The sequence below is a fragment of the Anas acuta genome, chromosome 20 (assembly GCF_963932015.1).
Source record: "Anas acuta chromosome 20, bAnaAcu1.1, whole genome shotgun sequence".
Classification (NCBI taxonomy): domain Eukaryota; kingdom Metazoa; phylum Chordata; class Aves; order Anseriformes; family Anatidae; genus Anas; species Anas acuta.
Genome location: NC_088998.1, coordinates 6,288,069 through 6,512,078, shown reverse-complemented (window position 1 = coordinate 6,512,078; position 224,010 = coordinate 6,288,069). Strand labels below are relative to the sequence as shown.

Here is a 224,010-nt window from a genome sequence, read left to right as displayed (position 1 = left end):
TGTGCTGAATGCACGCTGTATGGGGGCTGCATCCAAATCGTCCCAGTTCAGGAAGGGGTTGAATAGCAGCCAAGAGTGGGGGTAGCTGATCCAGAATTAGCCCAACACAGCCTTGCCTTTTTTTTTTTTTTTTTTTTTTTTTTAAAAAAGGTTAAAGAGAGCCCAGCAAAGTAACCAAAGAGATGCGAACAAGTCAAAACTCCTGCCCGTGGTGGGGTGTTGCTGTCTGATGGGACCAAGCTGTCTCGCCGGCATGTCCTAACTACAAACACGGCCTTTGGGTTAGAAAAGGCCCAGAACAAAGCAAGACGAAGCATGCGTGGAGCAGAGCAGCCTGAAAAGCTCAGGATGGGGCAGAACGAGGCCCTGGCTCCAGAGCCTCCGAGCAGTGGGGCCCTGAGGGAGGTTAATGTTTTTGGTGGTCATAGAGGGGATGTAAAATGTTCAATCCTTTCCCTGTAACGCTTAGATTAATTAGGAAATAAAGGGGCAGAGCATAAATAAAGGGTTTGCATGCGCCAGCTGGAGCTTTCCAGGTCACAGAAAGCATCACGGCTGATGCACATATGGATGCCCGAGCGTGCTGCAAGGCTGCAGCGGATCAGAGCGCGCACGAAACCACAAGAACGTGCCATCACCATCACCAGAGCCTGCACTGGCATGCACAGAACCCTCTTCACACCTTGCAGTCCAAATTTGGTGTCAGGAGAGCACCACATCTGCAGGACACTGAGCAGAAAGCGCCCTCGACCCCGTGCAGTCCGTAGCTTACCGAGCTCTGACCTCGCCACCCCCTGCCTCAGTTTCCCCACCCCGAGCTGTTCGGATCCTTTGCTCTGGGGTCCCAGACAGCCACCGTGCTGGTGCCCAGGGCTGACCAAGGTGCCCGTGGCAGGGAGCAGCAGGGCGGTGGAGGGAGGTGGCCGCACGCTGGCCGGCCACAGGCCACTGGGGCCATGGGGCGTGCTGGGGGCCGCGGCACGGAGCAGGAGAGGCTGTTTGCAGAGGGCAGCCAGCAAATGCAACCACCCCTCGGCGCCGTGTTTGCTCAGAGCCCCGGTGAGCCCAGCTCATGGGGCAAGATTATGTCAGCAGCTGTTATTGCTGCAGAAAAAAATTGATAAAATAAAATAAAACTTGTGTCTGGTGCAACCTCCTCCTCCCTGCAGGGTGCAAGCAGACAAGGGGCCGTGCAGGGCTGGAGCCAGCTGCCAGCCGTGGCTGGGGGCTGGAGATTTATCGCCCTGTTAATGCCCTTGGGAAGGCTGCTCCTGGTCTGGTTACAGCGCCTGGCTGGGCTGGGCACAGGGAATAAACGCCCCATTTATCCCCTCCGTGCACACCCCGGGGGGGTTAGATGGAGCCGAGCGGAGCCGGCTGTCGCGGCACCCAACTGGCTGAGGCTGCTCCAACCACCCCCGGAGGGTTGGATGTCACCAGCTGCCACCAAGGAGTGGGGACACCCCTGGGGTGGCAGTGACATCCCCAGAGCCAGGAGGACCTTGTGTGGAAGCAGATTTCTGCGTTTACCTGCTCTTGCACCAGGCTCCAGCGCTGTGGGTGTCCCCCGGCGGTGCCCAAAACTGCGCAGGGCTAAGCTGAAGCCCATCGCTGGCAGGGAAGCCAGGTACCCAAAAGTGCTATTTCACACGCAGCGTGTGTTGGAGAGCCTTCCTGAGGCTGAACAGCAATGACAGGGAAGGGGTTTGTGGCAGACAGGGTTTGTCACCTCCACCAAGGTGCAGCATCTCCCCAAAGCAGCACCCAGAAGTTAGCGCCCTGCTAACATCCTGTCTCTGCGAGTAAAACCCCCCTGCTCAGCCCTACAGGTTTCAGCTGACCCCGTGAAAGTCCAAGCAGATAGAACCAAGCAGTGGGGTCTCCAAGAGCAGAAAACAATAAATGTTGTTAGAAACTAAACGCCATGGCAGCTCACTGTGGCGTCTCTGGGGTGAAACCTTCCTTTGCTTCCAAAAATGCCTCGGGCAGCTCATCACGAGCGACCGTGTGATTTTTTTTTTCCTTTTATTTTTTATTGCTCTGGAAAATGCTGCTGTGCGTAGGGCCAGGTGGGATTTCGGAACACGATACTCAGAAACGAATAAAAGCCCTGAAAATCCCACCCAGGCACGGGGGCAGGAATCCGGGACAACTGCACCGGGAACAGCTGCGGGGGGAGCGGTTTATGGACCAAGAGGAGGGCAGCAGGCATCCCGGGGGGCTGCTGCAGCCTTGCCTCGCTGGGAAGAGCCGTGTCTGAACCACAGGAGCTGGGTTTTGGAAGGGGTCCGAGCACTGACCATCAGAAAGGCTTCAACCCCATAAGCATCCATCTCCTGGAGTGGCCAAACGCCCCCTCCCCGTGGCATTAAAGGGCTTCAGGGACAAGAAGCGCCCCCCAAGACCCAGCCCTCTGGCCCAGGAAGGGACACAGGTTTACGGGCAGTAAAGATCATGGCTGGGAAAAAAAATAAAATTATCAGCAAAATTACACTTTATTTTTTTTTGTTGTTGTGGAATTTACTTGGATGTATTGTAACTTAAAAAGGTCTGGAAAAACCACATGCAAAAGGGTTTCTAAGTAGCAGCTAAATTTCTATTCCAGCATTACAAGCTACTCCAAATGATTTCCAAATTCCCAGCTACCAACTATTCCATAAACAGTTTGATCTTTAAATCCCCTCCACCCGAGCCCCTTCTACCTCAGTTAGTGCAGTGCAAAGGAAAAACCCAAGGAATTTACATATTATTTTCCAACGTATCCCATTGCAACTCTGAACGTCCCGTGATGAACTAAAATATATATACAATTTTCTCACCGTCATAAAAAAAAAAAACATTTCCCTTCTTATTCACAGATATATACCGTGGCAAAATGGCTGAAGAATTACTTACAAACGAGACAATCTTTTGAACAAGTTTCTTACAACAGTAAACACGAGGGGGGAGACCTGGCTGGAGGAGGGGGCACGGGAGCAGCGCCGCAGCCCCCACGGCTGGGGATGTGCCCACCGCCGGCGTGGGGAGCACGGCTTCTGGGCTGGGGGGTGGCGTAAGGCTTGAGCTGTGTCTGAGGCAGAACATCAGCAGTCGTTTTCTCTCCGGTGTGTGCGTGTGTGCGCCTCACCTGCTTTGAAAATGCCCTCGGTTATGCCAAAATGACCGAAATCGGAGCGTGGCCCTTCAAAGGAGAGCCTCGCCGGCTGCACCCCGGGGTTTTCCTTGCAGAGCATGGCCCGTTCAGCTCCTTTCACAAACAAGACTCCTTGGATGTACCCCGAGCTGAGCACCGATGGCCTGGGAGAGGGTAGCACCAAACAGTACCTTGGTAAAGCCACGAGCCCGGCTGGTCCCTGCCCAAAGGACACCCACCCCGCTCCCCACGCAGCCCTTCTGCTCCTGGCCCTATCCAGGAGCACCGGGGAGCAAACTGGCCTGGCTCCGGGCTTCTCACCGAGCCACAAAGCTCAGTCCCCCAAATACATTTCCCTTTTCAGCCCCAGACCTTTCCATTTAATATCCTGAGCAGGGCACTGCTGCTCCACGTGCCTCGGATGCAGCGTGGCGCTGGGTGTCGGGGCTGTCCCAGCACCGCAGACCCCCACGATGCCGGCACCCCCCAGGTTTGTGCTAGCACGATGCCCAAAGTGAGACCACCCCAAAGTGCCAGGGGACCAGCTTCGGGGCATGGAAGCACCAGCTCAAAATGCCCCTTCTTCAGAGAGACGGGAGGGCATTTCCCAGAGCTCAGAACCAGGAGACAGGGAAGTTGTTCCTTGTTTCACACACACACACGCGCACACACACACAGGGATTTGTTCAAAACGGAGCATTTCGGAAGGAAATGCTGGAGCTGGATGGCAAAGCCGGTGCCCGGCGGAAGATGTTGGCCTGGATCTCCACCCAGCAGCACTGCCTATCAGCTATGGGGGCTGCGAAATGGGAAGAACGAACTGGGATGGATGGGACGTGGGACAAAGTGGCAATGCACAGACAGACGGACCTTTCCCTTAGCAGCAGCAGTAACAGCCTGGGGGAGGAAGAGAGGGGACGACGCTCACGACCCCCAAAAGTGCACACAGCTGGGAAAGAAGAGATGCTTTCGGGACTCGTTGAGATAAAAATCACGACTCGGGAACCGTAGCCCTTACTCATGTGGGTTCGCCCCATGAGCTCAGTGAGGTGGGACGTGAAATGGCTGCCAGGAGAATGGACCTTGTAGGGGTGCTCCCGCTCGCCCGGTGGCCTCCAAAACTATTTTGTGGCAAGGCATGCCTCCAGTCCTGCAACGTGCCGAGCCCTCCTGGGAGCTGCTCAGCACCCCCGAGTTGCCCCCTCCACCCTCAGCAAGGTGGTGGGGGGCTGAGGGAGCTGCGCACAAAGAGGCTTGGGCAGCCCGCAAGGCTCCGTGCCCTCCTGCTCTGACCTGAGGGTCCGCTTCCAGCCTACATCCGAGGTCCGGCCGCGCTCCTTGGTTCACAGCTGGCATCCTCCAGAGACGAACAGAAGCTGCTCCTCATCCTGAGCAGGGTGTCCCTGCTTTGCTCCCTCGGGTGCCATCCTGGTGTGCAGCACCGAGGCAGCGCAGGGCAGGATGGCCGAGCCACCCCCTCCGCCCCGGCCCCCCGTGCGCCCACCTCTGCACCCCCAGGCCTTCAGCTTCTCCTCCCACCGCCACCACGGTGGGCTTTAAAACACTTGTAGGAACACAGGTCTGGACACCATCCCGGGGAGAGGGACAAGCACAGAGTCTCTCAGCTCCGTCCATGCAGGGGCGTGCGGCTTTCCCGGGACTTCTGCAGCCGCTCCGCGTGCGTTCCCCCCTCCCCGACCACCCATCTTCTATACACGTCGCACGGCCGGGGCCAGCGGCACCCCCCAGGCCCGCACACACACACGCACACACACTGTACAGAGGAACTGGTCGCTAAAGAGTCTGCGAGGAGCGGCGGCGCTCTCGGCAGTCCTGGCAGGAGTCCCACCGCGCCGCACGTGGAGCCTGGGGGCCGGGACGACCGTGCACGGGCTGCGGCGGCTCGCTCTGGGCGCTCGACGACTTTCCAGCAGGCATCCCCGCAATCATTGCACCCCTTCCTCTTCCACGTACGTTGAGGGGAACCAGCCAACCTGCGGGGGAGACGGAGAGGTGAGCTGAGGAGTCGGGAGGCTCGCGTCCCATCTCCAGGACGGTTCTGGTGCCACCATGCGGCGTTCCCAAAGAGTTTTTTTGCACGGTGCTGGACACAGCCCTATCCCAACGTCAGACCCTCTGATGTTTAGTGGTGATGGGGAGGGGGTGCGGCCATTCCCAAAGCTTGCACGGTGACCCACAGCTAGCAGCTGTACATGGCTGCAATAACGATGTCAGGAACGTGTCCCCAGTGCTGTGATCCCTGTGGGGTGCAAACCTGCAGCCTTTCCCCAGGCTGCTGAACTTTCCACTCACAAAACCACTCCTGCGTTAATTCCCCAAACACAGGCTTGGGGAAGAGCAGATTTGGATATCCCCCAGACCACACGGTGAGAAAAGGGACAAGACAGCAGCTGCGCTTACTCTTCCATTGGTCTCCCCCTTCCACCAGCCCTGGTCGCCGCCGATCCTGCTGTAGATCTTCACCACGTCGCCCTCTCGCAGCGACAGCTCCCGCATGTCCCGCGCCGCGAAGTTGTAGCGTGCCACCGCCGTCCCTATGACCCGAGGGGTGAACACTGCGAGGGGACAGAGCAAAACGTCAGCAGCAACCCCACCGAGCAGCCGAAGCCTGGGGAAAGCTCGGTGGGGTTCAACCTGGGTTTTCCATCGCGGCACCGGCTCCCGTTGCAGTGCCGCGACTCGGATCGGCTCTGGTCTCATCTGAACTGGTCAGATTGGGACGGTCAGGGGTGAACTGAATCCTGCTGGGGATGTAGAGCCCTGGGGTGTGAGCAAGGATAGCCCACTCTGGCTGCCCACGAGGGGCTGGGACCCCTTGGTGGGGATTGCTAGGGTAAGGGGCATTTCTGAGAAGGGAAGGTGGCGGCGTAAGGAAAGATTGCATAGGAATATATAATGATTAATGATGAAACCACAGAAAAATCCTTTTCCACCATTTACACCAGGTCTGGGTGCCGCACAGCTCCCCACACCTGATGGGACCACCCTGTCAGAAGGAGATTTGGCCAAGCCCGCTGGTGTTTGAACCACTTCGAAAAACTGAGTTATTGGGATCTCCTGGAGATGCTGAGTGGTGGATCTCCATCGCTTCAGGCAGGGAAACGTGGGGCAGGGGGGAGGAGAGATGGAGCCCTGTGCACAGAAGAACAGCAGGGGACCGGGGAAGAGCAGGGGCAGCGCTCGGCTTCCCTGCCCTGGCACCTGGGCAGGGGAAAGGAGGGCTGGAGGGCAAGGGTGGGAGGGACAGGATGGGTCCCATCACTGCAGGGCAAGCAAAGGAGGGAAAAAATGCACATTCTGGGGAGTTTGCAAAAAGAAAAGAAAAGAAAAATACACCCTGAAGGTACATCAGGTGTCGGTGAAGCAGCCCTTTTTGTCCCAGGATTTGTCACAGTTAATTTATATTTTAAAAAGTTTGCAAACCAAGGTTGAACTAAGTTTGAGGGAAAGCTTTGCCCAGATTTTCAGCTCTCGGGATGGACAGAGATGAGGATGGTGATGGAGGCGGTCCAGACACACAATGTGCAATCACTGGAGGGCTCGTTCATCCCTGCCAGGCTGGAGAACGGACCAAAAATCACGACAGCTTTGAACTCTTTCATCAGGAGCTTGCTCAGAACCCATTTCTGCAATACTTTTTATGCAGTTTAAGCATCCCAAATTCCCAGTTACTTTTTAATACCTTGAAAAGTTGTGTTCTTCCCAAACACAGCATTAAGGAAAGCACATCTGGCTCTGCAGATGGTTTTCCCTGCCTAGCCTAAAGAACATGCTGAAAGGTAAAAGCATAAAGAGGACACATTTTTGCTCTGATCCCTGATAAATAGGGAGGAAGACACTGCTCTGTAATTTAAGGCCACTTAAAGAGCTCCACTGCACTCTCTGTAGGGAGCTGAAGCCACAGAACATTTGACAGCCCAGGTTCCCCATCTCTTTGGCACAGAGCCCCTGAGCAGGCTGAGATCCCAGAGCTCAAAAGCTGCTGGACATTGAGGTGGTCTCCTTGCACAGCAAGGAAAACCAGGCTGAAAGATGGTGAGATGCCGATGCTCATTTGGTGAAACACACAGGATTAGCAGGTCGAGCTTGAAGTACATCATGAGATCCCAATGCGCTAGAGTTGTTTTTCATTAATTTAAATCCCCTTTCTCATTAGCAACAACTCCATCTTCTCCCTGAGTTAATTTTGGGGAGAGGGGGAGCGCATTTTGCTTCCAGAAAAACCTTGGTTAATTATAACGTGTTTCCAGGCTGTGTCCCTGGCAGGGCAGTGCTGGGGACCCCCTGAACTGCCTGCAGGTGGCTGGAGGGGTGGCAGAGGGACTGCAGGGACCAGGCAGGTCGCGCTGCGATGGCTTTCAAGCTGGGGATGCTGCAGGTCTCTCCGGGGGGAGAGGCGCTGGTACCTGACCAGAAGGGACTGGAGGAGCTCTGAGAAGAAAAGTTGAGGCCCTGAGGACTGAGAAAAGAAAAGTTGTAGGAAGCGCAGGAGGCTGCAAAGAGGTTAGAGAGAAACAGAAAGATGCAGAACACGCATTAAAAGGGAAATTAAAAAAAATAAAATAAATTGTAATGCACAATGCTGTAAAAGCCGACGGAGAGATACAAGGCAAAGCATGCAGCAGGTCTCGAGCGCAGGCTTGAAGCTGGGACAGCTGGTGGCAGATCTGACCACAGCCCTCAGCCTAGGGGTGTATTTGATTGGAAAAGATACTTAATCAACTTTCTAAAACTATTTTCCATTGGTATTCTTTTTAAAATACATCATGGAAAAAGTTTTAAAAGAATATTTTTTTCCCTATGAAGTAGTTTCTGCTCTCAAGCCTTCACACAAAACGTTTTGCAATAGTGCAAATTTCGCTTTCCGTTTACTTTGACGTTTCTTTGGCTGGCAGACTTGCTGTTTCTCCCACCAGCCCCACTACAGGAGTCCCTCTGGGACTCAAACCACACGTGACAGTGAAACCAGAACCACCAAAACACACGCAGGCCGTGACACAGCCCACAGCTCACGCCGTGTCTGACCATGACAGGCAGGACCCAGTGTGCTCAAGCTGCACCAAATGGTGCTTAAAATCCCTGGTGTGGGAAACCACGAGGGGGAAAGCAGCTAAAACACTGCCTGGGGGGCTGCAGCTGTAACCCCCTTGCTCAGACCGTGCCCGCGAGGATTTCCATCAGGAGCATGACGATGCCTGCTGGGGAAGCCGAGTCTTACCTGGAGAGCGGGTGAAGGTTCTGGAGGTAGAGCGTTCCCGGGATTTATAGGGGTATTTTAGCGTTGTGTCCAGCTGTTTGAAGCTCTCCTTGAGCGAGTGGCTCTGGTAGTACTCAACCAGCTCCTGCAAAGGACGGGGGGCACTTGGCGGGGCGATGCTCTGCACAACTGGCAGCAGCCTGCCACACGGCCCCAGGGGCTTCAAGGACATACCAGCAGGCTTTCGAACTTCTTGGCTTCCGTGATGTGAATCCAGTTGTCCTTCTCCACCACCTTGATGTGCTTCACTTCCTCGTTGAACCTGCGACAGGATGCGAAGACGTTTAAGAAAACGCACGCTCGTGCTCCGACCCCGTCCGTCCTGGTAGCTCGCACTCACTTTATGCTGATGGCAAAGCGCTCGGCCTCGGCTGGCCGCTCCCGGATCAGGTAGGTGCCGCTGACGTGGGCCTTCAGCAGGTTGTCCGTCTGCTGCCGCTCCATGTTCCCTGCGAACCTGAGCCCGAGGTGCTGAGACCTGTGCTGAGCACCCCGCAAAGCCCCCGTGAAGCCCCCGCACCGCCCCGCGCAGCACCCTGCTTCCAAAGCAAATTGCCTCCCATGTTTTTTGGCATGTTTTAAGCAAAAAGTACATCTCTTTTAAAGGTGTGAGGGTCTTTTAAAGGTGTGAAGGTTGGGCAAGTAGAAAAAGGGGTCTCGTCTGAACCTCCACAAGCAGAACCAGAAGGGCCCAGAGATAAGAAGCTACCACTGAGCAGAGCAATGAGCGATGCCCTTTGAATTCCCTCCTGTTCCCAGGGCACCTAGAAAATCCCACTGCTTGGGAATTGTTCTCCAGGTTTCAGCAGGAGCTGCGGATAATTTAAACTCATGCTAATTTAGACTCGTGAACTTGAAAGCCTGGATGGAGCCAGCAGGAAGAAGCAGGAGGAAAGGGAAGCACAACCTCTCCTGACAAGGTGGGAATTTCTTCTTCCCTCCCCATATCATTTTCTGGGCTCAGAAAAAAAAAACAAAAAAACAAACAAACAAAAAAAAACACGAGAGGGAAGAAAGAGCAGAATCTCTCCTTTTGTCCTTCTCCATCAGTGATGAAATCCCCACAGGCGCCCAGTGCAACTGTGACAGGACACAAAGCATCTGCAACATGGACTCAGCTCCGTGTCAGAGTGGGTTTGTGACAGAGCAACAACTAAAAAGCAAAGCCAACGCATCTTTTTGGCTTTCAGGGGGACTCACCACGGGTACGCCGTGTAGTCGATCTCCCGGGATGGCGGCCGGCTGTTGGGAGGCTGCAAAGAGAGCACTGCTCGTTGCTGCAAGGGCAGTGTTAGAGCCAAGCCACCCTCCCTGCCCAAAACACGTGATAAGCACGCTGCATTTTTTGTTATCTGAGCCTTTTTTGAATTTGGAAGTGCCCGACAGCACTACTGAACATAGTGCGGGGCAGTTCTCCTGCACTGCAACTGATACGAGGCTCCTAAGGTGGCACCATGGGCTCACTGCAGGGCAGGAATTGGGACCAAAAATCCCACTGGGATGGGCTGGGGAGAGCCAAAGGCCTTGTTGGGGCATTTCTTGCCTCCCAAAGTGGAACAGAAGTTCCCCTGCCACCCAACCACAGCCCCTGCAGGTGCTCCTGGCTTAGCACATACCCTCGCGTCCACAGGGCAGGGCTTTACTGACGAGCTGGGGAAGTAACCCGACTTCTTCGTCTGCAGCAGCCGCCCCTGCAGAACACAGAAGGTGGAAATCAGCTGGGGATGGGCAGAGGAGCAAGGATTCTGCTGTGCAGGGCTGGGGACAGACCCTGCTGCAGCTGCCATGGACCCAGCCCGGCCCCACAGTACGGGAAAGGTGACAAAGGAAAGGGACGATGCAGGTGACTCCGGTTTGAAACTTGCTGAGAGCTCCCCGAGGAAAGGGCCCTCACCTCCCACCACGGCGAGTCCGGGTCCCCCCTCAGCAGCTCGATCACGTCCCCAATCTGAAATGTCAGCACCGGCTTGCCGGGTGGCGCTGGGTTCCCGTGGTAATTCTGTACTGCCACCATTTTGGGACCTGGGAGGAGAGACACAAAGCAGTTTCCTGCTAAGTCCCTGATAAGAAAAAGCAAAACTGCAATAACCCCCCTGCTGTCTGCTGCTCCTTATCCGTAAACCACAAATCTAACGGCACCAGCAGACAGGAATTTGGGACAGAAAGCATGAAAACAAAAGGGATCAGCACCCACAGCAAACAGTACTGGCTCCTAAAGTTACATGGATGGCTGAGTTCAGTGAGCGAAAACAAGCCAGCGAGGGACTGAGCCAAGCCAAAGCTCCAACTCCAAACCCTGCACCCAGGTTTGAACTTTGCTGTCGCAGACAGGCTCTCAACAGACAATGCCCGGTCAGCACTGAACCTTGCCAGGTCCAGCAGCGATGCCCGTGACCGCAAAACGCTTGCAAAATGCTTGCAAACAGGCGTCCTGCACTGGATTTCTGTAGGACCTGGGACCCCAGCACCTCTCTGTCCCTGGGAGTTTGCAGCCAAAGTCCAGTTGTCTTGCAAACACCAGCAGATTAAACAAGCTTCCCAAACTGCACGAAAACCACAGTGTTTATCTTCAAAATGCTCCCCCACCTCTGCCGCCAGCTGCCTCTCCCTGCCCAGAGAGAGCTCTGTGCTCTTGCACTGTGTTTCCAAACCAGCAATTTGATTCAAGTTTCTTTTTGCCAGGCTTGGCTTTCCTTTCAACAGGAAAAGCACAAAAACAAACTGTTCCTTCTCCTGTGAGACAGAGCACGGGCAGGGTGGGCCCAGCGCTCCGTCCAGGTTAGTGTGAAGTGAAGGAAAATAAAATAAACAAAATATATGAATAAAGGTGCAGCAAGCATCCCGACTAACAGTCCCATCTGAGGGAAGTGCCCAGGGCTGTGCATCCCACGTGGGTGGGAGGATGTTCCCCCGTCACCACCAGTGGTTTACTTTGGAGGAAGATCGGGCACAGGTTCGCCAAGCTCCTCCTCCTCTCTCTGGGACAGGGAGTTATTTACGAGGTGGAAACTCTTCCCTGGTGGGTTAGGGGCCAAGCACAGGGAGGAGACCTGGCAGTAAGTGCAGCTTTGGAGGGCAGGAGGAGAGCCCCAGGCATCCCGTTCTGTCCTGTCCCATCCCATCCCACTGCCTGGGATCCCAAAGCTCCGTTCCCAGAAACTTTCCCCACCCCACGTGCTCAAGCCTCAGTGACACCTTCAGCTACCACCAAGACTTCCTCTTGCAATACAGCAATGCCCTTACCAGGTCCAGCACTCAGCAAATCCTGCAAAGAGAGAAGAAAAAGCCCCCGTGAGGACACAGCAGGCCCAGCTCTCCCCAGTTAAAGACAATGCGATGTGAAACCAGGTGCTGGCACCTCCCAAGGCCCACGGTGCTGTGTAAACCAGGCCAGTTTTAGCCATCAGTCCCCAGTCCTGTCCCCAGAGTGCCTGGGACCCCCAAGATTGGTGCTGTGCCCCCCTGGGAGCTGCCCGTGCCCAGACCAGGTGAGGACATGGGCCTGCCCCATGCAGAGAGGGAAAAGGGCCATCGAGCAACGTACCTGCTCTGCTGAAGAACCTGCAAGAGACATGTTGAAACAGGTGGTTAATTTAACAGGCCATAAACCCATCACTTCTCTTGGTGCCATGAGAATTCATAAAGTGGCATCAACATCTGGCCAGAACCAAAGGAGAGCCAGGCAGGGGCTGGGGCCGCTGCTTGGCTCAGGGCCTGGTGGCAAGAGACGAGAGGGGCTGGGGCTGGCCTGGCCGTTTTCTCACTTGCACCAAAAGTTTTGAAATTTCATTTCTTCTCCATTCCCCTCCCAAACCCCTTCCGATGCTGCTCCACGAAAATCCCCCACATCCTCCCCGCCACAAAGCTCCAGTGCTGAGCTGGGTGGTTTGATTTTTGGTGTTTTGTTTGTGTTTAAAACCATCAGCCTTTATGAACTGTAGCCCTGAGAAGTGGCTGGCAGCATCCTCAGATTTTGGTGAGTGTTAAAACAAACAGCTGACGGAGCTGTCTCGGGAAGATCTTTGGGATCATGGCATACATTCACCTCCTTGCCAGAAGCTGCCAATGCTGACAAATAACTCACCGATCTTGCAGGGAGGAATGATTTCCAAGCACTCCTTGTGAGCACCAGCTCCACATTTTGGGCAGAGATAGCCCTGGTAGAACGTTCCTCTGTGCAAAACAAAAAAAATCAAAGAAGTCACAAAGCCTTAATTCAGCCCCAGCTCCGAGACCTGCTTCCGTGTGTGAGTGCAGAGGCAGAAAAGCCAGGAGGATGTGGCTCACCTGAGGAACATCTTGCACGCTTTGCAGTTGGTGGTCTTCTCAAACGTGTACATCTGAAAGCTGTGGTGATTCGCGTTGGCTTTCTCTGGCTTTATGTTGGACCTGAGGGGAAGGGCCGGGGGTTACTGACCTGCCCCCGGGGGGGGGTGTTTGCAGCAGCAAGGGGGTGTTTGCATTCTGGACAAAATTTGGAAATGCTTTGGTGCAAACACTCGGGGCAGGTGATTTTGTGCTGGGCCCAAACTCCTTTTAATCAGAGACCCATCCTGCAAGCCCCTGTGAACTGCCCCATCACAGGCTTGGCTGTCGGAGCTGGTCTCTGACAGTCAGCGAGCCCCAGACACCTTCCCCCCCATGCTGGGTGCTCACATTGCCATCTCAAACTGTTCCATCCACTTCCTCTTCATTTCCTCTGTCTTGCAGAAGAACTGGAAGCCCTGCTTTCCTTGGAGGTGGATTAGGTAGAAGCCATAGGACCACTGCAAGAGGAAACGAGAGAACCGATTGAACTGCTGCTCTCACAGCAGCAGAGCAACAAGACACGGCACACTTTTATCCAGGCTTCTCAAGAATTACTCTTAATTCCTGCCCCTTTTCCTGCTCCTAAAGGACTACAGCACCTTTGTGTGGATAACAGCAGGGAAGAAGGAAGAACAGCTCTTTATCTCTACAACACATTACAGCTAACGATGCCTGAATCAGCTCTGCACTGTGCACTAGGGCCAAACGGGATTTTATGGTGGCAGATGAGAGAACCCGGATTTTTCTGCTTCAGTGGATCCTCCCCAGCCATTACTCCTCTCCCTGACAGCCCAGGAGGAACATCTGACCTGCCCAATGCCCATATGCTCTGCCTGTCTCGTTACAACACTGCACAGAGAAACACGAGAGAAAACTGTGTGCTTTGCTTACCATTTTTCCATGAGACTAGAAAGCATAGGAGAGCAAAGTGGAAACATATTTCAGTACAACACAAAGCTAACAGCATTTCTTCATCACCCAAGTGGCAACATCAGCTATTCTCACCCGACAGCCACTGCTCCCATCCGTACAACACCTCCCTGCATCGCGCCTTGGTGGATTAACTAACTGGTACCTGGGAGGAGGTTTTCCTCCATGGCCGCAGGCTAAGCCCCAAACCACTGGCAAAATGATGTTCCTTTGCCAAGTGCTGATTTTGGCAGGCTGGTGGCAGCGCTGGCATTGCCTTGCCAGGGACCTTCCCTCCCTGCCCCACTCCCTGCTCCCACTCCCTGCTGCCAGGAGCTGCTTTCTCTCCCTCCTGGCAAACCATCCCAGCCTCTCCAGGGCTGTTTTCCAAGGCTGGAGGTCAAAGGATCAAGCCCAACCCCATCTTTGTAAGCATTTCCCAACTCTCTGTAAGGCTGCCCTGAAAGCCGAGCCTTTATGTTCCAGCATTTTGCGAGCTCTGATTCTATTTTAAAAGGCTGCTGGAAATGTGCTGCCCAAGGAGTGGCCCGAACAGCTCCACAAAGCTCTCCAGCAGAGCTAATCCCCGGTCCACCTACCTTCTTAATGTCCTTGTTGTTCATAGGGTCGTCCGTCATCTTGTGGAAGAACAGCTCGATAATTTCTTTCAGCTCGTAATTGTAGCCTTTCCTTTTGCAGACGATCACCACTTTATCAAATAAAAATAAATACCTGCCCAAAGCAAGCAAACAAACAAGAGAGCCAGTCAAACCTCGAATTACGGCCCCCGTTCAGGGGAAAGGGTTTGGGAAGCTCTGCCGAGCATCCCCAGCCCGCACAGCTCAATGCTCCCCCTGTGCTATAATTCCACATCGATGGTGCTTTCTGTCAATGCGACTCTAGGCAGTAATTGAATAATCGGGCACAAAATATCTGGAGATGGGCGGCCACGTGCCTGGTGCAGGTAATTCAAGAGGCATTAACCCAGCGCACAGGTCACCGAGCGGCTGTTTGCAGAGCAGCCCCGGAGGCGAGGGGGGAGGCCAAACAAAGGGCATGTTTTGGGGTGGGGGAAACTTCTGAGGACCGCTGTTCTCCTTCAAAACTTAAATTTTAAGTTGTGCTTTCTATCCCTTCCTGCAGAGAGCAGCAGTAGCCAAACAGCTCGGCTGGCTGTGTCACCCTAGCAGGGACAATCGGGGACTTCGGGGAAGGGTCTCCTTTTATCTTTGAGGAGGATGCTGCTGCTCGCTCACCTGTCCTGCTTGGTGTGGTTCACGATGGAGCGGACCTTCAGCTCGCCGTCTATCTTCGGCCTCCCGAACTCCTCCAGCTTCACTTGCTGCAGAAAGCAAAGCGGGGCTCAGATCTGCAGCTCCTGTGCCCAGGATCACCCTCGCCAAGGGCAACCCAAACCCAAGCATGGCCCTGACACCAGGAGGGGGACCACAGGAGGACCAGCACCCTGTCCCAGGGCAGGGCTCAAAGTAGTTTTGGAAGGCTTGGCCTCCAGAAAGCAAAATTCCAACAGAATAAGTTTTATTTACAGGGTTTTCTACAAAACTGGAGCCAAGGGTCTGTAGTTTTGATACCCATCCTGAACCAGGACTGGGCATTTTGGGGCAGGTTGGAATCCAACCCGATAGTCTCATCAGTTGGATTTTCAGCTCAAAATGCTCGCACACTACTCAGGGCCGCACCACCACCGAGCCCCATGAATCAGCCCACTTATGTGCTTCTTACAGAAAGAAAAATACCATGAAGAGTCACCGCGAGTCAGGAAAATAAATATTTTATCCAGCTGTGTGTACAGTCTATAATTATTTCATTGCTGTGCCATGTGGGCTCTGTATACATAACACCAATCACTCCACAACTTCCAGCCCCGTGCAGCGAAAGGGAACACCCGAGCAGAACGTGTGTGGGATTGATCTGCAGACAGGAGTCACCGCTTTGCTAACATTTCATCTCCTGCACGTCAAAACTGCTCTCTGCCTGCTGCAAGTCGAGAAGGAGCTGCTTAATGCCCCCATTTGCATTCGCGTTTTTACGGCGTGCCACGTCTGGTTGTTCGCACAGATCTGGATTATCATGACTGCTTCAATCAAAACCCGTGAGCTGCAATGGCCCGGATCCCACTTGAGATTTTTTTTTTTGCAGGTTTCTCTTGAAAATTAAGCATTTTGCCTCCCTCTGTTAAATAATCATCAATTAAAAGTTCATCGTTTTCAAACCTTTGGCTTAAAGAACCCAAACCTGCCATGCCTCTGGGAAGTCCTCGGGGAGGGCAGTGCTCAGCATCTCCCCCCCTCAGCCCTTTTGAAGCATCTCAGGTGTCAGACCCCAAATTGCATTACCCCAGCGTAAAGCCGGCCTGCGGAGCAGCTGTGCCTGCAGCTGACCCACCGCAAATGGGGGGAAAAAGCTCGTTAGCCTGCAGCTCTGCTGCTGAACATTAAATTAATGGGCTCGTTCAGGGCTAAAAGCACACGAGTGCTGGGGGGTGGCTGGTGCATGGTAATGGGACCATGTGTTTGAGGCCTCTGGAGTTTGGAAGATAAGATTCCCTTTAAAATAGCTGCTTGAGATTTTGGAATTAGGTGCATATGGCACACGCCATCCTCCTCCAATTAGGTCTTGATGCACTTTCAAGAGCATGAACATCTAGGCCAGCATTTTGTTGCCTCGACCACAAAAGAAAACTGCTTTAGGTAGCAGGTGACAGTTGATTTGGGGATTTCTTGGGTCACCCCTACATTAACAGCATGAGCAAAACCTGGAGAAACATTTTCAGTGTAATACCACCAACAAAACCCACCCTGTATCACACCCAAATCATTATTTTTTTTATGAAGCAATCATTTCTGTTCTGTGTGAACACTGTCAATGGTCAGGGACCGTGTAAAAACACAGGGATCTTTCTTGGGTAGCACATCCCAAATAACTTAGCAATATCCACACTGAATTCAGTCAGAACTGCACCAAAAAAGCAAATATGCTCATCCTGATCTAGTTAAAGTTGGGGACGAGAATCTTCCAACTTACCAAGTTTTCTATAGAACTCTGAAATTCGCTGATTTTCTTTAAAGTCTCTTTGTCTCTCTTTACTTCGTTTATGTACATGGCCAAGTCCTGAAAAGAAAAGCGAGTGTTGATTTTTATTTCCCATACAAACCTAGCACCTCCACTAAAGCAGACTCCACGTGTCCCCCGCTCCCCTTTCCTTGCATGAGACCAGAAGCAGCTCTGCAAAAACCCAAAAAGCACAGGGCGTTGTGAGCACAGGCGTCACCAGAAGAAAAGGAAAAGCAGCTTGGCAGATTTCTGCTGAATTACAACCAAAACCCAGCGATTTCAGTCGAAGCAAAGGAGCCCATGCTGGCACCCAGCATCGCTGCCTGCACCCCTGGGCTCCATCCCAGCACCCCGGGGCATGCCCTGTGCCCTGTGCTGTGCTGGCACTGCTCGACCAGGCAGCTGCTGCAATTTTTCCCATTTCCCAGAAGAGGGCAATGCATTAATCCAGTGGTACACGAGCAGGCAGACAGCTCCTGCTGCAATGGCAAACCCAACACATGGCTTTTGCCTGGTGCGAGCCCCGGCAGCACCCTTTACTCCCAGCTCTCATCACCTTAATTCCCATCATCGCCCCGGATAAAAAAGCTCCAAGCCAGCCTTCTTTGTCAAAACATCTGTAAAATAACTGCTTTGGATGCACGTTTGCTGGGAAGGGCACTTGCCACAACTTGGCCCTGCTGGCAGCCCACAAGAGCATCCCTAAATCCAGCGCTTCTGAACTCCAGGATTTCCAACCACACAAGAAGGTGATTTGGAGAAATACGGAGACACTCAATGGTGCTTGATCTTCTCTGAAAAATTCCCTGCTTCTCCAAATTTTGACCCACCAGACAGGGAACCCAGCTCCTTCAGCTGAAACTACTTCTCACATCCTTCCAACTGTATCTTCGATGCCCGTTTGCTTCTGATCTGCTCCCAGCCTCCTTGTTCTCAACAACAGTTCCTGTCACTTTGGATTAAATCTGAGCAGGGAATTTTTTAAGACAACCCTCCAGGCGAGACCTTCCCAACACAGGAAGGGTTAATCACAGATGATAATCACAAGTCTGCATGACAATACTCGTAACATCACCAAGTGCCCAGGCCAGCCAGTGGCAGGGACGGTTATGTAGAATGACAAAACTAAAAGCCTCGTGAAACGAGGCTGGCATCCTCCGTCAGCACTTGAGTGTTCAGCAGAGCATTTGTTCCCTTCTGCTGAGCAAATCTGTCTCACGTGCAAAGGGGAAACCCAATCCCAGGATCATCGGTGGCTTGAAACAGCGGCAGCAATGTGCAGACCGGGTCTGCAGGATTTACCAGGGAACCTGCCTCACCTCCCCGTCCCCTGGGGTTCAGCTCTGTGCTCACGTGGAAGGACAATGCATGCACCAAATACCTCCACGTGCAGCTTTTTGGTGCAAACTGCCACTGCCTTGTGCTAGCAACCACGCGGGCAAAATAAAAGGGAGGTGAAGCCCTTTGGGAAACGCGCCCCCAGCCATAGGCACGCACCCCCTGCACAGCTCTCAGGAGGGACAGCAGGATAATAGCGTCTGCCAGCACGGGAAACAGAAAGGCTGGAATCTCGATGAAAAACATTACTTGTATGTTAAGCCTTGGTTTACAAATCAATTAAAATCAAACTGCTCTGCTTCCTTCGCCCCCGGCGAGCCCTGTGCGGTCTGAATTGCATCCGCGCTCTCCTGGAGATGGGGCAGGGAAAGCAAACAAAGCTCTCAGCTTCCTCCAAATAATGCTGACTCTGTAGTGCAACCGGACTGCGTACATTTATTTATTAGCAGAGGTAGTGGGGGATGCCGTTATTACGAGACCATAAGCAGGGTGCACCATTGCGGCACGAGGAAGAATCCCTTCCCCTGCTCCCTTCTCTCGCCCAGAGCGTTCATCTGAGGCCACGGTCATGTATCGTGGAGAGGGAATGCGATGTCCTTTACACAACCTCGGCTAGGACGACCTACATATCGGCTCTGCCTTCGCTGGCTTGCAGGGATAGCAGCTAAAAAGGTCACCAACCTTATGTAACTGCCAGGAAATGCAGTGTCATTAAAAAAGCTGAGGCTCGGCGGTAGAAAACAAACAAAGTGACCTCAGAGCACAAGAATGATGCTGGGAATGAATCCTGTGGTGGTCTCTGAGAGGAAAACTGGATGCAACCATCACCTTCCCATCAGATTCTGCTGGCAATGGTCCTGCTGTGAATTTGGGGTGCCCAAGGGGATGTACCCAAGTCACAAAACCTTTGGATGAGTCCCCAGCTCCACCTCCTCAAAAAATTTAAAACAAATCCAGGTTTTGCTGCAAGAAGTCTAGGTTTCTGGAAACATTATTTTCTTCGAAAAAATACACTCGGAGAGCAGGCCCCCCAGCCTGGATGACACCGTGCAGGCAGGGGCTGACTCCAGGCGTGCACCCAGGCTTGCAGGTACGGCTGGAGCTCCTCCAGATCCCTACCAGAAAACCAAGAGCCCAATTTGGCATGGCCCCTTTATCCCCAACAGTAATTAGTGAAAAGTCCTATGTTGACACCAGCTTCCCCAGACGCTCAGGGAGGAAGGTAACGGTGATGGCTAGAGCTGTGCTGCAAAGCAATCCCATCAAACAGCACCCAATGCACACACGTGTCCTAAAGGAGGGGACGCTGCCTTCTCCCAGGCTGCCGGGCTGTTTGTCACCTACACACCCGTACCTGCATCGCCTCCAGAGCCTCCTTCAGCTGCTGCTTCTCTGGGCGCTCTGACGAGTGGCTGAGCAGCTCCTGAAACACAAAAGCAGGGGATGCATGGGGGGAGCTGCCCAAATCGGTGCTGCAGCCACGGGACGGGGACGGCGCCAACTTGCTGGTGCTGCAGAGACCCGTTACATGGAGCTGACGGCAGGAATTTCACACATAATCAGATTATATGCAAGCTTATTTGATATTCATTAACTGCCTCTTGTGGCTAACAAGTGCAGAATTACCCCAGGTCACCATACTTTAAGAGACGGCACAAATATTATGTCATGTTAAGTAGCTCTAGTAATTATTTCATTTGAAAGGGGGGAAAAAAAAAAACAAACCTCACTCTGCATCTGGCAATGCTTCCTTCTCTACTGTAAATGCCAAAAAGATGCTACAGCGAGGATGGCAGCTGGAGGGAAGTGCTAATGCTGAAACACTTACTTTTAGCAGGAGATGGTATTTCAAAACTCTCTGCATTGGAACCACGAGCAGATCCTGCAATTTAAATTTCCCATCCTGGACCTTCAGCGTGCATTCCTATTAAAGAAATCGATAAGGCAGGAGTGAAGTAGCTGAGGGAAAACAATGACTACCCCACAATAATAAAAAAACACACTCAGAAGTTCCACAGCTGTAACATTTTGCTTCTGTAACCTCTGTTCTGCTGAGGATCCGCTCGCAGGGCTGCCACCGTGGAGGTTATCGAGGAATAACACACAGGGGCTGGACCCTCAAATGCAGGCATTCTCATGCAGCTGAGCTACCGCAGCTTAATGAGATGCTGCTCATTAGGAGAGCACGCGAGTACTCCTAGACCTCGGGAAATGTCAAATGAAACGCATTAGCTTAACTCACCTCCTCACCGGCTTGAACTAATGCATTTTATTTGCAAGGGGCTAGGAGCAAGCACGCAGACAGTTGCTGTGGCTTTGCTGATAAGCATTAAAGTCATTAAGATAAGCTAATGTGATCACAGGAAGTTTTGCATAGCTACCTTCACCCAGACCCGTTTGGATACGAGGCTGTGCTAGCCCAGGACCTCTCCGTGGCCTCAGGAGGATCAGCTGAGCTGCCTCGAGGGAGGGAGCACACGGAAAAGCACAGGAGCAAGGGGATGTCACAGCAACCAAGCCTTCAGCAGAGCATGCAGCTCGGACCCTGATAGCTTGATGCAAAATCCGGGGAAGATGTTTAAAGTAATTACTGAATGCACAGCCTTATCCCCAAATTGGGTTGCTATTTTTGCACGAAGAGTCAAGGGACGTTTGCAGACAACAAGGTAAGGCGCACAGACAGCCCCGCAAACGCAGATCAGCATCAAGACAAAAGCAGAAATTAGAGAAAAACTGCAGCTTAAAACAGCACATCCCTTCTGGGGCTCCTTTGAGCTGCTCAGCACCTGGATCTGCCCCTATTTACCCCAAGCCTTTGTGCGGGGGCAGGAGGGCAGCGGGGAAATCAGGGCACTTGTGTGGGGACTTGGGTTTGCCCCTGACTGTCCCCAGCACCGTGTGGGACCTCGGGAAGCCAGCTGGGTCCCCACGTGTGGATGCTCAATGCCTTTGGGTTTCTACCAAGACAGCAATTGGTCCACAGCCAGGCCTGCGCACAAACAGAGCTGCCCAGATGCTTTCATCTGGTTTAACCCCAGGGAGGAAGGACAGAGCATGGTTTTGGGTTGGGAGAGGAAGAGGCAAGCAGGGGCCAGGATAAGAAACCCCCCCAGCTCTGCTCCCAGCTGGGGTAACACAAGCTCAGCCCCCAGCCCCTGTCTTTCACAAAATCCAGCATTTCCAACGTGCCAGCAGCTCCCGCAGCCCTCCCAAACCCGTGGCAGGGTCCGGGGAGCCCTCGGCACCCCAAGGTGCTCACCTCCACCTTCTGCCGCACGTCCTCCCTGTTCGCAATGAGGTGGTTGAGCGTGGTCTGGGCGTACTCCATGTGGCTGCAGTACTTGCCGTAAATCAGTAACCTTGGGAAGGGGAAAGTCACAAATTTAATCGGAAACACTCGCTGGCAGTTATAACCCGTTATACAAGATCTATACGCACGTACGTGGTGGGAGGACAAGGTGAACGGCTACTCCCCGTGTAACTGCTTAGTATTAACACGCTTTTACTGCAGTGCTTTTTAACGCTGACATCTTTTGGAGTTTGCAGAGCTGGAGGCTCTCGGGGCGATTCAGCACAAGGGGCTGTGCAGCCCCATTTCTGGAGCTCCTGAGTCCCAGAGCATGGCCCCAGCCAGCCCAGCCCCTCACTCCCCTGTGTCTGGGGCAGAGCAGACAAATCCCTCTTGCAAATACTGAAAGAAATAGGATGCTTTGGGCCACTCTGACCACAGCGAGGGGCAGCAGATGAAGGGAAATGCATGGAGGGGGCGAGCGCTCAACCCTGCAGCCCAAGCACGCGCCTCGCTGCAGTGGCTCTTCTGCTGCCAGTCAGCTTTTTTCTCAAGATTACAACACTGACATAATCCCCTCGATGTCTTAATTGGTGCTGTGCCTCCTCGAGCATGTTGCTCTCTGGTTTTCTGGCTATGCCACACTATGGTTTGCAAGGGCAGAGCCTTTGTGTAAAAGCAAGCAGTTTCCAGGCACAGAGGGAAAAAGCCCAAACACCAATAAAAATCATAAAAATCTTTTTTTCCCGAGAGCATTTCCAAATGTGGCTGCCACCAGACCTTGCCATGCTCAAGCCCTATGTATTTGTCTTTATGATCCTCTCCCCACATAAATACTTCTGCTTCCTGTGTCCCAGCTGCTCACAGCCCAAAAAGCAGTGGCACAAATGCGCACACCTCACGGGCACTTCACCAAATACAGAGAAGAAACTTTCCAATTCTTGAGAAGAGCTCAGAGTGGGCGTGGGTGGTAATTATTGCACCTCACCAGGGAACCAGAGGCTTCCAAGCCCCCTAAATCCCAAGGATGTCTTCTGAAAAGTCCCAGCAGAGCTTCAGGTGTGCAGCAGCGCGTTGTGTGCTTCAAGGGGAAGGGGAAGGGGAAGGGGAAGGGGACCCAGCTGAGACCACAAAAAGTGGGGACTGGGGGAAAGAGGGCTGTGACAGCCTTTGGGAACACAGCACAGCTCCGTCAGGACACCCCAGGCTACAAATCTAAACACCTGACACAAACAGAGCGGTTCTGCTGCGGATTCCCCCTTCTCCTCCATCTTGCTCATTAATCCTACGTGACAGGTTTGGGTTTCCCCCCCTCCCCGTTCCTCGCTGTTAACTGCATTGCTGCTGATAAGACACACATTCAGCCGGGCGCTGTAACTCATCCGTTATTCCGGGGCCTCGCTTCTCGATGGGGACGATCTCCAGCACCTGCCCCGGTGTCGCTCTGTAAACGTGGGACCCTCGGACCCAGCGGTAATTGAATGGAGAGATTTATGGACTCCGCAGTCCCCGACCACGCCGCAGCCAATACAGATTATTCTTCTGCCTTTTTCCCCTTGACAACTTCTGAGCGGGCACAATAATATCTATCTTGCCAGCACTTGGAGAGATTCGAAGAGGCTTTGGGAGCATAAATTCAAACCTCCAGCCTTCACAGAAAGAGATTTACAAACTATTTCCTTTAAGAAAAAAATCTGCGAAGCAGAATGGCAATGCATCATCTTGCCAGGGCGTCTCCGAGGATGCGGACAGGAGCAAGAGCTATTTGTCATGGCTACATTAGATGAGGAAGGTCTCAGCACAGGGACTCTGGAAGCCCACATCCACTTCTTGGTGGGGCAATGCCATCTCGCCATGCGAGCTTGCTGTCTCCTCCTGCGCCCTCATCTCTTTGCTGGAGCAGGGGACATCGCCACCTTCCCCCAGCCCCTTCCCTATGGGGGAAAGGACCCTGTCTGTTCAGATCTAGTTGCTCCAAACTCTTCTTCCCCACTTTCAGGAGCCTATTCTCCTTGAAGAGACCGGTGCAGTTCTTGGCTTAACATTTTTCTAAGTATTTCCCAGCAGGGCACCCCCTCTGCTGTGGCCGAGCTCACAGAAGCAGCAACAGGGATGCTTTGCTCCGCTCCTGAAAGGCTCTGAGCTGATGCGCAAAACCTCGTTGTGACAAATATTAAAGTGGCCTTTTCTTCTTTTCTTTTCTCTTCTTTTCTCTTTTCTTTTCTTGGTTTGTCTTTTGTTTACCAAAAATTGCTGTAATTGGCCAGATCTTGATCTCAGCAGCTTGCAAGCTCCTAGCTCCTGTGTAGCCGTGCGGGTCAGCCCAGGGATGCCCACATCCCTTCCCTGTCCCCGCCTGCACAGCTCCATCCCAGCCTCAAGAAAGGATTCGTGCCTGGGGACAGCACTCGTGTGCACGGAGCCGAGTCAGGAATTAGGAAATTAAAATCACCTAAGTGGGCTTTATGAGCATTTTTAAGTTATTTGCATTCTTCTTTGGAAACTTTTTTCTTTAATCCAAGAAACATTCCCTTCTAAAAGAGGCACTGTGAGTGATGGAATATCTGACCTTACGGTGTATTATTAATGCAGATGGTATTTCTGGAGTTATTGACTTCTGAATGGCATTTCTATGTCTAGACACTGGTTTAATCACAGTGAAATAACACCCTGGCATGAGTCCACAATGAATCAGGCCTTTGATTAGTGTTAAGGATATTAAAGGCTTTTATTAACCTTATCTTTGTGTTCGGGGGTAGCCCTGCTCGCAGCTGCCAAAACACAGAACCTATTCTGTTTGTGAAAGCAACTTTCACATTTATTCATCATTCCATAGGTGCAGGGCAATGCCAGTGCCAAACACGGGATTTTTATAGCAAACCACTGCTCTGAGCTAACCAGACAGACGTCTCTCTGCAGGGCCTGATGCTGCCACGCTCCAGGCCCTCAAATCCCCATCAGGGCTTGCAGGAGAAGACAGCATTAAAGCCCATGCAGGGGAGAGAGGTTTTATTCCATTCTGGCTCGCTGTAATCAAAACCTTCCCACCTTTATCTCCCCGTCTCCCTGCTGGTAAACCTCTCCCAACGTGTTGTGTTTAAGGGCAGGTCCAAGCAATGTCTCAGCAGCCCAACAGCACCTCGCTGCTGAATTGCTGATAAATTGCTGAAAGCGGTCTGCTGCAACACACGTGCAGTTAGAAACCCTCCTTTGTGAAAACCAGAGTTGTCTGAAGGCCGAGTTTCCTTTTTACCTCTCTTTGAATTCCAGAAATACTTTTGCCAGGCTGCTTCCTCCAGACATCATAGAGACGTCGATGGCTCGCAGGAAATTGAAGTGCACTTTAATTAGGTCCTAAAATGAAGAAACAATCAATACTTTAAACACACTTAAAGTGAGTGGGCAAACAGAGCCTGAAGACATGCACGTTCACTTCTTCATCATCTCTCTTCTTTTTAGCTGTTTTTAAAATAAGCCTTCCTGGGTGAGATCAGCCCTAAACGGCAATAAGTACAAGGCTGTCGTTCAGATAGGACAAATGCAAGCTGACAGAGCTCCATAGCGGGTGTGGAAATAGCCCCCCTGATCCCACAGTGTGCCCACACCAGCAGCAGCCAACCTTTCTGCAGGGAACACATCTCTGCCACACCACCCTGCCCCTCCTGCCCAGTGGGGGCTTCGTTTTTCTCCATCCTGCCTGCTTCTGAAACAGCCCTGCTGTCTTTCCAAAGCATTTCTAAGCACAGCTAAAATACACACAGGCCAAGGCCCAGCCTTGGAACATCCACTGTATAAAATTATTTTCTTACCTAGAGTTCATATAATCCCCAACTTTAATAATAAGCACTTAAAAAAAATCTCCTAAGCCCACTCAAGCTCTGCAGCAGATGGAGGACCGAACTTGTTCATGGAAAGGCAGGAATCTGATGTGCAATCTCAAAGTCTTCTCGTAAGTGGGAAGCTAAGCTGCCATGAAAAGAGCAAATATTTAAGCCAGCGTTTGTGTTGTTACCTCCAAATTGATGAAAATAGCTTCCATGTCCTGGGGAGTCAGTACCAGCTTCAGTGGGTTCATGTAGTTCTGCAAGAGGCAAGTGGAAAAGGGATTGAAATTGGAGAGAGAACAAGTGTTGTTCTTTTTTCTGTGTAAAGGAGATACCTTCCTGCTTCAACAGCTGCATTTACCTTGGCAGCTAGACGCCCAGCTTTAATGAATTTGTGCATTTGCAAGGGGCCCGTCCAGCAGGGAAGGTGCAGGGCACCCCAGTGCTACTACCTCTATTAAACTACATTATTTTATTTTATTTTATTTTATTTTATTTTATTTTATTTTATTTTATTTTATTTTATTTTATTTTATTTTTAATTTTACTTTATTTTATTTTTTATTTTACTTTATTAACCTGCTAGTTTTCCCACCACATTGCAGCTCTTGGCTGCAGCCGTGAGCAGCTCTGAAGCATCTTTGATTCTCTCCCTAGAATTTCGCCCTTGAAAAAGCGTAGCTGATATGATTACATTGGAAATGCCTTTCTGAACAAATACATATTAATAGAAATATCCACAGTACTTGTAACTACACAAAAAACACAACACAGATGCGATGCACTGGAGACAGGACCCTCTGGCCCTTAACATGCCGTCAGAACCTGCTAAGCCTCTGCAAGCCGTTTTGAAGGATATCAAAGCAATAACTTAACTCGTTTTTTTTAGACTGAAACAGAGGGTTTATGGCTGTTTTCAAAGAAAAAGAGCTATTTGCACACATTAGGACATTTGGTTGTAAAGTGGGGAATGGTGTTTTATTGCACTCAGTTCTGCGCCCAGCTCCTTTGCAGGAACTTGCAGCAGACTGAGGCAAACAATCACAGAAGGGGGGAAACAAAAGCGTTAGGGTGATGAGAAATGGCAGCTTCATTTTCACTATTGTTCTTCATTCCTGCCACTTTCCTTGGAGCAGAAACCACCTCCAGGCTCCAGCAGCACCCATGACTCCTCCGCCTTGCTGCGGCGTTCGTTTTATTTTAAAAGAAAGGCATGAAAATAATTTACCAAACCCAATTAAAGCCCATGAATTTGAGCAGTGGAATGTTACTTTTAATCCAATTAGCTTCAATGACAAGTCAGCACAGCTTCAGCACTTTTGAAAAACGCCCAGAACAAAGAAACTCCTTCAAATTACTCGGTGGCAATCGAAGAAGAGATAAGATATCTGCAACCACGGCTCTTATCAGCGAGACCGGCCAGGGGGAGCGGAGCAGGAACCTCTTACCATGGGGTGGGGGGACACAGCAGGGAATTTCTCAGCCTATTTTCAACAAGCAGCGATCAGAAAAAAAAATATGCTCTTCAGCTCCTGCCATTACAGGCTGCGCATTTGTGCTTGTCAGGATGGGTTTTCTGTGTCCTCCTCCTCCTCTTGCAATTTAACATCTGAGTGCACTGATCCTGCCTTGTCGCATCTGCCAGCTCTCACAGCAAGAACTAACACGGCAAGATTAAGGCAGGATGGAGTGATGGGGTGGAAGGCAATGGTATAAAAAAGGGACGGCTCGGTTCTTACCTTTTCTATGTCTTCAAGTGTTTTGTAGTATTTGGCCTCGGTTTCTTGGATTTCTAGCAAACAGCAATTTCTTTTGTCATCTTCTGTCATGCCCATTTTCTAGAAAAAAGTTAAAGTGATGCATGTTCAGATAGTCCTAATGGTGGTCCTGCTCACACAGCTTCATTTGGCCTTCAGTGATGGCAAAGTTGTAACAAGCCCAAGGCAGGACAGGCAGAGAAGTATTGGCATTGGTTTATGTTAAAGGAAACTATTTTTATCCAAAAAAAAATAGGAAGAAACTCTGGCTCTACTATTCAGTATGTTTCAGCATGGACAGCATTGCATTTTTCCATTTATTATAGCTCCATCGCCAAAGACCATCGGCTAAAGAATAAATGAGAGAGAAATGCTCTTTTTCTCTTTTTTTTTTTTTTTTTGCTGAAGATGAAAATCACAGCAGAGCCTAAATGGGTCATAAATAATACGTTAGACTTATACAAATCCCCTGCCAGGGCCGCCAAGTCTGATGATTTTAGGTCAGATCTGATACTACACGTGTTGGTGTGGTTTTTTTTTCAAAGCCTCAACTCCCGGCGTCACTTCTCTACATCTGTAAAGAGGAGCTGAGGAGTCGTGGTGGGAGGTGAAGCACTTGGCAGTGCCGAGTCTGGGGGGTGATTCAGTCGGTGGTTTGATGTAATGATCATGCACGGGACGGCACATCCTCAGCATGCCTGTTCTAACCCCCAGCCTGGACCTAGCAGCAAACCGGTGTTTTAATCGATGCGGCTTACCTGCATGTATCTAATCTGAAGCGTGCAGAAATACAAGAAACCAATTAGCGTTACACACTCGCTATGGCAACACAGCTTAAAAAGAATCCAATATCGAGACAGAAACGTGGGTGATTGTATTAAAAATAGACTCTTGCTCGAGGGCAGGGAGGAAAGGGGGTGCCCAAGGAAACAAAACACTGCAGAGGACACTGAAAAGCTGTTCTCACTGCCCCTAATCTGGCACTGCCTGCCTGCTGGGCACCCGTGTCGTGGGACCATTCGCTTTGGCAGGGGTCCCTGGGGACACTTTGTGCCCAGCTCCTTAATCCAGAAAGGTTTTTGGAGCTGCTCAGGCTGCAGACAAGGGGTGAAGAGATGAAACGCCTCATCCAGCATTGTCACAGCCTTCACATCACCTGTGGCCAGGCTTGGTTTTGGTCCCCAAGCTCCCAGCACCCGTCCATGTGTTTTGGGTTTTTAATGGTTCAGCAAAGCGTGCATTTATCCTGCTGTGCTGCAGGGAGCTCTGCACCACGGCCAGCTGCTGTTTGCCAGCAGGAGGCAGTAATTGGGGTTTACCCGAATCCAGAGCCGGCAGATATCAGGGGATGGGAGAACGTGGAAGCTTGTGCTCTGATGGAAGGCTCCCTTCCAGCTCTGCACCAGCAAAAACCAGTGTGGTGCTTCTCCGTGGGGACACAGGCAGCAAGGAGGGCTGACGGCACCTCTGGGGAGATGCAAGAGCCACCACCACCTTCCTGGACCATCCATGGAGCAGGAAACTTGCAGCAGAGCCCCTTGGAGTCAATGCAAGTCCCTCTGTGATGTCTTGCATGCCGCACTCCTGCTTTTCCCAACTGGCTTTGGAGGTGGCACATGGGGTCGGCTGCTTCTCCACAAAGCCACACAAGGCCCTGGGTCCCCTCACTCCAGGAATCTCGGCTGTGAAAGCTCCAAGCACCCAGGCAGGAGCAGGAACAAGCTCCAACCCTCGTGCTGAACCCTCAGCACACAAATCTGCCAGCCCAGATCTAAAAATACCGTCGCACAGGGCACGAGGCTCGGTGATGGAGCACGTACGAGCCCCGTCGCCCCCCAGAGGGGCTGCAGCGACACACTCTGCGCTGGCTCAGCAGCACACGACTATTTTTAGCTTGTCTTTTACCATTTGGGCTCATTAGCTCTCCTTCCCCTTCCTCCTCCGCCACCTCCTTCAGACGATGCGATGTGCTGGAAAACTCCTCGGAGAGCTCCCTCCGGGCCAGCGCCATCCCACTCGGCTTATTTTTACCTCTGGCGAGGCAGCTTGGCTTCGAGGGATGATGCAAAGTGATTTGCTCCCCTGCAGCAACCCCCGTCATCTGTGGATCACTTCTTATTTAATTCTATCCTCAACCCCCATCAGCCGTGGATCACTTATTATTTAATTCTATCCTCTCCCTTCCCCCCTGCCCAATTCCAGTTCAAAAAAAAAACGCATGTGGATTATTACCATGGGCTGCTGAACTTCCACTCTGATGATATCTTCGTAGATATCATCGCCTTCATCTTCGCAGGGGACGCAGTCGTAAATATCCTCCCCCAGATCATGTTCGCTGGAACGAGAAGGAGAAAAGCTCAGGGACAGCAGGGCACGTTCACTGCTGCTGGATCGCAGGGAGAGCGATCACAGCCATAAGAAAACCCCAAAGCCCGTGGCATTGACATCCATCCATGCTTCCCATCAACATTAAAGTCCATTTTTTGGGATCGGCCCCGCTGCCCAGCCCCTCCTGCTGGCTGGCAGCTGGGCAAGGTGAAGGTGGACCCAGCCTGGGTGCAGCCCCCAGCAGCAACCTTATCGGAAAATGGGGATAAAAGAGACACTGGGAAAAAATAAAAATAAAAAAAATCACACAGCCACACTCCCAATGCACGTTTTGCCATACAGGAATCTCACCAGATGCTCAGCTCTGTGATGCTGTGGTGTAAATGCCTGAAGTAACTAGGAAAATAAAACTAACATTCACACTTTTAAGGAAAAGGTACAGCATTGAAGAGGCTTTCAGGGTAGGGCATAACTGCATTATCTGAGCATTCCCTAGGCTCCCAACCTTAGATGCTATCGCGCTGGGGAAACTTGGTGTGCTAGCTCTAAGGAACACCACGGAGCGTGGAGTGGAGTGGAGACACCACGGCTAGGCTCTGTAATCAGGTGGGGCCTCGATTGTTCTTGTGCACAAAGCTGCACTTTTTGCCACCCTAAGCCAAAGACCTGTCATGTTTTGACAAATGCTGTACCCTAGTGTTCTTTTTGCTCATTATAATATCATTATAATACCAAAACACACCTCCATCCCAAAAGCTACCCGCCTCCAAGGTGCGACCACCCCTCACTGAGCATGCGCTCTGAATTTCTCGGAGCCTATTACTTTAAACGGAAACGGGAAAACTTTACACCAATCCTAACTAAGATATGCTTGACTAGAGCCACTCAAGCTCCACCTAAAAGATAGAAAATAATATAAATTGGCCCAAGAGAGAGGGGATGTTAGGGAAGATACCATCGTCAGGGGAGATACCATCCCAAGGACATACAACATCCTTAGGACCTCCTGACTCCTGGGATCAGTCGACGGGCTGAGCCTCTCTTCCCCCCCCATTGGGACGCCTTTGGGTGAGATCTGAATATTTGCTTATAAATCTCTATAGAGTCTTTGATCCTTTTAACGCGTTTATTTCTAGGCTGCACACCTGTAACACCTATAGCACCTGGAACACCTAGAACCCGCACCTAGAACCCACACCTAGAACCCGCACCTAGAACCCACACCTAGAACCCACACCTAGAACCCACACCTAGAACCCACACCTAGAACCCACACCTAGAACCCACACCTAGAACCCACACCTAGAACCCACACCTAGAACCCCTGTAACACCTGTGTATTTCATGCATACTAGCTTGCTTTTGCAGATAGTCACTATCACCGGCAATCCAAAAGAACCTGATTATCTGTTGCTGTAATAAACCATACTTGATTGCATTGTGATAGCTCTCATTAATGCAACTAGGGTGAGGGTGGTTATCCGTGATAGTTCAGTGTTCTGAATCTAACCAGACCCCCAGACGGTTAATGCATTGTTGGTGAATGTCTGAGCGGACCCCCAGGTGGTTATTATGTTTTTGGTGAATGTCCGAACGGACCCCCAGTTTTGGTGAATGTCCGACTGGTTCAGTACTCTGAATCCAACCGGGCCTGTAACGGTTAATCAGCTACACCCCTTTAACGCGACAGATGCTCAGTCCCAGTGCTGGGCAGACTCCAGTAACAGCATTTACATCACAGGTGAATCAAATAGCCAAAAAGTCACAATTTTCAGGACTGGCCAAGATGTTTAGGAGATGCCCCTGCAAGCACAGGCTTTAAGGTGTCCCTGCAACATAGTGCCCAACTTCTATTGAAGGTTTTAGGTACTTAATTGTCACCTGAGCCTTTGCAAACTCCCCCAGGGGCTCCTAAGTCTTGGAGCTCTTCTGAAAATTCAGCCCACAATAAATACCAATTAACAACAGTAATGCTAGAGCTTAGATCTACAGGTGCAAATTGCTAACAGCTCCCACTGAAGTCAACCTCATGGGATCAGGACCGTGTGAAATGCTGGAATATCAAACAGCTTTCACATATTTTACAAGCAGTCTCTTTCAACATGGGCATTAATTACATACAAATACGTTTAGGTGTAAAACCGTGCTCAAAACGTAATGCTCAAATCTCTGTATTATACAGCACTGAGCAGCAGAGCACATCTGTTTGCAAAACCGGGCTTTATTTCTTTTCTAAATGCAGCTCTTTCTATTTTTAAAAACAGATTTATTTAATAAAAGTTTGGGGATTTTAAATAAATTCACTGGCATGATGTATCCATCCCATTCTTCCCGAGTGATGCATTGCAGCTGCTGTAATAATGCCCACTAATAGCTGGTGATCCATCTTCCCCTTCCCAAGCGTCGCCGTCACCGTTATTATCTGTACCAATATTTATATTCTCAGCTCCTCTCCTTATCCAGAGCAAGTAACTCCTGCTTCCTGATTAATCTTCCCTTCTCGGATTGCTGGCTGCCTCTCCATACATCATTTCCCTGGCTCGAAGGTCGTTAGGAACCGTACGGCTGGGTTAATGTCGCAAGCGCGAGCCTGGCGGCTGCTGCCCAACCATGGCCAACTCTCCCCTGCTCACCGGTACCAGCACGAGCCCTCGCTATCTCTATTTGCTGCCTGGAGACAGAAACAGAGACAATTCCCAAATCCTAGGGCCAACTGGAAGGGTGCGTCCATTTCAGAGCTTAGAGAAGTGCTCAAACCCATCCCCTTCCGTCGGTGCCGTGTTTTGTCTGCTGGAGTGGAAAATAAGCACCCTCCCCCGTTATTAAAAAAGAGAATTGGCTTTGGGTGGTTTTACACAGCAACAACCCATGAAGACACTAAATTTTAAACACCCTAAGGGCAGATATTTTCAGCAGTACCGTCAGCATCCCAAGCATGTCCCACGTGGACTGCGCAGCCTGGGGAGGCCAGACCCTCACCTCTTTCTTTGCAGAGGCAGGATTTAGTCCTTCAATAAAAGCAGCAAACCGAGAGCTGCCCACGGGGACTGGAGCCTGCGATCTGCCGCCTGGATTAGGAGCTTCATTGACATCCCCGGGTTTGGCAAAGGGATTTGATCCTCCCTTCAGAGGTAGCAGCAACATTTGCAATTGCTGTTATTAGGATGGATACAAACAGCTTTGGGCTGGCAGCTTCTTGCCTAGCCAAGGAAGCTTATTCAGGGCAAAGTAATGGGAGTTGTTCTTATGTAAGGCAATTTCAGGCAAAGCCAGTGCTTTTGGCCAAGCTTTTCCTCCCTGGCAATGACCACTCTGCACAAAATCCCTCCAAAGCAGGCAGCGGCCCTGCTGTGAGCAGCTCCCACAAGAGAGGGACCGATGACATTTCCAGTGGCATTACAGACGAGGAAGGTAAGCAGAGAAATGCTGGGAAGCTGATGAGTTTGTACCAGCCTCAGAAATTCATGGACGAGTCCCAGCGAGGCGCTCAGCACCAAACCAACCACGCCACGACCCACCCAAAACCACAGCGCGGCTTTGCTGCACTGATCAAAGACCAGAAGCACCAGGAAGAGCAAAAGGAGGAGGGAAAAGGAGCTAAAATAAGAGGACCAAAAGCTGAAAACAGATTTCCAGCAGTGCAGCCGGGGTTAAGAGCCAGAGGGTGAGCAGAGCCCTGTGTCAGCAGCACATCTGGCAGGGTTAGGTGTCAGGGTGATGGAGGGCAAGATGTGCAACGCAGCGGCTGGACCCGAGATCTTGCAGGGTTTTTTTTACCCAGATGTTATTTAGACTGAGACACAGGTCTGGAAATAGCAAGAGAGGCCTTCACCCATCTATTCTGCTCTGGTCTCACATTCTCTGTCGGAAGTCGAACCCTATAATCTCAGAAATGAGCCTCGAGCAGTTATAGCAACTAACATCATCTCAGAGATGGCAAAAGCAAGACATATAAAATCTTTGCTGATGACAAAGAAGAAAAGATGTGTACAAGTGCTCTGGCTTGAGTGTCCTGGACCACAGAGCCATTTATTTCGCTGCCTGGCATGTGTGGTTTTCCCAACACGGGAAAAATAATGAGAAAAGTGGCAGCTAACTTATCATCTCACCTTGGCTTCTCAATTCATTACTTTCTTTTTTTAAAATGCACTTGAGCAATTCTGCTGATCACATCACTGTTTTGGAAGACGTGACGAGAGCCACTGATAACAGCAGGGAAAGAAATAAACTTCAGCAAGAAGCTCGTAGCAGGGGACAGGTTTGGGGCAAAGTGTGCCCAAATGAGCGGCATCACTTGGGCACAAGCTCTCACTTTTAGAGGAGAAGAAGAGGTAAGAGTTACTCAAAGGGAATGTTTCCTGTCAAACCATTCACAGCTCTTCTGGAATTGACTCCAAATTATCCAAATACCTACCAAACAACCCCAAACCTGCCCTGGGTGTAACCCACACACCAAGCTCCATACCAGCAGAGGGCCAGGGCCCTGCAGAGGGAAGGCAAGCGGAGCAGGTTTGTGATAAGGAAGGTTCAGATGCTGTAAAGAAGACCAGGATTAATTGCCCTCATAAATTTATCATGACAAAATAACCAGGGTGAGGTGAAGCAGCAGCAGAGAGAATTCACATGAAGTGCTAAGTGAGGCTTGGGAGGTGCCAGAGTGGCTCGGGGCGGCTAAAACAGACACCCCGAGATGCGATGGCAGTGGGCAGGATGGTGCTGAGCAGCACAGCAGGTCACTGCCTGCTGCCAGGAGGCTCGCACAGACCCGGCCAAACACTGCTTCGATTCTTCTCAGCAGTTCCCAGCGAAGGCAGCCGTGTTATCGCCCCGACCCACTCATTTCCTTGTGTAAATTTCTCCCCAGCGTGCTGCTGGAGGGCCTGGCAGCCGGGCGGGCTGCAATAAATCACGCGGCAGAGGATGCTCGACCTTTTACCACTCCTCCCAGCGCTGATGGTACAGCCACCATCCAGCCCTGCCATCTGCCCCGGTGCTCCCAAGCTGCCATCTGGCCGACAGCAGCGCGAGCAGAGGGGGCAGGTGGGCTAAGGACAGGGAATTTGAGACCTTGCTCGCTCCCCTGATAGCCTTTTGGTTTCCCCTCCCCTCTCCATCACCGATTGCTCTTTTTTTTTTTATGTAAAATAAGTGTCTGTCTCCATGCCATGATCTGGCTTGACCTCCTGGATGCACAGCACGATGCTGGGGATAAGGTAATCTGCACGAAAAATCAGCCCTGCCCCAAAAGTGAGAGCACAAAGGGCTCAGCAAGGCACGGACATCCTTTAGGGCCACCAGCCACCAAAATATTGTTTGAACCAGCTCAATATTTATCCAGGGCTTTTTACTATAGGAGCACAACATCCAAAGACAGCCCCAAGTGGGAGACTCCTCTGCCCTGTAGGGGTGACTGGGCAGGTTCCAGTCTGTGCCAGTTGTCCCCCTCCTCCTGTCCCTCCCTGTCCCTGCAAAGCCAGTGGGGACAGCAGGCTGGCACCCTGCAATGGCACGTTTTGCAGAGTTTTTAAGGACAGGGCTGTGCATCCCTCCACAGCTATCCAAAGGGCAGAAATCACCACTTGGATAACTCAGTGCAGCTGACACAGAAGAAGCACAGGGATAGGGGACTGCTTTTGCAAGAGGGAAGATTGCTGTGCGTGGTTTTACTGTTCCTAGTGATTTCTTCTGAGCGTTGGGTCACTCACTGCTGTGCAAATCATTTCCTCGCCCTCGATTCGGCACTTGGGATGCGCTCACATCTCCCCAAGGCAGCTGGATCGGGAGCGATGCTGAATGCAGAGCTGCTGGGCGGACTGAATCACTCGCAGCCCGTGAATGATGCCCTTGTTCCGCTGCTTGGGGATCGGCAGCAGCTAAGAAAGAGCTTTCTCATGCGGCCTCGTGGCTTGCCAGCGCGCAGCGTGGGTGCCCAGCGTGCACCATTGTGAGCGGCAGGCTGCCCCTCAACGTCCCCTGGGAGATGCTCCTTGGCCGGGGCAGGAAGGGGCAGCGGTGCTGCTGTGTCAGCAGGCAGCGCACCAGCCCTGCTGCTCGGGGTCTCTCGGGGGCATTTCAGGGTTGTTTTACAGTTGCAGATGAATTACGGCTCCATTTCATGGGTTGTGCCTCCGCACAACTTGGCCGCGCTGGGAGCGCTGATTCCTATGAACGAATTCGTGAGCTATCCCCCTTCACACCCCGTCAGCACTGGTCCCACCTAATGATGTAAAGAGGAGGATTTGGCAAAGGACGGGGGAAGAAAAAACAAGCTAAAAGTCAAAGACGATCTGGGACAGAAGAAAGGAGCTCGTGCCCCACCGGCAGCCGATCAGAAATACATTTCCAAGCCATCAGAGCACATTTAGGGCCCCCAGGGCCAGACCAACTCCCAGCCACGAGCGAAGGGATGGGGGGGAACTGGGACAGCCACAACTGGACACTGCCCCTCGGTCCCCAACGCTCAGAGGTATCCCCTCCTACACAGACAGCACCTTGCAGAGCCCCCGTGCAAAAATTGGGTATTTAAAAAGCCCAATATTAAAGGGATTTCCAGAACTTCAGGAGAGGGGGGGGATGTTGCTCTTAAAAGGCTCCTTTTCTAAGTTCAAATTTTATTAAACTGCAGCTGCTGGGACCAACCCAAGAGCGGGGGATTGCAGCATCCTCCGTTCCCTGTACGGGGGATTTATGATTTACTTTCGTAATAACCGAAGCCATAAGGAACTCATTGGATTAAGGAGCCTTATTATTTATGTTGTGGAACAATAATATTTAACCGTATGAAGCCGCACATCCACCCGCCCAGCTTTTCTCCCCGTCTGAAACAGGCTGCACTTTGTGAGCCCGGTCCCGGCCCCGCCGGAGCCGATGGGAATATTGCCATCGAATTCCGATCGGGCCAACGTTTCACCAGCCACCAGCTTTAGTTCAAGGTTGTTTAAAAGCTTGTTACAGCATCCCCGCAGCTCAGGGGCAGCAAAGCACAGGCACCGGGGACACAAATAAATACAGACAGGGGAAGGCGCTGCTGGGTGCGAGGGGCTGGCACCCATCGAGGCACCGGGTACCCCCGTCTCAGCCACAGGCTCTCTCCTGCCCCGTTTTGGCTGCTCTGCCCTGCACAGCGGGTGCTACGAGCCTTTGTGCAGTCCCAGCTATATGTGGAAAGTGTGCTGCTGAAGTGAGGCACGGCTTGGAAAACGATAAATTGCTCAGGTTCATGCATTGTGTGGGACCCTGGGGTTACCGTGGGGGTTATTCCCCAACCTGCAGCCCCACAGAGAGCACTCGGAGCAAGCCCCGCTGCAGGAATCACACCCAGGGCTTTTGCGGCTCTTGAAGGGATGCGGCAGGAGGGGGTCCCCATGGGCTGTCCCCCCCCCGAGCCGCCCATGAACTCGGCCTGACCCAAAGCGACGTCTCCCAGGGCTCTGCAGGGCAAAGACAGAGCACTGTGAGTGCCCCCACATCATCAGAGCAGCCAGGCCGGTGCCCCCAGCCCCGCTGTCAAACCCCATCAGTCTTTGCTGGATCTAAAGGACAACCTTTCCCCATCGTGTGTCCCCCCCACCCCCCGGGGAAGCGAGGCACTCACTCGGCCAGCTCCTCCAGGCTGCGGTACACGTCGTCATCGTTCTCCGCGGTCTCCTCCGAAGGGAAGGGCCTGCAAAGGAGATGGGTGACAGTGTTAGTGGTTAGTTTGGCAGTCCCAGCCGAACCCAGAGCATCACCAGAGCTGCTTACCGAGCACAATATCCCTTGCAGACACATTTGTCCCCCTCGAGGCATTAGGTCCCAGGGGGACCCGCACCCTGGGAAACACACCCTCACCCGGAGCTGTGCTGCCAGCAGGAGAGCCCACCAGGACGAACGAGTCCTTACAAGAGTGGGGCTTCCTCATATGAACATGTTGAAAAAATGCTAAAACCCCATCGGGGGGCGAGGGGGAGAGAAAGGACATCAAAAGGGCAAAAGAAAGCGGGGGGAAGTGGATTAAAAAGAGGAAGGGAGGGAATGGGGAGGCAGGGGGGGGAAAGCAAGAATTCCTTGGCTCGTTCTGAAGTAATAATCAAGTAATGTAGGAAAGAGATGAAAAATATTGCTTTAATTAAAGCCAATGTATTATTGCTGGCACGGGACCATAGTGGGCCAGGGCTCTGCTGGGGCTGGATGCACCTTGCACCGCCGGCTGCAGCACGGGGCCGGGGAGGATGCTGCGGGGAAGCGGACACACGTGAACCTCCAGCTGCCCCCACGTGCAATTTCCTCCTCGGTTCTATCCCACTCTCCCTATTTCACGATGGATTGCCTCTCCTGAAAGATTTAATACGTGGCCTGGCTGGGCCCTCAATTTGCTATTTTTGGATCTTGTCTCCAGCACTAATTTGCCTGCCCTCCCCTGCTTCGCTTCGCCCCAGTTTTGGTGAGCGGCTTCAGGCCGAGTGAACCAGGGGCTGAATGCAGGAGTTAACCCCAACCACTGCCAGGTGGTGAGCCCAGCACAGGGCAGGATGATGCCATACTCCTAGTCTTGGGGTTGTGGTGCCTCCCCGTGAGATGCAAACCCACAGAACAAGGGCGCACGGCCCCGGGCTGGTTGGATCTCACCATGCACACGTGCCAAGGGGCAATGCAGGAGGCAGGGAGCCATGGGTGGGAAGAGCAGATGGGGCTGTGGCTGCTCTCCCCGCAAGGCTGTGCCATCCAGAGGCTGTCCCAAAGCCCCAATATCTGTCTGCATGTCTGTGAGATGTGCCCTCTGCATTTTGGGGACGAGCATCAAAGCACAAAGGCACGGCGAGAGATCAGGGGGGGCTTCACAAAGCTTCACAAAGCACGTGTTTGTGGGTTTCCTTTGCCCTGGGGACTTGGGACTAGCACGAATCCACGTGAAGCTCTCACAAAAGTCACCAGCTAGCCCTGCCCACGGCTGAGCTGATCCTGGGGAAACATCCTCAGACTTCAGCCCAACAGCAAGGGGAACAGCAGCAGCATTGCACCACCCTGCAAAGCCCCAGGAGGAGAGAAAAAAAAACAGAGGTGACCTCTGCTCAAACACCACTGGTTAAAGTAAAGGCAAAAACCCACCACAAGACATGACCTCCTTTTTTCTAAACGCACCTTCTGCATTTAAACTGCATTTCCTCTTCCAGCGCTCACCATGCCAGAACGAAAGACGTTTAAGAGCTATCAGGAATATTAAAATCATGAGAACGCGTTTCCAACCATAAATCTGGGCTTGAGGTGGAATCAAGGGCTGTGATAAACCCCCACCGTGTAAGACAAGGAGAGAGCAAAGAGAAAACCATCTCCTAATGAGAGTTTCTGGGAGACAGCAGCTCCGTGAGCCCCGGCAGCCTCACCTTGACCGTGGGCAACGCACCGGAGTGAAAGTCAGGGCAGGGGAGGAATTAATAACCTGTATCTCAGCAATTGCAGGTAATGGCTAAATAGGGACGCGCGGAATGCAATTAGAAGGAAGGTCAGGCTGAGGGGAGGGTTACCAAATGAGCCGTCTGAAATTCGGAGCTGAAGGGCGGCTTTTTTGGAGGAAGCACTTCGGTCGAGCCCTTTGAGCTGGCTGCCTGTGCAAATGTGTGGCTTGTCCAGGAGCCACACGAGCCCCCAGTGATGTTCCCAAGTCCCTGGGTCATTGTCACGGGAGCAGGGCTGCCACCTCCCTGCCCAAAGCAGGGTGCCCGCCGCCCCTCTCCCAGCTGGCAGCACCCAGGAAGGGACTTGCCAGGGGGTTCAGGCAGCTGGCACCCAAAAGCTGCACCTCCTCCAGCCATGAGCTCTCCGAGAGCTGTCGTAGTGTCTAGGACCAGTCCGAATGGCATTATTTGAAAAAAATAAGTAAAATAATAGCAGAAGCCTTGGGAGTAAAGGGGACTAAGAGCTCATGATTCCCTGCAAAATTGTGTGCTTCACTGCGCTCCCTAAGCAGTATTAACTGCAATAGCTGGGAATGCCCAACATTAATGAATAAAATATTCTGAGTCCACTGAAACCCATCAGTTTTGCAGAGTTCCCAAACTCTTAAAATTCATTTCAAAAAAGTCCCTTTTTAGAATCAATATTTAAGCCCTAGACTTCTTTTTTTTCAGTCCACCATCACAAAAAAAAAAAAAGTGACACCTGCTGAGCCATTTATCCCTCAAGCCTGTGCCACTTCATCCACTCGGATGGAGAGCAAAAGCCCCAGCAACATCAAACGCTGCTGGAGCAGCCTCTTAAAGATGATAAACCTCCCAGAGCAGACTTCTTCACAACAAACCCCAGCGCATTCAACAGCACCATTTCCAGAGATCAAAGAAGAGAACCCAGGAGTGATTGATCCAAGGCGTTTGTTTTAGAGACTAAAAAGAGAAGAAAACACCAAGTGATTTGTTGTGGCGTTTAAAGGAAGCTTCTCAGCTTGAGGACAAGACTTACGGCGGCCAATCCTCCCCGACACCCAACGCAAAGCTCCCCTCTGAGCTTAAAACCATTCAGGTGATTTTCTGGGGCACGGAGCCCCCTGGAAAAAAAAAAACTGCCTCTTGCAAGGAAATGCAGGAGCAGCCCCCAGCCAGAGCACACCATATCAGGGACATTCAATTAATATTTCACCAAGCACCTAATGCAGAAGCAGCCCTCCCTTCTCTCCGTGGTCACTCGGGGCCATCCCACGCCGTATCCTCAGCAGCCATCCCCAGGCTCCTCGGCAGCAACACTCGCAGCTCGGCGCGCTGCCTGCTCTCTGCTCTGAATTATTTAACGAGGAGAACTAGGTAGGCTGCAATTCTCCAGCAGCAGTAAGCAGGAAGATTTATTTGTGAGCATATTTCAGCGTCTGGTGCCTTGTCCTAGCAACCGAAGCCAGCTGCTCACCTCTGGATGCCACCACAGAGAGTACAGAGGGTCAGGGATGGGTCGGTTTTACTCAGATCATTGGGTTCAGTAGCATCTTAGCCTCAAATTCGTGTATGAGAGAGCAGGGTGAATCCAGTGTGATTAATCTTCTATTTCCCCTCTGTCTCCATCCAGATTTCTTGGGGACAGCCACCAGTCCCGCTGGCACAGTGGGGTTTGCATGACTTGTGCAAATGGCCACAGGAGACCACAGGAGGTGGCTCAGCCCTTGCCAGGAGCTGGACTCCAGCCTCCAGACACCAGCATGCTAATCTTGTCCCATTTTCCCAAGTCCAGGGATAGCACTTCGGTGCTTTAAACAGCAGGCTGGGTGTGTGACGCCCATGAAACCTGAGCTGCGCCCATCTGCTGCCCCTTCTGCAAGGGATTTCTTGATAAATGGAAAAGGACCAGAGCCTGAAACGGGTACAAATGGGCTTCTGCAGCTCTGCTGGGATGGATGGGGCTGTGCTGAGCGTTCTGTGCTCAGGATCTGGCTGAAAAACGTTTTCGTACGTGGGATCTCCAGACTGTAATCACACCTTGCAGTAACTCACGAAGCCATGGCTGGATGCGCAGATCCTCCAACGAGCCCTTTCTGAAGAAGACCTCATGGAAAGACAGAGAAAGCCAGGACTCTGATTTCACCAAGGTTTTGTACTTCAGGCTTTCAGCATGAGTTTGGGTGTTAGGTTAGCAGCCAGCCTCGGCTCCTGGGCGTTTGGGTGAGTCTGGGTGCACACACGGACCCGTGGGACCTGCTGGCCAAGGCACCCAGCATGCCCACACACTGTGCCACATCTGCTTGCAGGACACATACTTGGGGAGGTGCTTGCATCCCAAATACACCCACGTACGAGGAGAACCCCTTCCAGAGAGCTAAAGGAAAAGAGTTCAGACCTCATCCATCCGAGGATCCCAGCAGCACCTTCTCCTTACCGAGAGCATTTGGCGAGCAGCGTGCTGACGGCCGTGGGGCGCTCGCTCCTCAGCCCCTGGGGTGACGCAGGACGTAATGCTTTCATCAGCACAGCGCCCGTGGGGCCGTCCAAAGAAACCATGTGGTTCTGCAAGATGTTTGCATGCAACCGAGAACGCGTCCATCATCGGCTTCGGGGGGGTGAGAGATTTATGGCTGCGGCGAGAGGTGGGTGTGAGCTGACCGGGGGGACCCAGAGCTCCTTCCCCAGCTCTGCTCTCACGCCGGGCACTTCCCCAAGCTTTGGTCCCCCTCTGTGAGATGGGAACAAGCTCGGGGAATGGTTTTGGTCAAGCCCTATGAGACAGACAAAAAGCATGCTCTTAATGTCCGATTCTCTAAAGCAGGATGGAATCAATTCTCCCCGCAGAACAAGACACATCGGAGCATACCAAAAGCTGCTGAATTTAATTAAAATCATGCTATTGTGTTACATTACTCATCTCTGGAAAGAAGCACCTCGTGCTGTGCCAAATTTTAGACACGTCTTCTGAAAAATTATGATTTGCTTTTATTTGTGGTCTGGAACTCGCAGAAATTCTCACAAGATTAATTCTGATAGAAATTCAGCGGGGAAGCAGCAAGCTACATAATCAGATAACACAAAGATGATGATTTTGCAGGAGAGTACTTACAGCATTCAGCACAGCGCACTGCACAGTGCCCAAGGGTTAGCTGCATGCCCTGATTTATCTTTAGCTCGAATCTGAACCAAATATTTCTGGAGACTATGAGACAAGAAAATAACAGCTCGTATAATTTTATGTTTCAACACATTATCGCGTTTTTAAAAAAAAAATTCTCATGCAGCAATGCTTCGCTCTGGAAAGTGGCACGATTTCCTCCTCACTTCAGCTCCGCTTTGACAATAACAGATGGGTAAAATCAAAAGGGGAATCCAGAAACATCGTTCCCAAAGAGAAGTACCCTCTGGGGTAACAATCCCTAGGAAGGGATGTGGTCCAGCTCTCTGACTCAGAAAAACGCTTGATTTAAAAACATTGTGGCTGAAAATCAACGGCCAGCGTGGTGAGCAGGGGCAGTGCCAGCTTCCCATGTCCCAGCGCTGGGGGAGGGCAGCAGCCCATCCCCAGGGCATGTTCCCCCCGGTCTCCTTGGGAGTATGAGGACAAATCACACCCCACAATAGTTAGTTACACCCCGCAAAGCTCCTCGATTGCCTGAATTTGCAAATCTCTCTGAGCCTTGCTCTTAACATGCAGCAAAGCGGCCCGAGGAAATCTTTCAGTACTCCGAGCAGCTGTTTCCCTGCTGTACCTGAGCAGCTGCAGCCCTCTGAAGCGCTCGCCAATAAAGCCAAATCTCTCCCCAAAGTCATACTCCTGCCTGCTCCCAGGTGTGTGCCAGCACAGCCACCCAGACAGGGCCCTGCTGTGTAACACCAGCCAGACCCAAACAGGCCCCTGGCCTCAACAGCACTGCCTGTGCTCCATCAGGAGCCAAAAGATGTGTGTTCCCCTCGCCAGAGGGGTGCAAAGCGATGTGGCTTGGCCCTGAGAGGAGGCAGGACCCGATCCTGAACCTTCACATCCCCAGTGCTGGCAGCTGCCCACCTCCCCGCCCCTGTTTTGGATCTGCTGAGCCTGAAACCCCTCTGCAGGCCTAGGGAAAGTGCTGAATTTCAGCACAGCCTTCCCCACACCAGCCCATGTGCTGACACCAAGCAGGGGAGAAGGCTGTGGGTGCTCTGCCATCGCACCCAGAGGTGGGAGGTGAGGCAGGGAGGGACCCCGAGGGAAGCTCAGCACCTTTGAGGCAACGAGCCGTGATGAGGCTGGTGAACCTAAAGAGCCAGCGAGCCCCAGATCTCACCACTAAGCCGAGCTGTGCACTTCAGGGCTGTACCTGCATTACACAAGGCTGCTGGTGGGGAGGGGGCGAGAGAAATTGCCTTTGCTCCCATTAGCAGATGCTTACGGGGTGACCTCCCCGGCCTACAAAGCGGCCTTGCATGAAAACACGTCAGGGAGATTTTTCAGCCTCTCTTAGGAGCAAGCCTGCGAGGATGCACGCTTGCCAAAATAAATGTGCTGAAAATGTCTTAGCTGGGAGGGAACTGCTCTTAGCCAAGGGTCCTGCTTGTGGACAAATGGGGCTTTCCATCGCTCCTAGTGAAGGTCTGTCTGCATCACAGGAAGCCATCTCCACTTGACCCCAAAACTGCAAGGTCTGTGGCTAAATCTCCGCAGTTTTGGGCTGCTCAGGATTGATGTTCAGCAAGGCAGACGTCTGCAAGGAGCCCTGGGACAGGTACGGATGGTTTCTATCAGCTCGGGTAACGCAGGCGTGTATTTTTATGCTGTGTCCCAGTCCCAGACTCCCCAGAGCACAAGAACACGCTGCACAGCAACAGCGTGCAATTTTCAGGACACGGATTCCTTGCACAGCCTTCTAAATCCATTTTATAGCAACACTTAAAGTGAGTACAATGGATACACAACAGCAGTAAAAAATATAATGGGCAGAGCGCAATCACAGGGAGCATGCTGGTGATGAACACAACAGCCCTTGTAAAAGCAGCCGTACGGGAGGAGAGGTCTGGAGCCACCTTCCCACCAGCGTCTGCCTGAAGACACTCCAGGACTTAATTGTTAGCGACTTTAATTGCTTGCCTTTTTCACACACGGCTGGATCTGCCTCCTGCATTGAGCTGCCATCACCGGGGAGGGGGGCCCACAGCCCGAATACAGCATCCATCGTGCTGGAGAGTCTGCAAATCCCCCAAATATTTCCACTACTCCCCTTCTCTCCCCCAGGACAGCCAGGGGAATGTCTCCTTGACCAGCTATGCCTGGGCTTGTGCCTTCCCACCCCAGCTCCCAGACCTGATCTCTGCTGACCTCATGGGAAGTGTCTGCGTTACCTTAGGGAGACCTTTGCACCGTGGAAATGAAGATGTTAAGAGCAATGGGGCTGGACTCAGAGCATGTTTAGCACCTCCCAACAGCCCCTGCATCACCCCCAGGATGATTTAATTGATAAATTCCCTTCTGCTTGGGCAGGGAAGGCATTGCCGTGCCGACAGCAGCATTACAATCCCATGAAAGCACAGGCAGGATGCTCGTGGCTCTCCCTTCCCAGCCCACACACACACCCTGATATTATTGGCAAGCCATTAAGCACAGAAACTCCGGGGATGATAAGGCTGCAAACCTCATTTTAGGCACGGCAGTCTGTTTTAATAGTTTACCTGGGTGAAACCGAGCAGTGCTGAGCCTCACAAAGCAGGGTGGTTGGGAAATCTTTGGGTTAAATCCCTGCTGACGGCAGGGTGCTGGGACCTGCTCCTGCAGCCTCCCATCGCACCACACCAAGCTGGCTCAACACCAACAGCCTGGGATTTCAGGGGGTGCTACACGCAGGGAGGTTACTAGCCAAGAGACATGGCATTTTGGCTTCTACCTATTTATTTGTTCAAATACAAATAATATTTTTTTTTGGCAGGCTGGCCTCCCTGTGTTTGTCTTGCCTTTGCAAGCAAAGCCTTGCAAATAAACAAGCAAACAAAAAAATCCCTACAATTTATTTTACAAACATGCTACCAGGTGGCTGCAGCACTCCACTCTCTTGGGGGGGGGGCCCACACAGCCGTCCTCCTCCTCCTCCTCTTCATCCCCCTTCACAGCCAAAGCACCGCCACTGTGCCCGCTGGAGACCCCGTCTGCTTGACAAATGCTGCTTTACCCCTCCTCCCCATTTGCAAATGTTTTAAAATCTATTTTATTAACCACCGTGCCTTCTGAAGAAAGTCACTTAGAGGCTCGCTTCATAGCTAAAGGATTTACTTAGATTAAGGACCTCGGTAAAAGGCCTTTGAGCACGCGAACCCCTTCCCGTTCTCAGATGGCTTCCCTGCGCACGCATTAAAAATGCATGCAGGCAGCATGAGCCAATATTCCTTAACCTCCTGCTTTGCTTGCAAAACTCCGCTTCCAGGAAAAACAAGCATCTCGGGGAGATGAAAACACCCGGCCCCCCTCCCACAGCTCGCACTCAGCCCCAGGAGCTCGCCAGCACCAGGTGCAGGCAGCCGGGGCCAGGAGTACCGTGGGCAAGGGGGAGCGACCAGGGCTGTGCTGGGAAAGGCTTCGAGAAACCAAGCTGCCAGGAGAAAACCCTGGTTTATTTACGGGGATCTGCAGCAAGAAGTCCTGCTGTCCTCCTGAGAGCTGAGAGTTTGCTTGAGGAAGCTCAAAGGGGAGCTTTTGGAGGAAAAAAAAATAATTAAAAAAATTTAAAAATCTCAGGGATTTGCTCACAGCCATGTCCAGCACCTGGGGGCAGAGCCAGGATCTGTACACAACGGTGTGCATCCCCCTTCCTTCAGCACACTTCTTCCTCCACAAAACCACCTTTCCTCTCTCTGATGGACTCAAAGCCAGAAAACGTGCCCTTTTCGAGGAGACACCAACAAGCCTCTCATCACCGCGGGGCTTCTTACGCATCCAAAAACGATGCAGGTGTGCAGCAGCCAGCGGCGGCCCTTGGGACTACACGCTGCCTGAATTAGTGGGAACCCAGAGCATCCGCGCTGTTTGCACCAACAGCCTCGTGCAAGGGCCTCCCACATCTCTATTTCAGCATCCAGCAGCCTGCCAGGAGTTCATCGGTGATGCCACGTGCCAAAGGGTGCCGCTGCTTTGAAGGGGACTTCTGAAACCTGGAGCTGAGAGCAGAGCAGAGCAGAGCAGAGCAGAGCAGGGCAGCAGGAGATGTGCCGCGCGGGCTGCAGCCGCCCTGGATTATCTCCAGCCCTCGCAGAGCACTGCAAACAGCACAGTGCACTCACGCTCCTTTTTTTGCCATGTTCTGCTGCTTGTAGCTTGTTCCTCGGAAGAAACACTCTGTCATCTCCACAGAGCTATCCTGATAGCTATCTGATTTACTCTGTGAAACAGGCTTTCTCTGGCAAGGTTCATGAATCCACAAATTATTAGCTAGAAAGACTTACATTTTCTTCACTGAACAGCATAGAAGATTGATTTTTATTTTTCTACCCTGCATGCCACAGAACTTACTTAAGGACACGTAATAGGCTGGTGGACTTATTTCGTTCTTAATTTGCCTCATCCTGAAGCCCTAGACCTAAAATATAGACCCGCATCCATACTGTGAATTGCACAGTATTTACCATGTTTTTTTGAGCACCGTGCCTAAACCAATGAGATTTTTCCTATTTATTCCAATGGCAGCATCTCCCCGGAGGGAAAGCAAGGGACCCCAGTAAGCAGTCCCCTTGGGGAGCTGGGGCTGCTAATTAATTTACAGCGGATTCCCCCAGATTGACCGAATTCATTTGAGATCAGCTTCTCACCTCGGCTCAGGTGATGGTGCAGCAAGAAATCATCTAGCTAGAAAAAAAAAAAAACTGGCAGCAATGGGCAAAATGAGGGCTCTGGCACTGCGGGGGACAGCGGTGATGGGAAGAGACAGCCCCGTGGGGGGATTTTTGGGCTGAAGGGAGGGAGAGCATTTTCTGTGCTTACAATGGGGAGGAGGAGCAGGGTTAATACGCAGGGAAAACAGAGCTACACACAAAGCCCCGCTAAGCTCTCTGCTATTCTTGTGTAATTACGGTGCCAAAAGGCTTCCAAGATAAGGGATTTTAGTGGGGACTGTAAATGCTGGCTGTAAAATGAACGAGAAAAAAATCAGCACATCCACAAGACGCCTGCATCCCAAGCAGCAAACCAACCTTCCCCAGGACTCTGGGCTATCCTTGATAATAAATAGCCCCTAACTTAGAGCACGCCTTTATCCCTCCCTGTGCTTTCCTTCGCTCCCCGAATCTCCCCCCGCTCCGGGTGGGATCTGTCAGGTTTGGATTTAACAGATGGGAAGACTCAGAGTTTGTTTTACACGTGAAAAGCTGTTCCCCTCCAGCAATATCAGTGCAGTCAAGGCAGGAAAAATAAAGCGTGATGTTAAGAAAATAAAGTTCAGGCCGTAAAAATCGTGGTGTGGGGTGGCTGGTATGGGTGGCGGGGCTAGGAGTAAAAAGGGGGGGGTTTCATCCAGTCCTAAACCCCACAGCTGGCCCCACAGTTTGGGGCTGGCCCCAGGACGCAGCCACAGCCCAGTGCGATGCTACACCCTGACCAGAACAGCAGCAAGACAAGATCCAAGGAAAAAAAAAAAAGCAAGTGTTTTACAGCTTGGGGCATAGGGGACGGAGGGGAAAGGGAAAAAAATAACAGCTACCAATTAAAAAAGAAGGGAGGAAAGGTTCTTCAGGCTGAGAACTCTTCCCAGTTGTATCTCAGCCTAATGAGCAGACGCTGCCTGATTAATAATATAAATGCACGCAAACAAGGGAACCAATTGCAAACAAATTGCGTTGAACTGAGCAAAGCGGGTCAGAGCTCTGCTGGATGGGGCTGTTTGCTGTCCTAAAGCCCTTCTCCAGGGCTCCAGGCAGGAGCAGCCGGGGCAGCAGGCAGCTGTCCCTGAGGCCAGGCCATTTATTTGCCCCCATCCCACAGGCAGCCATCAGGTGCCTTTCTCACCCCAGGAACAGATTTCCCAGCTGCTGGCGAATCCGGGTCACTCCTGCAGCTCCCGATAGCACCAAGTCCCCGGGAGGATAGCGGGTGTGAGCCCAGGGGACAGGGACAGGGGGTGGCAAGGAAGGGGACGGGCATTTCTGACCTCCTGGGACAAGGGGAATTGCTTGGCAGCAGCAGAGGAGACCAGAGCAAAGCCTCCATCACCACAAACTCAACCCCGCCCTTTGTCCCTCCCTGGTGCATTACATTTTTGTGGCTTTTTCACTTCTTTTTTTTCCTTTTTAAACTATTCCTGAGCAGCTGGCAAGGTGCTTTTACATCCTCAGTGTCTGCTTAACCCTAATTTATCCCAGTCCTGTTGATGTTTCTGATGCGATTAAATGCTCTGAGTATATATAGAGATACAACATTTAAAGCATCACATCGAAAGGATCTTACCTAATTCCTTTGGTTTGAGCAATGCTGTGGAAGGAGAGCCTGGATACTGCCGAGATCACCTGGAAATGAGAGAAAAAAAAAATCCTGGTGTGCTTATTGAAGACAGAGCAAGGCAGGAGGGCACCTGAGGACCCGCAGCACGGGATTTGGGGCTGAGCTTTCTGCTCCCACAGCCATCCACTGAAATGGATGTGCTCCAGTGCCCCCATCAGCGTCACAGCACATCACTGTCAGGGCTCGGAGGATACTCTCTGAGCAAACACCGCTTCTGCTTTTACCACTGAGCATAAAAGACCCTTAACCTTCAGCTATAAAGATACACATCCAGCAGCGTCACCCAGGGAAGCTCGGTCCTGCAGCTCCTGTAATACCGCCAGACCTGCTCCAGTGGGTTTTATGCAGCATTGAGAACACCTGGGGAAAAGAACGTCTTTGTGCTTTATTTCAAAAGGTTTATAATGCCTCGTGCCTCATTCTACCTCCTCTTTTCGAGGCAAACTTCCCGACGCTGAAAGGTTTTGACTACTCGCACTTCCAGAAAGAGGCACCAAAGAGGTCAGAGCTGAGCGCAGACCATTGCCTTCTTCTGGAGAAAGCAGACAGGACGGGTTCAGCGTGGAATATTTTCACCAGCATCGCGATCAAGAGCAGTAAAGACACCAGCTTTTTCTCAAAACTCTCATTTTTGATGCACGCTCCTTTTTTAATTGCTACTCAGGGTTTTAAGTGAAGACAAAGAATGGTTTCGGGCACTTACAGATCCAAAACTACAAATTTTAATGATATTCATCATTTCCAAGCTAGAATGAAAAACAAACCTATTATTTTTGTAATGGTTTCCTGCCCACTGGAATGAACTGAGGTGCCTGTGTCCGGGACGCACATAAAGGACTTCAGGAGAGGTCCCCATGCCCGGGGCCCCCAGCCCCAGGCTCTCTTTGGAGCTGCCCCACACCTAAACCCCAAAATGCCAACCAGAGTCAGATCACGGATCCCCATGCAAATCCTTCCCTCTGTGTGCAAACCCCAAGCTCAGTTTGGGGGATGCACACATGTGGCTCCACGGGATGCCCCTGAGCCTCAGCTCCTCCAGCTGCAGCAGAACCAATGCTTTGTGCTCCAAACCTGTCTCCTCCTGTCCCAGCTTTTGGCCTCCTGTCCCCACACTTGGACCCAAAGTCAGGGCAGCAACAAAGGAGCAGCCACAGCCTGGCATTTCGCAGCCGACTTCCACTCGGAGAAGGGAGATGCTGAATTATTCAACGAGGCAAATGAGAAGCTGTGAACGGCAAAACTTGGCCAAGTTTCGCCCTGGTATAAAATGTCCCCGATGGGCGTCTAGCACAGAGAGGAGCCGCAGAGCAAGAGGGGATTTTCTGCTCACCTCAGAGCCTTTATCGTCCCCCGTATGATACTTCTAACAAAACAGAGCATTACCAAAACGTCCTTCCACTTATTTATTTATTTATTTAAATAAGATGCTACCCCTGACAGTTCCCTCTAATCAGAAGATATGGATAAGGGATTTTTTTAATTAGACAAAACATCATTTTTGCCACGGTTGTCATGAGCCTGTTTTGGCCTATTTCTCACCCTCGGGATCCCATCTGGCTGGCAATCAGGACACCATCCCCGCCTGCCTGCCTTTTCCAGCGATGCCCTGGAGCTGCTGATCACGGCCCATAATTACCGGGCAACCAGAAGAGGAGCCGTAAAGCCCCTCCAGCAGAAGTGTAGCCCCACAAATGTAAATGCAGCCAAGTTCCCCATTTTACTGTAATCTAACAAAAAAGAAGCACGGGCAAAGGTTGAACTCCTCCGCAAAAGGTGCTTTGGCCACGTGCTCTGTGGCCAGCATGCTGCAGGCGCCCACCAGATTCCCACCTCCGTCCTGGGGGGGCACTGAGCCAGCCTGGCTCTCCTGGTCCCTCTCACAGCCCTGTCTTGGCCGTCTCTTGTTTGCTTTGGTTTTGGGAAGTGTTGAGCAAAGATATGACTTCTGGTAACATCGCTCTTCAAACAGCAAATATAATTGTTAAAGCATAACCGGGACTCCAAGAAATCAGGGCTTACTCCCCAGATTATCAACAACCTAGAAGACCGCTCTGCCCGTATTATTAAACCCCTGTGCTTCAGCATCCCACCTCTAAATCCTGCCAGACCGACTGCACCCAGGCTGGGCGAGGAGCAGGACTGAGCCCATTATTGTCCACGGGCTCAAGGCAGAGCCCGGCTGCCAGCCAGGGGGACCACAAGCCAGGGGCTGGGGGCACCGTGTGGCCCCAGGGACATCCCCTCCTGAGCGGGTGAGTCTCGTCTGCCCTCTGTTATTAGGCTCGCACAGCCCAGAGATCAGTTTATGACTCAGACAGCTACGATGAGGGTTTGACTTCCAGGGAAGTCTAAGAGAAGCACGCTGTTCTCCACGCCAGGGCTTTTTGCTTTGTTGTTTCACAAAACCCCCACATCTCTGAGCATCCCGGCACATCAAAGCCCGGGACCTGTTCCGGGTGAGCCTGCCTGTGATCAGGCTCCAAATCCATGCCCAGGGACGCAGCGAAGCGACCCACTTTCTGAGAAGGATTGGGTACAAAGAAGCCTTACACCCCCAAAAACAAGAGTGAGCAGTGACTGTCCGGCACCCAGCAGGGTTTTTCCAAGGAGGGATTTATTTATTTTTCGCTAAGGAGGAGCTGGGGGCGAGGAAAGCCCCGCACAACCCCAGCTTCTGTGCCAGCCCCAGCCAGGGAAGCACGAAGCGTGCGTTTAAGAACAAGTAATCCTTTCAATTTCAACAGGATTAAACAGCATTCTTAAAAGTAAGTAAATCCTGAAGTGTTTGCTAAACTGTGTCATTTTCCCCATAAAGCAGGTTCTTATGTGCTGAGAAACGCAGTTAATACTTCCTGCCACTCCCGGCTATCGTTTTCTATGAGGCAGGGCAGGAACTGCTGCGCTATGCAGCCAAGCAGCGGTTGGCACAAGGAGTCCCTGATCTCATCCGAGGCTTGGTCGCTCCTGCAGTTCTAGGACATATTAAGGCAGCTAATACAGACATGACACTAAGTGGAATTACAGCTCGCCGGTTATTTATACCTCCCCTTTCCTTTAAGGCAGGCTGGAAACGCAGAAGCTTTGTTTCCCGAGGCAGACAGCACGCCCCCAGACTTCTTATCAGCTCCCCGATGATTTATGCCAATTACTTCATACGTTCAGACCTTCGGGTATCCCCACTGCTTGAACCTATGAAGCCAGTCTTGAGGCTGCAGCATCCTCAAAGTGCTGCAGGAGCACACCAGGAGCCTTGAGCAACAATTCCCAAATGCACAGCTCCCTTGGATTGTGCTGGAGAGGGCTCCAGCGACCAAGCCCACGGCACAGCCCGGTGCCGTGCCCCATCCCGCAGCCCAGGGGAAAGCCCCGTGCCCGGTACCGGCAGGGGGAGGTTTTGCAGAGTCATTTCTACACTCTGCTTGGGAAAAACACGCTTGTATGGGCGCGTTTGTCTTCTGGGAGGAGGCGGGCTGTAGGCTTAAATAAGGTCTCATGCAGGTTATTATTATTATTACTTTATCCAGTTCTCAGCAGAACTTCCTCCAAGAAAGCCACGCTCAGCGTGCACATGTTGCCATAAAAGCTAGGTCTAAGGTGACAACAAGATGCCAGGAACAGAGCTCTGGGGGTACAAAGTGCAGGCAGAGGTACCCGTAACCCACAGACCGGTTCCAGCAGCTGACCTGCACTGGGTTGGGAAATCCCTGGTGGTTTCCCCGGGCAGGGTGAGGGACGCTCTCTGCATTCCTGGCATTCCAGCTCTCTGGTTTGCTGCCATGAGCCAAACCAAACAATCCGGCTGATCATTCACCAACCTCGTGCCCCGTGGTACAAGAGCGTGGATCAGCCCGAGCAGGAAGGCAGCGGGAGGGCCAGGGACACGGCTTCAGAGCCTGAGCACCAGAGGCCTCACGGAGAGCCTCGTGTTCAAAAGGCACCAAGTTCTGCGCTTCCAGAAACAAAAGCAGGGCTCAAGCCAGGTTCCTCAAATTCACCGCTCACTTTGCACAGATCCTGGCTGAGCAAAGAAATGGGATTTGTGCAAACAAACACAAACAAAAACAGCAAAAGCCCCACACCGTAAGAAAACCATTAATATTCATCTTCCTTAGAGCCAATGCTTTCTTTTAGGAATTACGGATTTAAAAATAAACTAAAACAAAACAAAAAATAAATTAATATGCTTACTGCTCTTCTATTTCCTCCAGCATTGTTTATTTCTAGCGGTATCTCTGCACATTGAGAAAACTAAAATAAACTCTCATTATTTGCAAAAACAACCCGAGGCAGCTGGGCTGGAATACACTTTGCATACGAGGAACTCCCTAACCCTGCAGTTAGGAGCAAGCTGCAGGGGCTGGAGCCAGGCTCGTGGCTTGTGCAGACCCTAGCGAGGTCGTCGTGCGTTCCCAGAACAAGAGGATTTGCTTTGCATGAAGGCAGGAGCTCAGCACAGCAGCAATAAGCCTGGGCAGAAACCTTGATGTTGCTACCTCTGTGCACATGCTTCTTGGGGGGAAGGTGGTTTCAGAGCCCGAAATGACATGGAATGATTTGACACCTAAACTCGGGAAGGGCAAATAAAATAGAACGAAACATAAATAAAAATAATAAAATAAACTAAAAATCCTCAGACCAAATCCCCTGCCTCCGTGTGGCTGGGAAGCAGACCCCAAGCTTGGATACCAGCTGGCTCAATTAGTCCTGAGCTGGATAACGGCACCCAACAGCAACACCAGCATCGTGAAGAGGTGCAGGGACAAGGCTGAAATACCCAAGCAGCCATGAGATTGCTGCAAGGAGCCAGCAGGACGTGCCCCAGACAGCTCAGTTCGTGGTGCTGGTGGCACTGGTCCCTGCACACCTTTGCCCACCCACCTGCCGGGGAGCATCGCTGCACCCCCTGCACCCAGCACCCACCCCAGCACCTCGCACCCAGCTCCACGCGCACACGGGGGCTCACAGCCAAGGCAGGATATTTGCAAACCAAAGTGTCCCCAGCACTTTTTCCCATCACTGCCTTTTTGCATGCGCCTCTCCCATGACTAACACCTCGGGGAACCCAGCCCCGCGTCCTGCAGCACTCTGTGAGCCCCAGAGCATGTGAGCCAGCCCCAAATGCGCAGCTAAAACACAACCTGCTTGCTCCGGATCCATTATTTACGCTCTGCATGCTGCTGCACAGTACCTATAAGGCCCGACAAGCACAGCAAACATTAAACCTACAGCTGGTGTCTGCTGCCCCTTAAGCATCCCACAGATGTCGCAGGGAATTCCTTGCGCTAACATCTCCGGGTGCAGCCCTGTCCTGCACTGAGAGCACTGCTAAAACAGGATATCCTCCAGGTTTGCAGCTCCCCTGACCTCTCAAAACTGTGTATGAAGCATTACGGGCTGTTTTCAAGTGGTAAATGCAATCCTAAAGCCCAGACGCTGATTAGGAGGAGAGCTCCCCAGGGATGCTAACGCCACCAGCCTCACGGCAAGCTGGACTCCTCGCTGGACACCCAGTCTGCACGCTGGGAGCAGGACCTGCAGGCACAAGCTAGATTTTGCTTCCAAAATTCACCAAGGATAGCCAGACCTTCCTTTCCTAAAGGGAATCTTGATCTCGAGAGGAGCAAAGGGTTAAAACAATCTCAAGTGAGCATCTGACACAGATTGTCCCCGAGACCTCTTAGCCACAGCTCAGAGCGCCCGTGTCAGGCTGCGTTATGGTCACAGGGACGAGCGATTACACCTCTCAGGATAATGAGGTTAAGCCCCCTAACAGCAGTGCCTCGTCAGAGATGCGCTTTCCAGATGAAAGCACCTTTACCCAAAGCAACAACTCCTCCGAGGCAGCAGGACGAGGGCGCACCAAAGGGCTGCGTTATTTCCTTGCAAAGCGGCAGGGGAGGGAGTCCATCAGAAAAGGGCACCTGTGTAGGTGTAATTAAAAATAAAGGGCTTGAGTGTGTACAGGGCTTTTACAGCCCTCACTCGAGAGGTCCAGGAGGCCATCCCGAGGTGATCAGCATCGCTCCGCTGGGTATGCGGGCAGGGAGGATGGATTTGCTCAGCTGGTCCTTTGAAAAAAGGGTTATTAAAGCCAGCATCATGCGGCATTAAGCCCGTGATTTGCCCACATTAAGTGTTGGGGATGCAAATACGCTTTCATCAAAGTCACTGGCAAAGTCTCTGCTGATTTGCAGTGGGAACAGGTCTTGTATCATTCCAACATGCCTTGTCCGAGGAATTTGGGGGCAGCATCTGTTCTTGTGCAGCCTTACAACAGTGGGCAGGCATTGCAAAAACAGATATATCTCCTGACAAGGAGGAGAAAAGAGGAACTCAGGTGGATTTATAGCTAATGGTAGAAAAGCTCTGCACTGTACCATGCTGCCAGAAGCTTCCCCGACACGTACAGCCCCTTTCCCATATTTATGGCACCGACCTGTCTGTCCCTATCACACGGCGTTGGAGGGAATGTTTTCATTCACCTCTTAGTCCCTGGTCCCTACGGCCATAAGGAGGCACCTGTGCTCCTCGGTTCCTTTTGTAATAGGGATGTCCCCATCCCACAGCCAACCCTCTGAGCCAGGACCAACACAGAGCAGGTCCCTCACCTCCCGGGACACAGAAATGAGGCAGGAGAGGGCAAGAGCAAGGCAGCTGGACACGCAGAGGTACCAAGAGCTGCAGCTGGATGCGCCGTGCAGCTCCTCACCGCCCCCAGGCACAGAAATCAATGCCCCGAAACAAACCTCGAGGCTTTCTTTACACTGCCAAGTGCCTCTAACACAACGGCAATAAATACTTATTCTGCTACCTAATGGCCTCTCCTCTCCAACACGGATGCTGAGTTCCTGTCTCATGCAGTTACCTCTGCCATCACTATCTGACGTCCTGGCAACGACTGAAGCGGGGAGCCAGCTTTGATGGGACTTTAAAAGAGTGGGGAAAAAAAAATCCAAGCACTTGAGGAAGTGAACTAACACCACAGCCAGCAGGCACTGAGACTGTACGTGCTGCTGGAAGCACGCTGCAACTCCAGCAGGGGAATACAGGAGATTTCCTACTGGGAATGTGTCAAGCCCATAGCAGCACGCTCTGGGAGGTCCCAGAGGGCTGTCGTGCACATCAGGTCCCCCAAAATCCAGTGGTGTGACTCAGATGCTCACAGGGGAGGCAACTTTCCAATTCCACATCCTCCTGCAAAGTCAATTTGCACAGAAGTTGCAAGCCATTGGAAATAAGCCAGCTGTTAGCACGAGGAAGGAAGGCAAACGAAAAGCTTCCATGTCCCAAAAGTTATTTGTGGGAAAAGCTCGTTAGCACCTCTAAACGCTGACTTGGGAATGAGTCACCAACGTGCCACAAGTGTGGGTGTAAGGTGGCACCAGGCATCTCACATTTCTGCATGATACGGAACAGCATTAATTAAACAGGAGCCGAAACCACCTTAGCCCTGGTGTGCAGCAGTGTGTGAAACGAGCCGAGGATCAGAGGGACACGTGGGCAAACAGCAGGCTCGCAGGGTGCCCGTCCCTCCTTGCAGACCACAAGGAACATCCTTGGCTTGTCGGAGATGGCAACAGGACAAATGCCCCAATGGGACAGACACAGGAGAGCCATCCTGGGCTGGCTTTAGCAGAGGATTTGTCCTGTCTTGCTGTCCAGAAGATGGAGGAGGATGCGGTGTTTTACACGTGCTGATGGAGATTTTAATTTCATTCACACCCGTGCACTTCTCTCTGACCATCAGTCCCTTCAGGAGAGCTGCCTGGGCATTCCTCCCCCCCTGAACACAACCCTCGTGTCCCTGGGGGGCTCCAATGTGCCAGCAGCGCCCAGGGACCGCTGTGTCACCTCCCCTCGCTGCTGCCCAGCACCACGGCCCCTCACTGCTCGTGTGATCCCAGTCTGTCCCAGTGCAGGCTGGCTTTACTGGTCTGTGAAGCCCGAGCCAGCCACGTTCTGCTTTTGCAGAGCAATAACGGAATACAATTGGGCAATGGGAACCAGATGGGAGGCAAAACGAAGATTTCAGCATCCTCCTGCCAGCTGCCCAGAGATGAGGAGGATTCCCAGAAATGCCTGAGCATGGGGGAGTCTGAGACGAGGGGCTGGCTGCTTTCCCCGAGACCAAGGATGTTGCAAAATTGCCTCTAAGAAAAAAATAGAGAGGGTTCATTTGTATAGTCTTGTAAGAGTTACAAAAGCTGGCTAAAAACGTACATCCTTCTGGAAACAAAGCTGATGAAGCCAGGGAACAACACTTTCCTGGAAATTAGGAAGAAAAAAAGGGAACAGTAAGCAATGGTGGCTAAGCCAGGAATTGGCTGAGCTTCTAGAGCTGACAGCAAGGTGAGTGCCTGGCCGTGGGGTGCACCAAGGAGCCAGAAGCCGCTGGGGTGGCGGCACCGACCGGCACGTGCCAGGGCTCCACAGCTCTGTGCCTCGCCTGGCCAAGCTGGCTCCTTCCCTCAGCCCCAATTAGCAATGTAGTGGATCCGTAATTAACTAATTAACCTGGAAGGATGCCGAGCAGCTCGGGATGAAGGCAGGCAGGGTGATGGGGCGGCAGTGTGCCGGGAGATCGGCGTTAGCTGACCCCAAAAGCAAGGAGGAGGAGATCAACCAGCCTTTAGCAGAAAAAGAGTTGCTAGCCAGGTGCGTTGGGGGTGGGCAGGAGGTGTGACAGCTGGGAAAGGGCCAAAAATCTCCCCCCAAACCCTCACCAGCTTTACGGATCGCACTGCCCCATGATGCCCCTGCTTGTTGCCCCCTGTGCAGGCGAGCTGCCGTGGTGCCTGTACACGGGGCTGCTGTCACCCAGACCCATGCTCCAGCTCCACAAGCACAGTGTGAGCACAGATGCAGTGGCACTGATGTTCCCAGCAGCCAAAAATTCCCACTGAGGCATTCAGGCTCCGGGACATCCCCACGGATATCAAGGGGCTGACGTTAGGATTGCGCTCCAGGGGCACCTGCAAGGCTGTCACAGAGCAATAACAGGGTGCCAAATCAAAAGCTCTGCAACGAGCAAGTAGCTGCGTCTCCTCCCCGCTTCCCTTTGAAGTGACAAGCAGGTAGCAAGTTTGTGATGGAATCGGCTCAAGCGTGGGAGGACGTGAAACATGCGGGAAGATGCGGGCTCCAACAGCCCTGACCTCAACCTGTACAAACCAGTAGAGTTTCTGTGACAAGCGCTGGGCACTTTGCCCTTCGTGCTTAAAGAAAAAAAAAAAAAAAAAGCCCTGAATGCTAATTAGCTTAAAATGCTGGTAAATGCATTTACAATGGCTAATTGGGCCATGCAGAGCTCAGCTCCATCACCTCCTGTTGGCACGCAGGAGCAAGCTGCCACGGAGATGCACGAAGTTGTGCGAGCACATGGAGGAAACACCAGCGGCAACATTTCCCTGCGAGGCAGGCAGGAATGCATCCCCACAGGCTTTGGAGATTCTAGGAAAGCCTCTCGGTGTTGCCCCCAGGGCTCGGAGCCTATCTCGTGGTGGCTGTAATCACCACACCTCTGTGATACCTCCTGATACAATTACCAGGAAAAGTCAGGGGAGGGTCACCCACGGTGCCAAAGCACTGACACAAGTACCAGAAGTCACAGGGTGGCCAAGCCATCGTGCTACAAAAAGCAGCTCCAGGCAGAGGCGTTCATCTGGCACCATAGGAAAGCCCACAGCAGGCTGAACTTGGGGTAGAAATGAGCCGTGCCTGTTAAACATTTGGATTTGGGCGGTTTTGGTTAAGTTTCACCCCCAGCTTGCGAGGCTCCCGCTCTGCAATCTCGCCCCTCCTTGTGCTCAAGGACTTTCCTGGACTCGGTAACTCGTGATGCCCAAAGGATGTTCCCCATCCCCCAGCACTGATTGGATTTGTCGGAACAGATGGAAAGAACATCGAGTCGGATGCAGGACAGGGATATCCCAACCCGCTTCCGAGAAACTGGCTTTAGCCTGCATTAGCTTTAATCCTTCTTGATCAAGGCCTTGGATGTAAGCAGAAAATATTACAGATTTTCACATACCTTTAACTTCCCATGTCCACTCTGCACTGGAATGGATTTGGGCAGCCAGAGAAAAGCATATGGAGCACAAAAGAGGCTTATGAACATATGCAGGGAGAAATCAGAAGCATCCATATGAAACCAATTCACTCGCACAATGGCAATTTACCTACTGAAGAGAGAGGGCTTGAAATTCTCCTCGGCTTATTTCCTTCATCTTTATTCCAGCTGCTAGAGAAAAAAGTGCAGCAGTATTTAAGAGGAACACTAGCGACGGCGCCGAAAAGCCAGTTATTTGGATTTTGCAGATCCCCCTGACTTCAGGCACGGCCGTGGCACGCAGACGGGTGGTTCTCCAACCACACCGAACCCCCCAGCACCAGAGCAGTAACCCAGGCAGGAGATGCCAGCAGCAGGAGCTGGATACGTGCACACAGGCACAGGGACAGCTTTGTCCCCTGCTGCCACACTGAGCCTTTGTGGCTCAGAGTCCAAGCACAGCCCGAGGAATCCCTGGCACTGAACAAACATACGGGGTCAGCTCTGAGCTTGAGCCAGGCTAACAGACACCGGTTAGCGCAAGTCCTCCAAAAGCAGTGGAGGCTTTTCCATTTTGATTTCTCCATCTTTGAGCCCACAACGTCTTGCAGCAGCACCTTATCTGTGAGCTGGGTGGTGCACCTCGAGCAGAGCACAGCTCCCACCTCTGCCCCTGTAGCTCTGGCTTAGCAAAGCCCCTCCCGAAGCCCTGCTGCTGCAGCTTAACCAAGCCGCTGTGGAGAACGGTTTAAATTTGTCTAAGCTCAAATAAATTTCTGTAATATGGAAGTACACAGAGGATGTAGGGAGCTATAGCAGTTTTTCAAGCACATCCCAAAAGACAGTTTTTTGGATGTGGCTGCAAACGGCTGCTGTGATTTGTTTGATGCTGTGTGCAGGCCTGCAGCTGCACCAGACCCAGGGCTTGCAACGAGAACCCCATTTAGGATCAAGGCCCTTTGGGCTGCTCCTGGCTCGCCAAGTTGGTGAAACGTGTTTATTTGCACAGCATCGAGTACCAGAAGCCCAGAAGAGCAGCACGAGGTGCGCTGGAGGAAACCAGCCCTCCACCTCCTGAGCCTCCCCGGTCTGCCCTGGTGGTGACATGGCAGAGGGATGGGGCTCCTGCTGCCCTGCCTCCAGCATCTCAAAACCCAAAATGACATCAAGCAGAAAAAAATAAAATATAAAAATAAAGAAATAAATAGATAAAGCAAGAGAAAGAGCGGCTGTTAGATGACAAAGCACGGGAAAGCAAGCATAGCCTTCATTTCATTAGCTCCCATCTTCTCTTGGCCACCAGAGAGGAGGCAAGCACCTTGTAAACTTTGTTTTTTTTTCTTGTTATTACAAGCTGGCTTGCCAAGCAAAATTCCCCAAAGCCACCCAGGTCCCAGCCCTTCTCCCTAGGGATCGGCACTGACGCCTGGTAAACGGCTTCAAGCCCCCGGCCGCTGGCGACGCTCGGGCTCGCAGCCACAGCCCCTCACATCACCAGGGCCTGCTCCGTGACCCTGAAAACTGCTCTTCCAGCTGAGAAATCACTCCGTGCTACAGAGCTCCCTGCTTCAGCCTCGGTTATGTGTAAATATAAGGCTCTGTGCTCTTTTGCAGCCGGCAACCTTTGGAAAGCTCACCTCGAGCACGGTGCGACAGTTCAAGCATGGGGCACAAGGAAGCAAACCTCACCTTCCACACTCATGACATGTTACTTCAGGTTATGACTATTTTTTTCCCAAAAGCGTTGCCTTTGTTGAGCATGGGGCATTTTATCCCCTTCCCCAAGTTTCTCTAACAAAGGAAGAAAGGATGCAGGATTCCTGGAAGATGCGTTCCCAGAGGCCAGCAGAGCACACACCTTGCTTCCCTCCTCCCATGCGGAGGACACGGGAAATCTCCCATCAGAAACAACTGCCTGACTTTTCCAGGTTATTGAGGATAATCTAAAAGCACCGTGAGCACAGGTATGTCGAGTACACGACTATCTGCTTCCACAAAAAAGCTGTGACAGGGAATAAATGCGTTGATACAGTTCTGTCTGTGAATGCACATCCCTGCAGAAAGGCAGGAGCCTTGGGCTGATGAAAAAGAAAGGCACAAGGTAGCTTTCCAGAGACACTGATAGCCAAAACCTACAGTCCTTGCTTGTGCTGCAATGCTGGATATAAATATACCCATAAAGGGCTTTGGTTTGGTGGCACTGGTTAAATTTAGTCTCCGCTCCATCCAGCTGCCTCTGCAGACACCACACTTACTGCCACGTGCTCACAACGCGCTGCAAGCTGGCAGGTGAAAGAATTGCAGTGAAACACGTCCGAAATATTGGCTCCCTCAGTGGGATGTGTACAGTCACAGCTCACAAATTACGGGGCGGAAGGGAAGCTGGATGGGTTTCCACGGTCACTACTGTACAGAGGGTGAGACAGGATGATCTAAGGGTCCCTGCAGACCTAGCAAAGCCATGCAGCTGTTAGAAAAAATAATAAAAAAAAAAAATCAAAGATTAGATCTTGGCTGCCTTCGAGAAAAGAAAAGGACAGAAAGGATCAGGCGTGATGTTTTCAGGCAGTGATTTGAGGAATGTAAATAGCTTTGTCAGGGATGCTCAGGCAGAATCCCCAGCTGGATGCTCCACCGCGAGCCCCGCTTGGCCCTTCTGACCATAGCAAAATGCAATGGCTTGAAAGAGCAGAAAGAGCAAATTGGCTGCAAATTGGGCAAGGGCAGAAAGAGCAAATTGGGCTCAGGGATGGGTGGGAGCAGGGCTCGGCGAGTGCTTGCACCCTGAAGCAGCGAGGTCCTGGGGGCTGTGCTGGGAGAGCTCCGCGGCTCCGGAGGTGTCACCAGCTGTTTATCTACCGCTGAAACGCGAGTGTTTAAAAATTAATAAGAACAGATTGAGCAAAAGCGGAATCTGCGGAAACCAGAAGCTTGGGTGAATTTCAGCATGCCACGTTAAAATGACATAGGCTGTAAAGAGCGAGCTCCAGCCCCGTTACGGGGAAGCGATGCCAAAAATACACAGGCGTAATCACACGGTGATGCACAGGGCAGAAAGCACAGCCCCAGCCACCACATGCAATCTCCTCCAGCCTTTTAATCAGTCACTGGAGACAAAGAGCAGCTGGGTGGTGCTGTGGTCAGGCTTGGGTTGCAGGGGGAAGAAGGAAAAAAAAAAAAAAAAGGGATAAATCTGCGTGTGTGAATCTGCGAGGTCTGGAGAGCATTGTAAGTAAAGGCCAACACCTCACGCCCCATCCCAAAAGCCACTCCTGCGATTTGGTGCTATGGGTCCAGAAAAGAGATTTTTGTAATAAAAGAAGTGGTGCTGGTCCCACGCCACTAGCAAGCAAAGCAAGCGAGGTGACCGCTGCACGAGGCGCTTTGCATAGCGTGAAACCCCCAAAAAGCCCGGCGAGAGCAGCTCCAGCAGCCCCACGCGCCCACCGCAGCCGCTAAAGGCCTCAGAGAAAAGCTCAGCCTGGCAAAAACCTCGGCTTTTGGGAAGGGGGGCAGCAGAAATAAGAGATTTCTTTCTGCTCTGAAAGATACCAAGAAGTGTCTCGTTTTTATCCAATAAAAATGAAAACAACAAAAAAAAGGAAAACGAAAAGCAATGTTTCTTTTGACTCCACAAACTTTCAGACAGACCATTTTACGTCTTCAGGCGAAAAATGTCACTGAAAATTCAGTTTTAATGAGTATTTCCCCATCTGCTACAAAGGACGAGGTTTTATTCAAAACAACTTTTTTTTTTCCCCCCCCATGACATATTTTGGCCAGATGCAGACGCTGTGCCTGGGCTGCCGTGTTTGATAGCGCTACCAAGAGATAAGCGGCTTGGCCTGCCCCTCAGAAAAGAAAAAACACAAAACAAAACAAAACCTTTCATTTCGTGTCGGGGCCCCCACTCTGAGCTGAGCGGGTATCGTTCCATCAGCCTGCAGATCCGCAGGGATGGAGCTGCAAGGGTTGAATAATCCCACACCCAAACGAACCGCGTGCGGACGCGACTTCCACGAAAGCACCGAGCCCGTGCGAGACGGGGCTGCGGGAGGGAAAAGGGGGGGGAAAATATATTCCTGTCAAAATGACGGCCCCCTCAGGAGCACCATCTCCACAAAGGCGTCTGCCCGCGCACCTTGTGTCGGATTTCAGATCCTGCGCTTTGGAAACATTATGCTGGGTACTCGAATCATTATGTTTGACTTATTTAACAATTTAACACTCGCACGCTCGGCTTTACGGCTGGAGGAGTAAAATCACACGTCTGAGTGACATGTGGAAGGAACAAGGCAGCGAGACGAGGTATGTGTATTTATGCAAGTATTCCCCCTCTCTGAAATTACATTTGCAAAGTAAACATTAAACCAAGCAAATTCTCTCCCTAGCTGGCCATAAATGAGGTTTGGAGAGGTCGGGGGGCTCCACAAGCAGTGGTGACCAGGCTGGGGCTTGACCCTGGCAGGGCAAGAAGCCACCAAGCTGGCTCCAGCACCACAGCTCCACAGGGGCGGCTGAGCAGGATCCACACAAACCAAAAAAAAACCCACAGCTCTGAGCCTCATCCTGCTCCTGCCACAGCCCCGCAGCCTCAGCATTGCTTTTTTTGGCTGGCACCATCCCGTACAGTGATGCTGAGAGAGCCCAAGGGCACGGCGCACCACCCCGGGGTCACCACCTCCAGACTCACCCCACAGGGTGACCCGTGGCACCTCATAGCCCCAGCGGGGACACGGCTCATCCCGCAGCACCCACAGGCACCCTGCAGGTCACACGAGAGCTGGGATTCTCCCCCCACCAGCTGGTCCAAGAGCGCTGCGGAGGGACCTCACCATCAGCAGGACGTGTTTTCCAGCTGGGGCATCCCATGAAATGCAGCTCCACGGAGCAAAAAAGGCACACCAGAAACACGGGAACTGCGATCGGGGCTCTCCATCACTCAGCTGACATGAGATCGGGGGGTTCTTCCCCACCCCTCCTGCCAGACCTGGGGAGGGGCGGTCGGGTCCATGCGAACACCGAGGGTGCTCCCGGCAGCAGCCTGGGCTGGCCCTTTGGGCACCAACAAACCCGAACCCGAGCGGCCCCACATCGGCTCCTCTGCAATATTTATCACGGGATCACTTACCCTGGCCGGTACCCGACACCAAACAGGACTGTGAATAAATATATCCATGGAGAAGAGGGCAGGAAAATGGGGACAAACTGGCTCATGTTGAAAAAAGGTCTTGTAATTATTTTTTTTTCCCCACAAACTTTTTTCCACCTTTCCTCCCTGCTTTTGCCCAGAAAGCAGGGACCAGCCCCAGCCCAGACCCACCCCCCTTCCTCCAGCTGTCTCCTGTCCCCATCACCCTGGGATCAATCCCACCTGGGGAACGAGAGCTGCGAGAGAAGGGAGCTGAGGGGTTAAGGAGGGAGAGGAATCAAAAATAGGGATCGCTGCATCGCAGAGGGAAAACGCAGCAAAATGCCCCAGCCGGTTATCGCAGCGGGGAGAGGCGGTGGCAGCGCTCTCCTAACAAAGGCCCCACTTATGTATTTTTCATGGAGTGCTTTCTACTGCAACAGATACCAGCGTTATTAGTAATAAGTGTTCGCGGGCACAATAGTGGGTGATGGCACTGATATTTGTACAGTCGTGGATGAAAGCGACGGGGCCGCACACCGAAACAACTCAGCATTTATTAAAACTTTTTATTAACCAGCCACTCAAGTGATTTATGTTGGGATCCTTCTGCAAGAAGCGCATTCCCACGTATTCTCACCCTTCTCCTTCATGTTGTGTGTGGGTCTGAGCCTGGTTTACCCCATTTTATCCCCCCCCCAAAAAAAAAAACCAAAAAAACAGCACGGGCAGCACACGATCACCACCCGGCTCTGCCCATGCAGGACGTGGGATGTCTTCATTACAGCCCAAACAGGGTTAACAGCACGGACCCGAACAGCTCTTCCATGGTGCACGAGCAAGGGATGGGGCACGTCGAAAGCAATCAGCCCCATGGGCCTGCAGATATCTCAATGATGTCTTTGCTCCCCCAGGACTCCGCAGCTGCTCTCCTGCTGAGCCTGGGGACAAACAGGGACGGAGCAGGGCCAAGTGACAGTGACAGTGTCAGCACGGTTGCCCTCTGGGGACTCCAGCAGAGCTGCTGGGGTGAGCCTCAGCACCCCTAAGCCAAGCCACTGCCTTCATGGTATGGGCGATATAAATTAATTGCACGTTTCTGCATGAAAAACGGAGCTGCCAAGGCACGAGCATGGCCCCATCAGAGGGCAGGCGCCCGGCAGCTCGTGTCCCCAGTGCTGCCAGGCTCTCCAGGCTCTCCTGCCTCTCCTCCCCAGCACCAACAGGAACATTAGATGAAATATTAGAAGGGGAAGCTCAGCCAGGCCTGTCCATAAATCTCACAGAGCAAACACACATCTTATCAAGCCTTTCCAAGAGCATGTCCCGGGCGGCTCCGGAGAGCCGCGCGCTGTGCACAGGACACCTTGATCCTCGGTGCTGCCTCCTGGCAGGGCCCAGCACACCCCGTAAATGCACATCTGCCCATAACTTTTCCTCCTCTGTCTGCTGTCCTGACAGCTCGCCTGCCCTTCTGCCTTTTATTTTTTTTTTGCTGTCGAGCACCTTGGGATGGCTTTGCCTGAGAACGGCCGTACAGCACTGCACAGTGAGGTGCGAGCAGGCTGAGGGTGATCCCGCGCTCCAGAGCAACCTTCAAACAAATAAAACTACAAACAAACAAAGGAGGAAGTGCAGCCCGTTAAGTGAGCGGCTGCGGTGCCGCAAGCACGTTCGTTACCAGAATTTTAACCTCAGAGCTTTTCACCACCTGGCCAGAGCCGAGCCACTCGCCAATTTGCATCTGTGATATAAATACTGAGATCGCCGCCGCGCCGTGCACCGTCCCCTGCCCCCAAGCCCAACGCAAAGCTAGGGGATGGTAAGACAACAGAGCAGGGTAGATAAGCTTTGATGGGGAAAAACTACGCAGAAAAAGGACCAGAACTGTATTAAAGTATATTAAAAAGCCGGCAAGGAATCAAGTTGAAACAGCTCCCCATAAGCAGCTCGGCTCTCCAGGGCTTCATCTCACTGACATCCTTTTATTAGAGAGCTGCTGAAGATGACTGTTTAGCAGTTCCAATAACGAATGGGTGGACGGGGAGGGAGGATTTCTTTTCCATTAAGATTACAGAAGGGCTTCAGGCAAGAAGAATGGAAAAAACGTCCAGCTGCAGGACGTGGTCTCTGCCCCGGTCATTAATGGGGAAAATGTGCACCAAGATCTGACTGGCTGCAGACTGGAGGCCTGTTTTCATGCAGAGGGTTGGTGCTGCTCGGCCCATGGGGGTTCATCACTCACACTCGTGCACCTCTAATGGCGAGCCAGCTGGCACATCGGATGCAGGGCATAATGTCTTTCATCACAAAAACCCCAAAAGAGGAACGCAGGGGCATGGAAGAACCACCCAGCCATACCATTTGGCAGAGAAACCTTTCAGAACTTGGAGCACGGCAGAGATCCCCTGGGGCTGGCAGCAGTGCCACTTCCCAGGGCCATCGTCCTGCCCGCTGTGCCTTGGGTTTGCTCCAGATTTATCGTGCTGGCACATTATTAGCCCTCATTATCGTCAGATCTTGGCACGCAGACACAGATCAAGGTGCCCGACGTGGTGCGTGCTCGCCCAGCGAGGGCGATCCGCCTCTCCTGGTGGAGCCACGATGAGTTTGCTCTGCAGCTAGCTCTGATCTCACGGACCCCAACCACCGCACAAACCCATCGCAGCAAGGAAAGGAGAGGAGAAACACAAGGGAAGCAGCAAAAGGAATAATCCAAGGGATTACAGAAATAATCTGAAGGGCTAGGAAAGACCATAACCACTGCCAGCACCATGGGGATGTCCAGCCGGGGAGAACGCCAGCGCCAACCTCCCCTCCAGCCTCTCATTAAAACATTAACCACTGATGCGACACGAGCGCTGAGAGCAGAAGAAGACAACCAGAAGCCATCTGTTTTTAACCATCTGACACTTTCGACCCACGCCCCTGTCTCCAGGGCAGGCCCTTGGATGTGTCGCATCGTCTAATCCCAAACGCGGCAAAAATAGGCTGGAGATTTTCATAAGGACGATCGCGTAGCTCGGCCGCTTCCACTTTGATTGTGAAAAGGAACTGACATCTAAAAAAAAAAACTGCGCTGGTAAAAATAACATAAAAATGCATCTATTTTGGCCCTGAGGCCCACTGAGAAAGATGTTTCATTTTCCAAGTCTACGAACATAATTATGCTGTAATAATTTTTTCAGTACAAGAGGGAAGTCGTGCTTGGCTCGCTCTGCTCTTCCTAGCTGCACTTGAATGGGAACCCAGAGACGAGCAACACTTAACTCTGTTTATTTTCTCCCAAATCCAACCCCGGGTTCGCTGCAGCATCCCGGACGATGCCCCTGCACTGCAAGAGCACTGCTGAGGGCTCACCCCAATCCCTGCACCTCCACGGCTCCAGCAAACTCCCAGCTGGGGCACCGGGATTCCCCCAGCACCGAGCACAGCCTGGAGCATCTCCTCCTCCCCTTTGGGCAGAGGCAAAATCAGCTTTCAGAAAAAAAAAAAAAAAGAAAAAAAAAAAGGAAGAATTCCCCCATGAATTCCATTTCTCCAGGCCATCGGCACGAGCCCCCGGGTGCTTTTTGTTGCTGCTCTGGCACAGGACAGGTTGCGACCGTACCAGGAGCGAAGCCGATTTCAAGCAGCCTGCTTGGCACTAAAATCTGGTTTCCATAGAAACAGGTAGATAGCGCGCAGGAGCTAAATCTTATTTACTCGGTTAAAGGAAAGGGCTTCCCGAGCTGTATTTTAGACCTAAGGGTATGTGTGGTATTAGGGGCAACAGAAGGATTTAATGATGGTGAAGAACATGGCTTTTATGTAAACAATACCTGATTTTTTTCCTTTAATATCAATTATTATAAAAATACTAGCATAAATTGCCCCCCCTTTTAAAAAGTCCAACATCCTGTTCACTTTCTTAAAAGACACTTAATTTTGCCAACAAATCCCAGCAGTTTTTAGAAGATTTTTTTTATCCCCAACCCTTCCTCCACTCTCCCAATCGGAAATAATTCCGCTAACAAACACCAAAACCTGCAGCCGCAGCAACTGGTTAGCTCTTCACTGCGACTTGGACACGAGCAGCGTCTAAACCAAGCGTCCCAACCTCCAGCCTCAAGAGAGACCCTCAGGCTGTGAGCTCCCCCCTTTTTTTCCCAGCAGATGCATCGAGAGCAGGTCTGAACTTCTGTTTGGAAGCACTGCACGTGCCCAGGTCACCGATTTCTCCTGCTAGAGGGGAAACGCTGCGCTGCTTGCTTGCAAAACAATTTAATTTGGGGTGGATCTTGCTGTCTGCTACGAGGAAGACTTGCTTGTGTACCCACAAACACACGCACGAAGTCTATTAATGCTTGGATCATTAAGATTTATGGGTTGGAGACATCCTTAAGATTACTCTGCCTTGGCCCGCACCACCGTGGAGCTAGAATATGCATTGTTTCGGATGAATAATGCATGATGGCACTGTAAATCCAGTCCCAGCTGAGAACGTGCTCTCCAGCAAGGAGACGGGAAGGTTTCGGGGACTGCGCTGTGCTGTCTGGAGGCGGCGTTTCTCTGGCTGCTAATGAAGGGAGTTGCTGCTCCAGCATGGACAAGGGGCTGCAAAACTCTAATTAATTAATGGTATTCAAAACCCATGCACATCACTCTCCGTGACAGCCCAAATCTCTTCCCACCAGGGACCCTGGGGCTAACTCCAGCCCTCGCCAATGGGAGCCGGGGTCAATTTAATATAAATTAAGCACTTGCCAACATTTCCTTTCTGGGGGAAAACTGGGGGCGAAGCGCATTGCTTAAGAAAAAGTCCCCGAATAAAGGTGACCCGCAAAACCTGGGGAAGGGTCGTGTTTAATCCTGGTTAAATGGCAGCTCTGCACGCCCCGGTTAAGGGATGGGACTAAAAACCAAACGGGTTCCTTCTCCTCTTGGTGCTTCCCCGTGCCAAACCAGCTCGCACAGGAGGCACCGCAGCTCTGGACGGGCGTTTTGGATGGCGTTATTTGTTCCATGGCTGTGGAAGTGAATTTTCAAGCCAGCCTGATGACAGCTGATGGCTGCTCATTAGCTGAGCCTGGGATGACATTGCTCATGGCTCTGCCAGGGTAATAAAGCAAGCAGCTAGCAAACAAAGCAAAAATCAATATGAATGAGTGTAATATTTTTCATCATGTCTTTATTGTGTACAGCCTTCCTCGCACAGCTATTATTAGACACTTTCTCTTCCTTTTGCAGGGCACGAAGAGATGGGAGATGTTCTTATTCACAGCTACCACATTGGGAAATCCTACCCAGATTTCATCCTGACTGAAGAGTTTATAAATGGAAGCTGGGTAAGAATAGATCCCAATAAATCCCAACTATCCATCCTCCTAAGAGTCAGGCCTGTCTGCTCACACTGGCTCAGGACCAGCTGGGGTCGAGCAGCAGCAGCAGCACCCCGGAGCTGCAGAGCCAGATCCTGTGCTCCTGGGTGCTCACGTTATGGGAGAAAGAAGAGAAAATGCACCCAACATGGGAACACTGCCAGACACGGCAGAATCCCACCCTTTACAAAGCCATCCCGTCAGTGAAAGCAGCGACCCCAAGCAGCAGGAACCCAGCGCAGAAGCGCACAACATGGCAAAGCCCCCCTGAAAGGCTCGAGGAGAAAATTCCAGTCCTCCACCACCACTGACCTCAGCCAGAGGCTGATGCATCAGCCCCCACAGCTTTCCAGTCTGGTTTTCCCACTGAGGGGTGCAACAGGGGGTCCTGGAGCCTGCAAGTGAAGCTCCCCGGTGCTGGGGGCCGTGCCACGCAGGCTGTGCCATCACCCCTGCTAGGTGCCCCACACACCAGCTGGAAGAACTGACACTGAGCTGCTTCTGTGCACATTTACATTTGTTTGCTGGGGTCTGTTCTGCCCCCGTTTGCCTTGTTCAGGTGTTTCCTGCTCCGGTTTGCAGGGATTTATTGCAGTGGGTCCTGAAGGGTGAGCACAGGAGCATTGCGATGCCTGCGCAGGCACTAACAGCGGTGCTGCCCCCTCTCCATCCCCATCATCAAATGGGATCAATAACTCCCAGTATCGATCAGGTGAAAACAGTGAAAATTACCTTAATTACCCACACTCAGCCAATGCTCCCCCAAGGTTAGCTTCAGCTACACTTTCAGGCTATGAGCATGGACACAGCAGAACTGCTGAGGGCGCAGAGCTCGGACATGGAGCCACAGCAGTGACCTGTGGTGCCAACAAGGCACTGCCACCCTCCCGTCCTGTGTCACCCCCTGACAGCCCCAATCCACCAACATCGAGACTTCGCATTGAAGGAGAGCAATGTCTCCACGAGAGCTTTCCATCTCTGAGCCGAAACCCACTGGGGCAGCAGAAATCTGGACGCTTGGTGGCATCTGGTCAGGCGCAGATGGGGCTCTCCCGTCTCGTCGTGACCTTGCCCTTTTGCTGCCAGGATTGTGCCCAGGGGGCTCACGAGTGCCACGGGTGGGTGAGGAGATGGGAAGCCACCCAGCCCAGCACCAGAAGCTCACAGCACACATTTTTTGCTGGGGCTGCCTCCGTGTTTTGTTCCGTAACGCTGCAGATGATCACCTCCATCAGTGGGCAGGCAGGGAGAACTTTTTTTTTTTCTCTGTATGATTGGTTGTTTTTCAGTACCTGCACCAGGACCGTTTAATTTAATCGGGGAGAAAAGGAAAAAAAAAAAAGTGATCCCTTTATGGCTTCGCTGCTGGTGAGTAAGCAAAAAGCACTGATTAAAAGTGAGAAATGAGAAGAGGAAGTGCCTCTCTGCTTTATAAACATCTCAGGACACAATGTTTATGCTTTACATAAATTTAAACAGAGGAATAAATAGCCTCCTCTTAGATACTGGCCTAAAGATGGAAGCAGCGCCGCAGGAAGGGACCGTCCACACCAGAGAGGGGCGATAAGATCTAAATGAGGCAGCTGGGATGATTTTACCTATCCCAAAAGGAGTCAGACTCAGCCAGAGATCCACGGCCAGAGGAGCAGCCCCGCACACCACAGCCAGCTCCAGCCCCAGCCTGGATGGTGGGACACAAAAACCAACCAGAGCAACAGGAGAGCTGTCAAAGCCATCCAGCAGGGCTGGGGTACCAGCGCTCTGGGGTCCCTGAGCCCTGATTTCAGCTGCTGGTGGCACCCAGGGGTGCTCCTTGCCCCCCAGGTGAGCCGCAGCACAGCAGGTACGGGTGGCAGGGGCTGTTCCTCCATCAGTGCCGGTGCCCAGGAACAAGCTGCTTTTGTCAAAGTCGCTCAGAGTTGGCACACAGAAGGAAAAAGCAACCTGTTTCCAGCCTGGATGGCTGCTCTGCTTTTAGGATAGAGGAAAATGGAAGGGTTTTGGCAGCGTTCTGCACAGCAGAAGGTCCTACACGCACCCTGCTCAGTCCTGCGTGCTCTTAGCATTGCTGTTTCTAAGAATTCTCAGCACTGAACAAACATCTGACAGGTATCAATCCCCAGGGAATGCCTGCAAACAGTCAGTGCCATTTCCCAAATGCAGAATCGGAGGTCCAAAGATGCTTGAGCCAAGAGCAAGGCACCAGGACAGTGCCCGGCTTCGCTTCGCACGCGCCGTGCTGCGGACCCCGAAGCAAGAGGAATCCAAGCGATTCCTGAAGCAGCCAAGAAAAACCCAGCTGGATTCATATCCACAAGCATTAACCAGCAGTTATAAAAGCATAAAGCCACGATCCAACACACCTCAGTGCAAAGGGGGCTATGCAGAGCTGTGTTTTTAAGCGATGTTCATTACGCTGGCCACGCTCAGCGGGACAGCAGGGAGCAGCCTGGGCTGAATGGGAGCAAAGGGAAAGGGAAAAGGGAAAATAAAAGCAGGGAAAAAAAAAATAAAAGCCTGGTAAAGGTATTTTATCCTGTAAATTCATCCGGGTTCCCAGCGGAAAGACGCAAGCGTGTTAATTTATTGCACCCCGAGGTGCTCAGGGGAAGCGGCTGGCAGAGGTTAAAGAGCCCCAACTTTTGGCAATCCATCCCAGCCCCTCGTGCCAGCTGCTCAAACCCCGCACCACAAATAGGACCGGGATGGTGTTATTGTTGGAGAAGGCAGAATAAATCTCCAAGGTCACTTCTGGAGAAAAGGGAAATAAAAAGTCTCAACTCTTTGGGAGAAAAAAAAAAAGTGTTGAAAATAAACTTGACAATGGAGAGAGTAATTCAGCTCCCTTCCTCTCTCTTGTCCCTTCCCCTCGCTTTCCCCAGTTCAGCGTGCACAAACACATCCTGTGGCCGGGGCTTTTCATGTGCTGCCAGGGGGATGGAGCGGATTCCTGCAGAGCAGCCCCGCTGGGCCAGCAGCGCCCTGCCGGACACGGGGTGGGCTCGGAAAGCACCGCAGCGGCCGTGCCCTGCTCTGCCCCCGATCTTCAGCCGCCTGCAGCCAAAGGGCCAGCTGGTGGCACGGGGATTTGGGCAGAATTTCAAGCCATTGCTCCTTTAGGCACGTGCTGCTTTTTTTTTTGTCACGCTTGTGCAAATGATGGCAAGAAAACGCAGCAAGGCAGGGCCAAGCACGAGGGAAGCGACAGCCCCAGCGGGGACAGGCAAGGACAGCGGGTCACGCCGGGACTGACCCAAGGGGGACTGACCCCGAGCTGTGTGTGTGCTCTTTGGTGGGGCTGCATGGGCTTCTGGCGTGGATCCATCCACAAGCACCCCCCACACAGCAGCGCACCGCAGCGCGCACCCTGCCTGCGTGACCATGGGGGTGAAGACCAGAGGTTGTGGGGTCATCGCATGCCCTGGCTGTACCCGTGGCTTCTCAGCCTGCAGGGAGCTGCACAAATACAAGCAGCTTGGTTTTTTATTGTAAGGGTCATGGGAGAGCCCCCCAGGGATGCTGGGGGCGAGGAGAGGGGAGGTAGGAGCACCATGGGGTGCACGCAACAAGGGCAGCAGCTGCCAGAAGATACCCACAGAAAATAACAACCTCCATGCGGATTGAACACACGGGGTCAGGTTTGGGGAAGGGGCCAGCAGCACTCAGCACCGGAGCTGCAGGCTCTTAGCACGTTTTTTGGTCAGCAGCCACCCTTGGGGGCTGTTTGCACGGCGACTGCCACCCGCACGCTGGGGCTGCTCCTCTCCAGCACGAGAAACGGCTGAAAGCTCAAAGGGACCTTGGCTGGAAACAGAGGGTTCTCAAGGCAGGCACCGCGCCTGGAGCCGGTGGAGGAGGAGTAATGAAAGAACAAAGCAGACGGATAGGAAAGGCAGAAAGGAAAGGAAAATGAAGGGGACACGGGTGCTTGAGCCTAAATTCAGGCTTTCCCATTTTTAAAGTAGGTAATCTGCACCAACAGGAGGAAAACAAAGGGTGATGTCACCAACTCCATCTGTTTCAAATTTGCTCTAAGCTTACATTTCTCTAATTAAAGAGGAAAAGAAAAAATCACCAACATTTGCTAAATAAACCCAAAGCAAAGCAAATACCCCCACGCACACACGAAATGCCTTTCTAACTAACCAGCCGAAAATCTCACCACCAAAAGCCTCCCTGGCTTCCTGGTGGGTTACAGCAGCCGTGATGGTGTCGCAAATGGAAAAAAACAACGAGGCTGAAACCACATTGTCACCTGCTAGGAGGTCTTGTGTTGACTTAAAAAATAATTTTCCTGTGAGCTCAGACGAGGCCAGCTCATACGGGCAGGGGCAGCCCATCCAGCCTGAGCCTCGAGTGCCACGAGGCTCCCTCAGGAACCCAAGTGCTCGGGGAATAACCCCAGCAGGGCTGGCAGGAGGAGCAGATTCACTGTGATTTTGCTGCACGACGACCCCAGCCTTTGCTCCTGCCTGCTCGTTGCCAGCCAGGGCGCGGGTCCTGCTCTGCTGGCCTGGGTGCATAGAAAGCTGAGGAGCAGGTCCTCTAGATGGCTCTTTATTCGCTCCTTCAGCACTCCAATCAAGGCACAAAAAACGCAACAAAAAAGCAGAGAGCCGCACAAGCGTGCAACCAACCAACTGCGTGTGCAAGGGAAGCTGTCAAGGCAGCTCAGCTGCAAGAGCCAGGCCACGGAGCAGCCGACGTTAAGGACAGGAGCGGAGATGCCAAGTGACGAGACGTAAAAACGCTATCGTACTCGACGGAGCTTGAACCAACTTCAGCCCAGCGGCAACGCGGCGTGCGAGACAGACTGCCCGCAGGTGGAGGCTCCTGCGGATAACACAGCCCTTTGGCTGCAATCTCATGGAGCTGGAAATCAGCATCTCGGCGCAGGAGAGGAGCTGCCGTGTGCTCAGCAGCTCCTGTTGCAGCTCTGCAGGCAGCCAGGGAAGTGGCCCAAGGGACAGCCAGTGGCACCAGGAGCTCGCCCGCTGTCACCACTGCTGTGCCACGGCACGGCCAAGCTCCTGCTGAACAGCCAAGGGATGCCCCAGCTGCCCCAATGTCTATCACAGCAAAGGGAGATGAAGGCACAGTTTTTCTTACGGTGCCCAGCCACAAAGTGGCAAGGAGATAACAGGATTCGTGCCTGTTCACATCTCTGCATCTAGCTCAACAGCACGTCAAAGCAAAACGTGTGAAGCACTGGATGAACGCTGGGTTTCCTCACCTCCAACCCTCCCTCGGGCATTTTTGCACATCAGCCGTCCTGGAGAGTGCCCTGTGCGAGCCTGCGTGCATCAGGTGCTCAGAGGGTGGAAGTGTTGAAAGCACAAGTCCAAAGGACCCCCGATTTCCCACAAGTGGTTTCACAGCCTGAGGCAAGCCCTCGCAGAGCTCTGTAGCTTGGAGCGCTGAGGCATCGATATTCTCAACAAACCCTCACCGTGGGGGCTGTTCCCCTCCATCACAAGCCATTTCAGAGAACCTGGACCCTTACCTCCCTAAAAGCTTTGACCTATTTCATGTTTTAACCACAGCTGGGAGGACACAGCCGTATTTCAGAGGCTGGTTCTGCTCTCCAGCCAGAAGCCTCTCCCCACAAACCCCGGCGCATCCTCGTGCAGGAGAGGAGCGCCGTGATGAAGCTGCAGCAGCAACGCCTCAGCACCCACCTGCCGCTCGACGGCTTCAATTTCCATGCTCGCACGGTTCCTTTGGAACTGATTTATAAGTGTAGTATAAAACCTCATTGGAATCAAAACTAATTTATGGACTCAAGAGGGGGAAAAAAATCGACGTTTTCTAGATCACGCACCATCCCTGTAAATCAATTTCCATTTTGCGCCCACGGTGCAAGCTGCTTCCAGCCTTAGTAAATAAATGCCAGGGGTAATGAGTTTTGAAACAACCAGCCTGAAAGTAACAAAGAAAATGACAGTCATTGAAAAAATCCTTATGCTGTCAGGCAATCCCAACTGCAGATTAAAATGATTACCGAAACCCAAGTGACAAGGTAGAGGAGACCAAGAATGCGAGCAAGGAGCTGATTTTCTGCCTCTACTTATTTCATTTTATTTTATGTTCCTCCTCTAGACAGCGCGGGGGATGCATGGTCCTCTCCTCATTAGGGGCTGCTCCCTGGGAGGGGATCCCTTGTTGGAGGAGGATGAGCCATGCACCACGGCTTCCTACCGTGGGTAATGAGCCTCCGAGTGATTTAAGGCAGCGATCCTCTTGGACAGCAGGAGGAGGGGACTAACGCCAGCCTGGTGCTAGCACGGGGTTGAAAATGGAAAGGAAAGGCAGCTGCGAAGAGCCACCCGGACCTCCTAATGCAGCCATCACTCACAAGCCCATCATGGGGTCAATTATCAAATTGCAAGCTGTAATTTCCTGAAGGATGAGCGTTTCCTCCATTTTTGTTTTCATTTTCCACCCTGAAAGACCTGTATTATTGCAGCTGCGTGAGTCCTAGCCTGGAGATCTCCTTCACCAGGGGTGTGATGCCCTGCCTCCAGGCTTGCAGGTGGTCAGTCTTCCACCACCCAACGGTGCCTGCTCACCCAGCTGGAGAAAAGCCAGGCTCAGAGGTTCCACAGCAGGACATCAAATCCACATTTACCTCCTTACAAACAAGCAGTGGGGTTAGGGACATGAAGCAGTGTGCTTTTCCCAGTAAAATAACCAGAAAAAGCACTGGGTGAAGCGCAGGGGAGTGGTTGGGCTTTGGCTAAATCATTTCTTCACGCCGCATCCTCCACACCAACAGGAGCACGCCCAGCCAAGGACTCAAGCTTGCAATGCTCCCTGAAGTCGGGGTGCTGGTACAGCAGTGCCAGGAACATCACCTCGCCTTTCCGAGGGGCTCCCTGCCCTTCGGCTGACTTCTGGCACCTCTCCACCTCAGCAGGAAGGTGTGAAGCTGCCGGGGGAGGCGATGCGCGGGCAACACTTCAGCAAACGCTCGAGAAGCGGCTCAGACAGGGCCGATACCCTCTGCCAGCTCACATTAAACAAGAAGGACAGGTGAGAAATGCTTTCAGAGCAAACAAAAACCTCCAACAGACATCACATTAAGTTTGGCTGCAGCGGTCAGTGGCAGCGCTGCTGGCAAAGGGCTCGGAGCGGGGCTGGGGGGACCCAGGCACCTGTGACACGGGGAGGGGCTGGATGGGTGCAAAAAGGTCCCAATTCTGGTACCGAGAAAGACAGGAGGCCTTTGAAAAGCTTGAAAATAATCCAGGACAACCACACACTCCTCAAGTGCAACCTCCCGTGTTTTCACACGGTCTGAAGCGAAGCTGGCTGTCACCGAGCGAGATGCTTCAGGTGCCAGCTGGTCTCCTTAGGATGACGGCTCAGCTCCGTGGGGAGAAGGGAGAGCCTTTGTTCCTAAAACCTGAGGGAGGTCCTCAAAGCATCTCCTGCGGCTTGGGAGCACCGATAGCACCGAGCAGGAGCAGCCCATCCCTCTTCAGGCACGGACAGCACGCTCCCTGTACGATCAGCCACTCATAGAAAGCCTTAGGATACTTGAAAGATGAGAGGTAATTAATTATTATTACAAAAGAGTACAAGCCAAGACTAAAGGCTTGCGCTGACAGCGATCAGCCGCTCGGTAACTGCTAGACATCGCTGTGCTCAAAGAAGACGGGGATGTGTTATTCAAATAAACCAAGGAGGCAGTGCAATTACCGATGAAAGCGGCACCAGGTGAGATGCGCGCACAGCCTCCCACCCCAGAACCTCACAGAAGCACACTGCAGGGTGTCAAACATCACCCGGCTGCTGCAGGAGGGGCTTCTCTGGAGGGTGAGGAACAGCCCCTTCCATCGCTCTGGCCCTCGGGGGTTTCCTCATCCCCTTGCAAAGCCCAAGCAGGAGCAAGAAGCCCCCATGCGCCCCCAGGGCCATGCCGTGGATGGAGAGCTTTATACTCAAAATATTCCCCCCATCCCATGCAGAGCGATGCTCTGACAAGTAAAATCTCTTAGCATATGAAAGCAGTTTGAATTTATTTAGCAGGAATGCAAATTTGACCCTGAGGCCGTTCTCCTGTAAGCAGCCCTGGAGCCTCTGGCACGCACACACACCTCCAGAGGTGAGATACTCGGAAAATAGGAGCCGAGCTCGTTACTGGCCACAGCGCACTACAGCTTTTGTTACGGCTCTGAAGGAAAAAGAAACAAAAAAAAAAAAAAAAAAAAAAAGACTGACACAAAGAAAATGAAGCAGCTCGTATTCATCTTCTCTTAAGAAAAGTCTGGGTAAGATAGATTCTCTGCGTTCAGAGAAATGAAGGAGGACGCCAGGTCTCATTTGTCCTTGTCACGGCGCAGACAGGCCGCTCGCACGCAGGCTGGGACGAGGCAGCTTCGAAGGAGAGGCTGGGAGGGGGCTCTGGAAGGGGATTCATGCACCCCCTACGGTTCTGCCAGCCTCAGCTGAATTGAAGAAAGAACTGGTGGAGTTTAGGAGACTTTCTGGGAACCAGCTGGGCTGCAGTGCAAGTGGCACGTTGTCACCAGCGCTGGTCCCTGGTCCTGAGACGTGGCACAGCCAGGAGCCAGCCCAGGCTGCTCCAGCCTCCACGCTCTGAAAATAACTTTTTTTAATAACAGAAGAGTGGCAAAACACACACGGCTGATGTAAAACACCCTGGAGAGCGACGGCTCCCAGGGGAGCAGCCATCGGGCAGCTAAAGCAAATGGAGCAAAGAGCATCGTCTCGGGACGCGGAGCAGCACCGGCACGCGGGGCTTTCCCCAAGGACCAGGAGCATCCCCCAAGCCAGGAGCTCCGTTATCTCCTACCACATCCCCTGGGGACAGGGCAGCCCACGCTCAGCTGCTGCAGGAAACACGCTGCCACGAGGAGCGGCTGCAGCATCACGGGGCAGAGCAGAGGAAACGACACCGGGCAGTGGAAAAAGAAAAAGGCGTGCAACCCAAGACTGACCAGGCGGGCGTGATTCACGCTTCCCTGCTACGAGCAGACATCTGTATGGGCTAAATATTTCACCTTGGCTTGGCAAAGGACAACCTATCAACCAAAGGCACTGATGTCACATAACCTCAGTGCAGCACCAAAACGCTGGCACGCAGCAAGAGCCGCGTTTGGGTGTCGTGCTGCACGAAGGGCCAAGAGCGAAATGGGAACTCCATATGGCAGCTGCGTAAATTTAGCAGCTCCGTATATTTAGCTGGCTGCAAAGGGAAACGTGCGGCTCTTGAGAACAATGATACCAGTTCCTGACACTGCACGGTGCCCCAGGAGAGAGATGTTTACAGGAAAAAGCCACCAGAGCTCATACCTGCCCAGCCAGGCAGCGGCTGCAGAGCATCCCCAATTTTTGTGAGGCTGAGGGAGCACAGCCCAGGTCAGCAAAGAGCACACACAGAGGGGACCTTCCCTGCGGTGACAGCAGCACAGTGTGGGACACGGGGCACCACGGGGTGCTCCAGAGCTGCTGGAGAAGAGCCGCAGGTCCCAGCTCCACAGCAAGAATTAGACAAGCCTCTTGTAGGCTTGGCTACAGGACAGGAGAACACGCACCAGCTTGTGTTACTTCTGTCATTCAAGTCCAAATACTGATAAGATATTCCAATATTTTTTTTTGGTTCCTTTAAAAACAAACCCAAAAAAGAAAGTCAGCTGCTGGCCCCAGTTCTTGTTTGTTTGAACGAAGGAGAAGCTGGGTCTCAGCAAAGTCTGGTAGAAGTGAAAAGGAGACGTTTTCCTTGTGAGTGACAAGATAAAGCCTCCTAATGATTGACAAGACAAAAGACTTTTGTTTTCAGTTGATAGGCAATGCAGTAATTTTCTTTAAACGGCATCGTTTCTCCCACCATGTCTTTCCTGGGAGATTTGTGGAGCACAGGCAGCGATGGCAGCCCCTCGGAGCTGTGTCGGTTCCCTCTCGGGCGAGGGCCGACCACCACCATGGGTCCTAGAGCCGAGAGCATGAAAACCTGGAGAACAAAAGCAAACCAAGCATGTGCCTAAAAGCCAGTCCTATAAAACCCAATCACTGCATAGACGGGTGGCAGAGGCACTGCGTACCACCAGGGATCATCACCAGCAGGAGATGGGACAGACCCCTTTGCCTCTCAGGAGCCAAACCCGACCTCCACAAGCGCCAATTCGCAGGTCCATCAGGAAAACCACCATGACGTGGTCAGCATCCTGCCCCACAGAGCTCATTTTACCGAGTCCCCTCCCAGACCGACTCCAATGAGAGGCAGAAACATCTTTGTCTGCCGGCAGCAAGAGCCCAGCAAGCCACAGGCAGGACGAGCAGAACTGCAGCATCAGCTTTCTGCGACAGAATCGCAGCTGTGTCCCAGATACCATCATTTTTTTTTTTTTAAATAATAATAATCTGTACATGAAAAGCACAGATACATTATGCTTTGCCTCTGAATAATGACTTAGGACAGCAGAAAAAAAAACAGCATGTCAAATGACACGGCTGTGAGACCATCGTGCATCTGTTATCTGTCTCAGTCGCTCCTCATTTCTCTGGCTTCCCCTAAGAAGTTCATACATATTTAAAAAGGCCAATAGCTAAGTTACTCGTCACTTCTTATAATATCGGAAGATTAGGCTCGATGAGATAAAGGATGAGAAAAAAGCATCCAGGGGGAAATGCCACCAGAGTACTACAGCATTATTTATCCCTAATCACGAAGGGTTTTTTATTTATTTATTCGTTTTTATTGGAGAAGAGTGAAGTCAGAGCTGGAGCCGTGCTGCTCCTTACCCCACGGGAGGGCTCGACTTCACTCCGCAATCCCGAGCCCAGTGCAAAGGAATCCGAGGCCAGCAGAAGCCTCACGCTCAGACTCTGATCCAGCTGCAAGCATTTTAACACCAACTCAAAGACCACTGAGCATCCAAAAGCAGCTCCTGGCTGTACCCACGGGCATTAAGCAACCCGGGCACCGCTCTGTGCTCCTGCCTGCTCCAGCGGGCAGCGTCTGCCTCCAAGCATCTTCTGTAACCCAGACAAGGCAGGGACACTAACACATGGATAGCAGTGCCACAGACGTGTCTGCAATCATTGCTTCTGATGATTTTTTTAGTATATATAGCTCATTATATTATAAATTTCTTGGCCCACACCATTACGAGGTTCAGTTTTGGGAGAACTTGGGGTTTACGTATGCTTTTGCCATTAAAAACAAGGAGAACTGAAATTACTGAAATGCCTCACAGGTTACCACTCAAAATATAATACCTGGGAATGACTCTGGCCAAAGCGTCCACATCTTTCACAGCCTTGCCCAAAGCCTGCCCTCTGATCTGCTCCCCCAAAGCTACAAAAGCGCCGCCGGCAGGGGCAGCGCACACAGCCCCAGTGCTCCCAGCTCCCCCAGTGTTCCCAATAAACAACCCCTCCATCTCCAGGGGCACACCAGCTGCACCACCCAGCAGCCCACATCCTCGCTTACCGACTCTCCTGCCCCATATTTCAGTGCAGGAGCAACATCACTTCACAGCACTCCCGGCAAGTACAACATTAAAACAAATCAATGTTTGTATGTTTGTGTTTTTGTGTATCGATAGAGATCATCACGTCAATATTTTGGTGACAACCTGCATTGATTTTTTCCCTTTGTGGCTTCCCTTAAACAATACCAACATGATTACACTTCCGTGCATTACAGGAACACTTTTCCCCTCGCAGAAAGAAATGGATGGAGCCAGCCCAGGCACCCAGACTGTGCCTAACACCACACACACGTTGAGAGCCACGCTGTGACTACAGCATCTGCCAGAGGTGGAAGGAAGACAGCTTCAAGGGATTTTATCATCATTTTCACCCCAGATCCATCCTCAGTACAGAAAGGATGGTGCACAGGCAGCACTGCTTGCACCCCTCCACGTGTCCCTCACAGAGAGCCCCCAACGGTGCCCAAAAGACTTTTTGGATAGCTGTAAAGCCAGTAGAAACCCATCAGGGCCAACTTTTCTTGACCAGGGAATAGCACTCTGGAGCAAGAAGTCAAACTTCAGGCACCACATCCCTGCCAGCTCCAAAGACACACAAACCAAAATCCTCTTTCCAGGAGCCTCGCAGCTCGCTGCTACGCTCCAGCACCTCTTCTGCCTGTAGCGGCCGGGGTCCTAACACGACTAACCGAGATTTAATTTGCTCTTGCTAATATTTTATCCGTGGTATTAGGTCATGTTTCCCTTTCCACTTGAAAGGCATCTTCGGCTTATTGGCAGCGGTGAAATTAATAGAGAAATCATTAGAAAGCATAAGGCTAGGGCTGTGCAAAGCGCACGCCGCAGAAGATTATTTCCAAACAATAAAATTAATTGGTGTCATCAGCCACCAGCAGAAACACAGGGAGAGTTCGCATTAAAAAACATAGAGGATTATTGACAGCCTGTGCCTCCTCATACATAAAACATTTGATGGCATAATTTTATTTTGTTTTTTCCTACGTGAGGTGGTTTTCCCCCCTTGGAGCAGAGGGTGAGAACTGAGGCAGGCAGCAAGAAGCATCAGGGGCAGCGATGTCACAGCAGCACCCTGGGCTGCTGCAAGCCACCTGAAGACTTGGTGAGCTGGAGACCCTGATTTTCAGAGGACAGAGCGTTCAGCACCTTTGGAAAGCCAAACCCCACAAAGATGGGACTGTTCAGACCCAAATTTATAGGTATCTTCCATCCACCTGAGGCACAGGGACAGACACATCCGGAGAGCAAATCCCGCAGCACTGGCACAGCCATCATCTGAGCAGAGCAGAGCAAACACTGAAGTGCTGGCGCTGCCACAGCGGTAAACAGAAAACTATTAATCCCAGGCCTCAAAAAGGCATGTATGAATTTGTTTTGTTTCCGAAGAAAAAGAGTAAATAGTAGCCTCGAGTCAGGATAATATTTATTCACACGCTTCACTTTGAAGTGCAGCCCCCGTTGACTTCACGTGGTATGCACTTGCTAAAGCTCTTTGAGAACAGAGCTTTGCAGTATCACAGCCATGAGCAAGGAAAGGAAAAAAAGGAAACTTGAAACCCAGGTATTAACAACGCAAAAGAAGTCTTGGGAGCAGGGGAATTATCACCATCCCTCCCAAATACAAGGGAGACTTTAACTGGGTTTATTACAATTATTCTACCTCCCCCAGACGGTGCAGACCTGTAGAGCAATTCTGTTCAGTTCACGGAACTGAATTTCATGGCAGGAAAAGCAAACTGATAAGCAGGGTTCAGTTAATCTCCACAATAAATCCCCATTAGCATGGTTTTATTGCAGTGCCGTTTCTTCCTGGTATCAACCGGATGCACTTCCACACTGGTGTGGATACCTGGAGAGCTTCGGGCATGGAAACGGGTGGGAGCAGAGGCAAAAACGGGTAGGAACAGGCTGGGGATGGTGGCAATGCATCCACACACAGCTGGTGGCTCACCTCCCCCAGATGCTGCCCAAGAGGTGGCTGACGGCAGGTCCCTGTGGTGTCAGAGCCACGAGAGGCACCGCTGCCTCCAACGTGCCGTGGGAACGTGAGCTCCTCTCCAAACCATTCCTGCCTTCTGAACTGTGGGCACTTTCCTTTTTCACACAGATGCCCATCTCTTAGAAGTTTTGCCTCTTGTCACGGCATGCTATGGAGGTAAACCGTGCGCCTGGGGTGGGGGAAAAGTAATTTCAGTGCCCCATCTCCAAGGTGGCTCCCATTTCAACCTCTCCACCAGATTTCTGACTCCTTCATCAGGGTAGAGCTGCACGGTCGTGCCCTGCTCCTGTGAATTGCCCCCACATCCACCACATCCCATCTCAATGCTCAGCACCCACGGAGCTGCAGCAGAAGCCACCCGTCCAGAGCTGGACACGAGGCACAGACCAGCACACCGAGCCCCAGCGCCTGTCCTCCACGTTGCAGGTCAGGCTCCAAGCCCCATGGCATGAAAATCCCTCGAGCACTTTGCAAATACCTGGGTGCATAGCATGGAGCAGGAAAGCAAACAGCCCGGCTGCAGCCCAGCCTTCTCCAAACAGCAAGGCTGCCAGGGGCTCTGCAAAGAGCTGCCGGCCAGATCCTTCCTTTCCCTTTCTCCCTAAGGCAAGAATTTATTTATTTATTTATTTATTTATTTCCAAAAAGATCAAGTGCACCACGGATAATCATGGGTATCAACATCCTTCTTCCATTTCACCTGCTCCACTGCCCAGAATACAAACATACAGGGGAAAAAAGATCCGTATACGTATCTTGTATCTGTTATCTCTCTCTGCCAGTCCTCCGACCAGCTTTGCTGAACACGCAGGTAATCCAGAGAGCTGAATTACACCGGTTCCCCTAATGAGCACTGCCGGGTAACGTCTCCTACCTGCCCTTTCTTTTAGCAGGGTCACTCATATTTATAGCCGTGCTTCATGTTTCCTTAAGTGTGCCCTTGTTGTGGCATTTGCTTGTTTATGTTTCAGAAGAAAACAAGGTTAAAAAAAAAAAAAGGGGGGGGGGGGATTTAATGCAGCTTGGAATAGAAATGAGCAAAACCACAAAAGTCTAAAGATCTGCTCGTCCTTCAGACAGCTCGCACTACCAGGAACTCACTACCACTCGTTTTAATCGATCGCTGCCTCTTTACAAACCTCTTTGTGGCGAGGCAGAGCTGGAGAAGTGTCTGGGAGGAGCGAAGGGCCTGACATGAGACGTGCTCCGGCCGTTTTACACGGCTCCAGGAGTCCTCGTGCAGCACCAGGTGCCAGCAGCAGCGGGAGGATGCTTCCACTGCACGCCCCCCAACAGCCCTGGTGCAGCCACAACCGCCTTCACCTTCTCCATCAGTACCACCTGCAGCCCTCAGCACCACCTCCAGGGCTTCCAGCACTGCCCCTCCCCTGAATTTTGGAGGCCTTTGCCGTGGTGGCAGCACACCCAACCAGAGCATCCCTGGCCACCGACCGTCCCTGCTGCGTCCCCAGGTGTTTCCTCCTTAGCTTAGAGCAGGGCAGGTTTCCTCAGCCTTCCCTCTCGTGTTTCTAACCCTCCCCAATCAGGGTTAAAACCGATCAGCACGATAATGCGGTGGAGGTTCAGGTTCTGTTGCTCCTCTGAAGGATAACTGCTCCTCCACGAGCCGTCGGCCAAGTCGAGGCACATTACGAGCAGTCAGGAGGTGTGCCAACGCTCCGGCGAGGGACAATTACACCACTTTATGTGCCAGAAAACGGCTATAGCTGCTTGGAGAGGCTGCCCACAGCACCCAAACAGGTCCTTTCAGAGGACCGTGGGGACCTGGCTGCCACCACACCTCCAGCAGGTCCCACGCGGGGATGTGCAGGGGCTGCCAGAGGGGCAGAGCTGCTGGGATGAGCTTGGGTTCCCCACCAGTTTAGCTCCTCAGACAAAACCAGTTGGGGTCCAGACAAATGCTCCTGCAGCCTGTAGCCTATCCTGCATGGAGAACTCCTGGCCAGTTTTGTAAAAATGCTAACAATAAAGATTTTATGGTAGCCAAAGACATGAGTGCTTGAGGCCAGCACCCTGCTCGGGGCAGCCCAGCTGCAGATCTTTTCCATGGGGGCCCCAGGGAGAAGAACGTCTCCAACCCATCCCTCCTCTCCTCCCCAGGACCTGCTGGCCCAGCTCCATGCTGCAAACACAGGGGCGAGGGAAACCCAGACAGAAGCAACCCGTAATTTTACAGCCCCAGTCTGCTGCACGGACCCACCGCAAGTGCTCAGGAATCAGGACATGGTCCAAGGCTGCCCGCTCCCTAACATTACAGAAAGAACCACCTCCTCGGCATTCTCCATAAAGCCTCAGTCCCAGGAACCTCGCAATTACTTGCTAACTGAGCTTTCGGTTTTATTTTTAAGTTTTTAGCCCCTCAAAACTGCAGAAAAAAAGCCCAAAGCATTATTCAAGCGCTCCCTGCTCACTTAAAAAACAAAATACCTCTAGAAATAATGGGGTTAAGAGCTTGCTGCACACCCCTACACCAAGCCAGGGCACAGGAGGTCCAGACAGAGCCAGCAAGCCCCTACCTCAAGGGACAGTTAAAGCAGAGGACATGGCCAAAGTGCCACCCACAAACATCCCCGCTCCACCCAGGGTTCAGAGCTCGACCTCCCCAAAAACCTCAGCCCCACACCCCCATGTCACCAGCTGAGCTTCTGGGCCCGGCGCCACCCACCCGTAGCCACCCTGGCAAGGCTCTGGCCTCTCTCCGGGTGTCCCAGTTTACCCAGTAAAGCCTTGCACTACCACACTGAGGCAGGGGTGTGCGCACGGCCACAAAGCCATCCCCAAAAGTGACATTTTGCAGCCAGCCTGCTGGAGGAGAAGCAGGGCTGGGAAAACACCCCAAGAGGAGCTTCAACACAAGTATTAACCCCTCATCATCTCCCCCCCCCCCCCCAGTCCTCCCAGTTCTCCCCAGTGAAGGCGATGGCCTGCGTGTCCTGGTTTGCCCGGGAAGGTCGGAGAGGGCCCGAGCCCAGCAGGCGCTGAGCAGCCAGCGCTAACGGCGAGGCTGCAGCACGGGGCCACTTCATCAATGCGCAAATGGAATTTGCCAGGAGGCATTTTAAGAGTCAATTCTTCACACTCCAGTAATTAGAACAATGTTATGAAAAAAGGCAAGGGGGCGGGCGGGAGGCAGCACACACTGGGGTTTGGCCGGTGGAGGAAGCGGGCTGAGCAAACAGAGCGAAGCGAGGCCCCTGGGCAAGGGCCCTTCACATGGCTCCCCGCGGGCTGGAGTTAAGCCAGCCGTTTATCTACTTCCCAACTGCAGCTTTTTCTACGCCTGCATGTTTTTTAAAGCAAGTTTTGTACTTAGATCAAACGTGGGCTGCTGTTCCTGACCCAGCTTTCTTCTTTACTTCGAAAACACCACCACGGGCAATGGCTTTTCCCGACACATTCAGTTCAAGGTCCTACCACAGGATCGCCTGGTGACTGATAAATCTTTGTGCATGACCTAAGACATCAGAAACATCTAACCCCACTGACGGCTTGCTCTCAAAATCAGATTCCCTCGGAGAAGCTGTCACCTAAGGTCTCCAAAATCAGAAGAGTGGTTGTGTTAGCTGGAAATGCTGGATGGGAACTTAAAGCATCTCCCACACCGGGATCAACCATCCCAACTGAAAAATGAAACAAACCCGAACAAACCCACATGCTGGTGGATCTGCCTCTAACATCTGAGGATCTGGTGGGCTCCATTCGCTGCTGCTCCCCAGGGTCCCACATCATGCGCCCATACACAGAGCCCTCGCAGCCAACTTGGCCACGTTAGTTCCAGAAGCCAGAAGTTTTGTTTGTTTGTTTTAATTTACTGTGCAAGTCTAGCATCTGAAAAGGCTGCTTTCGAGCAGGACTACTGTGTGGTGTTCAGGACACACCGCCGCTCTACAATGGTCATTCAGACTCACAGGGAAGTGGGACCCGGGCAGTTCAATTCCCATCTGCAACAAGCTGTGATCTCAGCTCTGCTGAGAGCACAGAGCTCCTTTTGATAAATCACCACGTACACAGACTACAGCACCATTTCAGCATGAGAGAAATATATTCAGTTTTTCCAATAATCTTTGCAGTCCGCTGTAAAGGCTGGGTTTCTCTTCCCCGCTGCAGAGCTGCACCCACCAGACTCAGGCACGCTGTGGGGTCTGAGTCCTCTGCCTCGCACCCTGTGTCTCCAAGAACTTCTTGCATATCAGTGCTCCAGCACCGTCTTTGGTGACTTTGTCTTTGCATGCACCCAGAGGAGGCCGAAGAGCCAGAGGAACACCCCCAGTGTCACACTTATGCTCAAGAGCCTCCTGGGATCCCCACCTCTGCACACCAGTAGCACCAACACCAAGGGGTCTGCTTACTGGGAGAGGGCTTTTCTCATTTTTTTCTCCTTAAGACAATTCTTTTTTCTTTGTCAAAACGCCTCTTTTAAGTCTGGTCTCTCTAGAGGTGTATTTTAAGTTAGATGCACAAAGCGAGACAAGAGTACACCTTTATCTGCACGATATTCATTATTCTCTGTGGGACATTCATTGCATCCTCAAGGACCATACAATGCAAATATCTGTGTGACTGTCTCCCTGCCCATATGAGTAATTTACCTGTCTTCAACAAGATGCTCTTAAAGGCTGGGGACTGCACCGGGTCGGGGCCCACAGCTGCTGGGTCTCCATCGCTGCCCCCCTGCTACCACTCTGCAGGGCCTGGGCAAAACTGCTGCTTCTTGGGCCACATTTGCACCAACTCAGAACCCAGATATTGTACGAGTTCTCCTCCATGCTGAGCCCCTTTGTGGCTCCTTTTAAGCTAGACACATTCTCCAGAGCTGCCTGAAGTCAGGGAGATCCCGAAGGTGGCAAACACAGGAGATGGAGACGAGCTCTGCCACCCAGCAGAGGTTGTAAAGAAGGTGCTGGACACCAGCAGCTGGCATCAGCAGTGAGGCACCAAGATGAAGCCTTGCCCTAGGATTAGGGAGGGAAGCACCACTCCCAAAGTCCCAGAAGAACATACACCCTGCTGGCTCCGATCTGCCTTACTCCCAGCCCATTTGCATTTAGCTCCTTCCCCTGAACCACCTTTTTCAAAACTTCAGTAACAGGCTGTGAAATCCCCACCATCTGTTAGCCAGGGGAAAAGCTCCACCGCAGCTCAATCAGCCTCTCCCACACAAGCCTTATTCATTAGGAGGAATGACTGCAAACATTTACCAAGTCCGTGCTGGCTCAGAAATTCCTGAAGTTACTAACAACAGGCTTGGGATAGGGAACTTTGACAAACGCCCCTAAACAGAGCGTGCCCACGTCGTTAGCTTTACCCAGGGTGCATTAAGGCTGCTTTCTTGCTACCGTGATTATGCTTTAATATGTAATTAGTAGGAAGAAAATGATGTTGAAGAGGAGAACGCCTCACTTACACACACGCCATTAAGACTGAGAGCATAAATGAGCGAGCTGCGGCATCGCCATCTGAGGCTCATTAACTCGATCTGCAAAGCATCGGGGGCTGGCAAGCACTGCTGTCCGGCTGCAGGTACAGCAAAAAAACTGCACATCAACAGTGGTGGCAGGCACCGTGCCTCCCCTCCTCTTCCTCGCCTGACTTAAAGCCTGGCAAAGTCGGGGAGGGCTGGGAAATGCAGAGGCACTTGTCCCCAGGAGACACGCAGCAGGAAAATGATAGTTTGAAATGTCACACAGCCCACGCAGGTGGCTTTCACATGTCTCCGTGATCCTGGCTTCACCTGCGATGCTCAGGGAAACTATTTAAAACCCATTCAAAGGGAATTCTTCCCTGCCAGCACTGCAGATCCAAGCCACCTGATGCCGTGTCGGTGCCCTGATGCGCCCAGTGCAGCCCCTACAGGTCTGGGACACCCATCACCAAGCTCTCCAGCCCGCCCAGCTCCACACACCCAGCCAGAGAGGGCAGGGGGATCACCCGGAGGAATCCTGAAAGTACAGGATTTGAAGGCAGTTTTGAAGAAATAACTCATTTCTGAAGGAAAAGGGGAAAAAAAAAGTCTGGAAGCGCTCCAAGAACAAACAAGCAGCCCATTTTGAAAGAGTGGAACAAAACAGTCTGAGATGCCTTTTTTTTTTTTTCTTTTTTTTCCTTTTTTTTTAAATTCTCTAGAACAAGGCGGGGATGGAAAAGAGAAACCTCACCGCCAGTGAGCTGTGGCACGAGGGCAGCCCCCGTGCATGGAGCTGCTCCTGCCAGCAGCAGCACCCCCTAAGTCAGCCTCAAGAAAATGAAGCCTCCTGAATCGGGAGGTGGCAGGAGACCTAGGTGTTAATAGCAAACCTCACCGAAACCATGCCCTGCTGAGGAGCCGAGGTTTCAACACAGGATTTTTCTGCCCCCACTTTGAGCAATGTTTATTTGCCGTGAAACATTAACGTTTTGCTTCGATACGTGACTGTCCGAATGCCAAGTGTGGATGCAGGAAGAGGCTGACCTGGCCAAATCAGGTCCCCCCCTCCCTGTGTGCCCCAGCTCTGGCCCCTTCTGCCAGGATGAGCTGGGGAATGGGCACCAGGCACCCCGGCTCCATCCCAGCATCAGGGTGCCTGTTTTGGGGCACGATGCTTTGATATGCTAACTTGTACCCGCCCTCCTTTGCCCCAGGAGGAATCGGTTTGCTGCAGAAGCTTTTTTTCCTCCCCTTTTTCTTTAATCTGTTTCACAGGGAAGATGCCGAGCAGAATTACCCTAAGCACGGGGGTTTGTGAAGTTCGGTCATGGCAGTGCTTTCAGGCTGAGAGTTTCGCTTTTTGCACGTTCTGCTAAAACATGGCTACACCCACACGTTAATCTGTTTCAAGAAATGTTAATTATTCTTCATAACCGAAGCATTTGGCCTTGAGACAGTTTCATTATCAGACGCTGAAACTCAGAGGCTAGGAAATCTGGGGAAGATTTTAATGAAGAAACAGAAGATCGCTGGCTTGTTACAGAATAAAACCCTCCTTTTATTCCGAGACTGCTTTAAATGACATTACACGGGATGTATTTCCTTCCTTTCCCAAAGCACAAGCACGCTGAACGGTTGAGCTCAAGCGATGCCAGATGCACTAATGGAGCGCTGAAGGACTGACTCTGCCTGTTGACACCTTTCAGTTGTGATGACCACGGCCAAATCGTTAAGTCACAAATGGCCAGTGATGTAATAATAATAAAAATAAAAAAAAAAAAAGTCTTGTGGGGTTCTAAAGCAGCCAGGCATTTTTCAAACAACAGACTAAAGCTGTAGGGTCACAGAAAAGAGACAAACTGCACCCCATCCCCTTTCTGGGGGCACAGACAGGTGAATGTTTTACTGCTCTCAGGTTTTTCAAAGAAACAAATATCCCCATCCCCCTGATCTTTTCTAATATGAGGACAAGAAGAACTCAGCCAAATCACGGAAGCGCAGGAAGATCAGTTTTGTACACGGTAAGGACACGTGTTTACCCACGTCCTGATCGATACCTCCGGCCCCCTGCACATTACAACACTTCGGCTGCAGTTTGAGGCCCAACAGCACAATCCTCCCATGCAGGCTATGGGAGTTAGGAAAGATCCTGCCCGTGCTTGTTTGATCTGAAACATAATACCCCTTAATGTGACCCCTTGGAAAAATACTGGGGAAAGCAGCCAAGAGGGGAGGAAAAAAAAAAAAAAAAGCAAAGCTTCCAAAGCTTCCCAGAACGAACATTTCTGGCTCTTTCAGTTCCACGGAGGAGCTGTGCATCTATAAACAGTGCCGGTTTGGAAGCAGGAGAGGGAAGAAAAGGAGAAAGGAGAAGGAGAAAGCAGAGATAACCGGGCACCTCGCAGCTAAAAGCTCTGCTTTTTAAGCAGCCTCTCCTCCAGCCCAGCCAGGGACAGGAGGGGACGGTGCAGGCACAGTTCAGTGCCCAGCTTCCCGGGCTGGTGACACCCAGGTGTTTCACACCAGGGGTTTGCTTTAGGGTGCAGTGAGAGACCAACTGCTTTTACCAGCAGCTCGCTGCATGATTTGAGACCCCGGTGCTGTCACTGGACCCTGAAGACCACAAAGTAAACCAGCGTGGTCCTTGAGGTGCAAACTGCAGCAGGCAGCTAGGAGATTTTTAATCCACCAGTTATTTCAGGGCAAACAGTAGACTAGGGGTAAATTTTCAGGACTGGGACCCTAAAAACATACATGGTGCGTGGCAACACCCCCCACATCTCCTACAGCAAACACCGTGCCGTAACAGGCCGGTGCACGGTACAGCAGAAAGCACCGCCTGCTGCACGCTTGGCTAGCCACAGAAATCTGCAATTCATTTGCCCCGTGCTTTAGAGAAGTTCAACGTCAGGGTTTCCTGTGCTTGCTTTTAGCGTTCTGGCTGAAAACATCTGCAGGACGCTCCACACCTGCTAACCCAGCCTGCCACCACCCCCTCGCTGCGTCCTGCAGCCGGGTGCCCCCCGACAGCATCGCCCTGGGCATGGCTGGCCCCGAATTTGGGTGCCCTGACTGCAGGAAAAGCAACACCTGACCCCATAAGCTTGCAAAAAAAAAAAAAAAAAAAAAAAAAAAAGGAGGGGGGAAGAAAACCAAGCTATCCTCTTCCAGTCAGCTTTTGCCATTTGTAGAGTTCATGGTGATATCCAGTGCGATTCCAGCTACTTGGAACTTGGGTGGCCAAATGTCAGCCAATGTAACCCCAGCTGAACAGCGTGCCAGCCTGCACGGCAGGGCCAAATGCCACCCGCAGCTCCTGAAAGCAGCCAGGGATTTAATCAGTGATCGCAGGCGGGCTGAGGGCTGCCGCAGGCTGCCCTGCTTCTGCCAGGGCTGCTTCTCCCTGCACCAAGAACCTGCAGCACCCATGGGGCTGGGCAAAAACCCATCAGCAGCATCCACGCCATACGTGAATTTTTAGCTTGTTGGTAAAGCTCTTTGGTCACTTCTGAAAAGCACAACAGCTTCAAAATAGAGAAATCAAATGTAATTAAAACAAAATGTTGTCCTGTTGGAGCTAAACAGAGCTTGGCTGCTCAGCACAGGCACATGAAGGAGGGCAGGGGCTGGAGGGGCAGCTGCGGCTCCTGCTTCTTTGGGACAATGTCACTGTAAGCACCAGGCTGGCAAGGAGTTAAGTTCCTGGTTTCTTGAATGCAATCACACACACACACACACATCTTTTTTGCAAGGCAGTTTATTCTACTACTCCCTTGGGAATTAAAAAAAATACACACGCCCTTCTTCTGGAGAAGGCTCCTCACTTCCCTCCCCACCCGCTGCACACGCATCTTGTGAGTTATACGGCAATTAGAAGCAGTTTCGCCTCCGATAGGATCCCTTTTCTTGACACACTCCAGCCACCACGTAGCAGCCGAATAACTGGCACAGAGGGCCACAACAAGGGCAGGGCTGTGCTGCTGCCCTTTCCCCTGAGGGATTTGCAAATAACCAGGACGGGAGGCGCGGGCAGCACGGCCAGCGGCAGCAGGGGACGGGGCACCCAGCTCAGCCACCCCCAGCTCTGCTCCCTAACGCTCCACGCAGCAGAAAGCACGACTTTCAGTTTGTTCTTGGCTACGAGAAGGCAGAAATAAAAAATAAAGTAATAAAAAAAAATCCAGAATGGGAAAAGGAGAGCTGCTCCCACCGGCAGCGGGATAGCTGCGGGAAGGCAGGCGTTGAGCTCGTGTTGTTTGTTATGGCACCGAAACACAGCCGTTTATCTGAGAGCCTTGCAGTTTTCAACTACCTATATTATTTCACATAAATCTCCCGCTTCCCACCCCCCATTATGTGCTCAGGCTACGTTAAAAGTGCATGCCCAGTTTTAAAGCCCCCCTGTAAAATACTGCCGCGGGGGTATTAACGTGTGCTGAAGTTGGAGGTGACGGAGGGAGGGGAACTCTCAGCAAAGAGTCTGAGCAGCACAAAACACCAACAGCCCTCAGCAGAAATGTCTCAAAAATCCCTTAAATAATCCTGACAATGCTCTCCACACTCAAGTCAAGCAGAAATCTTGTTTCCCTGAGTGGCAGCAGGGCATTTGGGAGGCTTGGGGCTGAGTCCCCTCGCTGCTCACCCAGCACCTTATCCCAACAGCAGGGAGCTTCAAACATTTTGCAGGCTCTGAAAACAGGGCTGCTGGGGGCAGTAAGGCGTAAGACCCGTGTCTTGAAAAAAAAACTTTTTTTCTGGCAGTCCAGGAACTTCAAAAGAAAAAGTCAGGACAATTAAACACACATCAGGAGAGCAGAGAGGAGTAGGAGGCTAATAAATGGCACGCTCCGCGGGTTTATGAATATTTGAACTATATTTCTCCAAAAAAACGTACATTACAGCAAGTTATTGAAAATGAGTAACTCCCTTTAATGAACCTTGCTACTATCATGCTGACTAATAGAGTGATAAAGAGTTTAATCCATATTTATGTGCATTTTATCTCGTTATAGTCAGTGCTAATAAATTAGCAAGTCCAATAAGAGTTGCATTTTATATCACCACTGCTATTAAATGTGCATGAAGCGCTGCACAACACCACGACGTACGTGAGCACTGCGTTTTTATTTAATTTTCTTTCTCTGTCAGGAGCCAGGCTGTAGTAGCAAAAGGTGGGCACAGCACCCCTGCAGCGCCCACTCCTGCGAGACCAGGTCCTCATTTCATGTCCCTAGTCCTGAAGTGGCTTTTGAGCCACTGTAAAGGAAAAAGATTTAAACAAACCATAAGGAAGTAGAGATCCAACTTGTAGAAAACAGTGTTTTAAGGTGTCTAAAAGGGGCCCAGCTAGAAATGTAGCTGGTCAGCTTCTCAGGGCGCTTTTGGCACCCTCTGTCATGAAACGCAGCCTGTCCCTTGTCACGGAGGGATTGCTAAACAACTGGACATTGGGAAAAAAACTGGCCGTGAGCAATTTAAACTGGCCTTTCAGCTCCCTGGGGTAACTGGGAAACACTGCAACCCAGATTACAAGAACCGTGACGCATCTGCTTGGCAAAAGCCTGGCCTTGCCAATTACCCAACATCCCACGAAGGCAGGGATGGGTCTGTTAGCTCCACAGGGACTGGGGCCAGAGAAGCCTGCGTGGACCACGATCCCGTTTCTCTAGCTGTTATCCCAATGACAGCAGGAAAGCAGCAACTTCCTGAGCTTAAACCTCAAGGAAACAGCAAAACCAGGGATGAAAATCGACGTCCCAACCCCACTGGCTGTCTCAGAGGGGCTCCGTGGAGCCTAACGCAGCTCTTCTCTGCTCACGTCCTGCCTTGGGAAACCAACAAGACCTGTGGAAAACCCTAATTTTCAGGGTAACTGCCAGTCAAGGCAAGGCAGATCTGATTTTTCTTCCTCCTCTAAAGCAGCAGCATCTTCCTTCGGTCAGGTCAGGTCCCGTTACGTTCAGGCTGGCACCACACAAACGCGATCCGCTGCCTTTCTGCCTGGTAATTACACTTCAGCAAACCCAAGTGCTGTTGGTAATTGCTGTCTAACTGCCTCGCTGGTTTGGAGGAGAGAAATAACTGCTTTAATAGTGCCCAGAAAGGAACCACCCAGCACCACTCCACCGAGGTTCCTGTGTAATTAAATGGTCAGCTATGGCTGCGTGCTGCTCAGAAAGCCTCTGACACGGCGTAAGTGTCTGGTAGCCAAAAAGTGCTATTGATCTAAATAATGAACAGCTTCAGGAAGCATTTTTTGTGTGTGAAGTCTGCGTTTGGCCAGTTGGAGCATGAATTAAAAGGCTCCTTTCGCTCTCAGGGCTGCAGGACTGTGACTCAAACGGAAAGGCGCTCAGGTCAGCAGCAGATTTTTCCCTGTTTATTTGCTTTGCCACTGTTGAAAACAGATCTGAGGATAAAGGGGGAATGAAAGGTGGCAGAGACAATGGGAACGTTTTGAAAGGCTTCCAGAGGGATTTAGGGCGGTGCAGAGCTGAACAGCTGATATCCCCACCAAATTCATAAAAAGCACATCAGGAAGAGATCAGCGAGGTTTTCGTGTACAGAATCCGTGCCTCACAAACCGTGTAAGGCTCCTTGAAGACGGCAATGCGCATGAAAATAAGCAAGACCCGGGCAATAAAGCATAGTAGGATTTCTCAGAAGTTTGTGATAAGTTTCCTCCCAAAATCTCTTAAAACACCCAGCTGCCACGGGTTAAGAGCAAACTGCAAATCGCCTCCTTCCCAAGTCAGAGCCCAAAGGCCTGCGCAGCTCTGAATGACCTCCAAAAAGTAAACAGGAGGAGTCGGGAATGGCTGCTCCCTAACCAGAACACAAAGGAAACCAAACCACGCTCGGCTGACATGTTCCAGAAGTGTTTAGCACCAGGCACGATTAGCAGGCTTCTGTGGCAATTTGAAAACAGCACAAAGCAAGAGAGAACGTGACGATAACGCAGCGTTTTAATTAGCAGCGGTTCTTTCCCCAGCCCAAAAGGTTCCCTCTGTGCATTCATATTCCCAGAACAACAAAAGCCTTCTTGTATTTCATAAATCAAAAAAAAAAAAACTCATAAAACAAGCCCCTGCAATTGCACATTCCAGATAATGGTCCAGAAATAAATTAGGCAATAAATATCAAATAATATATCCCCATCAGCAGTGAAACTCGACTCGTTGGATAATCAGAAGAGAAGATGCCTTCAAGCAGCTCGTGCCTGGTAGCTCAAAAGCAGGTAAAACAATAGAGAGCTTTAATAAATCTTTTAACACTGCTTCCACCGAAGAACATAGCGATTGTCCTGCGTAATAGCCTCCCTGAGCCCAGTATCCATCAGAGTAACAGCGCAGCCCTGATGCTGCGCACGTCAAAAGCGAGGATATCAGGATGACAGCCTCTTGTCAAAATCGTGTAGGATTTTCCTCCCCTGCAGCTGGGTCTCGTTGAGTGCGCGGTGCCACCCATCAATTACAGCAAAACAAAAACGTCTTCGCTCGCTCCTCTCGTCTAGGTGACACGCAGCACAAACACTGCCAGCATCCCGGAGATGCTGGCAGGAGAAACCTCCACATGCATTTTTCAGAAGCATTTCAGGGGACTAATCTGGCCTTGGCCTGAAACTTTCTGACCGCCAGGGAAACTCAGCGGCCCCATTACGAACCCAACAACAATTCTGGTAAAGATGTTTTGCTCGCAGCCGTGGCAGCAGCTGGGGGAGGACGGTGCAAGGTTTGCACCCACACCTGGGCAAAACCCGAAGCGTTTGTGGACAAGGGGCCCTTGCTACAGTGCTGGTACAGAGCTGGGTCCAGGCTCGTAACAGCTTGTAACACCAGGGAAACGTGCTGCTGGGGAGGCAGTGTTCAGTGCCAAACTGGTGTGTGCAGGGCAGGGATGAGGCAGGAGATGGTGCAGCTCCCCCAGCTCTACAGCTGGGCATAGGACCTCAAGTCCTGACCCCAGACCCTTGGCTAAAGCCTCTCCCAGCAGTTCCTCTGAACACACATATAAGCATAATTCCCCCAAAACAGACACTTCCCACGTACTCGAGAGACTGATCATGTAGGCTCTGCAATCTAAAACATCAGGTCTTCAAGCGTTCTCTCCCTTCACTAATTAAATACACAGCACAATCAACCTCCGGATAGGCACGCTACCATAAGCACTGGGGAAGAGGTGCCCAATGCATGGGTTAAGGGTGCAGAAGTTGCTTAGAAAAACACAAAACCTTCATATTTGAGCTACAGCACAAGGCCAGAGAACAGCCCAGAGCCCATAACACCAGAACCAGGACCGTCGCTTCCCCTCTTACCTTTCCAAAATCCCGAACGTCAAAGAGGTCAAAGGGATCAAACAGATCGCTGTTTCTTAACCCGAATTTGTCATGGCACACTTTTAGGAAGGTTCGGATGTTCTTCAAGCAGAGGAACTAGGAGAAACAAAAGAAAGGGAGAGAAAACGTAAGCAAGGCACAAATTTTAGCTGAGATTTCTTGAGTTAAATCCACGTGAGACAAGTTACAGGAACTCAGAAACTTGCACTGAAAAACGATGCACTGGTTTATTTGTTGTTCCTGAAGATGTCGGCCTCCTGGTGCCCTGTTAGGACTTCTGTGTTCTCAGCTGCACACCAGAAACAAACGCCCTTTTGAAAAACAAGTTTCACAGTTCAAACATAAGGTAACGTTGCAGAAAGGCTGGAAAGCTGAAGCCAGGACGTTTCTCTTTCAAGCCTCGAGCCAAATATAAATTACAGCTGATGTTCTACAGAAGCCCAGTGTTGTACTTTTAACCATATCCAACACGATCCCACTGGCTCCCTGCAGAAGCTGCACACATTGCACCGCTCTTTGTAGCTGTTGCTGTACAACACACACGTGCACGCACACACATCCCAGGCAAACAAGACAAAAGATCGAGACGTTGAGAACTGTAGCTTGTCGCTTTGGGGGCTGAAGAAACAACTTATTCAAGTACTGTTTTATCCCCTGTCCTTGTGCCTCCGTACTGCAGGCACCAGGAACATCAGCAGCCAGCAGAGCTGCTCCTGGCCCTGCCCTGAGCCCGTGCCCAAAACCAGGGCAGTCACTGGGCTGCTTCCCCCAGGCTTTGCAAGTCTTCAGGTTTAGAAGCAGCAGACCCACATCTCTAGGACCACCCTCAGTTGCTCAGATAGCTAAACCAGCAAGGCAACGTGCCGCTTGTTTGTGCCCACCAAGATCCCATCTCTGACAAAAGCACTACCTGGCTGGTGCTTTGCGAGCACTGGGGGTTTTGAAGCCTAGGGACTGAAGTATTGCTCCAGCAGCGATGCCTGGCAGCACAGGGACTGGAATGAGAAGCATAAAAATCTGCTTCGCTCATGTGGCTGCATCACCTGTGTCCTTCATCAAGATTGACCGACTGTGCTGAGCAAGCCATTAATTCCACTTCTTTCTGCTTCCTCAAGCTATTCCACAAAATCTCTTCAATTTATTGCTGCATTTTTATACCATTCTTCTTTTTCAGCAAATTCCTCACAAACATGTACAACTCGAAAGCTTTTTATATAAAATCAGCCCATCAGGAGTGAATCAGCCCCAAGAGAAAACCAGGCAGGGGCTGTGAGCTGTGTTTGGAGGAGTTTGCCTGTGCTCCTCAACCAGCATCAACCAACACCACGCAAAAGCAAACTTCAGCCATCAAAGAAAAATAAAAGAGCTTATTTTTAATTACAAGATTCTAACATAACCTTTGGGGCCATCACATCTCCATAAACATAATTGCAATGCAGCTTGTTGGCACTGCTGCATTTGGGATTAAATTTAAGGTCGGTGGTGATGGATTAGCAAAACCATCTCGTTAACAAGAGGATTTACCTACACAAAGGCAGAAATAACCTTTTACCCTTCTTCCCCACTCCAGCCCCATCCACGTGAAGCCACCAAGCGAGAGCCAGGCTCCCCAGCACGCAGCCATCACATCGGCGCTCTCATTAGACGAGCAAGTGCCGGAGGCAGAAACTGAAAACAGTTCTGTTTTTCTAGGGCATTCCTCTATCTCACATAAACACTGCAGTAAATATAATCTGTCTAGACTGCGAGTTTTTTTGGAATTGCTTTACAACCTCTCTCGCCGATGCAGATTATTTCATAACTTTGTCTGCCGGGTCTCCACAAGGCTTTGCATCCTGTGCAGGGCAGTTGCCTGCAGCAGGGCTGCGTTTTCTGTTGCATTGCGGTCTCATTGAATTCACATTTCTGGCACGTGTTTACCTTAAGTCCTTTTAAGCCCCCAGTTTTGAAAGCTAATGACACAGGTTATAGCCACCATTACACACAGCAAGAGGCACCCTTCCTCCACAGAGCATCCCCTGCCTCCCAGTGCTTGAGGGCTCAGGGGAGATCGACTTTTCCAGCCCTGATGTTCAGCAAAGCGAAAGAAGCCCCTTGTGTGAAAAACACAAGAACCTGAGCCCTCCGCACCATGCATTTTGGGTTCAAAACCCTGAAAAGCTTCAGTTTCACACTACTTTCTGAGACATCTCCGAGAGCTCACACATCCGAGCAGATGAAATGCCTCGTCCTGACAGCGAGCACCAGCGCTGCCACAGGGCTGGGGCGGACACAGCTCCCCCCATCTCGGCTTGGCCTCGGCGAGGAAGGACAGCACCAGATATTCCGCTCAGCATCAGCTGTATCCAACTGTCTTCATTCATCCAATTAAAATCTGGAAGGCATCAGGCCACCAGCTGCTAAATTAGCAGAAGCTGCCCCGCAGCGGTGCCGCTGCCCTTCCCGCAGTTCCAGGTGATGACTACAAAAAATGACTACAAAAATGATGACTACATCAACGAAGAACCCCATAATCTGTTTAAAGAGATGCTGAAAAGGCCCAGTGTAAAGCACAAAACGGGCAGGAAGAAGCAAATCCTAAAAGCATCCCCCAGAAAGCCAGCCAGGCCACCAAACCCACACACCCAGAGCATTGCGGCCCTGCTCCGGCACCAGGGATGGGGCAGCAGAGCAAGGCCACGGTGCTGGCCCACAGGCACTGCCACCACTTGGGGTGACAACTGCAGCTAAATGTAGAGGCACAGTTCCCTCCTGCACTATTTCTGTCTCACCGATCCACAAAGTACCTTCTTCGTGCTTCTGCTCACAAGCATTTGGAGGCTGTGCTGGAGGATTATGAGTTATCGGCTCGGTAATATTATTCAAGGGCCCCACGTTAAAGTTAGCTACAATTGAATATGAGCTGTGCCGAGGCCATTTTATTTACCAGTCAATCACAACTTAGGACTAGTAAACAATCCACAGGAGAAAGAGAAATCAATGTTCTCCATGGGGCTCATTCACCACCTGCCAGGCCCCAAATCAATGGTGTCATTTATACGGCTTCGAGCAAGACGAGACCTGAAGCGGGATCCTGGGGTCTCCTGGTGCAGGAGCCAGCAGGTACATGCCCCAAGCCTGGCTGTCACCCTCCTCTGCACTCTGAATGAGCTCAGCCCCCTCGAGCCACCACTTTTTGGGGGAAAACACCACCAGCAACCAGGATGGTCAGTCCTGGAACCAGACCTCAAAGCCCACAGCATCTGCTGCTGCCAACGGTGCCCTTCGTACCTCTGCCCAGGCAACCACCTCCATCCAGGGTGCTCTGGACAGGGGAGCTCTTAAAGCTGGAATGAAAAGGCACTAGGGGCAAGGATGGAGCTGAGCAGGACACATCTGGTGAAACTAAATATCTTGAACAGATCCTGAGGGTTGTAACGAGCCATGGCTACGTAGAAGGCAGCCTCTACAGCCCAGCTCCTGCCCCCCCGAGCTACCCTGGCAGCAGAAGAGCCCCAGCACCTGCATACACCCAGTTTCAGAACAACTTTGCTTATTTTTAATGCCCCCCCCCCAGCACAGTAAGGTGAACAAACTGCTGCCAGCCCCAGCCCGTGCCGCCTCAGCCCTGCACAAACCCTCTGTGCAAAGCGGGGCAGCAGGAGCCCCATCATCCCGGCACAATCACAGCAGCCCTGAACCTGGGGAGCTTCTGGGATTTGCTTCTTTTTATTTTTTTTTCCTAAAAAAAGCTTTTATTACATTGTTTATTTTACTGAATTTAATTAGTTCAGAGACCTTGGGTGAGGTGTTGGTTGGTGGCTCAGTGCCCTGCTCCTCCATGCACCCCCCTCCAGTCACCATTGCTGCAGTCCCAGGCACAGGGCACCCAGCAGCACCTGTGTGAATCAGACAGCAGCAGCTTCCTGGGTCAATTCTTTAGAAAAAGCTCCAGCGGCTCAAGCATGCCTGGTTTAGGCTGGAAACCATCCCCCAGCCTCGGCTCGGACAGAGAGAGCAAACAGCAGAGATAATCACATGCTTCCCAGGCCGGAAAGCCACATGCATTTCTGGCTCCCACTGGAGCCTGCTTTGTTAACGGGACACAGGGAGCCTGTGAAGGCAGCTGCATTCGCCCAACAACCAAATTGCCCGAGGTGGGGTTTGGAGGATGCTCACATGAACATCACAGCAGCCTCCAGTCCCTGCATTTGGGACAAAGCGCTCCCAGCTGGGGGCTGGTGCAAGGTTTGGGGTCTCCAGGGGAAACTGGATATAGGGAGAGGAAGGAAGTGGGGCAGGTGGTTTATCCAGCAGGGCAGGATCATGCAAAAGCTCACAGCCTTTAAGAGCCACCCTCTTAGGGAGGCAGGGACAACAGGGGGCTGGGTTAGTTCTTCGGGGAGGACCGGAGCCACACGCCATAGTTCTGGGTGACCGGGCACGAAGCCACGCTGCTGAACCTCGTCCAAAGCCGTGGGCTTTAAATGGACCCTGCAGCATGCAAGGAATGCTGCAGCCTTACCGTTTTAGATAACCCACGGACGAATGACGAAAGTAACTTTCTTTAGTGCTTCCTGCCCGTGATGTAAGATTTCCTCTTATCTGGCTGCCAACACCACTCACATGCACCAGGCAAAAAGCGAGCCCCCGGCGGGGAGCTGCGAGCATCTGCTTGTCACAGCCTTCCTGAACGGGGAAGGGAAGGTCCCTCGTTGAGAAAATATGGGATTTGCAATGATCGGCGGTGAAATGGGTGTGCTCTGGTGTAAATCTCTTAAGGACACTATAGGATATCCGAGCCATGCTGGGCTCCCCCTGCGCTACTCCAGCACTGCAGAGGGGCACCACAAGTGGCACGAGCCCAGATAAGCAGCGTGCAGGAGGGCAAACAAGCAGACCTGCAGCTGACACAAAGCAGAGCTCCTCGAGCTCCCTTTGCTTGCTTCAAAGTTAAGAGGCAGTGAGAAAGCCTGCGAGCATCCAAGTAGCCATCAGGAACCGCAGGGCTGGAGCTAATGGAGCTCTGCATTTCGAATTGCGCATTAAGCCACGACCTTTACCTGCTCAGCTCTCCAAATGGCTCTGCCGGAGCTAGCTCCGGAGAATTTCAGGAGCAGTAATTAAAGTCAAAGGCGATCGAAGCTCGTGCCACCCTCCAGCAGCAGCCCCAGACCTTCTGCAGCTTTCGGGCTTCTCCCACTCCGGGCCATTGCCTCCAGCAGAGAGCAGCCGCCACGGAAATGATTCAAAACATCTCACTGCAGAAAACCTCCCTTCCCATTTACATTTGGATTCAAGTCACAACTCATCAATTACTTTAGATGGACAGATTAAATTTCGGGTTGTTGGACAGGAAATTTATCTACTGAGAAGTGGAGAATGAAATTATTTCTCCAACAATTTAGGGCTATTATTTCTCCCCATTTCAAAGGCATTCCTGCTGCAGAGCCTCACGGGCTGGGCAAACTCCACTTAGCAAGGCTGATTAATGAGCCCAAAACACTGATGAGCACTGACCTCACCACAGCTTCTCCTCACATCCACCCACAAGCCCTGATTAGCCCTAGGAGGACACCTGAGGGAGAGCAATCATTTATTTGAGCAAACACCACCAGCTCCTCACTACTGAAAGAAGGAGGGGAGCAAACCCAGAGCTACAGCAAGCCAAGGCACCTCTCAGCGAGGAGCATCAGCTCTTAAGATGTCACTATCATCATTTTGGGGTCTGATTTTCCAAGGACAACATGAAATTGTCAGCAGCATTTACTGCATGCAGCAGGGTCCCAGCACCAAGCAACACCGCAGCGTCTGATGGCAAAGCCACCACCAGCCCTGTTGCCTCCCTTGCTCCTGTGCTCAGGTAAAGCAGGCAAAGAGTTCCCAGTTAGCTTCTGACTGGAAGCCAGAATACGCATAAAATTATAAAATCAATATAAAAGACAAAAAACAATAAACAGTGGGAGGTACCGGAGTAACCTATTACATCCTCTGAACTCACAAACCTCAGCTGTAGACACAGGAATGGCTTTCAGCGCTGCTTGAGTCAGAGCTGGCAAAAATATTAGCCAGAGCCCCTGGATTTGGTACAAAACATCAATTACCAGAACAAGGAGAGGGCTCGAGGCAAACACCTTCGAGGTGGCCAGTGTGGAGAGGATGTGGGAAGAGCGAGAGACACAGCACGGGGCCAAACAATTAAATCCAAGTTACCCAGAGATGCAGAGGAAACAGGGACATGCTGAAGCATACAGAGAAGATACAGAGAGGTACAAATACACCCAGGGCTGCAGCGGTGTCCCCCCCCAGGTTGCTGTCACCCTGCCAAGGAGCCCTGTGGGTGCATCCTATGGAAGTTTTGCTGACCCCAAACCCAAGGGCTGCCTCAGTTCAGGACAGCAGGCTCATTTCCTCCACTACATATGCTCCTTCAGAGGAAAAAATAATAATAATAATAATTAAAAAAATAATCAGAAACATGGATAAAAAAATCCCATGAGGCATGCTGCTGAGTCCAAGATGATAATGCAACGCTGGAGGAGGGGATGGCGTAATGTCCCCTGCTTTGGAGCAGGGAAAAAATCACAGAAATCCCTGATCCTTGCGTCCTCAGGGGGAAAGTTTTGACAGCATCAATGCTTTTCCTATGCTTATTGACAGGCTGAGCTGTTCCCAGCAGGTTTGTTTAAAAGTACGTGGGGGAGCTGCCGGGGCCATCCTGCCACGGCGGGGTCAGAGCGAAGCGCGGGGGCTCTAAATGAGAGGAAGGAAGCTGCGACTTCCCAGCGAAAACGGCCGCGCTGCAGCTGAGGACAGTACTTCCCCCCTTTGTGAAGCCCTTCCAGGTCTGCAGATATAGGGATCTGCTGGAAAATGAGCAGTCGCTTGGATAAGGGAAGGGATTTAGTTGCAACACCTGGAGCATTTCTATCAGGGACACTTAAAGGGTCTGAACTTCTCTGCCTCCTGCCCAGCCACCCAAAATCCCAACAAGTTCAGCACGGGTGCAAAACCCAACCACAGCTTTGAGGTTTAGGAAACCAAAATCTTTGCCACTGAGGTTTTAGAAAACCCTCATCAGATTCCCTGCACTGCATCTGGCAGCCGATTAGACTTCAGAGATCGATGTTTTCGGATGTCTCTACAGAAGAAATCTGCAAATTCCCAGGAATAACACGAGCTTCTTGCAAAATCAGCTGGGTCCAACCCTCCCTGAAGGCCCCAGCAGCTCCTGAGGGAGGGAATTTCGAGCTCCTTTGTACGAAGGACAACACTGCTTTGAGCAACGTTCCTCCTTGCTGCTAGGAAGCCAGGAAAGAGGAAGCCCTGTTTGCTGAATAAAGAGAATTCACATCCCGAACCACCCTGGAAAACCCTGGGCTGAAAGCTGCCCTTGTGTTACTCCCAAATGAGCATCTCTTGTGTGAAAATCCCTCCTCAGCCTCTCTCCTGCTCTGGTGCAGGACCTGCCTAGGCAGCGACGATGTGCCAGATCCTTCACGGACCAGAAGTTTGCATTCCTGTCCTCATCCTTTTGGGGACAAAAAGCAGTGAAGCAGTTTTGTCTCAAAGTCCTGGCCTGCCCCAGAGCTGTGTGGGGCTGGCTGTGCAGACAGCAGGGCAGGGACTGGAGCTGGATGCAGCCTGAGCTGCAGCCAAGCATGGAAAAAAACTCCTGGTACCATCACTGTGCCCTGGATGAGAAACCCAGCTGGGCTTTCTGAGGCTCTTCAGCACCAGGATCACAGGCGAATGCAGAGAGGCCTCTTTTAGACCTTCCCACGGCTTAGACCAGCTCGGGGCTGTCTCCAAGGCACAGTTACCAGCAGGCTGCCAAATCCCGGCTTGGACCGAGCGAGACACAAGGTCTGAGACCTCGTGAGCTTGGAGGGATTGCTCAACCTGCCTGTGTCTGGCACCTCCAGCAGAGAGCCCCCTCCTGCGCTCATTAAATCCAATTTGTTTCTCCTCCAGCTGAAGACACGCAGCTCCACCAGGGGAGCTTGGTTCAAGAAAAAGAAAAAACAGGAATTGCCTCGGCTTTTGCTGTTGACACAAAGCCCTAAAACTCGTGTTCGTCTCTCTGGGGCTCACACTTCATCAGGCATAAAGCATGGCCATAGGTAGAAAAAAGCACAAAACAGAGAGATGAGATATGTAAGGAAGAAATTATGGCTACAGCCCATCGAGAAATCGGATACCTTCCCATGCAGCAAAGAAAATTCCAAACATTTTGGCCAACCCTGAGCATTCAGACAGGACTTGCCCTGAGCCATGACAATCAAATTATAACGGAGAATTCAGCGGCTGTTAAAGAAAATGGATCATTACATAACCGTCTATAGCATTACACCGTAACGACACGCTTGTACCCAGCCCTCCAAGCACTCATTGTTTTCCTGCTCTTCGGGCTGGCGCAGGGAATCAGCCCCGTGATGAACTCCTGGCAGGACAGGGATGGGAACAGCCTCGGTACGTTCTGAGAGGGGCAAGTAGCAGCCAATTCGGGAAACCAGACCTTGTCACGTCAAGTACTGGGGCCAGACCCGAGAGAGGGAGCTCCGGGCGGTAGCGTGCAGGTCTGGGCTAGCTCCTGAAGCTCACGGTACTGTTATTCTTCTGGGTAATACCAAGCTGCCCTACGGATGCTGAACAGACACGTCCTGACTTTGGAAGCACACCGCAGGGTGGGAACGGAATTGGGTGCCTGCAACAGCCAGCTTCAACATTGTTTATGCTAAACTGTCAGAACAGACTCATGACATAATTAACAGACGTCTGTGCTGAATTTGAGACCTTCATGTCAATTCTGAGTCCCGCATGAGCCCCATTTTACATGCCCATTATTATCTGCAGGCCACCCCTCCGCTGACCACGCCACCAGAGGCACAGCCCTGCCTCACTGCAAGCACTGCAGCTTTTGGTTCCAAACCTCCTGGGAATTTTGATTTCAAAAGCTCTGATATCAGACCAGCGGCACGTAAGCTCTCAACATCCAACAGCCTTTTCTGGCAAGAGCCTGTACGAACTGCCATCATGTTATTCAAGCATCATTTCTCCATAAAGCCATGATTTTGGGCGACCCGCTTCCAATTAGATTTGCTTCCCCTTCGCAGAGCTTCAGGAATTACGACCAAATGTGCTATTTCCCTCGCTGCAAGAAGTGCCAGGTTACCTGCCAGGAATCAGACGCGCTGAACAAACCAATCTCCTGATGCATTCGTCCCACTGAGCCAAAGTGGAGCAGCACACCCAGGGAAAGCGTGATTGAAAAGCGAGAAGGCAGCCATGAAAAATATTTATAACGCTGCATTCGTTGCAGCTTTTACCTTTTAAATTGGCGACGGAGGAAATAACGGCCTAGAACAATTGCAAAATTCTGTCGTTTCGATACAAGTGTCAGCGAGAAACCTCAGAAATTGGATACGCAGCAAACGCTGTTCTCCCCGATGGCTCGGGGGATGGCAGTGCTGGGAAGCTGAAATGCTCTAATGGTCAATGATTTGCCCAGTCTTGCCGGGGCCTGTCAAGATCTGGAGATCGTATTTCAGCATCAGGATCGGTGCAGAAGCACACAAAGCTCTGGTTTGTCCCAGCAGGAGAGATGGAGAGCGCCTGCTGCTACGCCTGGGCTGCATGGAGGTTCCTGGACTTTGCCCAAATTCTCACTTACCTGCACGTTCTCGCTGAAGCCAGGCTGCCAGCTCTCCAGCTGGCAGCAGGTTTGGTGGAAAAACTCTTCCTAAACGCCACGCTGGGGACTGGGATGGCATTATTAGAAGCAGACGACAAACACTCAAAGCTCAGCTTAATGGCACCGGGTAATGATGCTGAAAGATATCCCCCAGCTTCTTCCCAAAGAAGTAATTAAAACCAGAACCCTACTTTTCACATTACAGACAGCTGATGTGGGCCTGCATATGAGATTAAGCTGCACCGAGCAAGATTAAGCCCACGATGTGCTTTTAATGAGCCTCTCTGGTCGCAGCAGCACGAGGGGGCTGTGCAAAGCACCCGGCTCCTGGCTGCAGAGATGGGGCAGCCTCGGAGCAGCCCAGCACCCTCGTCACCCCTAGAAGGGACAAATGCAATTATAAGGATGTTCCTCCACCCAGGGGCTCGCAGGACAGGAGGTGGGAAGAGCAGAGAGCTGGAAAGAGGTGGGATAGGCCGAGCTGCACTACAGATCCTCTAAAGAAGTTTCAAAGGGAAGCCTCACGTATTGCAAAGCACACGGGGCAGGCCTTGCTGCGAGCCCGCTGCACACAGCTGCTTCCTGCCTCCTGGATAAATTGGGGGAGGCGAGCAGCACGTCTACTGTTACAGGCAGCAGCTGGAGCTGGTCCTTACGCTGCCGGAGCCAGGAGAAGGGTCCCTGGGGACCGGAGTGCAGGGACACTTCTTCCCAGGGATGGAGATGGACGGGCAGCTCGATGCCCACGGAGACACCTGGGGCTTCTCCCTTGCCTTGGTTTTAAATGAGTGTTGTGTCGCATTCCGGTGCTGGGAAGGGCCAAGAATGTGAACAAAGTGACTTTTGTTTTTACCAGTGGTTTAACTGAGGCTCATCAAGTTTTCTAGCTCCACATTTCTTGTGTGCAGATTAAGCTAAGGCAGAGCGGTAAGGGCAGGAACAGGGAGTACCCCCTGTATGCAAAGTGACAACGCACCAGGGGCGGTTCAAGCACATGCACCATGCAGAGACAATTGCATCAGTTAGGTTATTTTTAAAAAAAAATCTTCATGGAAGGAAAATAAAAGGTTTTTATAATCCAACAGCTTTAGTTGTTTTGTTGCAGAGCTGGGGACCAAGCTGCAGCTGCTCTGTGGTGAGCACCCGTATCCATCTGCACGGTGGCCAAACCAGAGCCCAGGCCACACGCACGGTGCCTGGAATGATCAATTCCTGCAGCACCAGCGAGACAAAAGGCAGGACATCCCCAAAGAGGACCGGGAACTTTTGGTAGCATCAGCAGAGATGATGCTAGAGACTCGCTCAGACAGGAATCCAAGCAGCTCGCTTGGATTACACAAAACCTCTGTCGTGGACAAAATGAGATGAGATTGGAAAAGGCACCTCCAGCTTCACGCACACTACAGCTGCTTGTGACTCAGCCTTTGCTTTAGACGTTCCCTAGCACACAGCCTACAACATGATGCCCATCCTTAAGAACAAGGAGGGAGACCCAGGGAACCACGGGCTGATTGATCAGCCTCACCTCCGACCTGGAGCGCGCCCCGCTCGGGATCCCTTCTGCGAGGACAAGGAGCTAAATCAGGAGCAGTCAGCACGCATTTAGCAGAGCAAGCGCTGCTTGTCCGACCCAATTGCTTTCTACAAGGAAACAATCAGCTAGACAGCCGAGGCTCGGAGCAGCCATGCGATACACCTCGCCTCCACGGAGGTTTCCAGCACCACTCCCCTCCGGTACGAGAAGCACACAGCTCCCACAGGTCCATCAGCCGTGCCTGGGAGAACAAATTGCCTGCTTCTGGATGTACATGGAGAGCGGGGATGGAGAGAGACCAGCTGGGATGAAGTCCCCTCCAGTGACAAGAAGAAAGTCTCAAACAAGAAGAGTTCAATGTTAAGACACAGCTCGGCACTCAGAACTTCCCAAGCACCAAGAAAAGCCTCACATGAGCCTTCAACAACTTCAGCGGGCTTCAGGCCAGGCCCCCAAAATCCTGCCTGGCTTTCTCCTAACTGCTCCAAATCCATTTCTCTGTATGAAGAAAAGAAAGAAAGAAAGCCCTGCACAAACACAGGCATTTGCAGACGTTTTTCTTGCCACACAAAGCGCTCTCACCGCCTCTGTCATTTGCATTCAGGGTATCGGTTCCTCTCCTTTTCAACACGGCAAGGAAATTAATTAACTGACTAGTAACTGTAAGTATCACAGAGCCTGGGAGGCTGGGACAGGAAAGCTGAAGGTTAACCATCTTTAATGTACGGGAGATAAAAATCAGAAGGAACTTCAGTCGGGAAGAACAGGAAAGCCACAGGCATCACTGCGAGGTTGGTTGGTTTGCTAAAGATTAGAACTTATTTTATCTTCGTTATTTCAATTAAGTATTTTTCTCCTTTCTGGAGAGGAGTGCAATCCTGTACACATACAGTAGATCAAGCATCACTCCAAATCACCCGAGCACTGCAACAAAACCCAAGGTGAAAAGCAGAAGAAAAGCTATCATCACCCCAAACCATGTCTGAGATGGTGATGGCTTTTTTTTCCCTGGTACCTGACCTGACCCTCCCCTGTCCATGCTGCTCCCTTGGGCCCTGTCACCGTCCCCATGGGGACCCCAGAACATCCCCCCCCATGTCCAGGAGGCTCAGGGAGGCCAGGCAGCCGTGCTGTGACACCCCAATTTCAGTGCCTATCTGAGCACGATGGATTTCCATGTGCCACGCAGAACTTGTACTTCTTCCTGGGAGAAAAAATAGAGGGCAAGTGCCACAAAAGCCATATTTCGTTTTGCTCTAGTTTTACAGCTTGTCAATTACCCCAATTCACACCAAGGGGAGAAAACGTGCTACAAGAAAAAAAAAATGTACTCTCCATTCTCAGTTATTTTTGCGGAGTGGAATTTAATGAGAGATTCCAGCCAAAATTAATGCTGGGTTGTGAAGTTCCCCAAAGCGTAAAAAGATGTGGTGCCAAAATGAACTCAAGACGTCTTTGTGCTGTGACTAAGCACCTAACATTTCAGAGGCGTGCTTGCAGCAAGTTGCAGCACAAGCCCCAAGCCCTCCTGGATTTGGGTACGTCCCCATCCGTGGCTCTCGCTTCATGGGGAGTCCTAAGGGAAAGGAAGCAGTGGGGAGCTTCACACCTGACCCAATTCGTTTCAAATCTCTCCCTGGATGTGTCTGCTCTACCTTACCTGGGATATTTGTCCCTCCTGCCCGTGCTCACGAGGCAAAATGTTCTGCCCCAACACAGCTCCTTGGTCCAGGCACCCCTGTGCATGATGCAAACAGGCTACAGAAAATTAATCTAGCGGCTACTTCGTTTGTAAAGCTGCTTAAAAAGGTCAGATCCCCGGCTCAGAAGAACCACTGCTGAGAACAGATCCCACAGATTACAGGAAATAAGGCTCTGGATATTTATATAAATTAATACCTTGGGAGTGTAACAAGATCAACGTAACCCTCTAATCTAATAGCCACATCTCACTCTTCCCGGGCCGTAACACTTGCTTATCCGCCGTATTAACACGACAGGAGGGTACTCAGTCAGCATCAGGGTTTTGAGGTTAGAGACAGTTTTAGAAATCCCCCCTGCACTTCAAGGGACGATGAGGAATGCAGAAATCCAGCACTTTTCAACGAGTCTGACGTGCTGCTCCTGCCCTGACATTAATTTTGGGTGGAAAGGGAGAGGGGCAAATTCTGATTTTTTTGCCCAAAGTCTCCAACATTTTGACCAAATAACTTCCAGCTTTGGCTCAGCGTTTTAAGGCAAGTCCTTTCCGAGACAGACTAGGAGAGGCAAACGTGCACTATCAAGGATTTATTGCAGTCTACCACAAACGATGCTCTGTTAAATAATTTAGCAGAAAGTTTAACAGGTACATGCAGTCACAAACACTTACACTTGCAGTGCTGCAGTTATCCCCAATTTACACTCATTTAGGAAAAAAAAAAAAAAAGGAATTTCTGTGGGGTGAAGAGAACCAGCTGTCTTCTGGCACTGACTCCCCCATCCCTGCACTGACTTGGGTGCAGTCAAACTGCAGTCAAACTAGGTGCAGGTGCTTTACTAGGACAAGTATTTCCCCTGGAAACAGGATTTAATGATGTATTTACCAGTCAGACACAAACAGTTACAGCAGACAGCACATCAGAGCAAAGCTTATTCTCCTAATTGGAATATCTAAAATAAACTCCGCGTAAAGGCGTAATTGCATTTGCAGAGCAGGGAGCGATAGGGAAGGGTGCGTTTTGCTGCGCTGGTCTAATTAATTTGGTACGAGTTGAGCAGGGAGATGAGGCCCCAGGGACTTGTTGGGCTGGCCCATTAACGTCGTGTTCCAGCCCAAGGAGTTGGGGGGAGCTGGAAGCAGCATCTGATCCCCAGCTCCCTCCTTCCTCCGCGTGGCCATTAACCCCGGCTCGTCCCAGAGCCACTTTAGGGCTGGCCATCAGCTGGACACGGAGCACAACGCTCAGAGCTTCGACTAGAAGCCGATCGATACCTCCAGATAGGCAGCGGCCCTAAAAACACCAGCTCACTGACCAGCAAATTGAAGTTATTTTATTGACGTGGCTAAGAAAGCATCAACATGCAGCTGAATATGGACTCTGTTTCCCTTTTTTTGACAGCAACCCTGAACTATTTTTCTAGAGCCACCCAATATAAATTAATTTTCATTAAACTGCATATATACCTAAAGAAAAGTGATCTGCTTTAAATTAATCCCTCTCAGCAACTACTTCCAGCAACACATCCATGGTGTCAACTAGACCACACAGAAGATGTCACAGGACTCAGAGGTGCTACTCAAGACCTGTGTTAATGCAGAAGATGTCACACTTTGCCTTAAATTGGCTATGCATTAATCTGCAACAGTGACCTGGCCCTGCTCACACACTCTCCTCCTCCAAATTCACTTTTTTAAGCATAGAAATAAGGCAGAAGAACAGCCACACAGATTTTTTTTCAGACTAAGATGCAGAGCCCCAAGCAGAAGGTATTAAGAATGGTTCGAAGCAAGCACGGTGCTTTTTAGAAGTCGTATAGCAAACATTAAGACGGGTCTGGCTCCTGTGAAAATCGCTATGGCACACATTAGGCTGAGCTGTTAGGAGTAAATTGCTTCTCTGCATACTGCAATTGAGACCATACAGGAAAAAAAATGAAGGCTACGTAGTATTTTACACGGCCATAAACACCAGGGGAAATAAAACATCTTTCTCTAAGGTGTAGCTTCCAATACAAAAAGCTCTTATTCAAAACAGTCCTTCCTCATCTCCACAGAGAAAAGGCTTTCCAAGTGCTGAGTGCCTTTTAGGGAGGGGAGAATAAATAACATTCCGCATAAAGTCATCGTGGCCATCACTTCTGGCTGCAATCAAGAAGTAAAACACAACTTTTTTTTCTTTATTAATAAAAAAAAAAAAAAAAACTCCTGTCCTGGAGATTGTTTTCCCTCCAGGACTCAAGGAGTGACCAACATGTGTCTGATGCATCTGGTGAGGGGCTCACGTCTCGGGGAGGGGAAGAAAATCAGGGCAGTGCACAGCTTCCCTTGCCATCAGAGGAGAAACGGAGTCCTCCCAGGACCAGAGCCCTTCCACCTTCTGCTTTGTGACTTTTTTTTTTGACCCGAGCACCCAAATTTGCCACCCCAAGCCAGTCCGTGGTGTCCTCTCCCCAGGCTATTTCTTGTCTCCCCACATCCCAGCAGAGGGGCAGGAAACCCTTGCTCCACAGCTCCCCGCTGCTATTCCAGCATTAGGTGACGGTGCTTCACGTGCCCAAACTGAGTAACCTGCTGCCCGGGATGAGGGCCCCTGCTTGTAAAGAAAGGACCAGGAAGAGCTTGGGCCTGTGACCTGCAAGCCCACAGTTCAACAAAACTAACACAAACTGTTACTGGCACCTCTAAGTGTCCTTTTTCCCCACAGCACTCAACATCCACTTTGAAAGATTTCTGCAGAACCAGAGCCTGCGAGCAGACCACGGCCACGCAAAGCCCTGCAGCTGCTTTTGTTGTTGTTGTTGTTTTTTTTAAATAAAACAGTTGCCTGAAGCCCACAGAACTGTGTTACACCTCTTCAGTGCACGGAGGATTTCTTTGCAAGCCACCCACTGACAATTTCTGCAGAAAGTTTTCTTCCCACAGAACGCCAGGAAAAACAACGCCAAGATATCTCTGGTGGGGGGCTCAGCACCTTGCAGCAGCACAAAGCCCAGGCTGCTCATCAGCTCCATCAGCGCTAATTACGCTGTCATCTCCCAGGCCACAAGGATTTCCAAGCCAGCGAGCCAAGGAGAACAAGGTGGGAAAGAGAGAAACAGAAAGGTGTCCTGGCTAATAGACACTATAGACATTAAACCCCAAAGAAAGGTGACAGAAGGAGCTTTTTGCTAGACCCAGGCGCTGTGGGACACGCCAGCACAGTGACAGCACCCACCCCACGTGTGACACACCAGGAGAGGCGTGCAGACCCTTCTCCTCCTCCTCATCAATGCAGGTTTGGGGACCCAGCCCCAGCACAAACCATTTCATCTTTTATTTTACTTCATTACTATGACTGCATCAACCCCAAAGCATTTACAGAGCACAATTGGGATAATCTGAGCTCTCATCTCCCTGCTCCGTCCCTGGACGGGTGGCAGTGCCAAAGCCAGTGCCACCAGCCCCTAGGACCAGCACCTTTCCCTTGGAAAAGTGAAGCATGAACCCTGGGGCAGCTTTCAGAAGCCACAGTGACTTTCCCTCAAGCCAGGGGAGTCTCCTTAGAGAGAGGAGACGGCCGGCAGCCCTTCCTCCTGCTCCTCGTGCCTCTATTCACAGACAGGAGGGGAAGAAACCTGGCAAAGGAAAGCTGCCATTAGCAGCAGGAGCAGCACAACCACAGCACTCAGAGGACCTAAGAAGGAAAAAAAAAAAAAGGCACACATCCCCTGAAGTGTTCCTACCAAAGTCTGAGGTCACCCTGAAGGTTTCAGGAGCAGCCCACGGAGCCTGGCACTGCCACCAGGACGGAGCCCCCAGTGCCACCACGGCTGGTACCGAGATGCCACTGCCCCTGCCAGGGCACAGACAGCCCAGGCACAGCTCCAGCGAAACGAGGCGAGTCCCCAGGCGGTTTTATCCACATCTACTATTTTCTTCATTTTTACGTTTTTCTGAGTAAAACACCAAGCGGGTGGAGGGAGGAGAAGCTCTCCGGTTATTCTTAAGCGCTCAAACACATGACAGAGGCAGGCTGCTAGCACGACAAAGGCAAACCCCAGCGGTTATTCAGGTACCTTCAGCACAACGACAAGTTAAATACCCGTTGTTGCAGACACCTGTACCGCTGCTGCCTTCATCCTGCCACGTGGAAGCTCCTCCTGCCACAGCAGCACACAAATCACAGAGATCACACAAATCACAGCCCCGTGCGGTGAATAACAGGTTTCTGTGAGCAATAACACCACCCGATGCCTTGCCTTTATTACACCAGAGCTTCACACCATCGCACTGTTATTAGAACTGTCTCAAAAAGAAAAAAAAGTCTATTTGAGCAGCTCCTCCTACCTCACCTGCTTGGAGAGGTCCTACCCTTCCCAGCACTCCAGCCCAGGAGGTTTAATACCCATGCTAATAAAAAGCCTCGTCTTTGGCAAGTTCCTCCCTCAGTGGAATCACAATGCTGCTTTGCACTGCTCAAACCTTTACTCTCACCCATTTCATTCACACCAAGTCCAACCAGACATTTCACAGTTCATCCCACTTCAGCTTATTTTTCTCCATGCTTATAGGAGAGAGGAGTTCTCGTTTCACCGGCTTTCGGTGGCAGACCCCAAAGCTGAAGGTGTTCCCCTCCTTCCCCCCCCTTTTATTTTAATCTTACAAGGAGTGGAATTCTGCACAGCACCACCCATTGTTCAGTAATCATCCTGCTTTATAAATTTTAAAACTTGCTTGTTTTAAATTGGCTTTCAAGTTTATGAGGCTTCAGAGAGCACTTCAATCGCGTTTTCATGCGTTTCCCCCAAAGTAGCGAAAGCAACAACGTCAGCGCCTGTTTGTCTGCCTTCCCTTAAGGAAAAAATAAATCCTCGCATCACAGGACGCCGGGAGCTGGCTCTTCTGGAAGAGCACCAGGGAGGAAAAGTCACAGAGACACGGTTTCATTGCGTGCATCGAGTCGGTCCTCAGCAGCAAGCTCAGCGGGCAGCAGGGAGGGAGCCAAGCCACGGCTCCGCGCTGGGAGGGCAGCACCAAGGGTGGGTTTAACCCCACCAGGGAGACGTAGAGACCTCAGGAAGAGCCAAAAGCAGGCAGAAGTACTCTTGGAAGCACTGGAACAAAGGACACTTCGCTCTTAAATTTACATCAGGAGCCCATAGAGCAGCACTGGCCTTTTCCATCACAAAGGAGCAGATTTTGTTCGCGCTGCCAAAACCACCAGGAAATATGAAAATGCAATGAGGCTTCATCTTCCATCAACAAATTCATTTTTTTTTTCTATAGACTTTCACCCATCCTGGCAGCTGTATGCTAATTTCCCCACAGCACTGCTTGATTATCACTTGGAACAGATGTTGCGGGCGCTCCGAAATGGGGAGGTTACAAAAACCATTAACCTAGCCCAGCAGCCAGGCTGGGCAGCCAGCGGCTGCAGCTGGCACTTGGTGACAAGGGGAAGGGCTCAGCCCCATCCTGCTGCCGAGTTTCCTCCACCCCAGCACCCCAACAGCAGCCATGGGATCAAAACTCATCAATGGAAACACCTCGGATATCGGCTGTAAGGCAGAGACGAGCAGATCAAAGCAGACGCGATTTATCCACCTGTTCCAAAAAACTCAGGGAAATTACCTGCTAGATCCCCACGGGTTTGAAAAACTTGGGCGCTAACATGGATACAATGACTTTTATTTTTTGGAGGTGCCTGTCTTTTGTGCGCATGCAAACAAAGTCGTTTCAGCCGCAGATAAATCCAGCCGCCAAAGGTTTAGCGCTCCCCACGGAGTTGGTTTCTCCGGTGCAGCCCAGTGTGGCTCCTGGAGTAATTAATGCCAGAATCTGTTTATGACCTTTGAATAAATTGTTCTTTTCTGAAGGGAAAGCTGTTAAACATGTTAGCAAATATAATTAAGAAGTAAGGGGGAGTTGGAGGGGGGGGACAAAAATCTGGAATTAAATCTCTCTAATTAGAAATGCTTATTGCAACAACCTGGCTAAAAAAAGAGACTCGAGCAGACACTGTAGCTTCATTAAAGCTTCCTTATTATGCTTTCTGAGATAACCAAGGTGTCAATACAAGGGAAGTTTACCTCTAACCTTCGTGACCCCTAAGAAAAATGCTCCTCAGCGTGGGTAAAGCTTGGTGACGTGCACCCAGACATGCAAGAGGCTGCAGAGCCCTCCAGCCAGGGCTGAGCCAAGCCTCCTTCCAGCCCCGCTGTCCCAGCCAGGGCTGCCTTATCGTGGCTTTATCTCTTCTCCTTCACAGCCTCTGACCACCGCCGCTGTTTGTGTTGCAAGGAACAGGTTTTGCTACCCAGAGCAGAGGACATTCCACCAAGTTGGCCTCCTCTCGGACCAGGTTCCCACCAGGAGACACAGATCGGTGCCATGCCAAGCAGCTGGGGAAGCAGCAGGGATTAGATGTGGGAAACGTCCTGACTCCATCGGTACGAGCACCTCCACCACTGGAGGAACCAAAACCCAATGTACGAAGGGATTAAAGTTAAACGAGAGCAGTGCCAGGCCACCCAGCTCCCGGCCTTTGCGCCCTCGCTGCTGCCTGAGCACGCAGGGCGATTCACAGCTGGCAAGACAGCGAGATGCTGGGTTTTGTTTTAAAGCTTTAGACTCTGGTTTTACAAAGAATATTTGCTCTGGAGCAGGACGGGCTCCTGCATCTCCAGCTGGTTTCGCAAGCAGACGCTGGGTGAATCACGCCGGTGGCAGGGAGAGCTGAGAGGAGCAGGGGCAGGTGGTGCCGGGAGGCTGCCCTGGGAACATCACCTCCTGGCTCCCTGCTCCAGCCCCGGCAAACCTCACGCCACGCTCACATTTCACGTCCTGCAACTCCGCATGGAAAAATCCAGCCTTGTGGAGGGAGCTGGGCAGAGATCTCACGCCCGGGCTCCCTACCACTGCCAGCACCAGTTACAAAGCCAGGTTTCACCGCACAGAGCAGGCACGTAGAGAAGAGGTGTGCAGGGAAATCCCTGCTCCTCGCCAGCGGCCCCAGCCCAGCCAGCACTGAGCAGGCTCAAAAAAATAAATCCTTGCTGGCCAGCACCTCGGGGCTGTGCCCTGCTCAGCAGCAGTTCCCAGAAAACAGCTCAAAGCTTTGCAGCAGCAACAGAAAAGGAAAATGGAAGATTGTCTCTCTCTCTCTCTACATATATATATATAAACCCTCTTCAAAGCAACATCCCAGCTTCACTATAAGTTTGATTTTGTTCTCTGTTTCAAGTCACAATTCTCCCACAGCTCTTTGAGATGAGACTTGCGCCTCCCCCCACACTCCTCGTGGCTTACCAACAACTTTCCTGGAAGATCACTCACATGTGAAAGTGCTTCCCATAAACACAAAGGGTCTCCGTACACACACAAGCCTGCCCCAGATGCTGTCCACATTTCCTGTCCCGGGGACATGCCATTCAGCATGGGGGTTGCAGTGTTTAACGCACTCCAGCTCTTCAGAAGAAATTATATGGATGTGTACAAGGCATATATGGATGTGTAAGATATGGATGTGTATAATCTTCCCCATTCTTGCTGGGTCTGCTGCCAAGATGAGCCCAGCCTCTCAGGAGCAGGGGTCTGCTCTCAGGAAATGCTGTATCCTTGCATGAACTCGGATGCTCCCGGCACAGCTGCAAACACTCCAAGTACCTGATAAACCCAAAGCAGCCAAACAGCCTGTCCTAGAAAACAACAACAGCTCCTAAAGCGGGTCTCGGGTCAGAGATGCTCAGACAGGGTGCTGCTGATCCTGAGCAAGGCGCAGCAATGGGGATCCCCACAGGGACCGGGGAGCTTGCCCCATCCGTGGGTCCCAGAGCGGGGATGGATGCTGTGCTCGAGGCTTGGGCACATGCCCGTTTTCCATGAGGCCAGATACTTTTGTCATGCACATGAGTTCTGGGGATTTAACAGCTAATTCTGTGTCTGCAGCAGCAAACACAAATCACTTCTCCCGCTCCTCCCCTTCTCGATCCGCAGCCTGCTCTGCTCCCCGCTCAGCCCCTTTCACAGACCAGATGTTCCATTTAGCAGCAAGCCACTATAAAACACAGCAAAAGATATGAACGCTATAAAAAGGCCAATTTACTCCCCCCTCCATCAGCATTAAAGCATATGCTCCAAGAGAAAGAGCAAATTTCCTCTATAGGAACTCCTTAACCTCTCCCATCCATCAAGGCAGAGCCAGGCCCTGCCGCGGGGGAGCACAGGGACTCGGGCAGGGCTGGCAGCTGAGCCCGAGGGGCACGAATCCCCCCGACCCCACACTGCTCTTATCACACCCCAGCACAGCTCTTGGCATCTGCATCCACCGTGCCAGGTTCAGCCCTGGGTCAGCCGCCAGCACGGGCTGATGCTGTTCCCGAGCAGGGTGCGCAGGGCGAAATTGGAGATGCTGCCCGGGTCCAGCAGAGCTGGCAAACCCAATCCGGAGACGTCGAGCGGTGTCACGGCAAATAAAGGCTGATGGCCAGCTGGGTCTCTGCTGCAGACAGCGCTGCACAGCCCGCGGAGGAGGGGGGGAGCTCGCTGGGAGCACACCAGCGAGGAGCAAAGTCAGGATATGACTCAGGTCGGTGGCTTTCCAAGAAGGCAAAGGAGGGACCTTCCAGCCCGAGGCTCGCTGTCCAGACAGGGCAGTCCCACGGGTTGTGAAACAAGAATAGAGCCCGCGTTATCTCTTGCCACCCAAGCGACGGCGTTAGGCGGAAGAGAGACAATGGGACGGCCGCATCCTTTGTTTTGGGACGGAAAGGGCTGCCAGCCCTCAAATCGGGTCGAGACAACTGCTGCGGGTGCTTCAGAAGGAGAATGACCCTGAAAAGCAGCGGTGTTGCAAAACGCCTTCCATGGGGCTTCTTACACAGCCTGGGAGTTTCAATGGCTGATGTACCCCTCCTCAGCAACTTCTCCCAGAGGAGTTTTTCTTCCAGAGCAACCTGGCTTTACTCCTAGACTCCGAATAGCATCCTGATCCCGCCTGAACCCGTACTTGTCCAGTTCTTTCTAGGATGCAGCCAGACTTGTGCAAGAACACCCTCTGACACAGATGGTCAGATGCTCCACTCACCCTGAGCTGAAAGCTTTTTGCAGGGACACATTCGTAACAGCTTTCGTAGCTATTATATTAATATAATTATATTAATATTAAATTAATAGTATTGTATATTATTCCAATTACAAGGGCCAAATCCATGAGGCTGGGCTAGTCCAGAACAGGGTCCTGGTCAAACATTCCCAGAAGGAGCAGCAAAAACACCCAGAAGTCAGAAAGATGCTTGTGATAGCCCCACACAAGGAAAAGAAAAGGGAAAAGAAAAATAATGCACACCTGTAGGGCAAGGTTTGCTACCTATACACAACGCCCACGCTCTGAGAAGGAGCAGTTCATGCTTGCAGGGCTCAGCCCCTGACAAACCCCAGCTATAGGGGATCCCATAGGGGAGCCGTGCAGGCAGTGCCCCAGCAGCAGCTCGCTGCTTCAGCACAGCCCCGGCCGAAAGCAGTCACGGAGGGTGGGGGACAAGGAGCGGCCGCGCTCGGGTTGTGTCATCGGATGAAGCACAGCCCTGAGCTGCAACCAAAGAAAACAGGAGGGGAGGGGAAAAAGAAAAAAAAAGTCATTTTTATTAGAAACAGACCTTTCTCAGGCTGGCTTGTTCTTGAAGGAGAAACAACGCTGGGAAGAGGCATTTAATTAAAGCTGGGTTTGAAGTTGTTAAGTGCTGATTTTTATTAGGAGTTGCCCTAAAGAAAAAGGGAAGTCGTTCCCTCTCCTTACAGGAGGAGCATCAGAGGGAACAGCTTCGGATAAGAAAGGGGACGAGGAGGGGCAGGACAGCAAACAGCAGCATGTACAGGGGGCTCAGCTGGGGACAGGGACCCAGGAGGCACAGGGACAGCTCTGCCCTTCAGCCGTGCCCTGCGTGGTGTCTGCAATCCCACCTGGGCAGCCCAACCCCACCAGTTTTGGGACGGAGACCGGAGCTGTTCCCGGCATCTCAGGGCGCTGCCACCTCCCTGCAGCTCAGCCAGAAGGGTGAGGACGTGGGGGCTGCAGCATGGTAACGTGTGAGTCACCCCAATAAAACGCTCCAGTTCATCTCCTCGGGCTAATACCAACCCCAGAGAACAGCGGGGCTGACTCACAGCTTGCTGGCAGCCGGGACGAGCAGAGGCAGGGAGGGGGAGAGCTGCAGCCCCCCGGGCACGTCAGGGCTGAGGCTTTGCCAGGGGCTGGCACACATTGAGCCCTGCGGGTATGGGGGGAGCCGAGCAGGGCACAGGCACCCACACAAGAATGGGTCACACCAGCAGTGGCACCAAGCAAGCACTTGGGGTGGGATCGGAGAAGCTGAGCAGCCATAGGGACAAGCTGGATCCGACCGAGGTCAGGGCTGGCATGAGGAAAGACAAAGCTGCTCAAAGGAGGAGCATCCATGCTTTTTTTTAAAAAAAAATAAAATAAAGTCTTTGATCCCTAGAGGTGCTGCCAAGCTCCCTGTACTCACCTGCCCTCCAAGCTGATCCTCCCCACCCAGCACACACACATCCCACGAAGGAGACAACCCCAATGCTCCCACCCCGAGCCCAGCCGTGCTCCCAGCCCTGGCATCTGCAGGGCTCTTGCACAGGAAGACTGCAAGGTTGTTAAAATTAAAACAAAATCAGGCCCGCAGGACCTGAGTCTGAGAGGCTGCTTAAAGCAGGCTTAAGGGAAGCCGAGTGGAGGAAAACAGACACTGGAGGAAAAAGGGTTGTCTCTTTAAGAATGGACAAAGCAGCAGATCAAAAATTTGCCCTGAGGTCAGTCTGAAGCAACATTTCTGTCCAGCCAAAAAGCTGGGTCCCTTCTGGCTCCCGAGGAGCTGAAGCAAGCAAAGGCTGCGGCCCCGCACCCACACCCCGCGTTGCTGCACCCACACCAGCACGGCCGCTGCCCTCACCTGTGGCATAACCAAAACCCCAGCCCACACCTTGCAGATCTTCTGCTGGAGCGAACAACCCAATTCCTCACCCGACCTCACCCAAGCTGTTAGGTAAAGCAAGTGCCAGCTGAGAAACTGCCAATTTCTGCCCCGAGGAACCAGCACCGAGGTACCCCTCTCCCTGGTGGTACCCCCAGCACAAAGGGCCAACACCGAGGACACGCAAGCCAAGCATTTGTTTGGTTATTTTTTTATTTATTTTTTATTTTTTTACAGCTCCTCACCGTGCTGTTGGGACAGGAGGCAGCTTCCAAGCTCAGTCCCAGCCTGAAGAGGGACCGGCAGTGACTGCTTTGTGGCTTTGTGCTTTGAAAGGCAGCTGTTCATTCAAGAGGCTGTTCCTGCGATATTGAACACAGGTATTTAACCCTCATCAATCACTCCAGAGGGGAGGGGGAAGCTTTCCCTGCTCTTTATGCCTCTTGGCACAGCCAGCAGGATCCACCCGATGCTTTCGGTCACCTTCTGCCCCTGCAGAATACACACGGGCCTTCAGCCCCAGGATCACTTTTACCTTACAACCTCACCAAACAGCAAGGAGGGGGTACCGCGAGGTTTTAGGGTGCTGTCTGACATCTCCTCCCAGAAACAGAGCAGGAGGCACGAAGGGGAGGCCTACAATCAGCTCCTATTCACAAGGCGCTCACGAGTTGGGCCGTACAAAACAGAGCACCTTTTTCCCCACACACACACACTTTGTAAAGCTCAGCACATCCGAACGGGAAGTCACCGAGACACAGTAAACAGCGAGATGTAATGAGGCCGTTTTTTATAGCTGCTTTTGGAACCGAGCTCGGCTTCAAGGAGCGGAGAGTAAATAAAGAGCAAGGGGACCTGAGCGGGGTAAGCCTCGGGGTAGCTGCACCGAGGAGCTGGGAGAGGGGAAAGCTGAAGGAGTTTAGGGTTTCTTTTGGGTAGAAAAACCCCAGAAGCCCAATATTTCCATTTTGTGCAGGGGAATTACTCTCTGATCTGCAGAAAAGGCTGGGCATTCCCGGAGCAGTGGCGGTAACTCATGTGCTTGTTTGAGGCAGCCCCTGCTCACACAGCCCCCCCAACCCCAATAATGCACCTTATAGATAGCTACGATCGAGGTTCATGGAAGCAATTACAAGCATCCTCGTTATAAAGCCTCCAAGCAGCATGCTGGAGGTCCCAGAGCCTCGTGGCTAATTGCTGGTGCCCCGTGCACCAACACAGCATCTCCGTACACCTGGGGGAAGCAGTTCCTACAAGCCACCTGCTCCCCCTTGTCGTGGCAAATGAAGGCCCACATCATCAATAAACGGGACTCGGATAGCAAATTATTCCCATCCTCTGGAAAACAAACCGGCCTGGATGCCTCTGACAGCTCGGGCAGGTGCACGGTGTCGGGGGAGGCAGTTGTCTGTGTCCTTCCCTAATGACAGCAAAACAGAGCAGTGGGCAGCCAAGTCATCACGCCAATTAATGTCTGCTGTGTCTCATCAGTCTCAGGAGCCCTAATAAAACCTCCGGGCACTGCAGACCAAGATGGATTATCCACAGAGAGATGTCAATATGCAACAACAACAACCACCAATTCTTAATGAGCTGACCATTACTGCCAGCTTGATGTCTCCACGCACACAAATGGGCACATCAAATATATAGGGTTGCTTCATTTCAAGTATCTGGGAGATATTTAAGTGTCCAGGATAACTTCAAATGAAAGGCAAATGCAACATACTAAGGAGAGCCTTCACCTTACAGCAAGCTGCATGATCAGACCGTAGAAGGGCACAGCTGCTTTGGTTGAAGTATGAACTTCCACCAGCCTAAATACACGTCGGGGTGTCAGCATCACAGCTGGTAGCATTGCCACAAGGTGCTCAGACAGCCAAGGAAGCTGGTTTGAGCCACAAAGACATCTGGAGGAGCTGGTCCAGCCCTGGCAGGGTCTCTCTGCCCATGCCCCCACCTGCCCGGAGCAGCCTGCAGCAGGGCTTCCCCACCAGTGTCCTTGGCCTCCTAGGGAGGATCAATTTTATCCGAGGAAAACAAAAGCAGCCTCGCCCAAACGTGCAATAAAAAGCCCTGCTGAACGCAAGTGAAGAGCCATTTAATTTGTATTTGACCGGAGACTTCACAAAATGATGATTCAGAGCCGATTATTGATGGGGATCTGCAGCTCAGAGCTCCCCACCCTGTTCATGGGATACGAGCACGGCTGAACCTCGGGGTGCCAGAGGGGAAGGGGGAGAGGAGCAGGGCTCTGGGAACGTAGGGATGGGGACTGAGGGTTTGAGGGGTGCTACATCTGTTCTCCTTTGTGAGTGTGAGGCCTCGCATCGCTCCCAGCTGGCTGAGAAGGCAGGTCAAATTACCCCCGAACCCGATCCCAGGAACAGACATACCGATCAATAAGTACCCAGGGCAAGCACACCAGCCCGCTCCCCACCTCGCCACAAACAGCTTCCATGGCAAAAGCAATTAGCAGAAATGAAGTTTTACTCCAGGCTCATCAGAAGTGGCCTCACACCCACCGGCTCTCCGAACTGAGCTGGGTTTTATCGCTGCTCTTCCTGCCCATCCCAGTGAAGGTTCAACAACTTTGGGCTGGCAGCACTCATCCTGCCCTGCTGAGACAACGTCTCCTGCCTCTGGAATCAAGCAAAAAGCAAACCTGAGGTCACAGCCTGCTGGAGTTATTCATTAAACCCAAGGAGCTAAATCAACGAGTTAAACGAATGCAGCCTAGCATCAAGGAGCAAAGCACTGCTGTGCCCCAGCCTGAGCACCACAGCAGCATGGTGCACACGCACAGCAAGGCTTCAGGAGGAAGGGGACACCAGGGTAACCCCCCAGCAGGGAAGCAAACCCCCTGCAGCCTGCTCCTTGCCGGCCTCGCCGTGCTGTACAGCCAGAGCCACGCTGCGACCACACCACCTTTGATGGCTGAGAGTGAAAATAAGAGCCCTACAAATCAGTGCGGAGTGGGGAAGAATAGAAAACACACGACAGCGTCTGGGTCTTGGAGCAATTCTTTGCAGAGATGAGATTTCACCTCTGGCCTTTGAAGCGATGCTCGCCTCCCGCAGAAAGCTGTTTCTCATTACACACCTGCACAAGCCCATTTAATTCACTCGGAAAGGTGGACGACAGAACAGCGCTGGGGGTTTGGAGTCTAGCACAAGTGTCTTGTCCCCTGGCATTTCCAGTGAATTAAAAAAAATAATAATAAAAAAAAATCTCTTCTGCAGCCAGGCAAACAGCTGGTTAGACAGCCCAGCCAGTCAGGCAAAATGTGCCTTCATAATCAAAAACAACCTCTGAAGTTTCAAGGCACACTCTGTCTTGCACATCCCAGCCCCCGTGTCTGAACACATCGCAGCTGTTTGACAAAAATCAGCTCCTGCTTTTTTTTTTTTTTTCTTTGAGATTCAGCCCAGAGAAACCCAACCCCGTGCTGGTAGCTGCAGGGGGGCACCGAGGGCTGTACCCAACCCCTGGGCAGGGCTCAGCACCCTCCTGTCCCCCCCCCCCCAGGGCTGCAAACACAGGGCAAAGAGCAGCGAGATGCTCTGCCTTTAGCTGCCCTGGGGGAGAATTCCCAGTTTCCCAGCTTCTGGAACTGGGAGAGAAACATCAAGTGCCTAAGAGCACACGTGAAGGCTCGGGTCTAGGTGGATCAGCACGAGCTGAACCTTGCCCTAGCAGCCACTTCTCCACTGCTCTCCTTGCCTGACCACAAACGGGCTGCCCAAAGCCATCCGACCCCCCGAGCTCACTTCATGCTCTTCCTGAAGCCTGCAAGGCAGCTGGTGGTGCAGCAGAAAGTGATTTCAGCAACAGCTGGGCTGTAAACCCTCACCTCCAACAAGCAGCACCTGCCTCGGCAGCACGAGGCTCCTGCCACGGGGGCTGCAGTCTAGGGCAGGTCCCCATCCTTAAACCCCTGCTTATTTCCCCACGGGGCAAACATTAAACTGAAGTTGGGTTGTAGGACTCTGATGCGCCAGTCCCTGCACAAGTACAGCTCTAGCGAGATGATTTACGGTCGGTAACATCAGCAGAAGACAGTTTGATGGGTTTACAGCCTGGCGAGCCCAGAGGAAGCCCCACAGCACTGTTCCACCCCGGGAAGAGCCCTCGGTGCGCGCTGCTTCCCCATCACCAGCAGGTCCACGTGCCAGCAGGAGCACTCACAGACAGAGCTGCCCTTTCACCCGCACGGTTGGGGTTTTCCACCCTGGCTGGCTGTGGGATCAAGGTCTCCATCTCAGCTGCTCCTGTGCACGCAGCAAAACATGCTTTGGGCCCCAAAACACGGCTCAGTTTGGCGCCCAGCACCCTGCAGGCGAGCTGTCCTCAGCCACAGCAGCTCCCCCAGCGCACGTGGCCGTGCTTTGCTGGCTGGGGAGCCACGAGGGCCACAAACCTGCCGTTACCCTGAACAAAACTCTGAAAAAAAAAAAAAAAAACAGGGAAAGGCACTTGCAAGGCAGCGTGCTTGCACAGCACACAGAAGAACTCCAGATAATGTTACGTTATTTATCTGTGAATGCTTTGACACCCAGATTCTCACATGCCCTCGTGACCAGGAAATTTCCCCTCCCTTTTTACCAAGCTCTGGGCTGTTCAAACAGGACAGCAGCTTCCCAGCTGCCCGTGGGCACGGCAGCTGCGGGGCCGGGGACGCACGGCCAGGTTTTGTTGGTTTCTCATCGATTTTCATTTCCCGATTTCCACGCAAATGCCGCACGGCTCAGCACGCGGGAACACGGAGCGCTGCAAACCAGCCAGGCAGAGCCGATTTGGTGTTCAAGCATCCTTCCACCAAAACAATCCCAGATGGAAACACGCCCGGGGAGGGAACCCTAAAGCCTTAGGGTCACCCAACCCCAAATCCCGGTAGTGGGGAGCACTGAGCCCAGCCCCACAGCACCATGCCCCCAGGTCCGGGGCAGGCTGGCAGAGCACCTGGGGAGCGTTTTCTTCTCATTTTTGATCTTTCTGGGCAAACTTTTGCCCTTCGGGCCAGCAACCCTGCCAGGACAGCGCTCAGAGCACCGCTCCTGCAGCACATCAAAGCCGAACATAAGCCTCGAGAAAAGCCCTGGAAGTAACCACGCCAGCCTCATCCCGGCCGTGCTGGCTGCTTTTGTTCCGAGAGGGCTATAAATATGGGGGGGGGGGACACACAGCCTGCCTTCTTCCCCGGGGCGGTTTCTTTCCCCCCCCCAGCCCCCTTGTGCAGCCGCTGCCGGCTTCCCAGCGCTGAGCCCCGGCGCTGGGGCTGAGCCTCGGGGTGCGGGGGGGGGGTACGGGGCTGGGAGCTAAAATAGGGGGGGTGGGGGCTAAGGGGAGCCGGGGGGGGCTAGAAAAAAAGCTCTACACACACACACACACACACCTATCCACGCCCGCACTCACTCATCCCACGAAGTTTTGCAAGAACACAAAGAGCCCTATACGCATACCACCACCCCCCAAAAAAAATAATAATTAAAAAAAAAAAAATCCAATGAATACCTGGGACATCTGGGGCCTGAAGTTGATGTCCTTGAGGTCGATGGAGCCGGGGGAGAGGTTGTGGAGCAGCTGGCACAGCAGCACCCCGTCCCGCAGCGCCTGCGCCAGGTCGAAGACCACCGCCGAGGGCCAGACCACCCGGTGGTTGGGGGGCAAAACTTTGCAGTCGATGAGCCAGCGGCCGCACTGCCTCCACTCCTCCATGGCCACGACCTTCCTCCTCCTCCTCCTCTTCCTCCTCCTCCTCCTCCCTGCTCAGGGGCAGCGGGCGGCTGCCGCCGCGCTACCGCCCCGCTCCATCGCCGCTCGCCGCCCGGGGAAGCATCGGCGGGGAGGAGGAGGAGGAGGAGGAGGAAGGAGGAGGAAGGGGAGGAGGGGGACGGCGCCGAGTTTTCCGGCGGAGGGCTGCCCCTGCCCCCGCTGCGGCCCCACCGCCGGGGCTAGGCGCGCCGCATCGGCCCGGGAACAAAGGGGCCACCCCCGCGCAACTTCGTGTCCCCCCTCCCCGGCCCGGGGAAACTTGCTCCTGCTGCTGCTGCTTTTGCTGCTTTTGCTCCTTTTGCTCCTGCCGCTGCTCCTCCTGCAGCCGCTGCTCCTGCTCCCGAAGCTGCTCTCGCTCCTGGTGCTGCTCCTGCTTTTGCTCCTGCCCCCGCCCCACCTGCACAGCCGCGGAGCTGGCGCTGGGGACGCCCCCGCTGCCGTCGCGGGTGGGAATTTGCTGCCCCCCCCCTCCCCTCACCACCACCACCACCCCCGGGCCGAAGCCCCCGCCCCGCCGGGAGGAGCTCCCGGCCCGCCCCCGCCGCCCCTTTGTCTGCGGGAGCGCTGCACGCCTCCTTTCCTTCCCTTTTATTTTTTTTTTTATTTTCCCCTTTATTTTCTCTTTTTGCACCCCCCCCCCGCTCCCTCCTCCTGCAGCTCCCCGCTCCCCGTCCTGCTGCGGACCCCCCCCAGCCGCCCGCTGCTCCGCTCCCCCCCGGTCCCCGTTCGCATTTGGGGTCCCCAAGACCCCCCCCCAGCAGCCTCCCGGCCCTCCCCCGAGCAGCCGCTGCTTTGTCTGGCTCCACGCTCCCCCTCTCCGGCTCGTGTTTGGGCTGCAAATACTGCAGGGGAGATGTTTAACCCAAACAAGCGATCGTGTTCCTTGACTTTCAAACACGAAGACAACTCCTATAATTAATTACCAGCGTATTTATTGCAAACCTCAACTCTTGGCCATTAACTCCTTGGCAGCAAACTCCTGAAAATCTCTAATTTTCCCTCGGTGGCTCCCATCCAAATCAGCACACTTCAGAGCAGCCTCTTTTCAAATCTGGTCTGAGTTTTCTTTGGAGATCCTCTCCCAAGAGTTTGTCAATTAATTTTCGTCCTGGCTTTCCAGATAGCCAACACCGGAAGCCGAGGCTGGGACGAAGGGAAGCTATTAACCTGGATGTCAAACAAATGCAACGCTAATCTCTTCCAAATGTAGCCAAGTGGAGATAAAGAAGAAAGAGCAACTCTGCTGGCATGACCCTTCGCTTCCAGGATGGGAAGGAAGATCCCTGTAAAGAATGAAAAACAATTGTTTGATATTCCAAGGACAGTTTGGCGAAGCTTTTTTATTTTTTTTTATTATTTTTTTTTTAAATAGCACGGGAAGTGCTTCTTTTAGCCTGATGTGTTGGCGCTCGATCTGCCCCCAGTCTGGCTGCGTGCAGTGCCTGGTGCGCCTCTGGCAGGGCAGGATGGGTGCGAGTATAAACGGAGAGGGAGCAGCATCCCTGTGCCCCGGCCTCGCAATCAGAGCTGTGCCCTGCCCTGGGTGTACTGGGGAGCATGCTGATCCGCAGCTCCCCGTACCCTGCGGAGGTGATTTCTCTCCATAACTTTCTCATTCCTGAAGTTCACCATTCAGCCTCTCTGCCTGGGCTCCAGCAGCACCCAGCGGGCAGGAGTCACGTAGCCGTTGAAAGGCGTGGAGTCCTGCCAGGGATAATTTTGGGTCGCTGAGCCCTAGTCTGCCCTGTGACGTCAGGTCTGTAGGTACAGGGCTACAGAGGAGTTTATTATATGTGTATAATTAAAGCTGCTTGCTATGGCCTGGCTTTTTTTACTGCATAATAAAACCCCTGCTTGGCCCCCGGACACTTAGGACCGATCGCTGCAGCTGCAAAGCCAGCATCTGCGTGGGAGGTGCTGAAGCAAGGACGCTTCTCACCCACCTCTGCAGCAGGAAAAACAGCTGATAGCAGGGATTTCTGAGAGGGGAAACAACTGGAAGGCAAGGCACGGCGACGAGCGTGCAGCCAGCACGCACTCTTGTGGGCTGCGAGCTGCAGATCATACAAACATCCTGAACCAGGGAGTATGGGACAAGCAAAGAGGATCTGGGAACTGCTTCCAGTGTGAACCTAAAGCTGAAAGGGGGATTGTGTAAATGAAAGGAGCACGGGGTGGGTTTTGTGCTCGAGCTGGTGCTCCCCTCTCCTGCCCCTTGGCACTGCTGGGAATGACAGGGAATGATGGACAGCCAAGGAATGACAGACAGCCTGGGAATGAGAGACAGGCAGGGAACGAGAGACAGCCAGGGAATGACAGGCAGCCAGGGAACGACAGACAGGCAGGGAACGACAGCCAGGACAGCCCGGGGCAGCGGCGGAGCTGCAGGCAGAGGCTGACACCACCCTCTGCTGGGCACCCAGCGCGCTGCTCTCGGCCCTCGTGGCCCATCCTCGTGTTGCTTTCTCAAGTGAGGGGCCTGAGAGATGAGCGCTGGAAAAATACTAAAACAGAACTAGTAACAGAAGGGGCTTCATGGCTTTTCATCCCCGGGGTCTCAGTAACTCGGTGCCGGCAGGAGCCCCCAGCTGGAGCATGCAGAGAAGCTGCCACCTCGCTGCCTCTTAGGAGCATCCATCTGAAAATCTCCCTTAAATACCAGGGCTGTGCCTCCACGAAATCCCCATTTCCGAGTGTCCGTGGATTGCCATTGCCACCTTCTGGATCAGGCTGTGTGTGCACCAGCCTGTCCCACAGGACACCCATCCCCAGCTGGGGCCTGGCTGCCCGGGCAGGAGCTGTCAGCAGTCACCGTGCAGCCTGGCACCGCTTACATCGTGCCATGAGACCCTGCGGGCTCCCTTCTCCAGCTATTTTAGGAAAGCTGCGGGAGGCACAGCTCGGCCAGCAGTGCTCAGCAGTGGCTCTTGCTCGATCCTCGTGGAGACCCGAGGCTGCTGTGGAGCTCCCGAACCCCTGCACACCCAGAGCAGCCGATGGGGTGAGTGGCTGCAGGCTGGCAAAGGGGAGCAGGAAAGTGAAAAGCAAATCTGGTTCCACGCAGTGATTTCACATTTTGCTCTGCAGCTTCCCCAGCGTGGGGCCTGGGCTGGCTCCTGTCTCTGCTGTGCTAGCGGGAGGGGATCAGGCGGAGCTGGGACATCTCCAGTGCTGACCACGTCCATGCGTCCATCCTCCCGTTGTCCTTCCTTCCTTCCCTCCTCCCCTTGACGGGAAGCGGGCAGGAATTCCTTTTCTCTCCCTCTGTGCTTCCGTGCAGCCTTTGCTTGTTTCTCCCTCCTCCTTTTCCCTTTAATTAAATTACCCTCATCTCCCCCCACGGGTTGTTTTTCCCCTTTTCAGCATACTTTCCCCCCATTCTAAGGACGGGGAGCGTGAGAGCGGCTGGGGCTGCGTTCAGCTGCCCAGCAGGGCAAAAACCCCACCGGGGCGCTGCCTTAGCGGGCGGTACGAAGCTTGGCAGCTGAGATTTATCTCCACCAGCATAAAAATAAAATAAATAAGTAAATAAATAAGCAAACAAACAAGTAAATAAATAATAATAATTTCCCTTCGCTCAGCTCTCGTGCTCCGTGCCGGGGGAACCCCAAGATGCTGCTGTCGGAGCGCTGCTCGCCCCAAAGCCAGCACCGGGAGCGGCTGGGGGCGGGCAGGAGGCGAGCCCCGGGTCCCCCCCGAGTCCCCCCCCGGTCCTCCCCGGCTCCGCCCCGGCCCCGTCCTCTCCCCCCCGCCGTTGGCTGCGGCTCCTCCCCGCCGTGATGCGCTCGGGAGGCGCCTCCGCAGCCGCTCCGCGGAGCCGCGCCGGGGCCGAGCCGAGCCGGGCCGGGCAGCGCAGCGCAGGCACGGTGGGGCCGGGGGGGGGGACAGGGAGCGCCCAAGGGTGGGGGGCACCCTAATGGGGGCAAGGGGTGGGGATGGGAAACCCGTGGAGGGCTGGGAAAAGGGTGGAGGGAGGGGAAAGGGGGGGCTGTGCCAGGCCTTGCTGTGACCCTTGCTTTGTGTCCCCCCCCCCCCCCCTCCAGGTTGAAGCCCCTCGGAGCGGTGCTGTCGGGAGGTGATGGGTGGCCCAGGAGGGGTGCGGAGACGTGGAGGCAGCGTCTTGGGTTGTGTTGGGCGCTATCCATCAAGAAGGGACTGGGGGAGCGCCGGGCTGGCGTCGGCGTGAGGTCACGCAGGGGGGCTGAGGTCACGGACGGGTGCTGAGGTCACGCACGAGGTCACGCACAAGCCTGGATGCTGCTGGGGGCCCTTTAGGTGTGCCCTACAATTCGGGGCTCCATCCTTTGGAGAGGTGACCCTCAGCTGGAGCCGCTCGCCCCATCACTCCCAGCTTCGTGCGCCCGGCGCCTCTGCAAGATGAAACGGGCACCAGCACCACCGCTGGGTGAGCTTCTGGAAAAGCCCTGGCTTGTTCCCTAAGCAAGGCCAGGCTGCCCGCTGTGATTTTCGGGTGCGCACATCCCCGTGCCCTCTTCTGAGGGGCGCTGGCACCAGGCGCACGGCTCGCAGCCCCCAGGAGCTGTGCCCCTGGGGATGTTCTCCCCTGAGCACCAAGCTGCCATCGGTCTGCACCGCCCCAGCGGGGTGTATTTCGGAGCTGCCGGGAGGAAGATCTCGCCTTTGAAGGTGCCCTTGAGCAGATGACTGACAAGGTGATGAACGGGAGGGTGCCCCTGCCCGAAAAAGCCTTGTCCGAGGGCTATGCCCGGCTGCGCTACAGGGACACCTCGCTGCTCATCTGGCAGCAGCAGCAGCAGAAACTGGAGTCAGCGCCGCCCAACACCTACCTGAGCCGGAGCCGCAGCATGTGGTACTCGCAGTACGGCAACGAAGCCATCCTGGTGCGGGACAAAAACAAGCTGGATGTCTCCAGGGACACGGGACAGTCCAAGTTTTGTGCTATCATGTAATTCCGGTGGCTGGGCACCAGAAATCTGCACGTGGAGATGAACCAGAGTTTGGAGGGCTCGCGCCGTGCCACCAGACCTGCGGCTAAGGCCGGGTGTGGGGTCGGTCAGGAAGGCTGCTGGAAGTTTATGTTAATTTTTGCTGTCAGTAGCATCTGATTTTGCATGTTGTTGAGTGTATAGAACAAACCCAGCCTCGCTCAGGAACTGATGAGCCCGTGTTTGCCGCCTAGCATCATCAGCAGGGTCCGTGCTGGACCATGTGTTGCTTTAAGTGGCTTGTGTACCCTGAACAACACCCGCTGCCATTTGGGAACTGGCCCCAGCAGGCACTGTACCTTGCTAGTCCTTAGGCATTGCCAAAGCTCTGCGAACGCTGGTGGGAGACAGGCGAGTCTAGATTGGTTTCCGCTGAGATTAAGATTTTAGGAAGATTATCTGCTAACACACACAGCCAGTACTTGCTCTGCTTGCCCTGTCTGCCTTTAATTACTTCCCTGGAAGTGGTCTCTTAGAACCAGGTCATGAAGTTAAATGAAAGGGGAAGAGGGAAAAAAAAGTGTTGAGATTTTTATCTGAGCCTTCAAAATACTTAACAGGAAAGGTGCACTGCAGCTTCATCCTCCGCAAAGCAAAGTGCCCTTTCACTTTGGCATTACAGAAATAAATTACAGACAGGACTCCTGGAGCCAGTGCAGCCGAGTCCCTTCCTGCAGCAGGATCCCCAGCCCCATTAAAGCTTGCACAGGCCCCAGCTAATGCTCCAGGAATGCATTGCCGGGTGAACCACCTGAGAGGGAGGGATGGGCCTAAGAGAGCAACAGGAAGAAAGCTGCTGTAAATACAGCTCCAGCCTACTGAGGTCTGCTTTGCACGTAGGTTTTAATGCATGTAGCAGCTTGAAATGATTTCTAATTCCGGTTGGATAACATCTCTTGCTTTAGTAGATTTGGTACACATCCATTGTGTCTGGCAGCATTTGTTTCAACCAACTGAAGGGTTTTAGGAGACAAAAATGCTACAGTTATACCTCTCAGCAATGGATCCTGCTCTCAGGTTGTTGCTGTTGGAGCCAAGTCCCTAACTTCCTCATGACAAGGTCAAGCTGAGAGCCCAACCCAGCAAGCACCTAAACCTTTCTTAAAGACAAAGCAGAACCACTTCCAGGGCTATTAATTATGTTCCCAGGGTTCAGCATTGAAGTGTAACATCGGGCTGAGCCCCGTGTGCTCAACCCAGCAGTACTTGGACATGGGCTCAACTTCCAGCAAATCAGTGTTTGATGTTGACTTCAAGGTGGATTATTTACCTGCCTAAAATTAGGCACAGTCAGCACTGCTATCATATTTATCTAAAACCTCTCCCTTTAAGCATTTCTCAAGCACTTTATTTTTTTTAATATAGCAAAAGAATTTTCTCCACCTCTCCCGTGTGCGTTAAATGCACAAACACTGAGGTTTGCTGAAGTTGATGTGTTGAGCAGAACATACCTGTGTTACTGTGAGATCAGAGAGGTTTGGTGTTCTCAGCCCTGATCACTACATTCACTGCAAAACGTGGGCAGCTCATTTTTTTTAACGTAACTATTTATGCATGTGTTAATGTTTGGTACCTTGTGTGTGCTCATAAAACCAAACCTGCTGAGATGGACCTCGGTGCTTCCCAGCCCTAGGCATCGCTCTGCACACTCAAAGAGTCCTCTTGATCTTGGCAGGACGAGCTCTAGCTGAGAAATATTTTCGGTGTATGGTTTTTCAGCTGGGGAAGAGGCATCCAGCAGGATTCACAACACTAACTGGACTCAGAAAGCTGCTGGCAGGGCAGTGGAACCGCTGTATGGAGCGGGCTGGTTAAGGCAGGGCACTGCCTGGGACACGAGGCACACCCGGGGCTCCAGACAGGTGAGCACTAAAAAAAAAATAAATAAAAATGGGCAGGAGCCTGGCCCCAGGGCTCCCCTGGGAAGCACAGAAGCAACCTGGCAAGGCAGAAGTGGGCTCAGGGCTTTTCCAGCAGCCCAGGGGAGCGCCCTAATCCTGGGAGTTTAAGGAACGAGGGAGAACAACAGCACATCCCCAAAGCCAGCTGTTCATTTTCTTTACTTTTCTTATAGAAAAACCGCATTTATTTTTTTAATTTCAGTAAGAAAGATGATTTATTTTGGGTATAATCAGTCCCTTTTTGTTTATGTGGCTGGTAAACCAAAATTCAGCTTAAAGCGTTAAAACTATTCAGGAATAAAAGCTTAAGTGTGTGCATAAGTTCTTCCAGGACTGAGGGCAGACAGGACAGTAAGAGATGTGTGACTTGTTCTTCCCTCTCGTGCCCGTGAGTGTGAGTGCAGTTTCCGTAGCTGTGTCCTCATTATTCACAGCAGGTTTGTGGGGTGGCTGCTGCGAAGTGAGCATTTCTGTAAGGCAGGTGGGTAGTGTTAATGCACTGGTTTAAAATGCTGTTTTAGCCTCTTTGGTTAAGTGCATTAAAATTATTTAAACGCATCGTTGTGTGCAGGCGTGCATTTTTCTTCTGCATGTCCCTCAGCGGGGGGGTTACCTCAGGTACTGGTGGGGTCCCCCTGAAGTCACAGCACTGCTGGAAAAGATCACTTGTGGAGGCAGCAGCCTCGCAAGAGAATGTTAAAGTCTAGGTTGGAAAAAAAAAAAACAACAAAAAAAACACAGTTCCATGGGTTTCCAAGGGCTAAGCAAAAGAGGTTTGTTGAAACCTTCCAGATCACAGCTTTTAAACCCAGCAAGCAGGAACAAGGTTAGAGAAAGATTAACCCTGCAGGAACCTGGCTGTTGTAACCCCTACCGTATAAATAAACCACCAGGCATCCATCTGAGAAAGCTAACAGAAAAAAAAAACCAACCTTCAGTAACCAAAATAGCTTTTGGCCACCATACAGCAATGTCAGGACTGTGCTGTGAATGCAGTCAGCCGCTGTAGGACCCCCATTTCCCAACTGCATCTCCTATGTCCTGCTTGCCCTGGGCTCACTGACCTGCGGGGCCAGCAGCCGCAGCTGGTGAGAAATTCCCTCTGGTTTCTTCAGGTCTGGGTGGCTGGAAAATAGCATTAAACTTGGGGGAGATTTTCAACATCCTTGTATTCAGCTCAATTTACCTTTATCAGGTGCAATTCTCACAAGGTGAGGCCCCTTCAGATCAGAGGTTTTTCTAGGAGGGGAAAACGTCCTTCCTTGGCTGCCCCCCTGAATTAAAGCAGCCCAAAATCCTCACCAAAAAAAAAAAAAAAAAAAGGTGTATTTAGCATATGGCAGGTACCGAGATGTGATTCAGAGCCCCCCAGGCCAAGCTGGCAGCACCCCAGACTTGCCCTCTGCTCTGCAGGCAGTTTGCCCCCAGGAGTGCACCACACCATCCGTGCTAACAGCTGGGCTTGCAAAATAACTTCCAAAATTATTTCACTTAGGATTTTTATGTTTGTTTGGTGGCAATGCTACTCTACCAAGTGGTAGGTCAAAGCCCCACTGGGTTTCAGCTGAGCTGCCACACCTGAAAGGGAAACTGAGGAAAAGGAAGAGGAGAGGGGAAAATATAGTATAAAACTGCACACACAAAACAATTTTTCTTTTTATTATGAAAACAAAACAAATGCCCCAGGACCAGGGTCCATTACCAGTAACATCAAAGATTACTTTCTAACTTTTTTTAAAAATTCTGTTGTGTTTGAGGCCAGCAATTTGCAATAAACAAGCTAAACTACTTACATTGACTTTTTTTTTTTTTCCAGTAACTGACATTTACAGGAATATACTAGAAATGGCACTAAAAAGTTTTAAGAAAAAGTTACGGTAAATTTGCATGCACATCATACAGAAAAGTAACATTTTTTTTTTTAAATATTAAAAAAAGGAAAAAACAAAACAAATACAACAACAAATCTTTCTGGATTGGTTATGCCAGTATCAGGGATAAGTTCTATAAGTGGCCTGTGTCAAATCCTAGCTGGTGATTTATTTATTTTTAAAAATGACATTTAAAAAGATATGCAAATACCATTTTTGCTTTAAATGCATCTCATTGTTTTACAAGCAAGATAATGCTGCTAGTGTAACGCATCCTCGCCCGAAATTTATCTTCGACAATGCAGAGCCTGCCCAGTTAGCCCTAGTGGTAACTGCTCATGTAATAGAGTATTCCTTTTTTAAAAATTCATTACTAAAAAGGTTGTGTTTTGTGTGTTTGTTTTTTTGTTTGTTTGTCATGCCCCAATCCCTTCCCCCTAACTCCAACCCCAGCTTTAAAAAACATCATTCCTTTCAAAACAAGGAAAAAATTAAAAACTGGTCTAAGAGTCCCCAAAACAGAGAAAGAACTAGATTAGGTAACTGCAGTCTGCTTCTACCACATAGAGAACATGGAAAGAGACCTCACTGGGTAACTAAATTTGTATATATACACGCACACACGTGCTTGTGTATGTGTGTGTGGGTGCGTGCAGCGATTGTGCACTCACCCCACAGACATCAGCTACATAGTCCTGAAATATCAGTTCTACAGTTACAAACCCTGTCGGTAGGAAAGTTTAAAATCACATCGATACAAAACTGAAAAGATTTTGTATAGACAACATTTGGTTAGCAGAAAACTGTCGGACTCGACAGATTCCTTTAGTAGATAAACCAGGGCCTGAGCCCACGGGATGCGGATCTCCCTCTGGTCCCATTGAGCCTATGTCTGATGGTATGCCAGGAGACAGGCTGACCTTACAATCAGATCAAAGTTTAACAAAGTTTTTAAAGGTGCAGTAATGCTGGTTGATTGGTATTAGGTCTGGTCAGAAATCGTTTTGTCAAAACAGGAATTCTTCAGAAAAAACAGTTTCAATAAAACTATGTGTGTATGTATACATATGAAATCATACTGATTTCAGTGAAATTTCCCCTGGAAAACAAAGTTAGACTTTGTTCATTCAAGAAAAAATCCTACCATAAAAAATTCAGTCTTTTTCATTCTGAAGTTTAAAAATGCCATTTCAAATGTTACTTACACATTTGATCATTTCCAAGTTATTTCATGACATCAGGAATGATGTGTCATGCAATACAAACTCGGTTAAATAAATGCTCTATTGTTTCCGTTTCCAACTCATTAAGGGCAGCTGCTACTTACTATGGACTGAAAACATCTCTTCTTTCCAGGAGACACTCTGATCTGGATGTACAAGAGGCACCACTACTGACATATCAGGAGATAATGAGCACTACAAACAATACGAAAATGAAAAAAATGTAAGAACATTTTGCAGTGAAGAGTCACCGATTTTTTTTTCCCCTGAAATGGTCACGCCAAAATGGATTTATCCTGTGAGCTGCCATTCATTGGAAAACATCTTACTTTCCATGAAAGTTTTCCACCAAATAGAGAAGCCCAAGTCGCTGCTGGCTTATCAAGGATAGGCAGGTGCCTCTTCATCTTTCCTTTTTTTTTTTGTTTTGTTTGCTTGTTTTCCTTGCAAATCCCCAGGCTAGGACAAGTTTGCCAACTAAAGCAGGGATCCTCCTCCAGCACTGCAGACAGCCCCAGGCCAGGCCCCTTTCCATCACTTCACGCTTGTTTCCAACCCTTCGGCTCCAACCTTTCCACTTGTCAGGACAGACCTACGTGTCCAGGTGGGTGTCTGCACCCTGGCCTCAGCGTCAGGGGACGGCGGCGTGCTGCAGAGCCAGGTCCTCGGGCTTTGCACGGTGGTGATGCTGGTGAGAGAGCTGCTGGGCGGGCTGCCACTGCCTCCAAATGCTGGCTGGGGGATGTTCTCTGCACAGGAGCACCTTTTGTCCGGGGCGACCATCACCTTACATCAACGGCATAGCTCAAGTGAATGCAGGAAAGGATTTCAGCAGGGAAAGCCGGGAGCCAGTTTCTCCAAGCTGTCGTGGTATTGAATTGGTAGCAATTAATTTAATTAAAAGTACTAGTTAGTTTGGATAATGCAAGTCTCAGACACTAGGAGAAAGACAGATGAAATCCAAGCTCATTAAAAAAAAAAACTAAGCTTAATTAGGTGTATATTACATCTCCTTGTAGTAAAATTCTGAAAATATATTACTAAGTATCTGTCTAGGGTAAGGTGTTTTTTTTTTTTAAGGGCAGAATTTAAAAAAATATAGCAACTAAAAATAACTTCGTTGTTAATGGAAAAGAAAAATCATTAATTTCAGCAAGAATCAGAACACACGAGTCCACGCATTTTCCAACACTACAGGAAACTCAATCTGCAAAGACTTGGAGGGCTTTCTGCCAGTGGGCCAAGCACCCCAGCAATTACAAAATGAGCTGAGGACGTCCAGCTACTTACAGCTGTTTACAGCAGCAGAGCATCTCTTTCAACCCTTAGCAGAAAACGGGAATTCCTTTCTACAGCAAACTGCAGAGTGCTATTGTCACTATCGAGATAAAAGACACAGACAGGGCCAGTAGGCTGTATGAGACGCACATCTGAACAACCTGAAATGCTGATCCTTGAAAGATGGATTTCCAAAGGCCAGATGCAAGAATAAACTTCCTGATAACCCCATCTCCTAAGGGTCTGGCTAATAAAACCTCAGGTTTTCACTAAGTGACTGGCAGCTGAATGCGGATGCAGTAAGTGCAAACCATGGAGTGCTAACAGCAGGCTGGCCCCGCAGCCCCCTGGCTTTTCAGCAAAGGGCGATCCCCCAGGCTCCACGTTTCCCAGCACACCAGCTCCTGTCCTAGCTCTTGGAGGCTGACTGTGCAACAAAAATCCCGTGCCAGGGCTGAGGAGCGCCTTTGAGGCCACTCCTCAGCAGGGTGAAATTTAGGGCTACGCCACAGCAGAGATGCAGCCATCAGGGCTGGTGCTGGGAGAAGGAAAGGCATAACTTTCTGTTAAACTCTGTATATTTTCTTTACAATAAAAAGCTAAAAAGTTAAGAATTTACAATAAATTTCTGCCCCTCAGATTACAAATTTTATATAGTTATAGAACTGGTGTTTTCCTAAAATTGGATTATAAAAATCAAACCCAACACTGTTCTACCAAAAAAAAAAAAAAAATGGAGAGGGGAAAGACCTGTGGAAATAATACAGACAAAAATGTGCTGCATCAAGAAATTACATCTACCTGTATGTCTTCAAAATTTGTACAAAACAGGAAATAAAGGGGCTGGAGCGAAAAGACAAAAAGAAATGAACACACAAAACATGACAGAGCACCAGATACACAATAGACTGGACTGTAGCACCTGTAGGTATAAAGTCCTATGTATTTAAATAACATGTTTATTTTTTTGTTGCTGTTGGTTTTTGTTTTGTTTTGTTTTTTATCTGGTTCAAACCACATTAAAAATCTGCATTTCTGCTGGTCTTGTTATTTTTTTTTAGTAAATTTTAAATGACCAGTAGTGTTTAATAAATAAAGTACTTATATATACATGAAATTAGGGACAGTGGAAATGGAGTGTATTGCAGCAGTGCAGGTCGAAACATTCGTCTGACTCTGAAGAAATTGATAGCCTCCAAAAAATTGCCTCTAACCCCCCCACCCTCCCTCCCTTACTATTATTGAGGTAAACATTTCAGTGTCTGGAAACCTCCTTTCTGTGTGACACAGAAATAGCATTCCCCTTCTAGGAGCTCATTGCAGATACAGAGATAAGGGGAAAAACAAAGGAAAAGACAAAACCAACATCCCTCTCCAAGTCCCCTGCCAGCTCAGCCTCAGCTGGGGCTCAAGTGCTCTTTTATTTTAAGCCCAGACTGAGGTGCTTGTCATGGAGAAAGTACTTAAGCATGTGTCTAATAATGAGCACATGACGCCTTGGTCACTCTGCAGGGATCACTCCTCGAGGTCCAGCTGAGGACTTGCAGCCAAAAGCTGTTTTCAATTAAACGAAAACTTTCATAGACAGTGTCAATTTCCTGGAAATTATCTATTTGATGTTAAAAATAACATTTCCAAGAAACCTGAGTGTCCCTCGCTCTCTTCTTACCAAAATATTCCCAAGAAAAATAAAAAAAATTAGTGGAAAAGACTAGAAATGCAGACACTTCTATTGCTCATGTGCTTAAAATTATGTCCATGCTTAAATACCTTCCTGAACAGGTGCCTATGGCCTCTATGAATATTAACAAAAAATGTTAGCAATCCACAGTACATGAGAATTTTTTGTTTTTATGTAAAAAGATGATAGCATCTGACATTTTCATCACACTGTAGACTTTGAGATTAAGAATACTAGTGCTAATAACAAATACACCAACTAGCTCCAAAGCTAACATCTTTCAGATACAGTACCATTTTACAGAGATTCCTTTTTTTAAAAAAGTTTTTCTTTGTGTGAGCCAGGTGGGCTTATTAAGAGAACATTTCTGGGGAGAGGGAAGGGGCAGGAGGGAAACGTACTACAAACCTTGCAGAACCTTCTAGTGATCTCCTGCTAAGAGTTCCAAGTTCTTCCATTTTCATGAAAATCTTCTTTAGTTAAAATGTATTTTAGAGACTTTATGCAAAGGGAACTATTTGTCATAAAGTCTAGTCACACACACACACGCACACACGCAAAGATCTTTGACCTATTAAAAGAGCGCCCCCCAAAAAAATGGAAGATACCTTTTATAACACTGAATTAAAAAATAAAAAAACAAGTCAGAGAGGAAAAAAAAAAAACCTGACCACTGTGGAACGAGAGCAGTATATTAAGGAGAGAAAGGAACACTGCAGAGCATCGGTGAGAGTGATGTCCATTTTGTGTGTAAGTGTCCGTAACTCATTCGGAATCACTGCTGTCCGAGCTGGAGCCGCTGGAGCTGCTGCTCCCAGACTCAGAGGAGCTGCTGCTGCTGAGCCGGGAAGGGCCTCCAGAGGGAGCAGAGCCGGATTTCTCTGCAGGAAAAGAGGCAGTGAAGCAGTTACTTGCAAGGAACTGAACTAGAGAAGGTTTGCCCACAGCTTTTCTCATCCACTGCTTCGTTTACAACCTCGCTTTGCACGGCCAGCTTATTTACCCATTAGCTTTACTCGCTGGAACGGAGCCTGGCCCGTCAGAGGATGAATCTCCTCCAAGACACCTCCTGTTTAGCTCCAAGGGGAGCTTCCACCCAGACGGGGATCAGAGCAGACCCCACACAGCAGCTCTGGTGCCCAGCAGCAGCTCTGTGTGTGCCCACACTAATGGCAACTACCATGGATAAATCCACGGCTACCCGAAGGCAGGAGCTTTGCCTTAGCGAGGCACACTACAGCTTTCCAGGCACCGGTAGCACAGTAAAACCACAGCCTTTACCTTTCTTTGCAGGTTTCTTGTTGTTGTTTAGCTGCCCACTGACGTCCTGTAAGCGTTTTTCTAGTTCTTTTTTCTTTTCCTGAGCTAACTCTTCTTTAGACTTTGCTGCTTGCTTTTTTCCGCTTGCAGCTGTGGAGGAGGAATGCAAAATTTCTGAAACTGCATGGTTGCGGGTGAAAAAAAGAATGGACATCACTATTTTACAGGGCATGTACGGCTGTGGGACCACTCTGCAGCGACACTGCTAAGACCGAGTGATCACACAGCAACTACACATCCCAGATAGAGGACAACAGGCAAAGTTGTCTAGATAATCCAATCACCATCATCCTGTAACATGCACTTTAAGAGAGACCTTCTGGAAAGTGTTTTAGAAGATAGAAATATCCATGTAATAATCTTGTAGTTACAGGTTACTTACCAGCCAGTTATATGGTCAATAGTTACACATTTCTAATTACAGAATTGTTACATGGGTTTTCTGCCCTGTAAAATAAAGTGTCCCATTAAAGGCTGTCAGGAGGAAGCATCTGCCATTAAAACTTAAGACACCTCACACAAGAATCGACTGCGTTTTACGTTGCTTTAGATATAAGACAAAACAAAAAGAACAAGTTAAAAACCAACAGAGGCAAAGGCTGGCAAGACAACAAGAACACAGCTGCATCAGTTTGGACGGAAATGGTAGGAAGCACCAGCACTACTCATGCTCCTGAGCAGAAGAAATATCACTCAGAGGAGGAGTAATTGAACACAGGTGTTGGCCAGTATCAGAAGCAGACAGGGGCCACATATTTTGCCTGATCCAGCAAGGAAATACCTACGTTTCTGTGCACTGTTTTAAAGCAGTATTTTTATTTTTTTTAAATAAATCTGGAAAGCAGAGTGCTAAGAGGGTGCGCCCCTGAACACCAGAACAGGCAGCAGACAGCAGGAGAGTCTGGCCATGGTCAGGAATTAATGCAGTGTCTGTGGGCCAGGCTCGCCAGCCAGCCAGCTCAGGACAGGCTGGGCTCAGAGGATTGGACAGACAGACATCTGATGTTGTGTGTTACTCCATGCTTTGACTCCAAACCTAATTCCCAGCAGCTCTGGAAAATCCTTTCCTCAACTATTCCACCAGCAAAGGGGGGTGGGGGCAGAAATCAAAGCAGTACTAAAAAACAAGAAGAAGGGCAGAAGTCTGAGCCCTGCTTAAGCCACCTGAAAGTCCCGTGGCGAGGAAATAGCGCTGTGGAAGAGCTGTGAGTATCTATTAGTTATGTTATACTCTTCACAGGACAGCTTCCTCTTAACCAAGAAGCAGAAGGATTGAGTCAGGACCGCTTCAGGTTAAGCAGCACCCTACTGCTATTCAGCTGGAGCCAAATTCTCAAGGGGCTACAGCAATTCACTCTGTGGATGAGGCACGGAGAAAAGCCTGTACTGTACAGCACTGTACACTCACCAGGGCATTGACATTCACCCCCTCATCTATCACTGAGGATTAGATGGTAATCAGGCCATCTAGGAATAGCAGCTTTGGCACAAACATACAACTGAGACACATCCAGAACCCTTAGGTAACCCAGGTGACTTTGTGCGAGTGATTTATTCCCTTGGTGTTTTGGATTCCAACCACACTCTTTTTTTTTTCCCTTCCTAATTAGATAAACTATTCAGGATAAGAAACCAATCCTTCCAGGTATCCTTCTAGGTAAACACACATTACACCCAACACAGTGGGACTGAAACCTTTGTAGTGCCTTCTAAGATCAGGAATAAAGGTATCACGCAGGTCTTGCAGAGGAACAAGCAGTCCCTCCAGGTCTCCATGAGAGGGCATCATGAGAAGGAATAGAAAAACCAGAACGTTTCTGCATATTTTCTCTGGGAGAAAAGAATCTCTAAAACTCCCTGTCATCACCTACCCAGCAGCTGGATAAGAGAACCTCAACAAACACGCCCCGACTCCAAAGCTGAGCCCAAGAGCTGGTTGGGGAACGCGTGCCCCAGGAGGTAACTTACAAAATGGTTTCCTTTGTTTTTTCTGTAAACAAGATTTCACGTATCTCTCCAGTTCTCGCAAAGTTGTGGGCTTCAACGTTTCAAAATCTATTTCTATCTCGTCCGGGTTGGAGTCCCTGAGGGAAGGTTCCCGCGACTGGATGATGTGCACCACCCTGCCCAGCTTCTCCCCGGGCAAGCGGTTGATGTCCAAGCTGAGCTGTCGTTTCTCATCATAGGTCATGGGCAGGCCTTCCTCCTCCTCGTCCGAATCATAGGTTGCAGACGCCTGTTTGCCTCCTTTCTTGGGCTGCCTGGGGAGGTTGGCAAGCATGGAAACATTCATGGGTATATAAAAGAGCAACAAACTCTTTCTGCTACTCCCCTTCCAACAAACATCCCAATGCTTTTGGCTTTGAACCTCTAAGCCAGATAGCTTGAACAGCACCACAAAAAGTTAGTTCAGAAAGCTGAGATCAGCTGTTCTATTCCTATTATATTTTAGTGCTGTGAGGCATGACAACAAGCCCAAGTAGCAGCAGGGGGGCAGCAATGAAATAGCATGTTCTTGCCGGCTAGGCAAAAGGCAAAAAGCAAAACCTTATCTGACAGCGATTGGGCAGGGATTGTGAGAGAATCAGACACTGGAAATGCGATGGCTCTGCTGCCAGCCCTAACTTAAAAACTCCCAGAGGTTGTCTGGGAACAGAGACACTATTCAATTGCGAGTTAACTGTGCTGACAACTGAGCTTCACCAGGGAATTCAATGGGACAAAAAAAGGGACAAAACTGGGCTGAAAGCTCTTGGTATTCCCACCTAAGGCAAGTTGTGGGAGGCAAGCTCTCACCTGTTAGCTGTGGTCGTGCTGTTTGCTTTTTTAGCTGGGGCTTTCTTCTGCTGGGCTTGTTTTGGTGGTTGAGCCACCTTGGGTTTCTTCTCCTCCTCGGCTTTTACTTTGTGCTTTTCCTTTTCCTTCTCTTTGTCTTTCTTTTTCTTCTCTTTTTCTTTCTTCTCTTTTTTTTTCTTTGGTTTGTTCACTGGTGCTTGTGACAATGCAGCTAGCTGCTCATGGACAGCTTTTAGCTTAGGAGAGAAAAGTGAAAAAATAGATCAGACTTTGAGGCAAGACAACTGATGCCTCCACATACACTTCCTCTGTACCCTGGACACATAAATATATCCCCAAGTTAGTGATTGAGCAGTCGACTGATTGGACTTCGGAGGCTTTGCTTGAAGTTCTTTAAAGAATGCAGTGCAAATGTGCAGAAGCTAACTGAAAACTTAATTCTTGCTTTATAGTAGCAAATAAAAATTAAGCTTAATAGTTTGGTTTAGAGTGCTGGCAATGTGGACTCTGAAATGCCAGATTCCCTTCTTGGGTCTGCTATTAACTTGCTTTGAGACACCAGATAAATCGTTTTATTAATGCTTTGTTGCATTAAGGTAGTACCTACAACCACTGCATAATAAAAAAGGCCATGGCTCAGAGCTTGTAACAGCCAAAACAGCTTCTGTAGATGAGGTACAGGGTGAAAATATCACACAGGAAGATTGTGACAGGTGTCAACGTGCCCGAGCTCTCATGCCAAATGGGGGTCACGTTGCTTACCCAGATCCCCAATATTGTGTGCCCCTTCGTTCACAATGGCTGAATACTTTGGGATCCCCAGAAAGCACAGAACACCATCTGTGAGAACGGTTATCTCAAGGAAAACTACCATGACATCAAAAGTACACTTATTTCACAGCTGGGAGTTCTTCCCCTTGAGCTGGCAGAAGGGGAGATCACTCTGCTGCATCGCAGACTAGATGGGATTTTTAAGAAAGAAAAAAAAAACACATTTCTGCTAAGCCCTTTCTGCTGCACAGACACACACACAGACACACAGCTCGGCCACCCCAGTAACCTGCTCCTGGAGCTCTGCCAGCCGAGTCGCTCGCTCTTCTTCTGAGTCTGAGCTGTCTGAGTCGGAGGAGCTCTCCTCGCTGCTGTGGCTGCTTTCTGTGCTTTTGCTCACAACTGGTGCTGTCGGAGGAGGAGGTGGTGGGGCCTCTGCAGGCTCATCAGGCATCTTTGCAAACCTCATCTCAAAGACATCCTACAAAAAAAAAAGGGGGGGAAAAATGTTGACAAAGTAGCCTCAGCCACAAAGACCTCATTCTTGTCTTTTAAACTCACCAGACACCCCACCATGGGTCAGGGTCCTCCTGCACTCAACAAGGGGTTGTACCAGTAAATAACAAAATACAGTGAGTGCTCTAGAGCAAGGGCTGAAATCGTCATAGTAAGATATAGTTCCTCCTCTCATCAAGGACAAAACTAGTCTTGCAGTGGGATAGGAGTAGGCAGGGGAAGGTCACTGAATCTCCCTTTGAAATCCTTTTGTGGCTGGGAAGGTTGTGGAGGGGCGATGGGCTCTCACCCCTCTGCTTCCTGGGAGGCTCCTGCATCTTGTCTGCACCAGCCTCTGCCAGAGAGGGGCACTGGACTAAACGGATCTGACCCATTCTGGTTTTTCTAACCAACTTCCCTCTAGGTTTGGCTTCACTCTTTGCTGCTCCCCGGCTCAGCAGACTTCTAAATTGGTCTTTAGCTCTTCCATAAGGTCAGGGAGGAATCTCAGCCTCTGCACGCCAACTGCACAGCTGGTCTTAGTGCCAGGATCCCCCACACCCTATCCAAAGACTGAAGCACTCGCTGTAGTGCTGTACATTTCACTGTTTCCAGCTCAATTTCTGGCACAATTTCTACCAGCTTTTCCAAGGTGCACGTACAGAGGGGCATACACATTCTGAAAACCCAAGAAAATGCTCCCATTATTTTATACAGCAATGATTATAACATTTTAGGCATGGCATTGGGCCATGCCACGTGAAGAACACAACAGTTCTGCATCAGAGAGTATCTAAAGGCTCTTTTCAAGGACTGGAAGAATCACCGACCCTCCCCTGATGGTGCCAAGGGCAGATCCATGCTTGGATGTCTGAATGGACACCGTATAGCTGTACTAAATGTGCTCTGAAAGATACAATTGTCAACACCTTTACCTGGAGCTTCCTGGCCATGGCTACCACTTCGTGGTCTGGAGGATTGTACTTGTAACAATTTGAGAACATTAACCGAATATCTGCTGCAAAACCTTGTGCATCCTGGTATTCCCGACTGTCCATTTTTTTCTGCAAACAAACAAGCCAAAGGGAAAGGGGAGAAAAAGCCATGAGCAAAAAGCATTTATAGTAATTGCATGAAGGATGTGCGTCATGGAGAGGGCTCAGAACAGCTTCAAAAATCACATTTGTCTAAGAGAACAGTAGTTTGATCAGGCTTATTAGCTCCTAAATAACATTTAGAGTTTCTGCTTTTTAAAATAAGCAAACAAAAGCCAGACAACTAAACAAACTGATCTACTTCCACAATAGTTTAAGCTCTTAAGATTCTATATTTGGGTTGTTTTCTTTAGCAGCACTATGTAAGTTTGTCAGGGCCCCCATTCTGCTAGAAAATAAAGGCAGTCAGACAGGGAAAGAGTTTGCAGGATTAGAAACTAATGTAAGCAGAGAACACAGACTGAAGGGCAGGGAGTCAACAGACAACGTTACAATGCCAGGATTACCTTCAGCATGTATTTCTATATGCTGCTTGGGTATTTTTACCCTCTAAATCTGAAAGGGCAGAGAAGATTACAACCATCTCCCGGCTGCCTTCTAACACAAGGCATGAATTACACTTGGTGATTTCTCCGCTAAGTCAGGCATTTGCTGTTAAGCTACAGACCCAGCTCTTGATTTAAGAAGTCCAACCGACAGATACAGAAAGGATACGGAATTCACCCTTCACGAACCAGTTCCTCATGTTATTTCCTACTGTTGTGAGGAAAAATATCAGGAGCTAAATATTTGCAACTCGTTCCTTTCTCTCATTTTCTAGCTCTCAGCTTCATCCACTTCTCTTGCTGTTTGGGACTGAACGATTTGGTTTAGAGAACAGTTTATGGCATCCCTAGCACTTAATTGATTTTATGCATGTATTGCTACCACCTATAAAACCTTAGCTCCAATTGCCCCTACCAAAAGGAAATTTTAAAAAGCTAACACTAGATTTCATTTGCATCTAAAAGACACGGTTTTAAAGACACTCGCTGTTTGCCAAGTGCTCGCAGCCTCCCTTTTGTATGTCTTGTGCACCTGTGTCCCCCAGTGACAGGCAGTCGGGCTGCAGATGTGATCGGGCAAGGCTCCTTCCCCACCAGAGCAGAAGGCAGGGTGCTTAGGCTTAGGCTAGAAAAACTCCCACTTGTTCAATGGAAATTAAACATATGTCACAGCTTTGAATACGGCAGATATCGGAATTACTTTGAGACATTGCAATGACTCCTAAAACTGCTTTTGCTCCAAGTAAGGCAGAATTGCACTTTTAGGGATGCAGCTTTTGGAGGCATCTGCCTGCAGGGTGGGTCCTGCAGCATCCCTCCCCGCAGGGCTGCAGCTCGACGCCTGTCCAGCTCCTGTCACGAGAGCTCGTTCCCTCGGAAAATAAACGAGGAGCAAGCCTCCGAACTACAGCCCAAAATGGGGAGGGAAACACAGTTTGTGTGCCTCTCCTGTCTGAAGGAGAGCTGGCCTTGTTTGAGAAGGGTCTCAGGCCAACTCCAAAGCAAAACAATATGTTCGAACGAAAGGGTCCATTTATTTTAAAAGACGTCTTGCTGCATGAAAGGCCTTTTTGATATGCTTGTATTTGTTTGGCACGCTCAACGGCTGATTACAGCCTGTGAAATACATTTCAGTGTCTGAGGCTTTGCTTTCATCCAAAACCAACAGTTTTATAGCCCAATGCTTTAAACTGTCGATTTTTTTTTTCTGCTTTCGTGTAAAGAAAAATTAACTTGACAAAAGAAGGGATTTTAAAACGATGTGGGGGAATATATTTGGGTTACAAATTCACCTTGATATATTCAGCTGTTTAGCATTTTTTTTTAAACATTTACAATGGCAAATCAGAAGACACAGATAGCAGGACTGGAAAGACATCAGTCTGGGGGTCTACTTGTGCCCTACAAAAACTGCCTCAACCAGAAGAGCTGCCTTGGGAAACTGCATTTGTACTTTAGAATAGGTACAATTAAAGCAATCTTTATAAATTTCCCCAAAGAGCCTTCTTGTCACTTTCAAGACCCCAAGACTCGGCTGCTCTGAAACCACAGCAATTCACTGCCCTAAAGCTAACCAATAAGCACAGTCAGATCCCTGGACGTAGCACTTTATTCCCAAAATAAACACCTTTCTAAATCCTCTTACGCAGCAAGGACCATTGTTTGTTCACTATGGAGCAAACCAAAGGCAGAGCCATCCACATCCCTGCTGCTGGGCTCTGCAGGACCTCATCCTGCGCTGCACGGCAGGCACAGCACCCTGCCTCCACGTGCCCAGGCTCCCCAGCACCAGTGGTGGACACAAACACACTGCAGCCGAGCCCTGCACGCCTGTGGATGGGACAGCAGCAGCACAGCACTGCTACAGCTTCACAGCAAGCATTTCAACTGCTTCGGGGAGTTAAAGCTGCTGCCTCTTTGATTTTAAAGCATAATTCATGCCCTTCTCTCCCTTTCTCCCTGTGTTTCATCCCTTCTCTGCTCCAAACAGTTCTGCACTTCTCGCCTGCTCTGTGATGACGAAGACCCCTGCAGACCCCCTGTGCCCTCAGATCTTCCTGCTTGCAGTCCTAGCCCAGCACAGCACCCCAGCACACCCTCAGCTCCCAGCCGTGACCTGCTCTGCTGCAGCCTCTCCACCTCTCGTGGCACAGCCACAACAACCAACCTGCTGCTTCCACCACGCAAACCATCTCCAAATCCTTCCGAAGAACACCTCTGCTGGGCGCACAGCCTGAAAAAAATATGCTCCTGGGCAGGAAAGGTATTCCCTAGTGAAAAATCAAACTTGGTACAAGCAGAGAACTGAAGTTCCAAGCAGCCAGGTACAGCGGAATCCATTGCAGCTGCAGCAATGTTTATGTTTTAGTTCCTCGCGTAATTCTTTCAAGATTAGTCTGAAGGCCATTATTCGCACTGCTTTACCACAACCATTGTCACTCGTGCAGAATTACATTTCGAGCCTTTCAGAGCCACAGAGAAAGCCCCTGACACCTGCACTGCCTGCAAATGGCAGGTTTCTGTTCCAGGCACTTAACGTATTATAGACTGCATCTCAGAAAAGTCACGCCGTGATCTACAGGCCAAGGGCAACGACAACAAAACACTTCATAAAGAACAAAACAAGACAGCACTTCAAACAAGTTTATTAAAAAAAAAATCTACTACGTAGAAAGACAAGTCCAGAGTCTTTACATACAAAAGACTCTGTTGGGTCTGCCAGCAATTCTTCTCCAGCTTTCTGACCTATACTACAAAAGTACAGAGGGAAAAGAACCACCTGCACTTGCAGAAGAAGTGCAGAGATGGACACTTTTTAAAAAGAATAAAGTTAGGACCACAAAGAGTTTCAAGAATGAAGCAGTCACCAACCCAAAAAATCAGAGCATCGCAGCTACTTTTTGCAAAACGCAGCACAGAAGCCCTTGCAATGAGAAGCCACCTAGTCACATGTGAAAATATCAGCTTTGACAGTCAGGATTCCACTTCTTTCATCTGTAATCTTACTGCGTTCACCTGGGCTTGATCCACCAGGCAGCAGGTATCTCTGGAGAGACCCACGGCATCCCTATGAAGTCAAGGAGATGCGACGGAGCTGAGACCACGTCTTGAAAGGACGAGGTTCGCCAGTACAGTAACTGAATGACTTCATCTAGGACACCATCATCTAATTGTTTTCACAAAACAGGTAGAGAAGAGGTTATCAATAATTGCATCCCTCTAGCATGATAACGAGAATTACAGCTGCACTGAGCCAGAGACACCTCTCCCCATCTCAGCCACGTCTGTGAACCAGACACCCTTTAAAGCTACTGGACACTTCGGGAACTCTGAGCTGATTTTGGCACAGCCCATGACAAGCACAGGCAGATATAACTGTACGCACAGTACGCCAAACACCATGACCTCCTGAGGTCTCCTCCAACCTGAATTACGCTATAATCCTAGCCACGTGGATGGACCTTCAAGCCAAGTGGAAAAAAAAATGACTCCATTGCAAAGGGAATTGAGCAGACCTTGACAGCAAGGGATGCAGTCATATCGTTAAAGCAAGGTGCAAGGACTAAGTAGGCCTCTAGTAATGGCCATCCAAAATTAGCAGGATGGCAAACAAACTGCAGTACCAAAACTGACGGGAACTTCTCCCTCCCTCATCCATGCTCAGAGCAAGAGAAAATGGGAAGTTATTCAAGAAAACATTGGGACCTTCCTCTGTCAGCAGAACATCCCAGCCAGGCACCAGTGCTCCACCTCTCCAGACTACACCGATCAACCCAGTCCTTTCTCTTGCTTTTACCGCTTGTTTCTGGCTCCCCCTTCTTGCTTGCAGCTCAACTCACCCTTCTTACTCTCTTTTCTTCCCAGGAAATTGCTGCAGGCCTTTAATACAACTTGGCTTAATTGCAAGTCTAAGAAAATACGGCACATTGCACTGGTTTATGTAAATAAAGCAAGGGCACAGCAAGATCAGGAGATGAACTGTCCCAAAGCCCAGCTCCACCAGAGCCCACTTGCAGCACTTTTGGCAGCTCAGAGAGGGCCTTCGTTGTACAAACCAAATCAATAATAATAATATTTAGTACTTAGGCAACACTTTCCAGATATATGTCTTCCCAACAGCTCTGTGAGGTAGGTTAAATATTATTTATCCCCATTTTATGACTGGGAAAACTAAGGCACAGAGGCATGGGGAAACTTGCCAAGGACCACGGCATCAGGATGGCAATTAACTCAGACACTTCTAACTCTTGCTCTAGTCCTCAGCGCACAGACTGGGATGACATGATTCTATGACTATTTTTTCACCATTAAATAATGCAACTAAAATACTCTTTGAAATGCTGTATCTGCAGTAAGAACCCCTGCAGCATCATGGCTGAATGGAATGGCACATCAGAGTACCACGTGCTGCTGCCAGGTACTGTGAAAGATTTTGCCAAGGAAGGTGTAAGGAATCAGGAATGAGGCTGTCCTTTTGTCACCTGAGCATTTTAAACAATCCTAGGCATTGGCCAAGCTGGGAGCAATACAATCCTGGCATGCCCATGAAAGCCAGCAGAGGCACCTTAACTTCCTGCACACGGAAGAAAGTCTCACCTCCACTGACATCAATTCCAATGGCCAAGCAGAAATGGGAACTAGAAAGACACAGCTTTGCTCTGTGGATATTTAGGAGGGGTTAAGAAACTCCCCCAGTCTATAAAAAAAAAACATCTTGAATATCAGACCATGCTAAGCTAAAGTCTTGAAGAGCCAATCTTGTACCACACAAGCATCACATTATTCCCTCCCCCTGCCTACCAGATCATCGTGTTCCAGCTGGAATTGCTCAGCGTAAGCCTATCTGGACCGTGCATCATGCCAACAAGTAGCCAGGCAGCGGTTTCTGGAAATGGGATACTATTAATTGAATCCTATGAAATACAGCACCTCTTCTTCTCCGAGTGCAACACGATCCCAATAACACAAGTTTAAATAGCTGGACTATCCGTAAAGAGAAGAGGATGCCATCATATAGTCTGCTTTGTAGGGCAGAAAAAAAAAGTCACAGATTATGGGGAAAAAAGGAGAGGGTAAGGAAACAAAATATAAAAATATCCAGATGATATCCAGTTTCAGTTTCCACCCTTGTCCCTTCCCCCTCCCCCAGAAGGAGCCGGTCCTCTGCAACCAGAGGGCCGTGACACCCTGCAAAAGAGGTGGTAAATGTGGACGTACTTTAACAGTACTGAGATCCATGGGGTGTTTGATAATGTCATGATAGTCATGTAGTTCCAAGGCCTCTGCATCAACAGGCTTGTAAAAGGGCCATGCATAGGCTGCATGCTTCTTCGAGAGCATCTCCTTGAGAATGCTGTCACAGTACTTGAGGTGCTCAGAGAGTTTGCCTTTCTTCCCTGCGTGCTGGGGGACCTCTCCGTCCTCAAGGTCCTTCTTTGGTGGTTTGATGGGCCGGCCGCCGCTCTCCCGTCGAGCGATGATTTTGGCCTGTTTGGGGTCCGAGAGGGGCGTGGGTGACTCGCTTCGGCTGGCAGTGATGGCAGAGGTGGTGGGCGTCGTCGTGTCTGCTTTTCGCTTCACTCCCTTTTTCTGAAAGAGGAGATGGACAGGCTGCATGAGTGCATGCCCGGCTGTCACGCTAAGCTAGCAGAAACCTAGCCCAATTCATCCTCATTTCTGCGATCTGCCTGTCCTCTGACAGAAAACACAATTATTTCCCTGGGACAAATGGGACTTGTGACTAGAGGCTTCGACACACAATTCAGTGACCACAACACAATGTATTACTACATGTCATCTGAGCCACAGTAACCAGCCATTTGCACGTCTCCAACCCAACCCCAAACATGATGAAAAATGTGTTAGCTCTATGTATTTCACTGAGATTTAAACTAAGGACTCTTACCTCATGTTTGCCAAAGGAAAGGAGTGCGCCCAGTCGATTACTGCAGCTCAGCTGATGCATGGTGACTTAGTAAGTGTCAGTAACTTAACCACATGTCTGAGTCCCCAGTGGCAGGATCAGGCTATAAGTTCTGAACCAAAGCATATTAATCACCAAAGACCCATGAGCCCTCACTCCCTTGTATTTAGGGGATGTGCTAAGGTAGATTGTTTATTACGGACAAGAGTAAGAATTTAACGATTTTGCTTCAAGCAAATAAAACATACATCTCCCATAAATTCAAGCTGTGGCTGTCCAGTCAGCTCTTTCTTGTGCTCCTAAGAAGGATCTATTCCTCTGGAGGAAACAACAACAAGAAAGGGGGAGGGAGGTTCCCCGGGGAAATCTAAGGCAAATCTTAAGTAAATCCCAAGCAAGATTAATTTTGCAGTACATATTTGGCAAACTCACTTTTGGGTTCATCCTTGAGTTTTAAAATTAAACTGATTCTCAGAAGCAAGTTATTTGAACAGAAACTGCAATATGAGACAGGCTTCTGAGGAGCACAGCATTGCTGCAAGAAGATCTGACTTACAATTCCCCTAGTAATTCTCCAACTATAGGGTTAAATAAGAAAAAAATCCAGAGCTCTGCTGACCCATGCAACCTCACAACAGGGAGCACCAACACTTTTGCAGTTAATATACCAGTTCAGAGAACTGAGCTTTGAGCTATGCTTTGACTATTTTTTAGGTAATACACAGCTGGCTAGGAAAATTCCGGTTATTTAGAGCAACATTTTCATTTACCCATAAATTAACATATTAAATAGTGCAACACTAGTGACACCTCCCAGGAGATTACTCAGAAAGGAAGACAGAACTAATGTACCCAAAACCTGTAGGCAACACCAGTCTCCTCCAACTGGAGTGAAAGGCTTATCGTGACCTCGTTTGTGGCAGAGAGGAACATTCCTAGTGCTGGGGTGTGCAAACCTTAATGGAATAGTCCCAGGAAAATCAGGGATTCAGTTCCAGAGGGAAGACACGCTTTGGGTTATATGGAGGAAAACAAGGGAAACCTCCAGCAGCCTTCTGATTCAGGGAGCACTGGCTAAGGCTGCGGTCAGATGAGAGCTCATAATTGAGCCGGAGCAATTACAGGTGACAGCACCTCAGCTGGGGTGCAGTAAAACTAGCAAAACGTTTCTGAACCCACTGCAACTTGACAGCAAGCCCTTGTCCGAGCACATCCCAAAGGGACAACAGTGGCCAAGGAGCCAAATGCAGAGAAGTTATGCACACAACCAGCAGTAAGGGGATGAAAATAAAGCACTGCTCGGCAATCCTGCCTTCTGAAGAGGAAGGGGTCAAGTTCTCCATTTACCTTGACTACTGGTGGCGTAGGAGGAACCACAGGCATTATCGGAGCAGCAGGCGGAGGGGGAGCAGCGGCAGGAGGGGCAGTGACAGGCGGGACATTAGCAGTGATGGTTGGCACAGGGGTGGCAGCAATGACGGGCGTCTGAGACACAGCTGGAGGGACGTTCTGGAACGGGGCCGGCGGGGAGACGGAAGACACGGCCACTGCTTGCTGCGCTCCTTTCAAACGACAAAGTGAAAACACTGCAATGTATTGACGGTTACAAACGCCGACAGGACACTGTGAACAAAGTGACACCGGTGCTGCTGGATTATACAGTCACGGGCTTGGCAAAAGGAACCCAATTCGGGGCCACAGGAAGAGCACAAAGGACACTGTGTGTGATTTGCTTGGTGCCATTACCCAGAGGCCAACAAGTTATACAATGAAAAAAGAGAGCTGGGTGCCTAACCTCCAGGTAGCCAGGCAAATGTCTCTTACACTATGCTTGCATTGTTGAAGAATTACCTACTAAAATAAAATTAAACAGGACGTTTCGTAACTAATAAAGTATCGATATGCCTGTATGTTTTTATAGCTGCGTTCAGCAAAGGATGCTGAAAATACACATCGTTACAAATTTCTCTCAGCTTGGATAAAGTTGCAGCTCCATTTGGCACCTGAGATGTGGGAAAACAAAGAGGAACAGTTGACTTTTCCAGCGCAACAATTAGACTTTGTTTACAGAAAAAAAAACTTTCAACAATTTAATTCAGCCAACACAAGCTCCTTTATGAACTGTTTTACCCTGCTTATGGGTGTTTTCATCTTAAATCCATTTAAAATCAACTCAGGGTAAACTGAACTAAACTTAATTTTGACTGATATACAATAGTCTACACAGCCTTTTGCAATAGCTTAATAAATCCTTTATGGTCCATCACACTTTATTCTGTGATGTTGCAACCGTGTGTGCAAAAGAAAAACTATCTGGGGTTTAGGAGTTCGGCAAGATTTAGTGTCTCTGCTGTGTCGGATTTCTGTTGGGACCCTGGGTGAGTTGTATAAACCCCGATGTATAGAGGCACCCTGCACCACGGTGTGTCACTTGCAGCAGGCTTGCGTGTCTAACTACCTTGTCTCTTCTTGCCTTGGCTTCCTCTTTGCACACAGAAAGCAACAGCACTGCCCTCCTTCACTGAAGCACTGCGCAGATGGAAACATCAGATGGCAAGATGTTCGTGTGACAAATGGAGAGTGGCATTAGGACAGACAAGCCCTGAAACACCAGGTGAACGTTATCTATGCATCTTGCATTCCTCCGCTGCTCTGTTAGGCTACACGCTCCTTTCCTAGCCTTTTGCACCATTTGCAAAGTCATGCAGCTTAGAACATGGATCAGGCCTTACCAACAGGCTTGTAACATCTATGGTCACCGGATCGGGTTAATACCTGCGCTCTGTGTGCCTGCTGACGGCTTACGACCTTTGCCTTTAGGAACTGGGGGTAACAACTCGACTTCCTCCTGAGGCATCTGAGCAACCTTCTGCAGAAATATCTTCTCCAGGGCTTGGGCCATGAGAACGATGTCATCTGTGGGCTGCAGGAAGAAGACAAGCCTGAGCTGCGTCATCTGCTCGTTAAAAGCAAAGAGGTTCAAGATCAAGTTTTGAAATCCCCAGTGACACTGCCCTTCAAATAAATGATGGTATCCACTGAACTGACAATAAACAGCCTAGCTCTTCTCCCTCCTTGTACACTACTCTTTTGCTCGTCTAATCCAGTCTACGATGCAATAATCACAGCCTCTAAACAGGCTACATCCAGAGAATATCAGGACTTCCAGCCGAAGCCTGACAGCTAGCATCCTGTGCATCAGCGTGGAAGCAGAAAACTGGAACAGATGAGCTGTCCTCCCTGCTTGCCAACAGGTCCTAGAGAAAAGCGTAAACATAAAGTCTGTGGCTTATCCTAATTAATTTGTTTATTTCAGCTAGTTCTCCAGAATGGGTCAATGATGACAAACCACTATAAGAAACAAAAAAATACTGGCTTTTAACAAGCTAACAAAACAGCAAATAAGCCAAACCCAAAATAATAATAAGCAATCCAAAGGTGTACAAGTATGGACAAGGCTCAGCAGAGGACAGAGTTACGCAACTTACTGAACTGCTCTCTGCTGCTAAAAGAGGCAGGAGACACGAGTTACTGATAGACAAGTATTGTAAAACTTAGAGCTAATAACACAAAACACCTGCACAAACCTTAAGTTTACCTTGAAGAATTCCTAAATGAAAATAAGAGGAGTAAAAACTTGCTACATAACCCCCAAACAGCAATCTACATATAATTAAAAGGCACATTTGCCATTTTAAATGCTGTGAGGGAAGAAAGACACAGCACAAAGACAGCTTTGTGCATTTCAAGTAATGTGGTTGCAATTAGTGGCATTTTCAATCCTTGCAAGGAGGGCCTGTAGCACAAAGGAGCTGCCCTGTTCAAAACCTGCACTGTAACAATTGTAGGTGGTTTTTTTCCTAGGCAGTGCCCCAGCTAAGTGCTTGTCTGGGCTCTTTACCTTGTTATAAATATAACAATTTGTAAACATGGTGTTGAAATCCTGCATACATTCACTGGCACTCCAGTAATAGTTATGTTCCAGGCGCTTCTTGATAGTCCCCATGTCCATGGGGTTTTTTATTATTTTGTGATAATCCTGTTGGAGAAACAGGAAAGATGTTACATCTCCTGGTATAAAGATAGTGTGTTCACATCTCTCTCGACTCCCAGCTTCCTCCTCTTTCCCCCTCCCCAAAAATACACATCCCCGTATTTTTGTGCAAATATCACCTTTACTTTTATTTTCTAATTTGTAGCCCTTAACCTATCATTAGGAACTTGACTACAAGGCATCAGATCCCCCTGTACAACCACCAGCTCCCCCCAGTACATGCTCGGACACACAAACAGCCGCTTGGCCATTACCAGCTTTTTTTGTAAGGACAGCTGGACAGGGAAGATAGTAACAGTGCTATGTGGAAGAAAACATGCTTTCTGAGCAGCTCTATCTGGAAATTGATGGAAACCTTGATATCCCTTCACTGAGGTTGTAGATGCCACTGCAGATTGTGCTGTGGAGCGGGACAGTGCCACTCTTTGCAGCTGGCTAACACCGCAGTGATGCAATTCATGCTTGCATGGGACCAGAAGTCAGGATAACAGGGGCAGCACTATCTCTGGCTTGTGTTCAGTTCAACAGTGAACTGGCAGCAGCAGTTTGGGAAACATCAATTCTGCCTGCCTTTTTAAAAGACTGCCTCTGAAACGCTCGGCACTTACGGAGGTTTATCAGTGCCAGCTCTGGCTAAGACTGCACTAAAATCTTCAGTGACTCTCTGGGAACGGTCTCCGAAGGCTTCCACGTGTTAACCCAGTTTCTCTCTGGGCTGGTCTCAAGCATCTGTAGAGGCTGTGATTAGTCTGGAGACACTGCAGACACGCGAGGTTATATGCTGTAATTTTCTCATTCCAAAGAAAGGCAGCAGTGCCTCTCACTGCATGTGCACACAAAGCCACATACAGCCCCGAGCCGCTCTGAGCCCAACCCTCAGGCACGACCCAGGAGACCAACTTTTTTCAGGCGAGGCACACTGGGACAGAAGAGGCAATCCTGCTGGTTGCTGGGCTTGTGCAGATTTGATTTGAAACATGTGAAAAACAATTACACTTCCAACTGACTCCTCCTTTTTGGTAACCTGCCCTAAAGCCACTTCAAAATGTCTCTCTGAGAAACTAAATGCATAAAAAGAAGACACATAGGAGCACAGACCTAGTGAAACATTATACATGTGTTAAGTGTTTTACTCTTTCGATTATCACTTTAAATAGCACCCATTAACAAAATTACTGAGTTCAAAGGACTCCTGACCCAGTCCATAAAATCAGGTCATAACCTGCAGTAACTGTAGCTCTCCAGAGCTAACATACCAGAACCATGCTCCCTCAATCCTATCCACAATCCTTGGGTTCAGAGCAGAGTAATTTCGTAATGACTTCGTAATGGGCTGCCTGGAGGAACAGCCAGCAGGGCACATGGGGGGGCTCCGTGTTTAAGTGAGGCAGGTGGATGGGGGCTTGCCTCCAGGGCTGAGTTTTCACACCTACAGGACCACTCTGAAGAGGTGAAGGTTGTGTGGTTCTGCTCCCTGGAATTAAGCTAATTAACTCACTTTTGTCATATATGAATAACCTGGCTTTGTCTTGTACTACCTGGTCTGACAGAGACAGGATATACATACATGTATATATCATTAAGTACAGGAGGCAGATGGATAAATACAACTGTTCTGTTAGTTCTGCTTCCAGTACGGTGTTGGAAACCACTTCACTCCAAGTATGCTTGGTAATTAGCTTCTCCTGACTCCCTCATCCCTGCAGTCAGTGTCAGATCCAGCAAAGCCTATTGGAAACACAAGTCACTCTTAGCCTAGTACCAAATGCTCCGTAGAGCACGGGTAGCAGAGCACAGACTTTAGGTCTGTCACTCAAACTGGACAGAGGTGGGACACGGTGTTGGGGGGAAGACACACAACAGTAACCACAGGCAAGCCACAAACGAAGCACTGTGCTTCAGTTGCTCTAAGGCAGCTTGCCTGTGTGGTGTTCCCTTCCCTCACCAAGCCAGGAGCAGTTTTCTCCTTCAGAGACCTGCACCTCTCCAGCTCTGTAAAATATAATCTTCAACTTCAGTGAGCCTGAGAACGTCCGAGGTCATCTCCAAAAGCAACCTTACCACTCTGACCCGGGGATCAGAAAACCGATCCCATTAACATGCAGCTTTCCAAGAACACAACACCGAGAAGAGGGTAGATACGTACCGGTAAATTCAATTTAATTGCATCAACAGGTTGGTAGAAAGGCCAAGCAAACTGATGCTTCCACAAGGTCTTTACAACCACATTTTGCATATATTGCAACTGGTTGGTCTTCCGGCCAGGCTTATTGGGATTAGTGACCTCCGGAGGCGGCGGATTCACAGGGCCCTGAGGAGCCTGAATTGCTGATGTGACTGTCGACATTTTCCTGCTCTTGCTCTCACTCGCTGTCACAGCGGCAGCAACTGGGAGATTTTCCTTCTTCCTTTATGCTCCCTGAATGGGACTGACATCCCATTTCCAGGGTCCAACCATGCAACCTACAGCAAATGAGGAAGAGGACAACGTGTAAATGCTGGTACTTATTTAAGGTAGGCACATTCAAGCACTATCAGCAGTAGAAGCGTCTTAATTCAAGCTCTTTACCCCACCTGCTTCATTCTTTGTAACAAACTTTGACACCTTGATGATGGGCATAGCTCAAGACCCAAGAGAGAGTGGGAACAGCAATTCCCAAATTCAAAGCCTGCAGAGAGCCAGTAAGCTTCGCAGGACTGGTTCTTGCTTTATCTAGGTCAGAGAGCATCATTGTACAAATACACACGGGGCAGCACAAGAATACAGCCGGGATGTAACGCAGAGACTCCCATGAATGTGCTGACTCAAGCCAGTAAATCCGTAGCACGCAGCCCCATGTAAACATAGCTATGCTGTCTCTGGACCCACGCTGGGTGGCACTGAGCCAGCTTGCACGCTTCCACACTGGTACAACGGTTCTCTAAGATCCCACAATCAAGAGCTGCCTCCAGCTGTCAGAAGATCCCCACCAAGAGAAGTGAGCAGGCCTGCAGAGAAGTGCTGTGATCAGCCGTAAACGAAAAAGGCACCAGAAACATCCTAACTGGAAGCAATCTCTGCTTTGAATCTCAAATGTCTTAGTATGTCTCTTACTATGCCCAATTAACCGGACCCTCATGGAAGTTTCATATGGAAGATACAGGTTCAATATAAATGATAATTAGTGTTATACTGCTTTCCATGAGCTGGCTAAGAGAGCACTGCCATGCTCTCCCAAGGCATGCACGAAACACAGAAGAATACACAAATTGCAATATTTTATCCTATTTTTCCCTGGCAAACTCCAGTGGAAAAATGCTCTACTATCACTGTTTCTTGTATACCATATGGTAAACAGCTCTGCTGTGTCATCTTCTGTAAACACTTGATATTTCAATTCGTATCAGAACTGTAGCTACGCTTCTTATGGCAAACAGACCACAGTCACTTTCTAGAGGCAGATTATTTCAAATACATTCAGAAAACCACAAATAAACTCTCACTGACATATGCTTCTTTCTTGCACATAGAAACATGAGCAGGGACAGAAACTGCAGTAATGCAAGGAGAGAATATTAAGGCATCCCAGAAAAATAACTCTTCCTTGATACCTCCCTAATCATCTCTACTGAATGTCTGGACTAAATATAGAACATCAACTTACCCTTTGAGCTGCTGATTAGACGATGGCAAAAAGTAAACACATGCCTAATTTAGGGAAATTTTACAAAAATAGATGTGTACAAAACATAAACAGATCTGTGACACAGAGGGATGTTTAAGTAGCCGTCCTCTCAGGCTTGCCCAGGCAGCAGAGGTATCTGCATTCCAGCATCCCGTAACCAGGACTGCGTTCTGGAAGCCCGGTGGCATTGTGAGCCAGGGACCACGGTGCAGAGCGGCCACCGCGCTGGGTGCCAGGGACACCCAAGTGCTCTGGGTGCTGCAGGCACTGGGTGCACCTTGCTCTGGCCCAGATTGGTTGGCTCCGAGGCGTCCCTGGCTCCAGAATCCAGACCCAGGTTATTTTAGGGTTAATTGCATCGTTAGCTCTTATGGAGCTGGCGTGGAAAAGTAATTTCGAGTGCTACTGAGCATTTCGGTTGTAAGTTTGAAACTAAGCAGTATATAACGTAAGTATGCCCCTTAAATACCCTAAGGTTAAATAAGACAATCCTCTCTCCGTCGATTTCTCCACCTCCTTCTACCTCTCAAGCTCTATTTCAGAGAGGATTTTTTTAAATTTCCATCAAATCCCAGACCCGTAATTCAAAAAACAGATCTGGCTCCTGCCTCTCCCAGACTTCCCCTCTGACCTCAGCCAAGGCATTCAGGATCTTCACACCACGGCTCCTCATCTGTGCCACGGAGGGAATGGTATTTCCTTTCTGCCTTCATCCGCTCCACCCAGCAGCCTGCAAACTCTCTGGGACACACACACACCGCCTCTTCACGTGCACAGCGCTGCTCGTCCAGAGAAGGCTCGCTTAAACGGACTGTAATAGTCATCAGTGACATAACTCAGAAAGGATTTTAATTAAGAACATTAGCAAAAGTAGGGAGGGTGAATCATGACAGCCAGCTCAGCCAGTCCGCTGACAACTGATCCTCTGTAACTTGCATTTTCCTACTCGTTACTTAGTGCAACCAAGAGTGGCTACAAACCCCAAGCCTCTTAGCAGCAGTCATTGAAATTCCGGATCCTGCAGCTGAAAGACAGGAATAGCTACCTGGAAGTATCTGTTCCTGCCAGAAACGCAGCTTTAATGCGCCTTCACCTCCCTGCAGCCTTTTAACCCTTACTCCATCAGATTCCTCATCATCTGCCAGGGAAGCTGCAGATATCAGATCCTCCCTTATTTTTATTTTTTATGTATTTAATTTTTATTTCTGTTCTTTTTAAAGTTTCAAAATAATACTTCTTAAAAAAGGAAAAAAAAAAAAAGCAGGATTAGGAGAAATCTGAAGCTGAGGGTGCAGATGTTTTGGCAATGTCCCACCTCCTAGCAGAGTGCATGACAATGTTTTCAGAGGCCACAGCCCCTTGTGAGACATTTACTAGCTGTCAGACCTCACTTATTATACAAAGAAAGCGAACGCGTGACCCTCTGACCTCCTTGACCTCTCAGTCAAATCATCCAACACAACACTTAAGCAGATTCCTGCACAGAAATCAAGCAGACTTGCACAAATTGCCCCATTTAATTGCAGAATTAAAATACACAGCTCTGGTCCAAGAGCTTCAGCATCTTCTGAACCTGTGTTAGTATCAACAGTTAAACTACCGGGGAGCCCAGCTGTGAGCAGCACCTCACTGCACGAGGTGCTGCACAAACCTGGAAGGAAGGCTGCCAAAACCTGCCCTGGCACACACAGCACGTGCATTTTCCACTGAGGGCCTAAGGTTGGACTTTTTAAGCCCAGAAGTAATTACTACTTAAAGTTAAAATTTTAAGTCACTACTTATCCTGTTCCACAGACCTGTGAGGTTCAAGTAACAGAAGCTGTCCTTGATTTTTCTGGCCACACATCTAATATTACAAATTTGAAGTACATCCTTCGCTGCCATAAACAAGGAGCGCACACTGCTTGCCACATTGTGCATTTCTCCTCGTTCTTACCCACCCCAGATTGAGGAGATAATTAAAAGCAAAACCCAAACCCAAACTTTCAAATAAATCCTGCTTCTGTGGAGTTTAAGTCTGTCCTTTTGTGCTAAGTTGCAACCTCAAGCGTGGCATCCAGCAAAGCTATGGGGTTTGGCTTGTCCTTCAGCCAAACCAACCATCAAAAAAAAAAAAAAAACCACAGGCTGGAAGTTTGTTTTCTGTTGTTGTTTTTCAAAAACATTTGTTTCACTGAGTTGCTTGCATGGGTCAGTCAGCGGAGAGACAGTTGGCACGGAGAAAACATGTTAATAATTCCCTGCCCTAGTAGGATAACATTTGACTCAGCTGATGCTACCCACAGACTGTCTGCAGTGGTGGAGACTGTTTTAAAATAAGCTATAAAGCCCCATGAAATGTGCACTGTGCCAGCAAGCCTGCTGCTTCAGCTAACGGTTCTGCCACTTCCTTTGGCAAGGCAGAACATTTAACGGATGGCTCCGTCCCTTGCTGCTGTTCCTGCAGCACAGGAAGGTGTTTGTTTTGATTGCAAAATTAGAAGGCAGCGAGCTTTATGCTATCAGGCGAGCCCAACAACTTTCTCTTTCTGCCCTGTAGTATTGCTGCGTGGTTACTTGGACTTCGACCAAAAACTGGTGCAACTCCAGCCCAGCCAGTAGCAGCCACATAAATCCTCCCATCAGGGAAAATTATCAAGCTGAAGAGATGTTCCTTGACCTCAATCTTCATCTGCACTGAGGTTGACAATTTGGTAGCACAGGCTGGGCACAGATCAGGGTCCCTTAGCTCCGAGCACGCTGCAGGCACACAGCAAGACCCTGTTCCTTGCTTGAAGAGCCAGTGCTTGCCATGCACGGTGGCGATGGGATTTGCCTTTCTTACAGCCATGGGAGAGGTTCAGCATGCTCTTATGGCTTCGGAGGTGCAGAAATTAGAAACTGGGGTTATGAGAAAGGCTGCCCGTCGCTCAAATCCCTGCAAACACAGATCGCTGCCAAGGCAGAAAAGCACACGGCTATTTGGTTATAAAGCATGCAAAGGGCGGTGAGCAGAACTGCCTTCCCAGCCTTTCCTGAGTTGCCTAACTGAAGAGTGAGATTCTTTCTATCTTGATGCCACTGTGATTACGCATATATCGCTCGGTACATAAGCCACTTCAGCAGGAAGATGCTGAATAGCAACGGGAACTGAAAGTACAGAGCATTCAATTCTAACTGTGGCCAGGCAAAGTTTAGTAGAAGCAGCAAGTGAATTTGGTTTATTGGAGAACCCAGAAATCCATTTGGGTAAATCAAACACCACCCAAATGAGGGGAATATTGCTTTTCTCTCAAGTGCCTGTTAGCAAGCAATTTCCTACCCAGAAATCTGTTTTTGTCCAAACTGAGCAACTTCCATTACCTTTACAATAAGGTATCTCCAGAAAGAAAATGAGGGTATGGAGTCCAAAGATCCCTAAAGCAACCAGCTGCCTGATCCACCCATCTTTATACCCTCAGGAATGATTTCCATTCATCTTGGAGACAGCTGCATTACCCTTCATTATAGTACGTGAGCCATACGGCCCCCAAAATCTACCCATCAACACGACCTTAACCTCAGATAAGATTATGAAGTGAGGATAGTTGTATCCATTTCATGCCTCTAGCTGCAGAAAGCAAGGGACACAACGCCTCTCCTCCAGGCTCCTCGGAGAGAAACAGGGCAGGTGTGTGATGATGCAGATGCTCTTCCTTCTTCACAGCCCTGCATAGAAACTGAACTCCAGGCAGCTTTCACTCCCCACTAACTCCATGTCAGCATGGACGTTCCCTTTAAACGCACAGGGATCTGCAATTTAAGACCAAGGCTCGAGGGCAGACGATTTGCTTTATCAGCCAGCGCTGCCCTGGCAGACACACACACTCTGCACACGAGATGCTGCCCCCACCGAGCTGGGGATGAAGCGTTTGCACCTGGCCTCACTGCAGGAAACAGCAATTTGGCTCACAAGTGCAGCTTTGCACTCCGAAAGTCCATTCAGCTGTCCTTCTCATCTCCCACCTCGTTAATTCCACGCAGAGATTTGCCTTTTGTGTACATTATTTTGAGCACAGCCCCAGTAACATCCCGAGACTCACAGACATAACTGTGCACTTTACTTCTGCACGAGGGAGGGAGATCACGGCAGACTCTCTTGGTTCCTTCCCTTCTGGCTTGGTTAGCAGAAGGCTCCTTGGATGCTACGGATGGATTTCCCACCCTTGATTTCTCCTTAGCTAACATAAGGGCAGGTGTTTCCTCAGCGAGGAGCCTCACTGGTAGATAAGAGTTAGCCAGAGGTGTAGCTGTTAATTTCAAGGGCTTGCAGTTCTGACACATACTCAGCATTTCCCACAACTCAAGATGCCTTACATCATGCCTTCAAACTTCGGGGTACCCAAAAGTTACTTTACCCTAACTATAAAAGCACTGGGGACTTCTATGAGCACTGCTCTTGGCACCCCAAGTAAAAAGTTCCTTCTGATAATTATGGGCCAAAGCATTTCTCTCCACTGAGCTGCTAAAACCACCGAAAGCACCTCCCGAGTCTGAGCAAGAATTGAGATGCACGTCACATACTTTCTGCAACACAAATCATATGGGGCTCAACTGCTTTCTAAAGGCTGCAGCTTCGAGTGCAGGGAGTGATGTTTCACAGTATAACAAGTTTATTTTCATAGCTTTGAATTTGCTTTTGAGAACAGTTTAGACAACCACCCTCAGTAATGGATTAGGCACGGTTGATCTTATTTTTGGTAGCAGGGCGAAGGACAAAATGACCTCTGGACATTTCTTCCAGCCCTACCATCTTGTGGTTCTCTGAAAACAGACAAATTTTAACTCAGCCATATGTTGGTTGTGTGCAAGCCCTTCAGTTATGTGCACTTTTGTTAACAAGGCTACAGGAGGAAAGAAGAGTGTCAGACTGGTTAGGGAGCTTACTCTGTGTTGGATTCCTCACTAGGGGAGTTCAGCCAGCCTGAGACCTCACTCTGAGCTGAGGATTGGACTAAGACTTGTGAAATAAAGTGAGCTGCACTTAGAAAAAATCTTCTTGGAAGCAAATTAGCTAGGTGACCTATAAGGAAAACACTAACGAAAGCTTAGCTGTAGCAGTAGAAATAACCTATGAAAGAAGTTTCAGAGTGGACAAAGCAGCTAGTGGCTTGCACGTGATACTCTGGGAAGACTGAGTCAAATCTGTGGGACAGGAACGGGTAGGTGCTTAACAGGAAAGCTCTAGTGGTTGTGTCTTTCACAAGATAAACCAATTACCCGTTTGTGGCAATGAAAAAAAAAATGGGGCTGTTTCAGCTTTCATTTTCATTATAGAGATTTGTAACAGAAAGGCAAGTGTTTGGGAGACTCACATGCCCAGGCAGAGTCTGCTCGTGCCACTTCTTCCTATAGCAGGGCAAAGCAGAGATGCGATTAAGTTACCTTGCATGACCCAGAAGGTTGAACCCACACCACCTCGCAACCGTGGGCACAGCCGGAGAGACGCCAGGCAGCTGGCAGTCAAGGTTCAGAGAGAAAGGAGATAAGGTGAGCCTGCTCCTGGGCACGCGCCCGCTTGTACGTAACGTACTGCGACACGCCTGCTGTCACACCTTCACATCCAGGGCTTCTGTGGCAACGTGCAGAGCTGGTAGAGGGGTCACTGCAGCTCCCCAAAGCCCCGCGTGTGCAGCAGAAGCCCTGCAGCCTTGGGCACCAGGCGAAAAGAAAATGCTGGGAAGGTGCTGGCACGCAGCCACATACCATACAAGCTCCCAACATGTCAGGAGCGGGAAGGGGGGGGACCCAGGGGAGGCAGGAACGTGGCTGAAGGCGCATTGGAAGGATGGTGTAAACCACAGCCCCGACAGCATCACAGCGTCTCCGTGATTCAGTAACCACTTCAAGCCCCATCCTGCGAAGCGCTGAGCAACTTTCCCCTCTCGCTCAGCTGCAGGGTTTCTGCGGCTCCGCGCCTCTCCACAGATGGGTTTTGCAAAACTTATCACCTACAAGATACAACTAATTGCTCCATCAAGATAAACCTCTTTCGAAGGAAGATTTGGGCAAAGACACAAACTCAGGCTCTGCATGCTTTTTGGCCCCTCAGCCTGGCTCAACCCCTTCTCTAGGGGTCTGTAAGGGTGAGAGAAAGTTAAACAGAAGGTTAGGTGCTACCTGGGGTTGGGAGGTCTGTTCTGAAAGAGGCAGGCTTGTGGGTGCTCCTATTCTTGGGGTTGCAATAGCTCTGATAGATGATCTGGCCAGCTCTACCCAGCCCTGAACATGCAGCCTCTCGCAGCAGACCGTGACCCCAGCCGGAGAAGTGTCATTGTACAAGTGTAAGGTGTGCGAGATCGTGGAGATCCCGGTCTCTGTCATCGCATTTCCTAAAACACAACAAAGAAACTGGAGCCCTGCCAAGGAAAGTCATCTCCGCATTTACACAGAAGTTGACCAGGGAAGAGAAAAAAAGTTAAACAATCCCAGATTCAAAAACCTTGCTGCTGGGCAAAGGGGAAGACCTTTGCCTTCACCATGAGCTTTCTTGTACCAGATCTCAGTGGCACAGGATCTCTGGGTCCCTCCTTGTTCAGCCATCAGGAAACACTACCACAGTGCACAAGGAGCAAAGGAAAGAAAATCTCACTTGCTGCAAGCTGCTACGAAGAGAACATGTCTCAAAGTTCAGGAGCAACAGATCTGTCCTAAACACACCACCAAGGTGGCACGCAAGCAGGCCTAACCTGTTCATTATTTCAGAACTGGATGGAGATGAAAGGGTGCTGAGAAGTCTTAACCTGGTATCCACTGGCTTCAGAAGTCAACCTAAGGTTCCTTTTTGCTTCCTTTCCTTCATGGAGCAAAATTTGTGGAAAGAAACAAATATTAGCGAGCAGATAAACTGGGAGAGGAGACAGGCAGTCAGCCCTGAAAAGGAGAAGAGACCTACGTCCTGCAGGAGAAAGCAAGATGTGGAGAAAGTCAGGAAAAGAAAGGAGAAAAACAGAGAAGAGACAGGAAGTTAAAGCTTCCCATTTCATGCAGCTTGAAAAGGCGACTGACCGCAGGCTGCTGTGAGGTGCTGCCTCACACACATCCGCTCCCACTTCTGTGGGCTCCAGGCTGGTGCGAGGGGGAGAGGAGCCCTGGTGTGCTTCATCCAGGCTTGGTCACCGGCATTGCTGCCGTGCAACAACACAGAAAGGACCATCACGGACCAGGATTTCATCCTGCCAGATGCTTTATGAGGACTGTGCATGCTGTAGGAGATGTTAGCCTCGGCTCATGACCACCCATTGAAAGTGTGCAAGAGTGGGATGGGAAAGGGACTGGAAGTTGGAGTCTGATGGAAAGGGCAATGAACTGACAGGTTGGACACCTCGGTTTAATTGTTTTAACCAGGCTGTGTGCAGACATCAACCAGCCTGACTGAGAGATCATACTGCCCGGCCGTGACCAAGCACAGGGCAGCACCCACACGGCCTCTGCCCTAGGGAGAGGCCCAGGCAGGCCACGAAAGGGAGGCACAGGCTGGCAAGATGCAGTGACCTAAAGAAAAAAAAAAATCACAGCAGTTCAGCACCAGTCTCGTGCCCTGTCAGCACCGCATCCCACCTCCTTCAAGGCTCTGTCTCTTAATTCCCCACGCTCATCTATTACTTTACAGCCGAATTGCCCCAAAGCGTGACCTATCCAACACACGACACTACGGCACATTCAACCTGTGACTCCAGAAGTCAGCTTTCCCAATTTCAAGTTAGCGAACCATCCTGCAGTCACATTATTAAAAAAAATAATAATACTGCTACTGCTCTGGCACTGCCCCAAGTTTCAGATGATACGTGCATAATAGAAGCATTTATGTATGCCCATTAAAGCTTAACGTGGCAACACCCGCAACGGCTTCAGAACTCTTAATGGGATTATGGCATGTCTACACCCTCGCAGGGTTCTCTTTTTTTTGCTTTTTAAAGGATGTGATCTGCAGCTAAACATTTGTGTTCTGAAAAGGACAGTCAGCCCTTCCCCTTTTTAATCAGCATATGGTGCTCTATGTACTTGAGAAAGTAGAAAACTCACATCCATTCAGTTTGATTCAGTATACGGCGAATAAATTATACATAATCTTTCCACAACAGGTTTTGTCATGATTGTTTCTTTTTCTGATCTTTGATTTCCAAAGAGAGATTATTGGACACAAAGCATTTTGAAGAAAAGGAGAAAACCAAAAAAAAGCGAGAACGAATACTTCCCTGCTGGGCAGAACATCTCTGAGCTTGTGCTATACCTGCAAAGAATTACAAAACACAAAAGAGCTACAAAACAGGATGCTGACATCTCCGCTCAGTGCTCAACTCCGTGCTGTGGGCTTATCGGTTCCCCATTTGTAAAATGGGGATAGAAATACGTCCCCTATCACTCACAATTAAAGTCATTTGTTTTTTCCCCATGCATTTACACAGCCCATTGAACATCAAGTCCTTTACAGTGCTATGATGATACCAATTTTTATAGAAAAAACAAAACTAAACAGACACTACACTTAGAAACTAATATTTCTGAGGTACTCAAATACCATGACTTGGGTCTAGAAATACTTTAGTGTATATATAGGTACATATATACACACATAAACACTAATTGTCATTTGAAAAAAAAAAAAAAAGTAGAAATGAAACTGCCCTCTGCTTTATATCCCGCTCCCCAGTAACAGGGTGCTCTTTGGGCATGTTTCTAAAAGATAAACCACACCACCACAGAGGTCTCCCGTGACACCTGCTAGGGAGGGGTTTTCAGATACAGCCACCTTCATCTCAAACTGACAGCCTACAGGGAACGGGAAGAGCAACTCCTCTTAATGAAACTAAATATAAAAAGTGTTCGGATCAAGGTACAAAACACAGAGCCCAGGTAATCAGTTCCGTTCCTATGTGTTACCTGCAGGAAGGACGGCTTTCTGCTGTGTGCCTAACTACCTACACCACCAGGCTCCCCATCTATCAGCATCACTAATGCCACTTACAGTGCTACAGACATTATCCTCAGGGGCAGCTCCATGCAAACATTGACAGAGAAGACAGACTCCTAGCAAGCAGACACAGATCCACACACTCACTCCTTGGAAGCATTTCACAGCACAGAGCAGAACCTCCTAAGGAACTCGGAGAAAGCATCTTCTGTCACCAACAGACCTCTCGCACACTTCTTGTGCTCCAACACCTTCTCCTACTCCACTTTTTAAACTTATTTTTCATACGTTGATATGACTAAACATACTATTCTGAAGAATAGAAGATCGATTTTAGGACAAAAGGCATTAAAAGTGGAGTAAGCAGGGATCAGCCGCTACTGGTGTAAATCATGCTGGGTTTACAGCACGGCGACTTTCCCGAGCACACAAAGCTCACCTAAATCAATACACGACATTCAAGTCAGTTTAAGGGTTGGACAATGAAGTGAAATGGATTGAATTACCATGACATAAAATTACTACTCGTTAGCTGAGCCACAGTAATGTTACACTTGGTAACAGGGCAGAGCAAGCACACTCCCCCCCAGGTTAATTATTGCAGCTTGGCTGGCACAGGAGCAGCAACTTGCTGGGCTGCAGCAGCCCTCCTGTTTACAAACAGCACTTCTCCCCTAAAAACATTAAAGTTAGGTTGGTGTAACCCATTTATCTGTTTCTAGACCAGCACAAACACCTCGCCTGAACAAACACGCTGTCCCAGAACTATAACTCAATGGGTTAACTCAGAGCAAACAAGTGCAAAAGGCTGCACGTGGGCCACTATTTCAGAGGAAAGGAGAAGGGAAAAAGTTTGGATTTTGAAGCCTGCATCCTGCCTGTGCAGGGAGCTGAGGCTGCTAACTGGGGGAAGGAGGGGAAGGAGCTCCCCCCTGCCTAACAAACAGCGGAAGGATCCCAACAGCAGGATCTGGGGTCCCTCAGACACACAGCTCCTGCTGCGAGCACCCCCAGCTTAACTCCCTACAAAGTGAAGAGACAACCCCAAGCCTCTCTCAAAGCTCCTGCAGGAAAAGTAAAACTTGTGGGATGAGATAAAGACGGTTTAATAGGAAAGGAAAAAAAATACATTAAACAAGTAATGCAAAATGTAATTGCTCAGCACCAGCTGGCTGATGCCCAGCCAGTCCCCAAGCAGCAGCAGCCCCCCTAGCAAGTTCCCCCTGGTTTTATGGTTCAGCATGATGCCATACGGTATGGGATATCCCTTTGGCCAGGTTGGGTCACCTGTCTTGGTCCTGTCCCCTCCCAGCTTCTGGTGCACCCCAGCCTCCTGCAGTAAGGTATGAGAAGCTGATGTCCTTGACTTGCTGTGAGCACTGCTCAGCAACAACTACACCACCAGCGTGTGATCGATAGCATACTGCTCCTAAACCCAAAACAGGGCACCATGCTAACAGCTACACAGAGAATTAGCTCCATCCCAGCTGAAACCAGGACACCGATGAAGTTCAAGGCAAAGGAAGCACAACCACCACAGCGTGGACACAAGCACCATGCTGCTTATTCCCAGCAAACGAGGTCATTCCCACAGCTGACCTGGGTCAACCAGGACTGAGTCTAAACCTTGAAGTCTGAAGCTGAACGGGCTCAGGGTTGGAATCATTTAAGACAGGTCACATTCTTCCAGATCAGCCCCCATTTCACAGAAATTTCACCGTGGTTCGTCTTTGCTCCACCTGTTGCATTGCTGGTGGAGAGGAAAATGTCAAGGTCTGGTCCAGTAAAAGGAATGAGAAACTCAAACAAACCTCCTCCTCTGCCCAGGTTATCCGAGTTGCTGAAATACACCCAGACACGGTGGTGTCTTCTTATCAGACTCAAGCTGGAAAAAGGCTGAGGCCCGGCAAGGTGTGAAAAGAATCCAAAAGAGGCAAGTGTTGCTTCAGTCAGTGCCTTATCAGCAAGGCTGGGGGAAGGAACAAGGACTAGGAGAAAAAGCAGCCTTAACAGCACATTACAGTGAGTTTCCACACTGCTCTCCCGAAGAATTTAAATCCTTTTAACATTGCCTTTTGCAGCAAGTGGGTTAAAGAGTACTGCCTCCCTTTTACTGCACCCCAAAGAAAGATGTTCACCTCCAGCAAGCACTAACGATTGACAAAGCCCCACTAGCATCACAGTGAGATACTGTGGAGTGAAAAGCTCGAGACGCACACATCCTTCCAAAATGTCCTGACAGCTCACTGAGCAGCACAGCAAACAATGGCTCCTTCCTAATTCCCAGAACTCGACTGCTTACAGTGGTGTTCTGGGCTATTACTGGAGAATAATGTGGCAATTTAAGGGGGAAAAAAAAAAAAAAAAGCAACTACAAAACAAAACATAAGGTTCATGGTAATGATTGGGAAACCCACTGCAGATTAATGAATTCTGCAAATTAGCAAAGAAGGAGCAAGCGGGATTAAAGAGAAACAATCGGCAACGCTGAAATGCAAAACACTCTTTGTGCATTTATTTAGGTGAGCGCAGTTCTGCCTGCACTGAGAGCACCTGATAGCTTACCGAAGTAGACAGAGGGTAATATATTTTGTAAAAGTAATTAAGCCTTTGAAACATGAGACCTCTACATCACTCAGCTGCTGCTGAGGAGAGGGATTTGACTCCCGAGTTGTTTGTGCTGTCAGCGGGGCTGATCGGGCTCCCAGATTACTCCGGGGAGAAGGAGCAGGGCTCCAGGAGCGCAGCCAGGCTGGACTGGAAGCACACAGCCCCCCACCCCACACCCCTCGCGTGTTGTGGGAACAACAGAAAGCCAAGAGGTAAGAAGTAAACAGCACCTTTCACAACTTGAACCATGAAGTGTGGGTAAAAACTCGTGGAAGTGCCAGGAAGCCGTGAACCAGGCTGTATCCGCAAACACCAGCACAACCAGCCTTAAGGGGCAGACAGAAGAGCAGCACTGCTGCCTAGCATACACTCCGAGCGGGCCCATCAGACTTTTAACACATGCTTTTCTTCCAAATATTTTTTAAATGACAAGAACTAAAGTTTTTGAAAGCACCTCAGTGCTAAAATAACAACAGCTTTATCTCCAGAAGTAATCGAGCCTCGTTTGGAGTCTGAGCTGCTTTAATTTTAAATATGAAGTCAGTTTGGAGAACAAACCTCAGACATTTCACATGCATTCTTTTTTAATTTAAACTCTGCAGGCATAGGTCACTAAAACTAAAAAAGCCTTTCACTGGGCTAGCTACTGCCTCAGCTCCCAGCACCACACAGGCAGCACGTACGGAAGACAATATTGCAATCAAGCTAACGCCAAATGTTGAATAAGACTATTACCCTCTGCCCAATCCTTTTATTAAACATTGTCTCGGAGCACTAAGTACATGCGTAAGTGAGTATTTTTAACCAGCGTGGAGTAAAGAGAAAGAAAACACAATGTTAGCATTTATTCTTTCCAAAAAGGAAGGCTCCGAGGTCACAAGTTGCTCCGTTTCAGCGGGAGCCTCCGAGTGGATTATTAAAAACTCCCTAAACTTCTGAGTTAACAAAATAAGACACCCAGCACTCTGCTAGAGCTGCGCTCTGCAGATTAGGAGGCAGGACTCTGTGTTTACAGCATGCTCAAGTTGTTGGGTAAGCAACGCAGCTCGAGGTTTTTTGCTTGCAACGCAACCAGACTGTGTTGGGGATTTCTTGTTTGTTTTGGTGCGTGTTTATTCCACACTTCTCACTCCTATATTGCAGCACATACGGTAGACACCGAGTCCTCTCCAACACCTTGACTTATCGCCGAGCAAATTAAGGACACGAGCTCCAGCTTGAACCTCAAATTTCCAGCTTAATTTAGAGACACTCCCTTAGCAGGCTGACAGAGACTGAATACATTACAAATACTAACAAGCTTATCAAAACCACCTCTCCACTTCTCTATTCCCAGCAAGGAACAGCAGGTGTGCTTCGCTAATTGCACTACCCCCCAGCCTACTATTTACTAACGTCGGGCAACTTGCATGTAAAATTTATAAACGTTGGAGCAGTGCTGAAGCCACCACCTTTGCTTATCCAAAACAAAAAGTTTATTTTGGTAACTTTCGATTCCCGTAGCCATTGGCGGAGGGGTGCACACAAGGTACAGAGGTGTCACACATTTAACACCAACCAGGAGGCAGGCTGAGCGTTGTCAGAAGACAGCTCGGTAGGAAACCCACTCCCCCCCGGCACCCTGCGAGGCTCAGCCTCCCGCTTACAGAGCGCAGATCTGCGCCCTGCACACTGCAGCTTTGTTTGAAAGCGAAACCAAGCAGGCTACAAATAACGCTCTATCCCCGGCGCCCGCGGAGGTGCGAAAGCTAAGAAGTCGTATAAACGGAGGGAAAGCCAGGCTGTTTGGAAGTTTGATGTTTTATTACCGGTGGCGTTGCTCCTCGCGTGACACCGAGCAGGCAATCTGCAGGCAAGCTTTTCTGCGCCTTCAAAGCGCGGAAAGTTTGGACAACAAACCCGCGCTTCCCCTTGATTTGCCAAAGTCCCGAGGACGCCAGCTACCTGCACAAGGCCAGCAGCTGCACACACACACACAAACACACACACAAACACACTCACACATGCACCCATACCCACACCAGCACCCTCCCAGGAGCTGCCCGGCCCCTCTCCGCACCCACGGAGCTGCCCCAAGCCGCTTGCTCCTGCTCTATTCCCTTGTCTCTTCCCCCGCCTTTTTTTTTTTTCCCCTTTTCTCTTTCCTTTTTCCCCCCATTTTTTTTTCCTCTTTTCCCTAAGAGCGCCCGCCGCCTTCCTTTCCCTCGCCCCTAATTTTTTTTATTTTTTTTCCCCCTTCAAAAGATGGCGGGCAGAGAGAGAAAGCGAGCAAGGGAGAGCGAGCGAGAGAGGGGGGGAAGAAGGAGGGGAAGGAGGAAGAGAAGAAAAAAAAAAAAAGAGGAAAGGAAGAAAAGAAAGCAAATCCCTCCTAAACCCCTCCTGCGCGGGGGGCGCGGGGCAGGGGCCGGGGCGCGCAACCCCCGCGGCCGCCCGGGCGCTTTGGGGGCGCTGGGCGAGGAGGAGCAGAAGAAGGAGAAGAAGCAGCAGCAGCAGCAAGAGAAGAAGCAGAAGAAAAGGGTGGGCAGGAGCGGCGGGGCCGGGAGGAAATCAATGGGCAGGCTGTGCCCAGCCCGCCGCGCTTTGTTGCATTGTGGCGGCGCACAAAGGCTGCGGGGCCGCGGGGAGCGGCGCATGGGGGCTCCCGCAAGAAGAAGGAGGGGGGAAGGGAAAAAGGGGAGGGCAAAACAAACAAAATAAATAAATAAACAAACAAACGATACAAAAAATAAGAAGAATAATAAATCAGCGTTGGCCTTTCCCAAGTGGGTTTTTGCCTTCCCTCGCTTCTTCCCCGGTCCCCCTCCCCTCTCCCCAACCCCTCTCCCTCCAGAACCCGGTGCCAGCACCGCCTCGCCCCCCAGCACCCGAGAAAGAAAAAGGGAAAGATTAAACCAGATTACTTTGCCCCGGCGGCTCCAGCACCGTTTGCCTTACAGTCCCCCTCCAGTTGCTCTTCTTTTTATCCTCGCCAAGGCAGTAGAATAGATGCGCTCCAGCGCCCGAGAGCTCATGCGCCAGGGCGCAAGGCCATGTGGGGCCGGTAGTCCCGGCCGGGCAGGGCTGCAGGCGGTGGCCACCCCCCCGGACTACAAGTCCCAGGAGCCGGCAGGGCCCCCCCCGGCTCCCCGGTCCCCCCCCCGGGCTCCCCCCGGAGCGGCGGCGGCGGCAGCGGCCGGGGAGCGGCGCGGCCCCGGCGGGGGAAGGAGCGGGGGCGGCTGGGGGGGGACAAGGGGGGGTCCCCGACGTCCTGCCGGAGGGTTTGGGGTCCCCGAGGGGGCGCAGAGCTCGGGGATGGGGAGCTGGGGACCCCGCGGGCAGCCGCTTGCTCCTTGGGATGGGGTTAAGCTGGTAGCCGGAGCTGGCCCGTGCTTGTTGGGATTTTATTTTTATTTATTTATTTTTTTAATTTATTTTTTTTCTTCTCGGCCCGTGCTTCTTTTTGCTTGGGCCCGTGCTTTGCTGAACTCGCGGTTTGCGTTGGGTAATGCGCGCTCCTCTCGGTTACGCAACGACTAAAATGCGAGCCGCAATAAAAATAGCAGGCGGCCAGAGCGAGTTGTAGGGGGAAATCACCCCAAAAATCCGTCCAGAGAGCCCCCAACCCCGTGTGGTGTGCTTAGCGTGTTCCACCGCACGGTCAGCTGCTGAAAACAAGCGCAAAATCTCTAATGTTTACCATCAGTAGTAAGGATTTTACACCCACCCACCACAAGAGCAAACGGGAACGCTGTTAAACGCTTCCAAGCCATAAAGACCTGCAGCCCGCGTCCCGAAGCCAATCTACGAATGCAAACAGAAGAAAAAAAGTTAAAAGATGCTGTTGTACACCAAAGTAGGAGTCAGTCCCTGCAGCACAAACAGAAAACGGTTGGAAAATAAATGAATCCAGAGGAAATGTGAGAGCCAACGTGAAATAAGAGCTAGTTATGGGATTTCTCTGTGGCCACATATGCCAGCAGAGGCTGCCACGCTGCCTGTTACACGGACAGCCGTGTGGTGATGCCAATTAATAAGTCACTTGATTGTAACCATAAGGTGGAGGCACTTTCACTGCAAGACCTTACTTCCAGCAGATCAGCTTTTGAAAAATGTGACCAATGGAACTGAGATTTCTCAGACAGCCTGATACAACCCAAAGGCTGAGTTTTGCACAGGCAAGAGGACAGATGCTTAGGAAAATTCCACTTAGCCAGACTTGTGGTTGCCTCAGAACGAAAGCAGAGCTGTGCACATACCTTAACCAAATCCATAGAAAAGTGCATTTTGCACTCCATTTCAAATCTGATGCAAATTCAGGAACTAGAAAAGTGTCACAACCATACCTCTCTTGGACAGAACTACTCTTTGAGAGAGTTTCTAAGTTGCATCCACACAAAAAGCAAAACCACACATGGCGTTTGTGTGTGACTCGGGATCCCCCCTACCACAGGCACCTGCAAGCTGACCTTTTTGTCCCTAAAAGCCACTTCAGCGCTCTCTGCGCCCGTAGCACTTTATACACCTTATACTCCTTTATCTCACACAGGGGGTCATCAGATAATTTCATCCCAAATTGTTATGTTCATTATGCATCAACCAGAGCGGGCAAAACAGCTCACATGGGAAACCGTCCCCTGAGATCTCGCAGCTATCAGCTTTCAAGCTGCAACACCCAAGTCCCTCACACACCTACCTGGAGGTCTGCAAACTTGTGCTTGAAGAACTCGGTCACATCCTCCAACAGAAGGGGAAAACAAACATATTTTAGGGACCCTTAGTAAGGCAGTAAATTCAGATACCTGGTCAGCCAAACAGGTACGTGCTGACTCATTTTGAATAAGCCCCAGTACAGTGAGGTGTAGTGAAATCAAATCAGAATGATTCAAGCACAGGGAACCTAGCCCCAAATAGGAGCACATAGACTGAGGAAGAGATGGTTGCCATCACTAAATTAGCTTCAGAACCAATTCTGTCATACTAGCTTTATACGTAGTATCTAACAACCTCTCTCTGCGAAGATACCTTACTTCTGACTTTTACCATAAAATACAAGATTATAGCAGTAGCTTTTTTTGCCTGTGCTATATCACCTGCTCCCTAAGCTCAAAGGAGCACCCTGGATTCACCCAAAGCCTTTTGATTAACCTCTGTGGTCTTTTAAGATGCACCTCCAGTTACCCAATTAGTACCTTGTTAACCAACACCAGCAGTGTATTTACTCCTTGCCCTTGCACTACTTTTAACCCTTAATGTGCAGTGAGATGTACATCCTTCTAGGAAGCTTTGTGCATAGGTTTTGACAAGAAAAACTTATTTGTGTAAGAACACAGTGGTTTTCAGGGCTGGAGAGCACTGACACTTTGCTTCTATGCTCTCATTGTCAAGGGGAGGACTTGAGTCTTTAGGAAACAAGGGTGGGCAGAATCAGAAAAGATACTTATCTCTGTGGGACTGTTGAGTTTTATGAGAACTGACCACACGCAGTGCCTTGCATAATTGCACTCAACAGTATTTAATAGTATTCAGGGACTGCTGAGAAGACTAACGCTGAGCACCAATTTTCCTGATGTTTGCCATAGGTGTAAGCTGTAACTGTAAGCTTCTGATTTTCAACATCACCACTCAGTGCCTGTTTCACCATCAAAACCATAGTTTCCTACAGCAAGGAAGCTCCTTGTACAAATTGCAAACAGATTACAAGCGGAGAAGGCTGCTGAAATGTTTTGAGTATTTACTCCATCAGTGAGTTCTGTCCTCCATCTCTGGGCATATCCACAGGCACACTGTGCATCTGCACGCATGTGAAAGGCTGATGGGGGCTCCACGTGCCTTAAGGCAGCAAATTTGGCCATTCTGACCATTTTGGCAGCCATCAGCCACCACAGGCTCCAAGAGCCTTCACCTATCAATGGACTCAGGGAAAATCCTATTACCAGGAGCTGCTACCTCTAGAGTGTACATCGTTAGCCACTACAAAAAGAGAATTTATTCAACTACAGTCCTGTTTGGGATAAAGAAACAACAGTGTCCAAACAGCGTATTGCATAAGTGTGCACTGAGTGACTGAGATTATATGAGTGACTCCAGTCATCCCACTGGCAGAGAGAAGGGTGTTGAACGCTAGGGGATAAGTGTTCTTATTGCAAAAGAGAGTCATCTTCACTCATGATTTTCTTCACCATAGCAGCAGAATTTCCTCGACTGAGTAAGCATTATTCCGTAAGGTAAGGGTGACAGGTCTAGGGCAGAGGTTTGAAACAATAATTACAGTTTGTTCTTCTGTATTACCTTTCATCTGTGGAATTCACAACAATGCAATAATCCTCCTAACAGCTTATGTAGGTAAATCAAATATTATGAGCTCTGTTTTTCAGCTGGGGAAGCTGAGAGAGAATATGATGATGCAGAGAATCGTTAGCCGAGCAAGAACTTGGATGCAGCTCTTCTGACTCATTTTTTGTAGTTCTGTGAGCCTGGTCACACCAACTGGGAGGCCACCCTTGCTACTCACTGTTGGGAAGGTGTCAGTGTCTACAGGACTTTTGACTTTTCAGTGTTCACTCTTCATCCGGAGAGAGGTATGCAGAGACTCCGAACAGAGAACCCATGAGCCAGTACATCTACAAGCCCCAAAAAGCACAGCACTATGATAACTGATCAGAGGACAGGAAGGAATTGAGCAGTCTAAGACCCGACGGATCTTTTAAGTGTTCATCTGCAAATATAAGCTTTGATTATGCTCTAAATGCTGTTCTGGAGACAGCCAATATCCAATAGAGGGTCTGAAGTGGATTTTAATAGTGTCCTTCTAGACTGGCAGTTCTCAGAACAAAGAAACAAAGATGAACAGCTTCCTCCGCAGAGGAGAGGAAAGGCATGAAAAGCCCACAAAATGCTCTGATCTCTGTATCTTTTATCAGGATGTAGCAAGAAGCTCTACTTGCAGGAGCTGGATGCTGGGACACAGTGAGCCAAGACACTTTTATTTTTATGGAAGGAAGCAGAGCAACGGTATAAACTGTTGTGGAAGGAAAAGAAAAAAAAGGGACGTGACCAAAAGAATCTGAGAAGTGAAGAGAAAATGTCCAGCTAATACGGCTATGTAGCTTCAGCCAGAGTAAATATGTTTATTTGGAAATTAGCTGCATCTAAATGGTTTTGTTACATATCAGTGTGATGTAGAGACCTAGCACCTGCTGTTAACACAGTGGTTTGCACAGGAAAGCAAGCTTGTGAATAGTGTGTGCTACTGAGTTGGCAGTTTAAACTAACAGATCCCAGAACACTCTAGATTTCAGTTGGCTAAAGCCCTAACGTATTTCTGTGTATTTTCTTACTTTTCATTCTGCCCTCTTACAGACTGGAAAAACAGTAAAGAGAAGCTCTAAGACAACAGTAACACTTTCAAACATCTCAATGACAAAGATATGTACATTTTACTGAAATTATCCCAGGGAATAATGAGCTAGGTGTATTGAGCCATCCAGTCACTGGAGTTGCAACCATTTGCACCAGTCAAGAACAAAGTTCCTGATTCACAGAAGTGCTGAGAACCTGCTGCTCCAGTTGAAGAGGCCAGGAGAGAGAGGCTGTCATCACGCCTGGCAATCAGACCGTGTGTGATTCAGTCCGGGGCCCTCAAATCAGCAGCCCTTATGCATCAACTTGGCTGTGATTTGCACCGGGGAGGAATCTGCATTGAACGATACTGCAGGATGCTAATCCTGCATGAAGTCCATGTTTCTCCTGCAAAAACAGGGACTGCTTCTTCGCAGGGCTTCCCTGACATGGACTTCTATACATGCAGTGTTCGATAAAACACTCTTACTTTGAGTTCTTCAACATCCATTGGGCCCTTGTGCCCAGGCTAAGTATACATATCCCTCCCAGGGCAGAATGAATCAAATCCTTGCTGCTTTCCACTGGGGTAAGTTTTCCTAGTTTTAAATGAACAAATGTTGGCAGTAATGCAAGTAAGGTTCATAGTGTAGTGGGGGAGGTAGAAATATCAGCCTGGAAAAGGTTCAGTGTTTGTTTTTAAATCCCAGATGAAACATATGAATACGATGTATCTGGGATCTAGAAAAAAAAACAGAGCAGCATATTAGCAACCGCACAGAAACAGCGATATGTCAGGCATCAGCTGCTCCTTAAGAGCCTAAAAGAAGCAGCAGGTCTCTCATGAGTTCTTGCTCCCTCTGTTTCTTGAACAGTGTGAAACATGCAGTGCGTCTGCTCTGTGTTCCTTCTGTTTGCTGTCTGAGTGGCCCAAGTAAATAGAAGTCCTAACAGAGACTGCTCATTGTGCCAAAACATAAACATAGACTTGCATAGCTCGTAAGCTTATTGCCTTATTACTCACCATTGCAAACGTCAGCATGTGCTTGGTTGCAGCCGTCACGTCTAAAGAGCAGATCCAGCATGTGCTGAAGTTAGTGGGAGCTTTTCCACAAACATTAATGTCCTTTGGATGAAATCTGCAGGATTGGATCAGTTCTCGTCTCGGTGGAACCTGTGACAAAATTGTACACGTTAGTCTTAGCAGGATCCATGGCCGCAGATCTGTTCCTGACACACTTAAAGCCATCCAGAGGAATCACAGCCTCGCTGAGAGCAGTCATTTCCCTACCATCTGAGCCACTCGTGGAAATTTCTCCTTTTTCATCATGATGGGAAGCTTCTCCCCCCTGAAAAAAATAAAATAAAATACAAAAGCAAAAAAAAAAAAAACCCACAGACAGGTGTCTTTTCCAGTGTACTTGGCAGGTCACCAAGTTCAGGCTATTGGGAACCAAATGGAATGAAAGACTTTGTGAGAGAGCAGCCTGCCAAGGCCCAGTCTTTTACAGAGAGGGAATTTGGACAGAGATCACATCCTGCTGATCCCAGCTGTGGCAGCGAGGCCTGCGGAGCGAGAAGGACCCCGGCGGATGATTCACAACCAACAAGCTAAATTTCATGGGCTGTCCATGCAAATCCCCTGGTGCGCACATTTTGCAGTCCCGAAGAAATATGCACGTGGGGCTGCCTTTTTCTGTCAAAAAAACACAATCTAAGGTGTGACCGAGTACTTGGCCAAATCAGGTTTATGAAGCTTTGAATGTGTGAAAAGAAAAATCCAGGACTCTCAGAGGCGAAGGGGTTGTTTGGGGTTATGATTTGTGTTTGTAACACGATTTTTTTGATTTTTCCCTCCCTTTTTCCTGCAGGGCAGGGATCGATGCCCAGCCTGTGGCTGCGGGTTTCCAGGCTGGGGGAAGGAAGGAGCTGGGCCTTGGCTGTGCTGCACCACAGCTTTTTTTTTTTTTTTTTCCTTTTTATTTTTTCCTTTCCCAGCTGCCACTCAGATTTTTGGAGCCCGAGGAGCTTTTTGGGCCGGTCAGCGACGCGTGGCTCCTTCCTTTTCCCTCTCTTAATTTTTTTGGGGCCAAAACCGGGCTGCGCAGCCCCAGCGGCACAAAACAAACCCGCTGATGCGTGCCTGAATGCGCTACCGAGCCTTAACGGGCTAAAATCAGGTGATTTTCACAACCAGGGAGCCTCACACAGCGCTCCCACCCCACCCTCACTGTGGGGGTGAGCGCTGAATTCCTCCTCCCCCCCCTTAGGGAAGGCGGCGCCTGTCCCTTTAAGGCGCTCCCCGCCCCTTTTTGGCCCTCGGGCCCCTCCGTAGCGCTCCCGGGAGAGAGCGGCATTGTGCAGCCTTTGGCCCGCACCGCGCATGCGCCCTCCCGCCTTCCCCCGCCTGGCGGCCCCGGAGCCGCCGCCGCTGCCGCCGCCGCCGCCGCCGCGTCCCCCCCTCCCCCCCCCTCCCTCCTCCCCTCCCCACCCCCCTCCCCTCCCCTCCGCCGCGGCCGCGCCCCCGCCTCTGAGCTCAGGAGGAGGAGGAGGAGGCGGCGGCGGCCCCCCCAAGCCCCCAGCCCCCGGCTCCTTCCCCAGCCCCCGGTAAGTCACTGGGGCTGGGGGGGGGGTGGGGGTGGGCCTGACTCCCGGCTCCCCTCAGCGCCCGGCCGGGCCCCCTCAGGCAGCGCGCGCGCGGAGCCCCCCCCCTTCCCCCCCCTCCCGCGCCCCCCCCCCCCCGCGCCCCCCTCTCCCGCCTTCTCCACACGGCGCGCGCTGGGGGCGGTGCGCGCGTGCATGCCTTGCAGCCGTGCATGCCTTGCAGCCTCGCGCGCGTTTGCAGCCGTGCATGCTTGCACGCGCGCGTGCTCAATGCACGTGCATGCTGCTTGCATGCACGCGTGGCTGCAGCGCCCGGCGCTTGCATGTGGGCGTGTGCTCGCCGCCGCGCGTGCATGCAGCGGTGCATGCTTGTTGCGCTGTGTGGTTGTGTCTATGTGCTCGCACTCCTGAGTGGATTGTATGGGGGGGTGTGTGCTTGCGGTGGTGCATGCCGGCATGTGTGTGCTTGCAGCAGTGCTTGCATGCGGCCGTGCGTTTGTAGGTGCTTGCGTGCATGTGTGTGCTTGCAGCCATGCCTGTGCATTTACATGTGTGTGTTTGCAGGCATGCATGTGTATTTGCATGCATGCATGTGCTTGCAGCCATACCTGTGTGTCTGCATGTGTGTGCTTGCAGGCATGCACGTGTGCTTGCAGGCATGTGTGTATTCAGAGCCATACCATGCTTGTTTGCATGTGCTTGCAGCCACGCATGCTTGCAGCCATGTGTGCTTGCATATGTACGTGTACTTGGAGCCATCCCATGCTCTTGGATATGTCTGCAGCCATATCTGCTTGCATGTATGTGTGTACACGCCTCCATTTGCATGCCTCTGTGTGTGCACGCCTGCATGTGTGTGTTCTTGCGCTTTTGCATGCCTCTGGGTGGCTCCTCGTGCCCCCCAAAAGTTTGGGCTCTCCCACAGAACTTCCCCTGGGTGTGAAGGGGAGCAGCGAGGCGAGGGCAGGTGGGTGGGGAAGGAGTGGTGTTGCCCACTGCTGGTCACCCCGCTGGAAGCCCTCACACTGGGCAGCGGGTGCTGCTGAGGTGCTGTGTTTAGTGCAAGATGCTGTGGTGCAGGGTGAAGCCCTCCCCGGGATGGAGCTGAGTGCTGGCAGCAGGATGCGTGCTCACTCAAGTTCCCAGATTAGTTCCAGATGAAAAGAATGTGATCTGCATTAGAAAACTTAAATCACTGGTGGCAACAATATGAAGTTTATCCACACTGCAGAGAGTGCTTATTAAAGCAAGCAGGCAACTGGTAGCACTTTACCCTGCACCCTCCCGTCCCCTCCCAAGAAAGAGTTGCTTAAAATACCAGTAGTTGCTGGAAGAGCAAACGATTTGGCTCTCAAATCTGCTGCCACCAGCAAAAAGAATGGTAGTTGTGGTGGGATGTTGCAAATGTAGTTTAAAGACAAATCCTTACGGTAAAAAGTAGCTGGAGATTGTTCCCTCTGCAGCATCGGCCCTAACTATAGAGCACTGGCACTGTGCTTTATCAGGTTCTGTTACAGAAAGCGAGTCTGCTGAGACTAACACAAGGCTGGCTCTCAGTCAGGTGAAACGCTCAGACAAAGGTATGATGTGATGCTCACACCATTTAGGGGAGAAATATGAGACTGAAATACTTGAATTAGGAGATGAAAGCATCCTGGTAGGATTTTAAGCTTTGGAAACAGCTTTTATATAAACCATTGTATTTGCTGTGCTATGCAAGTACTTCTTCTTACAAGTATTTTGGGGAATATGATATGAAACGTCCCACTGCACCTAAGAGCTATTCTGCTTTATTTCTAATGATTTGTGTTTGGAACAGAGCAGAGTGAAAAATGCTGTCCAAGAAGTAATAAAAGGCCATGAGTTGGACTCTTGGTCTTGCACGTTAATAGACCTGAAGGCATAAAATACTGCTACGTTGCTGAAAAAATATACATATCTGTACAAAAGATTATAGATAAGTTTTACACGCTGTTTTCTGGAGATCTGCAGTTAGGCTGACCTCATTCTTTTAGCTGCTGACGATCTTTCTTTGACAGCTATTGAGAATATTTTGTTTTTCTTCCAGGTTTTCATTACCAGTGCGGTTCTGCTCTCTGTGGCAAGGGCTGCCTTTTGAAGCAGCACATTCATTCTCCCCTTCAAGCACCGTAAGTCTCATTTGCCAGCTTCAGAACCATGGCAACAGAAGAAAAGAAGCCAGATGCAGAATCCACCAAAACACAATCTACTCCTTCCTCCTCAACCAATCAGAGCAAGGTGTGTGTGGGGCTGAACAATGTCTGTGTAAATGCACATGGCAACTACCTGCACGTTCGCCAGGCAAACCAGAATTAGAGGGTTGAATCAAATGTAGATTAAGAACTTCTCAAGATGTCTGCTTCTGCTGCCGTCTGGGGATGAAAACGTGCTGAGGATTTTGTGGGTAAAGCAGGTGGATAAAAACAGCCTCTTTTGTAGCACTAGATTTGTTTGTTTAAGTTCTTGCTAAGGAAATACTTCTTGTCGCTTTGAGCATTAAAAGCTCAGGTGGTTTGTATTTTTGGAAGGCTGATGGTAGAGATGGCTGTAGAACTGGTGAATTTGTGGTCTTAGTTGCAAAATGGGAAAGCAGGCATTAGTCAGATTCTTTGAAGCCTGCAGATGCTGAAAGAAGATGTTGCTGTCTAACCATGAAGCCTTCACAAATGGTGAAATAGTGGAAAAAAGTGGGATTTTGGGGGAGTTGACCTGTGGTTTGATCTGCAACAAAGAACAGAACTACAAATGTTTAATAGCACTACACAGATCAGTACCGAGAGTTTTATTTTAATCTGCCAAGCATTTTGTGCTTGGACCATTGGATTCTTCTCATCTGTTTGTTCCTGGCTTGGATGGAATTGTTGTCGAGGATGAGTTGGTGTTGCACGTGGGCAGTAAGGCACCACAGACTCCTGACAGCATGTTGCTTTTTTTTTTGAATTTGGAGAGGGAAAAGAATGTAAACAGTAGAATCTGTGTTATGGTGAATACTCATGGAGTCCATTACTGTGTGCTGACTGTGAAACTCTCCTGGGAGTTTATTAAGCTCATTCATTCATATTTTTCTTTCAGCCCGCGCCAGTAAAACCAAATTATGCTCTAAAGTTCACGTTAGCAGGACACACAAAGGCAGTCTCGTCGGTGAAGTTCAGTCCTAACGGAGAGTGGCTAGCCAGTTCCTGTAAGTATTGTCTCTTATTATCTTGTTGAAAACGTGCATGTTTGGGCCTTGGAGAACTACCTGTCTTTACTGTTACCCTCATCAAATGGAAGAGGGCTGTAGTGTCATTGTTCTTCCTAAAAGGAACAGTCCCAGAGCTGACAATCTCTGGGATGATTTACTTCTCGGCTTTTAAGTTCTGTTACTTTGGATGTTGGATCTTGTAGGTGTTACCAGATCAGAGTCCTCTCCTGTTCAGCTTTCTTTTCTGAGCAAGTGGGCAAAAGCAAGCACAGGATTCTTTCCCCTGTGCCTTTCTGTATCGCTCAAGTTCCAGCTTAAGCTTTTGATTTGAGCTTTGTGTGCAGTACCTGCAGGCAAAAGTGAAGTTCTGGGAGCTGAGGGAGATAGCTTTGCACTACCAGACTGGATTGTAGCGTGGTATGAAGGACTGGCCATGTGTTTCTGTCCGCTGTGCCTGTGGTGTTCAGTGAGTCAGAGCCTTTGATTATCCCCATGAAATGTGCAGAAGATGTTATTATATATAGTGCTTCACTACTTGCTCTCTTAGGTGGTAGATCAAGTTCTCTCCCTGACAGCTTTGGTATTTCTTTTAATTTTTTTGGTGGTTAATGCTGCTTGACAGCTTTTCCTTTGAAAATGTGTTTACATAAACCCTCAGTGAGGATCCATATATATGGAAAGGGCAATTAAAAAGAACAATGTTGAATATGATGCTGAGGGCCAGTCAAACAACTTCCAGACATGGGAATGACTTAGGTCTTTGGCTTAACTGCAGATTGCCTTTATAAGGCCAGTACACCGTGTATAAATCCTTCCTGTGTTCAAGTATCCTAAAGAAAGACCCTTTCCCCCACCCCAAGGTTTTCCAACCTCTACCTCTGGCAAATATCAACCTTTTTCTCTGGCCTGTTTTGTGAGCTAAAATGGATAATATGTTTGGGTTGTTACAGACGTTAATTCAGTCCAGGTAGTGATGTCACTTTTGTTCTTTCTGGACAAAAGCATTTCAGCATTCCTCGTGGAACAGTACTACTTCTACCACTGGCAATCTGAAACAAAAGTAGAAACCCAAGTTGTCATCAGAGAGACTGAAGTGGCTGGAGACTCCATGCATTCCAGGCAGTTTATGTAATCTCAGCTGCTGCAGCGTGGCGTGTACGAAACCATTCTTCACCAGTTACAGACGACCTTATCCACTAGCGTCTGCCTGGGGAGGGAAAACTACTCGCAGTATGCAGAGACGTAGTTAATTTCTTGCCGTCTAGAAAGGACAGATGTATCTGTCGGTGCTGTTAGTCTCTTAACTGGTACATTCTTTTCCAGCTGCTGACAAGCTCATTAAAATTTGGGGAGCGTACGACGGCAAGTTTGAAAAAACAATATCTGGTCATAAACTGGTAAGTATGAGGAGATCTCTGTGCACTTGAGTATGAATTTACTTGTAAGGAATTTACTTTGCTTTGTTTTTCATGTCCAGAGTTTTCCATTTGTGATTAGTTTGACTTGTGTAGAGGGCTTGCTCTTTAGTCTCATTTTGTACGTCTTTGTTTATACAGTCCTGTGCAATACCCTGGGACTGGAATTGCTGAGGTGATACCAGGTCAAGCTGGAAATACATTGCAGAGTGATAATGAAGAACCTGCATGCACACTGCTTAGCTGTTTTCTTGAGTCCCTCCATTTCGGGAACACTGACCTCCTACAAGGGGCAACGTATTCTTGGGTGAAAATCCCTGTAAACTGTAACACTATGTCCTGTTCCCTCTTTCCTTTGTATCTGGAGCAGAATGGCTTGCCTTTTAAGGAGATTGAATTTTCTTGTGGCTTTGCCTACATAAACACAACACTTACTCATTCTCCAAAGTTCTAAAGAAAACACAAATTCCCAAACCCTCCAGTTTTGTTTCCCAAAGTTTCTTACGTGCTGAAGTTTCAGAAGCAAAGATGAAGATTCACCAAAAGAAAAGCCAGTAGAATCTTGTTGTTCTCCAGCCCTTAGGGACTCAGACCAGAAAGAGCAAACCATTTGTCATCATGAGAAACCACTTATTCAGATTAGTTTGTGTAGCATACTGTTTATGAATTCCAAGAAAGGGTGTTGGTGGCCACACTAAGTGCCATGTGAACAAGCTGTTGATGTTTTTGGAGTGTATGGCTCAGCCTAAAATGAGCAAGTGTCAAAGGAGCTGCATCCCAGTCAGATCAATGAATTCCCAGCTCCCAGTGCTGACTTTTCTTTCAAGCTTCAGCTGTGAATATAATATGCAGCCTGTGTTTTTCATTTGCATGTGTCAGTGAGCAAACAGAGCTAAGAGGATTGTTTTCCTTTGTTTTAGGGTATCTCCGATGTTGCTTGGTCATCAGATTCCAACCTTCTTGTCTCTGCCTCTGATGACAAAACTCTCAAAATATGGGATGTAAGCTCGGTAAGGACGAACTATTATTTACCTACCTTATCCCCCAGCGTTGCCACTGTAAATCAGGCTCTTCTGAGAGATGAGCTTGATGTGCTATGATGAGAGAAGGTAGAGTTTTAAGCACTGGTCCTCTTTAGGTAATAGCTCCCACTTTCCTGCTTAAAACGAGCAGCTGGCTGAATGGGCTGTGAGGATGAGTGAGTTGTGCCGCATGCTTTTGGAAAGAGGGGGATGCTCACGGGTACCATGAGGAATCTGGTTATCTTCTGAGAGTGCTAAAGTCTTACGGTGGCAATGCAGTTGCAGGCTTTGTTTCTGAAAGCAGCCTCTCAGATTGAACTTTTTTGTAACTTCTCATCATAGGCTCACTTCTCTTTGCTTCTTTCCCCCTTTCTTTTCCACAGTTATGTTGAAAACTGGGTAAATTGGTTTAATTTTGATTGGATATGTTAAAGTGCTTGGTTTTCTCTTGTTGCCCAGAGGGTTTGAAATTTGGCTGCGTTCACTGAAAAAAGTCTTTTCTATTGTTTTCTTGTAGCTGGTCTTCTGCCCATCTAAGTCTGGGGTTAGAGATGGTTTCTTTGTGCTGCATGGTTATTAACCTTCATGCAGCTTATCTGAATGCATGTATGGCTGTAGAGGATGCTAAATATTTAACTCTGCTAAATCTTATTTCAGGGTAAGTGCTTAAAGACGCTGAAGGGGCACAGTAACTACGTTTTCTGCTGCAACTTCAACCCTCAGTCAAACCTCATCGTTTCTGGCTCAGTAAGTGATTTCTTTTCCTTAGTGCGCAGCAATTGCTGCACACCCCTTATTTCAATTTTGTCTTCTCCCACAAATGCAACTTGTAATTGGGTGAGCTGTGCAGTGTTATGGCTGTCCTTATTTAGGGACTCAGTTGAGCCTTTAGCCGATCTTCAACGTGCAGTTTTCCTTGCATGTAGAGGAAGAGGTGAAGGGAACTGTGCTCCCTGTTTGTTATTGCTACCCTGTGTAGTGGTCGTTGTTTCCTGTCCTTTCTAATGAGGCTACAGTGCAACTGGAGGACGATGTGTGTCTAGACTTGCATCAAGTTATAGCATCACGTATGCCACAAATAGGTGTATCATTAAACCACCTTGTGCATTTCTTCAATCTTCAGTTTGACGAAAGCGTGAGGATATGGGATGTGAAAACAGGGAAGTGCCTCAAGACGTTGCCTGCTCATTCTGACCCAGTTTCAGCTGTAAGTCCTTTCTGATAAACAAACATGCTAATGTGCTTTGTTTAGGGTAGCTCCTCTCCTACCTCTGTTGGTAGAGGGGTGGGATTGTGCTCTCATTCTTATTATGAACCCCTCATACAGTGTAGTGGATGGGCTGCAGTTGGTTTGCAGGTGGTCATTGCTCAATGAGAACAAAATGAGGAGTGTTACATGTGAGGCTTACATGGTTCTCTGTCTTGGGTGTTAATGTGGGGAGCAGTGAATGGTGGAGTGCTGAGCATGCCTGAGCCTGGCAGTCTGATGCTGGGGTGCTGACTGGTTGTCACTTGAGGGTCAGAGAACAGCCTGGAACTGCTGTGTGTCTGCTTGCTTCTTCCAAACTAGTGCTATGATTCAGACCAGGGCAGTTCCATAGTACGCTCCATTTCCAACCTTGTTAATTTAAATAGTTTAAAGTAACGTGGAATACACCAATATCTAATAAAATGAAGGAAAACAAGAAGGTATTTAACTCTTAATGTTGTTGAAATAAAGGAAAGACTAAAAGAATGCTGAGCCTCTGCTGTGTTAAAACATGGCTGTTGGAATGCGATTGGTACAATTGTTCTGCCTTGCCTGGATTTCACCCTTGAAAATGTACGTTAACAATAATTATTCTTTTAAATAGTAGTATTTTGAGGTATAGCTGAAGGGAATAAATTGACCTCAAAACATATTTGGTTACATAAGAGGCTAAGTTCCATGTCCTTAAAATGTTAAGGTGCTACCCCAGGTTGAACATTACTATTATTTGAGCAGCTAATGCTGTGTTCATGTTAAGGTGCTGCTCTTAGCTTCTAAGGAAATGTATATGTCAGTTCCTGATGCTTGAGTAAACAGCTGTAGTTAACTCCTATTTCCGTTTATGCCAGGCAAACTGGGGGTGGTGGGGATCTTGTTTTGATTGTGTTACCCATCTAAATTCATAGATGGCTTTGATATCATACTGACTCTCTGCTTCTATCCATACGACTTAAACTGCTAGTGTTGGAAGATGAATACTTTTAGTGAAGCTTAAAAACACTGATTTCTACAAACATAAGTAAAGTTTTTTTTCCCCCTTCTATAATATTACAGGTGCATTTTAATCGTGATGGATCCCTGATAGTGTCAAGTAGCTATGATGGACTCTGGTAAGTGTTTTTGGTCTGTTGCATACTTAGAAAAAAATATAATTAAATCTTATATCGGTAGTAATGAGTCTCATGTTTTTCATAGTCGGATCTGGGATACGGCATCAGGGCAGTGCTTGAAAACACTGATTGGTAAGTAGAAGGCTTCTCGTTTGTGTTCCATTCTTTGCTGTTTAGCTGCAATACAGCTGTTCTGCATCATTGCTGTGAACAGTGACTTCCTTAACCTCTATTTTTCAGTCTTCCTACCATTCCATTAGCACACTGTTGTCCTCCTAGCTATTACAATAAAAGGAACTGTCACATCTGTGGAAACTTGCTTAAGCTTGGAGTGTTCTGTAGTGTAGATGCAGGATAAATGAGTTTTTCAAAGCTTTCTACCATTCAGTTTGTTGCTGTGCAGCAGTTCAAAACTGTAACAAAATTGTTTGCACTGTTGGATGCGATGGAAAGAGTTCATGACTGCATGAGCTGTCTGCTTTTACTGGTGATGGTTGTTAGCATGAGGCATCTCGTGAACAAAGATAATAAAAGAAAGTCACCTGTTGGGCATATGTTCCCTAGCCTTTCATATTCTTATAAAACATCATATAGACAAGTTACATGGCACTGCAAATTAGCACCATATACTCCTAATGTAATGGTTTTTAAAAGGTATAGATATGCTTTTGCTTTGATAAGTGCTGATTCAAAGAAGGAAAGTTCAGTTACAAAGGGTTATTTAAAATGTGAGCAAAACATCATTTTCTTGAAGTACTGAAAACGATCACTTTCTTATATCTGTATTTCTTGAAGTACCAAGGGATAACAAAACGGAAAGCTTGTTTCAGTGAGACAACTAACAACAGATTATTGTCGAAAAGAAATTCTTTGCCAATGGAGCAATGCAACCATGCGCTGGTTAACAATCACTTTTATTTTCACTGTAGATGATGATAACCCTCCAGTGTCTTTTGTGAAATTCTCCCCAAATGGCAAATACATACTAGCTGCAACTTTGGACAAGTAGGTATTTAAAAAAAAATCCACAAGTTTTGAAGTGTCCATGAATATCAGATAAAACTTTATTTTGCTGCTGTTTACCTGTCACAATAATAACATTACACAACTTCATACATACTATAAAACTTTGAAAATCTGGGAGGTGTTGTATGTTGCTAATGTCATAGGTAGAGCTTCTGTTTTTACAGCCTTGGCACTGCTTAGTGTCTGCAAGACCTGTCTATTCCTTCTAGTGTACCTTTCAAAACCACAGCATTCTCTTGCATTAATCATACGATTCTCTTGTAACATCAAGAGACAAAATTTAGTCTATAAAAGGGTGCAATATGAAATCAACTCTTTGTGTAAGGCATAAGAGCAGTGCAGGTGTGCTTACTGTATTAATGATTCACCTGGAGAACTTCCATGCAGTGTCTAAGAAGGGATTAGTTGATCTGTCATCTCCATTCACAGACAGTAATGATGCTGTTGCTTTCGTGAGACCTACCCTTCCTGTGTTGGGTGGCTGGTAGCCTGTCTGTCTGAGCGCCTGTGCATAGAATATCACGACCATAGCCTGCCTTTTCCAGCTAGTCAATGAAAATCCAGGCTAAAGTGCCCCATGTAGACTAAGTTCTGTTACGGAGAAACTTTCTGCTACTAGGAAATTGTCTGGTGAAAAAAAAACTGCAAGAACTAATATTTGTATTTCTGTGTTTCGTAGCACTCTTAAACTTTGGGACTACAGCAAAGGAAAGGTAGGTCCTTTGTCTTGTTATGACTGTCTTGTTATGTAGACTTAGCTAAATTTATTGGAGAATCTGGATTTCATTTGCTTTTTAACCTCTCTTAACATTTTATGAATATTATAAGAAAAAGTGTTAGTAACCCTTTATCAAGGAGGACTAAAGATGCCTTTGAAAAAAAAATTGTTTATCCTGCTGTATAGGCCCAAGACACTGATTATATATAATTATATATAAATATCTATAATACATATAATATATATCTCTTTTAGGTATTAAATTGTTGTTGTTTTTCTTGGTGGGAAGTGACAAATTTATTTATTTTTCCTGCTATCCTCAAAATTAGTGTTCTAGGACAGCGATGCCCTATGCATCCTCTAGATAAGTGAGTTGGCAGGGAGGGAAACCCGGGCAGATATATTTATAGCCTGATCAGACAAGAGAGTTTGTCCTTGGCTGTGAGAAAGCTACTTCCCGACAATGCTTACGCCTTTTGGCTCTTCACTTTCAGTGCCTGAAGACATACACAGGACACAAAAATGAAAAGTACTGCATATTTGCAAACTTCTCCGTTACTGGTGGAAAGGTTAGTGTTTATTTGGACTATTTTTATTTTTTACTCATGTGCAGTGTTTTTACTGGTTTTCTCCATGGGCATGCAAGGATGATGCAAGCGTCTCATTCTGTAATTTGATTCCAAAACATCTCTATCATTGTGTCGAAAACTGTTTTTTGGTTAGTGGCACAGCAGGCAGATGTCCGAGGATACAATGGTGTGCTCTGGTTGAGATGGCGGAGCACATCTGCAGAGGTTAAATCCTAACACAGAAGGACCTTGGCATCTTTTGGTCATTTAGTTTTCCTCCTCTAGCATACAGAGGGTGTAACAAAACTTTCTGCTGCCTGTATGCACTGAATAGGGGCTGAGACAGAACAAATCGCATCAAATAGTTGTGTAAGTTCCTTATAATAATAAAGTATTTACTGAGTACTAGTCGTTAGATATAGATGATGAGAAAGATTAAAATAACTTTTCTCTGCCCCTCCAGTGGATTGTGTCCGGTTCAGAAGACAACCTGGTTTATATTTGGAACCTTCAGACAAAAGAGATTGTACAGAAATTACAAGGGCACACAGGTAAGGAAGAGGATTTTGTTTTTATTGATAGAAAATCCTTCATGTCAGGTTGTAAAGAGGGCTTAGATTTAGCATTTTCTCACTGATGTTTAGTTTTAGGTACTGAGCAGGGTTTTTATTAGCTGTGTCCTGTTGTAATTGCCAAGAGCTTTGCCATGAGATAGGCAAGAACTAGAATCTAGAGATTCTTTCATTTTGTAACCTGAGAAACACTTCCTGACTACTGCTCTCAAGTTGAGCCCACCTATGGGATGCTTTTTTTGCTAGCAAGTATTTCTTCTCCCGTATATGGAGTGAATGTTGGATAACTGTTCTTAATTACAAGGAAATAGTAACTGGTCTATGCTGTTTTAAGATGTAGCAACAATACATGTTACTTTCCAGAAGTGTGCTACGAGCCTGATTTCATTGCTGTAAATAATGATGTTTGTATTTCTCTTTCTTTTTGCATAGATGTTGTAATCTCGACAGCTTGTCACCCAACAGAAAACATCATTGCATCAGCAGCACTAGAAAACGACAAAACAATTAAACTGTGGAAGAGTGACTGTTAAACGTTCCAGTAACACTTTAGAGACTGTCAGGAAAAATTGTTTTTAAAAAAATATTAAAAAACCACATGAGAATAATAAATCCAGTTTGGCAGGAAACCTGAAGAATATTTGATAAAGTGGTTTCTGTTAGTCTTGGCCCAAAGAAAACGTCTTAGCTCTTTGCTAGAACCGGGCAACGTGGTGGAAAAAAAAAAAAGATGCAGTGTCTCCTTTTCTTGCCTAATCTTTTGGCAGACAAATGGATCATTCTGACATCGTTAGAAGTGTCAGCTTGTATTGGACACCCCAAAGATGCTTTACTTTCTGGTGGCATTACTTCTAGGCACTGTTGCTGCTTAAGGAAGAGCTGCCAGTGTGCTTTCTAACAGTAAGTTAAGTCACGAGCCTAGAGATGCGTGGATTTTTTTTTTTAAATGTCTAACTTTTTTATTTTTTCAGAATGTAGATTCTAGTCTTGAAAGTTTCTGTATTGTTTTAACTAGGAGTACTGCATCTTTAAAGGTGCTTCATTTTAAACACTCAGCTCAAACTTTGTGACCAAATGAAACCATGCAGTTCCAGATTTCCCCCTCCCCTTCCTGCCCCACTGACTTCGACTGCTGTGGTGACGATCTCCTCTTACCTTCTGTATAGTTGCTTACCTCTTGTTAAGTGTGTTTCATAGATGCTGTTCTAGAGCAGTTACAAATCTTCTGTTAATCATTAAAATTAATTCTGCTTGTAGTTACTCTGAGCATATTTTTTTCTTCTTCTGGATAAAAGCGAGCTCTCGGAACACTGTAAAGTTATTTCAATGTAAAAAGAAACCCAGACTTTTGTATTTTGAAAATCCATCGTATGAAGCTGTATTGATGATGGCATGACTCTGTATCTCTTTCAGCCTTGGTATTTCTTTCCCCTTTTGTCATACCCACGTGGTATTTACACATCCAAACAAATTCCATATGCCATAATAAAAAGGTGGGATTTTATGTGTATGCTTGTGGTAAGAGTGTACTAATGTGAAGTGTCTGTATCCAAAGCAGCCTCCCTTAAAAACTGGTTTTAGAGGAAGTATTTCTGTAGAAGCCCTGCTGAGTGAGTAGGGGAGAAGGAGAAAGGAGAAGAAGCAGCCATGCTTACATCTGCCCTGATGAAAGAGGAGCATTTGTTGAAAGAAAGCAAGAGGATTGAACTGAAGGTGTCCTCCCCTGAGGCAACATTAGTACAAACCCTCAGAGGGCCCTTTAGCTAAGGGGAAAGGAATTCTGCGGCCCTCTTGGTGCGGAGTGGGCAGGGCAGGCTGCACGATGATACAGCTTTTGCCGGTTAACTGTGCTTATGCACAAGGTTTACTTTGCCTCAAGGGTTCTGCTGTAAGGGGTTTTCATATATTTATTTTGCTATCAACCATCTGCTTCGTAATAACTGAAAACTGTAGTACAAACCTCTCCTGTAGTGGCTCTGGGATGTTTTGCCTCTCCCCTTAGAGAAGACAGCTGCAAGCCATGAGGTATAGTTTTGTTTTTAACATAGGGTTCATGCCGAGTTTGAGCACCACCAGCTATTAATAATCCCATCCTTTGAGGCTTTTCGTTACCCACAGGGAGGGCTGCTGTGGCTCTGGACTTAGAGAGCTTCACTGCTGAAACAGTCCCATTTCTTTAAATAACTTTATGAAGCTTTTCAGCCTTTTTTTACAGTCCAGAAGAATTTTACAAGTGCGAGATGTGGCCGTGCTTCTTCACCAGCGCAGAGCAGTTGCTGTATTAAACCTGAAGACATTTCCCTGTGGATTCAGCACTGCGTGGCATAGCACACTGAGTGTAGCTGTGTTTGGGGGGGCTTCATTTGCCCTCTTGTCCTGCAGCACTCCATGCCCTGCATGGGCCAGCCTGCTACCTGCATCTTGCTGCTGCTGCTTTTTTTACCCTGGCTGAGGTTGTGTTTCTGTACCCCATGGGGAGCAGCGGTGCTGGCATCAGCTCTGCCTCAACATTGCTGACACGCTGGCGGTCTGGGGGTCCAGGTTATAGCAAAATTTAACACTTGGTGTTAAAGCAAAGCTCCTGGGGGCTGCAGTGCATCAACCCCTGCAGCAGCAAGGCACAGAACTGCCCTGTGCTCTGCGGGGCTGGGGGAAAAGATGATGGGGGGAGAAGGAGAGTGCAGGGGAAGCTCTGCCTGTGCTCCTCGAGAAAAAAAAAAACAAACCGAAAAACATGGTTAGATGCCACGAAGTAGGTGGCAGTGCCTTAACCGTATGCGTGTTGTACAGGCCACGGGGGCCTCTTCCATCCTTATCAAGGGGAGTGCTAACCTTCTCTCCTTTCATACAACACAGCGTATGGCCTCACGTCGCGACTATTTAAACCTCCACTATACACTCTACCTCAACAACAAGGCGAGGAAAAATTTTTTGTTTCTTTCTTCCCTTTCGGACTTCCCTATTTAATCCTCATGAGAAAAATTGAATTCTGGGCCTATATGTGTTTTTATAGCCCTGAAAATCCCCAAAAAAACCCGCATACCGGCTCTTTTCCCAGCCTACTTAATATATTCATCGCCTCCAACCAATCAGCGCCCAGTCACGGAGCCTCTCCGCCTGCCCCCTGCCGGCAGCCCGGCTTCCGCGGCGCTAATGGCGGCGGGGAGGCTCCGGAGACCGCGGGTTCGAATCCCGCCTGGGGCGGGGCACCCAGCGGCCCCAGCCCAGCTTTTGGGAAGGGCGAAAGGGGGCGAGGGTTGGGGTGCAGGGCCCGGGGCTGTGCCCAGCGCTGCTGCTCGGCCCCGCCGCTTCCCTCACAGCCCTACAGCAGGATGTGCCTGCAAACCCCCTTAATCTGTGCGGGGTTGAGCCGTCCTGCTGGGCATCACAAAGGTTTAAGCGAGAACATGAATGTTCCGGGGGATTTACCCATCAAATCTTTCTCAGGCAGGGGAGGATGGCTGATTCCTAACCCATTCTGGGTGCCTGACAAATCTCTGAATTGCAGCAGAGCCAAGGGCACGCGGAAAGAACCGTACACTGCTTCCAGATGCAGAAGCAGGCTGTAAGAGGAGGCTTTTGTTTTATGTTTTGTGGTTTTTTTTTTTTTTTTTTTTTTTTTTTTTTTTTTAATGTTTTTTGCTTTATTCCCATAGAAGTCTTTGCCTCCTGCATCCCAAAGGAACAGAAAAACAAATGAGCGAATCTGGCTAACCCAGCCTCAGCACCACCACCACCAGCTGAGGTTACCAGCCTGGCTTCTTCCTCCGAGCCCTCCAACGACCCCGTTCCCTGCCTGGGGACCAGCTGCGGATCCCCATTGTCCTATTTCCCCCACCACAACACAGGGCACGTCTCCCCACCCATTGCAACGCCACGTGCTGGCCCTCAGCCCCTCTGGCTCCGGCTTGGTGCCCTGCAAGGACTGTGTCAGAGCCACCAGTTTTGCTGGATGAGGCCGCAGAGCCAGGTGCTGTGCCTGGGGCTGTGCACGGCCCCAAACCCACCAGCTGCACGGGGCTGCTGCATCGCTTCAGCATCACTTCGGCATCGCTTCATCAGAGCCCGGGCTGCTCCTTGCATGCGAGCAGCCTCCCCTGCCAGACACCGATGAGTTTATTAAGGGATTAAAAGTTAGTCTCCCCTCCTTATTGAATGCTCTGATTTATGCGAGCGGTTAAATCAATCCCATTTCCTGCGTTTTATCCCTTCTCCCCTAGGCTTTCAGGCTTGTGCTGTGTGAGACATTTGCTATAATCACATTGTTTTGAGGCAAGCGAGACACTGTGGGTGGTTTAAGTGATTTGAATAAATGAGCTGTGCTACTCAGGCACTTCTCCCAGGTGCTAATTGCCCCTCCTGAGCTGTGGGTGCCCCTACCTGAACAAGTCGGTGCTGCCTCCCTGTGAAATATTAACGAGCGTGCTGGCTAATGAAGATGCTGTGGAGATGGGGTCCGAGCACCTGGCTGGCTGGGGGCTTTTTTTGGTAGCAGAGGTGCCCTCATGGGGCTGGGGTCCTACCACCAGCCTGGGCTGGGCTGCCCCAGGCAGGGATTTCCAGGTGCTAGCAGGCGGTTGCTGGATGCACTGCATAAGCAGCTTATTTTGTCATTTTAATTTTTTAATCTCATGCATTCAGTTGTGCTCTCTTATTAGTAAGCATTAGCTCTCTAAGTCCCATTAGCTCCGCTCAGAGCTGGGGTTTTGCTCGTGGGGGAGCCAGCGGAGGTCTGGGGGCCTGATCCTGCATCCAGTGACGTCCGTGAGGCCCCACGTGGCTGTGAGGCTGATCCTGGCCCTGTAGGGCCACCAGGGCTCTGTGTGATCCTCTGCTGCACCCGCAGACCCTACCCCAACCCCGAGCAGCCCTGGTGATGCTCCCCCCAGAGCTGATGCAAGCCCAGCCTTGGCCCCATTTGGCTCCTCACTGCTCTAATGAGGAAACAATTTTCTTGTGTGCAAATGCATAGCGTACATCCAGACCCACCTCTGCCTCCATCAGGTTTTCCCTTTAACCCCAACAGCCACCCCCAGGGCTGTACTTTATTACAGAATCCCGAGCCTTGGGTTTAAAATTAGTTGATGGCTTCTCTTTAATAAAAATATTCCTTCCCTCTTTAAATAGCACAATATGTCACACAAAGCCAGTGGGTCTGCTTGTGAAGATGAGACAGCTCAGAAAGGAGAAAGAGAGAGAAAAAAAAAAAGTAAAAACACATCTCCCCAAACCCCTTCTGCCTAATCCAACTGAATTAGAGGATTTTGAAGTGGATTTAAAACTAAATCTTGATTAGGGAGAATTTCTCTCCAAGAGCTGCTGCACAGTAGTATTAATGGGAAGCGATCGTGGACAGAGGAAATAGGACAGAAATAACCGAGGGTAGCACATACGCACTCACGTCTGTGCATGAACTGAAAGAATCAGAGAATTTCTCGGGAGGAAAAGGGAGAAATTAAGCATCGACAGAACAAGACTCAGCGCCACGGGGCCAGCTCTGCTACGCCAACCGCATCTCCCTGCCTTCATTCGGCGGACGGCTTTGTAGGAGAAAATCCAGGAGAAAAGTGAGGCCGGGGAAAGCAGGGAGGAGAGGCAGTCTGTGCCCGCTCCCCACCAGCTGGGGTTCATCCTCTGAGCCCCGGGGGGGCTGTGGGGCTGACCCCCCCATGCTCTCGAGACACATGCCTGGAGGTGCCCAGGGGATCCTCTCGCTGCTGACAGTGGCATTCGTCCTCCCGGAGGGTAAGTGCTGATGTCCCCAGGGTGCGGGGTGTCCCCTGTGCGCTGTGGTCCTTCACATCCTCCCCTACCCCGGGTAGATAAAGTGTGATTTGTTCTCAGGATGAATCTGGGGGTATTCCTGCCCCAAGCGGTGTAGCTGCATGTTGCCTTGTCGGCAGTTTTAGGAAAAATGGTCACGTTTTGTATTAAATGAGGGCATGTGGGTAAGAAGCATGGGCCAGGAGCCAGGATCCTTGGGGGCTCCCCTTCCCCAGTGACCCCCTTGCTGGGCCCAGGGGTGCGGGGATGCTCGCACAGCACCCCAGAAAGGTTTGGGAGCAAATGAGCAAGGGACAGGGAAGGGCTCCAGGTTATAATTAAAAGGCAGGGGGAAGGCAACAGCCAGAGGAAGCCTGCAGCGTGATTTCTGTTGCTGCAGTTAATAAATGTGTCTCAGGTACTGTGTTTGCCTTAAGCCCTGTGAGTGATGTAGCTGAATATCCTCTGAATGCCTTTTATTTTGCTTTAAAGAACTTGAAAAATGACTTAATTCCCACTCTGCTTTGGGGGGAGCCATTCTCAGACACAGCCACTGACCCTGCAGGGAAGGACTGAGCCGTCGCCAGTGCAAGCAGGGCTCTGGGGGGGACAAAGCACTGCCAGTGCTGCGGGCTCACGGACATTTGCTCTCAGCCACTCTGACTCTTTCTCTTCTGATTCTGGGTCATTTTACCTCCCTTGTAGATCCTGTGTTAAAAGCAGGGAGAAAACCAAACCAAAAATTAAATGATCCCTCCAGTGTGAGCGACTCTGGCACTGGCACGGTTGAAACTGGAGGATTTTGGAGAAACAGGCAAAAGCTGTTTCCGAGAGCGGCTGAGCCCAGGCTCGGTGGTGTCTGTGGTTTGGAGGTTTCACTTACTCTTTACAAACCTTGTTTCAAAGCTGCCTTGTTCCTGTGATTTGATCCCAGCTCAAATCTCCGGCTAATCTTTGATTTCGCACTGACCTCTAGCGGGAGCTGGCTCTGCGTTTTGGGGCCCAGTGGGTGAACAAGCGGCGGGCAGATTTGGTTTCTGACTCAGTGCTGAACGCAACCTGGCGAGGCAGCGAGTGCTGCAAATCCTTCCGTGGAGAACAGCTAGGAAGGAGTTGAAGCGTTTTCCCCTGGAAAAAAAAAAAAAAATAACAACCAGCTGTGTTTTCATATGCTCTCCTTTAGCATCCGGGCTCCGGTGTTACGGCTGCAACATCATCGTTGGCACCAAGTACGTGGACATGGGGTGCTCGAACCCCGAGGTGATCACCTGCTCCCACTCCCACCAGGGCTTCAAACACCGGTTCTGCATTAAGACAGAGAGCGGTGAGTTCTGCCCGCCTGCCTGCCCAAAGCAAACCCCGAAGCCTCGCAGCCTCTGTCCCTGATGCCCCGCGCTCTGCTTGCTTTGCAGTGGTCCTGGGCAGCCTGCTGACCAGCGGCTGTGCCACCTCCCGTCACTGCCAGCAGCAGGAGCTGCCGGGGGTCCGCATCCACTGCTGCGACACCGATCTCTGCAACGGCTCCCCCCGGCTCGCCGGCGGCTGCCTGCTGCTTCCCTGCCTCCTGGCAGCCCTGCTCCTCTCCTGAACCCCCCCCAAGGGGTTTGGGATGGGGGTCTCTGAGCTTCAGAGTGGGGACAGGAGGGGACGTGCGCCCATCCCTGCTCCTGCACAGCGCCCTCCTCGCCCCTCTCCTCAATAAAAGCCGATGAATGTTTTGCCCTGGAGAGAATGTTTGCCCCGGAGATGGGGCTGCTTCTTGGGAGGGAGGTGGGCAGGGGGTGTTGGGGTTGGGACCCCCCCCTGCAGCCCCAGCACAAGGACATGGAGCTGTTGGAGGGGGTCCTGAGGAGGCCGGGGGGATGCTGAGGGGCTGGAGGGAGGCTGGGGGTGTGGAGAAGAGGGTGCTCCGGGGGGGGGGCTTATAGCGGCCTGGCTTTCCCTAAAAGGGGCTGCAGGACAGCTGGGGAGGGTCTCTGTGTCAGTGATAGGACAAGGGGGAACGGCTTTAAGCTAAAAGAAGTGAGATTTAGGTCAGATATGAGGAAGAAATTCACTATGAGGGAGGTGAGGCCCAGGCTGCCCCGAGGAGCCACCATGGCTCCATCCCTGCTGCCCCAACCCTGGACCGGGCTGGGGGGGCTTTGGGCAGCCTGGGCTGGGGGCAGGGGTCGTTCCCAAGGCAGGGGGGGCTCTGAGGGCCCCCCCAGGCCGAAGCAGGCCTCGGCTCTGCGGCTCCAACACACCCCACCAGGGGGCACCCGGGGGCCGCCAGCCGGGGTTTTTTTTGGGGGGGGGGTCGAGGAGCTGGGGCAGCCCCCCCATAAAACCAGGCTGCCCCCGGGGCTACCCGGCAGAGTTCACCCCCTCCTCGACCCCAAGAAAAGGCTGCAGGGAGCTAAAGCAGCCCCAAAGCAATGGGGGATGAGGGGATGGAGCCCTAGGATAGCCCCTTGGGGGGACACGGGGGTGGTGATGGGGGGGAGTGGGGTGTCCCAAGGAGGCACGAGCCCATCAGACGTCGTCTTGAGCAAAAAAGCCCCAAAAGCTGGGGCAAAAATCTGCCCCCCCCCTCGTGGAGCTGGACCGAAGGGGCTCCGTCAAGGTCATGGTGCTGGGAATTAAGCGCTGGTGCCTCGGGATCCAGCCTCGTGCTTTTATCACCAGGGAAACGGCAGAAAGCTCGCCCGTGAGGCCTGGAAGAAATGTTTTTATTCTAAACTTTTTTTTTTTTTTTCTTCCGATAGAGAAAAAAAAATATTTCAAAAGGCATTTTCCATGCAGAACATCAGCTTTTGATGACATTTTTTTTCCGATGCGTGTCAGAAAACAAGTCTAAACTCTACTAAAAATATTATCTGAGGCATCTTCCCAGCAGAATCACCTTGGGGCTGATACAAGACATTTTCAGATTCTGAAGATTAACAAAAAAAAGAGGGAATTGGAAAACAAATCCTGCCACAATGACAAGAACGGCAGCGATAACCAATTCCTCTCCTTTCCCCTTACAATATTCCTTACGGATTTGGGGGGAGCAAGGAACCTTTCCTTGGCAGCTGGAGGTATTTTCGCTCCTGGGTATTTATCAGCCCGGATCAGTGCTGAGCTCCTGCAACCAAACCTTGGTGCCTTCAGCCAGCTCCGATAGAAATTCCCATTTCTTGGCTGGGACTGGGGATGAGCTGCTGGTGGAGGGGACAGAGTTGGTGGCCAGGGGTCCCGGTGTGGCGCAGGCCACCTTGCTGGCTACCAGTGGCTCGAGGCAAGGAGCCACCTCCGTCCCCTCCGCCGTGGTCCCCTGCCGCCCGCCCGCCTCCAGATGGTGATGCTGCTGGCCCCGCTCTGCCCCCCTTGCCCGGCTTGAGTCATCCATCTTGCACTGTGTAAGAGGCCTGTTGCAATTAAGTAGGCTGAAGTGCTCCTGAACTCTTTAACCTTTGCCCTGGGATTGCTCCTTTTGCCCCAGGGCTGTGGATCAGCTCCATTGCACTCTCCAAACAGCGCCTGCTACTTAGCTGACATTTCTTTCTCCTGCTGGATCCTATTAGCACCCTGAGGTTGAAAATGCTACTTTGGAGTGTTGTAAGGAATGTGATTTATACTGGAAAGTAGCGGCAATCTATCTTTCCCTATACACACACTACACGTGAGGCTGGAGAGCTAAATCCACATCGCCTGAACAAACAGCAACTTGGGTAATTGTTGAGGAGGCTTCGGACACCTCGCAGGAAGGGCAGGCACGGAGCTGGGCTCAGGGCAGGCAGCTGACGGCGGGGCTGGCTGGAAAAATGCCTCTCATGCAGTCCTGTGCCTGTACCCCTGCAAAAATCTGGTGCCAAAAGTGCTGCAGGCAGGGCCAGGAGTGGGGCTGTGGGCAAAGGTGCTGGGTCCCGCAGTGCATTTCTCTACCCTGTGCCCTGCCCATTGGCCTCGTGTCTAGGAGAGAAAAGAATTGGGCAGAATTTGCACTGGTTTGCCTGCGTGTGAGTACGAATCACCGAGAACGCAACACGCACGGGAGGCAGATGAAAATAAGAATTGAATGGTGCCTGAAGGAGGGCTGATTAGCCTTTATCAGATATGACACACTAACCACCGAGGCTCCTGGCTGGAATACCGGGCTAAAATCTCCGCAGTGTCAAATTTCATCCTCCTAAGCAAAGAGACACTTTCCATAGTGTTTGTGTGAATCTTCTGGATAAGCCCCGGAGACTGAAACCATCTCGGCTTCATGTGGGCATTAAAAGTCCCACCCACGTGTTTAAAAAAAGCCCCAAACCCAGAAACGCAAAAGCTGACATTTACTCGAAAATGTCTTCTTCCTGCATCGCTGCATGGCATCCCGTGCGATCGGCGTCTCCTCCCTCCTCGCCGGAGCTGGCTGCGCCCGAGCAGCACCGCGGGCATCCCCGAGGGCTCGCGCACCAAAAGCGCAGCTGGGAGCCAAGAGGGGGCTTTGCACACGCAGAAGTGTGCGCACAAACAGACGCACGGACATGAGCACCGTGCTTTCCGGGAGAAAAACCGACAACGAAAAAACCCCTAAGCAGCCTCTGTGTCAAAAGCCCTTTTATAAAAGCCTCAGTAGCTAAAGAATTGCCATTGTTTCAGTCTCCAGTGAGTGCTAGTCTTAAAATATTTCCAGCTCAGAGCAGGCTTTGACATTCTGCCCAGACCCAGGAGAGGGAACAAACATGAGTTCAAAAATGTTTCTGCAAGGCACGGAGCCTTCTTTTTGGAGAACCCTGCTCAGCATCTTGCTTCTTGTGGCTGCGTGTCCCCCTCCCACAACCCCTGGCAGGGGAAACACCCCCAAAAGCACCCCAAAAATGGGGAGGTGATGGCTTCTTGGGGCCCTCAGCAGTGCAGGAAGAGCTGGCCTGGATTTCATGCTGGGGTTTGTTTTCATGCTCATCGCTTTGCCCGTGCGAACAGCAAAACCATATTTTTCCCCCAGCAATGCAGAACTCTGGGCTGTGCCTCTTGTTTTGTTGCTGATGGGTTTCACCAGTGGTGCACGGGGCAGCTCCGTGGTGCTTGCCCAGCTCCACGGTACCGGGGCAGGCAGGCGAGAGCTGCTGCAGAGAGGGGGGAGCCCGAGCATTCAGCACTAATCCCCTCAGCCTTTTTCTGTGTTCGCCAACGATGCTGGGCATGCCGCAGAGCCAATTTGGGGGCTGGAAGCTCTCCATGCTGCCTGCAGGAAGGGGACGCGAGGGACGGACCAAGGCACACGTGTCCAGCGTGCCGGCTCCTCGGGGTGCTGGGGGTGGGAGCTGGGGCAGGAGGACCCTGGGACAAGGCAGCCCCCAGGGCTTGGCATCCTGGGGAGCTGCAACAAGCTCCTTGGCCAGCGGTCCCAGTTTCTCACCCTTTCCCTTTCCATGCTCTGAAAAGAGGAGGAGAGGAGCCCAGATGTACATTGCTGGCTTGGCTACCCTTCTGCAAACTGAGGTCTTCCCCACCTTCTCACAAAGTGATTTTTTTTGGCAGAAAGGTGCAGAAAAACCTCTGGATGTCTGTAGGAAAGACGAAACGAGCTGGCTGCCCCAGTGACAGAAACCACAGCCGGGCAGCAGCCTTCCCCAGCACCCAAAGAAAAGCCTCCAGCAGCCCTCTGAGCCCCAGCAGGGGCAGCACGGGGCCGTGCGTGGTGCCGGTGACTCAGGACCGTGGTGCTGGGATCCTGCACGCTGGGGGCTCCGGTGAGCGGCTGCTTGTCGGGGCTGCGAGCACTCGGCACGCTGGGTGAAGGGCAGTGTTTACCCAGGAACAATGTGGGGTTAAAATTTAATAAGCCCTTGTGCAACTCTTTGTAGAGCAGCAGCGAGGACAAATAAACATCTCTTAAAATACAGTCAGTACTCAGGCTCGCTGTTTAATTCATCCTCGGGAAATGCGTGTTGTTTATAGCCACTCACTTCAGGAGCTAGGAACAGCAGGGGGTTGATCCACTCCAAATTTCAGGCAAAATAATGCGATCCACACTCTTCTCTTGTTTGTTCCTAGGAGAGAACACAAGGTCAAGTCTTTGGCTAGTGCAAAGTTTGCTCTAAACTACCGAGTCTCTTTTATTTGAGAAAGTTTCTTCTCTGCTTTCTCCCTCTCCCCCTTTTGCCCTGCTTGCAAGCCCTGGGGGAGTCCAAGTTTCCCGAGGATTTCGGTTTCCTCCTTGAGTCATGAAAACTTCTGGAGGGAAGCAGAGACGCGTGGCCAAACCCAGAGGCTCCCAAGGTCGAGGGTTAGGAAGTCGCTCTCTTATCTGCTCCCCTCCCATGCAGAGATGAGCAGGGGAACAGCCCAGTGTGGGAAATCTCCCTCCCCCAGGGCTGCTGGGGGATGCTGAAGTGCTGAGAAATCCCCCTTCTCCGGGAGCTGGTTCAGCCCTTTCCAGATCACGAAGCTGAGAGGGAGCGATGCCAGCCGTACCGGCGGAGAGCTGCGAATTGGGTCACGCTGCCCATTCCCCTCCCAGCACGGAGCTCTCCTCATGCAAAGACAAACAGGGGGAGCATTGCTTAGGGCGATGCGCGGGGCAAAATGTCTGCGCTGGCCCAGGAGCTGCAAATGTGCTGGCTGGGCTCAAACGAGCCCAAAGCCTCAAAGAAGCGCCTTGGATCCTCTAGGAAAAGAGCCAAGGCTGCCCTCTGCCAAGGGCAGGGCATCAGGGGGGTCGGACGGGGGGAGAAAGGGGGACCCTTGTTCATTTTAACAACATCGTGGCAGCCGTGGGGCCAGCTCTGTCTGCCTGACCTACATAGGCGAAGCAGAGCTCCCTGCACACAATCGATCCATTGGCAGCACACAAAGACGGAGCGAGTGTTGGTGGCCGGGCACCCCGCAGCCCCAGCACCCTGCCCCTGCCCTCCGTAACCAGCAGCACACAGCACCCACGGCCGCGTGTTTGGGGATATTCTCCTATGGCAGGCTTTGGTTTCCTTGTAGCTGGCTTCTGGCAGCATTTGTCCATGCCCCTGGGATGCCTCGAAGGGATGCACACGAGGTTTTGGGCTGCTATTAATTCAGAAGGTGTGCTCTCTGGCTCGGAAGCGAGATCCCCATTTCCTTGCGGGGCCTTCTAATGGATCACCGGTGGATTCGAGTGTCCTTCCTGCCCAGTTATCTGATTATCCAGCCTGCCAACACACCCTCAAAGCTTTTCCTTTGGCTCTGTTGTTTTAGCATCTTACACCCTGGGGCCAGTCCTGCTGACCTCACGGGTTCTGCTGCAGAGGATGGAGATTTCTGTCCTAATCTGCTCTTTTCTGCCCCTCAGTGAAGGGCAGAGGTGCCTTTGGGACAAAAGCCTGGTTTTCAGGGTGTTGGACTCCTGTCCCTCCTCTTCAATAATACCCTCTCTATTAGACCCATATCCGTGCGACCTCCACGGAGCAGCAGACCTTACCCCCGCCAGCAATTACCCAACTCATTAAACCCAGCAAACCAAACGGCGGTGCAGAAGAAGGAATAAAATAAGGCAAGGCAAAAGGTGGGCAGAGTCTGGCGTTGCCTCTTCCCGGTGGCTACGGGCAATGCATCTGCGTTGCTTTGTTCCCAGGCGAGCGCCGTGCCAAGTATCAGCTTTCCACGGCAGAAATGAATCACAGCAAATTGCTCACCGAGCCTCCGCAGCCGGCAAACACCAACTGCTTAGGTACAAAGGGAAAGCGCTGCTGGCCCCCGCTCCTGCCGTCTGAGTACAAGGCTGCTAATTAGTAAATAAGGGATAATCCGATCAATTAAGTGCTCAGCCTGGGGGCTGGAGCGGAGGGCACAGCCCTGCCGGTGAGGCGGAGGGGAAGGGGCGGCCGTGCAGCACTGGGGTGCGCAGAGCAGATTGGGGTGAATGGGGCAGATTTGGAGCATGGGGCAGGTTGGGGTACACGGGGCAGGTTGGGGTGCACGAGGGCTGGTGGAGGCTGCTGTGGGTCCCTGCAATGGGCTCTTCATGGAGGTGCAGCCGGTGCAGGCTTGCACCAATGCCCGGCACGGCTGGGAGCATGCTGCAGAAACCCATGCGGTTTTGGCAGCTTTTAGCATCTGGCACAGCACGGGACAAAATGCAGGAAGTCTGGTGGCACTCGGCAGGTGGGCAGTGGTCAGGGTAAGAAGCCCTGGGAGCTGGGAGTGTTTTGGTACCAGGGCACGAGGGAATGCCCTGTGGGAAGGAGCAGTGCTGGTACCTGGGTACTGACCGGGTGACAGGGCAAGGAGCAGCAGAAAGCAAAGCACGTGGGTGCAGAGGGATGCGGGGCAAGCACCTGCAGGCTGTGCTGATGGAGCCTCAAAACCAAGCAAGTGCTGCCCCTGGCTGAGCAGTTTTCCCTGTCTGGTGAGCGTGCAGATCATTAGGATGCAGTGAATTTGGCAGCTCCTGTGGCCCATGCCCCGGAGATGCTGCAGGGTCTCCTCCCCATCAGGCAGGAGCGGTGCTGGGCTTGTTCATGTGAGCCAGTGAGCTTTGGGTGCCCTGAGTGCAGGGCAAGCTCCATCTCTCCTCTGTCTGTCCCTCTGGGGATGTGGGGGCTGGAGCCTGTCCTCAGCCAGGCCACCCCGTACCCCATCCAGTGTCACCATGGTGGGGAGGCTGTCACTGAGGGGTCTGGCACCGGGAGCTCCCCTTTGCTTCTTGGTCAGCATCCCTCGCTGCTCCCCTGCTGCCAGCCTCGGCGCTCCTGAAGCATTCCCCACGAGCACCGCTTTCAATTACGTGTTTTGCAAAAGTCATTACAGAGAATTCCCCGTGAAATTATTTTTATTTCCCGCCTCTCCTCCCCGCCTCCCCGCCCCTCCACCTCCTTCCGAACTAATGAGATTAATTGAAAACTGCAAACATTTTCCGAGGGCCCAAGGCAAATGCAATGGCAAATCCCTGTACCTCTCCTCCTGTCGCCCCCCCTCCTGCTCCCCAAACCGAGCAGCCCCCCCCGAGGAGGTGCTGCGCTTTGCAGCCTCAGAAGGTGCTCACATTTTGAAACCTTTGATTTTTTTTTTTGTTTTGATTTTTTTTTTTTTACTCCTTCTCTGAGGAAGGGAAGAGAAAGCGCCTGAGGAATGAGAGCTGTCAGATGCAATAATGTGAAATCTCACTTCGGGCTGGCACGCAGAGGGGGGGTCTCTGCGGCGCAGTGCCTTTCCCGGGGAAGTTGAAAAGGGGAAGCGGGGAGGAATATTAGCAAAGTTATTCGGCTCGCTCTCGGCCCCGCAGGTAGGAAAAGAAAAATAAAATCCCCCAAACCCAATAACCTGCAAACCAAACCCGACAATAGCCCTATTCACCTAGCAGGCTTTTATCCACTCGGAGTGTTTGATGCCTCCCATCTCGGCGCTCGGTTAATCAATAGAACAAATCTCCAGCGCCGCACCTCTGCCGGCCCCCACGGGCTCCTCCGAGATTGATTAAAGCAAACATCCATTTTCAGGGCTGCATGCCTCTGAAAACAACGCACTTTTTCAGGCTGCCTTGCTACAGTGCGCTCAGGATAAATAAAGGAGAGGGAACAATACGGGAGATTTGTTACTTGCTGGAGCAACTGCTCGGCATCACATTTCCTCCGGTGCTGCTTTAAGTGGGGAGAAGAAAAAAACGTGAATAAAACCCCCCAGACCTGCTGAATTATGCGGGGTGGTGCTTTCATGCATGGGTATGTCCATGGATTCTGGTGAGGAGGATGAAAAACATGGCTTTGGAGTTGGAGAAAAAAAATTATTTTCATGGAAAACACCCCAAAACCCAGGTTGTGCAAACGCAGAGGCATACACTAACGATGGGAGAGATAATTAAGGCTGCAAAATGGACTCCCTCATTTGTCATGCTGACTTTAACCGCACTTAAAGCTCTAAAGAAAGCAGCCGAGGGGGTGGTGTGCTGCCAGCCCCTCGGCTTGCAGGGACACGGGTGGGTTTGGGCAGGACTGGGGGGAAGAGATGCTGTGAGATGCCCAAGGAGGTGCTGAAATCCTGGGCTGGCCAGCAGCAAACTGCTCACACAGGGACCCCCCTTGCTGTCTCCTGAGGTTGTCTGTAGGGTGGGGGTCCCACCGTGCTGCTCAGCCTGGGGTCGGGGCTCAAAGGAAAAGCCTTTGTAGGGTTTGGAGAGAGCTCGAGTCCAACAAGCAGGCTTGACCTGGCAGCCGCATGACCACGGCATCGTGGCAGGACTTCCTGACCCGTTCTTTCCATTTTTTTCCCCAAACCCCCAGCGAGGGATTTCTCCGGGCAGTGGCACACACCTGGGCTGCTGCTCCCTGCAGATGCTCCCAGCCACATCGGGGACCACGAGGCCGCTGGCACCACGATCTCCGTGCTCACCACGAGCCCAAACCCTGCCCGGGGCTGCCTTTGGCCACAGCCTGCCACGTGCTGTGCCTCTCCTGCTGCTGTCAGGCTGCCGCCATGTCCCCAAAACTTGTCTCTGCAGAGGGTGAGCCCTGCCTGTAGCAGCACAAAGCCCTCCCCTAGCTTGCCAGGGGTGCGCTGCCCTGCTGCAGACCCCACAGCCAGGCCAAAAGGGACCTCCAGCCCCTCCGCTGAGCCGAAGAGCTCCAGTTTATTAAAGATACATTCCTGGGCTAATAAAAGACGTGTTGTCTGGTGGCGGGCGGGCTGCAGGATGTTATGGTTGGAATGTTCCTTGGCCCGGGTGTAATTAAAAAACCCACCAGCTGTGGGTCTGCGAGGAGCTATTTTTTTCTCCCCCAGACAGCCAGACTTGATGTTTTCTGTGATCTCCGTGATGTCACCAGCTCCCCTTTGATGTGTGCAGCCGAGGAACCGCCGGCTCACGACTCCAGGGGGATATTTGTCTGCGCATTGCTCACGAGATGACCTAGAAGGATGGAGAGAAGATTAATTACGGAAAGGAAGAGACCAAGCCCCGCATCCATATTTATTAGTGCATTAGGGTGTAGTGGCCGCTGTGGCGAGCCCAATGCGAAAATAATAGTAGGACAAAGTCACTTCCCCGAAGATTTCAGTGGTGGGACAGAACGATAGACTGTTTTCCCCATTTTTTTGTGGGGAGGATGGAGACACAGAGCAATAATGGCCTGCCTTAAAATAATAAAGCAGGCTGTCCCACAAGGGGCATGCAATGGAGCCAGGCTTGGAGCAGATCCCTCCTGTGCCCCCTTGGTGGCCTCACGCTTGTACAACACGATGAAACCACAAAGTTTCTGGTGGTTTTCTTTTGCAAGTCCCTCTCTTGGATGGGCTGGTGGCAAGCAGCACCACGGGGATGCTCGGGAGGGCATCCTGGGGGCTGGTGGGGCACGAACCAGCGGCCTCAGGACTTCAGCCCTATCAGTGTAGCAGATTGGGGACGCCTTCAGGCTGCACAGCTTGCAGACAAACCTCCTGAAACCACCTGAAAATGATCCCTGCCTCTTCCCGACGCCCTCGCTCCAGCACGCTGAGGACAAAAGCCTCTCCATGGCACAGCTCAGACGCTCCCCTGGGCCCCCTGGCTCCTCTCTAGTGACAAAGATTTTCCGGAGACAATAAATCGGGAGCAAAATGGAGCTGCCCATTACAATCACATAAAGGAATGTGTTTTCTGAAGCCCTCGGATGTGTCCCCTTTGGGCTTTGGGGTCCGGGCAAGACATCTGGAGCCCACCCCTCTGGTAGCCCATTGCCTGGGCAGCTTCTGAGCTGTGATTCTGGGTTAGGTGGGAGCCAGCCCCATTAGGGCAGGGTGGGCACGGCGCAGACAGCAGGAACAGTTTGTCCTGTCCCCTGCCTCGCTGGGGCAAATACCGGTCCCTGGCCTGCCGTGAACATTTATGCAGGTATTTACCCTGCAAGCAGCCCAGAACTGGATTAAGATAAGGTGAGCGCTGGGACGATGTGGAAATGCCTGACAGGCCTACAAAGCTGCAGGGCAAATTAAGCAATCATGTTCCCAGGACATACATAAAAATAAGTAAAAAAACAATATTAATCCATAGCAACAAAAGGCGATAGCATGGCAACAGCGGCAACTGCTGCAAAACAAAACAGTAACAAGAAGAGAGGGGGAAAGGGAAAATAAAGCCCTGCTCTGGCCTGCAGGGTTCCTTAAGGGAAAGTGGGATGTTTTGTGCCAGGGAGCTGGGCATTACAGCACCTCCTTGGTGCTGGTGCGAGGGGCTGACCGCCTGCTCCTGCGCACGGGGCGCACGTGGGGCGCACGACGCTTTTGGCTCCCCTGAGCAAAAACACCCCAAGAGCCAAAACCGGGAGAAAGTCGGCATGAAAACAAGGCTCAAACCCTGTTTTGAACTCAGGTGCTGCTCTGCTGCGGGCGCGTAGGAGGAGCGTTATGGAAATAAGCCCTGATGGGCGTTAATTCGGAGCCGTGAGTCAGGTGGGTGCTCGGTGCAGCACCGATAAGCGCTGCTGCTGCTGCTGCTGCTGCATGCCTGCGGGGGTTACGTAGGCTTTGGCACGGCCGGGCAGGCGCTGGAACAATGTTAGGTGGGTTTGGGATTTGGACAGAGAGAGGGAGCTGTATGGAGAACGCAGATGGAGTTGCATAAAACTGAGTTGCAGGCAATTTGGCTTTATCGGAACCCACACTAAATGGATAGCTGTTAAAAGGAGTGGATTTTCCATGCTGCGAGAGCCAAAGCAAATACAGTGAGACATAATTAAATGCTCGCCTGCTAAAATAATAATTTTCTTATGAATTGAGAAAGGTAAAGTACAACGAAAGATGGGCCTGATAAAGGAACAATGATTCTCCATTGTGCCTGCTGGAAGTGCGCAGATAAGAGCACAAATAAAGGCTGGTGGGCAGGTAAAGCAGGGCTTTGGTGGGGAAGGGTTTCCGCTCTTTCTGTTGTGCAGGCCCCTGTGCCTGCTCATCACAGAGGTGTTAATAAGGCAGATGAAGCCCTCACGTGCTGCCCATCGCCACACAAACCCTGAATGCACACTCCAGGCAGCGCTGAGTCCCCAGCAGCATGTGCAAACATTAATGCTTGTCTGGAGGAAAGAGAAGGAAGGGGGGAGGTCTGTGAATGACGGCAGTTTTAATTCTGCTCTCACTTGTGGGGACGGGAGGCACCTCGTCTGGTGGGGCTGGGGCCGCTTCCTCTGCTCCGAGTTGTTCAACGGGCCTCTGGGCAGAAAAAACACTGCAGAGGCAAGGAAGCCCTTCCAAATAAGAAGTGAATGGTAAGATCATCATCATACTAAGAACCCTGGGGAGTCGTTTTAGGAGGCAGAGCTGGAAAATAAAGAAGAGAGGTCCCGAGCTGTGCACCTGCAGGAGCTGCTGCTGGGGAGCGCACGCAGCACGCCCTGTGCTCCTGGGCACAGCCGAGTGCTCGCGCCCGCCCTGCCAAAAGTGCAGCCCTAGAGGTCAGGCAGACATCGCCTTTGAAAGCCTCTCTATAAATGTTATATCCATTTAGAAAGTAAAGATTAGGGTGGATAGATGGCTTTCACCTTTAAAGGGCATGGGCAGGGAGCAGAGAGGGCTCCTCTCTGGCAGTGCCCCAATGGCAGGACGGTTCCTGCTTCATGCAGGGGGATCAGGAGCTGGGGATTTTCTTACAGGGGGATCAGGAGCTGGGGATTTTCTGTGTCTCTGGCAGCAGCACATCTTGTGCCGAGCAAGGGGGATGAGACCTGCCAGGGCCCAACAAGTGAGCATGGTGCTGGTTTTGCCGCTGGCAGAGAGCTCTGGGATGCTCTGCTCCCGTCTGGGCTGGGTGCTCCTGCTGCTGCTCCTGCTCCTCCTTCTGCTCCCCCTGGGCTCGTGCAGGCAGCAGAGCCCCAGTGCCGTGTTGTAAAATGTGGGGATTGAGAAAAGGCCAGGGGCTTTGCTCCTTTTTCAGCAGTTGGCTTCGTCCTGGCACTGCCAGCTCCAGCCAGGGCACTTGATTTCTGGCTCTGGGCACACGTGTTCGGTGCTTTTCCAGTCAATCCTCAGACTATGGGAAAGGGTTAGGTCAAAGCCCTTTTTTCCATTATTTTAATCAATGTGATTATTTTTAAAAAGTTTACTTTTCTAGCCTCCTCCAAAAAGAGATACTTTTTTTTCTGTCTTTCAAAAAAAGTGCAGAAAACAAAAGACTGAATTTGGGCCCTACGTTTTTTGGCATTGACTCTTTTAGATACATTGAACATTACTTCATGGCTGAAATTACAGAAATAAAGCTGCTAGTAAAATAGAAACTAACAACTTTTGCCCTCTTTGTCTTTCTATGGAAGTCAGGAACAGCTTAGTCTGTACAATAATTACACTGTATGCACAGCAAAAAAAGTTCTTGACTCCTGCCATCTGCAGCCCTTCCCCACCAAAGGAAAAAAAAAAAGTTGGCAATAAATTTAAAACAGTTTTATTTACCTTGAACTACTCAGCCAAGAATGCACATTATTTAGGGACTGGAATAAAAAGCCATTCACTCTAGTTCAATTGGCCATTTAGTTCAATTTGTGTGTGTTACTGCAGGTAATTACTATGGTAATAATGTACTGTAATCTGCGCTGATTTGGAGCTTGTCCTGTTTCTGTATTAATAATAAGTGCCATATATGTACTAATTACCAGTTTGTTACCATGGTTATTTGCGTAGATGCCATGTTAATGATACCCTGGAAACATAAAGCAATCACATTTTTGAATTAAATCTTTGTGGTCTCTTTAGTGCTAAAAGCCCAATTCACATAAAATAATGATGAAGAAAATGAGATCATCGTCGCTGACTTGCCAGCAAGCTGATTAGCCGCACTGCATAAATATACGATTTTACCATACTGAAAAATTAGAGCCTCCAAAACATTTTCCGTGGTTGCTAAGTAACTTCCCGAGGATTACATCACTTACAGGAATACGCGGTGCCAAATCTGTCATGCACACGTATTTATAGAGCACGCGGCGCGGGGAGCGCACGCTCGGCGGAGAGCTCGCCGCTGCTGCCGTAGGTGTAAACTGCTGGCTCGCCGCCGGAGGATGGGGGTAAATGAGCAGGCATCCATCCCTCCCCCTGCTGACAAACTCGCACTCGTCGGAAGGAGCCAGGAGGCAATCCGGAGACGTCTATTTTTTAGGATTATTTAAAGCCAGGAGGGACCTCTGCTATCCCTCCCCTGCAATAATTTCACGCTGCGGGTCCTGCGCTGGGCTGCATCTCTTCTCCCTGTTAAATCGAACTGAGCAGCGTGTTTGGGGAGATGATTTGTTGGAAATGCATCCTGGAAGGGACGGGGCTGCTGGCTACTGCTGCCTCCAGGACCGAGCGAGTGCTGGGGTGTGGAAAATGGTGCACAGCACATCGGGGTCTGCTGCCCCCCTGCTTCCTGCTGCCTGCCCAGCTCTGCCCCTACACTCCAGGGCTGTGCCCAGCCCTGCTGCCACCTCCGTGCAGCATTTCCATGCTGTGCCAGTGCCAAAATCCTCCCTGGTTTGGCACTGGCTGCTGTCCCAGCTGCGGTGTCGCTGATGTCCCCGTGCTGCAGCCTGGGCTGCAAACAGCCTGCTGTTCCCACACTGCGGCCACCTCGCTGGCCATACTGGATCTGCATTACGAGTAAAAATAGTTTATTGGCAGCAAAAACCTTCCCTTTTCCCTGATCGCGTAGTAAACAATGGGTCCTTCCTACCCTAAAATTAATGGCAATTCTTTAACCAGATGACAGCAGTGCAGGGGCTGGGGAGATCTGGAAGAGCGAAACTACGTGCTGTCCCTGTGCAGGCTGTAATAAAGAACACAGGGAAACCTATAGGTCCCCAACCCTACGGTAAAATCTGACCCCTACAGTCAAATCTGAAGCCCCACAGGTGTGGAGCCCTTGAAGGTCCATGGGAGCATTGGGATTGGGATGCTGCAGGGCTTGGGCACCCCAGGCCAGCTGAAGGATGTAGCAGCGCTCAGGGAGGGCAGAGCATCGTGGAGACGCTGCTTTGATCACCTCCCCAGGAGGACTGGCAGCTGCTGCATCCCTGCAGAAAGTCCTCAGCAAACCTCTCCATGGATTTGCCCAGCCAAATGCTGACTCAGCCCATGGAGGAGCTGTTCAAGGTGCCCAGCTTTGCCTGGAGAGGTGATGCTGGAGTGTGGGCGCTGGGCGAGTGGAGCTGCTCTGCTTCATCCTCCTCTGCTCAGGCCCAGGGCCAGCACCTCGTCCCTCGCCAAGGTTCCTGCACAGCCCCGGCCCGAGCAGCGGGTGCCCTGTCATTTGAAAAGCTCCTCAGTGCTCTTTATTATCTGGTCGTTATTTTTTCCACTGAAGCCTGAGATAAGCAAAGCATAAATCAAAGCAGCTCAGGAGCCACTTGGAGCAGGTAAAGGATGGAGAAGATCTTAATCAGCGGATCTGGGCATGAAAAGCCAAAAGAGGCAGAGAGGGGAGGGAGGAAAAGGGGGCGAGGAACAAAGGAAGGGAGCGAAAGACCACTTGTTGTTTGTGGGACCAAGACAAATGTTTCCAAAGCCACATTTTCCACATGACTCCCAGCAAAAGCTCCTGGTTTGATTATTAATCGCGGGCCGGCCTCCATCCATCACTCCATCCGCCCGTGCTCCGGAGCTGTTTGATGTGCTGCTACCCTCCGCTTTCACCCCCGTCCAGCAGCTCTGGCAGGGCAAAGACCAGCAAGTTATTTAAAGAAAAAGCAATCAAATAAATTGGGGAGGAAATAAAATAAAATTATCCGGGGAGCTTCTTTTGTGCTCCTTGGGTACCTGCCTCTGGAGGCTCCTGGAGTGCTGCTGACACTGGGAGCGTCTCCCAAAATGGATGGACTTTGTCTCTTGCCTCATACATCTGTTTAATGACCTCTCCTCGCAGGCACTTGACATGTGATTTATGGGATATAAATTTTACCTCTTCTCTCTGCAGCGTTGCAAGCGCTACGTGCTGAAAGGTGAGAGCACCTCGCCCCGCCGGGCCGCTGTGCCGCGCCGGCTCCCGCGCTCGTCCGCCTGCTCAACTTTCTTCCCCCGGCCCTTCCTTTCAAAAACAAAACAACAAGCCCTTAAAAATGTGTTTTTTCCTCCCTGAAAGCAAACTGCTGCTGACGCAGCCTTTGCAGTTTCAAGGCTGATGGCGTTTTTCAGAAAAAAAAAAAAAAAGAAAACAGCAGCATCCCAGCTGATTTCCTGCAAATAATAAAAAAAAAATAAATAAATAAGTCCTTAATTCTTTTACTGGCATCTGTAGCCTCTAATTCATAAATTCATCAGGACTTTCCCAGGATGTCAGTTTTGGCAAATGAGCCCTGAGTTGCTTCATGCTAATGGAGCGGTGGGCTGCCTGACCTCAGGAAATAGAGAGGCCAAACATGAAAAAACAGAGCCGGGTTCAAGGCTGGGGCTGTGAACCCCAGATTTGAGGGTGAGGTCAGGAGAGGGTCAGGAAAGCATTGTGTGCGTGTGAGGGAGAGGCGCTGGTTTCTATTTAAAACCTTCCACGGCGCTCGGAGAGACCTCTGGCCATTGTGTGCGGGAGCAGCCCGGCTATTGAGCGGCGTGCCTCGAGGATCCTGGCTGCAGGAACGGGGAGAGATTAGAAACAGCCACACGTACACGCTGCGAGCCAAGCCCTCCCCTACCTTGGAGAGAAGGGGAGCGCGAGCTCTGCCTGGCTCTTTTCAGCGGCTAACGCAGATGGATTTGCTTTGGCATTTAACGGTGATGAATGTGCCAGGTGCTATTCATTAGAAATGATTTGTTGGGGCGAGCGCAGCTCGCCTGCCCATTAGGACGCATTTACTTCGCAGGTTAGTAATGATGGGTGCACTTAATAGTTTCTAAGTATCAGAGGGCATTAAAAAGCCCTGGAAGAAAAGGCTATCAATATTTACAGTTTCAATTTGCTGGGGGAGGAAACCCCCGTGTGCGGCTGCAGGGGTGGGTGTCCGCCTGCGAGGCAGCACCAGCTCCTTGCTCGTGGGTGGCTGCTGGCATGGGCAAGGGTTTTTGGTGGCCTTAAAGCACCCCAGTGCTGTGGAAGCAGCCGCTTGGCCACCTCTGGGGTCTGTCACCGACTGGAGATGCCCACCCTGCCTCCAGCCCCCTGGTTCTGGCTCCCTGTGAGCACCAGGGACGCACTGGGAGGAGGCGGAAGGTCACTGGCCGGGGGCTGATTATGGCCATTACATCCCAATTCCCTTCCCCTGCCCTCCCCCTCAGCCCGAGCTCGGGAGCGAGATCCTGTTAGCAGCCCTCTGCCGATAGGCGGCCATTTACTTAAGTCCCAATTTTTCATTAAAATAGCACATATGGCTATCAAGCACTGCAAGGTCACAGGGCTGCATTGTCTCAGCTTAATATGATGCTATTAAGGCTGGGCTATAATATCCCAGATACAGCAAGTTCAGCAGCGTAAGATCAAGCATTGGGCAAGACTGCAATTTCCTCCTGTCCTCCTGCTATGATCTTATCAAAGCCTGACTGATCTCTATAGACGAAATCGCGCTGGAGAGCATTAAACACCGGGAGCAGTGAGGCCGGGCTCAGAGCGCAGTTCCCTTTGTGCCGTGCACGGCTCGGGGCTGCCTCCTCCACCTCTTCTTCCTCCTCCTCCTGCTCTAGGTGGCATTGCCTGGGATTTCCAGGATGGGCTGAGCTGCTTTTCCTGAAGCCTGGCCTCCATTCAAGCCAGGCTCCACTTGAGTCAGGTCCTAAACTCCGAGAGAGCATTGCTGAATTTTGGATTTTTCCCCCAATTCGGCTCCTGGCTGCCCGGTGGCCAATGCGCTGGCAAGGGGCACTCAGAGCGGTGGCCACCCCGTGCAACCTTCAGCTAGCCACTGGCACCCTCTTGTAAACCCGGACAATTGTTCTTTTCTCCCAGCCGTTATCTTCCTTTCCGAGCTACAAGTGCCCACATGCGGGCCCTTTATCTCAGCACGTATTTGTACAGTTCCTAGCACAGCAGGGCCCCGCTCTCGGTGTGCGATGAAATATGGAAAGGCTAACAATTACAGAACAGAGGTGGAGGGAGGAGAAGGTGGACTGGGAACTGGCTGGCGGCTTTAATAAGCCATGCAAAGATATGCCTGTTACTGACTCACTGGCGCTGAGATAAAGTGCTTTAAGTGTGCCCAGATGGGACGTTTTCATAGGAAGAAGCAAGCGCGTAAATAACGGCGAGTTTGTGCACACAGCAGCCCTGCCAAGAAGGAAGCCTTTCCTGCAATATCTCCGTGAGGATGCCTGGAAGAGCCAACAAATGTGTTACTCCATCCCAGCGGCGGGGAGAGGGAGGGGAATGGCACGGGAGAAGCAAACGGCTGCTCCTGCTGTGCGTGCACACCGTGCCGTGGTGTGGTTGTGCCATGGTGTAGCTGCTCCATGGTGTAGCTGCTCCATGGTGTAGTTGTGCCGTGGTGCAGCCGTGCCGCCCAGCACCCCCACCTGCTCCTGCACACCAGGCGAGTCAGTGGCCGTGGGAGGGGGTTTGCTTGGCCAACAGAGCGAGCAACTTGCCAAAAAGGACAGAGATGCAAGAGCCACGCTCCCCCGCCATCATTTCCCATTTGAGTCAGAACGGCTTAAAAGATAATTAGTTAATTGAGCAATGGAAGCCATCTCCCTATAGCTATGTGTCAGCTCCTATTAGCCGCTCCGTAGCGCTATCTGAGGATACACAGATCCTCTCCGGAGATATCGATCATTTATTTAGCAGGCCCTGCTCTCCCCCTTCCCCTTCGGTGGGCGGCGGTGGCTGCGGCGGGCGGCAGCTCCATCACGGCACCCGCGCCCCGCGGACAGCCGTCAGCTGCGATTGTTTTCCTGTGAAAATAGATGTTCCGTATCGATCTCTTTCCTCCAGCGGAGTCCAGGGGCCTTCTCCTCAGTTACTCCGATAAAACACAACTAATTAAATTTGTGCCTTGCTTTTTTTTTCTTTTTCTTTTCAATATCGCATTATCCTAATTACTAATTAAGGGGACCACGTGTAAGGGGGAGGCATTATTCCCTGCAGAAGATCCCTTAATGGCCTGAATGACATCTCGTGGAAGGAGGGAGGCTTTCAGCAAAGGCCAGGACTGAAGCTCGGGATGGGATCCCTGGGGACAACTTAACCAGAGGTGCTTTATCTCCTCGGGTGCTGCCCTGCTGTTTGCTGCATCACCGCGGACCAGCACCAGCGCGGAGCTGCCCTGCGCACGCGGAGCAGCTGGAAGGCACTGAAGCTGTGCTTCTGTGAGCGAGGAGAAATGCAGGGAGGCATTAAAAGTAATGGGGACAGCTGTGCGTGCCACCATCTGCCTGGGAAAGCAGGCCAGGGGAAGCGGAGGAACCGACTCTTCAGGACGAGTGGCTCGCCCAGCCCTCTCCTCCCACGCCACGGAGCGCAGCGTCCGGCCCGCGGTTGGAGCTTGCCAGGTTTGGGATGAGCCCTCTCAAGCCTCTACAAGCTGCTCTGCTCCTGTCAGAACTGTTTCATTATGTTCCAAGTGGCAATTAAACGCACAAAATTGCAGTGAGGAATTGTAACAGGCAGGACCCCCGGTAATAAAGCACGGGGTGATGCTGAGGGAAGGGCACCGAACTAGAGCCAGGCTTAAAGCAGACCTCCGGGCTCTCAGCCACACTGCCAGGGACTCGAACCAAGCTAAACCAGCTCCTCCTCCCCTGAATAACCCCAGGGTTGTTCCTTGTGCCCCGGGGACCAGAGGCAGCCGGTGGGAGCCCCTGTGTTGCATTTGCTGACGTGGGCATTTCGTGTCCGTGCGCATCGCCGCTCACGCTCTGCCTGATCCGGCATCGTAAGTCACTGCTTCAGCTCTCCTGCGGCTCTTTTAGAGACATATTTTTCCCCCTAAATATGTGGCCAGAATATACAAGCTGAGATTTATGCTGGGAAGAATACGGAAGGAATAGCAAATAGGGACTTGCTGGGGGAAAGCAAGACGTTACTCTGGGCATCAGAGAGCCCCACGACACCGGCACTCAGGAAGAAGTTCTGCTGAAGAGCTGGGCGCTCACAAAGCCTGGCGTTACTGCCCTGTGCTATAATGATCCTTGACCTCCAGGATGAGCCCTTCGGCTGCAGGTCTGTGCTTGGCAAGAGGAGGATCAAGTAAATTCATCAGCATTGGACACCTGGGGAGACGGAGGCACTGCTGCATGTTGTACCGAGACAGGGACTGTTGGCAGCCAGACACATCCAGAGCCTCTCCATTGCGTTTTCCGTGATGATTTGCATGTTGCTTTATGCAGCACAGTTGCAAACCAAATTTTGCCAAGGAACCATATCAGTAAATTGAAATTTGAAAGGGCTCCAGACAATATTGATGACTACAATTTAGTATCCTCTTGGTTTCTGTTCTGCTCACAGGTTAAATCGAACATGGGTCTGTTTTGGATTATTTTATCTCTCCCTTCCTTTAAGTGATTGAAGTCTTAATAATCAAGGATAATACAGACGCCAAAGTTTTAAGCAATAAACATATAAACAGAACGAAGAGAAGCAGAATGCTCATGTCTCTCAACAGCGAAAATTGTTCCGTTTTATTTTGCTGTAGCAGATGTTAAGTTTCCAATAATAAAATAAAATAAAAAATCTAAGGGAGACATTTAGCAAAGTATAGCTTTACACTCCAGAGTTATCACTCCAATTTCAACTGGGACCATAAAGTTTTATGAGCTATTAAATTGTCCTAAACCTCCTTTAACACACTAGCTCTAATGTCGGAGATTAACCATTTAGAAAAAGGAGGTTACCTTAGCAGAGATCGGGCCATTTTCCTGCACTCTTATGCAGTCGATAACGCTTTTCTGAGGCAGAGCCATTTGCTGAGTGTGGGGCTGGTAATTAGCCTGCATGCCCTGCAGGTAATGCAGCCGCAGCGCTGATGCAATCTCCCACAGCGCGAGGAGCATCAGCAGCTGCAGGACGGATGCTCTGGAGAGGTGAAATCCCAGCCTCTTGTCTGGCTTCAGCTTGTTCCCTTTCCCTGTTCCCCCACTCATTCTGGAAGGATGCTCACGATTTCTGCTTTTACTGTTTCTTTTTTGTTTGTTTGTTTCTTCCTTTTTTTTTTTTTTTTGGGTTACAAATCTCTCTGAGCATGGCCTTTGCCTAAATTTTATTACCTTGCAGAAGGAACCCTTGATCTCAGCTTGAATCTGCCGGATGCTGAAGCGAAGCCAGTCTTTGCACGACCCAGGAAAAGGTTAAAAGCAATTTCAATTTGCCCTCGCAGAGTTCTTTCCAGAGGAGGAACTCAAAAACACTCCAGCCGCATCCTCGGAGTGTCACAACACCCTCCATAAGCCCAGTATTATTTTATTGATTTTTAAACAGACACAAACACAGGCCTGGATCTGCAAAAAGACCTTCGGTGCGTTAAAGGGGACTCGTGGGACTCTGCCACTTGTGAGCTGCCAGATCGCCACCCTTCAGCTCCCTGCTAACATGGCACGTAACCCTGCAGGCACCAAAACCCTGAAAGCATCAGCGTTTGGACTCCAGGGTAGCCCCATTGCCTGAAAGTTGGGCCTGGCCCCACCTGGAGACATCTGTCTGGAGAAATCTGAGCAGCACGGGGTTGCCTCGTGCTGATGACTTGCACGGATCCAGTGTTTTTCCTAAAATGTCTGCTCTAGCCCCTCTTTCACCTTGTACCATCCACTGTGTGAGATCTTTCCCTCTCGTGTCACCCTGAATTTTTGGGGCCACGTGGGGACTTCCAGCAGGAGAGGTGGGACCCGGGAGCTGTGTTACTGCACGGTTTGGCTCTGGAAGCCCTTTGCTGCCTTTAAAACCATCAGAAGTGGTTAAAATCCTGCCCAGCACTTCAAATTATGTACAGTCAGTGCAACAAGCCAGCGTGGCTGCCTGAGCAGGGGAGCAAGGCGGAGGTTATCTGACTTTGATCCCTTCACCAGACCTCGAGGACATGGCTCCCAAGGCTCGTGTACGCTGCAGCCTTTTTCCTTCTGATCAAAAAGATGCCTTCTGCACTCTGAGAGGCCTCAGACATCAGCAGAAACTGCGCTAGGAGCAGCCATCCAGTACGGCACGCCTCGGGCTGCAGAAATGCTCTGACTCAGGCAATCTGCAGCCCTACAGATGTCTCCCATGTCCTGCATCACAGAGGAACGAGGTTCAGCTGATGCACGCTTGGGGACTAATAGGGCAGTGCGTCTATAATTAGCCGGAGCTTTAAACTTCTGGAGCCGTTTCCCCTCGGGATGGGGCTCTGAGGAAGAAACCCCTCCAACGCGGCACGTTACACGCCGCAGACATTTGGATTGAGCAAGTTTTAAGAATGAGTCAGAGAGATTTCCTAACACCTCTTTGTCCCCATGATCCCCGGATAACAAACATCAGCTCTGAAGGACAGAAAAGCCCCGTTCCTGCCTCACCCCATCCAGAGCCAGCCTGGGGTCGATGGGGATTCGGTGCCCCCTGCCCGAAACCTGTGAGTTTCCCTCTGCAAGCTTCAATTGCCCTCAACTACTGCTGAGATTAGGGCTCCCTAAAATACTACATAAGTTAACAGAGCCCGATTTTGCTGTTTCATTCCTCCCAATCCCTCTTTCTGGAGTGACAACAGCTCCACTGGAGCAATCCTACTGTTTGCTCTTGGCCCCTACAAGACCCCACAGCATCTCCCTGGGGAACCAGCCCCAGCTGGAGCAGGGCAAGGTCTCCCACAGCATCCTCCACCTCCCAGCTGCTCTGCTGGGGGCTCGAGGCCCCACGGGGCTGTGCTGTCCTCGCCCACGGGGCGCTTGGTCAGAGGGAAAAAGCCCCAGCACCCCGGGAGGTGTTTTGTTGCTCGGCCTTAATAGTTAAAGGGAAGAAAAAAAAATGCAAGGGGCTATTGAAACCAGAGACCCGTCAGCATTTCCAGGCCATTCATCTGCCTCTTTCAGTTCCTTTGCTTTCCTTTTAATGTATGTAGATGGAGAATGCAAATACCAACGTGAGAAAACTGACCTTTTGGCTGAATGTCACCAAGTTCTGCAGCAGTGGGAGTGTTTGCATTCGGTCGTTAGCTTTAGCCTGTACAATTATTTATATATATCACTGTAAGGCTCGGCGGGATGACTCAAAAAATGCTTTTGACCTTGGTTGTTCTGCTGGTTTGATGGGCTGCAGCCCTGAAATGTTGGGCTGCTCACAGCAGTGCTAGCTTTAGAAATGAGCCACCCCGAGCACCGACCTGGGTCCAGCGCTGCCCTACGAGTGTCATCATTCAGCAGCCAGGAGGGCCAGCAGCCTGATCCCACTGCTGTGGGAATGGAGTCATCTCAATTCCCGTTTAAATTAATCTCATGCTTAATTTTGGAAACCTAAATTATGAAGTACTGAGCTTGAAATTCTTGAGGGACCGGATACCCAGGGTTTCCAGCTGATGAAGCCAACTTCCAAGATAACAACCCAACGCATCCCACCTTGGCCACGATGACCATGACCACTTAGCTTGCCTCCAGCACTGCTCTGGAGTGAAGATATTTTCTCATTTGATTGTAGACATTGGGCCCCAAGCAGTGGCACTCCTGAAAGCAGTGCCCACCGAGCCTCCTCAGCCCTCACCTCCTTGGGAGAGCTCTCGAAGGCCGAGCTGGTGAGCTCTCCAACTTCTCTCCTGCCTGGATTTCACGCTCTTCAAGGAAAAAATGCTCCCCGTGCTGCATTACAGGCAAGCAGCCTGCCTGGCTGCTGGGCTCCCTCGCTCTGCATACTAACGCCTTGCTTTTATGCTCGCATGCCTCTCTCTGAGGCTCTGTTGAATTTCATTCCAGCAGACAGCATTACCTCGTCCGCTTCCTTTCAACTACACTAAAATCCATCTCTGCTGTTCCTGAGGTGCCCAGCTGGGACGTGCAGGTGGCCAGGGGCCAGCTCCAGGAGCCTGCAGCACAACTGGAGAAGCCCCAGGAGGGGGCTTGGGGTGAGCACCGGGGGAGCAGAAATGGAGCTCGGTGGCCCCCGGCTCTGTCCCGCCATCCTGCCGCTGTCATTTTGACATCTGAACCCTTTCCTTATCCTTTTCCGCCCTGATTTTACATGCCACAGCCATCCCGTGTCTCTGTGATGGTACTTGGAGAAATTAGGGCAACTGCTGTGCCGGGTTTTCATTAGTATTGCCAAACTCTTTCAGCATTTTTAGAAAGGGCTTGAAAGGAGGCCAAGTCGTTTCTCCCTCTTCTATTTCTTTTCCTCCACCTCCTCCCTCTCCACTCCCCCCCCCCACCCTTCGCTGTCTGCGGATGCTTTGGGATGAATTAATTTAGACGTGTGGTTTTGAATGTTTTTGGCTCCTGGTTATCGAGCCATTCAGCGGCTCGCGGAGCCTCCCCCATCGGCTGTTATTGAACCAGACAGAGAGGGGCGGAGGAGATGGCAGCGGCCTGATTTGTTGGCTTGTTAGTTCTGCTCCTGCGAGCCGTCCATCGTCTCATATTTCTGAATGCTGACAGGCAGAGACGTCAGCCAAAACGCTCCTCGCGGGCTCGCGGCGGAGCGATGCCTCCTTCGTGCCGCTGCCGGGAGCGGTGCTGGGTGGAGGCAAAGCTGAGCAATTTCTCTCTGTTCCCCTTTTTCCACCCCTAGCCCCACATCCACAGGTCAGGCTGTAGCCCCTGCCCTGCTCCGGGATGCCTGGCGAGGTTTTTTTTAGCACCAAAGCAGGTGGAGATGGTGGTGACAGCGGTATGCATGTGGAGAGGACCTCTCCTTGTGTGCGCCCTGGGCTGGGTTTGAGTCTTCTCCTTGGAGAGGCTCCAGCTGTGACCCAAAGCCCTGCAGCTTCAGCCAGCTTTGAGCTGCAGGAACATTTGTATCAGCAGCTCTGCTGGATAATCCTGCCTGCTGTGTCCCATGAAGACCCCACTCGTGGCCTTGGTTGCAGCTGGAGGAGCTGAAAGCTCAGGGCACCACGGCTCGCTCTCCTGGAGCCTCCCTCAGCGTCGGCAGCAGCAGAGATCACAGCAAAACCCTCCTGAAATGCGCTGCCTACCGGTGCTGAGGCCCCTTTAATCATCGGGAGAATTCATCATTTTCTCAGCTTTCTAGTTAAATTTTAAAAGCCCACCTGAAACCCTCATTAGTACCCGTCAAGACTTTCTTTGAGTGTACTTCTGCTCTGATTTCGTAGCGGGCTAATATCTAAGGAAAATATTATCTCTCCGCTTTGGCTCCCTGCCATCCCGGCCGTGTTGGTGTTTCAGCAGGGGATGGAGCCGCTCCGGTTCCTTCATGTAGCTGGCTAAACTCGGGGCTGGGGGAAATCCCAGGGCTTTGAAGCATCGCCACGCGCAGGCGGTGGTGGTGATGGCACTTTAATTGGCAAGGAGGAAGGTTTTGAAGTTTGTGATTCCCCCCAGTGTTGTGGAAATCCTCCTGAGATTTACCACCAGAGCCCCATGGGAAGAGGGTTGGTGCTGGGGTGGGCTGGGCGCTCACCGCACTGATATCCCCTGCAAGAGGTTTCTCACCTGATGTCTTTGGGAGAGAGTTGACACACTCCAAAAAGGGGGACTTTTGGCTCCAGCCCTGCCTGTGTGGGTGAGAGTGCACTGGCACAGGCCCTTCTCCCATCACTGCCATCTGAAGCTCTTGGGGAGCGCACAGCAACCTTTCTGCGAGCTCAGATCAATGCAGGCAATGCCTCCAGGCTGCAAATGAAAGCCCGGCGTTGCTCTAACTTTTATTTTCATTTTTCTCCAGCATTAACACCTGGGCTTTCAGCTACCTTGAGCTGAGCCTGGCGAGCTCTGCCGTGGCCGACAGGGAGGTTTCTCACAGGGGGCTGGCCGTGGTCCCGGCAGGACATGAGGAAATTAAAACGAGGTAAAGCAAGGCGTGAATTTGAGGTACAGCAGCTGCTCCCTGGCAATTGCTGAAGTTCACATTCTCCCTGTGGAGAATGCCGAGCTCCAGGATGCGCTGCAGACCTGCACCCTGGTGG

At 50.6% G+C, this 224,010-nt stretch overlaps 4 protein-coding genes, 3 long non-coding RNA genes and 1 other non-coding gene across 14 annotated transcripts; 2 read left to right on the top strand and 6 right to left on the bottom strand.

Moving 5' to 3' along the window:
* Positions 1–2,471: 2,471 nt before the first annotated feature.
* VAV2 (vav guanine nucleotide exchange factor 2) lies at positions 2,472–126,030 on the bottom strand. Of its 2 annotated transcripts, XM_068656538.1 has the most exons (28): positions 125,290–126,030; positions 95,885–96,001; positions 48,077–48,135; positions 36,834–36,902; positions 29,144–29,246; positions 26,894–26,992; positions 25,343–25,411; positions 24,584–24,684; positions 21,301–21,400; positions 19,870–19,965; positions 19,396–19,464; positions 16,674–16,760; positions 14,885–14,970; positions 14,228–14,360; positions 13,068–13,177; positions 12,699–12,800; positions 12,496–12,584; positions 11,956–11,972; positions 11,655–11,676; positions 10,306–10,433; positions 10,028–10,102; positions 9,612–9,664; positions 8,752–8,868; positions 8,586–8,673; positions 8,373–8,496; positions 7,561–7,647; positions 5,555–5,709; positions 2,472–5,127 (listed from the first exon to the last, which is right to left on the bottom strand). In XM_068656538.1, exons 1-28 carry the CDS (start codon positions 125,491–125,493, stop codon positions 5,080–5,082), a joined length of 2,607 nt encoding a protein of 868 aa, XP_068512639.1. In that variant the 5' UTR covers positions 125,494–126,030; the 3' UTR covers positions 2,472–5,079. The 2 variants fall into 2 exon arrangements, with proteins under 2 accessions (XP_068512639.1, XP_068512640.1); XM_068656539.1 differs by lacking the exon at positions 7,561–7,647 and having other exon boundaries at positions 125,290–126,029.
* A 430-nt stretch (positions 126,031–126,460) lies between these two features.
* Positions 126,461–127,624, bottom strand: LOC137842478 (uncharacterized). The gene is made up of 2 exons (XR_011089079.1): positions 127,494–127,624; positions 126,461–126,833 (listed from the first exon to the last, which is right to left on the bottom strand). It is a non-coding gene; the product is annotated as an uncharacterized lncRNA (long non-coding RNA).
* Positions 127,625–129,343: 1,719 nt separating this feature from the next.
* Positions 129,344–132,976, top strand: BRD3OS (BRD3 opposite strand). The gene is made up of 2 exons (XM_068656517.1): positions 129,344–129,416; positions 129,594–132,976. Exon 2 carries the CDS (start codon positions 130,212–130,214, stop codon positions 130,479–130,481), a length of 270 nt encoding a protein of 89 aa, XP_068512618.1. The 5' UTR covers positions 129,344–129,416; positions 129,594–130,211; the 3' UTR covers positions 130,482–132,976.
* LOC137842477 (uncharacterized) lies at positions 132,606–133,709 on the bottom strand. Its single transcript, XR_011089078.1, has 2 exons — positions 133,605–133,709; positions 132,606–133,121 (listed from the first exon to the last, which is right to left on the bottom strand). It is a non-coding gene; the product is annotated as an uncharacterized lncRNA (long non-coding RNA).
* A 353-nt stretch (positions 133,710–134,062) lies between these two features.
* Positions 134,063–173,636, bottom strand: BRD3 (bromodomain containing 3). Of its 4 annotated transcripts, XM_068656512.1 has the most exons (13): positions 173,478–173,636; positions 159,667–159,846; positions 157,517–157,833; positions 155,218–155,355; positions 154,092–154,239; positions 152,664–152,878; positions 150,611–150,982; positions 144,789–144,917; positions 143,648–143,839; positions 142,588–142,823; positions 141,760–142,052; positions 139,753–139,881; positions 134,063–139,352 (listed from the first exon to the last, which is right to left on the bottom strand). In XM_068656512.1, the coding sequence occupies exons 3-13, from the start codon at positions 157,715–157,717 to the stop codon at positions 139,237–139,239; spliced, it is 2,169 nt and encodes a 722-aa protein (XP_068512613.1). In that variant the 5' UTR covers positions 157,718–157,833; positions 159,667–159,846; positions 173,478–173,636; the 3' UTR covers positions 134,063–139,236. The 4 variants fall into 4 exon arrangements, with proteins under 4 accessions (XP_068512613.1, XP_068512612.1, XP_068512615.1 ...); XM_068656511.1 differs by lacking the exon at positions 159,667–159,846 and having other exon boundaries at positions 173,478–173,633; XM_068656515.1 differs by lacking the exons at positions 134,063–139,352; positions 159,667–159,846 and adding an exon at positions 140,174–140,238 and having other exon boundaries at positions 139,748–139,881; positions 173,478–173,634.
* Positions 173,637–180,355: 6,719 nt separating this feature from the next.
* On the top strand, positions 180,356–192,893 carry WDR5 (WD repeat domain 5). Its single transcript, XM_068656516.1, has 14 exons — positions 180,356–180,501; positions 182,567–182,757; positions 183,592–183,700; positions 185,027–185,100; positions 186,039–186,128; positions 186,798–186,887; positions 187,264–187,347; positions 188,443–188,498; positions 188,584–188,630; positions 189,428–189,503; positions 190,204–190,237; positions 190,737–190,811; positions 191,275–191,362; positions 191,816–192,893. Exons 2-14 carry the CDS (start codon positions 182,677–182,679, stop codon positions 191,914–191,916), a joined length of 1,005 nt encoding a protein of 334 aa, XP_068512617.1. The 5' UTR covers positions 180,356–180,501; positions 182,567–182,676; the 3' UTR covers positions 191,917–192,893.
* A 1,216-nt stretch (positions 192,894–194,109) lies between these two features.
* On the bottom strand, positions 194,110–194,237 carry LOC137842879 (U6atac minor spliceosomal RNA). Its single transcript, XR_011089263.1, has one exon. It is a non-coding gene; the product is annotated as a U6atac minor spliceosomal RNA (small nuclear RNA).
* Positions 194,238–211,456: 17,219 nt separating this feature from the next.
* LOC137842660 (uncharacterized) lies at positions 211,457–214,802 on the bottom strand. Of its 3 annotated transcripts, XR_011089146.1 has the most exons (3): positions 214,687–214,802; positions 213,960–214,085; positions 211,457–212,651 (listed from the first exon to the last, which is right to left on the bottom strand). It is a non-coding gene; the product is annotated as an uncharacterized lncRNA (long non-coding RNA). The 3 variants fall into 3 exon arrangements; XR_011089144.1 differs by lacking the exon at positions 214,687–214,802 and having other exon boundaries at positions 213,960–214,571; XR_011089145.1 differs by lacking the exon at positions 214,687–214,802 and having other exon boundaries at positions 211,457–212,272; positions 213,960–214,571.
* Positions 214,803–224,010: the final 9,208 nt, after the last annotated feature.

Coding starts and splice junctions, on each gene's coding strand:
- VAV2 (XM_068656538.1), bottom strand. CDS start 125,493: ATGGAGGAGTGGAGGCAGTGCGGCCGCTGGCTCATCGACTGCAAAGTT. Junction 25,412..26,893: donor CACTTGAAGACATAGAAAAG/GTAAGAACCGAG, acceptor TGCCTCTTGCAG/AACTACATGAACCCACTGAA. Junction 14,971..16,673: donor AGAGTTCTATAGAAAACTTG/GTAAGTTGGAAG, acceptor TGCTTTCTGCAG/CAAGTGAAGCTGGAGGAGTT.
- BRD3OS (XM_068656517.1), top strand. CDS start 130,212: ATGACTGACAAGGTGATGAACGGGAGGGTGCCCCTGCCCGAAAAAGCC.
- BRD3 (XM_068656512.1), bottom strand. CDS start 157,717: ATGTCGACAGTCACATCAGCAATTCAGGCTCCTCAGGGCCCTGTGAAT. Junction 144,918..150,610: donor TGGATCTCAGTACTGTTAAA/GTACGTCCACAT, acceptor GTTTGTTTGCAG/AAAAAAATGGACAGTCGGGA. Junction 142,824..143,647: donor TGGCAGAGCTCCAGGAGCAG/GTTACTGGGGTG, acceptor TTCTCTCCTAAG/CTAAAAGCTGTCCATGAGCA.
- WDR5 (XM_068656516.1), top strand. CDS start 182,677: ATGGCAACAGAAGAAAAGAAGCCAGATGCAGAATCCACCAAAACACAA. Junction 186,888..187,263: donor ACCTCATCGTTTCTGGCTCA/GTAAGTGATTTC, acceptor TTCAATCTTCAG/TTTGACGAAAGCGTGAGGAT. Junction 189,504..190,203: donor CTAGCTGCAACTTTGGACAA/GTAGGTATTTAA, acceptor TGTGTTTCGTAG/CACTCTTAAACTTTGGGACT.